The sequence below is a fragment of the Rousettus aegyptiacus genome, unplaced genomic scaffold, assembly GCF_014176215.1.
Source record: "Rousettus aegyptiacus isolate mRouAeg1 unplaced genomic scaffold, mRouAeg1.p scaffold_m13_p_15, whole genome shotgun sequence".
Lineage (NCBI taxonomy): Eukaryota > Metazoa > Chordata > Mammalia > Chiroptera > Pteropodidae > Rousettus > Rousettus aegyptiacus.
In genome coordinates this window covers 56,571,693-56,856,488 of record NW_023416290.1, presented here as the reverse complement: position 1 = coordinate 56,856,488, position 284,796 = coordinate 56,571,693, and the positions used below count along the sequence as shown (strand labels likewise).

General features: G+C 51.8%; 1 protein-coding gene and 1 long non-coding RNA gene across 7 annotated transcripts; both read left to right on the top strand.

The window, feature by feature from the left end:
- Positions 1 to 15,714: 15,714 nt before the first annotated feature.
- Positions 15,715 to 48,776, top strand: LOC107511325. Of its 3 annotated transcripts, none has more exons than XR_004954678.1 (2): positions 15,715 to 16,188; positions 17,546 to 48,776. It is a non-coding gene; the product is annotated as an uncharacterized LOC107511325 (long non-coding RNA). The 3 variants fall into 3 exon arrangements; XR_001597049.2 differs by having other exon boundaries at positions 15,721 to 16,188; positions 17,540 to 48,776; XR_004954677.1 differs by lacking the exon at positions 15,715 to 16,188 and adding an exon at positions 16,203 to 16,989 and having other exon boundaries at positions 17,540 to 48,776.
- Positions 48,777 to 84,953: 36,177 nt separating this feature from the next.
- ZFAT (zinc finger and AT-hook domain containing) lies at positions 84,954 to 177,627 on the top strand. 4 transcript variants are annotated; one of them, XM_036233052.1, is made up of 16 exons: positions 84,954 to 85,230; positions 102,306 to 102,482; positions 114,745 to 114,996; positions 120,637 to 120,828; positions 122,422 to 122,572; positions 126,881 to 128,286; positions 129,079 to 129,311; positions 137,631 to 137,682; positions 139,207 to 139,356; positions 140,388 to 140,561; positions 146,156 to 146,244; positions 154,408 to 154,546; positions 161,439 to 161,557; positions 164,769 to 164,895; positions 167,577 to 167,707; positions 176,705 to 177,627. In XM_036233052.1, the coding sequence occupies exons 1-16, from the start codon at positions 85,212 to 85,214 to the stop codon at positions 176,942 to 176,944; spliced, it is 3,651 nt and encodes a 1,216-aa protein (XP_036088945.1). In that variant the 5' UTR covers positions 84,954 to 85,211; the 3' UTR covers positions 176,945 to 177,627. The 4 variants fall into 4 exon arrangements, with proteins under 4 accessions (XP_036088945.1, XP_016001117.2, XP_016001113.2 ...); XM_016145631.2 differs by lacking the exon at positions 176,705 to 177,627 and adding an exon at positions 167,891 to 168,124 and having other exon boundaries at positions 84,956 to 85,230; positions 137,595 to 137,682; XM_016145627.2 differs by having other exon boundaries at positions 84,957 to 85,230; positions 137,595 to 137,682.
- The last annotated feature ends 107,169 nt before the right edge of the window (positions 177,628 to 284,796 follow it).

Genomic DNA, 284,796 nt, shown 5'->3' with positions numbered 1-284,796 from the left:
GACCCATAGCTCGCAGCAAGTCTGCTTGCTACCCAGAAGCCATGTGAAATCCCAGAGGACCGAGCGACCCAGGTAGGGCCAGGTGCCCACCGCGGGGTCGGTCGGTCTAGTGCAGGTGGCTGCGTGACTGGAGCATGACTGCGACTCATGAATGTCCTGCTGCTGCAGGCAGACACAGAGGCGGGGGTCGCAGCACTGAGGGGACAGCCCTCATTTCAGGTCTCGCTTCGTGTAGCCAGTCTTGGCTCGTTCGTTCCTGGTCTTTGAGATTTTTGAGGACGAGGATCCTGTTTCCTCCACGGCACCCAGAGCGGCATCTGCCTCACAGTTTCCTCTTGCTTCTCGATAAATATTTAACTAGAGGATAGTAGATGTCATTGACTGAGCCCCACTTTGGTCCAGGGACGATGCTATGGGCTCCATCCACCTCACCTCGTTTAAGCATTATGGCAACCTGAGGTGATGGAGCTCATTCACCCTGCTTTTCAGATGTTGAAACTGAGACTCATGAAGGTAAAGTAACTTGCTTGAGGCCACACAACCAGTAAATGCTGAATGCGGAAGTCAAAGTCCCATCGGTATGACTTTTCATGATGTTAAATATTTAAAACTAAATGAGCAAAAGCTAGTGTAACTGATTTGCTGAAATGCCAAAAACGTCTTGCAAAATAATTGTTTAAAATTGAATTCTACTAAAGAACAGATAGGTAGGAGGCCACATTCAAGATGACTTCTAAGCACTACAATCGATGACTGTTTTCTGTGACTGCAAAGTCACATTCACACCATTTTAAGGAGCAAAAATGTGGGCGGGCACTATGTTAAGTGCAGCTTAATAACGATGTTCTAAATGGAAACAATAAAATCACACATAAAGCTGCCAGCCAGCCTCTTCTACTTGGCGCGCGTAATCTTAGGCCTTCACCTGTTTCCACGGCATCGCCTGTCCGCTAGTCCTAGAACGGGTCTTGCACATTCCTTGCCCATACGCTGTCCGTGCTCCGGTGGTGGGACTGCTTCTTCACCCCACCTAGGGCTCATTTATCCCTATGTTTTCCTCAAAGATCAGCAAAACCCACATGAAGCAAAGGTGAGTAGCTTGAACTACTTCTCTGCCCTCACTGCCCTAGGAGGTGTTTAGTATTGGACGTAGGAAGTCCCACGGCGCTGAAAAATGGAAGCTCCATTTTCAAGCTGAGCTTTGTATCAGTCAGTTTTTGCCGTGTAACAAATAAGAACAAAAATCTCAGTGTCACATGACAATAAACTTACATATCTACAAGATAGCTTAAGTTTTGCTGATCTGGGCTGACCTCCTTCAGGTTGAACTTCGAGTCCAAGCTGGGTCCAGGTATGCTTCAAGTTGCTCACCCTCCATGGTACAGGAGCTTCCTAAGGCATGTTATTCTCATGGCAGAAGACAGGTGCACTAGAGAGTAAGCCAGCCATGCGAGCACATGTCAAGCTTCTGCTCACGGCACATCCGCTAACATCTTATTGGCCAAAGCTAACCACGTGGCCAAGGCCAAAGTCAGGGAGCGAAGACAGTACTTTCCGGCTTCCTGGGGACAGAGCAAAGGGAGCGAATATTTGCTGAATAACAAATAATCTCTAGAGACACTGCATGTATTTAAAATGTCTCTTCCTTTGCCATAACGGGCTACAGAATGCCGCCCAAATAGAGAGGGGAAGAAAGACGTGTGGAGCGCAGAGACGGCAGAGAAGCCGCGTGGCTCTGCGGCCCGCACGGCCCCTCCTCGGGCGCGGAGCAGAGCAGCTGGAACGCTTCGGAGGGCACGTGCGGAGGCAGCAGGGGCTTCTGGGCGAGAACATGTTATTGGCAGGGGCGCGGAGGGAACCCCGGTCTGGCGTCGTCACACGGAGTTGATGGGGGCGTGAAATGAGGGAAACATCTTACAGGGAAATCCGTCAGTACACATCATGTTCTAAAAGGTGCGTGGCCCTCGATCCAGCAAGCCCACTGCTAAAGATGCACTCTGTGGAGAGAACCTAAGATCATACTCATTTATCTGTTGTAGCAGAAAAAATACTACTAATAAAAATAAAGAAAAGTAGAAAAGAAACAGAGAAAACAAACTGAGTGTCCATCTCTGAAGGCCTGAATTAAGGTGGATTCATATGGCATATTATAAAACATTTACGAATAAGTTAAATCTACACACGCTAATTCGTTCATTAAAAAACTATTTATTTATTGTGTGTCCACCAAGTGCCAAATCCTGTTCTTGGCATTAAAGACATGGCAGAAAATGAGACATGCAGGGTCTCTCTTCTCAAAGAGAAAGAGCAGTGGAAGACAATGAACGAAGCCAATTCACAGAGAAGATACTCTTGGGAAGTGCTAATGCGGTGTGAAGGTACGGCGGGGTGACGAGCGAGAGGAAGCTGGGAGAGAGTGTCCCCGGAAGGCCTCTTCGAGAAAGCGATGTTAGAGCTGAGACCTGAATGGCGAGAAGGGGCCAACTCATTCTTGAAGAACGTGAAATGTCGGGGAAGAAGATCCTAGGGAGAGGAGGCGGAGGGGGCCAAGGCCACGAGGTGGGAATGAGCTCGGCCCACGCAAGCGAAGGACCAAACGCCGCTGTGGCCGGAGCTGGGGGAGCGGGGACAGCGGCCCATGACAAGGTCGGAGAGATGCTAGAGAGCCAGGTTCCTCCTGTTCCGCCTCTTATGCTCCTGTCCTTGGTCTCCCCACCTGTAAAATGGAGTTACTACTCACTGACAGCTTTTGTGTCCTAGGATCTCTGCAAGCAGTCTGTGCGACAGGCCGGACAGAAAGTATCACTCCCCACTTCGCAGGGAAGGAAACTGAGATTCAAAATGTCTACTGCCTTTGTCGCAAATCACACATTTTACAGTCAGCAGAATCGGGACTCAAATTCGGGTCTGCTGATTGCTCTGAGTGCTCTGTCCACTACACCATAACCGCTTGCACCCCACTTGTGAATTTCAAAACACGGCGACCCGAAATTTGGAACTGTCTTTACAACCCAAATCATCTCAAGAGGGATTTATCCCCAGTGATGTGGATAAATCGAGTGTCTCAGCCTGCAGCTGTAGGCCACCATGGATTTTACTTTCAATATAATTCGCTGTTTACATATTTCTCTCTCCCACCCAAATGCGACGGGTCAGTATGGGGGGAGCTGTCCATGGTGCAGAACCGGTGGCGGCAGAGCAGTCGGAAGGGGAATAGCGACAGTGCCCACCCTCTGCGTCCAAGATCGCGCAGCCTGTGATCGTGAGGTTAGAACTTGAACTGGTGTCTGTCCATGTGGAAAGCACGTGCTCCTTCCAATACTTGGGCTGGTGTGTGGGAAGCACCCAGCAGAGTGCCTGATACACAGCACTAGCTCAATTAACTTCCGCTGCTGTCCTCGTCGCGCATACTGAGAAGGGTCTCTCCCTAGACATCTGGTCTAATTGCAGAGGATCCGCCCAGAGGTCCACAGGACTAAAAAAGATCAGGTTGTGGGCATTCCACATGATTCCCATGCCACGAAATCTCCCTGCATAATTCACACAAAAGCCTGGCAGTCTCGCTCCATTTCTCAGAACAGAATCTGCTGGGGACTGGGAGATTAATCAGACTTCATAAATTCAGCAAGATAAACCGTAGCATGTTTACCTGCGCACTCAGAGGCATTGTCATAAATCACCACGATTAAAGCTTACCTGTCTGAGCAGAAGCACGGCCTGCACTAGGGCCCTGAGAGCAGAAGGTCATGGCATCAGTGGCTTCCTGAGCCTTCCTGTGACCAGCGGGACCAGCTGCACCATGCTCCAGTTTAATCATTAGCAACGTCATGAACATTAGCCCAACAGTTCAGAAGGGGGATCCAGGGCTATGTGTGTATTTCTGCTCAGAATTAGTCAAAACTGAGCTACATTCAGAAGAGATTAGAAGTTTGAAAGGCATTGATTTGCTTCTTCAAGCCATAGCTTCTTAAGTCAAAACCTGACAAGGCCTTTGAAACCCAGAAAGGATTAATAATGTGTCCCCGGTGACACAAGTCAGACCTGGGATCACAACTCAGGGCTCCTGATTCTCAGTCTCATGCTCTTTCTACTCCAAGTCATCTGCCTAGGGGCTTGGGGTAGATTAGAATGCATTCAACAAGATTCACTCCCTCCTGGGATTCTTATACTGCTTTCCTTGGTCTTGGCCACATGACTTCCTCTGGCCACGGAATGGAAGCAGACCCACTGCAGGCAGGGGTTGAGATGTGCTTGCACAGCTGGGTGTGGTCTGCCTTGGGCGGAAGGCTGTACCCTGACATGTTCATGGGCCCGAGGAAGATGAGCGGCACACCCCAACCCAGCTTGCAGCTTGGAGGCACCCCGTCCCGCCCGGCCTAGATCGGCAGGTCCCCAGCTGACACACAGACATGGGAATGAAACGGAAGCCTATCTCTGAGATGTCTGTGGCTGTACATTATGCAACAGTAGTCGGCTGATTCAAGACACATCCTGCAAACAAATGTACAATACCTTGATGCAGAATTATGCTTTAGAAGGACCCTGGGCTTTGACAGAGCTGATTTGAGCTGGTTTGGGTATTTAGTTACTTCGGGACTTCAAAGAAATCATTAAAACTCTCCAAGACATGCGTGATTTCCTGAGCTCTGAAATGAAAGGAATAACACTTACCTAGAGAGGGATCCTGTGAACTGGATTATGATCTCCCAAAACCTGAAGCCCTAACCCCTACGGTGTGCCTGTATTTGGAGATGGAGCCTGTAAGGAGGTGATTAAGGTTAAATAAAGCCGTAAGGGGCCCTGATCTGATAGAATTGCTGTCCTTATTAGAAGAGACACCAAAGCACCCTCACCCTCACTCTCCCTCACCCTCTCTCCTCTCTCCCTCCCCCGCCACCCTAGCCATTACATGAGGATCAGAGAGAAGGTGGCTTACACAACTGATGATCTTGGACTTTACAGATTTCTTCAAAACCGTGAGAAGTAAATTTCTATTGTTTAAGACACCTGGCCTGTGGTGTTTGATTATAGCAGCCTGAGCAGAGTAACACAGAGAAATTTATAATTTTATATTAACTGCCTAGCACATGGTAGGGGTTGAGATTATAGGTCTCTATAGCTGGAAACGGGTGGGCTGTAACTGCACTGAAAATCGGTAATGTCAGAAATGCATTCTCCTCTAATGTGGTCATTCTCCTGGTTTTTAGCTGGGCACATGACTCCCAAAATAAAAACTGTATTTCTCAGATTTCTTTGCAACTAGTGTGACTTGGCTACATGACAAAGTTATGCGCAAGAAGACATAAATAGAAGTGCCATATACGACTTCTGGGACATGTCCTTATAAAGAGAGAGGGCATTCATCCCATACACCGCGCCCACCACCCCGCCCCCCTTAATCTTACTGGCTCGAATATGGACATGATGGCTGGGGCTCAAGCAACCGTTCTGGAATAGGAAACCACATGCCATGTACAGCAGAAAAGAAATAGAAGAGGCCTCAGTTCTGACACCCCGGTACCAGCCCTGGACCACCTGCCTATGGAGTTCTGTAATGCAAGAGAAAAACAGACTACTAATTTGATAAAGCCACAATTATTTAGGGCAGCCATACTCAGCACTATTTGGGAGCTTGTTAGAAATGTAAAATCTCAGTCCTACTATAGACTCCCTAAACCAGAGTCTCTGGAGGCAAGGAATCTGTGTTTCAACACGCTCACTAAAGCCTGAGAGGCATTGGTTTAGAGATTTCCCCAACGCTGCCTAACCTGATAACTGATAGAGATTTCAGGTTTTGTCCAGGACTTGGCAGATGATATAAAGCCAGGAAGAATGGCAAATCCGATAACTGACAGCGTCAACATTTAAAATTGTTCTGACAGAGTGGAACACTGGACCAAAGCCAAGCAGGTGAATGCAATAGGGATATATAAAAAGCAAATCAAGGTGCTCTTTTTTATTGAAGGAAATATAAAATGTTCTACTTTTTGACTTCTTAAATTAAAAAGAAGAGATGTAAAATTACATATTTTAAAATACAGCAAATCATGCTATAAATCAATGCCAATTATGGCTAGTGAAAGGAATGCGGGAAGGAGAGATGATCGGGAAAGAGACTGAAAGTAAAACCTAAAGTGAAGAAGAGATATAGAGCCAAGGAGAGAACTGTTCGGGACCAGTCTGCAGGTACTAAGATGACCTGCTCAACCGGAGGCAATCGCGATCATGTCAGAGTAGATTGAAACCTACTATGTGCCAGGCACTGTGTTGTGCATTATGCAAATTTACCCTCTCGGGAATTCTATGAGATAAGATTTATTATCATCATTATTTCTCCACTGCAAAAACTGAGGCGCAGAGGAGCTAAGTAAGTTTCCCAAGGCCACACAGCCAGCACGAGGTGGAAGCAGGATGTGAACCTGGGTGGCCAGAGTTCAGGGCTGTGACTCTCAGCCACCCTGGTGTCCTCTACTCTTTGGTGCTGCCCCTTCTTGTGACTGATCAGTTTCTACTGATTAAAAACCTGGCAGAAAAATAAGGAAATCCATTACCTCATATAACTCTAAGTCCAAAGTAGGGTGGGATCCAGGTGTAGTAGGATTGTCACCTCAACGATGTCATCAGATCCAAGTGCCTCCTAGTTCTGAGTGCTCCTCTTCTCAGCATCTGGCTTCGTCTCAAGACTGGTTCTACTCATAGTTCCAAGATGGCAGCCAACTGTCCCGAAGCTTTGTGCTTCTTCTTCACGGCCAGCAAGGGAGAAAAGTCTTCACCTGAAGCATGGAATATCCTGAAATATGTGTTCTTTAATTCAGTTTTATTGCACTTTAGGCAAATGACAATTCTTAGACAGCAGGGGCCATCACTGGCAATGCTATGAGTTAACTTGACAGATAACTGAGTGCCTACCTTTGGAATCATGAATGGGGTCATCTAACGGGGTTTGGTGGTACCCAGGACAAATGGGCACCACTATTAGTTGTCATGATACTCGTTTTTCTTCTGAAGCAAATCAAATTGCCTCATTTGTCTGAATCTTAGCACAATGATAAAGACTGAGGAAATCACGACATATTCATTAGTCGGCACTTTGGGTAGAAAACGAAGCTCTCTTCGCAACACTTCAACAGCCGTCCTAACCCTCTAAGGCATCGCAGGGGAGGATCCTTGGCGGGAAGTAACCCTCATGCTGTCCTTTGACAAGAAAAAATTATGTTCTGTAAAGAGGGACCAGTTTTCAGTGCTGGTCATACCAGTTGCTTTAGGAGGATGGCGATGTCTGGTACTTATTGAATGTCTGGGTGCCTAGAATGATGTGCCACGCTTTATTATTTATTTTAATCATTAAAAGAAAATAATATCCTCATTTTATAGATGAGGGCCAACATCCAGAATTGTGCAATTTGCTCAACATCATTCAGCTTGTCAAGTGGCAGAGGTGAACTCCAAACTCAAGTCTATCTGATTCTACAACTCAATTTCTTTCCACCACATCACACTGACCCGGTCTATCAATATTTGCTGAAGTTATTAGCATTGAACTGAGATTTCTTTGGCCACTTCTTATCTGCTCTGTGGCCTATGTTACTTTTAAGAACTACTCTCGGCTTATAACAGATTTTTTGAACTTTTCTATTTATTGAACACGTACTATGTGCCAAGAACTTGGCTGATTGCTTTATGTGTACAATCTCAGTTTATTCTGTCAATAACCCTGTGATGCAGTTTAATATGAAGAACGCTTTTAGTTGCTAGTGATAGAATCCCAAATTAATCATGTGCCAATGGCTACATCTATAATTCCTTTCTAGTTAGGTCGCTGTCTAGACTTAATTGCGGGTGTCTTGTATTTATCTGGCTTCGATGAGAAAACCGGACTGAGAATCTCTTTTCTTTGAGCCATTTTGTCCAATTTAAAAGATTTAATTTGTGCCACTTTAACCAATTCTGAGGTTTTAATAGAGGGACCATAGCTTCCATTTGTCCTTGACACAAGACTGAATTTTAACCAGCCTTTTTCACTTAAAGACCTCAGTTTTATCTTACATTGTTTGGAAATCAGAATCAATTACATCCTCTTGTCCTCTGCATCTTCAAATTTCTGGAAATTTCTTCTATGACCTCTCCAAAATGGACACTTCTTTCCTAAATTCCACTTTCTCTTATAGTACTTCATTATGTACAGACCCATGAGTAACACAGTTTCATAACCTCTTTGCCTAAAACCACAAGCTCATTCAGTACATCCCTAGCTTCTCAGTGATCACAGGTGAAAGTTTTCCCAAATGCGTCACCACTAGATAACTTGGGCTGCCATTTTTCCAGCCTTCGATAACTTATTTTTTGCCTCCCACTCCTGAGCCCCCAAGTGAAGGCCCCATTATTCAGGTTTTCTGTTATGGCAACACCTCACTTATAATCGCTGTTTCGATCAGCTTAGCCTACGTAATGTTTAGGAGTAACAACCACCAAGTCCCACATCTTTGCGACAGGAAAGGCTTATTCCATGCTTGCGTCCATGGCCTTTGCAGGTTGGCTGTGATTCTGCTTCATGTCCTCTTTATTCAAGGACTCTGACTGAAAACTCAGGCACTATCTGGGACATGCCAGCTTGTGGCGAAAGAAAAAAAAACAAGGCACTTCTATCTTTGCGTAGAAATGGCACATGTTTTTCTGGTCACATTACATTGACCAAAGCAAATCATGTGGTCAGGTCTGGTTTCAATGGGTAAAAAACCTCCGCCTCCTACAGAGAAAGGCAGCATAGAGACCCACAATTAAGACAGCAGGTATTTCTGAGCAAATAATGCAACCTGTGCAGGAGTGTGCCAGTAAATGTTTAATAATCGCCTTTTGGAGAATAAATGCCCTGATCTGTAGCATTTGCTAATTTCTATGGTATAAATACTCCCACGATGGCCGATTTCAAGTTTCCAATGAGTTGTTAAGGAATGCAGATTTAGGAACTGATGTGTGCAGTTGGTTCTTGTGAGCGGGCTACAGCACAGCACTGAACTCATCCCATTTTAAATCAACTATGAAACAAATTGAGTGATACCTGTTCCACAATATGAATATGAAGTCTTGCTGTGACTAGGGCAAGAGAGGCAAGGGGGGTACATTATTACATCTGACTCAGCATCAACCTGCCTCAAGCCTAAACAAGGATTTGCAGTAGGGATGAGTAGGGCTTAGACAACTCAAAATTAAGTCTTCACGTTATTTGCTATTCCTGTGTTAATTGGCAAATTCAAGTGGATAGTAAGAATGTGAGATTGAAAATGTGAGATTGAAAATCATCTTTGCCTCTATAAATGAGATTCAGCCCCAGGTTCCTCCTTTGCAGAAAATCTTATTAAGGACTTGGCACTCCTCCAAGAAAAATAAGGTGGAGATCATTCAAAACCCTTTAACACCAAATTATTCATGATGGGAGTCTCTTAATGAGTATACCTATTTTTTAATGTTTACCATATTAACTTTCATCCAGTAAAAAAGTCTGCTTAAAATACCTATGATCTTGGAATCAGCTTACATATGTAAGTCTTACTTTTTCTTCCCCCAAAACACTAAGCACATTGATATCACCACTGCAGTGACACTGAGCAAGTTGCTTATGTGTCCTGAATCTGTTTCCTCATCCATAAGATGGGATAACAACTCCTTAGTTCTAGTTTCTTATAACCTTGAAAGGCTGTTATGAGCTTGAATAACTAGCCCATATAAAGCACCTAGATGACTACCTTACAAATGGTGATTACTCAATAAATAATCATTGCTATGCATTGCTGAGGATACTGACACAAACTTTCGTGATGATTTTTGATGCATAGGACAAGAGGGTTTGAGTTACTCTCTAAATAGTGCAGGGCTCTATTCGGCAGCCTCAGAGCATTTGGCAGGAGTAACTTGGCTGTTGATTTTGAGTACATCTGACAGGAAGGACTTTTGCAGCTCCCCTGGAAGCACGGTTGTTATTGTAATTTAACAAAACTCACCTCTCTTGTTAGTGCATTATGTCTATTAGCCTCCAGCTTGGTTCAAATTGTCAGTCCAACTGAAAGACTGGTTTGCCCCAGGGCGAATCTTAGCCTGCAGGGAGTGGACCCTGAACCCCATCCTCAGGGAGAATGAAAAGCTCACTTGATCATGCTGCGGTCCTTCACACTGACTTTCACATAACCTATCAAGAGGAAATTCCATCTCTACAATAATTCTGGAGGTCCTGGAGGGCCATTCAAACACATGCCTGGCATAGCGCTGCATGCCACATGAGGTCATAGGGCAAACATCACAGAGAGATGGCGATGATGACTCAGGAAAAAACAGCTCACCGCATTCCTGAGGGCCACTCATTCATTCTTCCTGTAGTCCGAGAATAGTCAAGACTATTATTTCAGACTTCTTTAAGCTTCTTAACTTCAGACACAATGGGAAGGAAGATCCTGATGCCAATAATGATAATTGTAGAAATGGTGAAAGCCACTTGAGACTCTGTATACCACTATTTTGCAGCAGGTGCATGCGCGCGCGCGTGTGTGTGTGTGTGTGTGTATGTATATTGGTTCCTCCTGGGTGACTTTTTTTTTTTTTTTAAACTAATTATCAACTTTTGGAACTGCACATAATTTTCCAACAGTGACAGTGACTTACTATGTGTATTGTAAGGCCATCAAAGATTTGCAAGCAATATGATAAAGATTACTAGAAGCAGAGGCTCACTTAATTGCGTGTTCCAAAATTAAAAATTTAACCCTACTTGTACGAGCAGCTCCACAAATTTGGGGTGATAATACAGTCCTATTCTTTACTTTTCCAGTTAACGGAATAAAACTTGCTTCCATAACAAATGGCCTCCCACATTTTCATTTATTTTTTGCTCATGTAACAGGCTAAATCAAATGCTTTTACATGGAGAAGCATTTCCTCCATAGAGTGATCCAGGGATCCAAGCCTAACTACCCTCTTTCCTGGACAAGGAGCCATGGACTTGACTCACTCTACTGAAGATGGTTTCCCCAGAGCACCCGGGAGACAGCCAACTTAACTTTCTGGCATCTCTCCTGATAGAGGTAGGAGGGAAAAGAGAGTGGGTGTTGTGGGTGGGGGTACATAAAAAGCTTTGTATTCTCTGGGGCATCCTGGTATATTGGATTGTTTGAAATGGATGAGGAAGTGTCATCTCCAGGTGTTAGTGGATAAGTGCCTATCAAACAAAGAGGATTTGGAGAACACCTGCATATATAAAATGGCATAAATAAACTGAAAAAAGCATAAGCTTTTATTTTTGAAGGAATTGGTTTTCTGGGATTCATAGTGTTTAATATATTTGTTGAATCTAGCCTTTTGAATCATGCCTAGAACTTAGATGCTCAACTATTATTGTTAATTAGAATAATTATATGAATTAGTCTAATAATCACTTTAAAAATGCATAAATCTTTAGATCTTTGCAATAAAATTCACTTAAGTTTTTGAGATGATAATTGGTAGACATTCAATAAATATTGATTTGTATTACCAAAGGTATAATCAGGATCATTTAAATAGCCAAAGTAGAGAGAGATGTGCCTAGTACACGTCACTCCGGGCTACTACATTTGTTGATGCAGGTACCGTACAGCCCTCGCGGATGTCATTCATAGAGATGCTCATGTAAATAGCTCCCCCTAGGGTTGTGCGGTGTGCAGCATGCACACAGTTGCTGATTTCAATACAACATTCTTAAGAGGCCAAGAGGGTAGAGCAGCTGATACACCTTGCTCACCACCAGGCCTCACCGAGCTGGTCTGGCTAACTGGGTAGGTGTGGGCTCTCACTTCCCCACTTCTTCATCTACCACCTCCCTCTGCAAGTTCATGTCCGAAGACATTGACCTTCCCAGATGGAGGAGGGTGTGCTTATAACTCTGCTGGAGCCCCCAAACTCCAGAGGCTTCTCAGTAACTCTGGAGAGTCCCTCAAGATGAGGACAAATGTCCTTCCGCTCTTCCTAAAGAGAGGCTTATACAGACACACGTGGCTTTTGACCCTACTTTTTAAGGACTGCCTTTTAAATACCAAGATTCTTCTTAGCTCTTCATGAACTGCCAATGAAACTAACTCAAAAACGATTTCATTTTCTAGCCTCCAAAAAGGCATCGGCTAGACCCTTCATATCCCAGAGGCGGTTTTAAACATCCTATCCTTATATGTCCAACCTTTGTGTTCTTGAACCAAGTAATCTTCATTTCACTTACGGAAAAATAATTCTGGGGTGGGGGGAGAAAAACACAACCCCTCCATTTAGCTCGACTGGTGCATATTCATTGCATGTGATGCAATCGTATTTCTTCCTGTTGAAGCGAAGGGAGCACTGATATTTCTCTGATAAAAAGTAGAAGCCTATGGTCATGACAAAACAGGCAAGGACAAGAGGAAATGTAAAAGTCACTATCACATCAGCAGAACACTTTCCATAAGAGTCTATTTCCATATTAGGTGAACTTTAATCAAATCCTGACTTGGCCGACAACTGAAAGTGTGACCTTGGCCCAGTCAGCTCCCCTTCTGCAGCTTTGGTTTCCTTATCTGCACCAATGCCTGCAGGACAGCGTTGATGGGGGGTTAACTAAGCCGATGAGTGAAAAGCATTAAGTTCTTGATATGTGGTAGGTTTTTCGCACCTCATTACTATGCTCTCATTTACTTGTTGTTATTTTCAATACCTACTTATTACCGACATAATACTGGGTATGGCTCTGTGAGAATCAAAGAAATGTAATAGCTTGTTTACTTCACACTGCTTACATACAGTCATTCATTCAATAAACGATTATTGAGTGTCCATTTTGTGGCAGGCACGCTAGTAGGTGTTAAAGAGTTACAAACATGAAGAAATATAAGCCAAGGCCCCTGCCCTCAAGTAGCTCGCATTCCAGTGAAGACATGTAAAAACATCCAATATATTTATAACACAGAACAAGAGCTATACCAGAGGTATATAGCATGAATGGTCTCAGAGTCCTAGAAAGCCAGGTGAGATTAACCCGTGAGAGAAGGGCCTGAGCAGAGAATTCTAGGTAGGTGAACCTATGTGTACAGAGAACATGATATGTATGAAGTTTCTGCAAGTTTCCGACGTCTGTGGAACTCAACAGTTCTTGCAAACATAGTGGGGGACATGGCTGAAGAAATTAGCTGAGGATGAAGGATCAAAAGCCATTCAAGAAGTTTGGTTTATTTTCTAAAGAGGTGAGGCGAAGCCCTGGGAGACTTTTAAGCTGCCTGGGGACACGCTCAATTTCCTCCCCTTCAGAAAAGTCCCTCTGGAGTCTGGGGGGCTGGACTGGCCCAAGAAGAGATGGCTACCACTGCCATTTAAGAGGAAGACTTCGTAAGACTCAAAGACGGACAGAAGGGAGACATGGATAAGCTGAGAATGACTCGTGCTACTTACTAGGTGTTTGGCAATGCCATTAACGTGGTCGAAAATGAGAGGGCTAGTTTAGTAAGGATTTATACACGTGCCTAGTGAGTTAAGCAGCCTATCGAAAGAACTATACAAAATAGGAGAATACCACTGGCTTTAGATTATTGTGCCTAATTAGACAAAAGAACAAGTGCTACCAGTTAGAGGAAGCAAATGCGGCTTGATCTCTTTTTCAAGACTCCTCTTTGCATAACTTTTTCCCCTTTTCTGGGATCTAACTTCACTAGTACACCTTGGAGTAATCTGCCTATTCTCTCATTCTTAACATCTGAAAATCTCTCACTCTAGGTCCCTAGCAGCACTTAGGAAGAAATTACTACCTCTTCTTCCCTGGATCTCATGCTTCTTGCTCGACTCAGCATCTTGTGCTACCGCCGACACTGGTTTTCATTGCATGAGTGTGACCACGTAATTCCTGGTGCGTTTTATTGTAGTCCAAGATTTATGGAGAACTCATAACTTCCCAGAAAAAAATCTTTGGTCCTGAGATATAAACAAGATAAAGCTTGCCCTTAACTTTATGAAATAGGGAGTCCATTCAGGTGCTCAATAGCTAGTCGTTCAGTAGTGTTGCTATAGTGAAGGTGCTGGAAATGCAGAGTGGAACTAGACACGATTCCTGCCGTTAAAGGGTTTTAATATGATGGAGAAGGAAAATAAATCGAGCCTTAAAGGAATGGGTAATAAGTGATATATTAGACCATAAGATGCTATGGGGGCAAGGAATAAGAATGGCCAACCTATAAAAGATGTTCGGAGCTGCTTTCTGTGGGTGACATGTGCATAAAACACAGAACACCGTTTACTAGGAATAGCATTCAAAGCAAGGTACATACAAAGTGCTCATGAAACTATTTCACTCCAAGTGATCCAGCAAGACTTTTTTGGAAAAGACTACATAGCTGGAACTTAGGAGGATCAAGTGAATAAATTCCTTGGAAGTGAGAAATATAAGGGCATGTTTGAGGAACTGGGTGATGTCCTTTACCTTAGGTTTGGGGCTCCAAGACAAAAAGGAAGGCAGAACAGTGCTTTTTAAAAAGGTAACGGCAAGTCTAGTTGAATGGTACTCCAGCATTCAAGAAATACAAGGAGGCAGTGAGTGATAAAGAGCCGAGTTAGAGGAAAGGGCTCTAAGCACAAGTTCAAGGAATGACAAGGTCACCAGCGAGTCTATAATAAGGCGCCTGCACAGCGTTGGGGGTCTCATACTCCTTCAAGGATGGAAAGACGTCTAGGCCTCCTCAGTGGACGCTGGGTAAATGCTGGCCCACTGAGTTAATCTGTCCTTAGCTAGCTAGAAACCGCAGACTCTGGAGCTCCCTGTCGCTGAGTTTAAACTTTAACCAAAACTTTAGAAGAAACCTAGAAACCTCAAAAGAACTGAGAAAAAACACCATTCCGTTCCTTATTTAGGTACTAATGGAGAAACCAAATATCTGCTCTCCGAAAGGGGCACCAAGGGTGTCCCGCCTTTTTATGCGAAGTTCTAACTAAACTTTTGCAGGGATGGGAGGTGGGTGGGCGAGGACTAAGAAAAGAGATACAGATAGCAAAGGAAGCTCTGGAAGGTTTTCCTGGAACTTTTTTCTCCCTTTCGCTGAGGGAAGGCCACGGAGGGCAGAGTATTGAACTTGACGCCTGAGTCTCTTGCCACTACCTGCCACTGAACAAGTCACTTAATCTCTTATGTCTCTCTTGGCGTTCTGTGTCCTCATTCATAAAATAAGGAGGTTGTGGGCTCAGTTCAGAGTGTTCAAGTAACACGGCCAAGGTCACACAGCAAAGCGGCGGGGCCATCCCGCCATCCGAGGTGGCCTGACTACGCGGTCCCAGTCTGATACCGGTTAACGTCACTGAAATTGGGGCCCGGGCCACCCTTCCCTCAACCACCCGACAGCCCCTTTCTCCTCCTCCCTAAACTCCCAGGCAGCGCACCCCTTTCACCACCTAGCACGCTCAAGTCGCTCATGAAAGGCTCGCGTCCCGCCGGGGGAAATTTTTCACGCCGCTCCGCCGGCCGAGCCCGCCCCGCCCACGGTCCTCGTCACTGGATTGGTGGAAGTCAGGGAGGCGCCGAGCCGGGCGGAATGACCTCCCAGCCCCGCCCCCCCGCCCGGCGCGCACGCGCTCCGAGCGTGCGTGCGTGCGTGCGTGCGTGCGTGCGTGTGAGTGAGCACGTGAGGCTCCGGAACGTGCACGGGGGGCGGGGGCAGGAAACGGGAGCCGAGGGGCGAGGTTGCCGTTGCCATGACAGTGACGTCAGGCGTCAGGGAGCGAACCCGGCCCCTTCCCCACGCGCGCGCGCGCACACACGGAGACATGCACACGCGCGCGCACCGCCGCTCTCCCTCAGACACACTGGAGGGAAAGGTCAAACTAAAGGCGAGGGACAGGGAGGCCGGAGGAGCCGCCGCCGCCGCCGCGCGCCATGACGGACGCGGCCGAGGCTGATCTCTCTCCGCCGACGCCGCCGAGCTGCGGCTCTCGCCGCGCCCCCTGCACCCGCCCTCCGCGTCCCCTCTCCCGCCGCCCCCTCCCCCCGGCGCCCGCGCGCTCACGCGCCCCCTCCCCCCGGCGCTCCGGGCGCGCGTCGGGCCCGGGGCGCGCGCCGATCGGGCGCGGGCGCCCGAGGGTGGGGGCCGCGGCCGACCGGCGGGCGGCCTCCTCGCGCGACCCCCGACCCCGTCGCTCGGCCCCGCGACGAGAGCCCGCCAGGTGAGTGAGGTTGGCGGGGAGGGGATGTCAGGAGGGGACAGGGCACCCGGCGAGCTCAGCCCTTCGCCCGACGCCTTCCTGGGCGCTGACAGGCGCTCGGGACCCGGCCTCTGGGGGGCGTCGCGGGGTCCGCCCGTCGCGGGGCCTCTTTCGGCCTCCCTGTCCTTCGGTGTCGGGGCCCGGAGTGGTGGGGGCTTGGGACAGGGGCAGTGCAGCCGCCGGGCAGGAGTTGGCAGGGCGGCCGGGGCGTGGGACCGGCGACAGGAGGCAGGTGGGCCCCTCTCTGGGGGGTGGTGGAGTGCGGGGAGGGGCGCGGGACCGGGGACCCGGCAAGGTGCGCGCGGGGGCCCGCAGGAATCTCAGGAAATGTTTGTTGGGCATTTGGGAGAAACTCTGCCCTTGGGACAAGGCTCCTTGCTTTTGCCCCGGTCAGCGAAAGTGGCAGATTTTACAGCAAAACTCAGGGGAAGCAGGCAGGACCGGACGGAAGGAGGGGGGACCGCCAAGACCCGTCTGGATGGGGACCAGAGATGAACGAATGCGCCTGTGGGTAGCCCTAGGGCATGATGTGTGGACGTTGCCATGCCAGTGTTTGATGTTTGTTGCTTATGGTTATTTTAAGACTAAATGATTAAAAAAAAAGTTACTTGGGAAAGAGGGAACTTCTTGAATGGTCGGTCATAAGTCCTTCCCTGTTTATGCAGGAAATAAGTTAATCTTTCACACCACCACCCCCAACTGAATCTGTGCCCAGTGGACTTTAAAAATAATAAATACAGAACTCTAAAGCCCCGAAACAAGGTAATGTTTGTCTGATGAGTTTCAGGTGTCAGGCTCCGTGTTCCGTGGGAGAGAAATAGAAGGACACTGAAGTACTTGATATGCTTTAGCAGTCGCTGTTTTGTAAAAAGCTTTGGAGCCCATCAAAAGTGGAATTTAGTTTTCACTGCCAGGGTTAAGTAATCACATTGACCCTGTGCCACCCACCAATCAGGAGCTTCCCTGAAAGTAACTTGCAAGACCGCTACCAGCCCAGTGCTCTGTGGATTGGGAATAACCAGTGCTTCTGCTGGGTTTTTTTTTTTTTCTCTCTCTCTCTCTATTTTTCCACTATTATAATGCATGCTACCAAACGTTAGGGTAAATTGTCCATCGTTAAACTGCTCTCCACTGAGTCACTTTTAAATGATCAACCGCCAGCTCTGACATGGCTTTCATATTTGAAAGTTATTTGGAGATTTCAAATACAGTTGTTTCAAACTGATAATTTTTTTTTTTTTGAGTGTAAGTCTAGTGGGTAATGTGTATTAAAATTTAAATCTCATCCAAGAAAATGTCTGGTTTGTGAAAGGTGCAGGCTTGACATCTGAGGAAATGTCTGAAGGAGTCTTTGGTGATAAGAGAACAGCCAGGACACCCTATCTCGTGAGTTTGGTAACTGGTAGGTTCGGCGTATACAAACTTGCCCCTTATCCAAGCCTTTCGGATGTGTGGGTGCTCCTGTTGATCATGGATCTTTGATTATTTGTCATTTTCAAAAAAAGTTATCAACAGAGAACCCTCATTTTGAAATTGAGTCCTTGTCGCATGCAGCTAGGGTACTGAAGGTTTTCAGTACAAGATATAAGGGAGGATTATTAATTTTGGGGTCTTGTTAATACTTTCTGTGCAGCAATTTTTATACCCGGTTCTGTGCTGTGGGGCCCCTTTTACGTCTTGCTTCTATTGGCTGTTGCCAACATGCACAGTCCTGTGATGGGGTACTTGGATGTTACAACCTAAAACATTTCCTATATTCAGTACATATTTAATTTTCTTCCTTCTCTCTTTCAAAGGGAACCCCAGAATTGGGCAAATCAGCACTTACTCAGCATAGCCCTCTCCTAGGTGTCATTGACCTTGGTGGCATTATGGAGGTCATGTGTTGTAAAGATAAATAGTTTTTGGTTTCCTCCAGGTCATGAAGACACATGGGAAAGTGATCTGACATAAAATGCCTTGATTTTTTTAAAGTTGTTTTTATTGGGCATTTACAATAATCATTGCCAAAAATAATTCATTGACCTCCTTTTGGGAATACATGTATTTCTATTTTACATTAAAAAATAATCAGTTAAGTTCTTTTTTTCAATTTTTCTAGTATGGCTTGTATAGTCTACCACAGATGAACAGCTGGTTTTTGGGTGACATTTTTAAAACTTGGGAAATAGGGAGAAAGGCAGTAATGCTGGGACAAATTTGGCCTATGAAAGCTGCTGTACTCACTGTAAGAAATTTGATATTTTCAAGTATAAGATTATAAAACAAATAGTGGTTATCTTATATGAGAATTTTATATTTTACAAAAGGAGTCACTAAAAGGTGCCTTCAAATAATTAATACCTTTTTTATGGAACTTATACAATGTAATTTGATTTATGAAAAATCAGTTCACTTACAACAATTTAAGAACAGATTTTTGATACGATGTAAGATTTAACCAGGGTGTTCCTTCAATTACCACTTTTCTGAAAACGGGGCAAGGTTATTATTTATGGGCTTCTTAAATTCAAAGTCGTGCCACTTATGTGCTGCCTATTAGTGTTATAACTGAATGGAAAACTTGTCCGATTTGTGCTGAACCATTTAAGGAGTACACTGAAACCTAATTAAAATGCCACAGTTTTATGGTCAGGTTTGTCTGGAACCCCTTCCAAGATAGTTTAGTTACTGAGGTATCAAAAGCACCTTATTAAAAGATACTCTCACTAGGACGGTGGTCCTGCAGTCTAGGCCAACAAGTGGTTATACCCAGACTTCAGCAAAATCAAAATAAATAGATATGGTCTGAAGTCCACATGTAGTGAAAACCATTACCTTGAAATTTTCTCTAGGTGCAAATTATTATCCACAATTAAAGGCTTGATTTTCCTAAACTGCAGTTCTGTTTGGGTCAATTGTAAAAAATTCCTTTTTTTTTTTTTTTTTTTTTTTTTTTTTATGAAAGAACAACTACATACACTTTAAACTTTAAAGGAGGCTTTTTTTCCTTTCTTTTTATTTTTTCGTAGTGCAGTCGGGTTTATTTGGAATCACAGGAAATATTGAATAAAGACTTGGGGAATTTTCCGAAATCATTTTGCTTTGGTGATGTTAAAAAAAAAAAAGGAAATGTGAGTTAATAAAAGTAGAACTTGCTTATGGGTTAGTTCAAACTTTATGTTGGCATAAGGGAGAAAGAGAGGAACTAGCCACAAACTTTATTAGGGATAATTAATCAAATTTATTTTACTGTATACTCTTCATTCCCGATTTCTTCAGAGTGATACTCTTCCACCCCACTGTTAAAGAAGTCTTATTCTTAGAGAAGGGATTTAAAGGATAAGAGCTAAGCATGGCAGGTATGTTAGTGTTCAAAGTATCTTTTGAGAGTTTTAATAGTTTTTGTTCTGTTTTTATGCATTAGAAAGCAAGGGATTATTTTCATGCTGACCATGGGTTGAGAGCCCAACTTTGGGATAATGGGCACAGTTTTACTCCTCTTAACTTAATATTATAAAACTAGAGGGAGCAGATATGATGATGCCACTGAGTTTTTAGTACAGGCTCTCAGTTCCTCTTTTGAGCAAATGAATAAAAATTAAGATAGAAGAAGTAACATTAAGAGAAATATTTAATTTTTTAAAACCCCAAGGGGCTCTCGCAAAGGCCTGCTAATGTTAGAGCATGGTGGGGTAAATAAGTTCATTACTTAGATTTATCATTAATGAAGGCATGTAATTTAAAAAATTCTGAAGTACATGCAAAATATAAGTAGACTGCTACATTTTAAAAATATTTGTGCGAAGATCTGTGAGAATAGAGGGAATGATTAGAATTATTAATTGGAGCTTACGGCTGATTTATGCTCTCAGTTTCATTATTCAACCCAGCGCCACTTTAAAAATGTCACTTAATTTTTCTATTCCCAGTTTTTTTCTATAAAATGCAATCAGTAGTGTAGCATACTTTATGTAAATTAGGTTTTTAAGTAATATATGCTAGACTTCTTAAGCAAAACATATTGCCTAATACTAATATGTTTATGTAAGTCCATTGAATAGGATTTAAAAACGTTTAGACCTTGTAATCTGCAGAACTTTGGGCAAAAGTTTCAAAGAATTCAGAATTTTAGTCATAGATGTTCCTGTAAATTGCATTTTCCTCATTTACCTGAAAGGATTTCCTTTCACAACTACATATTTCCAGACTCCAGTCATGCTCGTTTTTAGTGTTGGGTCATCTTATCTATAGCATCAGTAGGAAGTTCAGAGTTATAAACTCGTCCTCTTTGTATTTCCCAGTGTTCCATCTGGGAGAGTGTTTGAATTTCAATTATTGAATCTGGTTTAATCAGAATTCATTCTAAATAAAAAGGTTATTACAATTTTCACAAACTAGGAGGAGATATAAATTTATTTTAAGATAATTTATGAATATTTTTATATTACTGTAGGGACAATTAAACACAGAATGTATAATTTAATATTTCTATTAGCATTTGTTCTAAGTTAACTTTATTTTACGTAGTAATTGTACAGCCTCGTAAAAAGATGTATTTGACTGTGGAGTATTTTTCAAAAAACTTGCCCTTAAATGTTGAGAGATGAAATTTTACTTTGAAACCTTCTAATTGAATATATAGTCAAATGTGTATAGTTAAATGTTTATTATTGGGTATTGTTTTGATGATTATTTTACATATGAGGATTTTTTGTATGTCTTTGTAAGATTACTTTCAAGTATATTATTATTTATAAAAAGCATTCCTTTAAAAATAAGTCATTTTGATCTTAATGATTATTTAATAGGCCTCAGACTTTTATATATGAAAGAAGTAGAAATGAATGATTTATTAAACTGTTTCCCCAAAATGCAGTAATTTGGTTGGAACATATAACTTATTTTCCTATAATGTGGAGTTAGTTATCTTTATCTCTTCCAAATTTATAGCAGAATAGTTGGCTGTTTTTGCAAATTTAGGGAGTATAGAATATGCCCAGAAATGGCTCTTTGAACACTAAATGTTGGACTGAGTTTACAATATCATGTGGAAATGGTACTTTCCTTATAATGACATGTATGTTATATCTGTTTAAATACCGTTTCTTAAACTTGCCTGTAAGTGAATATATTGTACATGTCGGTCAAATGATGTATTTAATTTACATCCTATGTTTCTCTCCCCTCTTCCTCCTCTTAATAATTGTCAGTCGTTGGCCTTTAGCCACATACTGAGGGAGAATTTGTGATATGTGTGAGTGGCTGGCCCAGGGAAGTGGTTGGTTTTTCCGTTGTGTCTTATCTAATGGAAAAAGGTGAGATTATTCCGTGACTCTTAATATGCGTTAAACATCGTTTTGAGAATTTATTTTTGATCAATCTATTTATAAAGGGATTGACATTTTAAAAATTCTTAAGAATGTTTAAGATGTTATGTTCCCCGGAAATAGTTTGAGAAGCAAGAGAAGGTGGCGGTAGAGAGAGGGATTAGATGAGATTGTGTAAAGTGAATATAATTATTTTGATGCAAAACATTAAACTAATCATCATATACCTTTTTTCTAGGATTGCAGCCTTGCTTTTTATTAGCAGTTCTCACCGAAGAGTTGAGAGGTAAGTTCCCAGGAGAGACATATGCCTATTTTTAATCAGTTTTACATGTTATCGCTAGTAACGTATGAGATGGCTGTGAAAAAGTTAAGCATTTTTTCACTGATGATCATTTTCAGTAGTCGCACTTAGAGCTCCAGATTTTTTAAGGTGGGAGAACAGATGCTCAAGTGATGGGCGGGGAAGGATTTTCAGATATAAAGTTATTGTTAAGAAAATTCAAGTACACCGGTCTTAAAAAAAATTACATACCAATTACAGTCATATATCCTGTGTTTTCCAACACTGTCCTAGTTTTGAATACTCCATGACTATTTATGTCCAACCATAAATCCTAACTTTTAGAAGTTAGAAAATGTGGTCACTTAAATTATAATGTAACTCAAGAGTGAATAAGCTGATAATCTTTATCTTCCTTTTTCTGTATCATAACTTTTTGTCATTGAATTTGAAGACTTAGTACTATCTTCTTTGTTATATATTCTCCTAGTTCTGTAATTGAAGAGAAACTACGAGAATGAATCCTTACACCTGAGAAGTTAGAATCACGTTGGGAGAGGCATAAAGTATATGGAACATAATTGTGTCAATGTATTAATTTTTCTTTCTAAAGCAGCGCTTTCAAAACATTCTGTAAAGGGTTCTAGAGGACGTTGAGCAGGTTCATTCCAGTTTCAGCCAGTTTAGTTTTACTTTTATCAGTTTCAAGTGTGGAAGTTTGCAAAAGATTTCATTTGAGATCAGGGTTCTGTTGTCTAAAATAAAAAGCCCGATAGCCACATTGTTGTTGGCATGTTTAATCTCATCTTTATCCCGCTTAAATCTTCGTACTGATTGGGCTTTTTATTATGACTTCTGAGACTTCTCTGTCGAGCTCAGCTTCATTCTTCCTCCCTTCTCACTGTCTCCCTTGCTTTTCATGTACACCCTGCATTCTAGTGCTACTTAAATTGCTTGATATTCCCTGAGAGGAAAGCGTTCCATCTCCATGCTTTTGTACATGGAACTGCCATCATTCTTGTCATGCTAGGCGAAACTCTGTTTCTTGGGAACCTTAGTCATAGCTCCATAAAAGCACTTATTTCATTGTTGTGTAACTATGGCCTCCCTTGAGAATAGAGACCATCTAATTTATCTCTGTATCCATACTACCGGATGTTCATTAAGTATTCAGATGTCTGTTGAATAATTGCATTTAAAATTTGAGAAGTAGTAGAATTACTTTAACGCACACTCATGTGAATAGAATATCCCAGAACTAGTCTGTGCAAAGTATTTTTAGCGACATAGTGTCAAGTGTAATGCTAAGTATGTAAAAAGCACCCAGTTGCACTTATCATAAAGTATAATAAAGCCAAGAGATAGATTAGGTACTAGTGGCTTAAATGAAGTGATGTATCAGATTCAGTCATCTGATCGTAAACATTGGCTGTGAGAAAGCATTTTAATAATAATTCTATACAGTCTTGATTACCCATGAAAAAATTTCTCCATATGTGATTAAAGCTAATAGACTCAAAAAAGACCTTCAGATGTCAAAGAATGTAATGTGGTGGTACCCGCCCATAAGGGTTTAGGAACAGGTCCTGGGGCTGTATTGCCTGAGTTCACATCCCCGTCCTGCTGATCAATAGCTGTGTGATCTTGTGCAAGTTACTTAACTATCCTGTGCTTCCTTTTTCTTATCCGTAAAATGAGGACATTGATAATACTACTTTTTATGTGGCTGTGATGGGTATACATGAACTAATGTATGTTGAGCACTTAAAAGAATGCCAACACACAGAAAATAATACATGTTATAATTAATTTCTAGTGGCTTCTTATTTGAACAGATGTTTATTGTGTATCATTTTCATCATTTAAAAATAATTGCATTATTACACCAGTATCTAAAAGAAAAATTAGCATTTTTAGTTACTATATCTTTAAACTGGCAACTGTTTTATCTCCTTACTGACTCATTCTCTCATCTCCCCAGTGGAATGTAGACTGTTTCTGTCGGATGGATTGACACGGGAGATTCGAAACTATGTTCTCCTGGTTCTGCAGCAGAGCATTGTATTCCCATGACGTGTGCAATTCTTGGTAGTGTCCACAGGAGAGGAGGGAGAAATAGCAAGTATAGAAATCCAGTGACAAGTTAAACAAGCCTTAACCTGTACCACAGAAACCCTAGACCTACATGCTTCTTAGAGGGAAGAGGTGTTTAGCTTTTTTCCTTTTTACATTTTCCTTTACTTTTTGGGCTTGGAAGAATAAAGTTTTAAAAATCTGATTTTATATTCATTCCAGAAAGGCACATACAGATTTAATAAGTCAATGAGCCTATTTTTTAAGCTCATTTTTATATATATGTACCTGCAGTGAGAGAAATAAGTAGGGCGTTAGTAATTTGTGTCAGGGCAACGCAGCCCTGTTAAATATGTCCATTTAGGATGCAAAGAAAAATTTAAGCGAAGAAGAAATTTGTATTTCAAGTGATCTTGTAAAGAGTAGTTATTCATGTCTTATTATAACAATACCCAGTGTGTCTTTATAGCCTACTTCGATTTTCTCTTGTGTAACAATTAAAATATAATGAGAAGTTAGTGGGTGACTTTTAAAAAATATTTCATTAAAGGAAGGAATTTAACAAACAATTTTGAGTTCTGTGCTGAGTGATTTGAAGATGAGGGGCCGGAATATGAAGTAAGTCAGGCTTTTATCTCTATACACTGCTCAGGACCTACTGGGAAGCCAAAGTGTGCAGCGAACGGATGTACGGGGCTCGGAAGCTGGCCACGGGGGTGGGAAATGCTGGGTTTGAATGGAGTAAGGAAAGCAATCAGCGAGGGACCATTTTTAAATGCCGGTGGGGAATTCGAATGCTTATACGAGGTGATCGATACACTGGTGTTGTCCTGTAATTAGAACACTAACTTAATATTAGCAAATTTTTGCATAAGTGCCATTATAGGAACTTGAAAAATATTCTTTGAGCCTCCTTGGAAATTAAGAGTTAGGTCATACTACGAAAAACAGCTTCTAGAATAAATACCGTGTTGACTAAACCTGTTTCTTTGGTACAAACCAAGGCACCACATCCACGTTTAACGTTATCCAGCTTGAAATTTCATTCCCCTTCAACAGCCTGCCTCTCCGTGTTCCTCAGGCCAAACAACTGTTGTTTTAGTTCTTCAGTTCTTGTTCCCTGTTGTTATTACTATTATTATTATTTAATCAGAAAAGAGGAATGCTGTTTGGGCATTTTTAAACTTCTCACAGATGTTCGGTTGCGTAGAGGAGTCAGATTTGTTCGACTCACACCCAGTCCAGGCTCCTCAGTAGCGCCGTTACCTTGTCATTCACGCGTCCTTGTTTAAGAAGCTTTCTGATTGTTAGAAATATCTTCTCTCTGAGCTACCTCTGTTTCCCCTCCAGCTTTGACGTACTGGTCCTACATATGTGAAACCCATTCCTCTTACACACAATAGCTCTTAAAAGTATTGGATAATGACTGTTAACTCCTGCTTAAGTCTTTTTGCTATTCTAAGAGGAAAAAGCCCTAATTCTCAAACCATGTGCACATGATATGGTTTACAGACTTTTCTCCATCCACATTGCTAAACTCCTAACAAAGTCTGTTTGTCAGTATACCTCCTAAAATACGGCGGCCAGAACTGAACTGACTACTTCAGATATGGTCAGATGATTGCTAAGTACAATGCAGCTATTATCTGGATACTGTACTTCTGTTAATGCAGCCTGAAATTTGCATTACATTTTTTGGCAGCCACATTGCCCTTTGATCATATTGAGTTTATGGTCAACTAAAACCTTGTCTCTTTTTCATGTGAACTGCTTTAGGTCTAATCTTTCTCATTCTTTGTTTGCCAGTTGACGCTTTGAAAGTAAGTGCAGGGTATTATGTATATGATTCCACAGAAGTTGAAATGAATTTGTCTTTATCAAATTTCATCCCATTTGACTCTCCAGAGATAAGAACTAACATTTACATAAGACAGCACAGTTTTCATGGTGCTTTCACATATATTTTAATTTAATCTTTACAACAACCATCCAAGAGTCAGAAGAGAAAAATGACTTTCCACTAAGTCAGGAATTGGCAGACATAGTACTTTGTCGCAGGTTTTTGATTCCAAATCCCATGTTCGTCTTATCACACTGTTCACTTCGTAAGCCTTTAGCTTGTCCTTCTTCGCTCTGTGACCAGCGCCATGTGGCTGGTCCATCGAGTGAGCAAGACACATCTCATTCTCTGTCCTCTGGTATGTGTGACCTGGCATGTAAATAATTACTGCCAGTTCCTGAGCACTTTCCAGTGGGAAGGCGCTGTGGGAAACTATTACCGTTCAGAGTATCCGTTGCCTCCCTATCAGAGTCCTCTCTGTAAGAGGATTATATTTTCTACTCTCTTGACATCATGTTTGGACACTTGGCTTTCCTTGACCAATAAAACGTTAGAGGAAGTGACATGTCCCACCTTTGAGCACATTTTAAATTCCATCTTGTGATTCTGCGGGTGACTCTTTTCCATCTCTCTTGGAACTAGAATGCTTTAACCAGGGCTGGTCGCACAATGAGGGAGCCTCCAGGCTGGTCCAAGAATGATGGAGCTTAGCCAAAACTTATCCACGGTAGACATTTTATGTAAGTGAGAAATAAACGCTTGTGTGGTAGGCACCATGTTTTTGGAGCCATTTGCGACCATAGCCTAACACAGCCCCAACAGTGTGACACAGACCACACCGAGGTGCTGTATAAAGATGAGTAAGGCAGGCCTCGTCCTCAAGGAGCTTGCAGTCTTGGTGGATGCACTGAGTGTCCACCAGTTATTGGTAGTTGGGGAATGGGAGAGTATATGTATGAAAAGGTTTTTGACTTTGAGGATCTTTCCTGACCTTCGCCTTACCCCCAGGCTGAATTAATGTTTTAAATTCTGGGTCCGTGGTCCAGCTATGCACTGCCACCACTTCTAATCACCCAGAATTTGATAAGTGTGTTTTCTAGGTCCTTTTTAAAAACAAATGTATAAGAGAATGGGCTTCTACAGAATAGTCATCAGAAACGCTCTTTGTAAGTCTCTTAATCAGCATTCACTAGATAACATAAGAGTCTGTCTAGTTGAACTATTGCCAACACATTCTGAAAAAATATTATGAGATCCTAGGTTCTCTGTGATTTTTATTTGTGAGCATTCAAATTTCCTATTGCCACAGCTGTGTGTGCACCTCACTCTGCATGGGGTTTTTAGAGACAAACCCCGGGGTGGGATTCTGTGAGGGATTTCCTTATCCTGAGAAGCTAAGGAATACATGGCCGTGGTTCAAGGGAGCTCTGGAAACCTTTGAAATAATTATGTGTAAAATCATGTGTAAATATACATTGTTCTGGGCCACAGCTTTCACCAGGTTATCAGAGGGAATCATGAGGCCCCTGGAAGGTTACAGCCCTGTTGTAGAGTGATGCTAGAAGTACAGGCATCTGGAGAGCACGATGTTTAGGGGGCAGGTAGGACAAGAACCCAGAAAGAAACTGGGACGGGATAATAGAAAGGGTTGAGGACCAGGAGCAAATATAACGTTACAGAAGCCAGTTCCACGTTAATCAGGTTTTAAAAACTCTTCTGGACTTTCGCATGGATTTTACATGCATTCTCATGGTGTTTCTCTCTCATTCCTTGGAAATTACCAAGTTTGCTGATACATTTAATGTCTTAGGATATGATTTTTCATAATTTATAAATACGAATTTAAAGCAATTCCTTCCTTTCCTGTCTTCTTCCTGTCTTAGACTTCAATTTCTGTTTCTTTCCCATCCATCCTTATTTATCCTTCCCAGATTAAAGATCATTCTTCTCTTTTAACAAAGCTGCCTCAGGATGGGAGTGACACAGTTCTTAGGTTATCTGTTGACAATCCCAAGTAAGGAAGCTGGCCTGGATTATTCTTTCTATTGAGAAAGCATTTTTAAGTCTTTTGAAGTTTTTCCCTAAGACTTCTGACAAATATCTACTTAAAAAAAAAAAACACTGTATTAAGATATAATTGTTATATAGTAATTTGCTAAGTTTTGACAGATGCGTATGTGCATAAGAGCATCTCCATAGCCAAGATACGGAACATACCTGTAACCCCTAAGTTTTCTAGTCCCTCTTGGTAATAATCCATTTATGCCCCAGCAACCACTGTTTGTTTTCTTTACACTATTTGACATGTCGTAATACAGCATGCACTCATTTTTGGTCTAGCTTCTTTCGCCCAGCATGATTATGTTGAGATTTATCCATTTTGTAGTGTGTATCCGTAGTTTATTTCTTTTGATTGCTAAGTGGTTTTCCGTTGTATCGCTATACTATGGTTTGTGTATTCTTTACCCTCTTTATAAACATTGAGTTGTTTCTAGTTTTGGGGTTTTACTAGTAAAGCTGCTGTGAACATCCACATACATGCCTTCGTATGGACGTGGGCCCCCATTTCTCTTGGATAAGTACCTAGGAGTGGAAGAGTTGAATCATACATGTGTGTGTGTGTGAGAGAGAGAGAGGGAGGGAGGGAAGGGATTAAAGAAATTGGCTCACATGAATGTAGGGGCTGGCAAGTCCAAAATCCTTAGGACATGCCAGCAGGCTAGACCCTCAGACAAGAAAGTTGGTGTTGCAGTCCAGAGTCTAAAGTCTGCAGGGTAGGATTTCAGGAAACTTAGGCAGAATTGCTGTTCCTGTCTTGACTCAGAATTCCTTCTTCCTCAGGAAACCTCAGTGTTTGGCTCTGAAAACCTTTAACTATTGGATGCGACCTACTCACATTATGGAGGGTAATCTTTACTTAAGGTCATCTGATCATAAAACCCAATCACATCTCAACATACGTTCACAGAAACATCTTAACTAATGTAAGTTCAATTTCTAATTATTTATTGCTACTTCATACTTTGTTTTTACTTTTAACTGTAGCCTTCTTTTCACTACTCTTAAACTGATGAATGGCAGTCTTTTCATTCTAGCATTACCTTTTCTGGCTTTTTGGACATATCCTTTAAAAATATGAATTATTTTAGAAACTCTCTAATGTCATTACTTAACCTCTCACTTTTCTTGTTTATTGGAACCGCCTTACAAAAACGGCATTTCATTTTAAGAATCTCATCTTACCTCATTTGAGTCATCTTCATTTTTCATTATAGGATTATAACAGTTCTTAAATATTTTAGAGGTTAAAAACGTAGGTGGATTTAGAATCTAAAACCCAGATAATTAGCAGAGTAGGGGTGTTGATACCCAAAAAGGAAACAAAGTTTGGGAGCAAAGATGTAAGTTCATATTTTAGGCATCACCTTTATGCCGCACTCTTTTTTCAACCAAATCATTTAACTTCTTTGAGCCTCGGTTCCTTATCTGTAGAACGAAGCCGTTATGAAGTTACGTGAGAACGGGAAGCCAGGTTCCTGCTCTCGTAAATCTGCTCTGCTGGCAGGTCTGACAAGAGAGGCAGACGGTCAGCAAGGAAAAGAACGAACTCCGTAATGTTAGGTCATGATGAGACCTGTGAAGAAATCGGAGAGGGTGATGTGACAAAGAAATACCGGGCTGAGGGGCCGCTTCAGAGTGGGAAGGCAGGGAGGACCTCTTCGAGGAGGTGACTTTCGAGTAGCGACCCCAGAAGGGGTTGAAGAAACCAGGCACGTGAAGATCTGTGTGGAAACTTGTCTGGCAGAGAGAAGAGAGTACAAGGCCTTTAAAATGGGAGAGATTTGGCAAATTAGAGGAATTGAGAGGAGCCCGGAGACGCCGGTGGAGAAGGCGGAGCAGGCCGGCTTGCGTCGTGTCGTCTAGGCCCCAGCAAGAGACGGGATTCCGTGCCGAGTGCAAAGGAAAGCCACTGCGGGGTGTTAAGAAAGGAAGTCGCACGATCGTCTGATGGCAGCGTCGCCGTGGACCTTTGGAAACACAGACCTAGCCCTGAGACATCAGCAGTCTGTCTGTCTTAGTGTCACTGGGATTTCTAGTTGCCCAAGATACATCAGCACAAACTGCTGCTTCCCCAGATGCAGCCGTACTCTACCGCACAAAGCCTGGGTTACCTAAAGCAAGTGCTGTTGCACTTCGTGTCTTTTAGATTTTACGAAGACTTGTTATGCACTCGTATGTATTTTCAAAAGGAGTGTTTTGTGGATTTTTTTTCCTTTTATAAATACATGTGGTGGTTAACTAGCATCACCGTAGAGAGTGTGATTTTGGTTTCAGCTATGAACATAATTATTGACCACATGGAAGTATTCAGTAAATGTTAACAAATCTTTATTACTAGAATGTGATGCTATCATAGAATCCTGGAATTATTGAGCCGAATGGACCCTAAGAATTATTTAGTCTTAATCCCTCTCTTTTCTAGAAGAAGCAACTTAGATCCAAAGAGATTAAATGATCACACTATATAAACATAAAAATAAAATAAGCCTGGTTTTTATTATCCTCCCAGGTGTAGACCGAGAGGTTCTTGAGGCGAAATTCAGAGCCAGGGAAAAGACAGTGACATCAATTGACTTTATGTTCACTGCTTTCTTCTCCGTTGCTCGTTTACACCTGTGGTATTTGACGCTTATCCCTGAACTAAAGATATTGGGATGAATCAGGCAGCCCCTCCCTTAGTGTGGAAACAGGTAAACAAACAGTTGCCTTATAAATTAAATGCCATGATAAAAGGCAAGCTCAGTGTATCTCCGGAGTACGTGATGGGTGTGTCTGTTAAGTGGCTCTAAGTTCATATCTAATTACCTGCAGAGCCGAGTGTGCTTGGCCCCTTTTTTCAGTGAAGTAATTACATTGCCTCAGCCATGGGCCTTTCCTCTGCTTTTTTGCCTCCCAGCTATAGCTCTGGACTTGCCATAAGTGAATTTGAAGTTCCTATGTGTGGCTGTATCTGATCAGTCCCTATCTGGCCAGCCAAACTTAACTTGACAGCTCTGTCTGCTCCTGCCACTTGAGAGCCCTGAGGCCTCAGTATGTACCCCTGGCCAGTGATAAGTCACTTGGATGGTAGCATGTCTTATTTTAAATAGAAACACTTTTAGAGGCTAATTTAAGAGTAGTTGATGCAGATTTTATTAATCTTTTTTTTTTATTCTTAAAAGAAGCAGAATTGATTGGGTTTCTTTATTTTGGTTCGTGTTCTGCTATATCTATTTTAGGGGGTGTGGCCCTGCCTAAGGAAACTAGCACGAAGTTCATTGTCGATGTTATAACATGTTCTGAATGTTAAAATAAGGCACCAAAACTGGATTCAGAGAACAGGTACACCAGGCAGCAGTGCTGCAATTATGGAGGAACCATCGTTTCTTTTTCAGCCTTTCCCTTTCAAGGGCTTATTATTTTCTGTATAACCCCAACATTATCCCTGGGGCAGGTATGTTTTATTCTTGCTCTTTATTCTGTGTTATAAAGTTTAGTTAATAAAAACGACATTAACTTTTTGTCTCCCACATAAGGAATGTTCATATCTGTATTTTTTTGGTAAGACTCAATTCCATACCGCTGAGCCTGCCCTAATTTAAAGAATAGTATCAATATCTTTCCTACAAGAAGTATCTGTGAGTCATGTGTATATATAAGACCTCCACCCACAAATATGGCATACATTGTCAAGAATCTTAGATGATCGATCAGTTTCTGTTGACATATTTGCGCAGACTATTAGAGAGCACCTGGTTTTGACAGTCTAATGTAGTAGGTGACCTGGCAGGCTCCATCTTTGGGATCACATGAGAAAATTATCCATTGCATGGGCCTTATGAGGAAGGGAACTAGAATTTTAGAAGTATTTTCCGTGAAAGGAGAATAAGCTATCTGTAGTGAATGATTTTAGCTTGCATAGAAACCATCTTCGGCTGAACTAAATATAACACCGTCATCTCTCCGAAGGTCTCTGCAATAATTACTCATCCTTCTCAGTTGACAGCAGACGCATGTGGTACAGGTGAGAGCAGGCGCTGGAGCAGGGCTGCAGGGTCAGAGGTCAGTCCACCGGCTACCGCGTGGCCCTGGGCACACTGCTTTCTGTTTCACGCTCCTCCTTTATAAAAAGAGGGTAATACTTGTACCTACCTAATGCGACTGTAATGAGGATTTAATGAGTGAATATATACCTCAAACATAATAAGCACCAGATACGTATTAATTATTCCTATTATTGCTGCATATCCGTAATACATTTTAAATGGCTGATTTTATTGGTGAAGTTTTCATAGAGAATCTGGCATTTGAACTGAGCCTTGAAGAATAAACAGGATTTATAAAAATGAAATTGGAAAGGAGAAAAGCTATGTGAACAAAGTTATAAAGAGGAGGTAAAGAATCATTTTTTTCTTCTGTGTTCTTTCCATTTATTACGGGGCCATCTGCCTGCCACCGAGCTCCGCATTTGATGAGCATACGTGGTCTTACTCGGGCCTCACAGTACCCCTACAGGGTATTTAAAATTCTCATTTTAGCGATGGGACAGGAGCTGCAGAAAAGTCATTTTCCCAAAGTCACAAGGTTAACGGTCGACCCAGTTCCATGTGACTGACTGCGAAGGTCCAGTTCTTATTACCCAGTCCTGCCTTCCCAGGAGGAGACTAGTGGAAGATTGTGGTCACTTCGTCATGTCGAGAGACTCAGCACTGTGTACGCTGGTCATTTCAAAAGATCAAAGAGAAACGTGCCTTCCGGTGCTGGCTGAACGCGTCCTCGCTGCCCTGTCGTGCTGGCAGCACGGAAGCGCTTGTCGTTACTGACCTGAGAATGACAGATTTTGGTCATTGGAGTTCTTACTGTTTTTGTTAGACGTTGTACACAATTTCCTGAAGACGCCCCGATTGACCGGTTCGGACTTCAGTGCCCTCCCCGCGCCGCTGCTGCCTTGCCTCGCCCGCCGTTGGCCCTCTCGGTTCCCTGTGTCACGGAGCGTCGGGGAGCGTCGGCGCCCCTGCCCCCCAGGCGCCAGCATGTAGGGTTTCACGTCTGTGAGGTTTGTTCGGAGTATAAAGAGGATGATCTTAATTCTCTTACTGTTTTTCCTTCCATCCTAACTTCTTTGTCACACTTTTCCTTTGAAATTTGAAGGGCATGTTATTGGAACGATGATAAAAGCTTTGAGCAGGGGTTCTATGAATGTCACGTGCTTCAGAATCACCTGGATGACTTGTTGGACACGTCGCTGTGTCTCGTACCCCTAATTCCTGGTCCAGGAAGTCTGGGATGGGAGCCTGAGAATTACTTTTGTAAGTTTCCTACTTGGTGCTGATGCTGCTGGTGTAGGGACCACACTTTGAGAACCATAGGCTTAGAGCCAGCCATTGTACCGTGTGAGTGTACGATGATGCTTTATTCTGATTTGTGGAGAAAGGGAACTGTTTCTGTGTCTTACAAGCCTAAGCCCTGACCATGCAAGTGGGTGTTTGTCTGAGCTGTAATCATGCAGCACAAACAATACCGAATCCTGTTTAGAGGCGACAGAAATGGGGAAAAGGTTAAAAACTCTAGTCGAAGAGTCATTTATGGTATGTGTATATTTCGATAGTTTATAATAACTTTCTTTGGCAGAATTTCATTTGACATTCAGTTTGAATCTCACGTAGTCAGAGTATCTGAAATGGATAGTTCTAGAGAGCAGATATTCATTATTATAACAGGACGGGTTTAGGCCGGGCGTAGTAAGGATAATGCCCACTTTGCCTGCTTCTGAGTGGTCACTGTGAAAAGTCGTCTGAAGGTTGTGCACATTCTTTGCAAACACAAGATGTGGCGGTGATGGCCATAATGTACTTCTCAGTGCTTTCATCGTCATCATTTCATTGATTGTTTTCAGGTGTTTTCATAATCCAGAAAGGTAGTTGGGGTTCCTTTAATAGGAAGAGGAGGAGTGGGGGATGGCGGTGGCGGTCATGGTCATGATCTTGATGGAGGTGGTGCTAGTCGTAGATCCTTATTCCCTCTGACTTGTCACAGCCTCGTGGACTGCAGTTTGCCAGGCTTATGTCCTCAGAGGGAGTTACCAGGTAGGTACTGCCTAGAGAGTAGCTCACAGTTTTTAGTGGCTGAGCTTGGTCAAATCATTTCTCCAATGTGCTCTTTCTTCTTGTTTATGGAGTAGAATTAACACCTGTTCTGCTCTTAAAACTAGTTATGAGATTAAGATGAGAAATTGTATGAAAGCACTTTGAAGCTTTTGTTACAAATGGCAATTAGTAATAATGAATAAATAAGCCTCGAAGAACAGGAAACATGTTCTTTTCACCATTCTGTCTTAAGCATTTTGCTACTTTATAAATTTTCCAAATAAATTGAGTTTATTGACTTAAACATCATTTTATTTTCCTTTGTTGCTGTTGTTTCTTTTATGTAAGGTATATGGAGGATGGTAAGTATTAATGAATGTGTCGACAATGAGAATAGAATGTCTTTCGGGGTATATGTGGGGTTTTTTTTCTTTTAACAGGGGTATTTCTTGTATCTATACCTGTTTTCCACAGGTTTATGTCAAGTTTTTTCTGTATCACCACCGTGTCTCCTTTAAGACTTGTTACTACTTAAACCTATCCTTCCAGCCACCCTGTCTGTTTCAGAGTTCAGGGTGAAAATTGTGGCATACCATTTCTGAGAGATTCCCTAGGCACCACTAAATTTCAGCAAATTAATAGATTTCTTTTAGAGAATGCAAAATCTAGGCCAAGTGAGAATTTTACTTGATTTTTTTTTTCAACATGTTTATCTTCTAACATTACAAAGTAATGATTCTTACTGACATGTATTTTAGTAAAATTTTCTAAACTCAGTAAAACTTATAATAATACTTTTAGGGAATAACGTCTTCATTATGGATTGTCTCGTTGAAAGAAATGTATTTAGGTATCTAACTTATTTTCAACATTGTGCTTGATAGATCTGTGGTATGACAGAATCTGGCAAGATGTGGCATTGCTTATATTATATGGATGTTCATAAACTGCCTTTGACAGATCGAGGTGACAGTTTCTGCACAGTAGTACTGGTCCAGCCGACAGTTTAGTGATAATCTATTTCTGTCTGGACAGCAGATTGTATGTATGTAATATATATTTTGCCTATTATTATAAAAATTAATAGTGGAAAAGTAATATACTAACACTGGTAGTAAGAAGGGTAACTCAAATACGTGGTATGTTTGTGATAAAGATAGATGTTAAACATGCTAGAAATTGTAAATGTTTGGTCTCAGCTATACACGATTTGACCTGCTCACTGTGTAGTCGTGAATAAAAACAAAATTAAAGAAAATTTATATATTATAATCAAAGATTATGTCTAGAAGATATTTGTAATTATAGAAGGTATTTTATAATTAATTTTCTTATACATAATTATTCAACTTGTACACATTTAATTTTCAGCTGCCTTTAGGAATACATCATACACAAATGTACAGCTTTTGACAGAATGTCCTAATGACCCTGAAGGAAAGATTCATGTATTATACGTGTGAGTTAAATATAGTAGCTCTGATCAACCTTTAATAAAATTATACTGAGAACAGAGGGAGATTGTTTTAAGGAGAGAGTTGTAATAACTGGTTCATTGCAACTTAACATGCAGCATCCTAAGTAGTCAAGTATCATGTGCCCACCTAGGCATGAAATAACTATTTATTTTTCCTAATTTAAATCTGGACATTTCAGTTGTAGAACAGCTTGAATAGCCTTTGTTGTAAGTAGGCACTAGATTTTTTTAAAAAGTATTTGTCTCCAGGAACAGCAAAGGTCATCTTGTATCCATAGAGACCACATGTACTTTCCTCGTTATTTCCAGCATTATTTCTATAATAGGTAAAGTTATTTAGAACATTTAAACAAAAAAATATTTCAGAAAGTGACCTTTAAATATTACCACAGGGTAAATAGCAGTGACCAAAATCCATACTCCTTAATTTCTCAAGTAAATTGCTATTAGAAAATTAGTAGCCTTCTGAAACTGTGTGCAGTGGTGTTTTTAGTAGTTATCCTGTAGGGAGGGGTGTGTGTGTGTGTGTGTGTGTGTGTGTGTGTGTGTGTACGTACACACATATGCATGCTTGTGTATATATGCGTGTCTGTTCATTTCTTGGAAATTGCCATGACTTAACTGTAGGCTGTAATTGTTTTAATAGTTTTTTTTTTTTTAAGAAACAGTAATTTTACATGTTTTAGATTAAAGCAAATCTTGGTTTTCAGGGAATGCAGATTTACTATATTTCACCTAGTTTTTCTGTAAGAAAGTGGTGTGGGAAACAAAATGGTTTCAGTGCGTCGCTTTATAAACAAAGCCAAGGTCATGAGTCTGTTGCTCTTATCTACTTTGCCGTGTTCATTTCCACTCACTGTGCATCCCTAACCTAAATCACCTGCGGAAAGTGGAAGGAAATGTTAGACTCCTACTCAGTACAGATCCACGACCAGGAAAACCCACCGAGTTAGCAATCAGAACTAGGATGCTTTCGTTAATGAATGACGTCACTCTTAATAGTAATATTAGAGCAACAGGCATAAATTGTGGCTTTGGGGACAGATCATTGTCACTAATCATTAGGGTCATCGTTCGAGTGTGTCGTTTATTATTTTGAAGCTCTACATTTAGAGAGAAAAATCCATTTTTGCATTTTTAAATAGAAAAATATATCTTCATGTAGGATAACTGGGTAACACTTGAATGTTGCATATCTGCCAACATAAATTAATAATGCACCTCTTCTTTTTTAGGTTATTTATGAAAAATTAACAATTGACGAATCGCTTATTCTTTTGACAATAGTATCGACTTTATCATTTTTGTTGCAAGCTGTCACAGGTGTCATTGAGTACCAAGGAACCTTTCAGTCTTCAGATGCAGATGGTGACTGGCGACGCTCATGTCTTTTCCTTCTGTCAGCTTATTGCTCAGAAGTCTGTTGTTGTAAACATCCCCGACTGGAAGCTGTAAGACCGAGCTCAGCTTTCAGTCAGATGTTTGCTGCTGCCGGCTTCGCACAGACGTCGTTTTGCTGGACTCGTACCTGAGGAGTGGGGCTGGGGAGGCCGTGAGTGTGTGGGGGGAGAGCAGAGGCCGTCCGGTGCCCCTCCGCTGCCCTGGCGCGCCGGCCGTGGCACCCTGGAGCGGAGGCCGTCCGCGCCTCCCGGACCAGATGCCGCTGCGGGGCCTTGCACGGATTGGGTCAGTGTTTTTTTTTCTTATGTCTGCTTTTGCCCTGCGAGTGGACTTTTAATCATCTGTTGCTTTTCTTAGTAGGCTAGAGTTTTAACTTCCTCTCGGTTCCGGAGACTGATTTCCTCCATTAGAAGTTTTGGAGAATAAATTTACCACTACCACCCAGCAGCGTACAACCGAGAAGTTTTAGTTTTCTCTGTAGAAAAGAGATGTGTGTGTAGACTTTGTCTCCCTCTTCTCGACGCCCTCCCACCCCTCCCCCCCGCCCCACCCCCGCCTCGCCACCAACTTCTTATTCTCACCCTGAATGATGTCACAGTTCCTATCAGAGCTCTCCTCTCGAAAAGATGATGCGACTTCAAAGCACTGTGCCTGCTTACATTTGCCATGGGTTATAGTCACCTCAGTTTATGAAGTGTGTTTGCATAAGTATTTTCAGGTTATTGCTGGCCTTCTCTCTGGGTGAGAGTATGGCTGCCTCGTGAGCAGGTGTACTTTGTCTGTTTTTTGGTGTTTCTCCAGAGACCTCAGTAACACAGCTTTCCTCATAGGTGACATTCAGTGTGGACTAATGGATAATGTATAATTTTATAACAGCTTTTTTCTGAGTTTTAAAAATTTGTTATATTTCTAGCTGTCTTTTAGACACTGGGAAACATTTGTTTTATTGACATTTTTCTATCCAATAAAGCACTGACATTGTTATAATTTATTATTAAACTGCTAAACATCATACTGTGTTAGGTTCAGTGCATAATTAAACAAAAAGATAAAATTCGCGCTCATCTAATCCTCACGTGCTCGCTGCCTTGATCCGAGGCCAGGCTTTCTGAGGGCATGAACCTAAGCCAAGCACCTTGCCCGCCAAGGGCTGTAGCGATGGTGTTCTTTTATTGCAGCCCCGCCTGCTTTTTCATTTTACCTTTTATCCAGATGAGTAAATGACATTTTGGGTCATAATGTAGCTACTGTAAGTGAGCCTGCGCTGCAGCATTGATTTCTGCAGGCTCCTCTGTCAGGGAGGTGGCTCGTAAGACCTGCTTGGCCAAGAGTGGAGGGAGGAGGGTGTGGCCGTTTGCTCCAGGCGCAGGGAGCTCTGCAGTCTGTAAGTGTGATTTCCAAGCTAGATCCGCAGGCATCAAACATCCTTTCCTCCCGAACTCTGAATAAAGCAGGTGTCTTGCACATGCTGTGACCCTGGGCTTTAGCACATCGATCCCGGAGAGCCGCGAACGGATGAGCCATTTCTGAGAACCCAAGAAGTGTTGTCTGGCAAAGAGTTCTCTGGTTATATGTGACATTGTTTGTTTCTTATGAAAAAGTGGTTATGTAGCTTTAAAATTCAGTGAGTTGGATAGGAACTGCCTAGTTTAATATTTTGCAAGCGATATTTGAAGTATTTTTCAAACTGATAGCCCAAATCTAAGCTAAAAATGGAGTAGGTATTGTGCATAAAGCTGTCATCCCTACGTAGCTGGTCCAGTTCTCCCTGGACATGCAGGATCGATGGAACCAACCGTCTGTGCCATGTAACATTTGTTCTGTGTTGTTCTGCCCGTGGGTTAGGGACCATGTCAGCTTTCATTCTGGATGCCCTTGCTGCAGTGCATTTGAGTGTAGCCTTTTAGTCATTTGCAGATGACTTCGTTATGTTTTAATTTTGAAGAACTACAAACTTTTCATTGGCTTGCAAATTTAGCAGTTATTGAGAACAAATGCTTTAAAATATTAAGTCATTGGTATTTGCCAGTAAACCTGTAAAAACTTGTTTTCCCATCCTTAAGCTTAGTACTGAGGGAAGAGGTTGTGATCTTTATTGACAGGTTGTAGAAAGCTCAGAAACTCTTCATTATTTAAGGAGATTTCAAAAATCTAATATTAAACGTAAATTGTTTTTACTTACTGAACACTGTGCTAAACATGATGATTGTTTCCTTAGTATTCGTTTTGAGATTGCCTAGAGGTTACTTTTTTTAAGGAAACGACTAAAAAATTGTGTCTCCAAGTTCATTTCTAACTAGATATGCTTGTGCACAGATATTCTTTGTTCAAATCATTATTGGGTTGGTCCTCATTGGTCTCAGCGCCCGAGTCAGAGGCGTGGGGTGACCGGAAGTAGACAGTGAGCTCTGAATCCCAGCATGCCCCGCTCACTGCACGTGGACCGTTCTGACTCTGTTCCCCTTTCACTCCTCCGGTTAAACCTTCATTCACTGAATGAACGGGCCTTTATTTGTGTGCATTATTCAGGGGGGAGAAAATCAAGTTTGCATATCAGTCTCAGCTTAATTACTCTTTACAATAATAGTGCTTTTCAGGTCGTCTCTGACACAGTTTTCCCAGCTTGGTTAAGTACGAGTGGACATGAGATACATGGTTCGACGTTGCCTCTGTTTTTAATCTGTAGCATTTTACAAACTCCCTAATAATCGCATGTTCATTGCCGTCTCTGCTTTGGCTTTCAACGTGTTTGGTGAAACAATTAGCCCACCGATGTTTGCATATTAATGTGTGTCAGAATTCCTCGGAGGGCTTACTCATTAGAACACAGACCTCGGGCCCTGCAGGAGGCGCTGGAGAAGTGCATTTTTCCCTCCTGAGGTGCCAAGCGCTGCGGAAGCGGCCTTCTGCATCTTTGCTTTCCAAACCGCGGTGATGCTCACCTCCCATCCTCCTCCCGCCTGGTGTGATGCCCGCTGAGTAACTGGAGAAAAATACATGACATCCCCAATTTAAAACAGGCAGTAATCCAAAAGTTTGATTTTAAAAGGGTTCGTGGGAAACCTGGGACCCATTTTTCTGCCAGAGAAGGTATCATATTAATTGTCTAGTACACAAAAACCTGTTTGAATATAATCGCAAAGAAAAGTGGGAGAATAAAATATTATTGCAGTAGGAGTAGTTAAAACAGAAAAACAATATACGGATAGAAAAAAAAAAAGGGTGTGTGTGTGTGTGTGTATTTCATCTTGAGAAATGATGCTTCAAAGAGAAATAACCAGAAAAGAGATGAGAGGCCAGGTAGGTTCTTAGGAGGTGTCTACGATCTGGTGATGCCTGTGAAATTCCAAAGATTATTTTAGAGTTTTTCTGGCAGTGGTTCTTCTATTTAATTTTACTTCCAAATTTGGGGATTTCCTCCTTGAGCTAAGTGTCTTGATAGGGCCACTTGTAATGCTTAGTAGAGGTATTTGCGGTGGTATGTTTTAATTCAGAAGAATGCAGAGAGGAGGGGGCCTTTCCGCGAGGCAACTTGAGCACACGTGGGGCAGCAGAAGGTGGAAAGGGTGAGCTGGGAGGGTGTTCCTGCTGGAGGGTGTTCCTGCTGCGGGGAGATGGTCTGGATTGGGAGTGGGGTAGAGATGGGGAGAGGCAGGGGGAAGGCGGAGAGGAAGGAGGAAAAGAAAGGCGACTGCTAAGCTTTGAGCTGCTGGGAGGTGTGCCATTAACTTTGTCTCTTACCCCAAACAAGGATCTCCTTAATGAGGAAAAATGGGCGATTTATGTATCATACTGGCCGTCACATGGGTTCCTGTAAGTTCAAGTTCATTTCCTTTGAAGAGAGGGATGCAGGAAGATGCGAGGCTGTAAAACCATCAGCCACATTTAGATCTGGAGCATTTCCAGGATGTCTGCATGAATCGCCATAAATTACTGCAATGAAAAGAATGTCATTTCTGCCTTTTCCTTGGATCAACTTAGTCTCAAAATACCTTTCAAGTTGATTTTTGCTTTTTATGTGAATCATGGTAACTGTTCTTTTCTCAACAGATTTCTGTAAAGTTATCTCTTTAAAATATAATAATAATTCATATGTACCTTAATATAAATTTGAGTCTTGGGTAAAGGACCAATATAAACACAGTAAAGGGTTTCGAAAGTCCTGTTTTAAACCAAGTTCAGTTCATGTAAACATCCTACACTCAGCTGTAATACATGGCTTGGCTGGGAGGTGGATGTTTACTTCAACTGCCTTGGAATAGCAACCACTAACACTGATACGGGGTTTGGCAAGAAGAGTATACAGAGGCTTGACTCCTTAATGTAATTACTATACATTTAAATTACTATTCCATCTTTTCAGTTGTGTTATTCTGTCCCTAACATGACATAAGACTGCGTATTGGGACAAAAGAGTGCCCTCGTTTGGTGCTTGGGTCCGATTCGTAGGCATCACAGTGTACTTCCACAAGCCTGGGCTTCGACGTCAAATATCTGTATCCAGCTGGGCTCTACCAGTGAATTTGCTAAGTGATTTGGAGGAGGACGGGAACTTGTTTCACACCTCGATGCTGTTCTCTTCTGCCAAATAGGTACAGTACCTACTTCACAGGATTGTTGTAAGGATTGACCTATATGATGAATGTAAAGTGGTTCATTAGTCACTGCCATCACATTAATACTCAATAAAAGCTAGCTGTTACTAGCTGCAATGTCTAATACAGTTCGTAACAAATTTTAGATGTTCTATAAATAATGGTGGTTACGTTTCGAGTAGACATAACTTGTTTTTATTTTAGCAATAAAGATGTTGCCAACTTGCTAGTTTAACGGAAATGGTTTAAGTTATGGACTCCACGGTGATTTAGTGATAGCGTGTTGAAGCCCAGCTTCTTGAATTCATATCCTCGTTCTGCCCCTTATTAGCTGTGTTACTTCGGGGAAGTTATTCATCTCTGCCTCAGTTTCCTCAATTTGCTAAATTGGGATTGCAACAGTACCTACTAATGGATTGTTATGAGAGTAAATGAGTTAATATAAATGATTTAATATCAGTAGAGTGTTAGAATAATTCCTGGTATATACTAAGCTATTGATAAATGGTAGTTGCTATTATTATTATTATTATTGTTACTATTTTAAAGCATATTTTCATTTGTTATTTTTTCTGTTGTGCCATACATTTCTGAATAAAGAGAACATCTAATAATTAGTTCTAGATATATATTGTTTGATTTAAATGATACTTTCATACTTCATGCTTTTATTAAAAATATATAAAATTAATTTTCTGTGGCTTTGGTTTTCAATTCCATGAAATCAGCTTTACTTTTCATTTTTTAGTGACACATCCATATTCTGTACCGGTAAAAACAAAACAAATAGCAACCACAAAACCACAATTAAGAAGTACGCGTTGTTCTAGCAGCTTGAAAAGTGTCTGTAATCTCTTATCCATGCCTAAATCCAGAATAGAATTCATATTTGATGCTTCTCCTATGAAAGATGTCTGTGTGTTATATGAGAAATTCACAATTAAATAACAATGCAAAATGAAGGCTTGGAGACTTGTTCTTGAAAAGGTGAGTACTATCCGATTATGATTTATCTGTTCAGTAAACTATTTCATTGTTTTCTTTGTTATTAAGTGGATGCTATTCTATTATATTCTTCGATTCAAAACATATTTTAGTGAGCTCCACATATTCGTTTGAAACTTGCCAAATGCTTAAGTCATTTTGTAATTTTTAATACTTCAAGAAAAATTGCAGTGTATTATGGAAGCATCATATAATCTAAAGGTAGTTTTATGAAATGCATTTTTCCAACTAAGCATATTTGGGAGTCCCCATTAATTTACTTTTGAACATCAGTGACTAAAATACAGAAATTTTCTTTCATATTCTTGGATATAAAAACTGTTTAGTATATCGTGTGGTTTAAATTCTCTATTCTAGTGTTTTTTAATTCATTGTTCTTTTTTCTTTTAATGGTCATGTATTTATATTAGATACTTTCCTGATAATATAATGGGTTTATCAGTTTTGCCTTACTCTATCATTTAGAAAAAGCTCTATATGAAAATTGAGTTGTGGTTTAGTGAAAAATCGAGTGTTTATCTTATTTTAATTAATATAGTGAAACATTGTAAGTTATACTGAGCTGTCCCCCACTCTTCTAGGAAAATACCTCGATTTCTTTAAAAGTTACATGTTTATAAGAAATGTAAAAGGAATTTATTTCCTGATGAACATGTGCTTTTCAGTTTTAAATGTTACAGAATCTGGATAAATATTGAAATGTCACCATTTCTCTCAATTGCCATTTGTTATTTGATTGATAGAGGATAGTATATAAAGTTGTATTTCTTTGATAATATTTAGGTGTGTTCTGAAATTAAACGACTTTCTGTCATTTGGAGATTTGATCTCTCTATCATTATTTACTAAGCATTTGGCGTAAATTGGTTAACCTCCCCCTGTTTCATGATATCTTTCTCATCTCATCAATTCCCAATAGTAGAATTTTATGGTTCTAAACAAATGTCTCCTATAGACTTCAGTAATTGAAAATGTCGGTTAAAATGGGGAATTTGTGATATACGAGACTTTACATTGTGGTTCTGTTTATTTCAATTTTTTTAAAAGTGATTTACTTTTTGATAAAGGTCAAAGCGTTATTCAGTGCAAAATATTACACAAAATTACAATAAGCCACTATATCATCTCTTTATTGTTAATGTGAGAGCCTTTTTGTTGTTGTCGTTGTTTTTACTTTTAATTCTTTACAAAGCTACCACCAGTACATTATGAAACCAGCAGCAGTTTCATAGTTAGCATTTTATATGTATATAAATTAGGATTACTTTTTTATTAGCCTTAACTTCCTTTAATTTTTATGGAAAAGAACCAGTCCCAAAGGTATTTTTATGATTTAATACACAGTATTCCTGGAAGACCAAGGAAAACTGTTCCACGAATCGGAATCTGAGCGGTCAGTAGAACCTGCTCTGCCCCTGCCCTGCCTCGGGGCTGACCAGATGCAGGTGCAGCCGGTTTAAACGGGCTGGCCTCTCCTCGCTGGAGTCAGGGATTCTTTAAAGACTGTTAAGCTATGTGTTCACTATTTGTCCTACTGTCTAAAAATATTTAAAAACAAGGTTTGGGCTCTTTGTTTTTTAAAAGTAGTTTGAAAAAGTTCCTTTATTTGTCCTCCATGCAAATTTATAAGAGTTCAAATTCTCCAGGATAAAAAAAATTATTTTTGTAAAGTTCCTTTGACTTAAAAAGTATAAAAGTTTCTTAAAGATATACAGGTGCCTTTATTTTGATAGATTAAGTTTTCCTTAATCTGTATGTTATCTTTGAAAACGTTTGTTTGGGTATCTTGTTTATATTGAACAATCACTTGCTTAAAATTATCTTCTGTGTGTAGTCACCGCACAAACAGATTCTGCATTAACCAGAATACTGAGTTACTTTCTAGTAAAGGTGTGAGCGTGGGGACTGGGCGTCGGCAAATCCTTGGTCTTCAGGTGGCCGTCGGACTGGGTGCTCGTGCTGCAGTGCAGAGAGCAAGGTGTGCCGCGCACCTTCGTGCGCTTCACGGCCACTTCCCGCAGCGCTCCTTGCTGGCCCCCCGAACTGGTGACAGTGATAATTCTTCCAGATGCTCGTGCTTTCACGCACACAGCCCAGCTAGTGTGGGTGGGGTTTGTAATGTCACGCAATCATCCCATAGGTGTGTGTTTTGGAGAACTTCCCATATTTACGGGTCACATTTTAAAAATTATATATATATATACACACACATGCATACAGACACCATAACATTTATTTCCCTATTGGTAGACCCTTAGGTTGCTCTGCTATTTCACTGTTATAGGCGGTCCTGCAAAATCAAAACATTTGGAGGCACAGGTGTGACTTTCTCCAGGACAGCATATGCAGGTGAGATTGCTGTGTCGGGGAACATGTCTGTTTCAAATACATGGAGATGCTGCTGAGCGAATGGGCAGAGTCCCTGCCAGCTGCTGCTTCCATGAATAGGAGAGAGAGTGCAGGTTCCTCACTCCCCTGCCCCAGGACGTGTTCAGTCTTTTCATTTTTGCCGATCTGATGGTTGCAAAATCGTCTTTTTTTATTGTATTCCTTTGTCTGAAAGTGAACGTCTTTTCCTATCTTTATGGCTTCTTCTTTCATTGTTGTTTTTGATTGCAAGTTCATGTCCTCTGCCCACATTTCTTTTGGTTGGTTAAGCTGTTCTCATTGCTTTCTAGTGACTCTATATACTTTGTACATTTTTTTTCTGTCATATGTGTTGCAAATATTTCCTTCGAATCTGTTACATGTGTGTGTGTGTTTTTTTTTTAAACTTAAACTGTTATGTAGTCTTTCATGGTTTCTGGGTTTTATTGTCTTTTTTAGGAAGGCCCTTTCTACCCTTAACATTGTAAATACATTATCCTAAATGTATTATCCTTTATCTTTTAAATTACATTTCATCAAAGCTGATAAATGTCATTGATTATACAGCACTAGTATTTTACATAAGAAGAAAAATCTTGAGAAACAGTGCTTTCTCACCACTTCAGATTTTACTTTTCGTTACTTATAAGATCTGTTTAAGATACTATTCAGACCAAATTTTTTAAATCACAGAACTTATATAAAAAAATCAAGCCTATTCTGTCAGTTCTTCATCTTTGCATTAACAATCCTTAGTCTGTGGGTGTTCCTCTGAATTTTGTCACTCGTTTAAATCCACATACACCACAGTGGCATGGAACCCCCGTTGCTGGTACCGATTCTCTTCTAGGTACTTTCATGCATGTTCTCATCGAACCTCTGCAGCAGCTCTTTAGGGTAACCGTTATCAGCACCTTTTACAGTTCAGGAAACTGGGACTCGGAGAAGTTCATTTGCTTGTCATCACAGAGCGGGAAGAGTGACGGCGGCCCCTGGCTGCCGCGGCAGTGCCTGGACACCTTCGGCGGTCCACATCCGAGTGTCAGTCAGAGTCAGCCTGTGGAGATTGAAAAAATACATACATGGAAGAAGTCCCCCCTTACTCGCGGTCGACCTAGAATGGAGCATCCCTGGTTTTTTGAAAGCGTGTGATCAAACGCGTGGCCCAGGTTTGTATACCTTTTCAGGACCAGCGCGTGCTTCGCTTCCGAGTAAATGTTGACTTTTGTCCCTAGCTTAGAGGTGGTTGCTGATATTTTTGGCTCTTGTCGTTTTCCTATTGTTAGAGTTCTAGGATCGATACGGTTTTTAATCGGATCTTCACTTTAAAGTGAGAAATAAAGGCAATGGTACCAAGAAAAGTGCATCCCCAGTCTCTGGCTTACGTTCAGCTGAAACCAGAACAGGAGATCACAGTTGTGCACTGGTCTTGAGTGATCATTATTAATAATTGTCCACCTTGAACCTGAAGTGAAGCATATTTTTTAAAACTGCATGTTGAATGAGAATGATAACATTTTTATTATGACCCTAAGGAAGTCATTAAAACTTTAGCTTCAAAGTGAACAAACAAGATTTATACAAGTTGGTACTGTTTGCTCGTATATAAAAAAAAGGGATCGAACATAACTCAGGCAGTTAAGACAAGGCAGACAGAAGACTCCCCAGTGCTGACATTGTAAAAAACTGATCGGGTGCTTAGAAACGTAACGTAGCCACGCCATACGGGGTTAGAGATAGTGCCCCGGGTAGACCAGAGCCGGGGTCTTTCCGGAAGCTATGCAAGACCCCCTGGGACTGGAACGAACGCCTGTCTTTACTTCTCTATGCAGCATGTTGAGTGTGTGAGCGGCAGTGTTCATAAGTGCTGGCAAACCTGTTTTACTTGTTTCTCAGTCTTTTTAGATCATTGCTTATAAAATACTGGTGCTTATAGTAAATACCTTGTTTTAAATATAGGCTAACCTTATCAAATCACGTGTCCTTGTACTGCACTCATTCCCTGACTTCTCGAATCACAGTTGACATATAATTTAAGATACTGTTCATGTCAGTAGAGCATTGGAAGGAGTTAAAGGGAAAAGCAGGCAGAGAATAGTGTGTTCAGGGAAAGGTGATCATGCAACAGACCGGCCCTTGAAGGAATAAAGAATACATCTCTGTATTATGTGGCTTTGGCGAATTCCTGAGGCATGCCGACCTCATACTCTGTGTGTGTAAATGCGAACATCGCAGTCTCATAGGTTTCTTTACCTCTGCAACTCCCTCCAGTGATCTAGTTCATTGCGTGCTTGGGTTTATTTTATTTGTGGCAATAGAGCAAAATTTTTAGCAGAGTGAATTCAGGTTAAACCGCCTGGACTCACCTATAAAATGGGGTTTCCTGGCACCTAAATTGTAATAAGGCTTGAATTAGATAATTCAGATCAATCACTTAGCATACTCCCAGGCACATACGAAGCACTCAGGAAACATTCCTTTCTTCAAACCTTAGTCCAGATGCCAGGCTTAATGTAGTCTGGATGGCTCTGTCAGCTCAAGAGCTGCGGGCTCCTGCCCAGGGGGTGTGATTCTCGGCTGAGTCTCACCAGTGGACCCTGGGACTTACACAGCAAGAGCCGTGACCTGCCACAGTGCAGGGAAGCCAGGCCGAGACCTCCGCGTGGAGCAAGGGCCTGGGGCATGCAGCCTGCGAGGGGGCCACAGGGCGCTCCGCAGGGGCGGCTCAGGAGGGAGCTGGGTGGACTCCGCAATCTCATCCGCATGGTGTCCGTGCTCATTTAAAGTGGCCGTGAGCGCCCTCCTAACGCGCTGGCCGGTCAGGCGCTGGCGGCAAAGCCAGACGACAGCTCAGAAGTGTCTGTCCTCTTCGGCCTCTGTTCTGGTGTCAGTGGGGGAGAATCGACTCATGTCTGTCAGACACACTTGCAGGTAATTTTTGAAATGACAGAATAAGCTAGAAACAAAGTCTCAGCTCTAGATAGAAAAGAGTTAAATGTTTTGTTTTAAATTTAGCTACATTTGAAGATTTTACAATGCTTTAACATTAAGTATAGTTTGAACTACAGTCTCCTACATTGGTCATGTCTTGACTTTTCACAGTTATCTATGACTTATTTCATAACCTTGCCATTTCTTCACACAGAGGTTACAGTTCAGATTAGGAGAAAATAAATGTGTAATGAAGTAATTTGACAAAAATGCTCCTTTCTCTTTTTGTGTAATAGAAAAACACAACAGCAATTCGTCGCTTACGAAAAAATACATATGATACTTAAATTTAATATTTCTTGAGACCTTTGCTTTAATCTCTTAGTATCTAACACAGATTTTATATTTCACTAGATCATAAATTCAGTTTCCTTTTTAACAAAGGCTGATATTTTATAGTCTTGCACTTTTAAATAATCTTTAAGTTCTAGTGACTAGCATTATAATTTCCTTTTAGAAAGTGTCACACATTTCACATATTTCTGATTTCGTATTTTTATTTCTGAAGCGCAGTACCTGTCACTGTTCCCACAGTATATTGTGTGTATATGTAATAAGACATGTACAGGGATGCTTCTTACAGCAATGTTTGAAATTTTGGGGGCGGGACACGTAACTTCTATGACCCTAGCACTAGAGTCTCCAGTCAAAGTCAGTCCATGGCCCGTGAACTAAGAATGGTTTCGATGTGTGTGGTGAAGGATTGACTTAGCAGATCTGGCTTCTTCAAATCCTGCACCTTCCAAAGCTAAGTCTGGCCCTTGCCCGGCTCCTGAGAGGAACCTCCGAGGCTTGGGATGGTTCCTGCTAACAGTGAGCTGTGGCGGGGGCCTTGCGCCACGCGGTGCCCCCTGTCCACGAGGCTGACCCCCCGTAAAAACCCTGGACGTGAAGTCCCGGGGAGCCTCCCCAGCTGGCAGTGTCCGTACGTGTTGCTCCACATCACACCTGGAAGGATTGAATGCTGCCTGTGCCGCTGCTCACAGAGCCACTGGAAGCTGCACCTGGTCTCCTGGCCTCCTCCCGATGCGCTTTTTACTTTTGTTAAATTTTGCTATAATAAATTGTAACTGTTAGCGTAACCGTTTTTTCTGATTACTATGAGTTCCTGAACTAAAGGGTATTCTTGGGGCCCCCCAAATGCCATGTTTAAATGGTCATTTAAAACACATATGCAGTAGAAACCCACATGTGTCCTGCGAAGCCTGAATGATATGCTGTCTGGCCCATTACAGAAAACTTTAGCCAACTCGTGCAGAAATGTAGCAAATAAATCACCGACGTGATGTCATACAGTGAAATCATAACAGTTAAAGCGGATGAACATTGATATAAAATCTCAAACTGTTTTAAGTGAAAAAAAGTAAGAGAAGGATAATACATTGCGATACCATTTATGTAACTGAAGCTACCGTTATGAGTAAATGCATGTTTAAAACATAGACACCCCCACAGGGAGGATGCCCATGAACTTCAGGATAGTGGTGAGCTCTTGGGGGGGGTGGACATAGAATAGATGGTAAGACTTGTTGGTCACGTTATCATCCTTAAAAAGTAACTCGGAAAAAATCAGGCCTCCTAAAACAAATGAAAATATACTAACATTTTTTAACATTTCCTTAAATCAGCTTAGCTCAGAATTACAGAATGATTGTATTAAAGACCTCAGCTCCTTCAAATTCCTCCTGCTCTAAGTTAAGAAACTGGCCTTGGTAGGTGAATTGCCCAAGGTCATGCTGAATTCTTATTTATTCAAAGAGGCCTTCTGTAGGAGGTGTGGTAGTCCTGGCAGGTTTAGTTACTTTGAACTGTGGAAGCTTGAAAGCTGACTCTAAACAAAGGCACAAAGGGCTGCTTCCTACGTTCCACAGACAGACCCAGTTCTCTTTCAACTTTGTGAATGTATAAATGGAAGAACATTGAGAATTTAGGTTAGTAAGAAAAAAAGAAACTCTAGGAATTCATACAACTAGCTCTTTTCTAAATAGGAAAGCATTATTTTCTCAGGGCTTAACTTCCTTTATGCTGGGGCTGCTGCCAACTTGACTGTCGGTCTGCAGCGAAGGCAATATACTTAATTTGTATTTCTCCTAAAAATATCTTTGCTCTTTGTAGCCATAGATATGCTAATTTTAGTGTCCACTGATGTCTGGAAGATTTTAAAAGTATTAAAATGTAAGTGCCATTAGGATCTTAAGTAATCAAATAAGAAAGTGGTTTTTATTAACTATAAATTAGAGTAAAAGTGGTCCTACTGATATCAGCCACACATAACTCCGATTTCTAGCATGTAAAATCTAGTGACAGCTTCCCTACCTGTATCCCAGGAGTTTCGGGGGGACTCGGATGATGAAGAATGCCCAAAGAAAGCCCTCTAAGTGTTACAATACTATGTAAATGAGTCTTATTAAAGTATCACTATCACCCCCGACAGTGATGACACTCACGTGGGCCAAATGTAATTGTGACGGGAAAAAGTAACACTGTCTTTGGTTTCCTGAGACCAAAGGTGACTTGTGTCAGCTATAAATAAAAGTAATTGTCATTCAGCTAGTGTTTTTTTTTTGTTGTTTTTTTGTTTTGTTTTGTAGCCACATCAGGTTATATGAGAGATGAGAGAATAAGACATAGATTCTGCCCTTTTGTTTCAATGTAGCATTTATTGAGCACCTGCATGCGTTCGGTGGAGGGAAGCTAAGTACTTCATATATTAATTGTCCTCACATTTGCCTGACAAGGTATTATTCCTTCTTTTCTCTACGGAAACAGGCTCAGAAAAGTTAACGTAAAATCCAAGAGGTCCAGAGCTAGCATTTGAGCCCATTATTTCTGGTTTCATGCTTCATGAAAGCAACAGGGAAGCTGGGATCTTTGTGTTGAATAGTCTGGTAAAGAGAAATGATAGTATAGGAGATAACGTGAAAGAAAACACTGGTATGGACCGCACCAGTCGGGGCGACGTCGGGAAGCAGGCGGGTCTTGAAGGAGGCCCACGGGACAGCTAGGGTTTGGTGGGCGAAGGAGGATGAGCGTGGTTGGCGAGGGGAAGTGATGACTGTGCGCTTTGCTGGGTGCCCTGCCTCATCAGGCCAACGTGTCTCGGAGGTGAGGACGCTCGTCTCCAAGACACTCATCATCATGCTGGTTCTAGCAGTCATTTGGTCCCAGGACAAGGAGTGGGTAGGTGAATGGGGATGTTACTGAGACAGCGTGGAGATGGCAACCGATTTTTTAAAAATCTTTTTAAAGTGGGTGCTGAGACGGTGGCCGGGTCAGGGTTTGGAAACACTAGGACAGGGTTCGGTGGACGCGGATTCTGCCTCCCCGCTACGTGGTTCGCCGATGATGTGCAGTTACGTGAGCCTCGGTCACCACATTTGTCCTGCCTTTTGGGTTGTGGGTATAAAATTGTCAGTATAGACATACTGTGGAAAAGACAGATGGACGCAGATGACAAGCTTCATTTTAAAGCAGCACTGGCATCATCGCTACTGCTAAGGCTGTGAGAGGGAGTTTAGCATAACGTGATCAAATGCGATTTTAAAGGCTTTCCCCCTAACTTTAAAAGGCTTGTAAAATAGGTATTCATACTTTTTTGGTCGCTGTTGGCAGGGATTTGTAAAGAGAACTAAACATGACCTCGAAGCCAAACTTTTGTAATAAAAATGGTAACTGGAGCCAGGAGCACCTCGTTGTGGACCAGGGCACTGTGCGTGCTACACCTGTTGGGTTTCCATGTTTTTAATAACACAAACGAAAGTGCGGGTGGTGAATTCCTCTACCTGTGCCTTCTCTGCTGGTCGCCACGGTCAGGAGGGTGTGTGCGCCACCAAGTAAGTACGTCCCTGCCTCCTCGGTACACCGCACACCGCGTTTACCTGTGCCGCAGTGTTTCGCAGCATTATAACCCACATTCCACCAGCCAGTTCCGGCGTATCTCCTTTCTCACACAGGGTTTTCATGATCTAAACTCACCACTGTTGAGACTCACCGTCCTGTGGAGAATGAAGCAAAAACAAGACCCTCTCTAACACCTCAGCCTGAGGATGAGGCTCCGACTCCTCCGTTCAGAATAGACCGCCCCCTAGACCAGAGGCTTTTAGCTATTATTTATAGTGGCATTTAGCCTTTAAAAAGTAACCTCCTGCCAAAGCCCGGTGTGTAAGGCATGTGCGAGCCCACCTTTACTCTCATCTGCGGCCACTACCCTCAAAGCACCCTCCAGTCCAGCCGTCCCGAACCACATTGAGCTCTCCAGAGAGTCCTATTTTGTCATCCCGTGCCTCGGCATATGCTGTCGGGAATGCTACTGGAAATGCTCCCCCATTCTCCTGACCCTTTATTTAAATGGCATTTAATTGTTCTCGACCTGATCTTTTCCCAGAAATCTCTGATAACCCTTGTCTGGGCTTCCTGACCGTTCATTTTATTCTTTTGTCATGGAGGTTACTAAATTATGATGGGTAATTATTTGTCTGACTCTCCCACACTGCGATTGTGTTCTCATGAGGACGGGAACACATTTTCTTATTTGACGGTCCTCCTCCACTGTTAAGCACGTATCTGGTAATAAAAATGTTTACTGGATGGATAGACAGAAGTAATCCACCAATAGACCAAGTGAGTGAAGTGTCCCAATACCTTGAACCAAGGAGGAGAGTAGCCTAAGGAACTGACAAAGAAGAAAAGTCTTTCCATGTGGCCGGCTGGTTTGGAATTTGCCTATCGGTTACGCGGGGACCTGGCTCCACTTCCCAGAGTGCAGTCATCGCTAAGTTAGCCCTAGGGAACAGTCCAGCGTGAGTCATATGCCTTCTCCACATACCTGGTGCTATGTATTTATAGTTAATGCTGGTGGGTTTTCGCTTGTTAAACAGCAAAAGAAAAATGGTTGCATGAAGACCAAACAGAAGACTAATGGAAATGGTTTTAATAATTAATTTTTAAAAGGCTAACACATGACAATTCAGCTAGGAAGCTGTAGAAAAGTTTAAGCTGATGTTTTGGCTAAATGATGCTCTTCGGGTGGATCTTCTGGGGTTAAATGGGGTCATTTAAAAGCTGGAAGGAAGGAGGCTGGTGTGCTTTGTTTTGCTTGCTTTTTTTTTTTTTCCTTTTAGATGGCAAATCATATTCTTGAAAGAAAGTATTTTACATTTAAGAGCTACAAGATAGAGTCAATAAAACATAGAATGGAATGAATTGGAAGCTGTGTTACTTAGTATATATTACTGTATAACAAACACAGTTTTCAAAATCACACTTAGTATTTTAGCTGCTTTTTCCTTATAGCCTAACTGGAACATTACTTCTCCCGGATAATTATCACAAAGCAAAAGGTTCCATGGAGGTTTTCACTTGAGTTTTTCTTCACCACATGTCATTCCATTGATGGGCCTCGATGAACTCCAAATGATTAACAAAATTAAATTCATAAATGCAGCATTTCCTCTGTATGAATGCAATTAGTGAGCATCAATTATTGAGCATCTACCATGTCCAAAACACTATTAGGCACTTTTTCATGAGGTATCTCAGGAAATGTTCACAATTACCCTAAAAGGGTCTGCCTATCCTATGTAGATAAACACACACTCTTGAGAGGCTTGGCAGCTTCCCACACACAGCATGTGGCTCCCAGAGGGGTTAGACCGGGTCCATCTGAATCAAATCTCTATTTTCCACTTTTTTTACTGTCCAGTGACCGTGCAGTAAGCAACTTTGTTATCAGGGAGGTAAATACATTATAGGAAGCAAAGAGAATTGCCCCTAAAATGTTAGCTTCCTTCCCCCAGGCGTTTTCATTCCTTCTCTCTGGAGAAGATGAGCAAAGCTGCACTCGGCTCCCCCGGCGCTGTTCTGTTCAGCGCCCAGGTTGGTGTTATAAAAAGATGATAATTTACATTTGAATGGTAATTAAAGAGTTTACAAGGAGAGTTTGCAACATCTCATTTCATCCTCATGTGCTAAGGAGAATATTAAAACCCAAGCAGATTTGTGATTCAAAGTCGCCTAGCTAATTAATAGCAGAGGAATTTTAACTAAATCCAGAATTCCTGATTTCAGATACTCTTTCCACTACATCCTCGAGTGAGAATATGTGCGATATTTCTGTGAGGATGAAGAGGATCTCACTCTCCAGAGACGGATCTGTTTCTTCTCTTATCTTAAAAAAGCTGATCCTTCCAAGTCATGATATTTATTAAGTACTCACTCACCAGCCCGTCTGTATTCTGCGGTGATTATCTGGACATGCAGATACCACCCTCCACTGAATAATGTCAAAACATTCCACAAATGGGTGTAGGGAAACACATGTGAATGGTTAAAGCGTTATTTATCCCAGGCGATCTGAGGGTGGTCCTCAGCGGAGCAGAGAGAAGAGGCTTAGAATTCCCCCCGCCAGAAAGAGAGCTTCCGGCCCTTCTCTTCCTGTGACCTCTCGTATGACCGCCACAAAAGCCCATCGGCTAAACTCAGCTCTTCCAGAAGATGTCAGAACGTGAGAGGGGACTGTGGTGGTTGTGTTGTGGCATCATCTCGTTTTTCTTCAAGAGCATTGAGCTGGAGGAGGAGGGGTGGCTTTGACTTGCCCCAAGCGGACGAGTGAGGTGGCGGCCTGGGCGTTAGGTACACCGGGTCGGAAATGGGTCTGGGAGCGGTGCTCCTGTAAGCCTCACTTGCCGTGTCCGTAAAATGCCTGTGACAGTACCGCACGACATTGCTGAGCACGTGAAGTCAGGGGATGTGTGGACAGAGCAGCTTGCGTCTGAAGACTCGGGGGTAGCGACTCGAAAAAGAGCTGGAAACAGCGTGTTTAGCGTGTGAAATCGGGAGGTGTGATCTGTTCATAGCAAAGAAGGGGGTGGCATTAATAAAGACCACGCTGGCTTGGCTTAGAGGTCCTCGGCGTAGCCATTTGGACAGGGAAATATTTTTTAACCATGATGCTTTATTCAGGTTCTCGCTTTTGCTCTTTTATTGTAGTGATAATAAAGAGGGCAGAAGAAGATGGATCTAAAATCCAGCATTCCCTTTCTTCTAGGCCGTCGGTCCCTCTCTTCCTGTTGTCACACTGAACATGCATACTTGGACGTGCAGTTGTACCTTTATTAGTATAGGGGACAGTTCTTCTGTCAGCTTGTAAACATTATGTGCTCTGAGAGGAAATAATAGAGGGGTTTTCTCCTGGTAATGGGAGAAGCAACAATTTGGACAAATCTTCCCACAGACGGTGGCCAGAAAACCTGGACCAAAATAATTTTTTAATCAAAAAAAATAATAAGATACTGAAAAATGGCCAACCAGATAGCGCCCCCCGCCCGCTACCGCCACCCCAGAGGAGCACAGTCTTCTTTGCCTGCTGCAGACGCTGCAAAGACGTCCCCAGAGGCAGGAGCCTCGCAAGGCGTGTGCCCTAAAGTCTGCCTCCACCTCCCTTAGTTCCTCCAGACCATCAGAGTCAGGTCAGACACAGTCTGAACTCGGCAAGCCACGTCTTTCTCTAGGAAGGAATATTGTGTACGCCCGAAGGATTATGAGAGTTGCTTATCAAGCACCAGCATGAACCACGAGACCTCACGTTGGAGGGGATCTTAAGGCACAGCTGAGGGACTGTGAGCCCTCCATGTTCCGGTGTGTTCATCTGTCAGATCTGATTAATGGTGCCTGTCCAATCTGCTTTCTATAGTTATTAGAGTAAATGAAATAATTATAATGAGCTCTCTGCTAGGCACTATTACACCCTTCACATAAATTAATTAGGATAAAATTGGATAAGTGTAAACAGTGTTTTAAAAGTTATGATCTTGTTTAGAACACTTTGAAATTATCTTAATAGTATGCCCTAAGAGGAACTCAGTTCTAAGATTTGGAAAAGCTCATAAATCGTAGTTGAAAGAAGGAGAGAAGCCTGACATTTCAAAATAACAAACATGTTAGAATGTGGCTTCCAGTAAATCGTTTTGTGTGAGGGAGGGTGGACCATCTGAGTTGTGTTTTGAGGAAAGTGTCTCTTCATTTATCTTGGGAACAGCATGTCAGGAGCAATTCTACGGCAGCAGCTCCGGATGAGCAGTTCAGCGCTCAGTGGAGCAGTGTGATTCCCAGGTGGATACACCGGTGTCATGGCCAAGGGCACAGCCTCTGCAGCCGTACTCCAGGGGTTTGAATCCCAGCTCTGGTGGAGGCAAAAAGCATGTGCGCACCCGCCTGAGGTCCGACCCGGGGCACACGCAACCCGCCTTCACCACGTAAATAGGCAGCAGCCCCGGGGATGCCATAACGGCATGCGGAAGGGCTCCAGCCCTGAAGGACCTCACGGAGCAGACTCGGTCCGCTGACTAGGCCGGACTGCTGTCGAAGAGAGGAGTACATTTCCGTTTTCTCGGCCCTACCTTTTGGTAGAACAACTTCTGGTGTTTCTTTGTTTTGATCGCCTAGCCAGCCCTTACTCTAACCAATACCCGAGAAGAAGAGTTCGAGTCCCAGACGGGAGAAATGACGTCTCGCTCAAGGTCGCGCAGTAAGGAAGTAACACAGTCAGAACTCGAACCAGTGTCTGATGTCCTTGGCCCTTGCTTAACGGAGAGTGTGATCTCTGCCAGAGTAATTTCATTCAAGGTAGTTGTTCCTTTGCTATAGGGCCCGGCGTACCATTTCCTGGGCCAAAGAGAGCCATTGCCGTCCCAAATGAAGTTCAGCGTAAACTGTGAAACTGGTTATTCCATGCTTTGGTCTGAATGGCCGCCCCCCCACCCCCGCTCCCCAAATTCATCTTTTGAAAGTTGAACCCCCGGCATTAGGAGGCAGGGCCTTTGGGACGTGATGAGGCCACGAGGGCAGAGCCCTGACGAATGGGATCGGTGCCCTAGTCGAAGAGGCCCAGAGAGCTCGCCCGCCCCTTCCAGCAGGTGAAGACCCAGCGGCAGGTTGGCCGTCTGCCGCCCTGAGGAGAGCCTTCGCCAGAACCCGGCCGTACTGGCACCTTGATCTTGGACTTCCAGCCTCCAGGACTGTGAGAAATACATTCCTGTTGTTGCTGAGCAGACTGTGGAGCTCGAATCCCCAGTCCGTGGTATTTTGTTAAAGCGGCCCGAACGCACTAGGACGTCCCCGTAACGTCCGCACGTGCCTGTGGCCTTAGAGCTGCGTATTAGAAGGTTTGCTTCTCAGGCTGGGCTGTTGGCTTCTGAAGGTCAGGGACATACTTTTTTTATTCATTCTTGTTTCCTCTGTGTCTTATACATAATAAAAGCTTTGTAAGACTTAGTGAATGACTGAATGAGGGGGAGATCTGAAAATAAGATGAAAATGTGGCTAAACGTTAAGTCTCCGTCCCAGGAGGATGGAGGCAGGAACTTCTGTGTGGACGCACACCAAGGTAAGTGACCGACGCAGAGACGGGGTCAGGACCTCCGGCGTGCAGACCGCGTTCTTCAGGAAGAAGTGCCGTCCAGTTACACAGCGGCTGAGATTCCTCCACGTGGTGGGTGGCGGTCGTTTGTGTCCCTGCACCGTGGGCAGCAGCGCCTGCGCCTCCGGACAGCGCTCAGACGGGGAGCGCGGGCCGAAATGGCCGTTTCTGAAAGCTGCGCTTTCCCTGACTTCCCGCGGTGCCCAGGTGCCGGCATCCGGGAGTCCGTTTTGAAAAAAAACACAAAACAATACTCATAAGTGCGTTGGTGGTGGCAGAGCGTGGAGGGCGTTATGATCCCGTTTCTTTTGCTTGAAAATTGTGTGATTTGGGGCAAGTTTCTTTCATAACCTGCCTGAGCCTCCTTTTTCTCATGTGTAGAGTTAATGCCAGTCTCCAGTGAACTGGTAAATGTTCACAGGGCAAAACAGAGAAAAACGCTTGGCTCTGCAGTGTTCGCCGATTTCCACGGTGTAGTTATTCTCGCCTTGGCCTGTTTCAAGCCGCTGCCGTGATGTCCCTGGGCACAGTGCAGAAGAGATGTAGGTAGCTCCCGCTGTACCGTACCCCGTAGCCACCTCCAGGGCCCAGATTAGAGTAAAACGCTGGGGAATGATTAGGAAGGGGTGAGTTTTAGGTATGTATTTTGCTTCTAACGTGTGTACGCATACATACGTGCATGTGTATGTAATATGTTAACATGTATAATTCGATCTCTAGTAACGGCCAAATGCAGAGCCCAGCTCACCGGACTCCTGACATTTCAGCAGTCGTCCGCCGCGAGCCCCACACACCAGTGTCCAGCCCACGGCCGTCCGTCCCCCGCCCTTGGCTTCCGTAAGCAGCGCTGCTGAATAGGTTTCTCCGCGAATCCGCATCATAGACTGTGTGGCTGGAGTGCGGTTGGGTGCACGGCCGGATGGCCCCACCAGCTCGCCTTCCCGCCAGCGGCGCCCGAGGGTTCGCACACGCCCCTGACGCGGCGCGTCGCCCCGGGAGAAGCGGAATGTGGCGGGCGCCGCGACCCTGTGCCGCGTCTGCAGCAGCAGCTCGACGCACCTGGGACGTGGCCCGACCTTGCCCGTGCCGCACCTCGTGGCTAATAGCAAAAGCAGGACGGGATTTAGAGCTCAGTGCTCTTCGTTTAAATGTACGCAATAGGCTTCTCATCCAGGAGCGAAACAAGCGAACGCACCTCGCACCTCGGGTATGTTTGAACGGCCGCTCTGAGTGTCCGCACCGTGCCCTTTCTCTGCCCGCGGCCCGCGCTCAGTCCTCCCCGGCCTGCGCTCCTCCTCGGCCGTCATCCCGGGGTGGGGCTTCCAGTGATCCCTTGGCGGAGGGAATTCCAAAGTCTGCGTTTCCAGGCCCAGGCGCTCCAACGAGAGCCCGTCCCTCACCCTCAGGTCTCTGCCGGTGGCCCCATTGGCCGTCGCCCTAGGAGTTCAAGACCCTCGCGCCTAAAGTTGAACCCATGTCTCTTTCTGACTCCCGCCCACTGCTCGCTATTCCCTCGATTCAGTTCGTTTTAGGTGCCGGGAGCTGAGTTCTCCTAGTCGCCACGTGGGGTTGAGGACGGAGCACGTGTTTTGCAGTCAGGCAGACCTGGGCTGTCACTGAGCAGCTGAGTCATCGGGGCGGCTGAGGACACAGGTCTGGTCTGGCTTCCAGGAACAGTAGCCGGAGGCCGCACGGCCGACCGCAGCTGTCAGGGGCTGCGGGCCCCAGGACCTCAGTGCCGCCATCCCGGCCGGGGAGGACAGAGACGCGGTGAGGGAGCCGCCCCGGGCGCGTGCGCCCCTCGCCCCGCAGGACGCCGGCCCCTGCCCTGGCCCCATCCCGCGCCGCCTTCCCTCCGCCCGATGCGGCCGCTGTTCTGAAGCAGACGCCGTTCCTGCCGTCTTCCCAGTCAGCCGTTTTCCTCACGTTCCTCTCGTGCCACAGACGTCGCTGTCACTGGTGCCGCGGCACCGGCGAAGGGTCCGCGATGCCAGCCGGCCGGGTGCAGGGCAGAGCCGACCTGCGATGCGGTTGCAGCTGCCTCGGCCAACCAAAGGCTCCGTCCACACGCGCCCCGTCCTGCCGTGGATGCTTCAGGCACCTCCAGATCGACTGGCTTACGCAGCCCAAGGGGAAGAGCTGCCTGCACAGCAGCTGGCCTCTCCCTCTGGGCCCCCCGAGCCCCTCGTGCCGGGCAGGGGACTCGAGCCGGGGCTGCCTTTCACCTGCTCCACATCGAAGCAGGCTGCCAGGCCTTGGCCGCGGGCTGCCCTCTGGGAAGGAGCGTGCCCTTGAGTGTGCCAGGCCCTGCTGCCGATCGGCGTTTCCAGCGAGGAGCACAGCTGTGGACCCGCAGCCAGCCAGCTCAGCGTCGGGGGGGAGGGGCCGTGGGCCCTGGAGGGGCTCCGGCTGGGCCCCCCGGGGGTCCGCGCACACCAGCGCTTTCCTCTAAGGAGGCGGCACAGTGCTGGGGATGGGGAGGCAGTGCGCTTGGCACTGGTCCCTGCCCTAACCGCGTGACGACGCTCAAGTGATTTCTCCCGTCTGAACTTCTGGTTCCTCCTTTGAGAAGTAGACGTGAACTTCAGAACCCCCGCCCGGTCATGCACACAGCTCCAGCTAGGTGGGAATCTGGACGTGCAAAGCCCCTGGTGAAGCGCTGTGAGCCGTGAGGGGTCACCGCCCACGCGGCTGCCTGAGGCACGCGGCAGCGCGCCGAGTCCTGGGGTGCTGCTCTGAGCTCTGCGCGTGGTTTTAGGCGGCTGACTTTTATCAAGGTGGGGGGGAGAGTGCCTTGTCCCTGAGCTTCCAGCTGGCAAGGACGCGTAGGGACAAGGGAGGAAGGAAACTTGGTGAAGACAGGGGAGAAGGAGGAGAGAGAGGAGCTGGAGCGTCGGTGAGGGAGAGAGTGAAGCCAGCGTTGCTTGAACGAGCGCCCGGTGCCCGGTGTTGTGCTTGGCCGGGATCCGCACTCTCCCTCTGTGAGAGAGTTATTCTGTTAGGAGACTTCGGGTTGTGAGGGAAAGAAAGTCCAAGGCAAACTATCTCAAGTCAAACAGAACTCGAACTAGCTCAAGCAAAACAAACGTGAGAGGAATGTACAGGCTCGACGGCCGAAAGGAAGGGCGGGCTTCAGGGACCACTTGCTTCTGGGACTTAAACGGCGTCTCCACGGCCTGATGTGCCTTCTGCCTCCCAGCTCTGCGCCCCTCAGCGCTGGCTCTGCTCCCGTGCACCTGTGACAACCAAGGTGGCGGAGCTCCCGCCCGTCCCTCTCAGCTTCAGAGCCACTGGGGATAAGGACCTCTCTGCCTCATCCTCCATTCCTGCCCAGATGTCACCCTCAGCACCGCTCCTGGGCGGCACACCCTCCGGCACATCCCGGAGCCCACGGCGTGCTCTTGGACCCGGGCCCTCACAGGGCACGTGGACCGGGAGTGGCGGAGCAGGTGGTTTTCCGGGGCTACGCGGTTCCAAAGAGTGATGAAGGGAGCAGATGCCGGGCATCAGAGCGCAGTTGGCCACCCAGGGGCCCTCACGCTATCGGAGAGCATAGAAAATTGGGACTGGGCGAGGCCGAGTGACCTGCCCAAGGATCCACACTCGTAATAGCCCTTTAAGGGAACGTACGACTGAGATGGAGCTAGAAAGTAGTAGTAGTTCCAGAGTTTGAAACGTGGTCCGTCTGAAACTCGGTCCGCGTGACTCGGAAGCTCACGTTTCTGTTCCGATGCTGTATATATACCAGCTGTGCGACCTGGGACGACTCACCTAATCCCTCTTAACCTTCGTCGCTCACCGAGCTCTGACAGTGTACGGCTTCACCCGGGGAAACACATTGCCGGATGTTCCACGGCAAAACCCAGTACTGCCAGAACTATCCGGTTTCCTCTCTCGCTGCCGTTTGCTTCCAGCGAGGGTATCCGCAGTTCCCCTCGGCCACCGTCCCGCTTTGGCTCCTGCATTCGCATGGGCTCGGTTCCTCAGCCCGCACGTGGGAGATGATGGGCGCTTCGGTGCGAGCACGGAGGTCATTTAACGGTTCAGATCTCCTCCTCAATCCTCCTCCCCTCGCTGTGCTGTGCTTCGTTATAAAGCAGACACTTCCTGCCACTGTGTTGGCCTCGAGCATTTCGTCAGCTCACGTGTGTCCCCGGGCTGGCTACAAACGAAGACCTCTCCGCGAGGCTGTGACCGCAGACCAATGGGCCAGATTACCTTGTGTGGGACTGGCGGTTTTCTATGTGTAAAATGGCAGTGTCTTTTGTAAACATATCGGTGTCACGTGATTGCACCGACCTCACGGCCTGTTCTCATTTTTATCTGTATTTATCTCTAGTTTAGTCCATCTTTTGTTACCGTACTTACAGAGTTATAGCACTATAGAGTTATAATTTTATATTTTGTTTACTTCGAAGATTTTTCCATGCTGATAACCTGGACTTTACCGTTTTCCCGGCCACTTGCTATTCAGCAAGCATTTGTTGATTCGCTCAACAAACATTTACTCGGTAACTACTTAAGCATTCCTCTGCGGCTTTCTCCCAGTGTCTGTTATTGTAAATAATGTAGTAAGTATCTTTGCACGCGTGCCTCTCCCGGTCTTCTGGATCATTTTCTTAGCGTACATTCCCTGAAGTGGGGTTACGAGGATGAGAATTTTTATAGCTCTCAGAGCTGACAGCCAGCCACGTGTGGACGCGTTACTGAACCTGTTTTGTCATGACCCTGGTCATTCAGCAGAGAAAATCTGTACTTCACAGATGAACTGACTTTTGCCCGTCTCTCCCCTCATTTTCAAGCAGTCTCCGACTTTCCATTTCCCTCCCTTCCACCCAAACGAAGCAAGCGTCCATAGTTTTTTCATCACAAGACACCTCGTTTCAGACGCGAAATTCCTGCTCCCACAGGCGCTGCACTTGCGCAGCATGCTGGGCAAATGGCCGGACAGCCGTTAGAAGCCATTATCCTCTTCGCCCCTTGCTGTGGACTAAATGGTGCCCCCCCAAAATTCGTATGTAGAAACCCTACCCCACCCCAGGGCGATGGCATTTGGAGATGGGGCCTTTAGGGGGCGATTATGCTTAAATGAGGTCATGAGGGTGGGGCTCTCGCGATGGGACTGGTATCCTTATTGGAAGAGAGCAGAGAGCTTCGTGTGCGTGTGAATGTGTGTGTGTGTGTGCCGTGTGAGAGTACAGCAAGAAGATGGCCATCTGCGAGCCAAGAAGAAGCCCTCACGGGACCCTGGCTGTCCGTCACCTTGATCTTGGACCCCCCAGCTTCCAGAACTGTGAGAAACAGCGCTGCTCTTTAAGCCACCCGGTTTGTGGTATCTTATTATAGCAGCCCACACCGACTGATACACTCAGGGTCCATCCGATTTCAACATTTGTGATGTCAATGGATAATTAAGCAGATACCTAAATAGATCGTTAAGAGTTGGTTATATTTTCCATCTGATTTGATCGACTTCTCGCGATAGCCCTGTAAATACGCCCATTTTATAGAAAACGAAGGTCAACGGGGATATTTGGGCGAGAGGCGCTGTGCGAGAGAAGTGACCGAGCGAGAGGACTCGAGGTGCCGGGGCGCGAGGGGCCTCGTCGGCTACGTTCAGGAGCCCAGCCGGCAGAGGCTGGTGCTCAGAAGGTCTCGGCAGAGGACCGACCTGGTCAGATTGACATGTAAGAGTTCGTTCCGGCAGCAGCGTGGCTCGTGGAGCAGGCGGAAGCAGAGATCCCAGCTAGGAGACTTGGAAGAAATGAGGGGCGATCACGGCCCGCAGGAATGCAAAACGCCAGGAATGGAGGACGACAAAACTAGGGGGCCCTCAGGGGTAATTTAGCCTAACTCCCTCACTTTGTAGATGAAGAACCTGAGGACCAGAGAGAAAAACCTGTCCCGAGCACTCTAGATAGTTCAGCAATGTATTCAACGAACATTCATTGAGTCCACCAAGTGCCAGATGCTGTCCTGGGCGCTGGGCGTAGATGGGCGTGCAACAGATACATTCTGAGTTCGTGCACTGAGGGAGATGGGTATTTACAGATGACGTCATTGCAGCCGCGTAAGTGCGCCGAGGACGCGCGTGAAGGTCAGGGTGCTCGTCACCGGTGGACCGAGGCTCGGGAGTCGTAGGGGCGGTCCTGACCCCCTGGGATCGCTGGTTTTGCACTTCCAATCTCTGTCGCCTCATGTATTCTCCCAAGACCCTCTTGAGTTAAGGAGTGTTATTTCTGTTTCATAGCTGTGGCACGGATGGAGGCTCGCAGAATGCAGTAAACTGGCCTGGGTCACCCCTTCATTCATTCCTTTCATCGTACCATTGCGCCTCTCTGGGGGTCAGGTTCGCGCAGCCCTCAGAAGCCTCCCTCTTTGTGAATTTTCTACTGTTCCCACTTTATTTTGCAACCCAAGGAAACCTCTTAACGTTGGTTTCCGTGAGACGGGGTGTCCTGTGCTGCCTGCCCTCCTCGAGGCCTCACTGTCTGAATCGCTTCTCCACGCAGACTCTGGCACGGGAAAACAGAAAGCAAGGTGCGTGAGTTCTGTAGGTTTTTTTTTTTGGAGGGGGGCGTGGAGAGTGGGGAGTGGGTTTGGGGCAGCTAACTGAGGTGCGGAGGGAGAAAGAACTCTTGAAACTTTGCATCGAGAACCCAGAATGATCTCCAGCCTCTACAAACCATGACGAGAGACTTTGGCCTCCAAACGCGCAGGCTTTGGCAGGAAAGGAGCAGCTGGAACTAGCAAACACACTGAGCACGTGACGCGGGAATCAGGAGTGGAGCCCGAGTGCAGAGGTTCGGGTGGGAGAGGTGATCTCCGAGTTCAGTCCGGTTTCGTTTATGATCGATAGGAGTCCTCTTGGCGGCTGGGGCAGGTGGCGTTCTGCAGCGGATCACGGGGTGAAGGAAGGTCAGGAAGGGAACACGTGGCCGTCCCCCACCCTTGCGAAAACAGTTGTCCGTCAGAGGAAAGAGACAGAGAGGACAGGCACCAGAAGGAAGTGGGAGAAGGCTTCCTGAAGACGTCATGTTCAGCTTTGTAGCCACAATGGCTGACAGTAGTCGGCACTCAGTATATTTTTTTAAAGTTACTGAATTGAAGAAACTGAGAAAGTAAGGGTGGAATGAGGTTATGTCTATGGCACATTCCTACAGCACACTATTATGCAGCAAGAAGATATTTTAGACATATGCAACCATGTGCTGAATCTTGCAGTGTTGAGCAAAAAAAAAAAAAAGCAAGTCACTAAGAATAACACAATATAGTTCCATTTTTAAACAGTTTAGAAAACAGGTAAAACTATGTGCTTTAGGGATGTATGCAAGAGGAATAAAACTACAAAGGAGATTATTCTTACAGGAAGAAAGCGGTCACCTGAGGAGGGCAGGAACGAGGCTTTTACTGGTAAAGATTACAGAGGGACTTCTGTGCGCTGCCAGAAGCATGTCTTGGCCCAGGGGGTGATCACATGGGTGTTCACGTCACAGCCATTTGTTAAACCGCACGTATATACGTTTTATGCTCTTGTCTCCATAATAGATATTAAATTTAAAAATGCTTTAAAAAAAAAAAAACCCCAAACCCCAGAAATTTCTAAGACACAATGGATATTTGATATTAGGATGAAATGGACATCTAATTCTCCAAACATACTACGTACATTTATTATCAGAAATAATCTATGATTCTTGTTATCTGCATTTCATTAATTATGGACTTCTTCAAGAACAAAACCTAGGTTGCCTTCAACCAGCACCAGAGACCAAAGATACTTCAGATTAATTTATATCTCCTTTGGTCTTCTCAGACCTTAATATAATGGTGATGCCTTCATTATGGTTAAAAAAAAAAAAAAAGAAAAGAAAGAAATGCAAAATTCCAGGACCTCAGAAAAAGTGAGGGAAAGATTATCTCAAAATAAGAGCAAGAAAGACAAATGGCCTAAATCCCATCATTGCTGACCTGAAGGTCATGACTTACCGGAATGTGTTCTTGACAGTTACAAGTTCCAAAACGTGTTTCACGAGCTTAGCATGTTTAGCCATCTCTTGGAGAGACATGAGTTATAAATAATAGTGGTTAGAAACAGTGTTTGGACCTTGCCGATTTGTTTTTTTTTTTTTTCAGAAGTGTTAATTTTTTTAGAAAATCTAGGGAAAATATTCATATAAGCCAATTACATACATAAATTATATTTCAGAAAGGATGTTCAGACAGGTTTCCAAACACTCTAAATATCTTTAGAAAGGAGAAGAAGGTACATTTCAGAAACAAATTATAATAACATCAATCCCCAAAAAACACTAGGCTATAATTTTTAGCAGATGGTTTGTGATCATTAGTAATGACCGAAATCAGCATGGTTTTTCTAAGGAAAGATTATTTCTCATTAATCTCATTTCCATTTTTATGAGAATTGCTAGGTTCATGGGTAAAGGGAATATCACGGATAGCCTGTATCTCATTTTTCACAAGGCGTGGGGCGCTAATTCAGTTAAGAAGTTAATTTTTTTAAAACTGGCAGGGTACTGAAATTGTCTTGCCACCCTCAATTCTTCAACCTGTTATAACCTTCGTTAATATCTGGATGAAGAGGTCGAAGCCTGACTTATCAGCTGCACAGAGGACCCAGACCTGGAGGGATGTATGTGTTGCCTTGTGGACTCGCACGGAAAAGTGGTCTGAACACGTTCCAAAAGCAGACTGAAATGAGGAAAAAGACTAGGTTGTTGAAAGTTCAGCACAAGTACAGGATTGAAAGAGGGTCTGCTCGGATATCGGCATCATTGAAAAAGACCCGAAGTTTGAACCAAGTGCCATCTAAGTGTGAGTCAGCCAGGCACCGTGGCCGTTTAAAAAGCTAGTGTGACTTGAATGTCCTGTCCACATTACGTGGGTGATGGTCTCGCGGTGTCCCGCGCTCGTGAGACTTAGCAGGAATGCTCTTCAATTTGGGGTACGTCATTATGAGGGGAAGTGATAAACCAAGGATTGACTGGAGGGCCTACGGGATTCCGAATGATCTGGAGACCAGGCGACGTGAGAAGGTGTGGAAGGATCTGGCCTTAGGCGGGCCACGAGGGGTGTCGTTAAACATCTGAACGGCTCTCCAGAGGATTTTTTTTTTTCATTGGTTGGTTATTTTCCCAATGTGCTGCAAAGGGTAGAATTAAGATGAAATTCATAGAATGGTAGGAGAGACTTTCTACAGTCAGGGCCCAGGGAACGTGGAACGGGCTTCCTTGTAAAGTATTAGGCGAAAGAGTCCCAGAGAAGGAAGAACACAAGTCGGGGTGCTGAGGCGAAGAGGAAGCGAAAGCCTCGTGAACGGTGACCGGCAAGGGCTTCGGAGCCAGCCAGACCTGCACCAGGGATTCCTGTCTCTGAGCGATAGCTGTGCGACTGAGCAACTTACTTAACCCCGCTCACCTTTGGTTTCCTTATTCCTAAATGGGAATAATAATGGTAACATACTATTCTCACCCGACTTTTTCAGTGATTAAATAAATGTGATTATTGGCAGCACTTGAGGAACTCCCTTCAGTGGGGTCTCAAACCTGCAGGGCAGCGAGGGAGGGGAACCTCGGTCTTTTATGCCCTGATAAAATCTCCTTTGCCCAGAAGTCACGTTCACCGCCTCCTCTGTACAAACGGGGAGTGGGTGGCACCCTGACTAACCAAAGTAAGCAAAAGGAAGTGTGATTTCAAGTCATTTTTATATCTCCTTTGGTCTACTCAGACCTTAATGTAATGGTGATGCCTTCATTTTCTGTGTTTCTGTCATACTTGTCCCTCCCCTGTCCTTACTGGAATATTTGCCCAGCTGTGTCCTCAGGGTGGAACCCCTCTGCACCCACCCCCACGGCCAAGCTGGGTCCACTCAGGCTCCAGGACTGTTACGACTCCTGCGGAAGCCCACCGGCGGAGGGCGGTGCAGACGCCACCAGATGCGGCTTGGCCTTGCACATCACGAGGAGTTCAAATAAGGAGATGTGGGCAGAATTCCAAGATGGTCCCCAGGGTTCTCGACCCCTGGGACACATTCCTTGAGTGCTGGCGGGGCCGTGAACGTGGTGGATTTCATTCCGATAATTAGGTCAAAGGATAAGGGATTTCACAGATAAGAGTTAAGGTCCTACATCAGTTGACTTTGACCGTGTCCAAAAGGAGGTTACCTGGGATGGGCCTGACCAAACCCGGTGAGCCCTTTCAAGGGCCTGGGCCCTTCCTGACGGAAGAAATTCGAGGTCCCAGAGCTTCTCCTGTTGGCTTCGACGAAGCCACATGTGGGCAGGCTACGGAGGGAGCAATGTGAAAAAGAACTGTAGCTTTCCAGGAGGTGAGGGTGGCCCTGGCCAAGAGCCAGGAAGAAAATGGGGACCTCGGTCACACAGTCACAAGGAAATAAATTCTGCCCCCCGTGAGCTTAGCCTTCCGGCTTAGCGTGCGCCTCGGCGTGCGTGGAAACAGCCCGGCCGACACCTTGACGCCGGCCCGTGGGACTCTGACTGGAGAACCCAGGTACCCCGTGCCCAGACTTCTGATCCGCGGGCAGCGTGACATAGTAAGTTTGTGTTGCTTCAAGCCGCTGTTTGCTGTGCTGTGTTATGCATGCAGCCACAGAAACCCGGACAGAAGCAAGAAACGCTTTGGCCCGGTCACTGCGTCTCGATCTCTTGCCTTTTCTACCACACTGCGGGAAAAACCCAGCGTCCGGCTTTGCCCAGAGCGGAAAGGCGGTCCGGAGTCTGGCAGAGCCTGGGTGGAGACAGAGCACCCCAGGTCCCCAGCCGGTAGGAAGAAGTCGACAAGCGGGTTCCCTCGTTGTCACCGTTGCGTGGAGAGCGAGGAAGAGAAGCAGGCACTGAGGCTGAGCCCCGTGTGCCCCGACTGCTGCTGCAGGCCTGGAAGCTTCTAGGTCTCAAGCTCAGCGAAGAGGTCTGGCCTGGGACGTGGCGTTGGGAGGCATCAGCACGGAGCTGGTAACTCAGTCCACGGTCAGTGTTTCCGCCACCCAGGAAGAGCGTGCGGAGCAGGGAAGACGGGGGAGAGGAGCCCGGAGACACCCGCATGGGAGGATGGGAGGGGCAGCCAGGACGGAGAGAAGACGGGAACGTTGGTGAGCACCAAACGTGGCAGAGGAGGCAGGTAAACGCAGACTCCGAGAAGGGTCTGTTGAGTTCAAGGTCAAGCGGGCTGTGGGTGACCGTGGCCGGAGACGTTTCAGACAAGTATTGGGGCAGAAGCCAGAGTGAGGTGATCTGAGGGGCAGATGCGATACAGAGTGAGGATAGAGCTCATTCTCTCAGGAGCTTCCTCTGTGAAGGGGCGGGGTGGGGGATGGGAAGAGGGGGAGGTCGATGGGGGGTTGTGTTTTCTGAGGGGCGAGAACTTGGGTTTGAATTCTGATGGAAAGGAATCAGTACAGGTGGAGAGGCTCTGGGTTCAACATGTAGATCGTACTGTACTTTTCACTTCCTGAGCGCCTACTGTGTGCAGAGCCCCTGGCCCTGTAGTTCGTGGGGGGGCGGGGGAAGGAGAAAGCTTGCATTTCCGGTTCGGTGGCTTTCCGGCCTCCTCTCAGAAGCATTCTTGGCTGCCGACAAGGACACGTCGGATCTGGTCCGTAAATGCCATCGCCCTTTCATCTGGTGTTTGTGGTGCTCAGGCTCCTAGACATCGTTCCACTAATTGGCTTCCTGGAGCTCGGCCGGCCGTGCCAAGGGTGACTCACAGGCTGCGCGGCGGCCCCCGGCCTCCTGGGGGGCAGCCGTGAGCTCTAGTCCTTGGCAGGCTGGTTGAGCGGCTAACCAGAGGCGGCCTTGATCTCCCAGCGCCGGATCTGGGCCCCGCTTGTCTGAGGACGGCCACCTACGGCTCTCTCCTCCCTCCCTTCCCCCCATGCGCCCTGATTCCAGAGCGTGGCCAGGCGTGTGCACACGTGCACATCTACCACGCCACTAGGACTCCCGATCTCTAGATTCTCGATTTTTTTTTTTTTTTTTGGATTGCTGGCACCGTGACGTGAGGAAAAGGTGACCGTAGTCTTCCAAGAGAGATTTACAAGCCACAGACCTGCGGTGGTTCCGCATGACCCCAGGTGGACGGGACACTTAAAGGAGGGAGGGGGAGCAGCTTCGCCTGGACCCCCCACCCCCCAAGACTCACCATAAACTCTGTCAGCAGGAGTCGCGCCCGCCCCGAATCTCCTGGAGGCGCTGCCGACCTCAGGTGACTGCCTGCCGGCAGCCTCAGCCTTGCCGGTCCCCTCCGCAGGCCCTGTGGAAGGGCCTGTGAGTGCAGGCTCCCCACGCCTGGCCAGGCACCCCCTCCATCATTCTCTGCTCTCCCGCCCCACCGGGCTTCCGGGGACTCCTCAGCCATGCCTCGATCTCCCTCCCCATCGGGGCTCCTGAACGCGCCATTCCCTCCGCCTGGAGTGCAGCCCCCCACCCCTGCTCCTACCTAGTTACCTCTCCCTCCTGACTTAGCAGCTCTGCTGTCCCTTCCTGAGGGACCCCTTTGCTCTGTACCCCTCCCCAACACCTGAGCGAGTTCTTACCCACTCAGCCGGAGCCGTGCGCCTTCCTTCCGGGCGGTTACTCAGGTTTGAAAGCGTACACTATTTATTTGATTCCTTTTGGCCCGAATAGCCTCCCCTTTCAGATTCTAAATTCCCTGGGAAGAAGGAGCAGCGTCTGGTTTTGCTCGGCACTTCATCTCCAGCACGTAGTCAGGACTCAGATCTTTGAAATGTGCAAGTGGATTACAGATCAAATAAAAAGCGAATCCTCACAAGCTCCTCCCGAGATAGCCATGATTAATCCCATTTCGCAGATAAGGAGACAGAAACTCGCTAGACTTGGGCTTGCCGAGGCCGAGCAGCCTTGGAGGAGCTCAGCACCTGCATTCCGGCCGAGCCGCCCGGTGTCAACGCCCGTGCCCAGTGACGCTGGGGAAGGAGGCCGGTGGAGTTGGGTACACGAAATTTAAGTTCTACGGGTTTGTTTTCTTTGTCGATGCTCACAGAACGATCGAGTTCTCCGTGCGGGTGAGAAACCGAGATGAGAGCATCGTTAGCGGGATGGAGAGGATGCCCGCCCTTGTATGCCGTGTCTGAATGAAGTGGGACACACCGTGTGTGGACAGTAATTGCTAGGAGACCCGAAGAGTAACGCGATGCACATCTCCTGGCACACGAGTGAGATCTGGTCCCTGCCTTGAGGAAATCGAGTCCTCTGCTTAAATAACTGGTGACATAGAAAGTAAGCAGGATTGAAAACACGCCGATCGTGCAGACAGTTACTGGACTAGGAGCCGAGAGGCAGGGGTTCAGGGCGGAGTAGCTGTGTCAGACGCTCGCAGCCACCGCACGCCTCTCTGGGCCCGTCCAGGACCCACATGAAAATTGGCCGAGAGTCAGCGTGCAGTTCATCCAGAACGAACCCGTCGGCAGTGGGAAGGACAGACAAGCAAGGCCGCCTGCGGGAGGTGACGGGAGCGTGGTCATCTTCATTTCTTTTCAGCCGCGCCTTCTCCATTCCCTTCCTACAATGTTCCAATTTTAATAACGGGCTCGTGGCCCTGCTCTTCACCCTTCCCTAGTAATAGACTTCGGTTCTAATGTCCGGGGTCAATAGAACCTCAGCACCTGGCCCTCGGCCTGCTCGTAAGGTCACCCGAGAGCCCGGTTTCCTGCCAGGACCCGTGGCTGGGCCTTAACCTTGCCTCCTTGCCTGCTTGGAGCCAATGTCCTACCTCCTGACATGGTCATAAACTGCGGGTGTCAGTGACGGGCTTGGAGTTGGCATTCGGTAATGTTCGACATTATTTTTGTTAAATTTCCTTTTAAAAAATCCTGACTCGTGTTTTATTTTGCATAATCCTGCAACGAGTGAAAAACATGTTTTAACCTCTTGGGATCAAGGGGTCAGCTTAACTTTCAAGATAATGGCTTAATACTGTCCCAGTGAAGTGTAAACTGATCCTATGCGTTTAATCTCTTAGTAGAGGCCTCATGAGAGAGTGATTATTTTATAACAAACAAAAACCTCTCTCCCTCAGATTGCAGGATTTCTCAGTATTTCACTAACAAATTAGGAAATCGAAAGAAACCCTGGTAAGTAAAAAAAAGGAATAAAATATAAAAGCACACCCGAATACTCAAGTAAAAGCCATTTAAAACTGTGAATATGGTAGATAAATTAGTCAAGTGTTGCCAAAGATCGCGATTTTTGTTTTATCTTGAATTTTAGTAAATTAAATCTTTTGAAGTAGTTCATCTGGTTGGACATGGGATCAGCTACACCCACTGTCCGATTTCAGGGCCGGTCACCATGCTGCTCCTTGCCATACTTGTGCTCGTGGGAAAGAGAGTTTGTGCCTCCAGAGAGGTTTTGTTTGGGGTCACCCCAAAGGTGAGGGGCCTCAGGATCTGATGCAATCTTGGGAGCCTTTCCCCAGGGAGAACGGCCCTCCTAATCAACTTCGCATGTAATTTCCGGACGTTCGCATGTCCCCGAAAGCTTTGGACCCGGATAAAATCTCTCGCTCTAGGATCTTTCCAGCACGGACACTGGGAGAGGATGACGGGGTTGATATGTGAGGCAGCCCAAGTCGGAGCCGCCACCCTCATAAATCGTAGCGTAGGAACAGGCGACCAGCGGACAGCTGTGCCCACGCGGCCTACTTCTACCCGCACACTCCGGCACGGAACAAAGGCAGGTGTGGTTCACAGGCCCTGGATGGTGAGCTGCTGGCAAACTCGAGAAGCACAGGGCAGCCCGGCGGAGGCAGGCCTGGGCCACGCTGATCTGATAAGAGGATTAGGTTTCGGCTTCCCCCAGCGCAGCTGCGCTGGCCACTCCCTCGCAGCTGGAAACCGGCTCTGGGCAGCCGCTGCGGGCAGGCGGGCAGCCCTGAGGCACCAGCCTTCTCCCCTACCCCCAGCACGTGATGAGCTCTCACACCTTTGCCCTCTGGCCGGGAGAGCCCGCCCTCCGGTCAAGGACCCCATTGCTCTTTAGGACTTGGCTCAGGTTTCAGGTCCTCTGAGCGGTTGCCCTAATTCTGGGGGTGAGCCTAGCTGCCCCCTCCCGTGTTTTCCTGGCCTCATGCCCACCCCTCTCTCGATGTGTTTACCACACCGCCCTGCAGTTACGTTTTATCTTCTCCTCGCAAAGGGACAAAGACCAGCTCCCGGCAGAGTCTGGCACGTAACGATTCCTTTATGCATGTTCGTGGGATGCTGTGACTGCTAAAGCGAGGGGCCGATAGGCCGCAGGGCACGTCCGGGAGACAGACACTCTGGGGAGGCAGCGAGCTCACGAGAACGTCTCTCCTGAAGACAGAGGCCGGCCGTGAGGCTCTAAGGGCAGCTGGAGTCGCGGGAGCAGCGTGAGGCGCAGCCGCCCAGAGCAGGGCGCAGGTGGCGCACCAGGTGGCCGGTGCACCCCGCGCACGGGGCCCGAACCCCGAAAGCAGCCTCAGGCAGAGTCCCTGAGGGGCAGGAAGGTGCCCGGGGAGCTCCACCCGCCTGCACTACGCTCTGTACCAAGAGCGGGCACCTCGCAAGGTGAGACCGCACGCGGAGGTCTCGTTTTCCGAATACGTCCCGCAGCCCTCCCGTTGGCCGGGACGGCCGGCTTTCGCTGTCTTCTGATTCGACGTCTGGGCCTCATCCCTGGATCGAGAGCGGCCGGGAAGAGCAGCGCATCCGGAGGACGAAGCCGGCCCATGGAACGTGGCGGTCCTGGACGGACAGGCAGCGGACGTTCCACGAGCAGGAAGCGGTCAATCTGAGTCACGTCGGACAGGGGGGATGCCATGATGAACCCCAGTGACGAGACGCTAATGGAAATCGGGGTGTCTAAGAGAAGGAACTTCAGCGGGGTGATTGAGGCAGAGCGCCGGCTCGACCACCTCTAGCTCATCACGGCTTTTCGAGCCTCAGTTTACCAACCTGTTAAAAGAAGGCCTGGGACTTGCACGCGAATGTTACCCACAGACCACTTTGTTGGAGCGAATCCCGCACAAAAGCCCGGGAGGCCCCGCAGGTAACGGAGGAGCCGCAGCGAGGGGCCGGGAGCCCACGCACCACACCCCTCCCCCGCCCCCGCGGCTCGGGGGCGCCAAGGTCCCCGAGGGACCCGGGTCGACTGCCGGTCTTACCGCAGGAACCCCGAACGCCAGCGACTTCAAGGTCCAGACGAGCCACCTAAAGGGCGCCACTGGCTCGTTGGGGGGTGCTCTCTGGGGCTCGGGGAAGACGCTGTGCCGTGTCCCCAGGAGTGACCGCTGCGAGCCTGGCCGACCTCGGAAGCCGGGCTCCGAGTTCCCAGGTCAGATTTTTCCAACGAAGCAAGAAATTCAGATTTTTCCATAAACTTATGATTTTTTTTTTTTTTTTTTTTTTAAGAAATAGACTTATTCTTCGGAGCAGTTTCAGGTGACAGAAGAACTGAGCAGAAAGTGCGGTTCGCGCCTGCTCCCCTCCCCCGCCCGCATTTCCCTCCTCCTCACCCTGCGTCGTCCACAGCGGATCCCGTGTCCACGCGGCACGACTGGCTGAAGGTCACAGTTTATATTAGGGTTTTGCACCCGTGTCGTTCCCTGTACGGGTCTCGACCTTGACACATGCAGAATGACCTGTCTCTGCCGACGCAGCGTCATACGGAAGCTTCACTGCCCTGCAGACCCTCGGCGCCCGCCTGCTCGTCCTCCCCTCGCCCCCAGCCTGTTCTCGTCCAGAACCTCGTGTCGCTGGGACCAGGCGGCGTGCAGCCTTGTCAGGCTGGCTCCTTTCACTGAGCACGGAAGGTTTCCTCATGTACCTCCTAGTTTTTAACGACGGAGAATTCACTGAAATTGTCACCAAACGCCGAAGGGCAGCCCTTCACCCTGCATGGTTCTCCGAGTTGGATGAGGAAGAGGACGCTTTCTCTTCCTTGTAACGACCAGTTCCGGCGGCGGGCGCCGGGGGGCAAAGGGGAGAATCATTTCAGAAGTAGAGTCCAGTGCGAGGGGTCAGCGGCAGCTGAGGCGGGCGTGGTGCCCGGTTTCTGGGCTCGCTCGGCTTGTGACAAGCCCCTGCCACCCCTGCCACCCCACGTGTCCCAGCCGGGGCTCCGCGTCCGTCACCCAGCATCTCGCCTCCGCCCCGCGGCCAGTCCCAGCCGCTCCCCCTGCTTCACAGAGAGAAACCTCAGACAAAAACTCCCCGGGAGGCTGGCTCTGGACCAGCCGTGCCCAGGCCGGAGCTCGCCCGGAAGCAGCCAGCGCAGCCGCCCCCAGCCCTGGCGGCGGGCGGCGGAAGCCACCGGTAACTGGATGATATCTCTCTGTGCGGGGCTCCCCGTTCATTTTCACACTCATGCGATGCTCATAGAAGCAGCTCCACGTTTTGCCTTCAAAAGCAGCTGAAGAACAGACCGTGGGGTCCGGATGAGCCAGGCCCGGGTTCTGGTGACATTTTGCTGCCGCTCTCTGGTTGGATGGTCCCAGCTGAGTTTTCCTCTCTCTGGGCCCCGTTTCCTCATTTGCAGAAACGAGCGTGACCGTTCCGTCTCCGAGAGCTATTACGAGAACCGAATGCTGCGTGCGACTTGCACACAGGAAACGCTTCACCGAGTATCAATTCCTTTTCCTTATCGGGGGCTGGAGACCTGGGTTTCGGCTCCAGTTTTGCTGTCATCTAACTTCGTTACCAGGGACTAGTCATAGAATCAGAGACAGGGACTCACAGGCCAACGGCGGCCCCCGCTCCGTGTTTATTTTTAAACTTTTTGCTTGAAAACCTTCTTCATTGCGAAACTGTTGATATACACCCAGAAGGTGCACATGCCATAACTGTGCACCTTGATGAATTTCCAAAAACCAAACACACTGGTCACTAGGGGCCCAGAAAAGAAACGACGTCGTAGAAGCCTGCCCCTCCCCACCTCCAGTCTGACCCTTGAAGATGTAACTTCCGCCCTGACTTCCAGCGCCCTGGACCCCGGGCTGCCAATTTCTGTACTTAATGTAAATAACCAGGGTCGGGCCCTGTGCCCTCTCGGGTCTGACTTCCTTTGCCCAGCGTCGTGAGCTTCATCCGTATCGTTGGCCGTGAGTGGAGGTTGTTCATTCTCACCACCGTCTTGCAGGGATTGGCCTTCCAGGGCCCGCCGGCCAAATTCAGCCTTCTCTCCCATTTTTGCAAATTCTTTGTTCTTAAACACAGTCGTGCCTCTCTGTTTCTGTGCCTGTGGCTGCTTTTGCACTGCAGTGACCGAAGGCGACAAAGCTGAAAATACTGCCTGGCCCCTTACCCCTTCTGCAGAGTAGTCCATTGCGTGAACATACGGAAGTTCGTTTCTTCATTCGACTGTCAACGAGCAGTTGCCCAGTTTCCGATTTAGGGCTAGCACGAGTAATCGGCTTTGAACATCTCGCGCGCATCTTTGGGCGCGACGGGCACGTGCATTTCCGTCGAGGGTCCTTCCAGGAGTGGATTTGTTGGACCGTGGGGTAGACGGAAGCTCAGCCTTACTGAAAACCGCCCCCCCCCCCCCCGGCTTTCCAGAATGGCTGCACCGTCACGGCCCCTGCAGGCGGAGTCTGAACCTTCCGGTCGCTCCACGCCTCTCAGCACTCGGCGCTGTCGGTTTGTACCATCTGAGCCACCTTCCCTGCCCCATTTTGACTCTGCTCTTCTCTCCAGTAGTCGTCACTCAGTTTGCGCTCAGACACCTTCAGCCACGGGGCGATAGCTGCCTCCGGGGCCAACGGGCTCATCTTCGGACACTTCTAGTGTCTTGAGAAGCTCTTCCTCAAATAGTAGCCCCTCAAACATTTGAAATTCAGTGCTCCCGTTTTGGGTTCACGCCGTCTTTCTCAGGAAAAGAAAAACAAATTCCGGCTTCTCTAACGTCGCCCGGAAAACACGGGTTTGCACGTCCTCGGCGTCCTGTTGCCTGGCGAACTCGCACGGCTTCCCCGAGCATCAGTTTCTCCTTCTTCCGACAAACAGTTCCTGCACACCAAGGATGTCCCGGGCGTTCGGGACGCCAGCCCGACCTGGGTCTCCCCTGTGGTTCGGGCGCCTGGGGCGCCCTACGGCATCCGTACAAGGTTGGAACTGTGCCATGTGCGTTCTCAAAAGGCAAGTGTCATGGGAAACGTCCACGGTGACAGACGTCAGCAGAGGCCGGTGGTGACTGGGGAAGGGACGAGCTGAGACTTGTCCGTGCCTGGCCTCTGGGGCAGTGTGGCCGGGGGCTCTGCCCCCTCCAGAGACGGGGGAGTGCAGGTTTCACCCACAGCATACTCAGGATTTACTCTGTTTGCAGCAAATAATTCCCAGCCCAGACATCCCTTTCTGCTTTCTCCCTGACCTAAGTGTCGCACTGTGTGTTGTAAGGAGCAAAGGACAGGTCAGCAAATCGGGATGGCAGGACTCTCTAATGTTTGAATTTTGCAGACGCCATCCTCAATTAACTGACCCGAACACTGTCAAAACTCCAGGCAGAGGGGGAGAAGATGGGAATCCTAATTAGGTTTGCGAGACGTCAAGCCCCACGGAGTCTGATGGGAACAGGGCTTTGTCTGTTTTAAAAGAAAACCTGACTATCATGGGTTAATTTGTTTAAGCCTCACAACAAGCCCATGCGGCAGATACTATCAGCCTTGTTTTATAAATGGGGACGCTGAGGCACAAAGCTTTAGAATCTGGCCCAGGGCACCAGCGTGTGCGGGTGGAGCCAGGGTTAGAAACCCAGGCCGACTCGCTTTGAAGGCGTTGCTCGGAACCCCGCCGCCACCGCCAGTCTAACAGCGGGTTTTCCATGTTTGGAAGGGAAGCTGCAGTTAGTTGCTGGTCAGAATCGGAGGCCTGGCAGCCTGGCTGGCTCTGGCGTTGGAACGGCGAGTGGGATGGGATCCCAGGGGCAGCCAGCCAATCCAGCCCCCGGCCCCCGACATTTATCGAAGGGCCCAGGAATAAGTGCCTCGGCGTCCCAGAGCTCACCGATGGCAATTATAGCGTCAATAGTAGTTAGGTAAAAGATCTTTTTCATTAGGAAAAGGGGGTTCACCGAGAAGCAGGGGGACGTCACCGGGAGGAGGCAGGCCAGCAGAGTGAACTTTCACCACGGAGGGAGTGTAACTCGCTCACGAACCGCGGAGCCCCACTAGAACTCATACACCTACTAGCACATTAGAAAGTACATTCTGGGGACACACTTCGCAAGTGTTTTTCGGTGGGTGTGCGATGTTCGTGAGGTGGATTGCATTAACGGTCCTAATTCTGCACGCCACCCTGCGGCACACGCAGCCTGTCATGTCACTGGCTCCTCTCACCAAAAAGCAGAGTGTATTTCCCTGCCCACTAATTCTGGGTTTGGCCACGTAACTTCCTTCGGTCGATGGGATTGTAGGAGAGACTTGAAAGAGCATCTGACATTTCCTCTTGCCCTTTTGGGCTTCCGCCATCACCACGAGAAGGACGTGCCCAGGCTAGCTCAGTGCCCCGCATGACGCAGAGCTGCCCCAGCTCAGGTGTCCCAGCCTGGAGCAGAAAGCCACCTGAGCCCAGCCCCTCAGCTGTCCCCCAGGCATGAGGCTGTAATAATAAATGGCCGTTGCTTTAAGCCACCAAATGCTGAGCTGTCTGTGTGCAGCAAAGGCTAATTGGATCATTTGTTCTTTGGCGACTCTGTTTCAGAGTGCTGTAAACACAAGCCCGGCTCAATAAATTAATGTCACTGCCTCAGCCGTTTCGTTTAGTAAAAATAAGTTGTCCGCCCACCGGTTTGTGAGCCGATCCACACAAATCCTTCCCCCCAACTGTTCGGTGTGCATTGCATTTCCACGCAAACAAGCTTTAAAACATGACACATTTTTCCTTCTCTTCCTTCTAGGTTAGCCCATGTCCTGAATTTGCTGTGACAGAAAGATCGGGTGAGGTCAGCTCATCTCCTGCATTTGTGTTTATATCTGTCTGTAAATTACAGGTCATCATTCTTTATAAAGGTACTAGGCGAGATGGAACGATTAGATAGACTAGATGTGTTTTCTTATAATACGATTCTCCTAAGAAAAATACTTAAAGATTGTTTAAAACTTTTAACTATGACGATTAGTTAATAGAGATTCATGGATTGCCACAACGTCAAAATTGAAAGCGAAAGTCATATATTTTATCTTCCCTTCCATTTAAAAAAGATTCCAAAACAAGTAACTAGAAAAAAAATGGAATTAATTTTTAAAAAATCAGATTCAAGAGAAGTATGGGAATAATGTATAATTTAAAGTATGCCAGCACAGACATTGTGTTGTGTGTGTGTGCCAGGTGTATTTTAATGTAACTCCAAAATTTTAACACTTGAAAGCCTTGCTCGGGAATGCGAACTTCAGGAGTGCTGCTGTAAGCTACGGAAACCTTTAATTAGATCACGGGCTCATTTTTCGCTGGCGAGAGAGAGCAGTGGCCCCAGATCTTGGCTGGGTCGGGCGCCTGGCTCAGGGCCACATGCCTGGCGTGGACGGGGTGTAGCCGCCCCGTGAGCCCGGCAGCCTCGGCCTCTGCAGAGCGCCTCCCTGCGAACACCTCCTCGTGGGAGGCTGCCCGTACACGCCAAGGAGAACCAGGCAATGTCCAAAGAGACTGGCTCAGCCTTGGCCTCAGGAAAAATATTTTATAACTGAAAAGAAATTAATACTGGAATCTCAGAAAATCTCAAAAAATTTACTAGACCATACCACTAGCGGCATGGAGAGAGGGGACGCCTCCGCCCTCCCTGCTCATTCTGCACCTGGCGGAGCATGTCTGCTCAGCGCCAGGAGGCAGGAGCACCCGCGCCGGCTCCATCCGTCACTCGTCCTCCCCCTGGGGCACCTCGGCAGGTTGCGGCCTGAGCCAGCATGAGATTCTGCACGGAGCCATGTTCGCCGGACACCACCCCTGACTCCCAAGAACGGAAGCGGACGGCCAGGTTATAGAGGGGTTTGCGACTGGCCCCGTGGTTCATCTGCTTGAACGGCTCGAGGCAGCATGGTGACAAACCTAACTGGCCACCGTTTTCATGTCAGACTGTGTTTTTTTAGCAATTGGCAATGTCTGCGATTCCGCTGGCCACCTTCTTTCGAGGCTCCCAGCTTGCGCTCAGCCTATCCAGCATCACTGCAGGGACTTGATAAATGTGCCCGTGGTAGGAATTTTGCATGTTCGTCCTGTTACAGGTGAACTTTGCGTTTGTTGAACTGCTCCTTGTGCGTGAGGTTAGGGAGGGGACCTTCCCAAAGGCTCCCTTGGCCCGTGACCCTCTAGGCATGGCAAAGGGGGCAGTTGGGGCATCTTTATTTGGGTTCGGCCAAGGGGATACTCTGGCAGGAGGTCAAGAGGGCAGAAGGAGAGTACGGTTTGAGTCTCCCTTAAGTTAGAGGGCTGGTGGGATGTCCCTACCTGTGGCCGCAAGTCTTGGGAAGTGGCCTTTCCCAGACCAGTGCACCCTCCTGGGTCCGGGTCCCAGGACGCAGTCCCTCCCCTGTGCAGGCAGGGTTGTAGACCAGTTCACTAGGACCGGCAAAATGAATGCCACGGACTGGGCTGCTTAAACGGAAACCCCTCTCCTCCCGGCTCTGGAGGCCGGACGTCCCGGGTCAAGGCGCTGGCATGTGCGGTGTCATTCCGAGGCCTCTCTCCTCGGCTTGCACATCTTCTCCCTGTGTCTTCGCCCAGTCGTCCCTCTGTGCACGACTGTGCCCGGATCTCCTCTTCTCAAAGGACGCCAGTCACACTGGACTAAGGCCCACCTATGCGACCTCTTTTACCTTATTTTCTCTTCTAAGGCTTCTCTTAGCAAGCATGGACGGGCTTGGAAAACTCTAGAGGGCGGGGCCCGTGGAGCCACTATTGTTTATTTGGTTTCCGTTCTGCCCTTTGGCAGCAAGAACAGTCCCTCCCGCGGCAGCATCCCTGCCGATCGGACCGTCTGGGTCCCACAGAGCAAGTGGTCTGCTTGCTGGCCGCACACGGAACCGAGAGCGGAACGGAACGACCGGCTTCGGGACCCTTCGGGACCACGCCTGCTTCCTGCGCGACTCGCGTCTGTCCACGGAAGCTGTTCGCAAACGGCCGCGCGCTCCCTGCCCGTCCCTCGGCGACGTCCCTCAGAGCACGCCCTCATTGCCACGTTTCTACCGGCCTCGCTCTGTGGGCGAAACACCCACTTACCTGGTGCTCTGGTCGTGGGCACCCAGACGCCCGCGCTCTTTCGAAAGCTGTCCCCACCCCCCCCACCCCCAAAAAAAGTGCTGTTAACAAAACGGCCACAGAATAATGTTTAATTATGCATGCTTCCTCCTCCTCACAACTTGGTTTGCTCTGTGTTCAGCCTCCCTTCCTCCCCTCGCCCTTCCTTAGACACCATTTACTGGGTCCCCACCGTGGGCCTGGCGCTCTGCTAAGCTCTGGTGGCCCTCCTGGTTTTTTCCCTTCCTGTCGCTGGGATCTAAGGTCATCCCCACCTCAATTTTTTTTCATGGACCAGTTACTACTACTCCTCTAAGTTGATTTAAAGTCAATTTATTACTTATAAATCTATTAACTTTTTCTCTAAACTATTTAAACACTGACAACTGCTGAATCGAAACTTAAAACCTTACAAATAAATTGCCTTAAATATTTACGTGCTTAGTCAAATTATCCTGTTTCAATATGAGTCTAATATAACGTCTCCTGAATGCTTCAAATACCTTAAAAACACATGTTTTTACTGTGCCCATACTTGAACCTACTTTAAAAAATCATTATTGCTTTTATCTCTATAAAACTGACTTTTGTACTTTTCCAGAACTGCAATATCAGACCCAAAAGAGAAATATTATCTCCTTCCGAGGTGCATGGAACTTACAGCCTCGGGGGGACTGGCTGGTGGATTTTCACCTGGAGCACAGACTCCTCCCAAGTGGCTGCGGGGCCAGCAGGCAGGTGCAGGGCGGGGCTCCGGCCCCCACCCCAGGCTTACTTGCCATGTCAACAGGACTTATGAGCGAGTTTTTGCAACTTTTATATATCCAAGGGCATTACACCTTGGGTACATGATGTTCTGCCTCAGTTTACAGTTACTTTCATTATGTATCATTAGCATTTCACTTGAATTAGCAGGGTCATATGGCAGGTTTAATCCATTAGTCGCTCTCTGAGGACATTTGGCTAATCCACTATCTTGCAGCATCAATTACTGAACTCTCATTCTACCTGGTTATTTATGAGATCACTGGTCTTGACCTGCCCCTCCTGGTTTTGGTACAGTTCCTACTGTTTCTGGAAATCTTCGACTTACTCATAGTAAGATTATCTGCTCTTCTCAACTTTATACAGATATAGTACTTCATAAACAGATATACAGAACTTTAAGTAAGAAACAGAACCTCATATATGCCAAACTTACCTACTTACTTTAGTATCCTATTTTTGCCTTTTGAATTACATCTAGCATTGTACTTACACATTTATATTGTATCTTTGTACATGTGATTTTGATGCTTCCTCTTTAATCATTAAGGATTCGTGGCTCTTCATAGACTGAACTTGGACTTACAGATTGACAGCTGTTGATCTCCGGTTATGCTTTGGGGTGTGCTTTGGGTCAGGTCATCACGACCTGACCAGAGGGAGGCCCTTTCCCTTCCGGCCGACTCCCTGGTCTTTTCAGCAATGCCCCTCCGAAGGCGCCCTGGTTACTGCTAATGAAATATACGCTTGAGAGCGATACTGGGGTGCAGGGGGAACAAGGCGACTGGTGACAAGGTGGCACTCCATGGCCTCTGAAAAGACAGAGCCAGGGAAGACAAGGCTTCCTCAGGTTCACGGTGCACAGGCTGACATTGCTCTAACATCACTAGGCCCTTTTTTAAACACAATTTTAAATGGACTTTTCTCTACAACATGCCTATTTAGATTTTTAACACTTCAGACTGTAATTAACCCCACCTCTGATTTTATCTTTGCTCTGTGCCTTAAGGGTCATTACTCCAAGGTCACCCATACATAGCCTTTATCAAAATCTGCTTTCGAGAAAGCATCTTATAAAAATACATATATAAATTATTCTGTTTTCACGTAAATGCATATTCGTTATATAGCTGTTAGATACAATTATACAATTATTGGCTCAAATATATTCAATTATGTAAATTAATTATTGATTGTATAACTAAATGCCATTTCACGTTGATGAATTTATCGCCACAAATTCACTCATGTGTGGGCTTTGAGAGGCTGGCTAGCCCCAGTGGGCCAGCTGGGAGGCTGATTTCCTCCAGGACCCATCATTTAAGCAGGATGCCATTAATTATATAATTTTGAGCGATTTATATTTAATTCCACTAATGCCTCTTCCTTAATTGAAGGCATTTTGAGATATTACTGGCAAATGAAAAGAATAAAGATATTTGCTGATTGAAAATGTGCAAATCACCCAGCAAAGTGACGGACGAGCCGGGGTGGACTGACCCCTCCATTTGTAAATCTAGTCCCTTAGAAAAGGACTTAGTCATTTCTGTGTGCTTGTGTCCAGGGCAGTTTTCAGTAATAACAGATGCTCAGTGACTCTTTGCATAGAAGAGGAAGAAAATACTGTGGGAAAAATGGAGGAAATCATAGCTCTGCAAACAACCCAGGACCGTCGCCTGAGTCCACAACTGCTTTTTAAAAATTTGCCTTTGATAATATTCTCAGGTAACTGGGTTTTGAGACAAATTTTAAATTGCTTCATTTCCAAAATTCATTTTGGTCACAACATCCAGGAGCAATCCATCAGCTAATCAATAAATAACATTTAAATGCTGCTGCAAGAAAGGCATCCAGCACAAAACCAATATTGTCAGCAACCCAGAACAACTCTCGTTTCCTGACAGGAATCAATTCGCAGCAAAACAGCGATTATCGTAAATATTTACAGTTCTGAAAGGAAAGCTCATCAATGCAGCTTTTGGGCAGCTCATTTCCAAAGGAAAGACTGCTCACAACCGATCCTGCGATTAGGGTGTGGTGGGCGTGTCACAGCAAGCCTCCCCTGCCTTGCAATGGCACTTTGGGGGTGTGGTGGGTCGTCGGGGCACATCGGGGATGGTGGCAAAGTGGGAAGAACGCTGGGCTTGGCCTGTTCCACACCTCGGTCTTCACCGCCTTGCTGTGTGATCTCGGAGAGCCATGTAACCTCTCTGAACATGCCTTTTTTAGTCTATAAAAGAACGATAATCCTGCCCGTCTGATGCAACCCCCCCAGTTATCGTGAGGATAAAATGAGCAGCGGTGGGTGGAGATTCCGCGGAACACGTGTTTAATGGACTGGGCAAATTCGCGAGGTCTTACAATGTCTCTTTATCTCCCAAGAACAGGATTTAGGAACAAGGCAGAAAGGCTGCGGAGAAATCAGATGCATCAACCTGAAGCTCAGGTCTATGGAGTTTTATTACTGAAAAAAAAAGTGACAACGGGAATGCATGTGTTCACTCAGTAACTGTTCAGTGGGCACTGGGGAAACAAGGATGAAAAAGACCCGTATGTGATGCTTCTGCGCTCAGGAGCTCCCGGGGAAAAGGGCTGTACAGACAGATGAATGGGATAGGAGGGTGTAGGGAACGCAAGGTGAGTGTGAGCAGAGCTGTGGGAACAAATGGACATGAACTTCAGGGCCGTCTGAAGGAGAGTTTAAGTTGAGCAACAACAGAGGGGAGGGTATTCCAGGAAAAGACGTAACAGGCAAAGATGAGCACGCCAGGGGGACCATAAAAATAAATCGGTCTTTCCCAAACTTCTTACTTGAGGTTCGCTTTTACATTATTTTTTGCCCTGTCTCTGTACCACGTGTACCATTGTAAGTTGACTAATTTTTTAAAATGTACCTAAGTTGTATTTTTAAAAACTTTCTATTACTACCATAAATGAAAAAAAAAAAAAAAACACCCAACCCACTATCATTTGTTATGAACAGAAGATAACCTTAAAGATTCAAGCAACACACAACTCATTAATTTCTTCAATAAAATAGCTGTCAAGCTCAGTTCTGGTTTCTGGGGCTAAAAGGCTGTGAGCAAGAGGACAGAAGCAAGCAACTGAGATAAACCGTCAGACAGTAACAGATACTGTGCAGAAAATACGTGACTGGGGGTCATTTTAGGTGGCGTGATCCGGGAGGGCTCCTTGAAGACGTGATCGGAGCAGAGATGTGAAGGAGGTGGAGGCGCTAACCACTCTAATATCGGAAACGAAGACAAACTCATTGCATCTCAGCTAGATATTGCTGTTGTCTGCGCGAGGCCGGGTCAGAAGCAGGGAAAGGAGCAAGCGTCAGAGGCGCGCTCACACCCAACCGGGACTTTCTGCAAGACAGTCAGGACGGAGACGAGGCAGGCACTTTCTGCGGGTGGTTCGAGGTGGCTTAATTGTGCCTGCACCGACTACATCAAGTCTGGTACCTCCTGAGGAACGCATCCCACTTTGGGAAACTGCGATCCGAGAGGGAGGCAGGCCGTAACCACCCCGACTGACACACTGGTAAACTGAGCACAAGAGAAGTTAAGTCGCTGTCCCAGATCGGTTACTAAAGGGCAGAACTGGGACGCGAACCCTAAAATCTTTCATGTCCAGCCCGGTGGCTCGATAGCAGGTGGGTCCAAGACGGGCTGGCGGGTAGATAGATTAGCTCCGGCAGAACCGGGAAAACTCCCAACCCCGCGATCCGTACTCCAGGCCCTTCCCAGGAGCGGCTCAAAACGCGGAGAGCGGAGCGCGCGGAGCGGGACGCAGAGCGCGGCCTCCCGGCGAGCATGCGCAGTGGGCCGCGCCGGCCTGGCCGCGCCGGCGAGGGGCAGGGCCGCCCTCGCCTGACGTCCGCGACGCCGGCGTCAGCGCCCCGGGAAGAGGAGGGCGAGGACTCCATCCGCCATGTTGGATGCCGCAGATTCGCCATAAGCTCGCCGGCTCTTTTCTTAAAAAAATAAAAATAAGAAGCGAAGCGTCAGCGGGGCGCCCCGCCTTCTCGGCCGGCGCGGGAGGGGGCCCGGAAGGGCGCGAGGCTTTTTTTTCCTCCGCGGTGGGGGCGTTGCCATGGAGACGCGGGCGGCAGGTGAGCCGGGCTGGGGTGGGGGGTGGGGACGGGGTGGGGGTGGGGCGCGGCGCGCGGGAAGCCGCCTCGAGGTCGCGGCCGGGGCGAGGCGCGGGGGCCGCCGGGCGGCGGAGGGATCCGCGGCCCGGGGCGGAGAGCGGACGTCGCGGGGCCGCCGGGCCGCACGCCCGGCCGCGCGGGCCGTATCCCGCCGCCCCGGCTTTAGCCAAACAGAAAAAGTAACACGGGCGCTCGCGGAAGAGGGGAGGCAGTGCGCGCGCGTGCGCGGCCGTTTCTAGGGCGACGGGGAGGGATGGGGCGCGCGCCAGCGACGGATCGCCGGCGTCCGCACGGGCGGGAGGTTCGAATCCCGGCGCTGCCAACTCCGGCCGAGTGGTTGCGCCTCCTTCGTGTCGCGCCTCGGCGTCCTCCTCTGTGAAATGGGGGGCTCCTTTAGACCCGCGCACTCGGCCGGGATGCTTGGAAGGGGCCGAGTTCAACCGAGCTCGTGGTGGAAAGTTTCCTGGTGTCCTCTAGAGGACGCAATGAATGCGAGCGGGGAGCGTTGCTACCGGTGGTGATCGTATAGCGCGCCCCGTGATAAATTACAGTCTACCTTGTACCTGCCGCCTAGCTCTGCGGGGCCTTGTTCCCCACCCTTTTAAAGTTAAGTTCAGATTTCACCTCCAGGCAGCTGCGTCTGGCTTCCTGGCCTAATTAGGCCGCCTCTCAGCCCCGTGATTGGCCTTTCACTTAACACCAGAGCCAGTCCCTTGACCTTGAGCTTGAGGTCCTTCGTTTGTAATTAACAGTAGCTTCCACACTCCAGGGCACTGACCTCACGCTTTTTGCTGCTCGGTTCTCCCAACAACACAAATTTCTGTGTCATTTACTGACGAGGAACAAAAGTTCAGAAAGGTCAGTTTCATCCAGTTTTCAAATGGCAGCGCCGAGGCTTTCAAAGTCAGCTTCCTCCAGCTTGGCGCGAAATCCAAACTCTTGACCATAAGAAGTGCTCAGTGTGTGTGTGTTGAATGAGTGAGCTGATGGATCGATCGCCTCTTGCCCCTTCCAGCCTGGTTTTCTTGCAGAACCCAAGGCCCTTCGTGAAATGCACACACTTCATGGCTCGTGGGCTTACCTTTCACACTGTCCTTCTCCAGCTTCATCTGAGTCTACCCATTCGTACTGAGAAGGAGCTGTAGTGTCACCAGGAGAAGACATTTGGAGCTTATGTTTGCTGGCCGTTAGGTGCCACTTCCCCGCCACCCAGGGACACCTTTCTTGGCTTCTTCATTCAAGCCAGCAGCTTTGCATGGTGCTCCCTACGTGGCAGGCAGCTGCTCCCCATCACCTCCTCAGCTCTACCTCAGGTCATCAGGCATCAGATTCTCATAGGAGCACACTCCCTTGGTGCCAAACAGGCTGGGGACTGCTGGATTGCGGGGTAGTTACAGGGTAGTAACAAGATTACGTGTTCTCTTGAAGGGGTGGTGACAGTTTAAAGGCAGGAGTCTGAAAGGGGGCCTAGATGCACAGAAACAAGGAACAGGGCTTAAGGCACTGTCTTTCACTAAAGAAGTTACAGGCCTGGGGCGTAGACTATGCCAGGACCTGCCTCGGTGGGAATTTATGGTCAGATCACCCTGTGAGATTCCTTTCCATAGAACCCCTGTCGGTCCACATTTTAAAAAGCGACTTCTTAATTTGGTGCCTCCCCTCTCTCAAGTCATTGAGCCACTGCAAGTCACAGAATGGTCTGCCCACCTCTCCTCTCCCGTCATTGACCTAACAGGTTTCAATAAGAAACCTGGGCATTTGTGGTAGTTTCCTTCACTTCCAGCTGTAATAAATGAGAAATGATCATATTTTTAAAAGGTGTCACCGTCAAACTGTGGTCAGCTAATTTCTGAAGCTCTTCCTTTTTTGCGTGACTGTTAGGTTAATTAGGAGAGGCAGTGCAGTAACTAACAGGATGGAGTTATGAATGGTCGATGAGGTCCAGCTTTTGGGTGGTAAACTAGCTGAGATGGTTATCTCCGTAAGTTGGAGGTTTTTTACTGCATCCTTTCTCAGCAGTTTCTGATTTACCTTGTGAAACAGTTCCAGTTTCTTATCTCCCCTTATGATTTACATAACTTTTCCAAGATAGCTATCCTTAGGTAGAATTGAGTTTCTGCCTAGGGCAAGGGCAGTGAAGAATTAGGTATATCAAAAAGATTCTCCTTAACAGTATCTCCTTTTATATATAATTTCATGGCTGCTGCCTCTGAAAACCTCCCCATCAAGATGGGCTGATTTAATTATGTAGAAGAAATTTAGCCTAGGGTTAAGTTTTCTCTTTGTTCTCAGCTGTTTACCATGTTAAACTTTCACTGTCTTTGAAATTTCTCAAGGGCAAGCTTCGACTTCAAGAGCTGGAACAGTTGGGCGGGTGGAAGGAGCCTGCTCTGGGTCGGAGATCTGCTCTTCACCAGATTCCGGACCTGCTCCGAGTCACGTAACAGCAGCCTGTCCCCCTGCTCCGGCGGGGGCAGGGCGCACTGTAACCACTGTTACCCACCCCTTCCCCACCTGGATCCAGCCTCTCCATCGTGTAGCTCGGTACATTGTCTGTACTCACTTGTTGAAAACATTTGTGGATGGAAAGGTGGGATAGATTTTGATTAAATTTATAAAAGAAAAAATAATCTGGGAGTGAAAAAAATAGACATTAAATATTTATTGCAGATTTGAAGTTGCCTCCCTTTTTTCCCGAGGAACATAAAATATATAGCTAATTGAGTTTGCTGATAAAAAGGTTATGCTTGATATATTAGTATAAAAGCAGAGATTTAAAATCAGGTAATCAACAGACTTTTCTTTGTTCTTTTAAATCATATTCGAAATGGAGCTGCGAGCTGTTGTCCCCTGGAAGCTGGCACATTGTGCCCCAAACTGCTTCTGGGCCAAAGCCGGATGGGCAGAGTGGGGACCTGGCTTCAGAGGCAGCCTCTGACCTAACGGGACCGACCGGGGGAGGTGGGGACCGGCTCAGCCATAGCATCTGGAACCGAGGAGCAGGAGGCTTTGGGGCAGCGTTGCGGGAAGTGCGGGGTTGGGTGCCCTGGCATCCGGAGGGCCTCGTGAGTCAGCCGCACGGCTGCCGATGGGCTCTCCGTGCGCGGCTCTGACCAGCTCGGGTGACTGACTGATCTCCGCGGTTCCCAAATCGTGCTGTGTGTGTGTGGTCTGAGCAGGTAGTAGGGACGACGTGGAACAAGGATCGTGTGGCTGGACTGGACACGTGCGTGCCGCTGGCGAGGTGTTCGGCTGAGGGAGCCCCAGAGTCTCTGACATGCCCTCTGCCCTTTCCTCCCTCTCTCGACTATGTATTTGGGATGAAGTCGCAGACACGATACCCTTGTACCCACTCACAAGTGTTGCCAGTGTTTTCTAAAAACCAGGACTTTCTCCTGCATCCCCACGACGGCTGTCAGCATGGCACAGCAGCACAGGCGCAGTGCTGTTTAGGGTTCACCAGCTGGGATCGCAGTTTCTCCCGTTGACTCAGACTTGTTCTAATTTCGCGTAAAGCAGAAGGAAACCCCGGGTTGCGTCCGGCACTCAGTTGTCACGTCCCGTTACGCCGAGCCTGCCGCAGCTCCTCCGTTGTCGTCGTGTTCTGTGACGTTAACGATTTTGAAGAACATAGCGAGTTGTTTTGTAGCATGTCCCACCTTTGGGCTTCGCGCGATGTCTCCTCATGATGACACTCAGATTCTGCCGTTTTGGCGGGAAAACACACAGAAGTGACAGTGAATTCGCAGGCATCATGTCAGGAGGCACATGACTTTGGCTAGTCCCCTTGGGGGTGATGCTGCGTTTGAGGAGGTCAGGGTCATAGTGAGGTTCAAGTTCTCTCCTTTGTAATTCAGTGTCTCATGACGCGATATTCTGATACCGTGTCCTCATCTGCTCATCGTCATTCCCCAGATTTTCTTCGCCCATTAGTCGTAGCATCTATTGATGATTCTTTCCAGAATCAGTTACCATCATCATGGCTGCTAGATGATGAGTTTCTAATTCTGTCACTTCTTCTGCATTTACTAATTGTCCTTCTCTGTGAGCAAAAACTTCCTCTTTTCTTTCATGTGTGTTTATATTTCTGTGAACAACATGAATTCCCGCCTTCATCAGTGGTTTATAATCCTTTATCATTATGTAACGTGGTCCTCGAGTCGCCCCCTGTTTGGCCCGTTGAGACCCCTTCAACACGCCATGTCTGTCTTCGAGCGCTTGCTTCCTTTCTGCACAGAGCACGCTCCTTGTCCAGCTCTGGAGTGAGCTGCCGCAGGGGGACCTGGTTTCTTTAGCGGCGAACAGTGTTTAGAAACCGAGATCTGGGCATGAGGTGAGCTCATTGTTCCTGGGGCGCCCTTGCTTCTCGGCCCTCGCAGTAAACACAGCTGGGAACCAGATGCAGGGGTGCGTGTGCACCGCGCGGTGGTCAGACCGGCTGTCTTGTCGCAGTGCTTGTGCTCGGGTCACCTTTATTTTACTTCTTAATGAGCTCAAAGTGCAAGAGGAGTGATGGTGGCGATTCGGATGCGCCAGAGACGCCGTACGTGAAGAGTGCAAGTTCTTGGTGAGGACCCCCCGCCTTCCCCGACTGGGCGCCCCGCTGACGCCGGGGCTCTGGGGACCTTCCCCGAGCACTTCCCCTCAGGCCCGTGGCTGGGTCCGCTTTCTCTTCCTGATACCCCCACCCAGATGCTGTTTATTTCCATTTTCTGGACGGAATCATGGGACCGGAGACGTCAGGCGCGCTCTCTCTGCTGGGCGTTGGCTGGCAGCCAGGCCGCCCCCAGCCGACCTTTCTTCTGCTCGCGGTCTCATCCGTTTTGCCCAGAAGCATGAGTTAAGGGTGACCTGGTTCACGTCCTCCTCGAGGCTTCTTCCGTGAACACGCCGGATATGATCTCATGACATAGGAAATGCAGTTCATAAGTGAATGTCTTTATTAACATTTACTGTTGATCTTTTTAAGCTTTTAACTGTGTTTTGAATTGTTATATTAATATTTTTGGAGCTTATAATAATTTAGACAGAGGTTAAGCGAACACACCATTGAGCACCTGATGACAAATGTAGTAATTGCTCCCGAGGTGAATATGGGGCCGGGAACAAGAGCAGGAAAGACCTGACTGACGTGGAGGGTGGTCTGAGGGAAGTCTCTCTGGGGAGGCGAGGTCGGAGCCGGCATGTGAAGAATCGGGTTCCTGGATTAAAAACAAAACAAAACAAAACACACGAAAAACAAAAAACAAAAACCAAACCGAAAAAGCAAGTTTGATCACTGGAGAGCGGGCACCTGCCAGTCCTCTCCACTTTGCTGAATTTCAGGCTTGCGGCTCAGAACTAGGCCCCTGAGGCCAGTTCAGTTCTCCTTGGCCCTTGATCGCCCACCAGAGGACGTGCATGTGAGGGGACTGGCCGCACGCAGGTCACTTGGGAGACACCCCTGTTTGCAGAGGCGGGGCTGCGAGCTGAGCAGGGACTGCGGGCCCTGCCCAGGCCTGGGGACCCGTCCAGCATGGCCGAGGACAGGGACGCTGTGCTGCGTCCTGGTGGGGAGCCCCATGGGGTGGGGGGGAGCCTGTTCCCATGCTGCAGCGCTGAGCTGTGGGAAGCGCTGGGCTTGCCGGGGTCACCCTGAGGCTGCACCAGCTGGAGCCGGTTCCTGGAGAAGGGCAGGCAGCCTGACCTTTCAGAGTTCCCCGCCTTGTAAATGTAAGTGGAAACCACCCAAGCACAGTGAGAGGGGGCCAGGTAGGGCTGTCCGCCCCGCTACCCCAGGCACTGGCCCCCTGCCCCAGACACTGGCCGGGAGGGTCAGGTAGGGCTGTCTGCCCCCCTACCCCGGACACTGGCCCCTCTATCCTAGGCACTGGCCGGGAGGGTCAGGTAGGGCTGTCTGCCCCCCTACCCCGGACACTGGCCGGGACGCGGGCCCTTGTACCTCTCTGTCCTTCCTCAGGCAAGAGCCTCCAAAATTAGGCCACAGATAAAACCAGTCACTTCATAAGGTTCTCACAAACAAAATGGAATATTCGTTTATGTTCCTGGAGGGAGGGCATGCCTTAATTATTTCTAAACGTGCCCAGCATTGTGTGACATATAATTTCACGTTCATTAATTATGAGATTAAAAAGCAAGTTAAAAATTACTTTTTTCCCCTGTATAAAAACAGAATAGACCAAGTATTTGGAGAATGTACCTATTGCTTGTTTCATATCTCAGTTACCAGGAAGAATGCACCAGATCATTCTGGTACCTGGGGATGGGTGGCCAGTGGGGTCTGGACAGTTCTTTACCCAGTGTCTCTTTTTGCTTAAATTTAAAGATCTCTTCTGGAATTTGAAGGGACTGTGGACACGTTTGAATATTAAAGGGCAGTTCTTTCTTCTAGAACTAATTTTCAAGTTTAGAAGACTTTATAACTGAGACCAGCCTCAGCCTCTCATAATAAATAAAGTGGCATTTATAATTTGAAGTTAAATGTGCATGTTTCCCACATCTGCCTTCGTTTCTGCCCAGGCTGTTATTTTATTTGGTCTCCTTGGATTATGACCTCAGGGGCCCGGCGCAGGCAGCCAGCTTCCAAGCCTGTGACAGTAATAAATGAAAATGTGCCTGTCTCCTGCCTGTGCAGGTACAGTGCGGACAGGGCCGTGGTTGGCAAGTTCTGCGTTTTCTAATTCTTTACCCTCCGAAGTAAGAAGAAGGATGCATCAGCCACACAGAGGAACCTGAGCAGCCCAAACCAACGAAACTGGGACTCAGAAGCCTGGTGGCTGTGAAATGGGAGAGGATTCTGCGGATTTTGTTTTTAACGCGGACGCGACCCCAGAGACCTGGTCACTAAAGAGGCATCGTGTGAGAGTCCCGGGGCCACCTCGGTGACTTGCAGGAGGGAGCCGCGGTGTCAGAGGTCTGCACAGGGGAGCCCATACTCTCAGGGCTTCCCGCACGTCCGCTGGGGGTGGCACTGCTCCCCTAGGGAACTGGGCGACACGGGGCTGTTCCTGTGTACAGAACACTATTTGTGGTGCTTTCCTAGGGAAAGGGCCCGCATTCCTCAGCTGTGATTATGTTAAGTGTGAGTTTGCTCCTCACCCAGGGCTCTTACTTTGAGAGTGCTTAAAATAACTTTGAAAAAATTATGCAAAGTTTCAACATGGAAGAAATGCGTATGCATAAAATTATAATGCAACTGTTGGCCCAGCCTTAATTATAGCTGACGCTGAGCATTTCTCATTTTATTTTGCTAATCCAGTCTCAGCAAAGGAACACCCATGGGATTTCTCCCTTGCATTTAATAAAAACGTTAACTTTGTGAGCCACAGAAGTTGGCGTGTTTGTCTGCATTTTATGAGATGCATGATAATACCACAAATTAGGCCGAGCATTTATTGGAACTTCTTCCCAGAGAACTCAGAGCTGGGAGGGTGCCTCGGAGATTATCTGTGGGTGTGGGGGAGGTGGGAGGCAGGCGGGCAGGTGTGTGTGGGCCCCTTCAGGCCATAGGAGAGTTGGGCGCTGGGAGGGGCTATCCCCACCTCCCTGTGGTGGTCCAGGTGGCTCTGTCCGCCTCTCCACACATTATCCTCTGCAAGAGCCGTGAAGACCAGGTTCCACTTTAAACCTTTGAAGGCCACTTCTAATTTGGGCCCCTCACCTTTTGTATGAGAAAACTGAGACCTGGAGAGGTTCAGGCTTCCTCTGCCGCGGCCATGTCGGAGATGTGAAGCTGGTTGGGCCGGGAGATCATTCCTACTGCTGCACGAAGGGACAGTGCTTCGGGGGTGCTGGTCACCGATCTGAACATGGCGTCCTTCAGCCCTCCCGCAGCTCTGCACAGACAAGGACACGGAAGCTCAAGAGGCCACGTGCACGTGCCAGAGTCACACAGCCGCTGGGGCAAAGGCGGGTTCAGGCCTGGGCTTCAGGGCGGCCCGGCTCCCTCAGCCCACTGTCATTGTAAATGAGAGATTCATTGTGAATCAGAATTTGCTCTTTCCCCGCAATATCTTTTACTTTAAAATTCTCTGTTTAAATTTTTTAAAATCGATGTCCAACAGACACGTAGAAAAGTGTGTATAGAATAGACGAACAGCTCCGGGCGTGTTCACAAACTGACTTTGCCAAAACTCTACCACCCCCGAAGCCCTCGGCCCCAGCTGGCTACCCAAGGGTCACCCCGTCCCGACTCGGCCAGCAGAGAAGTCGCGCCTTTGTGTCCCCGAGGTGCGTGGGGGTGCGCCCTGGCCCCGGAGCCGAGCTGCTTTTGATCTGATCGTTTCTGCTGCACAGAACCGTGGACACGAATGGGAAAGCATCCGGGAGAGCACCGTAAGACCTGAGCATGACTTGCGCGTAGATTCAGAGCTAGCCCGGCAGTGCCTGGTTGTGATGGGGACCAAGAGTCCGAGGTTGGCGGCGGGTCTGACCCACCTGCCGGGTTGGCCCGGGTGGGGCTCGCGGGACAGGTGCAGCCCCCGCGTGGGCAGCAGCAATGCCACGTGGTGACACCGCATTCGGAAGGGGCGCCGGGCCTGGGCGGTGCTCCTGAGTGCTGCCTGCTGTGTGCCTGTGGGTGCCCCCCCCCCCCCCCCCGGGCCCAGGTTACTCATCTTAGAATGAGGAGCCTGGTCTCCCTCATGGGACTAACGTGAAGGTTAAGTGGGCAGGCGAACCGCGGTTTCTGGCAGGGTTGGCATCAGTCAACGTCAACATCCTCTCCCTGTGTCCTGCGCAGGCTTGGTAGTGGCTCGCCCTGTGAATGGAGGGCGCAGTGCCGGCTCGGCCACCAGAGGGCGCTGCTAGCACGTGCATGGGGCCCGCCGCTGCGTGAATGAAGGCCCTGTGCTTTCTGTGGTGTTGGTAACAAGTGCTTTTGGTTTTAGATTTAAAAAAAGAAAGAAAGAAAAAGCTCTCTGCTCTAGTGGAGGTCCTCCGTTCCCTGGTTCTGGACTCGTTCAGGCCGTGCAGCGGGCCTGCTCGTGACGTGTGGAAGTGTGGTCCGGGTGAGCTGGCGGCTCCCACACCCGGCACTCCCGTTTTCCCGCGTGCTGCTCCCCTGAAATGGTCGCGCAGCCCCCCTTTTGGTATAGCTGCTCTCCTTGGTTGTAATTGATCATTTGAAACGTCTCTCACCACGATGCTAGCTATGGGTTGGGGACCAGGGTGCACGTGCCTCACAGGGACCTACTGCCGTGCTATAGGAAATACCACGTTATCTCCCAGCACGGTGCTGGCCGGAGGGTGGGCGGATAGGGTGGCGGCTTGAGTGGTCTCGGGAAGGTTCTGACTTTGCGATGGTGGGGCCGTCTGCTCGGCTACCTCACAGGACAGCAGGGGTCTCCAGGGCCATTGGACGTGAAGGCCTGTGTGAGCAAAGGCGCTGTGACCGTTCCCGGGCAGCTGGGCGGGCGGGGGCCCCTCCGGCTGAAGCCCGGATGCCTCGCCTGCCCCCGCTGGCACGGGCGAACGCTCCCAGAACATCCTGCCCGGCCGCCCGATCCCGGGGCCTCTGTGCACCGGGCCCACGCCCCGCACCCCACGCGGTCCCCGTCACATCCTGCCCGGCCCCCTGATCCCGGGCCCTCTGCGCACCGGGCCCACGCCCCGCACCCCACGCGGTCCCCGTCACATCCTGCCCGGCCGCCCGATCCCGGGGCCTCTGTGCACCGGGCCCACGCCCCGCACCCCACGCGGTCCCCGCTGGGGCCTGGCGCCTCGCTGCAGGCGTCTCTGCGTGGAGAATGCCTTTCCTCGTCTATTCCAAACCTAAGTCTGTCTTGCTACTGGTTAAACCAATTTTTCCTCCCTCGCTCCCCATTCTCGCTCTCTCCCTTTCCCCTGGCTTTCTCCTTTCTCTCCTTTCTCTCCTTCCCTTTTCCTCCCTTCCCGTCTTTCCTTTTCCCCTCCTCTGCATGTTATGCACTTTTATTTATCAGCCTAACGCGTCGTTGTGAGAGAATGACGCACAGAGGCATAGACTCAGTGTGTCCGCCATCACTGTCCAGCCAGCCTCGGAGAGAGGTGCCAGACACTCATCGGCCCTGAGGAAATTTCGTTGCCAGCATTTAAAAATCAGGAGATTCCAAATACGGAGTCAGCTTTTTGGCCGCATCGACTGGACGTGGGAGGCCGCTGGTCCTGGCCGGGGCAGGCTCCCTATGTGCCTCGCCCTGGCCTGTCCAGGACGAGCCTCCTGCTGGGGAGGCCTGGTGTCCCTTGCCGTCCCCAGTTGGTTCTCTGAGGCGAGGAGTGGCTGCGACTCTCCATGGCTGCTGCCTGCTCCCACCGGCACCCCGGGCTGCCTGCCCTACCTTGAATTTGCCTTCCCTGTCTGCATGTCTCCATACCCAGGGCTCTTCAGGGATCAAGGTCCCCCTGTGTCCTGCCTCCGGGGCTGACCTTCTCCTTATCCGCATGGCCTCGGGCTGCTTCGGGGCTCCTGGACCATTTCAGCCTCCTCTCCCTGGGAAGCCGCCCCACGTGCCTCAGGCACAGGGCTTTCTGCTCCTCCACCTGCTCTCCTGTGGCGTGTGGTCGGTTTGTCCTTTCATAGACACACGCGCGCGCGCACACACACACACACGCGCGCGCGCGCGCATGTACAACCGGCTTTCCTGCCTAACTTAAACTCCTTGTGAGCTGACCAAGTAGCTTCGGGACCAGGCAGGCCTGAGTCTGAGCTCTTCGGGCAGGTTGTACCTTCCTCCTGCAGCACGTGGGGTGAGGACATCGCCGTGGCTAGCTTAGCAGAGGCCCCTGCACAGCGGTGCGGGCTGCGCCCTGCTCAGGGCAGCACCTCTGAAGGGACTCGTTTCGGATCACGGGCGTGTGTATCCGTCGTGACAGTTTCCACCACTGGTAGCGAAGTGTCTTGTTCCAGCAGGACCAGCTCGTGTGACCGTGTCCCGATGGGGCGCTCGTGCCTTCTCGTTCTCACAGCGTCGCCTCTGGCTCGCACTGGCACTGCCGCGGGATGAGTGTGACGAGGGCGGCGGGCGGGCGTGTGCTCGGGGGACGGTTGTCGTCTTCCCGCACGTGCAGTCCGGGCGCGAAGGGAGGGCTCTGATGGAGGTAAACCCAGAGACGGGGCTCCCAGCCCGACCGTGTGCTGGGGGTGCCCCGTGGGGAAGTGGGGCCCTGCAGGGCAGGAGCAGGGCGGGTGTCGGGCCGTCCGTCCTAGTTCACGACCAGCCTCCTGGCACTTAGACCATGCGGCACGCCCACTGGGGTCCGGAAACGTTACTGTTGCTGCATTTTATTGCTTTGGAGGCAACATTGTATTGTCTCTGATCTCAGGAGGCATCTTCAGTGGGTGCGATAAACCAGCGTGCCTCGGTCTACCTGGCAGTGTGTTTATCTTTTTAGAGGTGTGTAAATCAGTGTATAATATGGAATGGATCTCAGTGCCTCTTAAGCTAGCTGTCGTCTTAGATCGGAGGAAATACCGTAATAAAACCTGTTTCATGGGATTGTTGTGACGATTCAGTTGTCCTTGCGTGAGCCCAGCGTGCCTGCTCGTGGAGTGCGTACTGGCTTCAGCTTCCCTCTCTTACTCCCTCCTCTTTGATCCTTCTGTGTGGTTCCAGCAAGTTCTCAGTGAGTGTGATGACAATGGTGGTGGCGGTGATATTATTATACCTGGCGTGTCCATAGAGGCTAAAAGTCCTATAAAATAAACTAAATGGAAGAAGAATGTTTGTCTCAACCCAAGCCTCTTTTCCCGAAGATGAAAGAAAAGGATGTTTTAAATTGTGCTAAGCTGCACAATGTAAGACTTTATTCATTATGCTGGATGTGACAACAGCCGGGCTCTGTGTTGTTAAAATATTTCCACTTCTGTTGAGAAGCTGCCAGCTCATGAATTTAATAAATTCAGGGCAAGTGAGAAACACAAAAACAAAAATACAACTCAAAGAATTCACCCCCCGTCTCTTCTCATAAGGTGATTTAATAGGATCTCAGCTTTGGTTGTCGAGCTCTCCTCAAAGTTAATCAGTCCGAGTAGAGGACAGAGCGGAAAGGACGATTAATACCAGTCAGGCGAGGGAGGGAGTTCTCGAAAGCTAGAGCTTTTAGATTAAGTAATTTAAGAGTCGCGCGAATGCGCCGTTCTGTCCTCTTGTGGTCATTGATCGTTGTCTAGTGGATCTGTGGCCGGATCTGTAGTCGTCAGGCCCCGAACATTCATCGAGCATCTGCTGTGTCCCGAGCAGCACCACCTGAGGGGAAGATGGCGTTGGGCTAGGCGGGGTTCCGGCTGCAGGAAGCGGGTGTAGGTGGTGCGGGAGGCGCTCGATAAAGGTGTGGGGTGCCCAGTCTTTCAGAGTCCGCATCGCCTTCGCATCCTGAGATTTTGGGAAGGGGTCGCTCGGGAGTAGGCCACCTCCAGCCGATGCTTGCCCCCCGTACCAAACAACGGGGTGGGGCACCTGTCAGCTCCCAGGGACCGTTCCTGGAGTCCCAGGGGCCCAACCAGCCTCCTGGGTCCTCCGAACCCATTCCAGTCCATGACCTTCTTGGGGAAGGAGTAGGGCCCTCATTTGCCCCCCGGGCTCCTAGACAAGGTGATGGCAGGTGGGAGGCCATAGGTCAAAGACAGGACCCGGCTGTTCCTGGCCGGGAGTGTTTGCAAATCAGAGTCCAGAAATGAAGACTCGTTTTGAGGACTTGTTTACATGTAGTTATTTTAAGATTTTCATTTTTACTAGTATAGAATAGCTGCATAAAAGCTGGCAGATAACTCATAGAGATCGACTGCTCAGACCCCAGACTTCTGTGACTTTCCTTGTGCCGAACACGGCATTTTCCCTTTTGTTAAGGATGAGTGCATAGTAATTGGACCTAAAAATGCATCCAAATTACAGCATCTTCATCACGATGAGCTGACAGCATAATTGTGATTATATTTCGGGGCATGAGATACACTTTCTCACGCCAGTGCGCTGTGAGAACACGGGGATGGTCGCTTTGGCAGGTTGACAATACTTCGCGCGCGGGGGACGCGGCCTGCTCCTACGCGTCCCCTGCGGTGGCGTCGGGCCGTCTCTCCGCTGCTTTACGGCCGTCTCTGAAGAGCGCGCAGGCCCCCTCCTGACCGGGCGGAGGGCCATGCGCGGGCTTGGATCCGGGGGCCCACCGCACTCTGCTATGGCTGCCGGAACCGGCTGCGGCAAGACGGCCCGCCACGGCCTGGCTCAGGGGCAGCATTGTGGTCCCTTCGGCTCTCGTGTGGCCGTGCTCCCTACCAGTGCCGCCCTGGACTGGCCACGTGGCACTGCGGGCACCCCGGGCCTGGCTCAGGGAGACCTGGCCTCCCCGTCGGGCCTCCACCCCGGGCCTCCCCTCCTGGCCTCCACCCCGGGCCTCCACCTCGGGCCTGCGCTTCGCTGGCCGTGTGCGGAGGGGAGGCTGCCCCTGGGAACGGCGGCCCTGCACCTGTGGAACAGGGTCAGGAGCCCTGGCCGGCCGGGAGCAGGGGACTGCGTGGGCTCGTGATGTGGCGGTGGCCTTGGGCCCGCGTCCGGGGCACCTCAGACCCCGCGTGCCCTTCCCAGGGCCGCTTGTCCGGCTCCTGGCTGCCTCGGCCCGGAAGCCTTTCCGGCGCCGGGGCCAGGGGTCCCTGCGGTCCGCGTGCTCAGTGCGCACTGCTGCAGCGTCTGCTCCGGCTCAGGCGCCAGGCGAGGGGCTGTGGCCTGGGGCAGGACGCCGTCCCAGCTTGTCGTGCTGGCCACGTCCGCACTGCTGTGTTTATCCATCACCCTGCCTTTGAGAAGGTCTAGTCATCTCGTTAATTTTTAAAACTCACTTGGGCTCATCGTGGATACTACGTAGGTGATAAAAAAGTCTTGCAGTCAAGGTCTTGGCGTATCTCCTGTCAGCCTGGCTGGCTGGTCTTCCATCCCCTGTTCATAAGTAGTGTCTGCCCATGACAGACAAAACGACGTCCCCACTGAAATGTCGCGTGTCCCGCTCTGGAGCACTTGACTGTCGCGATGAGCATTTCCCCACGTCATTTGGGACACTTTGACAGCACGACTTTCCGCGGCCGCGTCCTGTTTCTTTGCGTGGATGGGTCTCCATTGCCCACTGCCGAGCTGGGAGGTGCTCCTGGGGCTCCCCGTGAGTGCCCCCCCACCACCCCCCCCCCCCGCCGAGGACCTCTGTGCGCACCCCCGCTCGCACTCCCCGCTCGCGTGTGGGTGATCAGGGAGGCGGGGGCGTGAGAAGGAGTTTCCGGTGCGCGGTGGTGAGGCTCTGGTCCCCATTGCTGGTGGCAGCCGGACCCCGCCCGCCTCGTGCCTGCCGCGTCGCGGAGGGGAGCGGAGCTGGGCTTGGGGCTAGCCGGGCTCTCCGGATCCTGAGCCGGCCTCCAGGGGCGTTTCACCAGGGAAGCCGCCCGGAGGCCCCCAGCCGTGAGGGCTCGGGGCCACGTGTCCGTGTCCTGAAGACTGGGCCCGCGGTTTCTGTGACTTCAGTGCAGATGCTGGCGCCGTCTCAGAGCCTGCACTGCATGGCTGAGCCGAGTCATGTGACAGTCATCCAAGGTCATGTGTGTGCGTCTCCACCTGCACCTGGGCCACTGCAGGTCCAGTCCCTGCACCGAATGGCAGCGGTGCAGACACAGTGGCCACTGGAGAAACGTGCGCTAGCGGAAGCACGTGGTCAGGGCCTGGCGTCACCGGCTGCTCGCCCCGCAGGTCGCCTGCAGCCATGGGTGCCGTCCACGGTCCCTACACTCCGATGGAAAGGACAGGAGCCTCATGTTCATCCCGTCTCCAGGCAGCGTTCGGTGTGTGAACCGAGAGACTGTGCAGTAACACCGTGGTCCCCAGAAGCTCTGCTCCGTTAAACGTCAACTCCCTTTTCCCCGGAAGCGTGGAAAGAATCAAGAAGACCTGCAGGTCCGTGGGGAAGTAGCTGCAGTGAAAACCGGAAGACGCAGCTGCTCCGCGGTGTGTCTGGCTCCTGGCGAGCTGGTGGCCGCCTCTGTGGCCGGGCCCCGGGCCGGATGCGCCTCATGTTTCCGGTGCCTGCGTCAGGCCCACCCCGTGGCCACTGCTTGATAGATGCCGAAATGAACCAAAAAGACCTTGATAGGTGGCTTCGGGCTTGTGCTCTTCTCTGTGATGATTTTCATTTCAGATATTGTTTCAAAAGTAGCTCGGCTTTAACGCAAAGGGGCTCAGCGCGCGCCCTGTAGCCAAGAGCAGGTGTCAGAGTCTGGTCTCCGCTTCCTGCCCGCGGTGACTCGGGCGGGCGCTTATCGTCCGTAGTCTCAGTGTCCTCGTGTAGATGGGGGTGACAACCCTGCTTTTGCCTAAATGACAGCATCGCGGCAGGATCAGCAGGATGCACGGTGAACACAGCGTGGCCTCGTATAGAAGCCAGTGTGATTGTAGTCTCTTTTTATTTAGGAAGCATTTTGGGTTCCTTAGGAATAAAGCATTTCTTGGAAAAAAATAAAATCGATCGACAGTGTTCATGAGAGACTTTCATCGATGAAACAATGTTCTGCTTTGTTAAATTTCCGCATCGTGTGTTGTCGGGTAGGCGAGCACCCTCTCAGGCCCTCGGTCTGCCTGCTCGTTCCTGGAGAAGCCCTGTCTTTGACTCCAGAGAGGCCTCTTCTCTGTGCCTCCAGGGCCCGGCGGGGTTCTGTCCTCCTCGGCGTGTTGGCCTTTTTCTGTCATCTCCTCTTTCTGGTAGGGGAGTTTTATCTCCGCGAGCCACCAGTTCTAAACAACGTCAGAAACGTCGGTAGAAACACTGCCTGCGCCAGGCCGGGCCTCTCCCACTGACCCCCCACGCCCCCCCCCCACCTCCACCTTCTGTGCTCCTGCTGGTGCCGACCCTCCTGCCAAGGAGCGAGGCTGGGTGCTGGGTGGAGATGCAGGCGGCTGGCCCGTGTGACGGTCGCAGCTCGTGGAGGCCGCCTCCTGGCCGGGCGCTCGCTTCACGTGAAAGAGGAAGCGAGGTCAGCGGGGAAAGCGAGGCTGGGAGTGAGGAGAGGGGGAGGTGTGGTGTAGAGAGTCAGGGCCCTAGAGGCCTGCGTGACTGCTCCGTGGCTCTGAGAGTCTCCAGGAGGCCGGGGATGTGAGTGCCTAAGGGACCAGGCAGCGTGGGCGAGGACGGGCAGTGGGCAGGCATCGGGCGTGGCTTCCTGAGCGCCCGCTGCGTTCCCACCGCGGAGCAGGCACGCTGGCCGCGTTTCCTGTTACACTCTGCAAGCCGGGAGAGCATTCCTGCTTCCGCAAGGTCACCCAGCGTCGCCGCGCCTAGGGCCGGGGCTCGGTAATTTAACCGGGGTCTGTCTGGCTTCAAAGCCATTGTCCTTTCCATCACACCAGTTCTGGTTTCTAGTGTAAATAAGCAATAATAAAATAATCTAGCTTTTAATTGTTACTGGCTCCTAAATTTAACATGTCTGTATGTGCCTGTAATCATCCGTCTCAAAAGTCAGTTTTTCTCATTGAGTCTCCCTGCCTAGTACAATGGGGTGAACATGATAGATGCCGGCGCATGTTCGTGAGCAGTGAGGATGCATTAAATCGGAGGTAAGTGGCGTAAGAGCCCAGCAGATCCCTGTCCTTCTCGTTCTTCGTTCCCGTGCCAGCGATGAACGCTGTCTCGGCACTGGAGAAATGCTATTTTGATCCACTTTTCCTGGCACCTAATTTAAGAGAGTCTAACGAGGATGCTTAACTGCTGTCGATGTGGTTCGTTCCGCGGAAGGTCGGCTGCTCTGCCACGCGGAGACGGGCGTCTCGGCTGCGGAGTGGGTTTGGGGAACGGGGAGCTCCATGTCAGGTCCTAGCCAGAGGGCTGAGGTTTTGAAATACCGGAGAAAGAGTTCGCTGGTGGCTGGGGGCACCGGAAGTTAGAGATGAGCCGCCCGGCCGTGCAGGTGGCCGCCAGGGTGGCACAGCCGGGGGGAGGCGGGCGATCGCTCGGCGGGGCCGCGTCAGTGTTTCCTCAGACAGTTGGACGTCATAGTTACCGTGAAGGTGAAACGACATTTTTTTTTCTTGCAGAACACACGGCCATCTTCATGTGTAAGTGTTGTAACCTTTTCTCACCAAGTCAGTCGGAACTGCTGTCCCACGTTTCCGAGAAGCACGCAGAAGAGGGGGTCAGCGTCGATGACATCATCATCCCCCTGAGGCCTCTGAGCACTCCGGAACCCAGCAACCCGGGCAAGGCGGGCGATGGTAAGGGGGCCGGGCGCCGGGAGGCGCGCGTCCGCGACGAAGCGCCCTGTGCCCTCGTGCGCTTGCGTTCCGCGCTTCCGCTTTGGTCCGGTGGGCGTAGAAACCTAGAAATTTACATTTCCGACCCAGAATCCAGAATAAGTTGTCTAGTTGGAGATCTGTTCAAATGAGATTGTGTCTTTGAATGCCCTTTACCTCGTCCCCGTAGGTGCTTCTCCAGCGCCTGGTGGGTGGGTGGGTGGATGGTGGGGGTGGATACGTGGATGGAAGGATGGAGGGAGGGAGGGGGCACCATCCGGCAGTATAAAAAGCGTGACCTTGCTTTCAAATACATGTGGATTTTAATCCAGCTCTAGGACCTGCTAACTGCCCTACCCGCAGCACAGGATGTTATTTCTGTAAGCCTCATCTGCTTTTCTGAAAAATGGAGACAGATATGCCTGTGGCCGGGCGGCCGTGAGGATCGAGCCAAAGAACAGTGACTGCAGCAGCGGGGTGGGCCCCGGCGTGGCGAAGACAGTAGAGGGGGGCCGTTATTCTAGCTCGCGTGGCAAAGCAAGTGTACCCGATGGTACAGACAGCATTTCCGGACTGACCTCGTACACTTGGAACGAGGATTCAAACTGCAGAAAGCTTCGGTTTGCCCGGAGTCCCCCCCGTCCCGCGGGCGAGCAAAGTGGGTTGCAACCCGTCCGCGGGGTCCCGGCGTCCCCCACTGAATGGTGGCTGGAGAGGGGACGCCGCCCAGGCCGTACTTAGGTCCCCACAGACGAAGACATGCAGGGCTCAGGACGAGCGGCCACCGGCGGAGCGAGGAGGGCCCACGAAGCCCGGCGGGGGTCAGCGCCCGTCTCCCGTGCAGCGCTCGGGCTTGAATCCGTCGCCGGATTCGTTAGTCACTCTGATAGTGCCACTGCTCCTTTCCTGGGGGTGTTCACATGCTTTTCTAACCAGGCCGGCTCGCCGGTCGTCCGCGGGACACCGTCACTGCAGGGCGGCTGCGGACGGAAGATGCTGGTGAGCGGGCCGCGCAGGGCGCCGGGGGGGCGGGGAGCCCGCCAGGAAGTCGCACGTCCCCCTAGCGCGGGCGCTGCCTCCAGGGAAGGCGCAGAGTCCAGCCCCTGTGAGCAGCCGCGGGGAACGCGGGGGGCTGTGTGGCACGTGTCCTGGGCACCAGCGGCCCAAGCTGGCGGCGCCTCCCCGCGCGCCTCAGCCCGTCCCCGGCCTGCCAGCAGGTCTGTCCTCTCCCCGCTCAGAAAGCCGGGGCGACGTGGGAAGTTGTACATAATCATCTCAACCGACAGTTCACATGTGATTCTCTGCTCTGGGGAAGGGGCGGGGGGTGAAGGTCTGTGCCGGGCCCTGGGCATCTACCCCGTGACCTGACGAAGAACACGGCCAAGACCTGAGTAGATGTTTTTCCAAAGAAGATGTCCAGATGGTCGACGAGCGCATAAAGAAGTGTTCCACATCACTAATAATTAGGGAACCAGAAGTCGGAAGTGCCGTGAGGTCATCGCGTCACACCTGTCGGAATGCTGTTGTCAAAGGGCAGAAACAGTGAGCGTTGGCGAGGACGTGGCGAGCAGGGGGCACTGAGCACTGCCGGGGGGTGCGGCTTGGTGCAGCCCCTGGGGAGAAACACAGGGTGGAGTCTCTTAAGGAACGAAGAGCAGAACCATCATGTGACCCAGCAACCTCTCTCCTGGGCAGCTGTCCAAAGGAAATGAAGTCAGTCTCTCAGCGAGAGACCTGCACCCCTGTTCACTGCAGCCTTGTTCACAGTCGACGAGCCGTGGAAACAACGCTAAGCTTCAGTGGACAGATGGATGGATACGGACAATGTCACGCAAAGAGAGAAATTATTCAGCCATAAAAAAATAAGGAAATCCTGCGATTTCCAGCAGGCATGACCCTGGAGGATGGAGGGCTAAGCGAAGTGAGCCAGGCACAGGACGACGAGCACGCGAGCGCCCCTCCACGTGGACTCCGAGGCAGCCACACGCGCAGAGCGTGTGCGACGTGGCGGTTCTCCATGGTACGCGTCACGTGCTTGCAGTTTGCTAAGACGGTCGACCTGAAGTGTTCTCCCCACGCGTACAACTGACTGCTGAGGCGCTGGACGTGCCGGTTAAGTGGACTGCGGCAGGCGTTTCCCGTGTGTGCTTGTGTTAGATCATCTTGTGTCTACTTTAAACATCACGTAGAAGAACCTAAACATATACAGTTGTTATTTGTCAATGAGCCTCAGTAAACCCGGGGAAAAAATCTGTCTAGTGCTGGGGATCTCACAGCTTGGCCACCCCTCCCTGTGCTGCTCAGTCCGGGAGTAAGGCTCACCCGTCATGACCTTCCTGGAGGGACCTTGGCGACCCCATGGCCACCGTCCTGCCGAGTGGTTGAGGTGCCTTGGCTTTCCAGTGGGTGTGGCTCACCAGATAGATGGGACCAAAGCTTTAATCATGAACTGTAAATGTCTCTACACCTGCCTCTGGGGTTGAACGTCCACAGACTTAGAAAACTGGATAATCGCTTTTGTAAAATTTATATGGCAGGTAGAAGTCATAAGGATTAACATGTAAAGAACTTTGCGAAAGGCTGTTACAGAGCTTTTAATTCTATTTTTATTCGGTTTTGCTCATTAGGATTTTCTGCCTAATAAAATGAAATGTGAATAAGAGATGAAATAATTTGAATTTTCATTTCGTTGTTTATAAATAATAAACGAGTAAACGATAGTAAAGCAGGTGGAATTTTGCACGGACTGGTGTGCGTCGGTGGTTTGTGTGCTGACTTCCGCCCTCCCCTCCTGTCGAGTTCCTGAGAGATGGCACCGGTCCGCTGGAGCTCGTCCTGAGCTGCCCCCTCCTCCCGGGGACCCCGCCTCTGCCTCTCCCTCAGCCAGCCCGCCGTGCCCCGTCCTCCCTCTTCTCCCCATCTCTGGCCTCCGGCCCTTCCCGCCGCCTGGGGAGCCCCATGCCGGGGTCTCCACTGGCTCAGCCCGCGTGCTTCTCAGGCCCGCCCGGCGCGAAGATGCCTCGAGGAGCCCGTCCCTGGCCTGCGGAGGCGCTTCTCTGGGCTCCGACCACCCCGTGAACACCTCATGTCCTTCCTCGGCGCGCTGTCTTCGTCTCCGTCCCCTTGGTTTGCTTGTCAGGGAACACCTGAGGACACCTGAGGACGGGCTTTGGGCTGTCTTCATACCAGTGGAATACTCTTTAGATGACGGTAGCTTCGCAGTGTGTTTTGGAATGGTGACGTGCAGGTCCTTTAATTTCGTTCTTCTTTATCAAGATCATTGTGGCTATTCAGGGTCTCTTGCAATTCTATGTGATTTTTAGGTTCAGTATGTCTGTTTCTTCAGAAATGGTAGTTGGAATTTGATAAAGCCTGTGTTGAATCTGGACATCACTTTGGGGACTGTTGCCATCTTAATAATATTAAGCCTTCTAATCCATGAACGTGGAATATCTTTATTTATTTAGTTCTTTAATTTCATTTGGAAATGTTTTGTAGTTTTCAGCCTTATACCTCCTTGGTTATTTTTATTTCTAAGTATTATATTCTTTTTGACGCTACTGTGAATGGAAATACTTTTCTTAATTCATTTTCACGTTGTTCATTGCTAGTTTATAAACACAACTCTTATTTGTATATTGACTTTGTACCCTGCAGCCTTGAGGAACTTGGTTATTAGCTCTAATAGTTTTTTAGTGGATTCCTTAGGAGTCTGTATAAGATCTTGTCATCCACAAACAGAGATAGTTTTACTTCTTCTTTCCAGTGTGGTTGCCTTGCATTTTATTTTGTTGCCTAATCGCCCTGGTGAGAAACCCCAGTCCAGAGTGATAAGAGCAGACATCCTTGTCTTGCCCCTGACCTGGGGAGAAAGCCTCCAGCCTCTCCCTCTCCAGCGACATTAGCTGCGGGCTTCGGAGCTGCCCTTCATCAGTGTAAGGAAGTTCCCTCGTTCTAAGTCTATTGGGTGTTTTTATCACAAAAGCGTGTTGGACTTTGTCAGATGTTTTTTCTGTCGAGGTGATCGTGACTTTTTTCCTCCATTCTATTAATGTAGTGTATTACATGGATGGATTGTCCTGTGTTTAATCACCCTTGCATTCCTAGAATAAAACCTATTTGGCCATAATGCATAATCTTTAATACTCTGCTGAATTCGGGTGCTGGCATTTTGGCGAAGACATTTATGTTTATTTTCAGGGAAACTGGTCTAGGATCTTTGGTTTTGGAGTCAAGGCAGCTGTGGCCTCATAGAATGAGGTGGTGTGTCCCCTCCTTTCCTATTTTATGGACGATTTTTAAAGCGTTGGTGTTAATTCTTCTTAAATTTTTGGTAGAATTTACTGGCGAAACTATTTAGTCCTGGACCTTTTAATTTTCAGGGGAAGTTTTCGATTACTTTGCATGTTATAAGTGTATTCGTGTTTTTCTATTTCTTTTTGACTTAGCTCCAGTACTTTGTGTCTTTCCAGGAAATTTTCTGTTTCGTCAGATTTATCTAATTGTTGGCACACTGTTGTTCACAGTATTTCCTTAGACTTCTTTTGATTTTTGTAAGGTCAGTAGTAATGTCCCTTATTTCATTCTTGATTTCAGCAACTGAGTCTTAATGTTTTTTTTTTCTTGCTGAGTTTAGCTCAAGGTGGTCAATTTCGTTTATTCTGTTGTTTTTCCATATTCTATTTAATCTATTTCCATTCTAAAATGTATTATTTCTGTCCTTTTGTTTGCTTTGTGTTTAGTTTACTTCTGTTTTTTCTAGTTTCTTAAGTTAGAAGGGTAGGCTGTTGACTTGAGATCTTTCTTCATTTAACATAGGCATCGACTGCTATAAATTGTCCTCTAAGCACTTCTTTTACTGGATCCTGTAAGTTTTGGCATGAGGTGCATTTGTTTTGTTCATCACAGTGTATTTTCTAATCCCCTTATGTCTTCTTTGACCCATTTATTATTTAGGAGTGCCATTTAATTTTTGTTTATTTTTGAATTTTCCTAATTTCTTTCCATTGTTTCCCAGTTTCTTCCACATACTTTGTTCGATCTCAGTCCTTTTCAATTTAGACTTGACTTATGGATTAATATGTGCATAGCCTATCCTGGAGGATGTTCCGTGTGCACTTGGGAAGCATTTGTATTCTGCCGTCGGGTGGCATGTTCTCTGTATATGTGTTAGGTCTCCACGGTTAGTACTGTCGTTCAAGTCTTCTGTTGTTTTGCCGATGCCCAGATTTTGTAATTGAGGAACACGTGGTTCAGAGACCAGCAGGGTTAGACCACAGACAGGCGTGCCTGGGGGGCACTGCAGGCGTGGGTCCGGATCTCCACTATAAAGCGACTGTTCAGCAAAACGAGTCGGAATCTTTTTTCACAGTAAAGCAAGTCTTACCTTCAGTTTGTAAAAAATGCAGCGTCTGTAAAGCACAGCGACGTGAAGCACAATGAAACAACACACGGCCGCTCTCAGAGTCACCTGGTCATTAGCAGGTGGCAGGGCAGTCCGACTGTGTTTACGTGTTCTTGGTACGCCGAGTGTAATCACATTCTTATAAATTATTTTCCTTTATTAGCTAGTTTACTTTTGACTTTAATTCTTGAATACGTTTTCTCTTGTTTACTTGTGTACACTGGAAGATTAGTTGCCTGCGTTGTTTGATTTAAAAGCATTTCTTAAGACTAATAATTCAGACTCTGGATATGAGATCATTTCTTCGAAAATCTTTTATTAAGAACTTTAAGTCCTTTATTTTGTGCAAGTCCATAAAATTTGCGGCTTGTAGAGGCTTAGTTTCTCTCTAATGATTTCTATTCAGTTTTAACCTTCACAATTCATTTTAGGTTGAGAGATACTTGAAATGGTTTCATTAAACCTTTACCTGAGTAGTAATTGATTTATTATTTTGGTCTTTCTTTATAACATGAAGAGTCCTAAATCCTCTGGTTTATTTTATAGCCTTTTAAACTCTTTTCGCTCACGTAGGAAGTAGTCTGCAGAAGAACCTTCCATTTTTCTACCCTCTTCCTAATCAAATCTCTGGGTATTGTCTGAGAGAAGATTGCCTAATGGACGAGCTCATTCTCCCTCGCATGTATGTGTGTGTGTGTGTGTTATTGTGCCCGTGAGCGTGCGTGGCTGTGTACGTGGCTGCATGTGTGTGCCGTGTGTGTGTGTGTGTGTGTGTTATTGTGCCCGTGAGCGTGCGTGGCTGTGTACGTGGCTGCATGTGTGTGCCGTGTGTGCGTGTGTGTGTGTTATTGTGCCCGTGAGCGTGCGTGGCTGTGTACGTGGCTGCATGTGTGTGCCGTGTGTGTGCGTGTGTGTGTGTTATTGTGCCCGTGAGCGTGCGTGGCTGTGTACGTGGCTGCATGTGTGTGCCGTGTGTGTGTGTGTGTGTGTGTGTGTTATTGTGCCCGTGAGCGTGCGTGGCTGTGTACGTGGCTGCATGTGTGTGCTGCACGTGTGTGCGTGTGTGCGCGCGTTCATCCGATGGAGGCTGTGGCTCGGGCCGGCCGAGGAGGCACCTCGTGAGTCTCTGGGAGCCTCGCTTGGCCCTTCCTCCTTCTCCCTTCACAGTTGCAGAAGGAGCTGTCCTCCTTCCCACCTCGCCCTCCCGTCCCTTCCCCTTCCCTCCTTCCATTTCTTCACTCAGCAGCTGCACCTGCAGTGTGCCCGGTGGCCGTGCCAGGTGCTGAGAGGACAGGGCGGACCAGACCCGGGCCCGGTAGGTGTGTCTCCCGGTGGGCGGGTGGCAGAGACGCTGAGGCAGTTTCGGCGCTGCGGGGAAAGCGCTTTCTTTTCTAGGATTAAGTATGAGCTGGTAAGCAGGACGGGCAGTTAGCAGTGTGAGGGTAACGGGAGGCCTCCCAGGAGAGGTTGGCATCTGAGTTTCCATCTCTGTCGCGTCGCACAGAGTCCTTGTGAGTGTGCGTAGGTGCGCTGTACTCCTGTTGCGGTGACCGCTGACACCTGAGCCCCATCTACTCCGGGGGGCGGCTGTGGTGGTGGGAAGCGCAGGGCCATGGCTCAGACGTGGGGTTCGGTCCCGGAGCTTTCCGGGGACCGTCAGGGCTGTGGCAGGCGTGGATGGCGCCTTTGTGCGCGCTGCAGAAAGGGTCCGCGTTCCAGATGGATGAGTCGTTGACGGGCTTGCTTTCCGAGTGAACGACACGTGCTCGGCGCCGGGGCGGCCCGCGCCAAGGAGCCCAGCGTGGCTAGTGGGGCGCCGGCCGCCACCTGCCCTCTGCGCACCCCCACGGGGCCCGGCCTGCCCCATGGCCCTGGAGACGCTGCTGGGGGTGTAGGCCAGTGGCTTTCGTCATCTGTCAGGGAGATAAGATGCCAGCTCTTTGCAAAAACAGGTCTGAGACACGTACGCACGACACTCGAGCACCTGGTAGGTGCGCGATGCCCTCGTGGCCTCCCGCTTTCTTCTCCGCCCGTCTCTCGCTGGCTTCAGGAGTCAGATCGCTGAGGCCGGCAGCTGCGTGACACTGTCCTCATTGTTTTGGCAAGACTTAGAGGTCAAGTGTGTTTTATTTCTGGGCTCTGGTGATAACTGAGCTGACACAGATGCGAAGTTCACTCCCTCTGAGGCAAACCGATCTGGGCGCTAATCCTAGCTCTGTCACATATTAGTCCTTGGGATGAGTCGATTCATCTTCTTGAGCCTTCAGCCTCCCCGCTGCCTCACAGGGCCGCTGCAGCCCACCCCACAAAGGCCGTGACCCAGGTCACAGCCCCAAGAGTTCGGCAGTCACTTCTGGAAAACGCGCCAGGCTGCTGAACTTGGGCACCTCGTGTCTTTTCCTGTTGTGAAAGTGACATTCGCTACATCCATCCCTTAAAGTTTTTATGGAGATAAAATGAGATAATAACTGGGAAAGCACCTCGCAAGCTTGAGTGATATACAAATAAAGGGCTTAATGTTATTGGATTTTTGATAATGTTGGGCTGTTTTTTTCCATAATGCTCACAGTGTCTTTTGATTGAATTAAAAAAATCTTTGGCTGCTGATTGTGTCTCTTGCTTGCCCTTGGCCCTGGATCCGAAGGATGATTCTCTGACTCTGGGGAGGTTGTCCCCAAACTGTGGACTTGGGACAGAGGTGAGATGCACTTAGCTCCACCCCTTACCTCCTCTTGGCAACTTAGGACACAGGAAATGACTTATTTTCCAACCGCTTCTTTTCCTATGGTTAGAAAAATGATTATAAAAGGTAATTTAGGTGATAAAAACAAACTTTATTTAGTACTTCGTGAAGTAGACAGTCTCCATCAGGGAACTCCTGAGGGCAGGAGGCTTTTACGGGGGAAGAGCAAGCACGAGGAAGGGGGCGCAGAGGCCGGGGCCGGCCTGGCGTCCGGGGCTGGCTGGCCGGACGTGCCGTGTTCCTGGTCAAGCAGGCACAGAAGTTATCTAAGCTCGGTCTGCAGACATGGCACCACGGGCAGGGACAGCTCCATTTTGGGCCTGGAAATTTATTTTAACATTGATCGATGTGCTTATTACTTATCTATTTATAAACTTATTCAGTGTCTCTTACACATCTAGCTCTGTTTGAGATCCTAGGGGACCCCGGGATTAAAAGGCCAGCTGCACCCCCGAGATGTGTGCTACGAGGTGGAGGAGAAGAGAGACACACAGGGACCGGCGCTCGCGCGCTTGCGGCCGCGTGTGCGCCTCACTGCGAGGCCAGCTGGGAGCAGGCCGAGCTGCCTGCTCGCCGGGGTGGCCTCGGGGCGGGGGTACCGAGATCTGAACTGGGCCTGCAACCTCAGGTCTGAGTTGGGCTTGGGGTCTGATCGGGGAGTAGGAGGTAGTCACAGGCAGGGGGAATGGTACAGATAAGTAACGAGAGACAGGATCGTCTGTGCACGTTTAGGGAGGTCTGGAATGCCACACTGAGCAGCAGGAGAGAGAGGCAGGCGCCGTGTGTGTGTGTGTGTGTGTGTGTGTGTGGGGGGGGGTGTATGTGTAGTATGTGTGTGCGGGGGGTGTGTGTGTGTACCGTGCGTGTGGTGGTGAACCACATGGTGAAGGGCCTGGAAAGCCACGTCTGAAAATTATGGGGCTGAGCCATCTAGAAGAATGGAAGGTTCTAGAGCGAGAGACTGGCAGTGAGGCGAGGGATGGGGGAGAGAAGGACTAGAGCAGAGGCTGGACTCCAGAGACCATGTGCAGGGATCCAGCTGACAGGGGCCAGCACACAGGAGGGGTTTACCGGACGGAGCGAGGGAAGGAATTCAGGGAGGGGGAGAGGAAGGCAGGTACAAGTGTTTTGATGTAGAGATTACAAAAGTTTCCTTGCCCATTTCCAAGGTTCTCAGCTCTTCTGTCAAATGTGGGTAGTTGACAGCAGCAGCTTGTTTTCGGAGCTTAAATTATTCCAAGTTCATTTATGAATATTTCATTTTTAGCTAACTAATTGGTCTTGAGGATCTGAATAATGGATGTAGCAAGATGTGAGATTAGTTTTGTCGCCGTTGCGTGTTGCGTTTGAGGCCTTCCGGAGCTTTCAGGGCCGACTTGCTGTGTCTCCCCGACAGCCAAGTTGCACACTGCGTCCGCTTCATCCTCCAGGGTTTATCAGGTGCCGGCCGAGCAGGGCGTCAGGCCAGGTGTGGCCGCGATCCAGTCAGGACCAGACTGCCTCCGGCCTTTGGGGGGTCCTCAGTCTGTGCGACGAGAGACACACAGATCACTCTCGTGTTGTGTGGACTGTGGTCCTACTGTGCTCTGAGCACAGATCCCGCACATGACGGGGGCTGCGGTTGCTGACCCATGCTCTGACACGTCTCTGGAGAAAACTCCCAATGTCCTGCTGTGGTGACTTCGTCAACCTAACGCCAAGTGCACAGTTCTGCACAAGACTACTATGGCTGCCCGAGCCACAACTTGGGGTCCCCAAGGCCACCCTCACTTCTGACTAGCTAGATACAAATTTGGGGGTCCCCACAGAGTCCCTCAGGTTCTATAATTTGCTAGAGTGACCTGTAGGACTCAGGAAAGTGCTGTGCTTAGGACTACAGTTTTACTTTACCCAAAGGGCACAAATTAGAACCGGCCAAAGGGAGGGGCGCCGGCACAGGACTTGGGAGGGCTCCAGGCGGGGCTGCTGGCCATCAGCCCCGAGGCGGGCGTCCTGGACACCATGACCTCTGCCACTTTGTGGTATGACGTGGTTCAAGAGCGGCCCCAGCCAGGAAGCCCGCTGAGCCTTTGGTGTCCAGAGCTTTTGTGGGGCTCAGTGGCATCCTGCCCCTGTGCTGGCCTTCAGCCTCCGTCCCTTAGGGACGTTCAGACTGATAGTTTTGTTCCCCACTTCCTCCAGCAGCCAGAACTGATGTGACGGGTTCCAGTCACTACCTGATGGCCAAAGCCGCCCCCAGCCAAATAGTCACCCCCTGTCAGGACGTTCCAGGGGCCCGGAGGCCAACCCCAGCAGCCCAGGGCAGGGGCCGGCTGCTCGCCGGTAACGGTTCTCCTCAGAGAGCGTTGTGGCAGAGAGGCTCGTGTCCACTCGGGCGCGGCGCAGCCCGTCATGGCTGGCCCGGGCCACAGGCTTCCTTCAGCTCTTCCGCAGCCCGTGTGTGCGGCTCAGCTGATGAGGCGTGAGGCGGGCCTTTCGCAGCCTCTCTACCCTGCTTCTCTGACGTGCTTCGGTAGGCCGCACGAGCACATGCCGTGGTAAGGATAACAGCGAGAGCGTCTTGATGGCTTCGAGGTAAACGTGCACCCGCACTCTGCCGCTTTCTCGGCCTCCCCGTCCAGCCCCCCGCACGTCGGCGGGGCCTCTGCCAGCACAGCTCCGTGCTGGCGAGATCCGTGCGGGCAGACGGCCCAGAGGGCCTCGTGCCTTTGCTCCTTTTATCCGGTCCCTGTGTCTCCTCTCGCCCCCAGTCCCCTCCCCACGCCCGCCCTGAGCCCCAGACCCCGGCACGCCCAGGGAGGGCAGCAATGCGCCGGCCGCCCTGGCCGAGCGAGACTCTGGTCTGGATCTCTCGGTCAAGGTTGACCTAACCCTTGGCACAACAGCTTGGCAGAAGCTCTGCTCCCGCCAGGGCCCGCCTTCCAGCAGCCCCCCATTCTCGTGCGCAGTCTCCCTGAGTGCTTAGGGACCCTGTGCCAGGCGTGCTCCTTTGTCACGTTGCTCTCCACCTGCGGCCTCTGCCCCAGATCCGTCCCGCCGTCCTCCGCCCCGTGGCCTCCGTCTGACTTGGGAGCAGAAGTGGCCGATGGGACGGTTTCTGGCAGCGGGAGCGCGGGGCGGGGCGGCCGGTGCTCTCCTGGGCAGAGCGGTGGCCTGAGAGAGACCGGCTCCCCTGATGACATCGTCATTCTGCAGATGACCGTTCTCCCAAGAGGCCGCTGGAACCTAAGACTGTTCCCCTACCCGAGGTCACGTTCAGCGAGGACTGCCGGAACGCCGCGCCTCCGCGAGGCGGCTCTCTGACAGTGGGGTGTCAGCCGGGCGGCGCCGGCTTCCTGCTTGGCCTGTCTTGGCACACACCTCGAGTCACGTCACCCCGGACCACACCGCAGCACCTGCACACAGCAGCACAGGGCTCCCTGAGCCCGCTCGCCCCTCTGAATTCCCACCTCCGTTCTGGAGACGAAGGCCTTAAAACGGATGCTAATTAAGAAATCGAAGTTCTGAAATAACTTGAAACTTGCTCTAAAGCAGCTCTGATCCTGACATTTAATCACTGGGCCACTAGGAAACTTGGAAAACATTGTTATTGTCTTCAGTCCCGAGTCTGTGGTGTTAGGTTGTAATTATTTTTTCTCTTTTCCACCAGAAGCATTTGTCTGTAATAATCCCGATGCCTTGAGATAATCTGAGTAGTTGTGTAACTCAGGAAGAGCGTGAAAAGCTGGGCAGCCCTCGAGAACGCTTCGCAGAGGGGTCCTTGAGTGGCTTCTGAGACCTGGCCTTCAGTGCGGGTGGTGGTTCGCAAGGGTCCTGGTCTGCCCCCACTTTTCAGAAGCAGCGTGTGCAAAGGGCCTGATAGAATGATTCCCTAAGTCACGGCGTCGCAAGATTGGTTATGTGTTAGCATGCAGATACAGAGGGGGTAGCTCTAAAGATCTCGTTTGCAGCTCTTCATTCCTGGAGCTGCCCCAGGTGCTTTGTTCTTGATGAAACGTGACACCGAACTTCTTCCCACCCTTGGGAGTTGTGTCCCTGCCCCGCTCGGTCGTCCGTCGCCTCCTGTGACCGCCCATGCCCTCTTGTTTCCTGTGCAGAGCTGTCGGTCATGAAGAGGAAGAGAGGGAGGCCTAAGGGGTCCACGAAGAAGCCCAGCGCCGAGGAGGAGCTGGCGGAAAAGCTCGTCTGCCCGAGTGAGGACAGCCTGCTGGCCCTGGCGGACGGCAGCGGCCTGGCCCCGGGCAGCTTGGAGTGCGCCAAGTGCTGCCGGAAGTTCTCCAACGCGCGGCAGCTCAGGAAGCACGTGTGCATCATCGTGCTGAACCTGGGCGAGGACGACGCGGAGGCAGGTACGTGCCGCGCCGGGGCCGCTCGCCGCGCTCCTCGCGGAGAGCCAGCGATGTGCACCGGGGCCCGTCGTCACCGGGAAGCAGCACTGTCTAGACAGGTCTCACCCCTCTGGGGAGGTGCTGCGTTTCGTAGTGATCGGGGGCCCTTGCTGTGAGTAATCTGTGATCGAATGTCATGATTTAGGTGATGCCCAGAGTCAGGTCATGGGTCTGCAGAGAGGAAAACATCTTTACCCTTCGTGGAGACAGTTTATATGTGAATATTTGATCAATAAATGTGGGCAAAGGAATTATCTTAATAGATGCAATTTGATAGGTAAAATATTTTAAATCATAGGGTCCACAGTGGGTCTGGTTCAAAGTCTCAGAAACCTTTTTTAAAAAGTGAAAACTCCGTGTTTCGCAACTGATTATGGATTCACAGGGAGTCGCAGAGGTTGGGTGGGCGGGTCTCAGGTAAGCTTTACCCCGTTTCCCCGATGGCCGCATCTGAATGAATGAAGCACAGTGTGACCGTCAGGCCGTCCGCGGGAGAGCGCGTGCAGCCCTCCCCTTGATGTTGGGTGCGGCGTCGTGCGGTCGGGGGACAGACGTGCCCCATCGCCGCGGATCGCCCCGCGCGCCCTCTGCAGTCACTCCACCCCGCCCGCGACCCCGAGCACGTCCCCAGTTCTGTGATTTTGCTGTTTTAAGAACGTTATATCAACTGTATCCTGCAGCGTGTGACCTTTTAAGACTGGCTTAAAAAGAAAAAAACCTTTTCTGACCCAATTTTATAATTTCCTACTTGAGGAGGTTGAGGCCCAGAGTGACGATTATCCAGTGTCACACTCATTGGAAGCAGGGCGGAGGGCCCGCCCCACCTGTCCGTGCGCCGGCCCCGTGGCCAGCCCGCGACCCCACGGTCTCATCGCCCCTGCGTGGACGCGGACTGTGCTCAACTTGGTGTGTGCCTCTCTCCGCTTTTCCCAGAACCTCGAAAGAAACGGACGTTCCACTCTGTGGGGTTCCAGTGTTTACTTTCTGCTCTGTAATTAATTAGGTGACGTCTTTGGCAATGGCGGACAGGCACCGCCCTTTCTAATGAGATTATCAGCTTCTCCAGTAATAAGCTGCGTGGAAATTGGTCTCACGTTCCGTTGATGTGAGTGACTGAGTGGACTCTAACAAACACCAAATGGAAAGGTAGAGGCTCTGGGTGTTTTTCCCTTTCTGGCCACTGCCGAAGCCTCTAAAATATGCAGAAATGACCTATGCCCAGCTGCCTCGTGGCTGACATTCATGCGATTGCTCCACGTTTCTTAGTTTGCCAAGCACAATATTACACTTTGGAAAATTCTTGCATAATTGTTTTAATACGTGCTCTGTAAAGAACAGCTCAGTGACGTTTCAAACAATTGACCTTGACTCTTTGGCTTGTTAAAACAATTAGAGGAAAACAAAATAAACTTATTCTCTGCACTGAACCATGACAAGTTAAAATAACACTTTTGGTATGTGTTCAACATTTATTTATTTAATTCTGCATTTGAATAGTAAAAGAAACCAGAAAAACAAAATTTTTATGCCATTATGTGCAACAGCTTGTGTTTCTGAAAAACATTTTGCAGCCTACGGAAATCAATATGTCAAATTTATAAAAGTGCCTTCTGAACTTTTCTAAGCTTGTTATTTCTGTTTTTTTTTTTTTTTTTTAATGCAAGGAGAGTTGCAGAAAGGTGCTCTTGTTCTTGTTAAATCCTTCCTAAAGAAGACAAGGCATTTATTTTAAGACTTTACCTAAGATGTACTTAGAATCTTCACGAAGATTCTTTACAACAGTATTTCAGGTGCCTCCTGCTGTATTTATGTTAGCAAAACAGCTGACTTGATAATGGCTGCTGTGATTAAAAGCCGTTTTGAGTGAGTCGTGCTGGAAATTTGCAGGTGGAAAGGCAGCGAGTGCGGTGGCGGTCTCTGAATACAGTGCCTTTCTCTGTGAAGGGACGTGTAACGGTCACGTCTGTTTCTCCTTGCTGCCTCGTCAACCCTGCTTTACCTCTGCACCGACGAGGTGACTGGAAGCCTCGGGGTGATCAGGCATCTCGCCGTCTCCAGTCAGCGGGCTGCCGCGTCTTCGTCTTGCCTGGAATGGGGGGGCTTTGCCCCGGCGCTGGTAATATTCCTCGTCTGCGACCCCTCTCTCCCCCCTTTCTCCTACCTCTGCCCCCGCCTGCCACGGAACCGTTGCTGCTTCTGGGCCAGTGCAGCCGCGGTTCCTTCCACCCTAGTAACGAAGCTGCAGCTCACAGAGGCCCAGCACATCCAAGCTTGCTGCCTTGTTTGAGCTGCACATCCACTGCTCTGCTCACTTAGGGACCCGGGTGTAGAGAACAGCCACCATCCCGAACATACCTGGTCACGCTGCAAGAGGGAAGGAGAGCCCGGATGGTTTCGCCTTGGTCCGGGTGACATCTGTCATTTGTGCCCCTGAAGTGCATTGATCAGAGCTGATCTCATGGGCCACGTGCCTGGGACGGGGAAGAACTGGCATGTTTGGGGACTAGGGCATGGTTCCTATTCATTTCCGTGGATTCGCCCGCCAGCTGTGTTCTGGTGACCCACAGGTGTCCTCCTGGCCCGGACTTCTCTTGAGCTCGAGCCCCGTCGTGCCGCTTGAGTGCTCCGCGGGCAGTTTAAGCTGTGGCCTGCCCGGTGCTGAACACACTCCCTAGCTTCTTATGAAAGGCCCCTCGTGTTCCATTTGGATGGGCCTCCTGTGCCGACATCTCAGCCAGAAACGTCTCCCCCAAAGCAGGACCTTTTGCCAGGACTTTCGGAAGAAGACTTTCTTGTTCAGCATCTTGGAGGCCAGCCTGGGGCCGTGCGACCACGTGGTGCAGGCCCGAGCTGTGGGCCCTGGAGGCAGAGGGAGCTGTCTGAAGTCGGGGGGCGGCCTGCCGTGTCCTGCAGGGAGGGACTTGATGGCACAGGATGGAGCCAGTGGGCGTTTAAGTAGCGGTTCTTCCTGAGACCAGTGAGTGCTGTGTGGCAGTCTGCGCCGTCAGGGCCGCGGGCCGTGGGCGTGACGGTGCCTTCCTGGGGGAGGGCAGGCGGGAGGGCGCTCAAGTGGGGTCTTCATCTGCAGAAAGTGATGCGGAGCCGGTGGCCCCCTGCTGCCCCCAGGGACTCGGCTGAGGGCGCCCCGAGCACGTGCAGCCTCTGTTCACCGCTCAGGCGCCCGGCGCAGATGGACCAGGGCCGCGCTGGGGAGGGGCGGGCGGGCGGGCAGGCTGGTTCGGAGGCTGCGTGCCGGTCCCTGGCACGTGAGAGCCGCCTGCAAGCCGAGCACCTTTCCCCACAGAGAAAGAGCGATGGCTGCGGAAGTCACTTCTCGGCCCACCAGCCAGGCCCTCCGTGTGCACGTGTGTGTGTGTGTGTGTGTGTGTGTGTGAGAATCCAAACTCCCTCGCGGACAAGCAGGGGCATGCGACTGGGGTGTTGCACACTACCTAGCCCTGCGCGTGAGGTCCAGGGGCCGGGAACATCCTGGGGTGGTTGTGGTCCGGGGGGGGCGAGCGCATGGGCAGAGGTGGGCGTGCGCTTGGACTTCGCGGCCTTGAGGTGCAGGGACCGTGGGAGAGATGAAAGCTGCGGATCCTGGGGGTGTCGCGCTCTCTCCCCTCGTGGACACGGGGGGAACCATCCAGGGGTTTAAGCAGGGGCGTGACCAGGTCAGATTTGGACTTTAAAACGGTTCACCCTGGTGTTCGTGCCGCCGAGAGCCAGCGTGAAGGAGAACGTCCGTTCTGTGCGTTCGTGGCGTGGGCCTGGCGGCTCCGCGGCTGGTCTGTCCGCACAGCCCCAGGGGCCGTCTGCCCCTTCGCGGCCCTCCAGGCGTTGACCTGGCATTTGGCTGGACCTCCTGTCATCGTCGGTGGCTGCCTGAGCGTCAGGCGGGACGCAGCGATGCCCAGCGGAAGGAGACCATTCCCGGAAGCCCCGGCAGCCTCCGCCGCCCTGTCGCCCCAGCTGCTGGTCAGCCGGACCAGCGCCCTCACTGCGGCGGGGCGCTGCGGGGTGGAAGCAGGGACACTAGCCGCAGCCGTGGTGACGTCAGGATGCGGGACGCGTTCTCGTCCAGCCTTCTCCCCACCGGGGCCGACCCCGGTCTCCACTGGCTTTTAATCTTCCAGACCGTCCACGCCCGCCCCGTTCCGCGGTGCTCGGGCGTCTTCAGTCTTCACTCTGGTATCGAAGTGTTTCCTCCTCCTCGGGCTAAGCCAGGTGTAGCTGTGTGGGTTAGCTGTTGGACTGTGGCCGACCTGTCCCTTCTTTAGTGTGTTTGAATGTCTTGTGAACCCGTTCAGTTCATCCTCCCGAGTGGCGACACGTGTTTAAAGCACAGGTTTGGTCCAGCCTTTGCCCCGTTGGAAGCGCTTCAGCGGCTCACCGTCGCCCTCCGAGGGGCAGGGGCGAGGTGGGTCGCAGGCGGCCTTGGCATGTTTCGCAAAGAAATTTTAGGTCAGAGTCAACCCCGAAAAAAACCAGAGTTCACGTAAACTGGATTTCCAGTGTGGCGACTGTTTGATGACCCGCAGGGCAGCCCCGGCTGGAGCTGGGACCTGAGCGCCGTCACCCGGGCCCCACGTGGCCAGCGTCGTTCACTGTGCCGCTCGACCGGGCACTGCGAGCGCTGGAGTGCCAGCCTTGGCGCTCACCGAGGAAGGTTCCAGACGCCTCGTGGCATCGCAGGCCCCCGAGGGCTGGCTTTCACTCACCGCACCGGTTCCGTCTCTGCCTCCCTGCTTGGTCATGAAGCCGGCCGCACGGCGCTTGGCCGGTGTGGACGCCTCTCCCCGCCCCCTGTCCTCCCGGCCGGTGTGGACGCCTCTCCCCGCCCCCTGTCCTCCCGTGGAGTTCCGTTGCCCCCACGCCGCCCCCTTTGCCCCACGCCTCGTCGGCACTCGTCACCTGCTGCCCACCTACCCGCCGCCCCCGCCACAGCGTCGCGGACGCCTGCTTCTGTGCTTAATGGAGGGGTTGCCTCCCCGGGCTTTCCTCGCCTCCCAAGTGGCGCCTACCAGCCCTTCCCAAATTGCCCCGACCCCTTCTCGTTTCCGTTGGCGAACAGTGGTCTGTTCCTGACCGCACGCGTGTGCATGTCCGTCTCTCCCCAGACCTCCGGGCCTTTCGGGGCCCGAGTCTGCGCCTCATCGCTCCGTATGTCCGCCGGGCCGGCGAGACGGTGCCTGCTCGTTGCAAGCTGAGCACGTGAACGGTTTCTTCTCAGGCCGTGGATCTTGGCGGCCGTGTCGTCTCCGTAGCGTTGCTTAGTGATGACAATGAAGTGTGGCGGGTTCACAACCACGGGAGAGGAGCTACGTCTGCTCTATCAGCAGCGTGTCCCAGTGCCCAGATGGTGGCCAGTGACGTAGTGTCGAAATGTTCATTCGATGCGGGAATATTTATAGACTCGAACGAAAGACCGAAGACGCAGAGGCGACGCCCGGAGCAGCACAGGGGCCGCGCCGCTCGCGGATCGGTGTGCACGCCACGCCTCCGTGTCTCCTTACCGCCTCTTAAAAGGGTTACGTGCACTCCCCGGCGCTGTCACTGCTGTAAAAGGGGGTTTTATACCTCTTGGTATTTGCTCCTTAGGTAACGAATCTGACCTTGAGCTGGAAAAGAAGTTTAAGGAGGAGGACCGAGAAAAGGCCCCGAGGAGACCGCGGACGCAGAGAACCGAGAAGGCCCAGAGGACCGCCTCCTCGGGAAAGGAGGCCCGGCAGGCCGCCGGGGCGAAGAAACCCATCATAAGTGTGGTCCTGACCGCACACGAAGCTATTCCAGGTGACCACATTGGGCGGGAAGTGACGAAATGAGCCCCTCGGGGCCAGGCTGCGCCAGGGGCAGCCTGGCCCTGTGATCCTGGGCAGCGCGCTCACCCATGGGCTCTCGTCGCCCGTCAGTCTGGGTCAGTGGGGACCTGTGACTGCCCAGGGCGTTGTGGGAGATGGAGGAAGGGCAGTGAGGGCCACTCCCGCCGCTGCCCTGGCCACCTGTGCGCCCACGACCCGCCCTCATCGGCCCAGGAGCCACTCAGAGCAGCGGCCGTCCCGAGCGGGAACGGACCACGCAGACCAGCCCCGGGCAGCCGCTTCTCCGAAACCCGCGCTGCTCGTTAAGTTCCTTCTGCCCGACTTCTTTGCGTTTTTAGTGGTTTCACATAGTTTATAACACTGGGAATTTCTATCTTTTTTTCCGTTCACATAAAATAGCAAGTGGGTATTTTATACTACTTTTTCTAAGGAAGGTCTATTCTAGGAGGGGATACCTTAGACTCAGAGCAGTTTATGATAATCTTTTCCAAAGTATAATAATGTTTTTTTCCTATCCATTTTGGGTGATAGGTGTCAAATAAAGTTAAAAAATCAAGTTTAGGATTTTAAAAACAGCTACAACCTTACCTTTTAAACAACTATTTCCAATACTAATAGTAAGTCATTTTTTAGAATAAAAATGCTGAAGAAATACTTCTTTATGCTTCAGTGTTGAGTAAGGTGATGAGTAGAGACTAATCCACACAAAATTATGTGACAAGGAGAACTTTCTAAAAGTTCATTTTGGCCCGCCCTTCTTCAGAGTAGTAGTATTCTAGCAAATGAACATCCCAGCAGAGAGGTTCCTGGTCTCAGCTCTCTGTAGAAAAAGTTTCTACAATAGTTTCTTAAAAATCGATGGTAGTAATCTGAGACTTCTGTACGTAGAGGTAAAAAGCGTAGGTAATTTCCTGTGCTATTTCAGAAACGAGGTAAGTCGGAGCCTTTTCGTTAATGCGGTTGATGCATGAGTGTGCACGCGTGTGCCCAGTGTGTGCACACACACGGCGCGTCTGCTGCCGTGCAAGGCCGTTGATCGTCTCACATCATGGAACGGCACGAGCGAGGGCCGTCTTCGCGTGTGCCAGGCCCGGAGGCGGCGAGGTGGTGCCTCGTTCGGGACGGGGCCCCGGCGGCTTAGGCGCCCGGTCACCACTGGTTGGTTGGCCCCACTGCTCCGTACTGTCTTGACACCATTTTACATTCATGTAGTTTGACACATGCGGTCTCACGTAAAGCCTTGCAGGTAAACGTATGTGTGCACGTGTTTATATGTTTTTGTTTTGTTTATAAATAGATCAAGTGAAAATACACCTCAGGGCGTTTTGATAGACTGTTAGAAGACTTGCCCCCAAGTGCGCACGTGTGTGCACGCACACGCACACACACACTCACACACACACACACACACGTTAAATGTGTGAGCTGAAAAGCAGGCCGATGGTGCGCCTGGCTGTCGCACAGCAGGGAAGTGCACTTCCCAGGCGCTGCTCCCTGTGCTGGGGCGGAGTCAGGGCCACCCCTGGTACCTCTTTAACATGCATGCTTTGTGCCTCCATCTCAGGTGCTACCAAGATCGTTCCAGTGGAGGCCGGGCCCCCAGAAACAGGAGCCACAGACCCCGAGGCCACCTCGGCCGACACGGCGCCTCGGAGGGGGTACCAGGAGTATGCCATTCAGCAGACGCCGTATGAGCAACCCATGAAGTCCAGCAGGTAAAGTGTCTGTTCTCTGTGACCCAGTCAGAGGCTGGATGGACTCCAGTGACCGTCGCAGAGGGCAAGAGGGCCGGCATGTTTGTTTATCAGGACTCTTGCTTTGTAAAGGGCATTGCTTTGTCAGTTTAACCTGAGAATCAGCCCTCCATCATGGCCAGTGGACAGCCCGCAGTGAAGGGGTCTCTGTTTTAGCCGTGACACGCACCTGCTCAGGTAGATTAGCACACAGCTGCAAACATCTCCCCAGCGAAGAGGGAAAACAGAGGAAGTGCCGGTCGCCATTGGGTTCCTTCTGTTTCTGAAAGAGGAGAAATGAGGCGCTCTTGAGGAAAGGAAAAAGCTTTAGTGCCACATAGACCTGGGTTGGCTGTAGACTCTTCTAGAGTTCAGGTCAGCAGATTAAACAGCCATTACGTGCCAGGCACTGGGGGTGTGAGAGAGACCTGGACAGACGCGGCTGCTGCCTGGATGAAGTTTTAACCCCACTGTGACTTGACACAGGCGACGTTTCCTCCAGGCTCCGTTACACCAGTCATGAGACTGTCCATTGGACTGTGACTTAGTGCGGCGGTGAGAACGAGACAGACTCTATGGGGAGTGTCTGTGGCGTGCGGTGCTCGCATTAGGCTATGACATAGCACCGTGTGGGTTGCTTCGGTAATTTGTAGCCTCTGTCCGCTATCCTTGCACATGTGAGCAACTGAATTTATGGATGAAGTTGTCAAAATACTCATTCCTTTGGCAAAACTCTAATCCAGTTAAATTTGAAGATCATTTTGGTCTCAGTTCAAGTTGATTTGTAGACCTTAGCTAATTATCTTTATAATATTTAAAGGTCTGTTGGGGAGGAGTTCAACTAAATGCTAATCCAGTTACAGGTAAATATGCCCAATATTTAATTAACAGGTTGAGACTGTATTCCTATTGTCATGCATTCTGTTAGTTATAAATAGTATTGGTTATGCATAGTTACGAGAGATGTTTTTTGCATGCCAATTTCACATTGTAAAACTTTTAGGTTGCAGCAATATGTCAGGTAGGTTATATCAGTTAAGCTCTCATACGAACATGTTACAGATATGTTACAGAGAAAATTTTTGAAGTCCAAAAGCTCATTCGTAATCTCAGTACCCTGAGATAACCACTGTCAATGTTGTTAATGTGTTTCCTTCCAGCCTTTAATCAGTCCTGTGTTTCATAAAATTGAGTTCATGTTTTATGTGCAATTTGTATCTTGCTTTTAACATTAATCACATTATACTTACCTTCCTTTATTACTCAAATTATTCACAAACACCGTTTTATAGCTGCATGCTGTAACACCATGAGGACGTGCCATATCCTTCTCCACTCTGGACGTTGCAGCCAATGAGAACTTTGTAAAATGCCCATTTGATGGCACCCCTTAGGGCCTCACGTTGCTGCCGGGAGAACTTGGCCTCCAGGGCCTCCCCGGGCTGCCCCCTCCGCAGCCTGGTCCCGGTGCCCCTTGGTGCTCTCTCGGGTTGTCTGGGCTCCAGCTTCTGCTTCAGCCACCTGGGCCCCGTTTTTCTAATCTCTCCTGTAGGTGTCTCTTCCTCTTCCCGGATGACACCCGTTCCCCGGTCATCCTTCAGCTCTCTGCCAGATGTCCAGTTCGCAGGGCGGCCTGCCCTGCCCCCTAGACAAATTGGTCCTCCCAGACCCAGTATTAGAGCATCTCCCTGGTGGTCTTTATCCGCTTCTTTTTATGGCTGCTAGGCTGGCCTGTCCTTCCTCTGGGAGGTGAGTTTAGAGAGCGCGAGTTGTGTTTTTTATCCCTATTGTATTCCCAACACCTGGATTTCTTTGAATGAATGAGTGAGAGAAAAAAGGTGCAAAGTAGTTCCCTGTACTGTAACCTTCAAACAGCTTCCCGCTCTTAGCTATTGTGAGAAATAGTGCAATGAGTACCTTCACTCAAATTTTGTATTCATTCTTTTGGATAGATTCCCAGAATTGGAAAAACTGAATCAAGGGGTCTGACCTTTTAAGCTGATTGCCTGATCGCTTTCTGAAATGCAGTGGGCGCGGGCCCTCTCACACCGAATAGGGAGCATTTGAGCAAAGTAATCCAATAGGAATCATTCGGACCTTGCAGCTCTGCGCATCGGTTTAGTCTTAGTAGCTGGCACTTGAGTCCGGTGTCGGCTGCTTGGCCTTTTTATCCGATTCATCCCCCTGGGTGGGAGGCAGGGCACTGAGGACTTTTTCAGGTATCTATCTAATAATATGCAAAAAAAAAAAAAATCAGAACATAAGGTCTTCCTAAGACCATTTAGATCTTGCACTGGAGGAGGAGCTATCGGGATGTGTTTATTTAGCTAACGTTATGAATCCAGGTGTTCTTCCTTCGGTGTTCTTTGTACCGATAAAATGCATTGCCTTCTGGGTATCTTCATTGTTTGAGAAAGATCCAAATTAGTTTTCTTAAATTTGCCTTGGGTTTAACACGCAGGCATACCAGTAACTTTTCACATTTGAATATTTTAATTACTTCATGTGAACTGTACCCTCTGAGGTTGATGGATTGCATTTCATTTAAGTATTCTGATCGCAGGACAAGGCACCCTGTGTTGATCCAGTGCAGTTCTGTGGCCAGTTCCATGAGTGTGACCGTGCAGTAGAGTAGGCGTGCCTCGTGGCACCGATCAGCAGCACCACGTGGCTGTTGGTGCTTGTGAGGGCTTCCTCGGAGAACCCGGACACACGTCCGGCAGGAGCAGTTGTGGAAGAGAGGGTGCCACGCTTGCCTCTGGGGCTCATCTGCCGATTCTTGTCCCCGGTGACTCATTTGTTGATTTCACAAACCAGGGGCGACTGTTCCCACAGCAGCGGAAGCCCCATGCCGGGGGCGTCTCCGTGTGAACAGCCCCACTGAGGAGCGGGTTGGTGTGCACCGTGTTTTTAGGCAGCTTAGAGGGGGAGGGGAAGCGTGCAGGCCCTGGAGGCAGGTGGGCCACGAAGGTTCAAATTCTGGCTCTGCCACTTCCTAATCGTGTGACCTTGGGCAAATGCTCCGTTTTCTCGTCTGTAAAACTGGCACACTGCTAGGGTGGGATTCAGTACTAGGCATAGAGTTTATAGTGTGGTAGGTACCGAGTGGTTGTTCGCTATCGTTACTACCATCTCCTTCAGCGTACCCGCTGCCACATGAAAGAGAAAGGGTCACGAGGCAAATCATGCTTTTATTCTCCATCACATACATGAAATCTAACACGGTGCCTGAAACACATGGGCAAGTGTTAATGAATGAGTCATTTATTAATACATGTCATATGCATGAGGTTAATATATGATAACTGAATGACAACGATTTACCCTGAGTTCAAAACCACCCGTGCCGGAGGCGGAGGAAGATGGAGATTCAGACACCGGCTCTGTTCCTGACAGAGCTGAGGAAGGACATAGCATGGTGCTCTGTGCCACCCGAGACTGCACTGCAGAGCCGGGCAGCCGGCCACCCCCACCTGCAGCCCTTGCCTTCTGCTGGCCAGGCCCCTGGGTACCCCCCACGTAGCTAGGAGCTGACCATAGCCTGCGCTGTCCGCGGGCAGACACATCCTCACCAGGCAGGGAAAAGCAAGCTCCGCCCGTCAAGACGTATCAGATATGGCACTTCACTTTTTCTGGAAAGAAGTGAGAACATGCAGAAAGGCCAGGGGTCTGTCCCTAATGGGTGGCCCTCACATGTGGGCTTACACCCGAGAGAAAGGCTGTCACCCCTGACGGCTGTTTGAATAGTCAAGTGTGGGTCACCGAAGCTATTGCGCAAAGCCACACAGATTGGGTGTGGTCTCACGGAGCAGACTGAGTTCAGTCCATTAGGCCCGGTTCCGTTAAAATACCCCGGAACACACACGGGCCAGCTTGGGAACACGGCAGGTTACTGTGTCCGTGTGGACGCACGTCCCTCTCGCCGCCTCCTCTGCGCGCCTGCCTCCTTGTCCCGCACGTCGACCCAGACATCGCTTCTTCAGTGAGTTTCCCAGCCCCCCAATCCAGGCTAGACGCCCCTCGCTGCCTTCGCTCAGCACGTGTCTCTGTCGTGTCTGCCGCGCGGCCTCGCTGCCGTGTGCCGGCCTGCCTGTCCTCCGCCAGGCGTTCGCGTGTGCCGGGTCGGGACCCGGTGCCCCGGGCCCGTGTGCGGATGAGCGGCCAACTGCCTCCGTCCCCACTCAGTCCCCTTTGGTTCACTCCCGAGCCCTTCGTGTTGCACAGGGAGGAGGTCGAGGTCGTTAGAGCTGTGGCGTCTCCAGCCGTAACGGTGCTGTCATCTGTTTCCAGGCTCGGGCCCACCCAGCTCAAGATCTTCACCTGCGAGTACTGCAACAAGGTGTTCAAGTTCAAGCACTCGCTGCAGGCGCACCTGCGGATCCACACCAACGAGAAGCCCTACAAGTGCCCGCAGTGCAGCTACGCCAGCGCCATCAAGGCCAACCTGAACGTGCACCTGCGCAAGCACACGGGCGAGAAGTTCTCCTGCGACTGCTGCGCCTTCACCTGCCTGAGCAAGGGCCACCTCAAGGTGCACATCGAGCGCGTGCACAAGAAGATCAAGCAGCACTGCCGCTTCTGCAAGAAGAAGTACTCGGACGTCAAGAACCTCATCAGGCACATCCGCGACGCGCACGACCCGCAGGACAAGAAGGTGCAGGAGGCGCTGGACGAGCTGTGCCTGCTGACGCGGGAGGGCAAGCGGCAGCTGCTCTACGACTGCCACATCTGCGAGCGCAAGTTCAAGAACGAGCTGGACCGGGACCGCCACATGCTGGTCCACGGGGACAAGTGGCCTTTCGCCTGCGAGCTGTGCGGCCACGGGGCCACCAAGTACCAGGCGCTGGAGCTGCACGTGCGGAAGCACCCGTTCGTGTACGTGTGCGCCCTGTGCCTGCGGACCTTCGTCAGCACCATCCGCCTGCGCACACACATCGGGCAGGCGCACGGCGCCGCGCCCGAGGCCGCGGTGTTCGCCAGCTCCATCAACCAGAGCTTCTGCCTGCTGGAGCCCGGGGGCGACATCCAGCAGGAGGCCCTGGGGGACAGGCCGCCGCTGGAGGAGGAGGAGGAGCTTGTGTTCCAGGCGGCGAACGCCCCCCAGGAGGCGGGGGCGCGGCAGGGGCCCGAGGGCCGCGCGGAGGAGCCCGGCCCGCCCGTGCGCTTGGCGGCCCAGCGGGCCGGGCACACTGAGGGCCCCTCGGCCCTTCGCCCGGCCCTTCATTCGCACACGGGAGTTCCGGGGGCCTTTCCGTTGAAGAACGGCACCTCCTCTGCCGAGGCCCACTCTGCCCCCGAGCAGCCCCTGGACGCCCAGCACAGAGGCGCTGCCCACGCCCAGGATGGGGGCGCCGTGCTGCAGCCCGTGGCCAGGAGCCCCGACGCGCACCGCGAGATCCAGTGCACCGAGGGCCCCCCCAGGGAAGGGCCGCAGACGGTGGCCCAGCCCCCCGAGGGGCCGCACCCCAGCAGGCGTCCCGCAGCAAGCCCGGCCGAGGGGCCAGACCTGCCTCTGCCAGCCGGCGGGACGGACGCGGCCCTGGGCCAGCCCGAGCCCTGCACGCCGGCCCCCGAGCCCCGACCCAGCACAAGCGCATTCATGAGGGTCCTGGACAGTCTGCAGAAGAGGCGCATGGACACCGGCTTGTGCGCCAGGATCCGGAAGGTGTACGGGGACCTGGAGTGCGAGTACTGTGGTAAGGAGGCGCAGCGGGCGCGGCCCGTGGGCCGGTCGCTCCCGCGGCCCGTGCGTCCCCGCCTCGCCTCGGGCAGCGCGCGTGTGTCTCTGCGCAGGGCAGCTTCTAGACAAGCTGGCCTTCACTCGTGAGGGCAGTGGGTGGCCGCCCGTGTCGTGCTTTAGCTCTCGAGGTCTTCGCGCAGGCCGCGGGGCGACGGGGCAGCTGGCCGTGGGGCGTGGCCAGGCGCGTGCCGAGGGGTAGCCCCGGCCTGTGCCAGAGCTTAACCGGGAAGCGTCTTCTGGCGCAGGGCACGTTTAAAGTAGAGCCGCAGGGTGCGGCCGTGTTCTGGATGAGTGGAGAGAGGTTATGGAAGTGGCTGCAGCTCTCTGTAGAGAGGCCCCGAATAGAACCTCCCAGGCGCAGTGCGTGCCCGGCCTCTGGGTCTCCTGGAGAGCCGGCAGCGCAGGAGGCAGGAGGTCCGGCCCTGGACGGGGCGTCCCCGGTGTCAGTAGAGCTCAGGGACTCTCGAACGATGCGTAACGGTAGTCGGCCCCATAACTGGTCCTCGGTTAACGTCTGTTTCCTCCTCTCCTAGCTCTGACATCAGGCAGAAATAGCATCACCCCTAATATTTGCAACCTCCCACCTTGGAGAAGTAATTTCCAGGTAGAATGTGGTGGAAAGGGTGACGGGTGACCTGGACAAGCGGAGAGGGAGATAAATGTAGTAGTTACGAAGTCGTGATAATTAAAAAATTCGAATTCAGTATAAAAGAAACTTCCTTGTTCTCACGTGAAAATATTTTTTTAGGCAAACTTTTTTGGTACCAAGTGCATTTTGACATGCATGTCCGCACCCACACCCGGGAACATCTGTATTATTGCTCCCAGTGTCATTATTCTTCCATCACCAAAAACTGCCTTAAACGCCATGTAATTCAGAAACACAGTAACATCTTGCTGAAGTGTCCCACTGACGGCTGTGACTACTCGACTCCAGATAAATATAAGCTGCAGGCCCATCTTAAAGTTCACACAGAGCTGGTAAGTAGAAGCCTGGACGACAGCCCGTGTCCCCTGGGTGCTCATGGCTTTCTCACTTTTACGCAGACGGCGGTGTCCCTGCTTCCTTTGACCCAGTTGTGTGCGCGTCCAGCCCCGAAATCAGGGGGTGCCCCTGAGCCAGACTTTTCCCCCCAGGGCTCCTTTTGCAGGGAGGGCCTCAGATATGTCGAGGAAAAAAGATTAGACTGAACACAAAGTTTTCAGCTTCGGAGGAAGTCTGCAGAAGAGAGAGCTTACAGGATAGAAGCAAGGGGCTCTTCAGCATCATTTTAAAGAATGACTAGTAACAGGGCTGATAATGCTGATAGCTGCCGCCAAAAGTTGTTGAGAGATTAAGTTAGGTGATGCCTGTGAAGTTCATCGCAAGAGCACGGTGAATGCAGAAGACCGTTATTATCAAATGTCTGGGAAGCACTTGTATTTAAAAGTGATGTGTCCATTCAAGGTGCTGTTGGTATTCACCATGGCAAAACTTTGTTTAACTCTTGGGTGGGAGACCATGTAACACAAGGAATGTTTATTTTTGCAAACCCTCATCTGACTGAAGAGGCCGACACGGGAGAGCGACTTGACACTTTGTAAAGGTATCAGGGAGGCGCGGCTGGCCGCAAGCCTGGCTCCTTTTTAACTGCATTTCTCTTTCTGCCTCAGGCAGCACCAGACGAGCCTTGTGCCTTCAGACATTCGTGTTTATGCTGCTAATTCCCTGGCGTAAAAGTTACCGACACTGTAGCTCTTCTCTTGCTGAGGGTGGAGTCAGGGCGTTCTGGGCTTTGTGGGTAGGTGAGAACATGCACTCGGGGTCGGAGGCCTGCATTCCAGCGCCATCTGGAGCGCTCGCATCGGCTGTGTGAGGGCGGGCAAGTCACTTGTCCTTTCTGAGACGCGGTCTCCTTCTGTATGAAGTATGTACTAAGAAGTACATATCCGTTTCGTGCACACACGTACACATGCGTACATGTGCACAGACATGTGTACACATGTGTATGCAGGTGTTTTAATTGACTTTTTTCAATTACAGCCAACGTTCAATGTTATGTTAGTTTCAGGTATGCAGCATAGTGATTAGACATTCATGTAACTTACGAAGTGATTCCCTCCAGCACGTCTAGTGCACACGCGTGCACACACACGTACATCGTGCACAGCTGCACACACAGTGCACACGTGCACACACACGCGTACTGCCACATGTACGTAGAGGACCCGGAGTTCCTGGAAGGCGCAGAGGCAGTGCTCTAGGCGGAGCGCTCGGCTCGGGGCTGGCCCGGGCGCCTGTGTGCCAGCTTTGCCTGTCACCTGGTGCCACCCAGGGCCACGTTCCTGTTTCCTCACGGAGTTGCCGGGAGGCCGGCACTGCTTCCGTGCGCTCTTCGGGCGGGGGCGGGGGGGCAGTGGGGGGGCAGTGGGGGGGCAGCAGCCACTGCCGCCGCTTTGCCAGGGACTCATACGAAGTCCGGAGGGAGGGAGGCCAGCACAGGAGCGGGGTGCTCGGGGCAGCCCGGGAGGGCGGCCGTGCAGACCGGGGTCCAGACTGCGCCCCGTTCGCCATACGCTTCGCCTCGGATGAGTCATACAACTGCTCCATGCCTCAGTTTACCTGTTCTCAGCTGAGAATGAAGAAATGTACAGAAATGCCTCAGAACAGTGCCCAGCGTGGAGGAAGCATCTCGGGCCAGCGGCTGCCGTTGCTGTTGCCATTTATTCTCTTCCACTCATCGTCTCGGAGCTCGATGCTCTGGGTGCAGAGATCGCAAGGCGCAGGCTGAAGGCTGGCAGGAGCCAGGCAGCTGCACTCCGGCCCCGGCCCCGCGCCCCGGCCCTGCGCCCCGGCCCCGCGCCCCGGCCCCACGCCCCGACCCCGCGCCCCGGCTCTGTGCCCCGGCCCTGTGCCCCGGCCCCGCGCCCCGACCCCGCGCCCCGGCCCCGCGCCCCGACCCCGCGCCCCGGCTCTGTGCCCCGGCCCTGTGCCCCGGCTCTGTGCCCCGGCCCTGTGCCCCGGCCCTGTGCCCCGGCCCTGTGCCCCGACCCCGCACCCCGGCCCTGCGCCCCGGCTCGCCCGTGTTCTCCACACACGTTCTCCTCGCCCGCCGCGTGCCTCAGAGGGACTCGCGGTCCAGCCCGGCTCTTCTCTTGCCCCGGATGCTGGTGCTCGGCCTCCCAGCCCCATCCTGGGCTCCCGGTCGATGGAGTGTAGGGGACGCGCCCTCAGGTCCTCAGCCCAGTTCCACAGGCTTTTCTTTTTCTTGGTAAACTGGCCCTGAAAGAGGCTTTGCTTTTCGGCTTCCTGTGGTTGCGGGTCTTCCTTCAAGGAGACTCTCTCTCAGTATTGCTGTTTGAGAAGGCGTCCAAGGAAGTGTGTGTTGGAGGAAAGGGAAGTAGCAGTTGCTGTCCTTATCCTGTGGTCCAGGCCCCTGGGAGGTGGGGCCACGCCCCCACTGGGCGGCGGAGTGCCCGCCGCAGGGCCCTGCGCTCGGGCGCCCACAGTCACACTGCTGGCGCGGGCCCGTGCGTTCCTCCGTGCCTGCCCCGCGCCGCCGGTGCTGCGGCGCCTGGCCGTGAGCCTCCGCCATGCCGTCCGGGCAGGCCGTCTGGTCGCAGGTCCCTCGTCTGAAGGGGCGCGGCAGGGGTAGACTCTGTCCCTTGAGGGCCGGGGTTGTGTAGCTCCTCTCCGCGCCTCGCCTCAGCTGCAGTGGAGAGGAGCTGGGATGGGGAACAGGGGCGCGCGGCTGGGTTCCCCTTACCGGACAGGAGGGTATCCTGATTTTCTTCAGCACTCCCCTTTTCTTAGAAGTCGATAAAGCTTGATTTTAGCCTTTCCCCCTCACTGACATTTGCAGTACTTCCACACGAAACGCTTTTAAATGCTGCTTCCGAGCTGGCTGACGCAGGCCGGAGGCACCCTCTCCTCACGCCGGGCTCCGGGATTGCAGCTAGAGTAAGACCCCGTCCTGCCTTCGGGGTGCTCTTCGTTCGAGGGGGACGAATAAGTGGACCGCGATGGCAGTACGGGCTTGAGGGAGGGTAGGCGAGGCCGGCACCGACCGCCTGGGAGGGGGCCAGGTCAAGTAAAGGCGGGCTGCCTGGGGGAGGGGTTCTGAGTTTGCTGAGTAGGATCTGGCCCAGGGAAGGGTCAGGGAGGAAGTTCCCCGTGAAGTAGGGGGAAACTTGTCCCCAGCGCTTCCCTGTTGACCGTGAGCCCCGGGATGCGGCCGGGAGGAGGCTGAGCCTTTCGCGTTTGCGTCAGGACCTTGGCCAGCCGAGCACGGTCCACGGAGCCGGCGGCCTGTGTCGCCAGCGCAGGGGGCAGCATCACTCATGAGTGCGATTCCGGTATCGTGAGTTCCGACGACGTTTGTCTTTTGAGCCTGTCGATTGTTTCTGCACTGAAGCCCAAGGTTCGAGGCCACGCCGACGCAGGAGGAGGGTCCTGCGTTAGCTGTCACCACGTCCGCTCCCTGCCCGAGCCCCGGGGCCACGGGTCTGCTGGCCCCCTCCCGTGGACGTGCCAGCTCGGACGTTCCACGCCCAGGGGTGGGGGGTGCCGCGCCGCAGGGTGCAGGCGAGAGGCTCCCGCCAGGTCGCGCGAGCTTCCGATGTGACAGCCGGGCAGACGTCGCCCCCCTGAGGCACTGGTCAGGGAGCGGCTCTGACCCGGGGGCGCTGGCTTCAGGCGGGGCAGGGAGACTGGCCGGTGTGCGGAGAGTCTGGCGGGCTCTCCCATTGTGTCTGGCACTTACCCGCCTTCCAAACAGATTCCCAGGCGGTGCAAAACTGAGGGAATTTAAAATGAAGCCCCTCCCTCGCCCCCACCCCAAGTGGACCTGTGTCCAGGTCCATTCCGGCCGTGGTAGGACTCCAGGGTGGTTGGGCTAAGTTCTGTCTCTGCGACTCTGAAAAGCCGTTTCTTAGGCAAGGACGCCCCTGATCGGAGGGTGCGCGGACACTGAATGCGCCCCCCACCCCCCCGTTAGTGACGAGACGGCGCGGCTCACGGTCAGGGACGTCCCGGAATCAGGGAAGCGTGGGGACCTAGTCAAGGGCGTTAGTCAGCGACGTTTTTGGACGCGCTTTCCGCAGCGCTTCGTGAACTTTGTGCAGGGCAGATGGCGAGAACCTGGTGGCCGTGCGGCTGGGGGGACTCTGGGCTCTGACGCGCCGGGGCTCACGCCTCACGCCACCTCTGTGACCGGGGGCAGGTCGCTTAGCCTCTCTGAGCCTCACCTTTCTCGTCTGCAAAACGCAGATAAGGAACTTTCCCCTCGTACGGCTCAGGGTCGTGAGGGTTAAATTAGGAAACACGTGTACGTCGCCCGGGTCAGTGTATTTTCGGTCCCCGGGTCATGCCCCTTGGAGGGTCGCGGCCCGTGTGTAGTAGACCTCAGCCAGCACAGCTTAGAAACCAAGTGCAGTAGAGTAAAGTGGGGATCATCACGTCGCTTGTCCGTACGAAGGGTAAGTGCCGTCTTCGGGGACCCCCGTGCCTGTCGCAGCATGCTTCCACGTCGGCGTGGGGCATGCGTGTGCCGATGGGGGGCGATGTCAGCGGGTCGCCTCCCGTGAGTCCCGTTGAACAAGTCCGTACGTCACTGACCACTGTGATGCAGTTCGTGACGTCGCGAATCGGTCACGCGGGGATGATTGTTACGGATGACATTCCGGGGCTCACGCCTCCATCGTAACTCGAGGGGGGACCTGGGAGTTTGTTGATTAAATAAGTTTCTCCTGACACAGACTTTTGAAATATCAGGAAGTGGAGCATATGGTGGATTTCCACGATATGTGAGTCTGCTCCCTCTGCCGCCGGCTTGGCCTCCTTCTCCGCAGACCTCGCAGGTAACCGCGTGCGGACGCGGCGGCAGCCGCGAGCGGGCAGCGGGCACGCGTGGCGGTGTGTCCCCACCCCACCCCTCCTCGGCGGCATGGCTGCACCCCGCGACCTCTCTGGCCCCTCGTCTGTCAGGTGGCGGGGACGGCCCTCACCTGCGGGCTGGCTGTGGGGACTCGGAGAGCTGACGGCCGCAGGCCCACGGAGGCCCGCGCCTTCGCGGCGGCCGCGCCGGCCGGAGCGGAGCACTGGCGCCGGCCGGCGGCCGTGGGCGTCCGTCCTGGCGTGCGCGCCTCCCAAGTGGTCTGAGTCAGTGCTGGTGCTTGTCTTCGGGGAGTCCGGGGTCTGGTTTTGACTGCAAGGGAGCGTGTGTCTTGAAAATCTCACCCGTACTTGCTAGACGAGCTGAAATTCTGTGTTGCCAGCAAAGCACAGAGAAAGTAGCGGGAGCTCCTTTCAACGTCTTTCTGGAAATAACTGAGTCGGTCTGTATTTTTTTCTTTAAAGTAGAGGAAATGTTGCTGAACTTAAGTCTTTGTGCGTGAGGTCTTTCCTTCCCCAGAGCTGCCAGAGTCTGGTCTTTTCTCACTTGATCACAGACCCGTTTGGTTCTGTGTGGCCCCGTTGGGCATTTATCCACAGAGCTCGTGGGCTCGGGCCACCAGAGCTTCCTGTGTCCCGAACAGCTTCCTGTTAGCATGAGGTCCCGCATGAAAGGGCCCCAGCCGGTCCAAACAGAACTGCTTCCAGTGGAGGGAAGATCCTGGAATCAGAATCCCAAAGGGACACGTTTCTGGCTCCTTTCTGAGTGTTCGAATCAGTCACCCTCTGAGCGCCGCCTTTCCTGTCTTTGCCATACTTTCTGCATGTCCCACGGGGATTATTGGGCTCTCTGTGTTGGCACCTCTCTTTCTTGCCTAGCTTGTGAGGCTCTTGAGGGCAGGGCCAGTGTGTCTTACCTGTGTCCTTAGTGCAAAGCCCAGCACGTAACAGGAGCCCTGGAAGGTCTGAGGAACAATGGAGTGAGTCCTCAGAGGACAGCGGGTTCTGGAACCATGGCCTTCTGTTCCTGAGAACTTGTTCAGAGTGGGATCTCTCAGCTTGTAAGTCAGTATCAAACATCTGCTTACTCATACAACAGTGAATACACCTGGCGGCGTAGAGGCGTAGACCAGGGCGAGGTTTGCCGGAGAGGAGACCTGGCTCAGAGCGTCGGCCCGGGGGCTGCACCTGGACCCCAGGCCAGGCCGCGGCTCCTGCAGGCGCGTCCTCCCTCTCAGAGGCCTGTGTCGCTTCGAAGGCCGTTTCCCTCGGAGCAAACAAAGTCCCAGGACCAGGCGCTCTCACCATCATTACCCAGATCTCCCACTCTGCCTCTGCCAGGAACGCTTTTAACCACCGCTCTTTTCAAGTTTGCTTTGTCAGTTTGGGTTTTCATCTCCAGTGAGGAGCCGAGGTTTTGAAAAAGGAATAAGCGAGTCCTGAGAGCACACTCCTCTCCCAGCACCCTTTCCCGCGCCCGTGCCCTTCTGCAGTCTTCAAAGGCATCGAGAAATGAGGGACCCTGATGAGCTCTGAGATAAATTGCTTTCAGACTATCAGAGATTAAAAGAAAAAAAAATCAAAAAGCAGGGGCTCAGGGGAGATCACCGTAAACTCCTTCAAAGCCCTTTTGAAAGCCTTCATCAGCTCTGATGGCGAGGGCCCCGGGGACAGCCGGGGCTGGTCACGGGCCTCCCCTCAGGGACGTGCGCCAGGCCCACGCGTCCTTCAGAGGGGCATTGTGAGTAGGCGTTCCCTGTGCGCATGCCAGGAGCATGGGGTGACCTGGACGGGCCAGGGCCAGGGAGGACGGTGACAGGAGTCTGCTCCGAAGCCTGCGCCCGTCACGCGGTCTAGGCGGAAGTCAGCGGCGTCAGTGGCATTGGCTGGGTGGGAAACTCGGGACAGCCTCATGGCAGCTGCCTGGACCCCACTGTCTAGACCCCTTGGACGGCTGGGCTTGGCTGGCACTGCTTAGAGCCTGGCATTCAGCCAAGCGGCTGTTTTGCTTTTGTTTTTAGATACAAAGTACCCTTTTCCTAAGTGGGCTCTCGGGAACAGCTGCCTCTGACGTTCTGTAACAGTAGCAGCAGTTAATCCACAAAGGAGTCTGGAGGAATGCTCATGGTCGGAGGCCCCCGGGCGCATTAGCCCACAAAGGTCTGCCTTTGTACCATTTCGTTATCCGAGGCTGAAGTTACATAATAACAATGCTAAAACCACAGCAGCAAAGTCTTTCAGGGTTATTGAGTGTTCTGAGCACTTTATGTGTGTTTCTTTAGATAAACTAATTTTTTGGAGCAGTTTTAGGTTCACTGCAGATTTCCCACATACCTCCTGTCCCCACACATGGCCTGCCTGCCTCCCCGACTGTCGACATCTGCTCCACGGGGGCACTTTACCTACACCCGAAGAAACTACACCGGCTCGTCATTATCACCCCAAATCCGTACGTGTACGTTAGGGTTCGCGCTTGATGTAGGTTGCTGGTGTCGTCCGTTGTTTGGGTAAACGTACGATGACACGTACCCATCATTGTAGGGTCACACGGAGCAGTTTCACTGCCCTATAAACCCTCTGCTCTGCCTGTTCGTTCTCTCTCCCCTCTACCCTGGCCACCATGGACCTTTTTATTGTCCATCGTTCTGCTTTTTTTTAGAATATAATATAGGTGGAATCACATAGTGTGTAGCCTTTTCAGGTTGATTTCTTTCACTTAGCAATATGTATTTAAATTTCTTCCACATCTTTTCGTGGCTTGATAGCTCGTTTCTTCTTGGTACTAAATAATACTCCATTGTCTGGATCTTCCACAGTCTATCCGTTCATCTACTGAAAGACAGTTGCTTCCAAGTTGGCAATTGTGCATACAGCTGCCATGGACGTCTATGTGCAGATTTTTGTGTGGACATAAGTTTTCTGTTTATCTGGGTAGACGGCAATGAGTGCAATTGCTGGATTTTATGGTGCGAATATGTTTAGTGGTCGTGAATCTCAATAGAACGCCTTCCGTGAACTCCCATGCGTTGAGTGCCAGAGCATGTGATGCGTGTGGGATCGTGGAGCAGCGCTGGGCCGTGTGTCCGACTTGCGGTCGCGCCCGGGCCTGTGCTGGCCCGGCCACCTCCTCGGGACCGTCCTCTGTCTCTCAGCCCCGTCCCTCCATCTGAAGTGGGGGCGATGCCATTTCTCTCCCACTCACGAGCGCGCCAGGCTGCGCGGGGCCAGATGCAGGCTGCATGTCACGGTCCGTGGAAAGGTGCACTGTGCGTCCGGCTGTGGTGGTGGTGGTGGCGGTGGTGGAGGAGACGGTGCTGGTGGTGGTGGTGGTTTTCCCGTGGAGTCCAGGTTTAAACAAGACAGTCAATTGATTGTGCTCTCTTTCTGTTAAGGACAAAAGGAGTTATTCTTGTCCTGTGTGTGAAAAGTCTTTTTCAGAAGATCGGCTGATAAAGTCACATATCAAGACGAACCATCCTGGTAAGGTTATGCAGTTTAGAGTGGGAAAGCAATGATAAAATCCTTACGTTTGTTTTAAAACACGGCACTACACATCAACTGCACTAAATGCAAATAAAGAGGGATGAAGATCTGCGTGAACTCGGGGCGGGCAATCATTTTGATTTAGAGCTGGACGTTACGTCGTCAGCTTGTTCACGGGGTCCTCAGATGTGTCCTTCCGCAGTCTCGCGAGGCCCCTCCTTTTTTTTAACGTGACCTCCGAGTGCCGCCGCCTGGTCACTCGCGTGGTCTGACACGGATTCCGCCCCGTGCCCGGCCCCGCCCGGGAGCCCGTGCTGCCCGGCGTGGTGGCTCACGCGGGGCCAGGCTCCCTCCTGGGCTGAGGAGCCTCCGCGGTTGGAATGACCGTCACCTCCGACCTCTCCAGTCCCAGGCCACCCGGGTGCTCGAGGCTGGAGCCGCCTGGGCGTTCGGACCTCGTCACTTTCTCACCCACCGGGACACGACTCCCACCTCCACCTGGGTGGTTCCTGTCCAGTTTCTCCCTCCTCTCTCAGAGTCCCGCCCCGGGGAGCCCCCCCCCCCACCTGTCACGGTGCACGCGGCGCCCACGCGGGCCAGTCCGGTGGCGGGCGCTCTCCTCGCTGCCCCCGGCACCGTGGGGGCGGGCTCCGTGGTGCCGCGTGGTGCCACCCGCGTTCCCTGCAGCAGCACCCAGCCCCCCGACTCGTTTTTTCTGGAGTATTTTAAAGTAGACCCCAGACAGCATATAATTTCCCCATAAAAACACGTTAGAATGCGTCTCCCACAAAGGCTTTTTTTTTTTTTGTCAACGTGACCACCATGTCCCCCTTAAAATGAACGGACTTCACAGCAGTTGCTACTTACTACCTGGTATTAGTCCATTTAAAATTTCCCCAGTTGACACAAAACAGTTGGTTTGCTTGAGTCACGATTCAAGCATTTAGCTTTTAGTCATGTCAGTTAAGGTTCTCGTGTTCTCATAGGACACCCCTGTACCCTCCCTTTTTCCCCCTATGACACTGAGTTGTTGGAAAAACTGGGTCACTTGAGACCAGGGATGCCTGTCCTCGGGCCACAGACCGGTATCGGCCCATGGCCTGCTGGGAACCAGGCCACGCAGCAGGGGGTGAGCGGCAGGCAGGCGGGCAGAGCCCCGGCGGTGTGCGCGGCCACTCCCCAGGGCCAGCGCCTCCGCCTCGGCTCCGCCTCGGGTCGTCAGGCATCGGGTTCACACAGGAGCCCCGGGCCCCGGTACCACGCAGGTCGGGGACGGCCGCTGCAGACGGCTCCACGCTCCGCTTCTGCCCGACAGGTGGCAGGTGCCTCGTGCCGCTGTTTCTCCATCCCTCGCATTTCGTGCGGACGGATGTTGAGATCTGAAGCTCGCCGAGGTTCTGGACTGACTCTGTAGTCCGAGATCCTGTCGCGTGCACCATGAGGCGCAGGCGGTTTGCCACCACATCCAGCGTGAACTGAGCCCTTCGGCGGCTCGTGCTGACCAGTCCGCTTTCCTTCCAGAGGTCTCCATGAGCACCATCTCCGCAGTGCTCGGGAGGAGGGTCCAGCTGAAGGGGCTGATCGGAAAGAGAGCCATGAAGTGTCCCTACTGCGACTTCTATTTCATGAAGAACGGCTCCGACCTCCAGCGCCACATTTGGGCTCACGAAGGTGAGTGCTCGCCGAGCGGAGCAGAGCGGCTCTTGCTGGCGTGCTTTGCATGGGAGCGCGTCCGGGGACGCCGTGGCCTCGGGGCTCCTGCAGGTGGCCTTGAGTCAGCGCTCTGCGAAGTGTGTCCGCCCACCGGCCACACCGATCGGAGTGTGCCTTTCCTCAAAGCTCTCGTTGCAGTTGGAGTTAAACAAACCTCTGTGACTCCTGACTTAAAAAGCAAGTGTCAGGAGAACCGGGCCAGCGCCGTCAGCCACGGCGGGGACGCTGGCGCCCAGGGCCGTGCGCGGCGCGTGGCGGGTGCCGGGCGTGTGCCGGCGATGCGGTGGGCGCAGGCGCGGGGGACGGCGGGGTCCGGCAGGTGTGGCCGCGCGGAGCGCTGTGACCCACGCAGCCTCGGTCACGCCTGGCTCCCCGGCCGCAGAGCCGCGGGTCGTGTAAGCAGGGGGGGTGCTGAGCACTCTGCAGTGCGCCCGTGACGCCCCCCCGTCCCCGCCCCCACAGCGCGCCGCGCGGGGTCGCAGTGGCCTTCGCGCTCGTCCTCGGGGCCGGGGCCTCGCGGCTGCACGCCGGCCCTCCACGTTTCCTGCGAAGCGGGGCCTGTGGGCGCCGTGAGTGCAGGAGGGCGGCCCGGGGGCCCCACGGCCCCGTTGCCGGCAGCGGCTCGCGCCGGGAGCTCCGCCCCGTCCGCTCCCTCACCCTGGTCCGCTTTGACTCCGCGCAGTGAGTCGGCGCCCGGGTCCGTGCCCTCGGGGGCCCGTCCAGCAGCGGGGAGGCAGGCATGAGCAGCCCTGCCAGTGGGGGGTCCAGGCCGCGGGCGCGCTGGGGACGCAGGGCCGTCCACTGGGGAGAGTCCGAGGGGGCTGCGGAGTGGACGCCCGGGCGAGAGCTCGGCGTGGGAACGTGAGTGGGGACGGGCGGGCGCACTGCCTTCTCCGGAGTGGACGCGGACCGCGCACGCGCCTTCAGACCCGCGTGCGTGTGCGTGTGTACACGTGTGTACACGTGCATGTTCCTCCCGCCTCCGCCAGGTGTGAAGCCCTTCAAGTGCGCTCTGTGCGAGTACGCGACGCGCAGCAAGAGCAACCTCAAGGCGCACATGAACCGCCACAGCACCGAGAAGACCCACCTGTGCGACATGTGCGGCAAGAAGTTCAAATCGAAGGGGACGCTGAAAAGCCACAAGCTCCTGCACACCGCCGACGGTGAGTGAGGGACTCCGGAGCGCGTCTTTTCCCCCCGGAAGTTTGGTTTGGGGCCCACTCTCGGTCCAGCAGAAGCCGGACGCGCCTGGAGGCGGGGAGGGCCGAGCCCTGCTAGGATTTCTGCTCGGTGGGAGCAGCGAGGCCTCTCCCGTGTCCCTGCTGCCCCGCGCCCGGTCCTGGAGCCGAGCCCAGCTGCCCCCAGTGCGGGGAGAACACCGCGTGTGCGTGTGCGTGTGCGTGTGCATGTGCATATGTGTGTCTGCGCACGTGTGGGGTGGGCGTGGAGCTGTTCAGGGACTGAGGCATCCTCAGGAGGCCTTGGTTTTTCGTTCTAGAAGCTCTGATCCTCTTCCACCCTCCAAACCCCCGTGAGCCTGAGGATCTGGAGAGTGTGGCCGCAGCCAAGCTGGCGTTTCCAGGGGACGCCACCATCCAGGCCACGTCAAAGTGTCCGTGGTCAGTCCAAAATGCGACCAGTGTTGAGGCATATTTGACCATGATAAAGTATCCTCAAGCGGATTTCATTTCCTTCGTTCATTAAGAGCTGTTGCCGGAGTTCCTGCTGTGAGCCAGCGGGAAGGGAGTTCCAGGCGGACGGGGGTGGGGAGGAAGAGCGCCTTCACGGGGCTTCTCTCCCGTGGGGCGGGGGGCAGCATGCTGCTGCGGTGGCCGGTGCTGTGACGCGGGCGTGTGGGAGCCCAGGGGAGGCCGCGGGAGTCCTCGTGGGTGCAATAGGTAGTGGTCTCAGTGCCCAGGAAGGTCACCCGAGGGGTTTGGGGGGGAGTTGAGGGAAGGAAGGCAGAGCTGGTTTGGGAAGACAGCAAAACCTAAAAGAACTGAAACAGTTAAAAAAAAATTTTTTTAGTGCCAGTCGTGTGAGAGACTCGTGAGTATTTTACGTAACAAGATTACTAAACTACGGTTACGAGCACGCTGTTACTTTAGCACAGTTACATACAAGAATCAGAGTTCACGATACACATGAAATTGAGTTTTGCTTTCAGGCTTCGTAGAGGATGCTAAAGCCTTTGGGCCCTGCCTTCGTTTTAAGAGCGTTCCGGGCCGGTGTGTCCCGCTGCGCGTCGAGGGGGTGGGCGGATGGGGGCAGAGGGGCCGGCGGGGCTCTCTCTGGTCCGAGACGGGCGCTCTGCCCGGGTGGCCAGGGCTCAGTTACGCTTCATCTTTGCCACTCACCGTAGCCTCTCATTTTCCCAAATCCAGCGTGGCAAGGGGAGGCCTGGGTGGTGGAAATGTTTGTTCCGACGCCACTGATGATCTACTGTGTAGCTTTTGCCAAGCCGTCGGCCGTTCTTGCCAATTTTAAGAAGGCTTTGAAAAAGGTTCGGTTGCATCTCAGCCATTTTTTCACAGTGTGCGGAGAGAGGAGCCGCCCTGGGTCCGGAGGGCGCACGCTGCTCTTGCTGCGTCTCCCTGTGTCCGTTTGCTCACAAGCCTTGGGAAAGCCGTGACCGGTGCCCAGCCAGAGAAAGCGGGCGGCGGGCTGGGTCGCCCCGCTGGCCGTGGTCGCCGACCCCTGCCGTGCCCCACCTCAGGGGTCAGTGGCAGCACCCGCCCCCCCCCCCCCTTGGTGCTGTCAAAACCTGGGGTCATCATGGACTGTCTCATTCATGCCCCACAAGGGGGGCCGCTAGCGGCTCCTGACTGTGCGCCCCTCAGCACGACCCAGCGTTCTGCTTCTGCCGCACCCCGGTGCACGCGTTTACAAGCCACCAGCCCCCTCACTGCTGCCCTGTGTCTGCCCTTGTCCCCCACAGTCCCTTCCCAGCCAGCGGCCACAGAGCGACAGCCCGCACCCTCACGAGGGCCTGCCTGACCCTCCCGCTGCATCCCTCTGTCTCTGCCTGCACCCCTCCGTCTCTGCCTGCGCCCCTCCACTCTATGTCTTTTCGAGCCCCAGCACCTAAATCAGTGTCTGATTTATAGGAGGTTTTTGTTGATTGAATTTTTATTGATCGAATGAGTGAAAAAAAATGTAAAGTGCCCTGCACGTAGGGCTCGGGATGTAGCAGCTCTCAGAAAGTGCCAATTAGTTGCCCCAGCTCATTGCTCAGATAGTTACAGTAAATCAAATGCTTGTGACTTAGATATTTTAAAATAGGAGAGAGGAACTATTAAACTCATCTTCTTGGGCATCTTTTAATCGAGTAAAAACGAATTGAGTAATTACCCTCTCTTCTACCTGCTTGTGAATCTGATTTTTCACGTTTGTTTTTTCAAAGGGGTGAATCCCTGTTTATCCATTCCTGTTTCCCAGAGGAGCTCATCACTGTGCCTCAGAAGGTCAGCCTGGGTGAAGGTCCCTGTTGAAAAGGTTTGCCAGTCAGTATGCACAAAGAGAGACGTCGATCTCCACAGGGCCCGATCGAATCCTTTGTGTGTACGCCAGCAGAACGCAAGAATGTAAAGCAAAAATCATGCCGTATCACGTTTTCCCTTTTGAGTTTAGAGCGGGCCTAGACGTGGTGTGCGGTCTAGAGGTTTATACGCGGTTTTGCTCACCTATAGCGGAGGGGGGAGGGTCAATGGTATCGCGCCGTCGTGTTACGTAAGCAAACAAGCATTCTCTAATCATGAAACCAAAGCTCTTCGAAGTTCATTGCCACTTCCTTTGGGTTCCCTGTCCCCCGATCCAGCCTGCCCTCGTACACTTGAGATGAGACGTTTTCTGGTAAAATTTACAAAGAGGAATTGTCCAAGCTTCAAGTGCTCTTATGCGTGTAATAATTGGACAGGTAGAGAGTTGAGTGTGGCAATTGGGTCCGAGTGGGGGAAGTACTGGTTTCCTCACTTCCCCAGTCTATAGTGTGAGATCCTGTGGCTGTGTGTTGAAATATTCTAGGGGAGTAAGGATGGAGTTTGTTCCTCTTTCCTCGAAAAAGCAGAATCAGCTCTGGGATGAGGTAGCCGCACTAGGCCATGGTCTCTGTTTCTGAAGCGGGAAGTTCATAAAAAATGGCACCTGAGCAGCCGGCGGGTTGGTCTTACCAGGTTTTTATTAATGGTGAGAGCCGCTGGGCATAACGGAGGCCACACTACGAAGCGAACCACACAGCGAACTAAACGGTTAGCTTAGACTCACATGCAGATTCAGCCTCTGAGGGAAGCGCGGTCGCCGAAGCCGTCCCCCGGGCGAGGGGCTCTGCCGTCACTGGAGTCTGGTTCCGGTGCCGTGCTGCTTCCTGTTCTTTCATCCGATTCTCTCGTTGCCTTTTGTTTCATCCACGTCTCGTGCTGATCTAGTCCTTCTGTTATCAAACCGATGTACTAATTACAGAGAGCCATCGGCCTCTAAGCCCGCAGTTGCTTGAAGTTCAGCCTTTAAAGTGCAGGGACTTTGTGAGCTGTGTTTTTATTGCTGTAGCCATTTCCGCTGTGATTCGCGGTGGCAGAAATCACCGCAGAGGCCTGCTGTGCTGCCCGCCGGGCACCTCCCTCCCGGCGGGTGCAGACCCGTGTGCCGGGCTGCGCGGAGGGGCAGCGAGGCAGGCGGGGTCCCGCGGGCTCAGGAGGGCCGGCCCAGGTCGGAACCCCGCGCAGCCGAGAACACGCCCTTCGCCACCCGCGCTGGAGCGTGGGCGGGGTCGTGTCCTGTGGCCGCGGTGACAAACTGCCACACGTTGGCACCGCCTTCCCCCGGAAGCCCGGTGAAGTCATGAGAAGGCACGGTCCCATTCACTGTCAGTAACGGTGGAGATTGGCGGAAATTGGCCTCTCCGAGTACTTCAGCACACCTTCGAGTCCGAGGTACACCTAACGTTTCATTGGGCAGGGGTGATTTACTTTGACAGGTGCTTGCAACGAGCGGCCTTACGTCGGGAGGAACTGTCCCTCGGTGTCTTTCCCCATGTTCTGATGGGGTCCGGATGCCGGGACGTGGGGGCGGGGTCTATTTCTGAGCTGGTTTAAGATTTCCCTGCCGCCCCGTGCCGCCTCATTGTCCCGTTGAGCTCTGTTTAGAGCGGCTGAGCAGCTGGGACTGGCCCTGGGAACTCACATCTGGGCCTCTGGGTCAAATGAGAAGAACTCAGCAGGTAACTCCAATTCTGGATTCTGTGGTTCGGGACTGGCCAGGCTTCGCTCCCACAGCAGCTTTTTTCCCCGTGGCCGTGTGTTGCAGAAAGCTTCCAGTACTTTCCTGGAAAAGTGTTTCTCCAGAAAGTCGTGTAGGACTCGTCTTTCTTTTGTCCTCCTGCTTGCCAAGACTTGGCTCAGGATGACTTCTCACTGTTGGCAAAGGTTAATCCGGCCTCAGAAGGCAAGGAATGAACACCTGAGATTTTGCACAAAATGAGGCCGCTGTGTTTGTGAAGGGGCAGAGGTGCCCGGTTGGAAGGATCACCCATAAATCGCCATGCGGCCAGGCAGGGCTGGGGGCATGTTTCAAAGGACCGCGAACTCTTTCGAACTTCAAGTTCAGGAACGTTTGATACCATTTTACGGTTCTCTTTGGAAAGACCTGTCTTTCGGACTGTGTACAATAGCGGATGAGATGAAGCATCCTACATTTCGGAGGCGGATGCCGATTATCTAAAATACTTTTCTGTTGCACAGGAAACATCAAACAACACTCACAAAAATCTCACTCCTTCCCACAAGTGTACACACAATTCTGTACCTAACAAGAAGGTCATTCTTATTAAAATTCTTGTTTGGTCTTCGCTCATGTTCATACGGAATGATTACATAGTTGCGATTAACATATAACTAACTATTGTTCTTATAGCCTCAAAATTAACGTCATGATTATTTTTCATTGCTCTTGAGGCCATGGATATCACATTCGACGGTTGCATAATGTCCCATTAAGGTGGCGATCTGCGCGTTACGTGGCCATTCCCTTGTTTTCGGACACTATTATTTTCTTCCCGCCATTTTTACCATGGATGTCGTGGGAGCCCCTTCTTGCATGTGGGCCCTTCCTGCTTGTGAGCTGACTCCGTGGGTGCGTCTCCAGGAGCGGGATGGGTGTTCGTGAGTGTGCAGCGTGCAGGCGTGCGAGTGCCCCAGCCGACCTCTTTCGCGGCTCGTCATTCGGCGGCCGGTACCATCGGACAGCGTCGTCAGGAGCAGAGGGCTTCCTCACGCGGGGTAACGAGCAGGGGGCGTGCGCCGCCGCCCGGCCCGCGGTGCCGTGTGTCGGTGTGGGCCGTCGCGGACTGCTTCGGGTTCCGTAGCTCCGCTCCCGAGCAGATCGCTTGTCCGTGTCCTTTTCCGTCTGTCCGCTTTCCGGGGTCTTGGCGCGTCGCGGTCACACACTCACGGACGCATTCCTGACCGCGGGGGCCACCCCGTGCCCTCCGCTCCCTCCACGCGTCTTCCCTGTCGTCGGCTGGTCACACCTGGACCGTTTCCTTAGGAGCCGCCCCAGGTGTCACCGTGGTGGGCCCGCCCCAGGCAGAGCTGGCTGTCCCTGCACGGCCGGCTCCCTTCCGTCCCCTGTCCTTGCTTGCCGCCGCGCCCTGGGCTTCCAGACGCAGACGGCGGGGGCCCCTCTGTGCGCCGGGCTCGCGCCTGGCGCCACGGTCGCGCGTAGGAGCCGTCAGCCTGACGACCTGTGCTTGTCCCCCCCGCAGGGAAGCAGTTTAAGTGCACGGTGTGCGACTACACGGCGGCCCAGAAGCCACAGCTGCTGCGGCACATGGAGCAGCACGCCTCCTTCAAGGTAAGGGCCCGGGCGGGGCGCAGGTCGTTCTCCGCCTTTGCTGCCGCGTCCCCGCTCCTGAGCGGTGCCGCCGCTGGGGGTGAGCTTGGGGCCTGAGTGGGAACCCCAAGCCCGCCGTGGCTTCTCGCACCCCACGGGTCAAGTCCTGTCTCTCAGCGGACGGGCCGACGCGGCAGGCGAGCGGGCTCCTGCCGGCGCCCCGTCCTCCTCAGACTTCGCTTCCTCGTTCCTCTCCGCCGCCTGCGTGAGTTCCCCGTGCAGCTGGTTTCACGTAGCCGAAAGCAACGCACGTTCATTGTCTTAGAGTCTGTAGTTCAGAATTTCCACATGGTTCTCACTGAGTTATAGTCAAGGCCGTGTGCTTTCTGGAGGCTCGAGGAGAAGATCCATTCGCTTGCCTTTCCTGGCTTCCGGAGGCCACCCACGTTCCTCGGCTCCTGGCCCCTTCTTCCGTCCTGAAAGCCAGCAGCCTGGTGTCCCTCATCTGCCCCCTTCCCTGCCCCTCTTCCGCCTCCCTCTCCCACTGGCCAGGACCCTGTGATCACAGCAGCCCTCGCGGATCGCATCCTCTGTGGAGGTCAGATGGCCAACAGCCTGAATTCCACCTGTCGGCGTAATTCCGTTTGCCATGTCAGGGTCCAGGGATTAGGACGTGGGCATGGGGCGCGGGGTCTTAGGCTGCCTGCTGCATCCCCACACTCTTTCTCTTCCTTCTTCACATCTACTCGGTGGTAGAAAACTTCCATCAAAACCAGAAAAACATAGTGCGCGTGGTGGAGACTCAGCCCTGTTCCACTGATCCTGGACGGGGCCTCGCAGTCCTTGCACCGGAACCGCTAATCTTTGCAGTTGGCTCGCGAGAGGAAACCACTTTGCGTTTCTAGATCTAGATGTGTAATTTGTAGTGTATAATTTGTGTCAGGAAACCCTGTAATAAGAGCAAGTTTTTATACTGCCTTTTAAAATTACATGTTTTTATTTATATATTTTAAAAATAAAGTCAGTGCGTGTTTAGTAAATATGATATGGAAAATGCTCTTTGGTTCCTTGTACAATCTTGGGATATAATTTTTTCAAGACATGATTGTGGTCACACTGTAAGTGAGTGTTTTTTTTTGATGGAGATGAAAATGTCAGTTTTAGTACCGATAAAGCTGTACTGGAGAACTTGGCTGGGATGAGTGGCCAGATGGTTTGCTAAGAATACTCGCTTCTGAGTGAGAAGGCGTAACCTCCCCGTCAGAGGCAGGGCGGGGCACCCTAAACCTTCAGGCATTATAAATATCTTTTTTATTTACCATTGTTTCATAGGCCTTTTCACATTCCATGAAAACGTATTTATTAGTTTACTTTAAATGGCTGCTTAAGGATGAATGTCCTGGTTTAATTAACCATTCCCTCATGATTCAACAGTTTGCTCGTTCCCCGTTTTTGCTGTTCTAAAGAGCCGCCCTACGATGGCTGTCTTCGTGCCAAAAGCATTTCTGTGTCATCCTAAAACCTAAAGGACTTTAGAACCCTGGGCGAGGCCCGTCGAACCATTGAGCATTAACAGACGGTGAAGGTGTTACATGTGATTCTTGCGTCTGTAGTTAAAATGTGTTCCCTGGGCTGCAGGCGACACTCTGAGCCTTAAAGAAGCACCAGAAAAGGTGCTCGGGCCGGAAGAGCTGCTGCCGCGCCGGGCGTCTGCAGACAGAGAGAGGCCCGGTCTCCCTGCCCAGCTGCCCAGCCCAGCTGCCCAGCCCACTGCCCAGCCCACTGCTGTCCTGCAGGTGACAAGCCCGACACCGTCCCGAGAGGCGGCGTGGTCAGATAGGCAGGAGCCGCTCCGGGGGTTTCTCCCTTAGGCTCATGTGCGCCCATCGCTCTGTCGCTGGAGATGTTTTCAGTGGTCGGGCTGGTTGATTCACTCCCAGCCTCCTTTGTGTGTGAGTAAAAAGTGACTTGATTTTATTTAAAAGAATCTTTATTTTGACATTATTTTAGACTCACAGAAGTCACAAAGAGAGAGTTCCTGTGCACCTGTCACCCACCTTCCCCCAATGATAAAATCTTACCCACAGTCTGTTATCAAAACTAAGAAATCGACTCGGGTATGTTACTGTTAACTAAATGACAGGACTTTACCATGGCGTGTGGACGTTACCAGTCTTCTCTCTCTCTCTCTTTTTAAATAACAAGCTTTTTCAGGTAGTTCTAGATTCACGGCAAAGGTGAAAGTACGGGGCGTTCCCGTACACCACCCGCCTTCCCCCATCTTCAACACCGCACCAAAGTGGTTTATTGGTCATCGATGAACCTATGTCGGCACATCGTAATCACCCGAAGCCTATAGTGGATGTTGAGGTTTACTCTCCGTGTACATTCTGTGAGTTTAGACTAATGCAGAATGACATGTACCCACCACTACAGTTAGAACGTCAGCAGTCTACGGCCAGGCCACCCTGAACAAGCCCGAGCCCGTCTGATCTCGAAAGCTAAGCAGGGTCGGCCTGGTTAGTGTTTGCATGGGAGACCACCTAAGAAGACCAGGCAAAAAAGAAAAAAAAAAGGGGGGGATTGTAAGCCGACAAGGTCCTTGCAATCTATGAGGTCAACCAAAGGTCGCCTCACCTAAAAATAAAAAAAAAAAGTCAATAAATCCCAGCTAAGGGATATGCTATAAAATAGCTCATCAGTGTTCCTCAAAAATTAGAAAAAGTCTCAGAAACTGTCACATCCGAAAGGGCCTAAAAAGGCGTCATGACTAAATGTAATGTAATGAGATCCTGGAACAGGAGAAGGAAATCTGAATAAAATGTGGACTTTAGCTGATGGTAACGTATTCACGTTGGTTTATTAGTCGTAATGAGCTGCCTTTGATGTAAGTTTATATGGCACAGCTACTTTGGATGACAATTTGGCATGTTCTCCCCAAACTGAATGTATCTTACCATGCGGTCCAGCAGTTAACCAAAGGAGTTTTCCGAGCTCCGCCCCGTCAGTGAGTAACTGAGATGATGTTGTGGGGACGTGCAGACCTGGGCCCTGCCCCCGCTCGCCCAGGGTGTTTAAAGCACACGAGCCCGCCCGCCCGCCCGCCCACCGAGCCACGCGGGACTGGGCCGGGCCTCCTCTCTCCCCGCCTGCCTCGGCCCCCAGCCGTCAGCCCTGCCCCGTGGCACTTGGCGGAGCTCCCCGTTTCACGGGGAGAAGGTTGGTAGGCCACCGTGCCAGGGGTGGAAGCGGCCGCAGTCTCTTTGCTCCGAGGCAGGGCTCGTCCCTTCTGGAATTTGTGTCCTCAGTCCGATGAATTTAGAAACGTGTGTCGTGTTGTTAGTTTGGGAGCAGTGGTCCCATGTGATTTTCCACCTCCTACCTGGCGGCCGGAACGCCCACCCGGGTGATCCTGACAGTGTCTGACACAAAGCGGGTGCCCAGTACACGCTCATGTGGACCCCCGGCCCTCGGAACTGTGTCCACGGGGGAAGTAGCCGCGTGCGGCTGTGGCTTGAGCCCGCGCCTGACAGCACAGGCCCTTCCTTTTCTGATACTGTACGTTGTGGCTCAGCTTGTCAGGGCCTGCGACATGGTCTGCTGCTTATGGAGTGCAAAGACCCCCCGATCCCACTGATTTGTCATATTCCTGACCGTGTAAACGTGCCACTTAACGCGGAGAACGCTTCACGAGGCGCGTTTCCCACACGGAGTTCTTCGTAAATTCACCTCCTTCTGACAGGGCCTCCCCCGAGCGGCGCTGCCCAGCGGTGCCGGGCCTGCCCATGCGTTCGCAGAGTCCGCTTCCCTGGGCGTGGGGTCCAGCCCTGACGCTGTGCCTTTCCTCGTCACCGCTTCCCACCCGCTGTCTGCATTGTCCTGAGCCCTGTCCCAGGGTCCCCATTGCTGGAGGGAGTTTGCACTTTGGGTCTCTGCTCTGCGAGGCTCCACGAGGCTCCTTCCTGACTTCTGGAAAGCAAGTCAGAAATCGGGAGTGTGAATGTGCAAGTCTGCAAAAAAAAAAAAAAAAAAAAAAAGTCTGCAATCAGCAGTTTTCAAACTCCGTGCATTTTGGAAACTGCTCGTTGTGACGTGACTCAGTGCGGGCCGTGCCTTCTCACCTTAGACTTCGTTATTTCTGAAACGCGCGCGGCCTGGGGGCCTGGGTTTGCCACGTCTCGGACCTGCCTCCGCCTGGCCCTCCGCAGGCAGGCCCGCCTTCCCCGCGGCCACAGCCCTCGTGGACGTAGATGGGCATGTCCTTTCAAAAGGGGCATCAGCCAGACAGCTGTCTTGAAAAGACATTTTTGAGTTTATGTTTGATATGTACCTAAAACCAGTCGAACCCTCAAAAACTTATATCATGAAGCCTGAGGACTCTATTGCCTGTTGTCAAACTAAAATTTGCTCAACCGAAGGATTTTCACAAAACTCATGAGATTTCAGTCGTTGATTTTGTTATCAATGAGGAACTTTTCCTAAGTCATCTATGTGGAGTACATGATAACCACCATTTAACATTTAGATTTCTAAGAGACAAGTATAAAGTACTAAATTTTCATCTGGATTTTTGATGCAAAACGTGAACCGTTTGCTTATTCCTTTGACACCCCTTTTCTGCGCCCCTCCAGTGGGCCAGGCTCCAGCAGGCTGGAGGTGTGAGGAGGAAGCTAAGCCTCCGTCCGCCAGGCCCACGAGTCGTGCACAGAACAGCAAGTGTGTTGTGTTAAGTGCTATGAGAAAGTCGCGTGCCATGCATGTGGGACACAGAAGGCCACCTGATTGTTTCAGCTCCGTCATATTTTAAAAGCCGTCTTTAAATGGGGCTAATGTAATTTCATCCTATCATGTAAAGGCTGTAGCTTTTAGAACCTATAGCAACGAGAAAGTTCTCTGGCTGACTGATACCCACAACTCCCGGGGAGTGAGCGTAATGGCTTGTCGCACTCCTGATAACGAGGTGGGTCCCCACGGTGTTTATATCGTGCCCCCGTGAGGCTGAGGGGAGTCTTACATACGGAAGGCCCCGGGCAGTGGAGCTTGCGGGACACGTGAGGGGCGTACCAAGGTGGTGTCTGGGCGGGGTCAGCCAGGGTGCGGCTGGGCGATAATTCACTCCCGGTTGCCAGTCTAACCTTAGTGAGTAAGGGAGCAAAGTATGGGAATGGGCTCAAATAAGCAGAAGTTTTAGGACCGCACATTTGTGCAGCCCAGCCAGGTGCATCGCTGGCCAGAGACTTCGGTGCGCCCCAGCAGGCCACGTCCTCTAGCCCTGCCCCTGGCGTCCTGGCCGCGTTTCTCCCGCAGCTCCAGCTCGGGAGATGGCCTCCTCTTGCCATCAGAAAGCTCCACCTCCAGGCGGAGCATTTAGGGACATTCGTGTCAGAATGAAGGAGGCGGGAGAAGGGTCCCTTTCACAATCGCCGTATGTTAGGCATGACAGTACATGCTTTATGTGCTTCATTTCCCCCTCAGAAACCCTACAATGCAGGTATCGATGTCCCCATATCACCGACGAGGAGACTGAGGCCCAGGGTCCGCTTGGGTAACATGCTCAGGCATGACGCCATCATCAGCAAGTGGCGGAGCCAGCGTTCCGGCCCTTGTCTCCGTAGACAGAGCTGCTCTCTACCCACAGCCGCCTCATCCTCAGGCTGAGCAGAGGGACCCTGGCCACCTCATCGTATTTCCCTCACGGAGCCTCGATTGCATGGGCCTGTAGTTCCAAGTTTAGCTTTCAAAACTCGAGCAGAACCTCTCCGCAAAATGCTGACTGGGTGTAAACTTAGCAGGAACGTTTTCCAAGTTCGGTGGAAATTACGGATCCGTAGGCAAAGGGGTTCGAAAGTCAAGTGTCAGGTTTCTGCTCCTAGTTTTTGTTTTGCTTCTCAGTTTTTAGTCTCCATGAAAGTGAAGAATCTGAGATGACAGGTTTTTCTTTCTTTCTTTTTTTTAAGCATAGTTATGTGTGTGGGGACAGCCTTCTAGCAAGAGAAAAGCTGGTCTTGCTACATGTGGGGAGGAGGTGGTCTAGGGACCATTGTTTAAATTGTTTAGAACTGAAATGTTTCTGCAGAAAACCTTTTATGCCATCTTCAGCTTCCTGGTATTTTAGATTCTTAGAGCACTTCCGGAAAAAAAGAAGGGAATTGGGTTGATTTACGTTAAATTGAAATCCTGTCTATCTAATCGTGTGCAGTATATTCTCTGGAAATACTGCATTTTTGACAGCATAAGCGATTACAAAAAAATCAATAATTGGAGAATGCTGATGAGCCTTCTGAGCTCTGGCACAGAAAGCAATCAGTGTGGATTGATTTACTGTTATTTATTGTCATGAGATAATTGCCTCCATGTGGCCATGTTTGAACTTGGGGTACCCCGTGGTTTTAAAACATTTATTCTTTTAACTTGTTTAATTTGTCTCTGACCTTACTTTACAATAGAGGTGGCTTCGTGCCCCTTAAAGGTATGAAGACCTGGCTTCTCCTCTCTGGATCCTTAGCCCCAGGCTTGGTTTTGACCCTGTCATGCCCGATCCTGGAATGAAATCCCAGCCTCATGCTCTCGGGCTTGTAACTTTAGAAGAAATAGGGGGGAAATAAACACAAAACAAGACTCTCCTCTCGGGATCGGTGGCTTTGACCGGAGGCTCAGGTTGCAGGCAGCCGGGAGGAGCAGGGCCGTTGCGTTGACCCTCTCTGGTGCGGACCGTTTCTCGGACAGCTGCCCATCGGAGACGCGAGTCCGTGGCGTCCACCTGCCCCGTCACAGGCCACAGGACTCGCCTCCTCTCTCCTCGTGGAAGAGAGGCTGCTCACAGTCCGTCTTTGAAAACGTTCCTTCCAACTCGAAGAAGTAAGGATTTTCACGGAAATTAGCAGCTCAGACACGACTTCTCATTTGGGCTCACGCATATCCTTTTTTTTTTTTTGCCTGTCTGCTCATGTTTTGGCAGTTTTTCTCCTCATTAGCAGTTCTGCCATGGGGAGTAAAAGGAGCTGACGCTCGTGAAGCAGCTCCTCTGCTTTGTGACAAGGGCGAAACGGGCCCTCGGGCCTGAGGCGAGGTGCGGGGACAGTGTGTCGCTCCGACCACCCCCACCTGACTCTGCGCCCCCGACCACTCGGTGCTGGTCGGCAGCAGAACATTTCTGGCTGTTCTTTTTGATTTGTGTGTGTGTGTGTGTGTGTGTGTGTGTGTGTGTGTGTGCAAGTGCTAACGTTTCAAAAATAATTGCATTATATTTGCTTACGTAGAGATGAAAGCATGAAAACGTTTTGGCTTTTATTTCAACTTTGCAGATGGTCATGTGTCGGCACGTTAGACCTCGTGTTTTCTGCTCGGTAGACACGTGAGGGAGGTGGACTGGTTTTTGCCTTCGTTCCGGGTCTTTCGTTCGATCGATTCCTGTGGGCCGAACACAGAGTTCCCTCGTGTGGGAGACGAGTGTGGCACGTGCAGTGGAGCTCAGGGCCCCCCCGACCACAGCGTGGCCCCCACCTGGGGTGCCTCACCCACCAGTGCCCCCGTGCCTTTCTGTCCGAGAGCGACCCTCGTGGGGCAGCAGCCTTCCCTTTAGAGCCTGGGGTGGCGTCTTTTGCTGTGCGGGACTGATGGGGGAGGGGAGCCGGGGTAACTTCGAGAAAGGTTTCCGGGGAGCCTGGGCCAGACTCAGTAATTAGACTGCAGGAAAAGAGGGCAAGAAGTCTAGGGTGACTCAGGTTTCTGTCTTTGGGCGATGAGCTGATTTTGCAGAAAGACGGCGAGTCTGAAGTCACGTATGTTTATTTTGAGATGCCTACAGAGAGCATCTGTGTAGAGACACCTGGAAGACATTTCTCTCTGTGGTTCAGGAAGAATCATAACTAGATATATAGACCCCAACCGTCAACGGTGTGCAGACCCCTCCTAGTCTGGGGACACCTTGCCCGGTCACTTGGTCGGTTCCACAGAGGCAGGACTAAACACCACGGTCACATCTTCCCTGGAGTGTATCCCGGGAGGGTGGGCCTGCTCCTTGTGGGCTCACGCACAGAGGGGAGACTAGAGGGGGAGGGGGGATCCGCACCTCTCCTTGGGGGCGTGGTCTCAGCCGGGGTGTGGCCTCAGCCGGTGTGTGGCCTCGCGGGGCCTGGTCTCACCTGGGGTCACCGTCCCCTAACCACGCTCTTTGCCCTGCAGCCCTTCCGCTGCGCCCACTGCCATTACTCGTGCAACATATCCGGCTCCCTGAAGCGGCACTACAACAGGAAGCACCCCAACGAGGAGTACGCCAACGTGGGCGCCGGGGAGCTGGCAGCCGACGCGCTCGTCCAGCAAGGTAAGTGACGGGCCTCCCCCGCCCCCCACCCCCCGGGGGCCCTGCTCAGTGGGCCTCGTCCCATCGAGAAGAACCGGGGTACCTGGCAGTGTGACCCTAATCGCTGAACGCTGAGTGGTGTTGATTCCTCATCATTATTGTGCCTTCCTCCTCCTCATCAGTGTTTATCTGCGTTTCGTATCGCCAGGATAGCATCAGGGCGACTTTAATGGAAATCTCAAATGAAGGCGTCCTGGTTCACCCGCAGATCTCACCGCCCTCCGGGTAGCAGTCGTTATCAGCACTGCCTTCTCTTCATTGTCCACGTGTACATGTTGCATGAACAAAAGTTCCCGACTTTCTGTCTGTACTTAACTGATTAACATGGACATGCTTTTTTTCCCCTTTGGTCTTCATAATTATAATTTCTCAGGGCTTTTTGTGATACAGCGTCAAGTGGCAGAACCTCATCTTGTTGAACATTGTAGGATTTCCAGATTTTTCTTTTACTGCAGTTATAAATAATGCTATGGCAAACATTTATGGGTGAGCTTCTTTAGATTAGCCAAAAATATTTATATAGTGTTCAGATTACTTATTCATGCTAAAAATGAAAAAAAAAAAACCCACATTTAGAACAATCAACTAAAGAGAATGGATGAGAACCTCTAACAGTGAAAAGTTTGGGGGTTTTTGCTTCGTTTTGCAGTAAGTAATCACATTTTCCCACTTGCGAGGGTTTAACGCACACACTACCGCCATACAAAGAGATGCTGTATTTATATCCGGACTCCAGCAATTCAACTAAAAAATGATTGCACCATACAGAACGCCAGTTGCTACTTTTTCCCGAGTCCTGTGTCTATTTGAAGCTGAAGACAGTTTTAGAACTCTTTCTCTGGTTAACAGGGGTGTGGGGTGCACAGTTCGCTGGTGCAGGGTGAAGCTCCGCTTGCTGGAATCGCCATAAAATGCATCTTAATCTAAAACAAATGAATCGACTGTGCCCTCCAGCACCTTCGGTGACAGAGTGGATGCACGGACATGGACGAACAGCAGAAAAAGTTCAGGATAATTTTAAGGCCATCCATCTGGGGGCCCGGGGAGCACGTGCCTTGTGTTTGCGTGAACAGCAGCCGCATGGCACTGGAGAGCGGGGTGGCGAGGTGGGCATGAGGCTGTGACCGTTAGCTGTGCACTCGGGGTGGGTGGGGCACTCGAGCTCCCACCGCGGACCCTCGCCTGAGACGGAGTTCACAGCCGCCGTCTCGCGGGTGGTGGCGAGGACCTGAGTGCCTGGCTCTCGGTGCATTATCGTTCGTTCTTGTGTGTCCTTCCCTTGTTTTTTTTTTAACGTGAAAATATGTAAGACCTTCGGAGCCATTGCATCATTTTGACCCTGTCCAGGAATCACAGAGGAGGGACTGGACACCTGGAGTCACAGTAAATCACTGGAGTCGTGGGCTGGAGATGTGTGTAACGTCCTTCACACCTTTTGGGGTGGAGTGACAGGAAGCAGACATTTACCGTGGCTGTTGAGACAGGCGTAGGCATCTGATTGATGACATCGTCATTACTCGGTGCCTCCAAACTTACATCATTGCCTTGCCAAAAATATGCCGAGGTCGAACTGTTTCATGCCCTAAGTTTTCAGTTAACTTTCTAAGACTCTCTATAATCAGTTGACGTTCTCTGAAAGGGTCTAGGTTTTATTTTTAATTCCTGCAGGGGTATTTTTGGTCTTCTTGACATATATGTGTGTACATATGTGTGTGTGTGCATGTATGTATGTATATACATATATACACATACACATGCATATGTCATGTTGAGGAAGAAACAACTGAGTATCTCTTGGCCCTTAAGAGGCCTTGTGTTTTGGTGGGAGAACCATCTCTGAAATCAAGTAGCTGGTTGAAAGTGAGCATAGCTTAGAAATGTCCAGAACACACAGCCCACCCCATGCTAGAGTCTGGGAGAGGGAAGGAGAATGGGGTCAGAGGGGAGGACTGGAGGAAATCACTGTGGTCGGAAATGCTGAGTCACTTGGTACCATGGGAACTTTTCATTTTCTTTTGGCTAATTTAGGTGATTCTCCCCATCCCCACTTGGTTTTATAGTCCACTTCTACTCCTCAAAAATATCTTCACAGGACTTTGTAATTTCTTATTTCGATATAGAGGACTATGTGTTCAAATGATAGTGAATCAAGTGCGGTCTTTACGAAGTGATGTTACAGTCTCAGCCCAAGGGCGGGGGTGGCTTGTCCGTCAGCTGCGTGTAAGCGGCGTCTCACGGTGGTGCAGGCAAAGCCGTCAACTTCTGGAGACAGTCCCCCTGCCTCGTGCTCCGGGCTTGGGGGAGGGGGCCGGCGGGGCGCCGTGGAGGAGCCGGGGAGGAAGGACCCAGCGGCCAAGATGTTCCCCAGACTCCTGTCCCTCGTAGGTTTCCGAGGGAAGGGGCCCTGGTGTTTTCTCCTGCCGCCTTCTTCTAAGGACGCCTGTGGTTACACTGGGCCCACCCCAATAATGCAGAGTGGTCTCCCCACCTCCAGATCCTCAACCGAATCACATCCTTGAGGTCCCTTCCGTCAGGTGGGGTGCCGTGCTCCCATGTTGTGGGGATTAGGGCGTGAATGTTTGCGGGGCCCATTCTCCTGCTGCTCACCACAGCGCCTCTGTTAAGGTCACATATGTCACCTTAGAGAACCCCCCCCCCCCACCCCGAGCATCTAAGGAAGCAGTTCGGGGTCATGTGAGCAAGGTACCAGATCCAGGCCTTCCGACTGCCCACCCCGGTATTCCATGCCATTCTGGGAGATATATTATTGAACGTGAAATTGAATTTTCAATAACGTCAGCCTCCACAGAGGAGCGCAAATATTTTAATGCCTGAGACTCTCCTAGAATATATTGTGTTCCAGAGAGAGCACCAGATGCCGTGATTGAGTTTTAAAATTGCTCCTGAAATTCTATTTTTTTGCCAGGGTCATCATTTCTTACGAGGGAATCGTGATTTGGGGTTTGGCAGTTTTTATGGTGTGCATGTAACATCCACTCTGCGAGTGAATTCCCGCTTCCCCGTGACCTTTTAATGTGCATTGCCTAAGAATGTAATGAACTGAAGTAAAAATTAATTTCTCTCAGCTTTAATGTCAGTTAACTGGCAGAGTTATACGTTTGGTCTAGATTATATATTTCCATTTCTCGTTCTGTAATTAACATCACTGTGGCAAAGGTTGAAGTTTTAATTAATGTGGGGGCATATTAATTTTCATTTAAGCATAATGCAAGGATGTTTTCCTCCCTGCATTACTTTCCATTAAAAAGTACCCCAGAAGCAATCTTTAATTTCGTGTTGAAGCTGGAGTGTAGCCTGAGAGAGTTTGCTTTTGTTCAGTGCCTCATATTAAGTCTTTATAGAAGCAACATCAGTTTTGGGGGGAAGAAAAGATTCTTATACCTTGGGGGGCTTTAAAAGATGATTGTAGGGAAATATCCCCTTTTAGATGATTAATAAATGATAACAAAGCTGGCTAAACACTAAGTTTCATTATCCTTTGGCCAAGAAGAGAACGATTCCATTTGGTTTTGCCTTAAAAAAAAAAAAAAAAAGAAAGAAACAGAGTGTTTGAGTTTCAGAAAGCGTTTGAGATGTCTTTTCTGTAGAATGTTCTTGAAGCTCGGCATTCGGTCTGCTGCCGGCTCGCCGCTGGCGCTGTCCCCCGTCTCTGTGAGACTCCTCCATGCTCCCCGGTGCCTCCCGCGTTGGGAGGCCCTACAGCAGTGACCCAGGGCCCTAGAGGATGTGCGTCACCATCCGGGTGGGCTGCCGCTGCTGCTCGTGACGCTTTGGGGAGTCACCACGACTTCAGCTGAGAGACAGGGAACCCCAGTTACAGAACTGCCCCCCGTAAGGGCCCACTGGCGTGGAATCGATTCAGGGCGTCGAGCACATCGTCACTGCACCTGGCAGATGCTTACATGGTGTGATGCATCCCCAGGAGACTCGTCAGGCTCTCAGTACTTCGTTAGGACGGCATCGGCGTCAGCGTGGAGTTCCTCTACTCCCTCTGTCGTTGCCCAGCGAGCAGGACACAGGTGGCGGCCTGAGAACCCTCGGGGTCCAGCTCAGCTCTCCCATTGCCTCAGCGATGCCGGTGAACACGGATGCTTTTGGACACCACCGGATACGGACCTCCAGGGTGCAGGGGGGGCTGAGTGTTTGAGAGGTGGCGGGGCTCCGGACAGAGGACCAGGAGGAGTTCGAATCAGGGCTGGACGACCGGAGAATGGGAGCCGTCACAGAAGCCCAGTAGGAACAGATCTGGCTGGGGAATGTGGTCACGTTGTCATATAACGCACAGAAGTCACACTGGAAGGCAGCACAGCTGGAGGTCAAGGGTGTGGGCCCTGGGGTTAGCCAGACTTGGTTTCAGTTCTTGGCTTTACTGAGTGACCGCGAAGGCTTGCCTGACCACCCGGGGCCTCCGCGTAAGCAGCTGATCACGCCTCTCGGGGCTGCCACGAGGAACCGCGCGGGTTAACGCGCGAGGCGCCGGACACAGCCCAGCTGCCCCGAGTGGAAGGCGTGTCTGTTGGCGGTGGCGCTGGCGGTGGCATTAGCAGTAGCATAGAGAATGCAGGGCGCTCGTTGGGTTGCCCAGCGAGGAGGGCAGTCAGCCAGGACCCGTGCAGTGCCCTGAGAGCGTCTGGGAGCGGAACGCAGTCTGCCCTGAGCGTGAGTGAGCTTGCAGGGCTTCGTGGCCTGCACACCGCCTTACTCAGGGCCGGGTCATTCGTTGTTGGGGACTGTCTTGTGTGCCATACGATGTTTTCAGCATCCCCGATCTCTGTCCGCCAGATGCCAGGAGCCCTCCCTAGCTGTGACAACCAAAATTTTCTCTAGACATTGCCAGATGGCCCCTCTCCGGGGCAGAATTACTCCTGGTCGAGGTCCACCTGCCTGAGCAAGAGGAGAGGCAAAGAAGGGATGGCCCCACGTACTTTTCTGGTCTGGATCTTAACTGCACTATTTTTTGAATAGGCACTTGCACTCATGGAATAAAACCTAAAAGATTCGGGGGGCTCTTTAGTGAGAGCGTGCCCTCCTCCCCCTGCTTCCCAGTGGTTGTAGGTCTCAGGAGCAGCGGGCGGTACCAGGTTCCAGGAGCCCTAGGGCGTGGACACTCCTCCCAGAGCCCTGCGGAGAAGGAAGGAGGAGGTGGGCTGTGCCCGGGCGGGGCGAGGGGCCCTCTTCCTCCGTGGAGAAGACCTAAGGCCAGGGGGAGGGTGGGGGCCGGCTGGAGAAAGACCTAGAGCAAGAAGGGGGCTCGATGAGACCCAGCGTCAGTGTGTCAGACATGGAGACTGAGGACCTGCTGGATGCCAGGAGCTGGGACCGGAGCAGTGAGAAAGCTGGACGAAGCCCCTGGCCTCAGGGAGGCGCCGTTTCAGGAGGAAGGCAGACAGTGAACGTGTGTGGGAGGGATACAGAATGCGGGTTCAGATGCGGCTCGTTGCCCTGACACACAGACGATCGGGTAGAGTTCGGGGGGCTCTGTGCATTGGGGGTTGCCTTAGCTGGGAGAGTCAGAGAGGCTTTCTGAAGAGGTGATGTTTGAATTTGGGCCCCAGAGGAGGGGAGGGGGCAGGTGGAGATGGTGGAGGAGGAGCTTCCAGCAGGTGTCCTGGGAGGGGACTAGGGGAGGAGCCTGGTCACTGCGAGACAGAGAAAGGCAGGCATGGGGCGGGGACAGAGGGGGCGGGGCTGGAGTCAGGGTGGCAGGCCACAGCACGGGGCTGGGCCGTTATTCTGGGTGCGGCAGAAGGCCGCTGCACGGTTTCTCAGCTACGAGAGACGTGATGTTGCTCATGTTTCACAGGACCGTCCTGTGTGTCGGGCGGAGTGTAGACCAGCAGTGGAGGGCCGGCAGTGGCCCCCAGGGGACCGGTCAGGAGCCGGTTCCTCCCAACGGTGCAAAAGATGCCAGCGGCTGGGGCGGGGAGGGCCCCTGGTGGCAGCGGAGCTCGGCTGTGGGCGGCCGTGGCGGGCACAGTGACCGCTGGCCTGGCCTCTCGGACAGCGGTGCGGGCAGAGGTCTGGGACAGTCACCCGCTTACCGATTCTGCAGTGTGTGATGCATCCCCTAGGAATCAGGGCGGCAGGAAGAGGAGCCTGAGGCAGAATGTCTGGGCACCCAGCCGGGGGTCACGACCTGGGGGCTGAATGGGAGCCAGCAGAGGGCATCGTAAGAGGGCCGGGGGGGGGGGGCAGCAGGAAGCTGGCAGGTGGGAGGGTCATGGAGGCCTGAGCACCAGGATGCTCAGTGGATGGTACCTGTGCCCAGGGAGAGTTTGGAAACTTGAGGGGCTTTTTAAAAACTTCTATAATGGTGTCTGAGCGTTCACAGTGTGAAATATATGTTAGTTTATGAAACGACACATTCCACTTATCCCATCAGCCAAAGGAATGTGTTACTCACCTCATTTCTCTCTGGTACCTAAAATAAGACTGTACAGTCATCTCTCGGTCTTGGGGGATCTCTTCCAGGACCCCCCATGGATGCCAAAATCCACAGATGCTGAAGACCCTCATATAAAATGACATACCGTTTGCACATAACCTGTGCACATCCTCCTATACACTTTGAATCATCTCTAGATGCTGATAACACCTAATACAATGTAGATGCGGTATAAATGTAGCTGTATTAGGGAACAGTGACGAGGACAAACAGAGCTCAGCACCGAGGCAGCCATCGCAGGCCTGACCCGGCCACGCAGCACACGTTGGTGACAGCGTAACCCTTTCCCGAGAGGTTCCGGTGCTTCGATTCGAGGCGTTTGCGCAGCAGGCAGAGACCTTGCCCATTACGTGCTGCAGACGCGTCTCCTCCCCTCTGTGCTTGCAGGCGGTCTGAAGTGCCCCGTCTGCAGCTTCGTGTACGGCACCAAGTGGGAGTTCAACCGGCACCTGAAGAACAAGCACGGCCTGAAGGTGGTGGAAACCGAAGGCGAGCCCAAGTGGGAGGTAACTGCGGAGATTGGCATTGAGCTTGACGTTTCTAAATGCAGATGCGGACCAGACGAGCCCGCCCGGGGCCGCCTCCCATCCTCCCTGGAGCGCTGGGCTGTCTGGCTGGGAAACCGGGAGCTCTTTTCAGATCAGGTCTCAGGCCCGAGGGTGTGAGCGGGCGAGGTCTGCACCAGGCCTGGGGTCTCTTCCCCCTGGGTCATCTTGTGAGTGTCCGTATTGATCTCACTGACATTTCCACTCGTTGTTCGCTAATCTGGAGTTTCAGGTATCGAATGTGAAAGAAGCATGTGAGGCGAGGCCGGGAGTAGGTTGACAGCCCCCGCCCGCAGGACAGGGAAGGCCCCCACCCCCCGTCGCCCACGCACCCCACGCAAGGCCCGACTCTGCCCCCACCGAAGGCAGGAAGGCACGTGCTCCCGCCTGCCGTCTTTGCTCTTCCCTCAGGCGCTGAGGCTGCTCGCCTCGCCGGACGCACACACGCGTTGTAAGAGTCAGTGGGCGTCTCTTTTCCAGGTGCAGGGGGATTGCTCCTGCGGACTAACCGCGGTGTGCCTAGGCCAGGGCGTCTCAGCCTGAGCTCTGCCGGCATTGTGGCCTGGAGGATTCCTTCCTGGAGAGGTCTGTCCTTTGCATTTTAGGGTGTTTCGTAGCCTCATTGACCTCTGCCTACCAGATAGCATGTCCCCAGTTATGAAAGCCAGAAATAACACAGACATTGCCAGTGGCCTCCAGGAGCCGAAATCACCCCCAGGTGAGAACCACTTAAGGGTGATCTGAGCCGTCAGAGCATCCGGCAAGGGCTCTGAAACAAATCCAACAGTACGTGCAAAACTAATACATCGTGACAGTGCACGGATTATTCCAGAATGCAAGTGAAAGGTGGTTCAGTAGGAATAAAGGACATGTTAACATAACCCATCATAATAATATACTAGGGAGAAAAATGAAGTAATCATTTTCATAGGTGCAAAAAAGTCATTCGATGAAATTCAAAATCCATTAATTAAAAGCAGCAATAGAGTTTGATGACTATGTCTTTAAGGTGAAAACAAAAATATAGGTGTCTCGGCCCCAAGCCCATGTCTCACTTCGTGGGAAACGCTAGCGGGTTTCTCACCGAAGTCGGGAACAGAACTAGGACCCCTGGGGCACGGCTCTTGAGTGTCATGGAGGAGGCGTCAGCTAGAGTGTCGGACGAGGCAAAATAAATAGAGACGCACGATTCAGAAGAGAAGAAATAAAGCATCTGTGTCTGCAGATGGCATGGTTACGTTTTTGGAAGGTCCAAAACAATGAATGAAAAACCACTATAGACACAATAAGTAGAGTAAAACATCAATATCCCATAATCGATAGCTTGTATGTATAGGGAGCATCTAGAGCAAAAGGAACAGAGATTTAAGTGTCAAAACTGATATTTTACCAAAACAAAAACAAACAAACAAGAAAACGTAAATGAATCCATTTATAAGTTGAGAGTGGGGAGAACTTTTCTATCTGTAACTCAAAATCCAGATTCAATAAGGGAAAAGATTGGAAAAAAACAATTAACTACCGGAAAAAAAATTTTAAGTCTTACAAGAAAGAACTCCTAGAGACAAACGACAAAGTATTTTCAATCCTATCATAGAAAAAGGATGACTATCTTTACGTCATAAAAGGGTTCTAAAAATAATGCAAAAGATCAGCCTCATAGGGAAATGAGCAAGAGATAAGAGGGGTTCATAGAAAAAGAAATGCAAATGACCTTGAATATCTGAAGACATCATCAGCCTCACACATAATAAGTGTTAATTAAAACTAGACAGATAGAATTTCTTACCCATTAGATGGGCAAGAATCCAGAAGTTTGCCATCATTGTTGGTGGAGAGGCCAAGGGGGAGCGTGCGCTCCCATATGTGGCTCGTGGGAGGGCAGCACGCGCCGTCTGGAAAGGGGTCCCCACACCTCAGGCGGAGCTGTGGACCCCACAGCAATGGTTGACCCAGAGCCGTGCGCCCAGCATGCGCTCAGCTCCAGAAGTGAGACAGTGAGCAGCCGAGACGCTGGGTGCAGAGTGGCCCCCGGGGAGTAACGAGCCGCTGCTTCCAGCAGTCCGGGTGCCGCGCGGCTTCCGGGAGTGGCGTGTGAAACGCCGTCCTTCCCACACGTGGCTGTCGCCCAGAGCCCCCCGCCCCCGCACACCGAGGAGAAGCCGTTGTGTGTGCCTCCCGCTTTTCGGAGGCTAAGGCATCCCTTGGATCTAATCAGCGTTGGCCTATACATCGCTTAATTGTACTTGAAAGGAAATATGCTGCTTTTGTTTCCGTATGCATTCGACAGACATTTATTCTATATATCAGGCTGGGGCACCTAACTGAACTTGGCTTGAAAAGAATAATCACAGGCCCTTCCAAGCCTGCGTCAGTTACTGATAAGAGCTGGCAAAGCGTGGTAACTTTGGCTTTTATGAATTTTGTGTAAAGTCCTTTTTGTTCGTTATTGGTGACCTGCACGCTTCCTGCCGTAGAGTTTTACTTGCATTCCTCATGCTTTCCAGAAAGAGTTCGTTATTAACATCCGATTCTTGTGAAAATTCGGCTTCACCTCTTCTCCCCTTCGGTATGAGGTACCTGATTTCGCACAGATACCTGTTCTGCATTCCTTTTTATCAAACCCATCACATAAAAATGAGAACGGCGTGAACAGCTGCGGTTTCCTGGGCTCCCGCGGCGTGCAGGGACCCGCGCTGCCAGCTCTGTGTGCTCCACGTCGCTGCCCGTCCTCCCCCTCCGCCCACCGTCCCCGCCGCTGTGCCGTCCTCCGCCGGCCACGTGGCACGAGGCCCCGGGCTCGGGGGAGCTCAGAGGCAGCTGGCGGCAGCGGGAGGCGACGGAGGAGCCTTTGGCAGGGCCCGAGCGGGATTCTCTGAGCGCGTCTCGCCTCTGACTCTGAACAGCATCGTCCGTTCTCTGCGGCCAGAGTGGGCAGCAGGAAGCTTTCTGCCGAAACTGGTTTTTAAATGCCTTGGTATTTGTAAAGAGGAGTTTTCTCTCTGGGAAACCTGTTTTCTGTCGGAGCAGCCGACTTCTCAGGGGCGCCAGGTCTGTGAGAGGCTGCGAAGCGTTGCTTGGGTGCCCTCGACTTGCCTTCAGGCGGTGTCCGGGGACGGCTGGGCAACTGCCCATCTTCCGGAAGGTCACTTCACATTGTGTTTTTCTTTAGCCAGCAACAGAAGCCCCAGAAGACGCCCCCACCCAGTACCTGCACGTCACGGACGCCGAGGAAGACGTGCAGGGGACGCAGGCGGCTGTGGCCGCGCTCCAGGACCTGAGATACACCTCGGAGAGTGGTGAGAGGACTCGCCCTGCGTCCCCGTGACTCCGCAGAGCCGGCCTGAGCCAGGCCTGCTGAACGAGCGACCTCGCGAGGGGACGATGGCTCCCGACCCTCGCGTGGGCACCGCAGGAGCAGACCCTGGGCGGGCTCGGGCACCCCTGGCTCTTGAAATGGAGTTGCAGCAGACAGCAGCCTGTGACAGGCAGTGTAGGGCAGAGTCGCCTCTTCCCGCGTGGAGCACCCCTGGTCCTCAGGCCGGTCTGGCGGAGCGTCCCGGCTCTGTCCTCACTCAGGCACGCGAGGCCCCCGCACCGCGAGCAGCTGGCTGAGAGTCGCCGCTTTGGGGCGCTGGCGCGGGTCCTGCAGTCTTGGCTTCCCGACTTCTCATTGGCCGGTGTCCGCGTCCCGTGCTTCCTCGTGGTCATCTGTTTCAGGGTCTCGTTCCGCCTCTGCGGGGGCCGGGCGGGGTGGCGTGGCGGAGACCGCGGGCCCGGCCGCTTCTCGCCAGGGGCCACCTTGCGGGACCGCGGGCCCCGGGCTGCCTGCTTCCCGTTTCTTCTGAAACTCCTCAAGTCAGGATTTTTATGTCAGATGCCACCATTTTCAGATGTTACATCGATTTAAAAATGAACCGCTGTGCCAGCCTGTGGGTGATTTGGGCATTATGCTTAGAGAACAGCCTTTCTTAATGTTCCTTTCAGACTATGAACAGAACCCACGTTAATGTAACGGACCACGGTGCCGTTGGCGCTTGGGGGGCGGAGGGCGGGCAGGGGGTGAAGAGGAGAGCATTAAATGCCGACAGGAGGTGCGAGGGAGCTAGTCGCCCTTCGGACCAGTTCTTAACCCCCCCCAGCCCCAGGTCGTGAGAAACTCCTTCGGGGGAGCCTGGCGGCCAGGGCTGTGCTCAGTCCCGGGGGGCGGGGTCCAGGAGGCACGGCCCCCGCTGGGCGGCCTGTCCGAGCGCGGCAGGCTCTGTGGATGGATGTCGGGCCCCAGCTGTCACGTGCGGTTCCCGGAGCTGAGGCCGCGTCTGAGTGTGTTCCCTTCCTTCACGGTCAGTGACTTTGGGGATTGCTTGAGCGCTGCAGAGATTGTCTGCCTTCAACGCCCGTCCCCCCGCCACCCCCCGGCTCCCCCCACCCCCCACGCTGTCCGCCTCCAGACCGGCAGGTGTCCGGTGTCTCCCGAGCTCCTAGAATGCACTCGAGACTTTGCAGCCCAGCAGTGCAGGCCCCGGGCCCCGGGCCCTGGCCTCCCTGCCCCGGCCCCCCTGCCGCCCGCCCCTGAGCCCTGCCCTCCCCCTGGCCCTGCAGTTCTCAGCAGGCGCTGACCCCGCCCCCCCACACAGTCTGTTCCCACCCCCACAGCTTTTTTCTAGCAAAATCTTCATCCTCAGGATTCAGATTTTATGTCATCTCCCGGGAACACACCTGACTCTTCTACAGTGCCCCCCGAATTGCCTTTCCAATATGGAGGCATCCAGGTGCTGCAGTAATTTGCCTGCTGGCCTGTCTTGGTAGCCTGTGAGCACTGGGGGGAGGGGGAAGGAGTGGCAGGCCTCTGTCTGTTGGGGGGGGGGGGTGGGGGCGGGGGGCTTCCCTGGCTCATAAATGGTCCTGCAGGGAGTGAATGGAGGAGCAGTTAAACTGATCTCAGTATGTACTTAAGGCAAACGTCTTATTTAGTCTTTGAATGTTCAGAGTGGTTGGCCGCAAGGCGCAGTTGAGGTACCTCCCTTAAGGCAGGTGGGGGCGGGGAGGGGCAGGGAGAGAAGTGGGGAATGCTGGGTGGTGACTGCCTATACAGCAGTCGGTGGTCGTCACTAGCTGCTGGCCTCAGCCTTGTGCCACACCCCGCCCTCCCTGAAGAACAGCTGGAGTTCGCCTTCTCTTCTCTCTCCTTGGCTGACCCCCGCTGGAACTGGCTCACAGGAAGTGCATCCCTGGAAATGCAAACGTTGGCAGAGACGTCATGTTGTTATGCTAATGGAGATCAGGCAGGGATTTCCTTTTTAGTGAATTAATAATGACCAGGGTCAGAGTGCCCTGCTCAGGAAAGTCACAGATGGTCAAGCACATGGTGAGAGCAGGCAGGGTCCGCTCAGGAGCTGCTCCGGTAATGCGGATCCCAGTCTTGGGAGGTGATTAAAACAGAACTGGTTGGAGCTGTGAAGCCCGTTGGTCCGATGACTGAGATGCCCTCGGATGTTCTGCCCACACCTCGGTGGTTTCCCAGGCTCCCTCCCAGCGGCCGCCTCGCGTGTGTGCGCTCAGGGGGAACGTGTTAGCTGGTGATTCTCAGGGCTCTGATTTGAGGGGCAGTCCGTCTGTGTGTGCTTGGAACATCTGGCCTGAGCCCTGGCTTCGCGATGTAGCCGAGCTAGTGGCCCAAGGCGAGTCTCTCGGTTGATTTGTGCGCAAGTCACCCGTCTGCGCAATGGGGGTGATGTCTGCACAGTGCCACCTCCTCACAGGGTCGTCTAGAGTTTCGAGATATCCGTGCGTAAAGTGCTTTGTAAGTCATAAAGCACTAGATGGATTATTTCCGTTGTCAAAATGCGTGATCACCGAGAGCCCATGCGTCCCCTGGAGAGGTGCCGCCTAGAATGGCCTCGATTAGGGGCTGGTTTTGCACGTGGTGACCTTTAGTGCCAATGGCCGTAATGGTCTCCTGTTTGCTTTTTCCTCTAAGGTGACCGACTCGACCCCACAGCTGTAAACATTCTCCAGCAGATTATCGAGCTGGGCACCGAGACCCACGACGCCACCGCTGTGGCCTCGGTGGTTGCCATGGCTCCGGGCACGGTGACTGTCGTGAAACAGGTAAGGACCCTCCCCTCCCCTACTCCCCTACTCCCGTGGGGTTTTTAGTCTCCAGCATCTCTTATTCTGCCTCCGATTATTAGGGAGTTGTCTTTTCAGGAGCTCTGTATGTGGAGGTGTGTTCTGGGCCAGAGGTATGATGTATTTTTGAAAATTCTGGAAACTATTAATTTCCTTCCCAAGAATCCCCGAGGGACAGTGAGCGTGCTGTGGACACTTTGGGACCCATCTGTTGTGAAAAGCGCCCTTGGGGCCGGAGGCACCAGTGAGTGGGACTGGTGGTCACTGTGAGCACAGCCGGAGAGTCCAGGAAGGTTCCCAGGGGACTGGCCTTGTGAAATGTCAGGGATCACCCGGATCGGATCCGGAGAGGATGAGCGGACTGACGGGAGGAAACCGATCACTTTTTGAATAAAGGTTACTCTGCTTAATTAATCGTCACGCCGTTTGGCTCCTTTTCTCTTCTTCTATCCTGAGAGACTTTACCATCTGTTAAAATGCATTGTGTTTGATAATTAGCTTATCCTTCTTTTCTATCTGTCTTTATCTCTCTACTCTCTCCTGCTTCATTTTACAAATGATTTAGGCTGGTTTACACAGATACTTCGAAAAACCAAAAACAATGAGCACATCAGAACCGGGGTAGAGCCAAGGTGGACAGTTTAAAATCAAAGTTCACGTTCATGAAGAAATTCGGACTGCAGATCATTGGGGTTTAGTTATCCATCCTTTCAGCCATCTAGTCAGTAGTTATTTAGTCGGTGCCTCCTCTTGTCAGGCAGTGTCCCCAGGGGTCCAGGAGAGAACCCCAATGTCTGCCAACCAGGCAGTTACTCTCCAGTGGGAAAAAACATAGAACACAAACAAACAAGACAGAAAGGGTGTCGGAAGGTGACTAGGCGCCGTGGAGCAAACGGAGGCAGGAAGGGGGAGGGCGGGGTGCGGCGTGTGGCTGGGGCCCTCGTGGAGGCTGTTGGGCCAGGTCCCTGCGGACAGAGCTCGCCAAGCGCGCCGGGCAGTGGGCGCTGTGCCCGACGGCAGCGCGAGAAGGAAACACGAGACAGTGAGCGGCGAAGGCTCCCAGCAGCGGCAAACGCCGACGCTCCCCAGCCTGGCTCTCAGCTGGGGCCCCCGGGATGCGTCTCGGCATGGCTGTCATGCCGGGGCCCCTGGGATGCGTCTCGGTGACCTGCCTTTGACGGATCGGGGGGGACGCCCCAGTGCCGTCGCCCCGACTGTCCCGCAGGTGCGCCCAGGGCTCCACGGGAGCACGACATGCGTGGTTCTCGCTAAGCAGCTCTCTGGGGAGCTAGAACGTTCTGGCTCAGCTCCGGCTTCCTCGATGCACAGGGCAGACTCAGCACGTCCACAGGGGTGTGGGGCCGTGCGTCCCCCGTTCGGTGGCTTCCCGCAGAGGACCCTGGCGGAGTCCAGGGTGCGGGCGCTGGGCGTTTCCGTCGGCTGCGCCCGCCGTCCTGCAGCGGCTGGGACAGGTTCACCCGCTCGCAGGCTCAGCACCACTTAGCGCCCCTGTGTGTTTACTAGATCGCAGTCCCCAGGGTGTCTTTTCAGCCTCTTCCGAAACTCCTCCTTTGCATCATGGCACGTGGCATCCGGAGCTCGACCCGGCTCTCAGGAAGGGTCCGCTTGGGAGGATGTCGGGAGACCCGTGGAGGTTTCAGACACGCCACGTCCTTTCGAGCCTCGCAGGAGGGTGCTCCCGACGGCGATTTGCGTCTTATTTCTGGGAACTGGATTGTTTTGCCGCTACTCAGGGACGTGACTTACTGAGCATCGCAGGCAGTGCGGTGATACATGAGGTCGCGGGTTCAGGACACAGCTTACATGTGCTTCGAGGCATTAGACTGACAGCGCGACAAGGGACAAGGCAGATGAGCACAAGCAGGTGTGAGGTGTTCACGGAGGCGGAAACAGTGGCGCCGTCAGGGACTCTTCTGCCTTACTGAAGACACGGGGCTCAGGGAGCGTCACTGATCAGCACAGTCTCGAGGGGCTGCGTTTGGAGGTGTTCCCCAGCAATGCGTGCCCCAGGCAGTGCCCTGTCTCCTGGCCTGGCATCCACTCCCCGAGGCTGTTGGTGAAGGGCGGCTGGGGAGTGGACGCGTGGACTGTCGCCCACGCCTACGGCAGAGGGGTCGCCACCTGCCGGGCTCTCCTGCCGACGGAGTGGCCCGGTTCCGCCCGCCCTGTTGTTTAAATTTCAATACAGCTGTTTTTAGTAGAGGAATAAATTAGTTTCATTTTATTTTTTTTCCTTTTAATTACACTCCAGTTTAGGATTTTGCAGTAGAGAGATTATATCCGTTTAATGAGTGTGCCAGAGCCACTTAAGTGTGAACTCTGCACTTGTCGGAAGACAGTAAAGCTCCCCCTTCTCCACGCGGGGAGCCCCTCGGTGCTGGGGACCTCGTCTTTCTCAGCACAGCGTATCACCTGTGGGAGTTGCCGTATCGGTGTTTGTTAAGTAGGGTCGAGTACACTGCATTTATGTTTTGATTCTCCAGTTATATCCTATAGAGAAAAACAAGAACATAACACCTTGTCATAAAGTATCTGCAGTACGCTGCAGAAAAAATTTCAAAATTACTGTTGGATAACATTTTGAGATCTTCTCAAAGTTACCTATTGTATGCATGTGCATATATATATATATATATATATATACACACATATATATGTATATATATATATAAACAAATTCTGCATCGTACGTGAATTGGTTCTGGATTTTTAAAAAATTCAGATTTCTTTTCCATATAAAAAAATAGTTGTATTCTGTTTCTACTTTTACTTTTCATGATTTATTAATGTAAATTAACAAGAATCTTAACATAGAGTTTTTCAGTGATAATTGAAAATGACTGATCTCCAGTGTTTTTGGGTTTTTGGTTTCTGGGGTGTAAATAACGGCAGGCCTGGTGGATAGGCTGAGGGCGTTGGAGAAAAACTATTTCTTCTTCTTAGGTTGTTTTCTTCTTACTTTTAAGTGAAATGTGGATAAGATTTGACCCATAATTCAGACCATCTACATTTTCTGTTGGACACAGGAATGTGTCCTCAATGATTTCCTGTCACTTCTCTCTTTCCTCAAGCATCAGCATTTAGAGCCGTGGGTGTGGAGCGTTTTGAAATGTCCAGAAAGCAGGCCTCACGCGCACCTCACCGGCCCTGCCGGAGGAAACACATGAGAATCTCGAATGAAGGACTGTGTTTGCTAAGACCCGGTGATTCTCATTAAATAATTTTTTCTTTCTTTTTGTTAAATCTTGCTTTAGGGTTTTATGAAGAGAGAACTTATTATTTGATTAATAAAACTGCCTAAGTAGGTTAAATGTGAGACCTACCAGCATGGGAAATGTTATCATAAGCATCTCCAAGTCAAAATTAAAAGGAGAAGAAAGACTTAAAATAACACCAACCACCGTAGCCGTTGTCTAATGGCTTAAATCAATCACTCTTTGCTATTTTTATGGACCAGAGTTTATTTCTGGACTGAGAGTCACATTCTGCTGAGTGACTGGCGGACGCTGGCTGCATGTGCCCTCCCCGGGAGCGTCGGCGTCGGCGGCAGCTGTGACAGGGCCACAGACAGAGTGGCTTAAAACAGCCCAGATTCAGCGTCTCGCACTTCCGGAGGCCAGACGCCTGAACGGCTCCCCTGGGCTGAAATCGAGGCGCGGACGGCTGCACTCCTTCTGGGAAGGGCTCCTTTCTTGCCCTTTCCAGCTGCTGGAGCCTCTGGCATTCCTCGACCCCTGAACCCCTTCCCTCTCCCTCAAAGCCAGCCGCTGCAGGCCCAGCTCCTCCGAGGTCCCGCCACTCCGATCTCTCCTTCGGTGCCACGTGGCCTTCTCTGAGTCTGACCCTCCTGCCTCCCTCTTACGAGGACCCCTGTCCTTACGGCGTGCCCACCTGGCTGCTCTAGGATAACCTCCCCATCTCCAGATCCTCAGTTTAATCACAGTGGCAAAGTCCCCTTTGTCATGCAAGGTAACAGTCTCAGGTTCCGGAATTAGGAAAGGCGCATCCTTGTGGTGGGGAGGCCAGAATTCCCCTCCCACCCCCCGCTGGGGGCAGATGTTGGACATTTCTTAAGACTTGTGTCCGCGTGGGGTTCACCTCCGGATCTCACCTCCGGGTTTGCGCAGGACGGGAGCGTCAGCTCTGGGACGGTGCTCGGAGTAGGTCGAGAGCAGGGTCCATGGGACTAAGGTCCACAGTTCCCTTTTCTGAGCGTAGACACTGCCCCGGGAGGGGACAGCGCCCAGCCGCGCCGTGGGGTGGCGGGGACAGGCGTCTGACCCCGCCCCCGGAGGGGACGGCCCCCAGTGGCCATCCTGAACCCCATGGTCCCCACCACCCTGCGCAGACGCCAGCCCGTCACTCAGCTCTCACTCCGTTTACCACCCTCAACTAGAGAAGTTTTCCGTACGGAGACCCCGCTGAGCCACGCTCGGCGTGCACCCCAGCCCCGTGCGCCCGCTTTCTGCTGTGCGGGCGTCCGTCTCCAGTGGGTCGGTGGCCAGCGTGGAAGCCCTTCGTCCTCGCCCCGTGATGGACGTGGCGCCGGGAGGACAGCCCTGTCCTCCTGCTCCCAGGCCCTTCTCCCGCAGCCGAGAGAGCTGTAGGCCCGGGACCCAGCCCTACGGACAGGCCCGCCCTGCTGCCCGGGGGCCGAGGAGCAGGGCTCCCGTGCGCTGGCCGGCCGGACCCTGCGCGTCTCAGAGGGCCAGGGCGCACACCTGGGACGGGCGGCGACTCTGTGGCCAGCCATGTCTACAGTGTGCGCTTCGGACTGCTTGTGGGATCGGCACTTTCAGAAAAAGCATCTGCCATCTGCTAACGACCAGGAGAAAGGCAGGGCGGGGGGAGACGGAGCCGGCCCTCCTCACTTCCCACGCGGCCTTTCCTCCTTCAGAGGCTCTAAGTCTTCGCTGACGCGCGAATGGTTTCTTCCTGGCTGTGCGTGTCTTGATGTCGCCACAAGTCTCTCCCCCCGTTTTCGGTCCTGTGCGTACGTACGCATTTCCGGAGTTGGGGATTTACGGCGCCTTCTCACGGCCCGCGCTTGCTTGCACCTGTCCCTTCCTCCGTAGAGTGGGGATGCCATTTACTGTGTCCCTGTGTTTCCAGCACGCGCAGAGCCAGCCGCACCTGCCCAGGGCCGCGACAGGCAGCGCGCCGGCTGATGAGCTCTGTGAAAAGTGTCTGCCGTTTTGAGAACATCACGGGAGGCCCTCGCCTGGGTGTAATTTAAGCGTGTGGAACCTTAATTGCTGGGAAAGCAGGGCCCTTCCCAGAGCTGAGGCCCACGCGGGGGACGTCGGGCAGCAGAGTCGGCTGCGGGGTTCTGTCCGCGTCCCGTCGTGTGATTGCGTTGGGCTTTGTCTGCAGCCGGTGATTCTTACTGTCATGGCGTCTGAGGACTGCTGCACGGTGGTTCATAAGGCGGTCGCATCCCCCCGAGGCCTGGCTGAGGCCCGTGCCAGGGACAGTGACCTGTTGCCATCCATCCTTCGGAGGGGCCTGGGGCCAGCGCAGCCTGAACCACTCCCTCTCAGGGCCCAGCGAGGGCCCGCAGCCGCAGACGAGGAGGGCTCTCGGCAGGAAGCACGAGCAGAGCCCAGCAGAGGGCCCGGGTCGGACAGTGAGCTGGTCTAGACTCTACCACACTAGAGGTGGGCAGAACACAGCCCGAGTCAGCGAATAATTTATACAGTCACATGGGTTGAGGTTTTCAATTAAGCTAGCATTGCTGCTCATAATTTAGCTGCAAGATATATTAGATATTACTGCTGGGTAAAATGGAGTGCCCGTCTCAGAGCATAATCACACTGAAGCCATATTATTTCTACTGCGGAGAACAATTTACAGCCTGCGGTAATAGATTAAGCTACTGGAGGGATTGTTTTGAGCAAAAGGAATGATCGAGAGTTCCACAGCCGTCCCTGAACTGATTGGTTTGGGTCAAGAGTAATAACATAACCTTATCGATCTGTGGCACATGATCCTTTGGTCCTTGTCGCACACCGTACCAGCCGTCTCTGCTCCTGAGGTCACCGAGACCCAGATCTGGCTCTCGTTCCTTTCCGGCTGTTTGACCCCTGATGAGCCAGTGATCCTCCAGGAGCTCCTGTGTCCCCACGTGCAAAATCGGGGCAGAAATGCCAGCGCCATGGGATGCCGTGTGGGAATGATTCGAGCGAGGGCCGGGCGCACGCCGGCCTCCGTGGGGACGGGAACAGAAGTGCCCGGTTTGCAGGCCGAATCATGGAACACGGGGGGCGCGTGAAGGCGGGGGAGGGGCTCGCTCTGCGGAAAGCCTCCTAAAGCCCCCGCCGGTCCTCCTGCGACGTTGCCCGGTCGGCTGCTTGCGAAGCGGGGCTTCTGGACGGGCGGCAGCGGCAGGGCCGGCCGCTCCCGAGGCCTCGCGGGGACAGAGACGCGGCCCCGCCAAGGCGGCAGGGGGCCTTCGGGACCCCGGCGGGTGTTGGGCACCTGTGAGGTGCTCAGCGACGTGGCAGCAAGGGCGTGCGGCCCCCGTCCCGCCTGCGCTGACCGAGGAGGACGCTCTCTGCAGGACTCCTGGAGACCGCACTTCTACCTTGGGCCCCATCAGTTTTGGTGCCCAGGGCCTGCGTTCGTGCTCGCGGTTAGCAGTGGCCGAGCTTAATGGTGCTTCTGGCAGACAGAGTGCCCGAACTGAAAACTGAGCAGAGAAATGGAGAAAGAATGATCTTTAAACAGACTGACTACTTTGGAAAGTAATATGGCAAAATAAACTTAAATATTCAGACGGACAGTGGGGAAATCCGACTTCTCACGTCTGGCGGGTGCCAGTCCGGAGTGTGGGGGGAGGGGGTGGCGCGGGGCCGTCCGCCGTGACCCTTCAGCGTCTTCCTCTGTAAGGTCGCGTCTCGGTCTCTCACCCGCTGATGAGGACTCAGGGTCTAGCTGTGGAGTTCGTTTCAGGCCTCACCCGCCACTTGCTCCCCGACATACGCTCCCTCCCGCGACTTGGGCACGTTTGACATGCGCCCACCGTGAGCCTCCCAGGCCAGACGTCTTGCTGTGGTCTGCAGCTCAGGCGCGGGGTCCGGCATCTCACGCTCAGCCAGGAGCCGACGCCTTGATGCGGATGAGGGGCCTAGAGAGGCCGTCGGGGATGGAGACCCAGGAATCCTCCGGGCTTCGGGGGCGGGCAGACCGTGAGCCGCGGGGACGCCTGGGCTCTGGGAGAGGGCTCCCGAGGCGTGAGGCTGCGGCCGGCTTAGCAGTGTCGGCACAGGGGCTTCTGGAAAGCTCAAGAAGGAACTCTGCTCAGTGGGGAGTGGTACCATCTTGGGGCTGGAGGGGACCCCTCGAAACCAGCTGGGCCATTCCCAGAGACAGCCTGGAGTCATGGCGTGTCACAGAGGGGCGGGCGAGGAGGGGGAAGCGCCCCTACCCCTTGCCCGACACCAGACAGGAGTCGGAAGCATCGCGAACGGGGAGCTTGCGAAGCTGCCTGAGCAAGCCTGCCGCTGCCCGTCTGCTGCCTGCCCTCGCTCCTTCTGCGCTCTGCCCGGAGCCCCACCCGCGCTCCTCCTCGGGAGGCCTTCGCTGACCACCCTGCCCTGCCGCTCCCGCTGCGGGAGCGTCCCGGCTCTTCAGCGCGGTGGCGCACTCTGCTTCGCGTCTGCCCCGCCAGACTCCGGTCTGCCGCGCACCTGCCGTGGCACCTGGTAGAGCATCATGCAACAGGTAGCGAGTGTTCGCTGTGTGCCAGGCATCCGGCCTGGCTCTGGGGGGGAGAGCTGTGCCGAGAGAGCGAGGTTCCTGTCCTCACGGAGCGTGGGCTGCTGGGGCCCGATGAAATGACAGAGGTTTGGCCGAATGCATGCGTGATCGGCAGGCCACGGCACCTTTCAGGCAGCGAAAAGCGCCGTTGAAGGCAGGAAGCAGGAAGGCAGGCAGAAAGGCAGGCAGGCAGGAAGGAAGGCAGGCAGGAAGGCAGGAAGGCAGGAAGGCAGGCAGGAAGGCACCGACAGGGCCGCGATGTGCTTTACCAGCAGCGCCCACCGTGCGCTCAGCGTCTCCTTCACTTCTCCCGGCGGCCCTCTGAAGTGGGCATCTTCTCACCCGTTTACAGAGGAGGCGACCAAGTGGTAGGGGAGAGTGGCCCGAGCCTCACGGCGCGCGGTGCAGGAGCTGCTGTTGGGGTCTTGCTTCGTGCAGGACAAAGCAGGTGTTCCCACGTCGCCACTGGGACTCGCGCAGGAAAGCCCGGATCTCTGACATCTCCACACCTCTGAGGACTCTCGTTCCTTAGGGAAACGCTCGCAGACTCTCTTGTTTTCCTCCAGCGCCCTGCTCGGGGCTGCTGAGAAAGCCCTGGCTGTGGGGGGTCGGCAGGGCCCCTGCACGGACAGACGCTTTCTCATGCCCAGCTCTGTGGCAGGGAGTTTCCATCAGCGGGTCAGGACTTACCTGCTTTTCCATAGGGGTAAGGACTTAGCGTTGACGCCAGGGAACGTCACTCCGGCAGCGGGCTGCGTCCGCCTAGTGTGACAGTGATCTTCATACAGACAGTTGAGCTCCCAGAGTGTGGACACACGCAATGCCAGATAAACCTAGTCCCTTTCTCGCTGCGGAATGGCCCAACTCCGAACTTCCAGGAGCCTCCACTCACCGCCAGCACGGTTGCCGTCCCTTACAACGTGACGCCCTTGGCAGTCGCCACACCTCTGGGAGGCAGCTTGGCACTTTGGGTGTGACCTCGGGGTCCGCCGTGAGCCACGGCCGGGCCCCCGGCCGTATCGCTTTGCCGCGCTGAGCTTTGCTCTCTGCATCTGTGGCAGACCAGGGGTGAGAGCGAGCACAGAGCATGGTGGGGAGCTCGTGGGCAGCAGGGACACACTCCGGGAATGCACTAGCTGCTCCGTGAGCAGCAGCGACTCTGTGACCCGTGTGACCTTTCTCTCCCCGCGCCCGCAGGTCACTGACGAGGAGCCCAGCGCCAACCACACGGTCATGATTCAGGAGACCCTGCAGCAGGCGTCCGTGGAGCTGGCCGAGCAGCACCACCTGGTCGTGTCGTCCGACGACGTGGAGGGCATCGAGACGGTGACCGTCTACACGCAGGGCGGGGAGGCCTCGGAGTTCATCGTCTACGTGCAGGAGGCCATGCAGCCCGCGGAGGAGCCGGCCGTGGGGCAGGCGGCTCAGGATCTCTAGGGGACACACGCTGCTAGGCAGAGCCGTGGGGCCGGGCGCCGGGCTCCCGGGGCAGGGCGGCGGCGGAGCCGAGCTCCCCGCTGCGCTGCTCTGCGCTCCGGGCCACCCGGGGGCTCTCCTTGGCCTGCTGTGGGTGGGCAAGGCAGTTGGCGTTGCCAGCAGTGCGAGCCCCTGCGCCCAGCGCAAACACGTGCACGTGCTTACCCCGTGTCATCTGCTTCCGGAGAGACCCGCATCAGCTCTTCAAACATGGTCCGCGCCGCATTGCCCCTTCGCTTCAGGACTCAGAGCCCCCCGGGCCCCAGCAGCACCCCGCCCTCCCCCGAGTCACAGCCCCAGCTCCTTGACCCCACTGAGATGCTGAATCTTCACCCAGGACTGCTGCGCAGCCCAGTGGCAGGGAGACAGCCGTCACAGGGCAGGTGACCTTACGGGTTTCGATTCACCTCTCGGAGGGGAAGGGGAGGGGGTCCAGGCTTTACAAAGGCCTACACTCCTCCGATGCCGAGGGCGCTTCTACCTGCGCGAAGTGACCGCGATCCGATGACTCTCCCTCCCGTCGCAGGTGAGGTCGCAGCTTACAGCCTTGGCATTTTTCGCTTTTTTTAAAAAATGCACTTTTTACTGCCCACCTCCCTTTCTGAGGAGGCGAGGCGGGCGGAATAAAACCAGTACTTGCCTGAGCACCGTGGTTCTTCCGTGAGGTTGCGCGGTTTCCATTTCCCCGTCCCGAACTGAGATCTGGGATTTGGGCCCCAGCCAGAGCCGCCCCGTCTGAGACCCGGGGCCCTTCGGGGGCAGCGATGCCCTTTCTCCCTCTGAAAGGCGTTTAGATCGATCTGCCTCGGGGCCCCGCGTCGGGGGCGGGCGGTCGTGCCTTTCATTTCCTGTGCCAGCCGAGACGCGGCGGAGCCCCTCCTTCCCGGTCGGCCCTCTCGGTCCTCTTTGTCCTGACAGTCAGAATCCCTCGAGACACGCTGTTGTTCGACCAAGGCTTCCGTCCAGGTGCTCCTAAGTCCCACCACACCTTTCGAGCCCCCGCTCTGTGCCCAGCATTCTCAGGGCATCGAGGTGAGTCGTCCTGTCCCCTGCCTGGCCCTGGGGTTGCTTGACATCGTCACCCACTGTCCAGCTCACTGAGGTCCACATTCGTTTCCTCTAAGGACCCTTATTTCGAATGCAGTCTGAGGCAGGTGCGTCCGCAGACGTGCGGACAGGTGCAGTGGTGGTCGCCCTGGTTGAGGAAGGCGGGGTCCACGGCCCCCCGCGCGTCGGCCCTCGCCGTTGGCACCCCCTCACCCTACTCCGGCAGGGCCCGAAGGCTACTCTGCCGCTAGGGGGAAAGGAACTGCCTGCCCCAAGCCAGGAAGAGAAGACACGTCCCACTCGGGATAAGTCGGGGAGACCTTCTTGGTGGGGTGACCTGTGATCAGGGCTTTGGAAAGTAGGCAGGCTTTGCACTTGTGGGGACCGGGGCGGGGGGAGAGGGAATCCCGAAGAAGCGCTAACAGCGGCGCTGACCTCTGGGGGCAGGACAGCATGGGGCCTCCGCCCAGAGACCTTGGACCCGAGCTGGCGGGGCCATGTGACGCTGAGGAGCAGCTACCCAGCCGCTTAGCCGGAGCTCTCAGCTGCGCAAGTGCCCACATGACCCGGGGCCCGGGTGGCTTCAGGCTTGGTCAGTACTGCGTGCTGATTGCCTTGGAAGATGGACGTAATTATTTCTGAGACGCATATCCGACATGTGCCACGTTACATCATCATCGACCCTGAAACCATCAGAAGACCTCGTTCATCTAACTTCTAAAGTCCCCATAAAGACCCTAACGGCACTGGGCTGGGGTTCAGTGTGGATGCGGTGGGATTCTACTGGGTCCCGTGAAGCCCTTGTGCGCTGTTCAAGTCGAACGTAGAAATGAGGGAGAACTGCTTTAGGCGGTGTCCACGTTTAGCTCGGAAGGGCCTTTTGCTTGGGAGGTGGAAATGGGCCTGGTTCGAATCCCGATAACATTTATGACTCATCGTGTCGGTTAACCTCTGTGAATATCAGTTTCCTCACTTATAACGTAGGGTAGATAATTTTACTCCACGTCTAGTCTGAAGGATTAACTACGATAGCATGTCAAAGCACCCAGAATGTTATTGCACACAGAAGGAACACATAAGTATTTACCTTGTCATTCACAGCGGGTTCCTAGTGGAGTCCCAAGGCAAACGAACGGCAGCTTGAACAGGGGCGAATCGTTTGCTCGTCTGCGAGCCCAGTGAGGTCCACACGGCGGCCAGTGTTGTCTGCGGGCCCAGTGAGGTCCACACGGCGGCCAGTGTCGTCTGTGGGCCCAGTGAGCTCCACACGACGGCCAGTGTCGTCTAGCCCTGTGGTTGCACTGCACGGAGCCGTCATCCTCTCCTGGGCCTGTCACAGGGCCCAGCGTGCGTTCATTCGCTCACTGACTCACCAAAACATAATGAGCTACGGCCGGTGGCCAGGCTCTGGGCCGCGAACTAGAAACACAGCTTGCCGATGATGCGAGGTCCTGGGCCTCAGAAAGTTCACCCCGAGGTCGGAGGGTAGAGGAAGGAAGAGGTGGCGGGAAGGCCACGGGGAAGGGTCTCCAGGTGCGGAGCAGGCACCCCGGCACGCCTCGGCGGGTACCACGGACGCCGTCACTGTCACTCACGGGACCGGGCGGGAGACGGGTCAGTCAGGAGCGTAGGAAGCTTGACCAAAGTCTGCAGCTAGCAAGAAGCAAAGCCGGAATGGATAAGTGGGCTGTCTGACTTTGAGACTCTCGGCCCTTACCCACGACTCTGTGGCGGCAGGAGCCTCAGGGGCCGGGAGCACCTGGCCAGGAGAGAAGGGCCCAGGGGAGGAGGCAGGGCACGTGATGGCGAGACCAACGTGGCGCTGGGTCCCAAAGGAAGGTGGGGGCCGGGGGGGCGGGAAAGAACTTCTCCATTTCATCCTGTTCATGGTGTTTTACGTCTGCGGCCTGTTCCTCCTCATCGGAGTTATTAAGCCATTCGGCCCTTGGCATGGCCCCTGCAGGCCTGTTCCTGGGGAGTGTTTGCTCACAGCAGTGCTGTGAGCAGACTGTTTTTCCTCTCCATCTCCCACACACACCCCCAAATTACTGGAAATGCAGGAAGCTGAATTGCCCCTGTTGCAGGCACCCTGCGGTGGTTTGGGTGGAGCAGGGCCGGGGGGGGGGGGTGGTGCTGGTCCTCCAAAGCCCTTTCCTGGGGAGCTAATGCTGAGCTGGCGGGGGGGGGGGCGGCCTTTCTGAGCCCCGTGGTCCCTTAGAGTGATTGGTTCCCCCTGGGCCGTTTTACTCGGGTACATTTGATCCACCTTGTTTTTTGTGCCAAAGTGGAGGTTGGTGCCGAAAAGCTGAATGTGCTCCTGCCTTCCTGTTCTATGATCTGTGCCCGTGGGCCTACTGTGTGCCAGGTCCCGCTCTAGGCTCTTTAACCTTCCCATCCACCTGTGTCTTAGGTTGAACTGCTGGCCTTCCTAGAGTGCTAACTCGGTCAGGTGTATGGGTTTTCTCCTTTCCTCCTCACAGCAACCAGCAAGTTAGGTGCTGTCGTTAGGGTTGCGTTGGTGGAAAATGATATCACAGAGAGGTTAAGAAACTGGCCCAAGGTCACACAGGAAGTAGCAGAACGAGGTCTGTTCTCGTACCCGAAGCTCCCTCTGCCGGCTCTTCTGCCCCTTTACACCTGAGAAGCAGAGGCTTGTTGAGTAACCTGTACCAGGTGACACGTGAGGCCAGAGAGTGCTGTGTCTGGGACTCGAATCCAGTACGAGGATCCCCGTGCCACGCTGCTCCCCTCTTCCAGCCCTGGGCCAGAAGAGCAGAGCCAGGGCAGGGGGTGGGGGGACAGGGCAGGGGCTCGGGGGGCCGGGTCACATTCCTGGGAGGGGGGAAGGTTCGAGGCAGTGTGCCGGTTCCCACTGCATGGAGCGAAAGCCTGGGAAGCGTGTGGCCAAGAGGCAAGAGCAGTGTGAAGAGGAGCCAGGGGAAGACAGGAGACCCGGGGCCAGCCGAAGGTCAGAGACAGCCTAGGTCCAGGTGGGAGATGGGGACCAGCCTTGTGGGGCCGGGGTGTAAGCCAGGGGCAGTGCTCCGTGGCCCCCGGCTGTCCCCCGGGCTGCCACCTGCTCACGAAGCGGGAGGAGCCAGGCGGACTGCGGAGCAGAATCCCAGGCAAGGCGGCCCCTGGCCCGACTCCACCTCTGCGTACTCGCGTAACTTTGGGGTGTCACGCCACCCCACCGCTGCACCGACGGGTGTGAGGAGAGAAGGCCACCACCACCCGGGTTTAACAGCTTTCTGCCTGGGCCTCTGCGTCCAGCCCTTCGGCCAGCCCTGGGAGGGGCGGCTGCTCCCACCTGTTGTCCAGGTGACCCCAGTGCATCTGGGAGTTTACGAAATAGCCCCAGAGGTAGGGAGGTTCACCAAGAGGTCTGCGGCGGGCAGTGCGGTGTCGAGGGCGGAGAGGCGGCTCTCGGCCCCGGAGACAGCGCTCAGTGAGGGGCCGTGACCGTCCACGTGGCCACGCACAGCCCACCGGTGCTGCCTTGGTTGTGCCTGAGTCCTGCATTCCTGAGGCGACAGTGACTCGTTTTAGAACCTGATCTACAGAGCCAATTTACCAAATTCATTTTTCTTGTAATGTGTATTTGAAATTTATTAGCTGTCGTCACTGACGATTTTCCCCTTGTTCTTTGGTTCCCATCTTTCAAGGCTCGAGCCGAGACTGTGATTTCAAATCTATCCTTTCGCCCTGGCCCGTTTAAAATGGCAAAGTGAGCCGTCCGTCCTGACCTTCGATGAAATTCAGATCCGCGCCTGCGTCTTCCCGGTGCTAATGGTTTTAAGGCATAGCAGGAAATATTTGGGAATCAATTAAGTGGATTAATACTTCGCTGGAAGAAAAAATAATGTGCCGGGGCGGGGCGACTTAATTTACCATGCATCACAAAATTTTCTAAATTACTTTCAAGTCAACTCGGCCCTTCTCTTGGCCATGACGGGGACATGTCGCGTTTGATTTAAAAAATTCCAATCTATCACTGTCACCTTTCCTGATGCAATTTAAGGCCTCGGTGGTTTGCGGTAGATAACAGTCGTTACACTTCCTGCAGGCTAAGAAGGCAGTGACGCTTTGGTATAGTAACTATGACAAGGCGGACGAAAGGGAAGGCAGGTCCTGTGGACAAGACAGGGCCGCGTGGGGCCCAGGTGCCGTCCGTCGCCTCCTCCAGAGCCCAGCTTTGGTCCTTGGGTCCTGCTCATCCTTTCTGACTGTCCCCGACCCAGGCCCGAGGGTGATGGAGAGATGGCCCGGGCAGCAGCCTCACCCTCCAGGAGGCTGGGGATCGCCAGAAGAAACTCATAAGGGAGGGGCTAGCGGCAGAACTACCTGTGACAGGTACCTCCTACCCAGGCCCCTAGGTAGAAGTTGGCCGTGAAAGGCGGGGTCCGCGGGCCCAGGAGCGAGGGTACTTGCCTGGCGTCTGCCCCTCGTAGGTCCCACGGCACGTTGTCCGTAGTGATCAGCAGTGTCTGCCCGCCCGGGGCCTCCGTAAACCTGTCAGCCGCCACTCTGAAGACGTGCGGCTGTGTTACGAGCGGCCGAACCTTGCTGTGTCCGGGGTCGGGATCCCGGGTCCGCTGGTTCCTCACACCCTCCCTGCGCCTCGGCCTTTCCATCCCTGAAATGGAGCTCATAACAGTCCCTTCCTTATGGAGTCGTCGCGAGGCTAAGGTGACATACGTCCGTTTCCCGGCAGAGCTCAAGCGTCCACCTAGGGTTCCTCACTACTGTTCTCACGCTCTCATCACTGCCCTTACTCTAAAGTGCCCGTGTTGGACGCGTGAATGGCAGAGCAGGAGGGTGGGTGACTGCCTGACCCCGGGGCGGGCCGTGGGGGTTGGACGGGAGTGGAGGTGACGCCCCCGTGCGGGAGGGACGGCGAGAGATCGACATGAATGCAGAGCAGAGGTTACAGAGCGAGGCCCAGGGGCCCTGAGTGAAGGAGCCTGAGGGAGACGGGGCGGCCTCACTTCACAGACGAGCACACAGAGGCCCGGAAGGGGAGAGGTCCTCGTCCAACTGCACGGAGCAGGTGAGTCCGGAAGCGCAAGCGCTGTGCCCGCGGGCGCGGGGTGCGTCCCAGGGAGGCCGGGCTCTCGCCGCAGGCCCGGGGGAGGCCCGGCCCCGTGGCTCTGTCCTCTGATGGCGGCCTCGTCCTTCGCCGCTGCTGACCGCGCTGCCCAGCCCTTTGGTCATAAGGGGGCAGGACAGAGACCTGGGAATGGGCCATTGCAAAGCCGCCTCCTGCGGCACGGGCCCTGCTGCTGGGCGGCTCTGCCGGTGGCCTCGGGGAAAAGAGAGCGGTGGTCACTTCCACATCATGGCATCAGCTCAGTCCTCTGTCCAGTGATTTAGACACCGGGCGCCCCCAGTGTTGGGCGACCCAATGGCCTGTGGAAGGAGGGAGCCCTTAGCCTTGGACACTACGGGGCCGGAAGTCTGTTCCCGGCCCACCTGTGACCCCGATCCAGGTCCTGAAGCACCTCGTTTCTTTGTGGGAAGTAAACCCTTTCGCGGAACACTTGTAAACCTAGAGCCCTTTGTTCCTCAGTTCTCCCTGTGCCCCGCCTGTCCTTCCTGCTAAGTCTCTAGGTGGGGGAGGTTAACACTGACCTCCTGGGGGGTCGGGAGAATTGAATAAGAAATGCTTAGAAACACACCGACGGGGTGAGGGGATGCGGCGCAGCAGACCCCGGCCTCCCAGAGGGCGAGAGGGTGACGCGGACCCCGCCTCGCAGCCCTGGTGTAGCAGCCGTTTCTGGGGATCCACGCGAGTCGGGCGGTGCAGCAGGAGGTCCCCGGGCCTCGTCCTTCCGCAGGAACAGCTCGGCAGCCACCCGGGGACGACAGCGGGAGCCTCGGGGGCCGCGCAGGAGGCTGCGGGGCGCGGGCGGAGCGCAGGACCAAGGCCCCGCCGCAGGCCTGCTGGCTGTGCGCTGCTCCCGCGGCAGGTCTGAAAGCCGCCCCTGCCCCCGGGGACTTGGCTCCGGCCCCACCTGTCCGTGTCTTCCGGCAGCCCCGTCTGCCCTGGTAACAGGCCCACTGACCGTGCACCCGGCGGGGCACCCGGAAGCAGCCCTGGGCCCTGGTGCTCAGCCGCCTCGGTCCGCCCAGGCGCCAGGCCGGAGAAGGCCCTTCCCCGCCGGAAACAGTCGGTAGAGCGGGAGGCGAGTCTGTCCTGCGAATGCAGACACCCGTGCAAGGCCGCAGAGACCAAGAAGAACCAGGCCAGCACGACGCCCTGGAAGGAACGAATACGGCCTAGTTACTGACTTTAAAGAAATGGAGATCCAGGAACTACTTGACATTGAATTCGAAATAATCGTCTTAGGCTCAATGAGCTAGCTCTGAGAGAACACAGACAGACTACCAAATGAGATCGGGAGGACGGCCCGTGAGCCAAATGAGGGCGAAACGAAGCCATGTTTCGAATCGGGCTGATCACATGCCGGCCGAGGGGGCCGCCGTCCTCAGCGGGCTTCCTCCTCGCGATGTGTCCCCCCTACCCCCCCAAACTGCTCCTCTCCTGAGGTCGTACGGCGCTTTCAGCATCTCTATAATGTAGTTTGGCTGCCGGGATTATTTTCCTACAGTTGAAATTGTACGGCGTCAGCACTCGGCTCGATACCCTGCACACTGCCCCCCGCTCCGTTTCCTGGGTATGGAATTGTGCTTCTGAGAGGAGCGTGTGCGTTTCGCTGGAGATCAGAGCCAGCAGGGGGCCGGGCCGGATTTGAACACACGCACACCTTTCCTCGAGCGCTGCACGCTTCACGGGCATCCCAGTGGCACTGGAGTCTGCGGGGTCCCGCTGCAGCCTGTAAGTGCAGGGCCCGAGAAGGCGTTTAACTGCAGAAATTGAGAAGTGGTGCTGTGGCGGCCGTCCACCAGCAGGGGGAGCGAGGAGCCTCCTGCTGACCTGAGCGGACTGACCGGGCTTGGTGCAGCCTGGAGGTGGCTGCGGATGCTGCCCCGGGAGCAGAGGGCGGCCCTTCTCTGCTCTGATTGGAGTCCACCCAGCAGCCTGGGGGGCGGGGAGGGGGGAAGCAGACTGCAGACCCGGGAGAAGCTGGGACCGGGCCCTGGCTCTGCGGGCCGTGTGCCCTGGGGCACACCCCTGTCTACCTCTGCACCTCAGTTATCGCCGTCTGATAAATGGGGGCGACGAGGCTCATATCCGCGGATATTGTGTAGATGGAGAGAAGGTCTGTTACCTGCCCAGCGGCTCACCTGACGCGGAGCGGGTGCTCGCCCTGCCTGGATGGATGGAGCACTGCGCAGGGAGCCAGGAGCCTTGGGGCCTTTCCCCATCTCCACCACGGACTTTTCTGCCATCTGGGCCTCAGTTTCCCTACCCCATGGTGAGGTGGTTGCGGCTGGAGGACCTCTGAGGTCCCACCCAGCTCTCGTGCACTCTGGCCCACACGTGGGGAAGGGCGTGGAGGAGCCTGGAGTCGGGACAGTGGCGCGGGCTGAGGCTCTGTCCACGGCTTGTGCCGCCCTGGCCCCGGGCGATCCCTTAGGCCCCCTGAGCCTCGTTAGTGCCTCTGGAAGTGGGGTGTCCCACCCATCTGTCCCTGTCACACCTTTTCAATTCTGCTGTTGTCCCCTGAAAGCAGACACACATGGTCCATAGCGAGGTGAGGTGTGTCTGTCACAGCTTCACAGAACTGGGCGGCAGCCCGGCTGGGCCCACAGACCGTAGTCCACCGCCCCCTGTGCTAGAGGCCCGGCCTCGTGCGGGGCTCCAGGAGGCTGCCAAAGTGTTCCATTCTGATGGCCAGCAGCCAGATACTCTCGCTCTCATCCGAAGTTAATTTTCACAGATACTGTGCCATTTTAGGGAAGAAGATGACAGACCGCGATGGCGTCGATGGTGGCGAGCTGGAAGGGGTGGTTTATTGCCCTCTGACCCTGAGGATGCCCCCTCTGCTTCCTGGACCTCGATTTCCTGCTCTGGGTCAGAGGTCGGGATGGGGAGTGTCCGAGCCATCCCGCTGGCTCCTTCCTGCTCTGATGAGGCAGCCGGGACGGTCAGATCAGCTTCAGTGGCTCCCGGGCCCTTCAATGCCGCTCTGAGGAAGGCGAGATGTGAGTGCGGGGGTGGGGGGGGGGGAGGATGGATCCTTTAATTAAATTGCTGGGAAATTAGAGGATGGAGTGATTGAAGGCGGGGTGATGCCGAGGCCGGGGCATTCTCTGTGGGTTAATTAGGGTGCTGCTGGGCTCCCTGGACGGTGGCGGGTTGGGCGGAAGGTCCTTGCTCCGCACCGGCCACCCCCACCCACCCTGGGCCGCCCCCTCCTCTCCAGCCCAAGCCTCCCTCCTCTTACCCCCCACCAACAGCTGACGGATGTTCCCAGGATGGGCCAGTCTTAATTAAGGTGGATGATCTTTCTGGAGCTTGCAAAAGCAATTAATGTTTCCTGCCTCAGCCAGGGCTGGGGGTTCAGTTGGTTCGGCTGCCCCTCCTGGAGAGGCAGACCGTGTCCCCCTGAATACAGGCCGCTCGTCCTGAGCGCTGAGCCTTTCCGCCCCCAGCTCCCGTCGGAGTGCAATGGGAGCTCTGACCAGGTGTTGGGACTCCCTTAAAACCAGGAGTGTGCTCACCTCCCTCCTCCTGGGGCCGGCTGCCTTCCGTCACGTGGTGGCACCTTGTCCACCTTGTCCATGCCTCTTGGGGAGCGTCTTGCTGTCCTCCCCCGGATATGCGCCGATGGCTTCCCGTAGGCGAGACGTGCAGAGTGTCCTCAGGCTGCGGCTGAGTCTCCTGACCCCCGCGCTACGGAGTCTAGCCCCGCCCACCTGTGTTTTCAATGTGCCCATATTTACTGAGGACTCAGTCTGTCCTGAGACCTGGGCGTGCACAGGTGAACTTGACTCCACGCCAGCCCCGCCCAGTCCCAGTCTGGTAAGGCAGCCTGGGGCACCAGGGAGGGGGCCCCAACCAGCTTGGAGGATCAGAGGATCAGGGTTCCTCGGGGTGCTGGGTTCAGCCAGATGAAGGACGTGGCATGTCCCAAGGCCTAGAGGCCAGTGAGAGCCTGGCCCAGGGGACACGGAGGGAAAGGAGGAGTCGGCAGGAGCTGAAGGTGCAGGAAAGGGGGCAGGAGGTCAGGCGGGGAAGGGAGGGAGGGGCTCGCGGGGGAGGGGAGCTGACGCGAGCTGGGTGCCGACCTCGGTGTCTCTCACCAGGACGTAACCAGGCGTTTTCCCGCGGGGACTGGTCCGCAGACGCCACGCTGAGGAGCCTGCCCTGTGGCTCCCCTCCAAGGCCCGCCTTGGGGAGAGGGAGTGACCGCGTGGGTGGGAGTCTGCGGGGTCGAGAGAGGTGGGCGCCAAGCCTGCTCCTTGAGGTCATTCATCGCCACGCAGATATCATCCGCATTTAACAGGTGACAACACAGACTGGCTCGAAGAGGCCGTCACACTTTCCCAGCTAGGGAGCGAGATCAGGACCGCCTCGCGACAACACACACACGCCACACACAGACAAGCACATACACACGGACATGCACACGCACACGCACAGGAGCAGTGGAGAGCCCCGCTCGGTCTCAGGAATGTCCCCACTTCCGGTGGCTTGTTAATTGACTCTGGCTGCCGGCCCATTTGTCATCTTTCCTTGCTGCTCGGGCACCAAATGAAGATAGATTCTGGGAAGCTTTGAAATGTCCCCGGCACGGAAGGCTCAGTCACACGCTGTGAAGATTAGGACGAGTGGTAATTGTCTTGCCTCCACCTTGCCTTTAAATTATTTAAAAAATAGTCCTCTAAAAATGCTCTGCATCCCATGGTTTCAAAAGCGACGCAGGCTCCTTGTGAGAGCTGTCATTCAGCTCTCGCTGTGTGGCGGAATGTGACGAGCAGGTCACCAGCAGACCACGCCAGGTCCTGATGACAGGTCCTGATGACAGCCCGCGACGTGAGGAGGAGGGGGCGCGATTATGATCCCCGTTGAGGGGAGAGAAGGGGGAGGCCCGCGAGGCGGGGCGTGGCCCCAGCTTGGAGTGGTCCCTGGGGCCCCAGGCGAACCCAGGCAGCCCGGTCCCGAGCCCAGAGTTATAATCCTCTGTGATAGCGCCTCCTACGAAACGGCAGGATGTTTGGGAAATACAGAGCAGAACAAAGAAGACACGAACTTCCAGAGAATTAGTGTTTGCGTTTTGCGGAAGTGCGTACGTTTTGGTGGATTTACGTTCAGTGTATTTGCAGGCTCAGTGCAGGCTCAGTCTCTCTAAACACCTTTCTTCCCTCTGCCGTGCGTGGGTTCCCTCCCGAGAGGCGGACAATCCGGTTGCCAAGGTCGCTCCTCCCTCCGGCCCCTGGTTCCTGGCACCTGCCACTACCCCCACCTGGGCTCTGTTCCTCCACCCGCTCCTCTCGAAATTCCATCTTCCTCGTCGGCCTCTGTCGAATCCTGCCTTCTGCACGAGGTCTTCCGAGTCTCCCGAATGGGTGTGCATCTTCTCAAGCTCCCAGAGCCACCGTCCAAGTTACGTCTAAAAAACTTATTGTTTGTTCTTTACTTTTCAAATGCAGTTGACGTGCACTGCTATGTCAGCTTCAGCTAAGCCTAGTGCACACGGGACGCCATCCGCACTTACGACGCTGTCACTGGCTGCATTCCCTGCGCTGCGCTTTGCATTCCTACGACTATTCTTTTAGCTTTCCATTCGTGCTTGATCCTTTTCACCTTTTTTTTTTTTTTTTTTTACCCAGCACCCCAGGACCCCTCCCTCTGTCACCCGTCAATTTGTTCTCTGGATCTATGCGCTTGCTTCTGTTTTGTTTATTTTTCAGATTCTACGCCTAAGTGAGATCAAATTGTATTTGCCTTTCTCTGTCAGACTTATTTCGCTTAGGATACTACCCTCGAGGTCCGTCCCTGTCGTCACGAATGACAAGATTTCATTCTGTTTGACGCCTGAGTAGCGCTCCATCGTATATGTGGACCACATCCCCTTCGTCCATCCATCTACTGATGAACACTCAGGTCGCTTCCATATCTTGGCTATTGCCAATAGTACTGCAGTGACCATAGGGGTGCATATATCTTTTCGAATTAGTGTTTTGGGTTTCTTCAGATAAATACCCAGAAATGGAATTGCCGGGTAATACGGTAGTTCTATTATTAGTTTTTTGAGGAACCTCAGTACTGTCTTCCACGGCGTGTGCACCAATTTGCAATCCCAGCAGCATTGCATGAGGGTTCCCTTTCCCCAGGTCCTCAACAACACCTGTTTGCAATTTACCGATGACAGCTGATTTACATCTCAGAGATGCCGCATCTTGAGTCCTCCAGCCACGCCCTGGCCTCAGCATCCTTTCCCTGATTCCCAGCGGATAAAGTAGATGCTGGGAGAGGCTCATAGAAGACCCAAGGGCACCTTGCCTCTGAAATGCTGTCACAGACCAGAGTGACGGGCAGCCTCCGCGTCTTCTGGAATCCCTCTCGGGCCCACACCCCGCGGGAGGAGGGGGCTGGGCTCCTCGAATCGCCAATTGGACAGCACATCTTTGCTTCATCTCCTTTCGTTTAAAGGAGTCTCGGGTGTTTATTCTGCCCCTCAGGGGAAACTGTCTGAGTTTTTGGTTTCTCTCTGTCCACCTGCTCCTTACCAGGTCAGCCTGTACTGTTCGAGGTCTTCGTGACCTTGCGGTGACAGGGCAGGTGGGGGTCTGCACGTGGTAATGATGGCACCCAGCCAAACCCCAGCTTCCTCAGAGGCACGTGGGTACCCCCGGGTTTGTCCAGGGAGATGGCCAGTAGTGTTCTTGGGTCACCCAAACCTTTCTGGATATTTACATCCGTGGGGCGGGCGTCCAGAGCTCCTCCCTGACGTCTCCCCTACCCCCTTTATCCTCATGTGACTGAAGGCCAGAGGGACGAGGTTCCCACTCCCTCCTCCTCTCCATAGGGACTTTATCACATTCTCTTCCCAGGGCACAGGGCGGGAGACCAGCTTAGCCCATGCTGTGAACGCAGGCGAGGGGCCGTGCCACCCCAGCCCCGGGCTCCGGCCCAGGCCCCTGCCACCGCAGTGGAGTGACGGGGAGCGTGAGCTCTGGAGCAGGACGGGCCTCCGTGTGTCCGTCCGTCACTCAGAGAGTCCCTGAGCACCTCCTCTGTGCCCGGCAGAGGTCCCTGTCACGGCGGCATGGACCGCCTGCTCTGCTACTTCCTGTCTTACCTCTAAAGCGCAGAGAATGTGCGGGACTCGAGGGCTCCTGTGAGGATGGAGTGTGATTGTGTGTGCACAGGGCTCCGAATGAACCGCCATTATTAGTTCTGGATTTCATTTCTTCATCTGAAAGTAGGGGAAAAACCTGCCCTGAAAGATGACTGTGAAATGGAACTAAGACGGCGTCTGTAAAATTGAAATCGCGGCCACGAAGCGGTATCTCCACTCCCGAGCTCTTCACGGCGTTATCCGTAACAGCCAAGGTGTGAGAACCGCGCAAACCTCAACAGACAAAGGGATGGAGAGGCCCCCAGCCAAGCTCGGCTGTGGACGGCCATGCCTGCTGCGTCCCCGGCGTAGGGGTGGCCCCGTGTGGGGTCCTCACGCACTCCTCACGGAAGTCTCCCACGGTCGTGTTTCCCCGGGGCCTCCCGCACTTCCCCTTCCCCCCCTTTCCTGTCCCTCTGTCCACAGCCCTCACCCACCTCTTCCTGCTCCTTGTCTCCAGGGTTCACCGTGCTTGGGTAAATCTAAGTGTCTCCTTTGAACAGGAAACACTGAGTCGACTGTGGGGCCTGCCTGGCAGAAGTGGGGACTGCTGGGCCGCCTGTGGGTGCACCTGTGCCGACAGGGTCCGCCAGGAAGCTGAGGCCACGAGGAACCAAGACCAGGCTCAACGCCCTGGACACGGGAAGGGCATTTCCCCACACAGGAAAGCCAGAGGTAGCGCGGGCCCTGCGGCAGTAAATCTGGTTCTTCGCCCTTTGCCTTTGGCGTTTCGGCTGCTTCCTTGGGTCAACGAGCTGGTCAGGGTCCTGACGGAAAGCCGCTGGCATCTCCAGGCATCCCGCGCGGCCCGCGGAGGCACAAGGGGAGCGCTTTCTGCCTGGCGCCTCTCGTTACGGAGCCTTTTCACTCCTAGCGGCGCCTGGGCTGACTCCTCTCCCGACTTGTCCTTGTCGGCTCTGCGGAATCGCCGTACTGGCTTCGGCCATCGCCCTCCCCCCACCCCGGAGCCGGGCCTGGGCCGCCTTCTCTACTTCCTCGGGAGAGAACCAAGGACGTCGGCCTCATCGGACGAGAGGTCTGAGGAGCTGTGCTGTGCTGGGTCCTCCGGGGGAAGGGGACGCGATGGTGACCTTGGAGCCCATCCTCCTCTCTAAAAGCACCTCTTCCATCCTATCAGAAGACACTAAGGTCAGGGACAGTTCACCCCAAACCAATTCATCGGAGACCAGTGAGTCTAAAGCCGTTTCCCCAAATAATCAGCCTGATAACAGACCCACGAGGATACAAAACGCCACGTTTTTATAAGGATGTATGATAGGAAAACTGATGGGAAAATCTTTTTCAACAATCTCAAAAGGGTGACAAAAAAAATAATCAGATATCCAGACCGAAGGAAAAACCCTGCCTGGGCGAGGGGTTTAGGTGACGTGGTCATTCGTTCTGCGAGAGACTGTGCTTCTCCACGGTGTTTGCTCCGGCGACGCGGGACTGTGACTCTAGAACACGGAGCAGAATGTGTCCGGGAGCTGCATCTCGGGCTGCAGAAAACTCAGCCCACAGGCAACCGCGAAGCATGAGTCTGGTGGCCGCGGCCGTGGGCACGGCCTGCCTGGTCTCCGTGGCACTGGAAGCTCGGCTCCTTGGGCCTCCTCCCTGGCGTAGCTGCTGACCGGGTTCTCTGGAATGCGGCTGGGTCAGTCTGCTTCAGGGCGCCTCCCCTACTCTGAGCAGGTCCCCCTTATCTCTCACCTAGATGACCCACAGCCCCTAATAGCCCTCCCTTCCTCCACGCTTGACCTCTCCAAGCCAGTAGTCCCCAGGTGGTCTTAAAAACGAATGGAATCATCTCTCTTCCTGCTTAAAACCATTTGCCGGCTTCCTGTGATGTTTCTAATGGAATCTACACTTTGTCCACTGGCCTGGAGCAGAGGGATCCAGCCCCTGCCCCCGCCCCCGAAGTTTCATCTCTAACCTCTTTTCCATTTGTGCACCAACCTTCAGTTCCGTGATCCTCGTTTCTGCTTCTGGAACCTTCCAAGCTCATCCATGCCTCTAATTCTCTCTGCCTGGAATACGTTTCCTCCTCTTCCCCTTTGCAAGATGACTTCATTCTCATCCTCGGGGACTCAGTCGCCCTGAGAGGCCTGTCCAGATCACCATGTGGATAGCCTCTGCCCCATCCCGGGTAACGCTGTTACCATCAGTCAGCTTGCTTACTTCCCAGTGTGGATCACACCTGACGCCTTACCCTTTATCGATCCCCAGTGTCCTCCACTGGCACGTGGACTGAGGAAGGGCAGGGACTTGGTGTAGGTCACCTTTGTGTCCATCCGGTCCCTGGCCCTGAGTCAGTCGACATTTGGTGAACAAGTGAGTGCCTCCCCTAGAGCCACGCAAAGTATACAGGACAGACGGCGTACCTTTCCCCAGGGGACACTGTGGGTACCTTGCAGGCATCCCAGGCCCTTCCCCTTGCCTGCTTTGGGCTGAACCCAGAGGGATTATGGGAGTTTCCTAACGCCTCTCCCACAGGAAGTCCTCAGCATGTCCGCACTCTGAGTTTTAAGAAAAAGAAAAGGTGTTTATGTGCAAAGCCACTCACCTTTGTAGCACCTGTAGATAAATCTTCTAATTTACGATGAGCTGACACCCTCCATGGGCCAAAATCAATGTGTGTCACCGTGAATCCACGCGGGGCCTCAGCGTCGACATGCCAGCCGATCGATGGCCTTTGCTTGTGTGTGGGGCCTGGCTGGTGTGTGTGCAGGGTGGGGGGGCACGATCTTGGCCAGTGCGCAGGGTGGGGGGGGTGGTCCTGGCCGGTGCATGGGTGGAGGGGGATGTGGATCCTGGCTGGTGTGCAGGGTCGGAGGGGGGGGGGGCGTCCTGGCTGGTGCGTGGGGTGGTGGGGGGTGCAGATCCTGGCGGGAGGCCCTCATCTCACCCTGGTGCACCCAGACGTCCCCCCATCTCAACTCCTTTCACCTCCGGGTGCCACCTCCGCCCGAGGGGCCATGTGGCAGAGCCCCTCCCATGTGCCAGGCAGCGTTCACCTCACCCCTCAAAGCCCGGCTCAGACGCCACCTGCCCTGGAAGCCTTCTCGAGCAGCCCACTGGAAGCAAACCTCCCCCTGTGTTATCCTGGGAATGTGGCAATTTAAGAACATTTCAGCATCTCAGGGAGAGACCCCGCACTGGTTAGCCATCACTCCCTACCCTCCAGCGCTCCCCACAGCCCTAGCAGAGCCTTGTCCGCTCTCACTCGATCTGCTTTCCGCCTCCAAACTCCTCAATGCTTCTCTAGAGAGCTCCCTGTCCTGGGTGCAGCTCCCCTTAATGCCGACTGGTTTAGCTGCCTCAGTTCCTTCCTGTCCTTCTCTCTCTCTCTCTCTCTCTCTCTCTCTCTCTCTCTCTCTCTGGCCCAGAGTCTGCATGGGCAGGAGAGGCCTCTGCCCCCCTGGGAGATGCGGGGAGATGGAGAACTGGGAGACGGGGCTGCAGTTTCAAGCCTTTCTCCCTTGTCCTCCACGGAAGTGAGTCCCTCCATTAGGATGCAAATTGAATTACTGCTCTAATAGAGGCGTAATCTGCAAGCTTTGGGAGGGAAATTACTTCCTCTGGGGGAGACAGGCAGCTTTCACGGAGGAGTGGGGTTGGATTGGGAAAGATAAACGAGGTGCCCACAGGTCAAACGCTGGGGAAAACTTCCTGAATGAGGGGGCCTCAGGGCCCAAGACAGGCTTCTCGGCAGCAGGCGTCTTTCTGTGTGTGTGAGCAGAGCTGGCTCCACAGAGCTGAGCGGCACAGGGACCCAGCAGTGAGGCCGTGGGGCTAATGAGAGCCACTGTTCATTGTGTTTTTAAAATTTATTTCATTAAATTCAATTTAAATATAATTTCTCCCTAACAAAGGAAATTAAATGGTGAGGGATACGGTTTTGTTGAGTACAGTTGAGCTTCGGAGGGCCACAGACTTGCGATACCTGAGATTTTTCCCCTTCCCAGAGCCGGCGACTCGCCCTGCGAGGAGGAGGTGGGCGCTGAGACCCAGTCTGCAGTCTGCGTCCTGGCTGTCCATCAGACCTGCCTGGGGAGTCCTTAAAACCTGTCTTGACATGGCCTCACCCCAGATCATTTACATCAGAATCTCTGAGGGGCCAGGCCCCTGTGACCAGGGCTTTTCTAAACTCTGCAGGACTGCAATGCGCAGCCAGGGCTGAGAGCTCACAGTAGGAGCACAGGCTTGGACCTGAGACAGAGCGGGGCCAGCCTCACCCCCGGCTGCCCCTCCTTCCCGGAAGCCTCTTCTCATGCCCTGTAAACAGGACCACTGCCCACCCCTGGGCCACACTTGGTCCAGTGCTTGTTTCTGTAAGTCGGGGTTCATTTAGAAACCTTTACGGGGAGCAGCAGGTGCTGTGGGTTCTTGAATCCCCACTGGCCACCCCATCACCACGGACTCTCACGAGACTTGCGTGGGCCCAGCCTCTTCCCATGTTGTTTGTTTTATTGTTTCGCCCTTTTTGAAAAACAAGGGTTTCCAACTTCTGGTCTACCGCTGAGAGCGCTGCGGGCCATTTCACAGATGGGGGGACTCACACGCGAGATCACCGAGCCGGCGAGCCGAACGCAGGCTTTCCTGACTCCAAACCTAGGAGTTCTCTGTCATGAAAAGGCAGCCGTGACCGGACTGATACAGCGCCCACCTGAGCGCTCTGAGCCCCGCCGTCTGCTCTGTGTCCCTGCCACCCAGGTGAGCCACCCAGGAGGTCCGACATCCTGTCTCACGGAGCGGGGCACAGCAGGGGTGCGGCTGGTTATGGCGACTCCCACTGGGAGTCCGGATGCCACTCTGGACCGAACGTTTGTGTCCCCTGCCAGTTGTATGTGGGAGTCCTAACACCAGATGTGATGCGTTAGGAAGGGGGTGGGCTTGGGGTGAGTCAGTCATGAGGGTGCAGCCCTTGGGAATAGAACTGCTGCCCTGATAGACGGGACCCAGAGAGCACCCCCATCCCTTCCACCCCCCATGAGGACACAGGGAGAAGGTGGCTGGCCGTGGACGAGGAACTGGGCTCTTACCAGACACCGTATCCACCAGCACCTTGATCTTGGCCTTCCAGCCCCCAGAACTGCGAGAAATACATTTCTGTTGTTTATCAGCCTCTCTGTGATAGTTCGTTGCAGCAGCCTGAACTGCCTGAGACAGGTACCAAGGGTCAGGAGTAGCTGCCCCAGGGGCCGGCCTGATGAATGGGTTTAATGCGTTTCTTCTACATCATAATCGAAGAATGTGCCCGTGGTGCTTAGCAGTGGATTCTGTCACTCTCCAGCTGGGTGACCTTGGGCATTTATGTTGTATGTGTCTCAGTTTCCTCATCTGCATAATGTGCTTAATAAATCCCATTTTACCTAATTCCCTGAATGAGCTTGAGGTGATCAGATCGGAAAGCAGCAGAGACGCTGTTCTGAAGCGCGCATTTCGGCAGGCCGGCCTCTTTTCAGCAGTCGCCTCCGTAAATACCTGATCATTTTGGCTAATTACAGAAAAGCATTTTCCAAAGCCCTTTGAATGACATCCCTGAGGCAATAAAATTACACATTCTATTGTAATTCAACTCAAGGAGCCTTTACTGATTGCCTGGAGTGTCCCAGAAACATTTGTGTGCTTCCTAGTCCTTAAAACAAAAATCGATAAATGGCCCATGGAGCATTAAGCAGGGATTAGCTGTGGAGAAATCACATTTCCACTTCATAAAGGACTTCGCAGTGCCCGGGGGGCCCTGACAGGGTGCCCTCGGGGGCCATCATCCTCCGGCTGAACCCCAGAAAGTCCCGGAGGTGCGCATGCCTTGGCGAGCCCGTCTGTGTGCGGGACGTCCGCGTCCCCGGCCTCCGCTGGCGGAGTTCACGTCAGGGTGAGCCCGGCGCCTTCGCTCCCGGCACAAAGACGTGCGGGGCCACGTCGGGCGGGTGCGGGGCGTGCCACCCGCTCGCGGACGCAGCTTCACGTCGCTGCGCCCCAGCCCCGGCGCGGGGGAGCCCGTCGGCTGCGCTGCCAGGGCCTGCGCCACGGCCCGCGTGGTCTGGCGCGCCCCAGAGGCCCGTGCGGCACTGCACCCCGCCGCCGGCCTGCTCCGGGGCCGGCGCGCTCACGCACCGGCGGTTGGCTGGTGGCAGTGGCTGGGGCCACTGCTTCACGTGTATTTTCCTACTTAACTATCACATTCCCTCTTGACAAGTAAGGGAGCTAAGGCCCGGCGAGGCTAAGCAGCTCGCCGTCGTCCCTCACTTAGTAGCCAGGCTGGGGTTCCGGCCCCCTTCCTTCAAACTCCGGGCTCCCGGTCTGGCTTACATCACACCCACTGGTTTAGCCAACTACATTCGGCCGCCTCTTAGGACGCCGCAGCTGTCTCAGTGTCAAACGCACGTGTTTGCAAGGAGCATTCTGGAGTGACTGCCTGACCTCAGAGTGTGGGCTCCTGTGACCTGGTCTGCATTGTCACCCCCACACCCAAAGGCACCCGCAGACCCAGACAGACAACCGGCCCTGCTAGCTCATCCCCACTGGAAAACACAGAGAATGTGATCCTGCTTGATTCCACTTTTATTAAAATGCTAATACCAGGGCCAGCTCCTGACAGTCACCACCGCCTGTGCTCTGAGGTTGGGGCAGCGAAATCCTCGGCTGGTTTTCAGTTTGCAACAAATGTAGGAGACAGAGCAGAATCGGCTGCTTCTTCTGTAAATAGCGTTTTGGCTTCTCCCGTTTCAGCTTCTCTGGGGAAAGGTTAAGTTGATACAGACTCAGCTCTTTAGCAAACTCTCTCTCCACAAGACCAAGCGAACATTTAAGTCTTGCCTTTCGACATTTACCCCCAGGCTTGGAGGAATCTATTTTTGTTTGCATATTAATTAATTTATTCATTAATTCATTTAACAAACATGTACTGGGGCCCTGCACTTGCTGTGACGGGACCAAGGTGAATTCAGCATTACCGTTGTCCTTTTCCCGGTTATATTTCTGGGTCGTTTTGTTGTTTAAATGATCTCAGCCCAGCTATATCTGCTTTTGAGAAGCTTAGTAATAGGTCAGAGGTCACCCAGAGCGCAAATGGCACAACTAGGATCCGAACCCGGGTCCTTCCCATCATAATCCTGAGACTCCTCTACCTTAAGCCTGAGTGGGTTTTGCTTCTACGCCAGAACCGTCTCGAACGGGAACCGGTGATCCGTCAGTTCGCAGAAAGGCGCCAGCTGGTATCACTCACTCATTCTCCCATCCACCCAGCCACCCAGCCACCCATCCACCTGGCGTTTGCTGACCGACTGGGCATGCGCGGTGCCCAGGCGGGCGCTGGGTGCCCGGATGCGTGAGGCGCCCGCGCTGGGCCGGAGGACGGAGCCGGGACGGCGGCGGCGTCGGAGCTGAGCAGGGGGTACGCGCGGCCTCGCGGGACCCCAGGGGAGGGGTTCGGGGGGGCAGAGGAGGCGGGGGAGGGGGGTCGGGGCGCGCTGAGGCGCGCGTGCCGTTTAGCTCGCGCTGCCTGGGGTGACGGCCACGGCCGCTGTGGCATTGGGGGGGACGGGGGGGGGGCTGGGCCCTCACCTTCCGGGAGGAGGACGGGAGGGCCGTGACCAGAGAAGGTTGGGGTCGGGGGCGTGCTGCGGAGAGACCGCACCAGCGGGGCTGAGGAGGGGCGAAGGGGCGCGGGGGGCCGCCGAGGACCGAGGAAGGGAAGCGGGGGGCCCGCGCGCAGCACCTTCTGGGTGTCGGCGCCGTGGGAGACCCTTCCTGTCGGCCGGCCTCCTCCGACGAGGCTCCCGTGGCGGCCTCGCCCCAAGGCCACGGGGCGTCGTGGGTTTTCCTGCGAGAGACAGAGCGGCCGTGCAGAGCGCCCCCCGGAGGCCCGCTCGGGGCGCCGGGGAGGCACCGCCGGAGGCCGCGGGGTGCGCGTGGGGAAGGTTGGGGTGAGCCGTAAAGGACGAGCGGCACTGGGGCCGGACAGTGGGCTGGGGACCGAGCAGCACTGGGGCCGGACAGTGGGCCGGGGTCGGCGTCGTGGGGGAGACCGTGGGCAGGGGGTCGCCGTGCGCACCGGGTGAGGGAGATGCGCCGAGCAGCTCACGTCACGTCTGGGTTTCTTTTTCTTCCAGGCGCGTTCTCCTCAGTAAGGCCGTGCTTGAGCAATCGAAGTCGTTAGGGGTCAGTACTGGTTCATGTCTGTCAAGCGCTAAACCGCGTGGAAACGCCCCGAAGTCATGTTCCTCCGAGGCCTTCCTGGGAGCGCAGGTTCCGCGGGGCGCTGATGTGTTAAGGGCCCTCGTCAGGTGCATCTGGGAGGATGTCGGGATTCCAAGACATGGCGGTCCGCGGTGAAACCGTGCTCGGAATCACGGCGCCAGGGAGGTTCGAATGGCTCAGAGGGCGTCTGCCAGGTGGGCGGCCTGCGCCCCAACACGGTGGCTCCCCGCGCTGCGTGCAGAGGCGACTCCCATGTGCTCCGTGTCTCCACGAGGCCTACAGAGGTGGGCGGCGCAGCAGAAGTAGAGCAGGGCACGCACTTGCGTTCTCCGGCTCCAGGTTTTCCGTTCCTCGGGGGAAGGGACAGGTCTCCCTGACCTTTTCCCAGGCCCCGTGTCCCTGGACGTAGCACATTTCTGTCATAGCAACTTCCCATTCCCTGAGATCCCCACACGCTGTACGTGGCCCTTGTTAAAGACTCCCCCTCCCCGCCGTGGTCATCGCCACGGCGGGCGCAACTGCCCCTGCTCTGGTCCTGCCAGCTGCCTGTTCTCTCCTGACTCTCAGCGCACACCGGCTCCCGTCCACCTGAGTTATGCGGTCTGTGACAGAAGCTGCGGTCAGGAGGATGTCTGGGGGACGCAGAAGGAAAGGGAACCCGACTCTGTTGGCCAGAGCCCTGTGTGGGAAGCACAAAAGAAAGGACATGTGGGCGAGATTCTGGGTTGATCATTTATCCCTAAAATAGCTGCTATAATAGCATTGTGCTGTGATTATTGAAAGCTTGAGTTAGCGATTGATTTCAGGCGGAGGGATCAATGTGAAACAAGATTGCAATGCAAGATTACAAAGAAGCTGTGCGTGACCCCCACAGTCACGCCGCGGCCGCATCTGCCTCTACCACGGACCTTACTGTAATTGCAGGTTTACTAGTCTGTGTGTCACTGAACTCCTGGAGGTTAGAGGCCATAGCTGGCTTGTCTTCAACAGGGGTTGGCTTGTGGTAGGTGCTTGATTTCTGATGCTCTCAGCATGCCTTATTTTAGAACAAGGAAACAGAGGTACAGAGCAGTTATGTTACCTCGCTTGGCCACAAAATTAATAAGGTTGCAGATGGGGGAGGTCTGACCCCAAGTCAGTCTCATTGCAAAGTCTTAAGTCAGGAAGTGATAGAGTCCATCTGTGCCTGTGGGGCTTGTTGCCTCAAGTACACGTTTTGCTTCCTCCAGCCTCTCCTCAGAGGATGTACGTGCATTATTTACGAGAGCGATTATGTGCTGGGAGAAAGGAAATGCTCAGGCCTTTTGGGGATTACTAGATATCAGCTCTGAATTGACACTAATTTATGAGGACCTAAAATGCCACTGTGGATCACCAGTCAAAGTGGGGATTCATAGCTGTCAGGAGGTAGAAGAAGTATTAATGCTCACCCAGCTGACAGTGAGCCCAGCTAATTCAGGGCCCGACGCTGTGGCCATTTGCCTAGTGCTCCAGTCAGTGAGACCTGGAGGTTTCCTGCGTGGGATTTCTGACCCTAGGGGAGAGGGCCTTCCAGTAGGAAGGGCTAAATAGAGACCCTCGGGACTTCCTACCAAGATCATAAGCCAGAGTAATTCCGTACCCCGGGGCGGGGGGACTTCAGGGACTAATAGTACCATCAGAATCTTAAAAGGTACAGAGGTGGTGACCCCTATCACTGTCCCGTTTAACTTATCAGTTTGACCAATACAGAAGTCGATGGGTATTGGAGGATGACTGGACTATCGTAAACTTAATCAGGTTGTGCTCTAATTGCAGTTACTGTACCCAATGTAGTATTTATTCTGGAGCAAATCAGTGTGACCTCTTGTACTTGGTATGTAGCTATTGACCTAGTCGCCTGACTCTCCATATGCATTTGCATGGACCACCGGAAGTAGCTTGCTTTTGCCTGGCGGTGTGAACAGCGCTCCATCATCAATAATACGATACGCAGAGCTCTTGATGATCTTGACATTTCATAAAACACAATACTGGTTTAGCACATCGATGACATGCTGACTGGACCTGGTTAGCCAGAAGTAGCAAGTGTTTTTGATGCTTTAGACAGACATAAGTGAATTAAGGGTAGAAGGTAAATCCTGCAAAAATCGAGGGCCTTCCACCTCAGGGAAGTGTCTGGGTGTTTAATGGTCTTGGGAATGTAGAGGGAGCCCCTGCAAGGTGAAAGGCATGTTGCTGGATCTCATCCTACCTACCATGAAAAAAGCGGCACAAGGCATGAGGTCATCTTGGCATTTTATAACGTGTTTGAGCGTGCTGCTTCGACTCACACGCGTGGTCATCTGGAAGCTCCGAGTTTCACCTGGGGACCAGAGCAAGAGGAGGCTCTGCAGCAAGTTCAGCAGAAATGTCCCCACTACCCGGATCTCATGGTGCAGCAGGTCCAATGATGCTGAGAGTATCTGTGGAAATAGGGAGACTGTGTGAGGCCTCTGGACATGTCCATGGAAGGGTCACAGAGCAGACCTGTAAGACTTTGGAGCAAATTTATTCTATCTTCTGCAAGTCGCGTTTATTCACTTGAAAAATAGATTTCTCCTTTGCTCCTGGGCCTCAGCAGAGACTGAGTGCCTAACCATGAGACATCTGGGGACCATGTGGGCTGAGCTTCCTGTAATACATGGAGTGTTCCCAACCCACCTGGCCACAGGTTGGGCACCCACAGCAGCCGTCCATCAGCTACTGGGACTGCTACGTGTGAGACCGAGCTTGGCGGGGTTTCGAGGGGCTTCAGACTCCTTTAACACCAGCTCCTGTTGCATTCCTCAGTCTGTGGGCTGGCTCAGCAGTGTGGACCCGGCATGACCCAGACCGATTGCGCTACTGCTGCCACCAAGTGCCTGATTTTCCAAATGTGAGAGCAGCAGTAAGTCCTTGGCACTGCACCCTTTCCTGAGGGACCAGCCCGCCACCGAGCAGTATGATTACGTTGGACTCTCCCATTGTGAAGGGGACCGAGATCCATCTTCACTGGAATAGACACGTATTCTAGGTGTAGATCTGTAGCCACCATCATGACATTCCGCAGGCATCATTTCTGATCAAGGAACACATTTCACAGCAAAGCGAGTGTAACAAGGGGCTCGTGCCCATGGACTGATGAGGCAGCGCTACCGCCTTCGACAGTAACTGAGCAGCGTCTGATCTAATCGAGAGGTGGAAAGGCTTCCCCAAGGCATGGTTACAGCCAGGAGACAATATCTTAAAAGGCTGGGTTGACGTGACACAATGAAATACGTTTTTTGAATCAGAGACAATTACATGGTCCTATCTTTTCCATGGAGTACACAGATCCAGATAGCGAGAGGTGAACTTGAGAGTGGTACCTCTGTTTAAGAGTCCCCTGCAGACTTCTTCCTTCTTTGTAAGTGCAAACCAACACATCCTCAAAATGATTAAGATGATGATAGGTGTGAAACCAATGGGAGGGGGTGAGGATACAGGAAGTGGGGAGGGGGTTCAGGCGCCTGTACACCGAGGGGACAGGGTGGATGTTTTATTTTATTCTTTAAAAAGTTCTTAATTATTTATTATTTTTTACACCTACAGCATCTGGTCTTCCTAGGTGGTCTCCCATCCAAGTACTAACCAGGCCCGACCCTGCTTAGCTCCCGAGATCAGACATCGGGCTTGTTCGGGTGGCCTGGCCATAGACCATGGCCCATGGCTCCACTAGGGTGTGAACCCAGGGCTTTCTGCGTGTAAAGCAGACATGCTAACTGCTACACTATGGAACCACGTCCCAGAGTGGATATTTTAAAGAGGCACTATTTGAGATGAGATTTAGTAATTTGATGATGCACATTGACGGGGAGAACAATGCAGTGGCTCTAAGGCAAGTTCAAGCTCAGCAAGCTGGACTAGAAGGAAAGGAAATGTGTCTGAAACAGTGAGCGAGCGGAAGGGACACAAGGCGGGGGGACAGAGATGCATGTGGACCTCACAGTTGCCTCGTCGTCTGTGGGCTGCATTTCAATTTGCTGGATTTTGGGTTTTATCCCGTAGAAAATGGAAAGCTGTGGAAGGGCTTTAGGCTAAATAACGTCAGTCTGGTCTGCATCTTCCTGCCTGCTGCGCGGAGAGTGAGCTGTAACAGGGCAAAGGGAGGTGCAGGCGCACCAGATAGGGGCAATTTACCCAGCAGCCGACACTATGTTTCCAGCCAATCTCTGGAATTCTTCCCGGTCTCCTTGTCCCGCAATGGTATGCGATTTATCAAAATAAACAGTTTGCATATTCTGATTTTGATTCATTTCCCCCACCACTGCATCAGGGGGAGACTGACAAGTTAGGAGTCAGAATACCGTGTCCACAAGACGTATTGGGGGGGGGTGCACGACACAACTTGGCAGCAGCTTGGCATACCGGAAAAGCCAGGTGTACCAGCATGGAGACCCAAGTGGGAGGTGTAAAACCCACGTTTGAGCTGAGTTTTGTATGGTAAACACAAGTGACCCAGTCCAAGAAGGGAAGGGAAGGTTAGGCAGAGGGTTTAGCATCTGCAGTGGCAGGTAATAGATTGCCATTTGGAGCATGATGGAGCATCGCGTAAGGTGTGCAAGGAGAGTCTCAGGAACAGAGTGTAAGCAGTTACGGCGTGTGGCAGGGAGGGGCCCAGCCTGTCTTCTCTCTGAGGGGCAGCTTCTAATCCTGGCTTACAACCTAGATGTCCTTGGGTGGTGCAACTTGGGACGCTTGGTTGCAAGAAAGAAAGGTTGTGTTTACCAAGTAGGAATTTTTGTCCTTAAGTTTCAGAGGTATATAATAGATTTTAAAGAAAAATATAGTTAAGAACCAGGGTTTGTAGAACTGTAAAAGTCTAAAAGTTTTCCATCCTTCATTTCTGCCTCTCTGCATGTTTATTGAATAATGCTCACCGCAGACTGATTTACCTGCTTCTCAGTCCTCAAGGCTACAGATGACCTCCTCGTTTTTATCTCCTCCCTTCACAAGACAAACAGGGTAAAGCAAAAATAACAGACTCAGATCCAAAGTCCCAGGAAAAGCATCATCATTACCCACTTTGAGAAAAGTCTTCACTCCAATAATCTGTTGCCGGGAAGGTCAGGCCAGGTGGTAAAACGTGACTTCTGGGCGCCCCCTGTACTCATGTGGCCCATGAGCTAATTTATACAGAATCCTTAGCAACATGCCTGGCATGTGGTGATTGCTCCTTAAATACCATTTCAGAGAGCTAATTGGTATAAGCTGGGGCCAGTATAGGAAGGGTCGTGGTAAAGACAAATACTTATTTCATAGTGTCAGACAATAAAACAATGCCTATCACACTGTCTGGCACAGAGTAGAGGTCGATAAATGGAATATTTTCGTATTATCGTGTCAAAATGCTCTCCTTATGCCTTTGTCTTTCCCGTGAGCCTGCTAGTTTCTTGGCCTCCGGGACTGTGATTCAAGCTTGTGTTCTCAGCACCGTGGACAGTTCCCGACCCCGCCTTGTAACGCTGCTAAGCCGGGCAGCTAGGGGCCTCTGGGCAAAGGAAAGGCCTGTTGGCTCCCACCTGCTGCCCCCACAAGCTTGGACTTTCTTGAGCCTTACCGTTAGGTCCACTGTGTCCCTGAGTCCACAGAGCCCCTGACCACTGCATTTCGGACCACCGGACACCCTCTTTATCCTTCCTCCCACCAACCCTTGTCAACACGATCCCAGCATGCCTTGCAGCCGGCAGTGCCTGAGTTATCCCTGCAGAGACGCGTTTGCTAGCTAGCACATTTGCTGCTTTAATTAGACTAATTTCAACAAGCTCCAAAACTTTGTTTTTGATTTTTATCTCTGGGATGATTTAAAGCACCATAAAGCTGTGAATTGTCGTGGGCAGGGTCACATATCCGCCAGCATCCATCTGCGTCCTCAGAAAACTAACTATCCCAGGCTTGGAATAGAGCATGCAAGGCAGACAATAAAATGAGATTGCCGTAGGTTAATGCTTTTTCTCATGGCAAACAGGTTTTTTTTTTTTTTTTTTAAACTATCTCTCATGTTCTTGGCAGTATACTCAAGTTACTGTTTTGACCTTCCTTTCATTTTCAACCAATAAAAAGTAATTAATTTGTTACATTTCAGAGTTATTGCTTTCAGAGAAGGTGGGTATGTTTGCACGATGTCTGAGCTTTTACAAGGAAATGTGAATTATCTCAGTTAATATAAGCTTTTGAAGCAATGCACAGTGGCTGTCGGTCCCACTTCACAGACAGGACACCTGGAGCTTAACAAGGTCAAATGCATAGAGCAAGATATGTTAAACTTACTGAAATAAATATTTGTCGAACATCTACTTCACTGCCATGGGCAGTAGAAGATACCAGGTATGATAAAAAATTACTTGTAACTTCTCTAGTGAACGCTTTTCCTGGCAACTGTGCGTTTGCCTCTGTGCTATCATGATTATTGAGTTTTGATCAGGATAGTTTGCCTCAACAGAGAGTTTCTTTATACTTTTCGAAGCCACTGTGGAGGTACAGTTATTGATACGGGGAGGGTGGGGGCACAGTGTGATTAGCTGTAGGTATGGTGAAGTCGTCATCAGAGCTTTCGAATGATTTTTTCTCTAACTGCTCAGCGAGTCTGGGTCCGAACAGGCTTGTTCCTGGGCTGGTTGCAGATGAGCCTCATGGTCCGAGTCGATAGTTGCAGCTTGGGGAGGGGGTCCAAAGCAGGGCGCGCAGCGGTTACGTTAGGCAGGATGCTAATCAAGCCAGCTGAAGGGCAGTGAGTCCCCTGGCTCACGGCGAGGATGAGGGGCGCGTCTGACCGGAGCCGGGGCAGGGTTAGGGGGTGGTGACTCCTCCCCCAGCCCCTGCTCCATGGCTCAGCTCTGCCTCCCTCTGTTTTCTTCTTTCGCAGCTTCGGTCTCTGCGCTGGTTTTGAGAAACCTCAGGTCACCTTCTCTCCGTTTATCAGTCCCAGAGACAAGAGAGACCTTTGCTCAGCGGTATCAGCAAAAGTGCCAGAACTGACTTCACTGAGCAGATTTTGGATGACCTTGGAGGCGGTCAGCAAGAGGACGTGGCTGCTGGGCGACTCGCAGGCGGGACCCAGGCGGTCAGAGGCTCCTCGCCCCGACCCCCGGAGCTTATGCAGTGCCCGCCATTCCCACAGCGGGAGCCGTTTCAAAGGCTGCACCTTGGGAGCACCAGGTGTTTTGGGGACTGTCTGGACGGTAGACATGATTGAACCCCGTTACGGCCTCTCCATAAACTTCGAAGATTCTGGCAGGCGGCGTGGAGATCTACTCATCTTTCACCCAAGGCGAGCCTTGAAGGTAAGTTCCCTTGCTCGTCAAACATGCCACCTGCCACCTTGGACTATAGCCTGCTCTTCCGTAGGTCTCTCCTTAGCAATGTACAGGGCCAGTTTTCAAACTGATAGATCTGAGTCATGTGATCAAACTTTGAAGCAATCATTATTGCTGGGGGAATGGAGTTTACTGAGTGGCCTGGCTAGGCTGTGTACCGCCCACCCATGGCGCGGTGCAGGCCACTGCCAGTGAGTCACATGGGCTGAGAGAGGCAGAGGGACAGGAGGCCGCCTTTCATCAGCAGAGATACGCAAGCAAGGCAGGATCAGCACCTGTGTTTTACTGCCGCTGTCTACGATTGGGTTGTCATATCTCTGTCTCGTAGCTGTATCGAGCACACGCATGCCACACTACGGGACCGTGAGTTCCTTGCCATTGGCAAGCTCAGGACACGATTGATTTGACAAGTGCTGTTTGATGCTGGGCTTGTGAAGAAGGTTCTCATTTTCATCTGACAGTTTTTATGATAGAGTCAAGCTCACTAGTTTATAGTTGACAGGATTTTTACTCATTTCAGAGGAGTTGGAGCATCTGGTGGCCTGCAGTTTGCGATCTCTACAGACACTTCTGTTAACCTCACAAAGCCTGAGGACTGAGCTTCTATATTTTGTCAGCGGTCTTGTCAATTTCTAGACAGGTGACTTCACCCCAATCTCTTTGGGCTGTTTGCTTAAGTTCGAGAGCTATCGCCTCAGACAAGGCCAGTGCCAGAGCTTGACTCTTGTTCGTTGACTTGCATAACTGCCGGGAAAATCATTTCTTGGCTGTGACATGGAGTCGATGTCTCGTCTTTGGTGGTCAACCAGCGTGGCTCGTGTCCGCCATGTCTGGAGGGCCGCACCCCTGCGGAGGGGCGGACGTGAGCCTGGAGAATCAGGGTGCCTGCTTGTGGAGTCCTCACAGCAGTGGTTCTTTGGAAGAATCATTCCAGAAGTTATCCTTAGTACTTTATCACTGAAAAGTAAGTCGTAATTGGGGTGCTCTGGTTTCTGACCCGCTGTGTTGGGGGTGGGATCTCCTCCCGCCCCCCGACTATCTCGGTGTGTTGCTCTGTGGTACACCCCGCACACCGTCCTGGGGGGGTTCCCGTGCTGTGCTCTCACTCCCGTCCAGATCGTGAACTCACGAGCACTCACTCCTCCAGCTGTGGATTCAGAGAGCATGTTAATCTGAAGGTGGGGAAAAGTCCCGTGGACGGTGGAATGGTTTGGGATGATCCGTCGGGTTTGGAGTCAGGTGGGGATCAGGATGCAGACCTTGGAGCAAGTCCCGTGAGCTGGATAGAACATGCTCAAAGCTCATCCGTGTCGCAGACATTCGCTGGGCGCTCGAGCTGGGTGCTGGTGACGGTGCCATCCCTGGCGGAGCGCGTGGTCGAGCCGGGAGACAGACAGTAAACACTGACCTGTAACAGAGCAGCAGGTGGGGCTTTGGCCCACGCTGGGCAGCCGGTTCCCATGGCTCCGTGTCAGAGGTGGCTCTGCCATTCTGGGGAGCAACCGAAAACGGACAAGGAAGTTCGGTTAGAGACGTAACATATCCTAAAGTGCTTGGAACCCCCTCGGAATGATAAGTAGCCCCACCGAAATGCCAAGGGTGAAGCCAAGTGTTGGCTCGTAGGTATCTTGAGGACGTGCGTCACGTATACTGCTGTATCCTAGTGCCCAGGCTGGAATTGGACGCGTGCGAATGACCCTTCCGGGACCAGGTCGAGGGCAGCTGGCAGCTCCGACTCAGGAAGCACGCTGCGCTGCCCCCTTGCTTAAATCTGTCTTCCGCCTCAATAGAAATCTTCGATTTTAGTACTTTTTAGCCTACAGGTAATACATTCAGCCTTAAGGAAAACGTTTATTTGCAGGAGTGCCGCTGGTTTGCTAACCTTGCAAACAACGGGCCGTCGTTCCTCCGTTTCCAGTTGCCGAGCTGTTGTTCTTCATTGTCACGTGTGAACAGAGACGCCGCCCGCGTTTCGTCACTTGCATCCTCGTCGTTGTGGTGCGTTTTCCACTTTCTCTCCTCCGTGCTGTCTTCCGGCTTTAACGGGGGTTTTGCTTGGTTTTCTCCGGCCACGCGCCCTGTGTGTCCCACATCCTCCCGATCTAGCGAGGCGTTTTCTGTGAGCGTTTCACAGCGCACCCTGATTGTAGATTGCTTGTCGGAACTTCATTGGCTTCCCGTCGGTGACACTCTGATGGATGGTCCCCATGCACGCAGAGCAGCGGAGTTGCGGGCTCCGCGCCATGCTCGATGGGCTGGAAGGCGAGCGCCGGAGGTCCCACTGTGAGGAGAAGCATCTGCTTCCTTCTCCCGCGGCCGCGGGGAGAGGCGGGGGGTGGAGCACAGGCCTCGGGGGCTGACGCGCACCCCCGGCTATTCCGCGGAGCCGTCCTGGTTCCCGAGGAGCTCAGTCCTGAAAACAGTGTGGGGGCCTGCGGGGTGCAGGGCAGGGCCGGGGGGGTCCACTGGCGGGTGTGCAGCTCCTGCGGGGTCATTTCGTAGAACATCTGTGTTAGTGTCCTCACGCGAAGGGGGAGGCGATCTTCTCCGTGGGGGCTTTGCAGTTTTGTCGGGACCTCCCCTACCTCTGCTAGTGCTCGGCGGAGGGAGGCTGTCTCGAGATAATGGAAAACAGTTAGGCCCAGTGCCCTTCGTTATCAAAGTGACAGCCTCGGGTTGGGGGTGGGAGGGGAAACAGCTCTTCCTCTTGGCAAAGCCTGATGGGGCCGAAGTCACTTGAGCAGGAGGAGTGTGAAACTCTCTTGCTGAGAGTTTTATGAGGAAATTAATCTTGATTTCAGAGGGATGTTTTGGATTTATTTTAATTGACACATCAGATGTGAGTTCTTCTGTTGCAAGCAAAACAAGTATGAGCCCCACGTGGATTAAGAACTAAGAGAATTTCCTGGCTTCCATAACCGGGAAACTCTAGGTAGACTGAGATTCCAGTGTGATTTGATTCAGAGACCTGAACAACCTCAACGGGACCGTGTTCCCCTCCTTGTCTTCCCTCCACTCTCAGACGGGGTCTCTCCTCGGGGTTCCTCACAGTTCTGAGGTGGCTGCAGCAGCTCCAGCGTATAGTCCTGCAACCCCACATCCAGGGGAACGCGTTTCTTTCCCAGACGTTTTATCACGTCTCCGCACTGCCGGGTTATGCATCCCCCAGTCACTGCGGTAGGGCGGCGGCCGTGCTCCGATCGGCTTGGCTGAGTCACGGGCCCCATTTCTGGGGCCAGGAATTGAGACCGCGCTTCCTTGAGCATAGGGTTAAGGGCGGGGTGGTCTGCCAGAGGGAAATTGGGATGCCGTCAGCAAAAAAATGATCAGCGAATTCTGGGTGGCAAAGACATACCTGCTGTTCACCAAACCCCAGGGGAAAGCTAGCTGAACCCCGGCGTGGAAGCGCCCCTCCCCCATCACCTTCTTCCCCTCCCACCCCTGGCCTCACCCGCTCCCTCCAGACGCAGAGACTCAGCAGTGAAGGGAAGGCACGTACCAGTCTCCGTGAGTATTTGTTAATAACTGAACGAATGAACGAACGAATGCTTCGACTTACCACATATGCCAAAGGACATGCCATTTCCATGTCGCGGTGTGGATTTAGAATTTGAGGGATGGACAGGATGCTCCGTCTGGGGGAGGGATGGAGGAAAGGAGGGAGGAGGGAGACAGGGTCAGTGTTCCGGGCAGCGGTTCTCGAAGGCCCGGGCAGGAAAGCCGCTCCGGGCCTGGACCCTTCTGCCTCACAGTGCACTGGGACGTGGCGGCTAGACGCAGGCCACGTCCCTGATTTCTACCTGGACTCTTGTAATTTTTGATTTACTGTTAAACAAAACCACGTAATTATTTTATTTCAGTTTTCAATTATAGAATTTCTGTTTGTGTTTTTTTAATATAGATTCAGTTTTTTTTTTTAACTGAGATTCTGTATTCACTCATTTAGACTCTGTTTTATTTTAATTTAATGAACATAAAGCTGCTTTAAAGTTGTAGTCTGCTAAATCATATATCTGTGCTAGGTCAGGCTCAGTACTTAATTGACTTTTTTCTTCTAGACTATAGGTCATATTTTGTGTTTTCTTGCATATCTATTACTTCTGAATTTTTTTCTGAATAAAGTGGATAAAGAGTATTGATTTTTTTAAATCGGAAGTGGATTGATTAATAGCTAATCACTTGGTTTGTTTGCTTTTGTGCTTTGTCAAGATTGAGCAGCAGGAAGCCTGAGCCATTTCTCAAGCGTCGTGATGTTATAGGGCCGATCTCAAAACTCCGTCTCCGTGGTAGCTCTCATCACGATTTCATTTCAGGGTCTGTTAGGGTGTGTCTAGTCTAGGCTGTACTCCAGGGTGGGGTCCTTAAACCTAAATCGGGCCTTTTCGTTACCTCAGCTGGGTGCCTGGGGCTCACGAGGCTTCACCTGTCTGGTGGTTCAGAATGTCAGCTTCCTGGGCGCTGCAAGGCCCTGGCATCTCCGTGCTGAGCCCCGGGGTGTCCACCTGCCCCACCCCCCCCCCCGCCCCCACCCCCGCCCCGCATCTATACAGCTTTCTCCCCTCCAGTGCCTCGTCCCCAGACTCCGGCCACTCTGCCTCTTCAGCGGAGGCTTCACCATGTTCCTTTCCGATTCCAGTTCACAGCCAGGAAATTCCCTCACAGAGCCCCGGCGGCCATAATGGGCTCACCTGTGCATTTCTTGTCTCTTAGGAGTTTGTCTCTCTGAGCTGTTGTCACGTGGACAGAGTGACTTTTGCCTTGCCCCATGTTCGGATTCTTTCTATGTGAGCCAGCTGGCAGAGATTGAAAAATTCCACACAACCTGTGATGTGGAGCCAGGAAGAGGAGACAAACGATGCTCTGAATTCTGCACGGTCTTTCCAGGGGCATTTCTTAGCCCCTGGTTTGTGTGCGTAACTGCGATCTTGGACCCAGTGAGGCCGTTCTGGATCCAGGGGTCCAGGCTGTCAGGAGGCACGTGCTGGGTCGCTCGGCCCCTGAGTGTTTCTGATCTGTGACCTGGGAGAGGGAACGACGCTCCCCCGGGGGTGATGCCCGCACCTGTCGATGGCTTCCCTAAACCGTGGCTGGGATGCATGACTTGCCTCTTATAGCTGGTGACTCGCCTGTGCCCCCACAAGCCCCCCTTTCTGCCTGGCCCCTCATTAGGTGCAGCAGTGAGAGGCTCGCTTGCCCTTGGCTTGCTGCACAGGGCTCCCCGCTTGCCCTCTCCGATTGCTGGTCTGTTTCTCCCTTGAGCGAGTGAACCCCCATCCCGTGTCTCTGTGTCCTGCTTCCCGAGACATGAACCAAGACGTGTCAAGACATCCGTAGATGCCACCATTAAACCTGGAAGGACCCTTGACATTCCTGCTACAGAGCCGAGATAAGGAAAGCTGATTCTTTTTCCCAGAGGACTTTTTCTAAATGAGCAGAAGCTGAGTTTCTTCGTCTTGTTGAAAAAGATGGTGGTATTGAATTCAAAAGAGAGAATGTCAAGGTTATCTCCTCTAGTTCCTTCCTGCGGCCACTTCTTTATCTTGTTTTTCATTTATTTATTTAACAACTGTACGCATATTTATAACAAGCGTAGCTCGATAGATGCATCGATCCCTAGCAGGCGCGGTACCAGGCACCAGGTGTCGGCTGCCGCGATGGACAAACATGAGCACAACTCCGTTTATGCTCACGTAGTCAATGTGAGGGAAGTAGACATTAAGTCAATTATAGCAAAAATAAACCCGTAATCACCACGTGTGCTTCGGCAAGCAAACAAGTAGAGGAGCTATGCAGTCGTGAGACAGGTAGAGCTCACCTCGTAGGGCTGGTGCTCCGTCAGCTGAGGCGGGGGCAGGGAGGTGGTCTCTGGGAGTGATGTGGGCGAAGGGACACACTCGGGCGACGAGACCCCCGTGGGTGAAGGTCGTCAGGTGGAGAGGGGCGGAGTCGCCCCTGTCAGGGGAATGGGGGAGAGCCGTGTGGCTAGGGAGCCCCGAGGGGCACAGAGGGGCGCGGGGCGGGAGCATGACCCTCGGAAAGCTGTGGGGCCTGCGGAGAGTCTCGGGGCTGAAGTTCGTAAGGACGCGCACAAGGACCCCTGAAGGGTGAGTAGGCATTCCCCAGTGACGCTCACTATGAAGTCCGAGGTCAGCGGGAGGTGTTTGTCCTGTGCGTAGAAGGCTGGCACTGGGGATGGAGTCCTCTGGACTGTTTGCTAACCACGTGACTTTGAGACAGGCCCACCCCTCTGGCCCGGACTGCCTTAGCGCAGTTCCCGTTATTGCTGTGTAGGAGGGGCACCCCGCCCTGCCCGCCGCTGGGGAAGGGCGCTGCGCCTCCCCGAGAAGGGGCACAGTGCGACGAGGGCGCAGTCGTGCCGTTAGGGCCACTGAATACCCGGGAGGCGGCACTTCCGGCCTCCCCGCCGGGTGGCAGGGACGGGGCATTGAGCCGGGGTCGGAAGGGGTACATGGGAGAGGACTCGTGGGGGGCGGGGGGCAATGTGCGGGGGCGTGCTGGGGCGGTGGGCGGGCGCCCGGGACATCAGTCTTCTGCCCTGTGTAAGCGGCTCCCGCTCGGTTCTCCGCGTGCCGGGGAAGCGCACATCTTGCCTTCTGGAGAAGGGTCAACGCGAACAAGTGCTCAAGTGCTCAGTCTCTTAATTAAAAAGCAAAATCTCCCGCAAACGAAGGCCCTCATCCGCCCGCTGCTCTCTGGGTGCTGAGGGCTCTGGCTGGTGCACCGGGAGTGGAGTGGGGTGAGGGGTGACATGCTTCCCTGTGGCTTTCCCCTGCTCCGTGCCTGGCCCCTCCCGGCCCCTCCCGGCCCTGGCCTCGCCCCCGGATGCCACGAGGCCTGTGGCTGGAGGGATGGGCTTCCCGTCCTGTTCTGCCCCACTTCGCCCAGACACACAGCGCCCCTCAGCCCGCAGAGGGCCCCCCGCTTCCCTCTGTGCTGGCAAGGGGACAGCGCAGGGAGTGGAAGGGACCCGCCTGCCCCAGCTGGCTTTCCTGTGGGACTTTCTGTTTGCTGAGATTTTGCCTTTTTTTTTTTGTTTTGTTTTCTTTTACTTTTCTAAGAGGTGACATAGTACAGCTGTTAAGAGTATAGGATAGGTCGTAGAGACTGGGTGGCTGGTTTCAAACCCCAGCTTTGTCCTGTGCTCGCTGTGTGACCTTGGGGAAGCTGTTTAACCTCTCTGTGCCTCTGTTTCCTGATACAGAGCATGAGGACACAGCATGACGTTTCTCATCAGGTTGTTGTAAAGATGAAAATATTTAATTTACATAAAGTCCTTAGGACAGAGGCTCACACACAGGAAGCGCTTCCCATGCTGTCATAGTGCTTTCCGCCAATGTGACGAGTCATCCTTCCGTGTGGGGGGAAAGGTCCCCCATCCTGGTTAGCTCCCTGAGTTAAAAATCCCTCTTTTCCCTTCTTTGTTAACAAACAATAAAAAAAAAACAAACTGGGAGAGACTGCTGAGAAGGAATTTAATGAAGACTAGGGGAGCTCAGTGGGCCAGTACGCAGATCAGAAACCAGCCCTCGCTTTCCAAGGGCAGGTTCGCGTCAGGTCGCACACAGGTCCTGGGCTCTCAGGGTCTCCCCTCCCTCCTGTGCTGTCTGGCGACGTCCAGACTCCCTCCCGAACTGCGGACACTGTTTCCAGGACATCTCTTCCTGGGGCCTGATCTCTTTGAGGTTCCGAGGCCTCACAATGAGACGCTGACTCCGGATAACCTCTCTCAGGACTTTGTAACAAAGGCAGAAACGTAACTGCTGTAACTGCTCACGTCAGGAGCTTTCTGCAGCTCCCTCTCCTCTCCTCCCTTCTCCTCTCCAGTCTCCTCCGCCTCCCCCCTTTCTCTCCCTCTCTCTCCCTCTCTCCCTCCTCTCCTCCCTCCCTCCCTTCCTCCCACTCCATCCAGCTTTGTTATCACCACCGACTCACATCCCTTTTTTGCCTTCTTCTACCTTCTTTCTTGAGCTCATTAACAAACCCCTCTCCTCAGGTAAAGAAAGAGCCATGTACAGCGTACCCTTGACATTGCTACATTAGGCGGTCTAAAGACAGTTGAGGCCTGTAGTTGGGGATTTACTGTAATCTCAGTAAAATGGACAGAACTCTGCCACCGAATGCAAGATTGCGCCAGGATTCAAGTTCTGCTCCAACCGTTTCACTCGTTAGCCCTCGGATGAGAAAATGCTCAGTCACAGTAGAGGCGAGACCCCCAGGAGGATTGGAATATCTGGCTGTGTACGATTATGCGAACCACAACCACAACCCCAACCAAACAAACCAAACAAAATGACCCCAAACCCCTAAACCCCCCCCCCCAAAACAATAACAAAAACCTTTAGAAAGCATAAAATATAGGAAATGTTCTTCACATCCTCTCAAAGTTGTTCCAACAAAAATTCAAAATAAAAATCAAGGGGAACTCAAAGAATAGACTCTGACATTTTGAAACAATATTCTAGGGTGATCCAGCAGCTTCCATAAGGGAACCTGGTTTCATTCTACCAATAGTCTGAGACGTGAAGTAGGAGACTTGGGGCGGGGGGACCCAGACACAGTGAGCGCCAGAGTGGCCATTAACTCTCCAGCCCAAGCACCAAGTCTCCCTGCCTCCCCTGCCTGCTCCAGGCGAGAGGCAGGCTGCGGGTTTGCTGGACTGCCTTCAGACATGTGCTCATCTGCTCTGGTTTACTGGGGCGGAGCTCCTGTGCCAGGAAAGCCGATTATCGATCATCCCAAACCCAGTTCAGCCTGCAGCTCTAGCTATCTGGAGAGGAAGGGAGAGGAAGGGAGAGGGAGGCGGAGGGGAGGAGGAAGAGAGGAGAGAAGGAGGGATGGAGGGAGGGAGGGAGGGAGGGAGGGAGGGAATGAGGGAGGCCACAGCACTAAACCAAACCAGATTTGGTTCGAACAGATTGAAAAGTTGAATCTACATTTAAAAGATTGAAATGTCAGTTTAAGAACAAGGTGACCTAGAATAAAACCCTTAAAGAAGAAGATAAAGGATGAAATGGACTAAGCAGCATCTTTCCAGGCCAATTTGTCTGGGAGGGCAGAAAGGGACCGGAAGACGCCTGGACAGCTTGCTAAAAATGCGTCACTGGACGCTTCTTTCTGCAGGGACTTTGGTCCCCGCTTCACACTGCAGACAGGTGTCTCCTGCTTATGGGAGCCTCAGCTGCTGGGCAGGGTTCATTCTGCACCGACAGCTCCTCTGAATGATGTCACGAGCCCTCTCTTCCCCTGATTCCTGACTTGGTGCCTTCAGAAGGCAGCCCCGCCTGAGCTCTGCTCTGGAAGGCACTCGGGCAGCACCCACAGAGAAGGGGACCCTCTGCTCGCATCAGAGGGGAGAATTTAGCCAGCGGGACTTAATAAACACCGGGGTTAGTGCCACCCCTCTCTCCGGTGGAGGCTGCAGTCCTGCCCGCTGTGCCGGGGCGGTTTGCAGGGGCTGGCTGTGCATGTGTCCTCGGGTCGTGTTTGCAGACTGTTCCCACCTGTCCAGGGCTGCAGTGTGGGGCGGTTCCCTGGGAGGAGTCAGCACAGTGAGATTGTGAAATTCGGGGATGGGTCCTCAGCAGCCAGGCAGAACCTAAAGGCTGTCGTGCACAAGATCTTGGAATGCGAGATTATTTTCATCAACTTGTAGGAAGGCAGAATATTAAACTAGAGCGATTAAAAGCATGAGCTGTAAAGTCGGACTATCTGGGCTTAAATTCTGGTTTCATCATTAGCTGAGTGATTTGGGGTATGTCACTTAATCTCTTTAAGTCTCATTTTTTTTGTAAAATGGGATGACAGCAGCGTCTCCCGACAGTGGTGTGGCGAGAAGCCGACGAGCTGATTCTCGCGGAGTCCTCAGCACAGTGCCTGGCGCGTCCAGGGCGCCCAGCGAATGCTGGCTCTCACTGCACCTGCTGTCGGCGAGCCCCGCACTCTGCCCTCGGGGCAGGTGCGCAGCGCCGCTGTGGGCCCGCTCACTCTGGTGTCTTCCTGGGAGCTGTGCTGCCGATCTGCCCAATGCAGTGTCTGGAACTGGGGGCCAAAGCAGAAAGGGAAACATGTCAGTCATAAGGACCCACGTGCACGAAGGAAAGGTTTCTTTAATTCTGTAGCAAAAATGACATTTATGTGACAAACCCGTCTCATCGATACATCTTCATGTGGGAGCCCTTGAGTGACAGACTAGACAATAACTTCCAATTTTCCACATGGGAAATGCAGGTATTAGCCTCGGAAAATGGTTTCCTATAATGACCTCCACACAACAATGGCACGAAGTTGAAGCTGCCTCATCGATGGGATCTGAAGAGCCCCGAGGGAGACGGTGTGGAGGAGAGGGTGGTTACGACGTCCTGTGTCTGCCCGCTTCCCTAGGCGGTCAGCAGTCCACTCCTGGATCCCATTCGACCAGCAGAAATGGGGGTTTGGGGTCACAGGATACCGATCACCTGCAGAATTTGTGTTTTCTGTGCCGTGCTTTGTCCCGATGCCGTCGATGCATGGGGTTTGGGATGTGAGGACCAGCCACAGGACCTCGTGGGACTCGCCGTAAGCCAGTGACGAGGATGCAGGTCGCCACCGAGTCGGCTCACCTTTCCTACGATCCGGGGGGACACGCCTTTCAGGCTTCGTGCCAGGAGTGACTGGCCGAGGGCCCGATCTGCTCTCAGTGTGTGATGCGCTAACCCAGGCCCTGCCAGACCAGGACCTAGGCTGGGTGCCGCAGGCGCCACAGCAAGTCGCGGATGGTCTTCGTTCTCGGTGAAGCTTCTGGGCTGTGGCGAATACAGACCCCAGATGCCGAAGCGCAGATAACGCAGCAGCTCAAGGACGCCGCGTTCCGAGTCGGCGTCGGGAGAGCCCGGGTCCGAGTCCGTGGCAGGCGCGCGAGTCACACGGGACGGCACACGGAACTACTCACGTTTCCGTGTTGTGTTCGCACCCTGTTCTCATTCTCTTCTTTCGTGCTCATAAATTAAGCTATTTTGTAACCGTCTTCAGTCTCTCCCAGAACAGAGCGAGGTATGTGTTTGAAAGCAGATGCACAGGACTCGGAGCCATTCGATGAGAGCGGTTCTCATTTCGCCTGGCCTTTGTCCCACCGGATGAACAGGCAAGGGTAGGATGCACTGTTTCCTCTGCTGAAAGACAGATGGTGTGGTTCTTACGCTCCGGCCAGCGCCGTTGGTGGTGAACACTGATCTCGGGCGGGGGCGGGGGGAGAGCTGGTCCGTCCTGCTGATTACTGATTACTCAGAGCCGAGTGGACGCTCGGCGGTTAACAGCTGCTCCATCGACGTCCGTTGAATATTTAATGCCGCGAGTGTGATTCAGGAAATTATAATTTATGAAGGACTTTCTCGTCGTCCTCTCCTTCGATCCTGACGGCCACTCCTGTGAGGTCTGTAGTAGGGTAACAGCAGTCGCTGTAACGTATAGACCCCAGCACACATGGTGGCTCGGATCCGTGGGAGCCTTGGCCTGAGCACGTTGCTGTGCTGCTGCGCTCCGGGCGAGAAGTAGCTCTCACGTGTCCACAGACGTGCACGGAAGGGCTGGGGCGGGACGGGTCAGGATGAGCAGCCGCTCTCCGGGGATAGCTCTGTGCAGCCGCGTGGAGAGAACGGCGGTGCAGAGCCGGCCGCGCCTGCCACTGGCTCAAGGCTGGAGGCTCCCGTTTTATACATAGTAGACGAATGCCCGAACGAGGCCCAGATCCCAGCAGAGAGGGCTGGCGTCCCCGTACGTCGGAAAAGAGGACCAGCAGGGCTCTGACGCAAGGCCGGACGACACAGCATCGTCTTGTTTCTGGTTGCAGGGAGATGGTGCCCTGTTGCTTATGCAAAAGCTAAAGAAAATAGCTCCTGCTCATGGCCTGAAAACACATGTTCGTTTCCCTGTTTAAGAAAAATTCCTAATGAGTTGATTCTCTTTGCCTTGTTTTTAAGCTGGAATACCTGATTTAGCTTAAAAACACTGTGATCCGGCCACTAAACATCCTTGAAACTCTAACTCCTAATGTCCATTCATGCCTCTGAACACACGAGCAGCTTTATGCTGTTCCATCGTGGCGGATCCCTCCCCACCCCCCGAAATCGCATTTTCCTCCCATTCTCGACGTGTCGGAATCCTGCCCTTTCATCGCTGTCGACGGAAAACGCTGCATTCTCCCAGGAGGCTTCCTCCGTTGCCCCATAGGCTGCAAACCTCGCGGGGCAAGGGACTCTCTTACACAGAATGTTTTCGGCTGGCCCCTAGCACGCACCATCTGCTTCCCATTTAGGCTGATTGCGTCGGGCTTCGCTCCATCTGAGCTGGTCAGTTCTGCCGTTTCTTTGTTGGGGCATAAATTGATCAGGTGCGACTGAATGGATCAGCTGCTTGGCTAAATGGGCACTGCCCTAACGTTTGTGAGAGGGTTTGGCGTGATTGTGGACAGACGCAGGCTCTGTGCCCCAGCTCAGTGCACCCAGCACAGATCACGTGGGGCCTTTGTTAAGACGCACACTCTGATTCAGGAGACCCCAGGGTGAGACCTGCGATTGTGCGTTTCTAACGAGCACCCAGGTGATACCGACCGACCACACTTTGCATCACACGGGCCTTATCTTTTGCCAAGAATTTGCTTGGAAATAATTCAAAAGGTTTTTTTTTCTTTCTTTCTTTTTTTTTTTTTTTTTTGATGTGACCCAATCTCTTACTTTCCTGAGGGGTTTGAGTCACAGCTGCCTTTATTAGAGATGGCTATGTCAGTTTTAAAGAGAGGAAGCCCATCCGCTTGATTTATTGTCCTTCTGCAGGACTCCCACAAAGACCAGCGACAATAACAACGGTTATAATAATGGACAAGAATAATTAATTGCTTATTCTGCAGCTGGCTTATTACACACATCAGCTCACACCCCGCTCACAGCAACCCTCCAGGTGACTGTTTCTGTTTTCCGTGTAAGGAAACCAAAGCTCAGAAAGCTGAAAAACATTTCTATGTATGTACCATGTCAGCTACAGAATAAGCAATTAATTATTCTCGTCCATTATTATAACCACTGTTACTGTTGATCGTCTATTGTGTGAGTCTATTGAGAAGGAAAATAAGACAAAAAGCTGTCGGGGCGGAGGCCTGGATGCACCCATGTCCGACTCCACGGGACGGGCGCCCCCAGCGACGCTCCCGCTCGGCCGTTCCCTCTCAGCTGCAGGTGCGTGTTTGCTTTATTCCGGTTCCCATGCCCTCTTCCTCTTTTACGCGCACGCGCGCGCGCGCACACACACACACGCCCCTCACAACAGACACCGCCTTAGACAGATGTCGGGATGGTCCCCCCAGATGCTCGGTGTTGAGGTAGAATAAATATCTGGGCGAGTGATGTTTTCCTGCCAGATGCCAGGCACCTCTCCCTCCCGCTCCGGATGTTTCCAGTTCAGACTGCGATCCCCTCGGGTGGCTCCCCGCAGGGTCCGCGGGCCTTTCTCACCTTTGCTTGTCGAGGTCCCTGGTCATGTTATCCTGAGCTAATCGCCTCAGGTGATGGTTTTCGCCTTCTTGAACGTCCCGAGTGTCAAATCGCCCTTGGAGTTCCTGTTTCCTCAGGGGTGTTTTCTGCCTGGGTTGGTGTCATTCAGCATTAAATCATCTCTCCTCAGGAGTAAAGGTTAGTTTTCTCACACGTTTAATTTAGAGTCCCAGGCAGGAAAGGAAAAAGCACCATGACGAGTTTCATTACTTGTCCGGCTAATTATTTTTCAGCTCGTTCTGATTTTAAATGGAAATGGCGATGACAACGATAAAAAGGAAACGAAATAATGTATTACCAATGAAAGCAGCAGCAAACCCCTTACACTTCGTCGTGTGGGTCCACTAGCAGTGGACTTCCATAGACGTGTTTTTGCTATTTCTGTTGTTTTGTTTCATTATTGTCTTGCAATAACCCAGAGACGTTGCCTGAGCAGATGTTACTCAGACGGCCACACAGGCGTGCGTCCTTTAGGTCAGCCGGTTCAAGCCTCCGTCTGTCCTGATGAAGTGCCGCGTTTGGACATGAACGATGCGTCAGAGAACCCTGGGTCTGAGTCCCGGCTCTGCCATGACATTGGACCTCTCGGAGCTCAACTCTCTCATCTCTAAAGTGGGACACTTCACGAGAGTCTTCACCTGGGTGAAATAGGTTTAAGAAATGCACGTGGGATGTATGGACCATAGTAGCGATAAAACATGGCAGCCAGCGTGACTCCCAGGCGCTCCGTCCTCACCAGCGGAGGAGGTAGACGGTCGTAGCCGCCCTGCTGGGCTTGGGTGCCCACGTGCAGGTGGGGTTCCGGCCTCTCCACGGCATCTCCACCGTGGGCACTGTCCTTAGGCCATCTCGGGTTGGGCGTCTGAGTCAATATTTGCCCCTCCAGACCAGTCTTTTAAATGATTATTTTAAGATCCCCCCGCAATCGTTGGTGCCCGTTCGAGGGCTGGGCTGTGGTTTGCATCGATGGGTGTATGTGCCTGTGAGCACCCTCCTTCGGCACCCAGCTGCGCCCCCCAGAGCCCTCGTCTCCGTCCCGAGCCTCTTCCCGTTGCACGTCCTCTCGCGCCCTCCGCTTCTGCCCGCTGTCCTCCTCGCTGTTTCCCCAGCGTGCCTGGCCACTCGGTACCGCTGGGCAGCTGCTCGCCCAGGACGTGACGTCCTCTCTCTGACGCTCTCTGCCTTCCGAAAATCTCAGCCTTGCTGCTCAGATCACGTGTCTTCTCTGTAAAATCCTCCTTGGACCCCTCTTAAGAAATGACCCCATTTTCTGTCTTTCCTTTGCTCTTGGAGGAAAGAGCTTCGTTTCAGAAATTATTCCAGGATCTGGATATGGGCATGTCCTGGAGTTAGACACGAGTGGGAGCGGCTCTCCAGGGTGTCAGGCCAGAGGCTGTGAAGCGCCCAGCGGGCCGGAGCAAGTTCGCTGACACGGGGTGCTGTCCTCTGATTCGGAATTCGATGCCCTACCGGGGACACCTGGGAGCCAGTCCTGATCCGCTGGGATGGGTGACTCCCGAGACTGGGAAACGACGGCTTAGAGACACGACAGTGCCCGAGCAGCCTCAGCGGAGAAAGGAGGAAGAGGTCGGAAGACTCAGGAGCAGCGGACTGGGTTTCTCATTTGACGCCACACTACGTGGTACGTTCCCTGGGGGCGTGCTTAGGACACGCTCTTCACCTAGCCCATGAAGAACACACTGTCGTGCGGGGCACAGAATCTTCAAAAAGCTCAGTGTGGCTGATGGGCCCGGGTCGACTGCAGCAGACGATGCCCTAGCTCTGGGCATGGTAGAGTCTAGAGCAGCCAGGTGTCAATGCATAACTGCCAGAGACAGGTGGACGTAAGCGCTCTCAAGGGGACAGCAAGGCCAGAGGGACAATCAGGGCGCCTTGGGCTAACAGGATCTAGAGTGATGGCTGGTAGACCAGAGTGGTCTGAGACAGCGGTCTCCAGCCTTTGTGGCACCAGGGACCGGTGCTCCTATGAGAATCTCATGCCCGATGCTCTGAGGCAGAGCGGAGGCGACGATGCCGGCCTGGGAGCGGCCGCAAACTCAGATGAAGTGTCGATTGCTTGCCCGCTGCTCACCTGCTGCGTGGCCTGGTTCCTAACAGGCCATGGACTGATACTGGTCTGTGGCTCAGGGCTGGGGACCCCTGCTCTAAGGGGCACTAGAGATGAGTAGGTAGCCCATGAGGCTGTAGCTTGACTCGAATAACTGGAAAAACTCAAGAGCTGGTAAAGAGAGGGCTGAAACTAGCCACTGCAGAGGATGAATTGGGTGCTGTCCTCCAGTTCTAATCTGAGGCAGTTCTCAGACCCAGAGCCCACTGTTCGAAGGGAGATTGAGGCCCCTCGTGGAAGAGACTCACAAATGACAGTATGCAAATACACTAACCGTTCTCCCTGCAGTTCCCCGAGGAACACGTGACCATTTACTAGAGGGGCCTCGTGCTGCAGGAAGGCACCAGCCTGACCTTTTGGTTCCCTACAGTCAGCTCACAGAGGAGGAGGCGAGGAGGTGGTCGGCATGGAAGAGGGGGTGTGAACTGAAGCAAACTGCAGCCCCTCTCGCGGGTCCCCGAAGTGACCAGGGCAGAGCCGTCCTCCAGGCAGGCGGGGCAGCGCAGTGCACTTGCACTCGGTCGCTGACGTTGGTTGGAGGGAGAGGGTGGCTGGGTAAGGTCAGAAGGGAACTCGGACGCAGGGCCAGTATCGAGGCCTGGGTGGGAACCTGGGGAGAGGCCGGTGGAGAGCCGTCTGTGAGTGTGTTCGAGACGTGAGGGTCTTTGATTCTCCCTTTCACGCCCACTTTGGGCATCCACGGCAGAGAAGGAGCTCCACAGCCAGGTGGCAGGAAGACTTTTTCAGGTGTCAGAGAGCTTTGTCTCTTTCGTTCTCCACTGTGATCTTTATTACCTAGAACAGACCTGGGCACGCAGCAGGTGTTCAATAAGCATTCGTCCAATGAATGAACGTGATGTACACACACCATTCTTTTTTTTTTTTTTTCTTTAGGATAGCTCCCTAGAAGTACATTTCATTTATCATATAATGAATCATTTTAATGTTAACATTTTAATTTAATCAATTTATTTCAAATATTGATACATTTTTACCTGGCTATTAAAAATTTTAAGAGCTCATATAGTGCACAGCTACTCCTGCACTGATTTGTTTTTCCACCAGAGTTTCTAACTCATCACTTCTTTTCTCAGCAGCACTAATCTGTAAATATTTTCCAGTTGGATAGGAGGAAAAAATGCCCCTGTATTTCGTTATTATTTATTAGCTATTTGATTTTCTTCTGTTTATTAGTATTATGTATTCATTTTCAACTAAGGATTCACCTAATTTGCAAGAAGACTTTAAATAGAAATATTAAATACTAAGTGTAAATATTAAATATGTTAAATAAAAATTTAACATATTTAATATTTACAGAATTTATTAGGTATATTTTGTTCAGTTTTATTGCTGCCCTTTAAATTTTCTAGGCATTTCTGTTCTGTAGATGTTTATGGTGTGAGACGGCACATCCTTCAATGCTCTAGTCTGTTGTTTCTTCTGTTTCTTTCTGTTCTGGTTTTTTTTTTTTTAATTTTTTTATGCTGAGAAGGTCTATGTCCTTTTCTGCAGAGCAATAAATACTCTGAATGTTTGCATCTACTTTCTTTATACATACAAATCATTACTTTAAGCAGGATTTATATTGCTGTATGGTGGGGAGAATCTAAATTTAATGGTTTTTTTTTTCAGCAAAAGCCATTTTTTACACTGTCTTGAATAATCTATTTCTCCCTGCTTATTTGCTATTCTTCTTTTATCATATAGTAATTTATATATCTGAGGTTCTTTTTTTGATCTATAAGCTCTGTTTCACTGAGATTGTTACCTAGCCCAGGGTCGGTTATATACTAATTGACTTTAAAAAAATAATGGCTTTATCAAGATAGAATTCACATGCCGTAAAATTCATCCTTTAGAAACGTGCCAGGCACTGGTTTCTGTTGTGCGACCATCAGCACTCTCTAATTTTAAAGCATTTTCATATCCCCTAAAGGAACCCTGTGCCCCATTTTCCCCTCTCACTGGTCCATGGAACCACAAATCCGCTTTTCTGTGTCTGTGGATTTGCCTCTTTTGGACATTGTCTAGAAATTAAGTCATATAATACGTGACTTTTTTGTGTCTGTCTTACTTCCTTTACCAAGGCTTGTCCATGTGGGAGCAGGCGCCGGGTCCGAGGGGGAGCAGGCGCCGGGTCCGAGGGGGAGCACGTGCCGGGTCCGAGGGGGAGCAGGCGCCGGGTCCGAGGGGGAGCAGGCGCCGGGTCCGAGGGGGAGCAGGCGCCGGGTCCGAGGGGGAGCAGGCGCCGGGTCCGAGGGGGAGCACGAGCCGGGTCCGAGGGGGAGCAGGCGCCGGGTCCGAGGGGGAGCAGGCGCCGGGTCCCTGGGGGAGCAGGCGCCGGGTCCGCGGGGGAGCAGGCGCCGGGTCCACCGGGGAGCAGGCGCCGGGTCCGAGGGGGAGCAGGCGCCGGGTCCGTGGGGGAGCAGGTGCCGGGTCCCTGGGGGAGCATGTGCCGGGTCCACGGGGGAGCAGGCGCCGGGTCCGCGGGGGAGCACGCGCCGGGTCCGCGGGGGAGCAGGCGCCGGGTCCGCGGGGGAGCATGTGCCGGGTCCGCGGGGGAGCAGGCGCCGGACTTCATCTCTTTACCGCCAGCAACGCCCCGTTGTGTACACGTGCCGCCTTTCGTTCCTGCGATCCCCGGTTGGGGGACACGGGGCTGGTGTCCACTTTCCGCCTGTCACGAAGAGTGCTGTGACATTAGCGTATGAGTTTTCGTGTGGGCACGTTTGCAGTTTTCTTTGGTACATATCTAGGAGTAGACTTGCTGGATAACAAAAAAATAGCTTTTTGAGAAAATGCCAACACCTTTGCTAAGCGACTGACTCACTTTACGTTCTCACCAGCGGTGTCCGAGGGCTTTCTCGTATTTAAAAACCTTCTGTCCATCTATGTAGCACCGTTTACATTTAGAATTTACCTGAAATTAATTTACGAACTTTGTTTTTATTTTCTAATTCATTAATATCTATTTTAATACATTATGTTCTTGTCGTTATTTTTTTGTTCTTGTTATTTTTTAAGTGAAAGTATTTTCTTAGCTTATTATCAAAAGCAAAGGATTTGAAACTATGATTTTACCCGGGTATAATTTGGGGCATGTTTTGTTTTTCTCATTTTTACTATTTTAAATATTCACAATTATCTTTTCATTTTCTGTCTGACTCACATCATTTGGGGGCCGTGCTTATTTTCAAGTGGTGGCAGTGGTGGTGCGTGAGGTTAAGAACTGAGGAAAAAAGATCAAGTGGAAAAAAGCGCTGATAAAGCTAAACGCAGGCCCAGGCGCCCAGCGGGGCTCCACCCACAGCGGCCCCTCTTCTCTCCCCCCTCGGGTCTGCGTCCCTGGCAGTCCCTCTCTTACCTCTCCACTGCTAGGCTTCGCGGATAAACCGCTGGGCCATCCGGAAGCTCGTATGCCGGAAGCTTCCTCATCTCGTATTTTGTAAAGTGCGGTGATACATTTCTGTGAGTTCCCTGGAACACGGCGCCTTACCGATCTGAAGACTCAGGAGGTTTTATTTCCTCCTCCTCCTCCTCCTCCTCCTCCTCCTCCTCCTCCTCCTCCTCTTAAATTCTGTGATTGCGTCTCTTTTCTTCTGGAATTAGCACTACTCATGATTTAGAACTTTATTGTCACACGTTCGTTGTTTAATTTCTTATTCATTTTCCTGTCTATTCCAAGATTAAAGCTATAGCTTGTTCTCTACATTGTTTAATTTATTGCAGTGTTATTTCTGTTCTACTATTTTGCAAAATTAATTTTAATTGTTATTGTGTTTTTAGTCTTACGGCAGTTTTTCTTGATTGGAGTCAACCGTCTTTTCATCTTTTCAAGTGCTCTTTTTTTATATCTCCTAGAATTTCTTTTCAAAAAGTGTTGTGTTTTGAATATTATTGATGAAACCAAACAAATGTTTATCAGTTAGCTTTTGCCGTGTTAGAAAATAAACACCACAAAACCGAGTGATTTAGCATAGCATTCCCCGTTTCTCGCTCTCCCGCAGGTCAGGTGGGCGGGTCCTCTGCCCCGGGCTGGCTTGGCTGGGCCGCCCCGCACACTCGTCTGGCAGTTGGCAGGCAGGTTGGTGGCCTCAGCTCAGACGCGTGCTCTCCCGTCCTCCAGCTAGTCTAGCCCCAGCTCTTGCAGGTGGCCGTCCCACGGTTTCATCAGGCAGCAAAGAGGACAGACACGAAGGCACTAGCATTTTTCAGGTTTTGACTTGTATCACGTCTTGTCAAATTTAAGTCCAAGGCTGGCTCGGCGTCTGGTGTGGAAAGGCGCTGCTGAGGGGCCCGGAGGGAAGGTGCGGGATAACGTGTGGCGTGTTTCCCAACTCCGTGAGTTTGGTATTTTCTCTTCTTGTAATATGTTACTTGTAGACGCAAGCTTCTCCAACTCGGGTGACCACTTCCATGGTCGCCTTTTTTGCGTATTCTTTTCCTGTTGGTTTTTGAATGTTTGGTTACTTCTAAATGAAGGTCTTTGTAAGCACAGTGTTATCCGCAGTCACGAGCCCACCCCTGTTTCGCTTTACCACCAGAAGGTGACATGTCACAGGCCGGAGGTGCGGTCCTCCTCCTCCTTTCTACTCCCCCGTCTCCCCGGGGGACCCACTGCTCTGCTCTGTGGAGACACATGTTTACGGGCCACTTGTGATATTAAATCAATCAAGTTTCAAGATAATAAGAGTTCCATAGGTCCTCTTTAAATACTTGACTCCTGTTTTTGGTTTTCAAAGATGTTTTGAGATTTTGCCATTTTCTCTGTCGTCATGGGTGCAAATTTTATATGTCAGCTTGATACATTGTTAAATGGCGAGTCTAGAAAAGCAATATTAATTACGAACTTCACCTTAAATAAACAAATACATTTACTACACATTTCTTGTGGGTTTTGTGAGGAATGAAGGACGTAAAGCAGGGTGCGCAGAATCGAGTCATCGTTACGTCACACATGTTGATCCTCGCCAGATATCTAAGTGAAAGGTCTCTGGGCAGGGGATCACCATGTGTGAGTGTAGACATTGCGCTGCTGAGGAGTTTCACGGAGGTGCTGGACGGGCAGGGAGGGTAAGCGGGACCCCTGTCTGGGGGTGAGCCCCCCAACTCCAGAGGCGCTGCTGCGGAAGGTGTGGAGAGGGTTCGGATATCATGTAGGGAGCTGAAGAAATGACATTTCAGGTCAGTGCCCAACTTCCGATTTTTTTTATTTTGAAGGAAAACATTTTGCAAATGACCCAGTATTGTCATCAAATTAACTTTTTTTCATGCATACATTTCATGGAGACTACATCAGTTCCCTGTGTGAATATGATCTTTATTTGGGAGGCATCACAAAGGTTTTGCTCTATTTTTTTCTACTTTTAAAATTTTGTTCTTTATTTAACGAAGAAACTTTTGCTAGTTTTCCAGTTAACGTTCTCCTAATATAATTAACCTATGTATTAAATGGAGCAACATTTATGCAGTCATCCAATAAATATTTACTGAGCGTCTGCTACTAACCAGCCGTCCTGTCTGCCCTCTTTTTGCGTAAAGCATTCTGAGGACATGGTATCGTTAAAAGCAGTCGTTGTTAATGTTATTATGTATGAAATCATCAGTGTTTCTGGCAAAATGGCAGAGTCTCAAGCTCTTCTGCCAGATTCGGGCCCAGTGAGCGTGAGCGAGGCCGAGGAGATGATGTTACAACTCCCCTGGCTGACTCTGGTGTCTGTTGGGCCGATGAGTTTACTTCTGTTTCCTTGTCTTTAATATCAAGATTGAAAACACCCACCTGCCATGAACATTACGCGTGTTAAATGAAGTAGGAGATAAAATGCACCTTGACATGTCTTTGTGGCTCAGAAACAGGTAACCCCTGTTGGCTGCAAGCTGATTTCATAGGACCATTACTGTTTGGAGCGATGAATCATAGCGGATTTCTAGCATTAGTTGGAGTCAAAGAAGCTGACTTCAGACCTTTGCCTTTTGTGACGGTCAAAGTTGACCTTTGTTACACAGACACATCAGTCACCGAAGCGTCGATCCAAGGTGAGACGTCGCACTCGAGCCTCAGAAGCCACTGTCCCCACAGCGGCGTGCGTGCTCAGTGTGGAGCATGCCCTCGGCAGAGCTGAGTGCAGGAATCACGTCCTTACCCTCAGTGTAGGCCGTGGTTATTGTTTTAGGGCAAGGTTTTTATTTCTCTGTAAAAATGTCATATATTCAGCAAATTAGGTTTTGTAGAGTGATTAGACAATAAAACTGCTTCCGCTATTAATAATAACACACGACTAGGAAATACGATCAAAGACCTGTGGCTACGGTTTAAGGTTAAGATAAAAATTTTACAACTGGCAATTGGAAACTGTACAAAAATGCGGGCAGAATATATTACCGTGAGCTCCTCAGAGTAAGGGTATTCTGAAAATGTGAAGTATAAATATTTGAAAACGTTGTTTATGACACAAAAAAGTCTGGCGGATGCTCTCCAGTGTTGTGGGAAGCTGAGTAATACGTATAAAGCCTGCTCTGCTCATGAATTTAATTCCTCCTTTATTCATGATCCAGGCGTTTCTGCTCAGACTTTATCATCTGACGTGTGATTTGGGAGGGGATTTACGGGCCGTCTCACCCCATGATGACGGATGGGGGGCCGCATGCCTCTGTGCCCCAGCCCCTCTCCGTTCGTTGGGAGGGGATTTACGGGCCGTCTCACCCCATGATGACGGATGGGGGCCGCATGCCTCTGTGCCCCAGCCCCTCTCCGTTCGGCCTCTTTCTCGTCGTTGCTCAGAAGCCGTCCTTTCAGCCCCAAGTTGCGTCTCAGGGGTAAAGGTCGTCTGCGGACGTGTGTGCGCTCCAGCCTGCTCACGAGAGAGGACGCGTCCAGAGCCCTCCCTCCCCCACTGCCATCTTGGGCCCCTCACCGGTCCCGGCCCCCGGCAGACAGTTCTGAGCAGACTCGTCTCTCCTTCCGGCCGAGTGTGTGTGCTCACGGCAGCCGTCAGCACAGGACTGCTGGAGCCATTGTGGAGTAATTAAAGGCGGCGTGTAAACAAAAACGTCAGGCCGACCCTAGATTATAATAGGTCACACAGGTATTTGTGGCAACACTGGGTTTCAGTGCCAGGTCTTGATCTTCCCACCGCAGGCAACTTCGCCGGCACGTGGCCGTGGGCAGGGGGCCCTTGTGCATTCCCGCGCTGGCTCCTGATCCATTCTGCAGTGCGACTTCAAACAAGTCACGTCGTGTTTCTAGCCCTATCAAGTTTTGTGCCTATGAAGTCAGGGATAATTGTCTATCTCTTATGGCTTTCATGAGCATCAAAGGAGGTAATGAATGTGAATGCGTCTTTCATGTTTGAATGTGGGTGAACTTATGCTATTACAATAAAATACGGCTTCTTAGAAGCTTGAGGCAGCTGTTTTTCCCAGGTACTTGAGGACTTATTCTTTTAAATGCCAAATATATTAAGCATTTTAGATGGACGTTTTCCCGTAATGGGTTATATACTCCGTTAATCTTTTAAGCAAAATATAATAAACACAATTTGATGACCTGATGACCCACCGGCATTAAGAAAATTACTTTCGCAGGACAGTTCCCAGGGGCTCACTGAGCGCGCCGGAATGGTGGGCTCCCCACGGCCTGGCTCTGAGTGCCTGTGGCTCTGTGACTTCTCGCGTCCCCGCTTAGTGAGTTCGTTCAGCCTTCTCTTCTTAACAGGCATGTCTCTTCCTTCGAGTCAGACGTCTCCTAGGAGGGTCTCTCTCTCCTTAATTGCTTTTCCGCCTTACTGTGCAACAGTTAAGGAGATAATCGAGTTTGTGACAAATCAAATCACGATCCTATTACCAACACTGACGGCGTTGGGGTTTTCCCCGCACGCCGGCTTGCTGTTCCTTGCAGCATCCCAGCGAGGCAGGTCGACCGCTCCATGTCATCCTGGCCCCGACTCTTACGCCATGTGATCAGCTCTGCTGGCTCAGCTCTCAGAACATCCAGAATCTGACCACTTCTTACGGCTCCCACAACTACCGTCTTGTCTAAGCCATCACCACCTCTCACCTCGTTGTTGGGGGCTGCTCCTGGGGGTGCTTAAAAGACACGGTTTACTGAGTCAGAAAACACCAGCGAAGACCAGGTTTAGGGGAAAGAGCCCTCGGTGCCGCAGCAGGTAGAGAGCTTCAAGTCGCCCTGCGACATCCTCGTGGTGATCTCGGGTGAGGTGACACCCTGGAGTGAGCAGGAAGCGTCTCTCCCGGAGACGGGTTCCGGGGAGGCTCCCAGCCGGAGACGACCAGTCCGGAGAAGCGGACTGGAAGAACGTTCCAGACCGCAGGGGCCGGGAGCATGTGTAAAGTGTTAAGTCATGTGCGAAAGGAAGAACTGCGTGTTTTTATCTGTGAAAGATCTGGAAGGAGCTAGAGGAGGAACACACACGACATCGAGACGTAAGACTGAGCCCGGGAGACCAGGCGCTGGGTCTGTTGGCGCCCCCTCCGAGTGCCCCGGGGCGTGCTGAGGTCTGACGGCCGGAAGGCGGGGCGCGCACAGCGGGGTCGCTCTGCCGCTGCCCGCGAAGTGCGAGGGGACGATCACGAGGGGCGCGTGTGCCGAGCGCCCGCGTGCCCGGCCCCCTCGCAAGGCCGTGCGCTCTCAGCCCTGGACAGGGTCGTCCCCGCTTTACAGCTGGGGCACGGACGCAGACACGCGGAGGCCGCGCGGCCCCGGCTGCCCCGCTCGCCCGCGCGGGACGAGCCGCTGCGCCCGGCAGCCCCAGACCGCGGGTGGCCTCGGCGCCACGTGCGCTCGCTGGTGTCTCCGAGGCCGCGCGGCACAGTGGAGAGAGCACAGAGCTCGGCCAGACCCGCCCGGGCCGAGCCATGGCCGCCGTGTGCGAACTCCGACGTCTGCAAGGGAACTTGACCTTGTCGAGCCGATTTCCCCATCGCTAAGGGGTGTCAGTGCCGACCAGACAGGGTTGCCGGGTGGGTGGCATGGGACGGTGCGCACAGAGCATCGAGCCCAGGAAAGTGTGAAGCCACTGTCGGCTAAAGCGAAACGAGGGGTCGGAGCATTATTGCTTTTCCTTCGACTTCAGTTAAAAAATTACGAGCTGTGAGAGAATTTAAATTTTTAAAAATAAGACTGTTAAGCCCATTAATGACCCATGAAATGATATTTTCTTACGGCAACTAACGCATATAAGTGGCAGTAAGTGGGAGGTTTTGGGGGGATTATAGGAAGGGCCCTAATCGTCAAGGGCTGTGTCGGAGAAACGGCGCAGAGCGGGAGGGGAGGGGGCGCTCACGGCGCGTCTGTGCAGTGGGAACGAACGCCCCCAACGGAGTCTGCACCTGGAGTGCATCGCGCGCATCTGTCTCTCCTGAGCTCCTGGTGATTCTTACTTCATTTTTCACAAATTCGAACAGCTCCTGGTTTCCAGAACTGGCCAAGAACCTTCCTATGTCCTGGCCTGTTGTGTTTGTGCATGTGTATGTACATGTGTGTGTGTCTGTGTGTGTACATCTGTGCGTGTGTGTGTGCCTGCGTGTGCACTTGTGTGAACACGTGTGTGTAGCACAGAGCAAAGGGATAGGGATGTCTTTATACCGCTGCTCACGCTTCTGTGGGCTTTTTCTCTCCTAAATGATGGTCTTTGATTATTTAATTATACAGGTATAATGGGATTAAAATGGAACTCTTTTTGTCTCAGTTTTGCCTGGGAAACCAAAGCCTTTCTCTCTCAAATTATTTGGTCTTTGATTGTTTAATTATATGAGTGTAACAGGGCATTGCAAAGGGGTCCTCTGTCTCAGTTCTGGCTAAGACATCGAAGGCTAATGTGGTCCGTGCCGGGAACACCCCTAGCCAGGAGCGATGCGTCGGGCGTCGAAGGGTCGAGGGGCAGGGCTTTCCCGGAGGGAGGACCGCAGTGCTCTGCAACCCTCACCCCACCGTTTTCTGCCTCTGCCCTTGCCCCTTAGCGGCAGTCACCGCTCACAGTGACGATGCAGAGAGCTGGCCTAGTGCCCCCTGACACCGCGAGCTCAGGAATCATAAGGCTTTGGGTGCGAACCCCGTCGGGGAAGACCAACAGGGCGGCTGGCCTACTTGGAAGCAGAGAAAGAGAGGTGTCGAAGTAGGGTACGCAGTGGGTATTATGGATATTGTTTTGCTGTTCTCCAAATTTAACGTCACACTTTTGAGGATAATAAACACGTTCAGATCTACCAGCTAGATCCTGCAGCATTGGCTGCACACAACTTGAATCCATGGCGTGCTTAAGAAATCATTCTCTCCATTCCTTGCCCAGCAAACATTCTCTGGGTTCCATCCATGTGCCGAGCACCGCACTGGGTACCCGGAGACACCGCCTCTCGGGTGTTGGAGACGCGGCCGTACGGAGTCAAACAGGGCAGGGTCTGATGTCCAGGAACTGTTTGGGAGACAAAGCCAAAATGTCCCCCAAACCCAAAGCTCTAAGGCGTGTTGACTGCGGCTGGCGCTGTGAGTGCCGGACAAGGGACGGCGTAGAGGAGGCACTGTGAGCCGGAGGAGGGGGCGTACTCACGGCTGGCACGTCATTAAGGGGGCTCTAAGAAGAGATCAGCCAGGTTGAGGGGGCGAGAAGGAATTTTAGAGTAAGGGAACGGGGAAAGCAAGGAAGCCTGAAGCACTGCAGCCTATTAGGAAAACCGTGGGCAAATAAAATATGTAATTATGGGAAGCTACAAATCAACTTATGCAGGCTTCATTCAAACTGCAGATGTATTCTTTTTGCCCCGAAGACTGTTTTGATTGATTGATTGATAGATTTTTTTTTTATTTTTACAGTTGACATTTAAAAATCTGGAGACTATATAAAAATTAATTTTTAAATTTCTTTTAAAGAAATGTGAGATCTGATTAATGAGTGGTGGTACTGATCAAAGAGGAAATTCTTCTTGGGAATTCATTATGTAGGAGGAAGAAAAGGTATTAAAGTTACTTAATTTAGTTAATGTAGCAAGTTCTTAAAGAGCAGGATAGAGAAGGGAGTTGTGACCCAGATTGTGTGTGTGCGTGTACACACACACGTGTACATGTGCTTGTATGTAAGTCATTTAATGCATTTTGTACCCTTCGATAACATAGATACGTTGCACGTCATGAATTAACTCATGACCTGTGGAAATGGGATTTGATTCGGCCTTCCGCAAAATGCGCCTTGGCGGAAGAGCATGGGACATGAAAGCAGTCACCGCACCCTGCCAGCTTCTCGCGATAGGCCCGGAACCGGAGACTTGGCGGTTGCGGTGCCAACGCGGCTGCTTCTGGATTGGCCGTTTCCAGCGGACCGGCCTGGTGCTTGGCCGAGCCGGCCCCTGGAGGAGAGCCCGGGGCGGGGGAGAACGCAGAGCTCCCCGAAGCGCAAACTGCCCCCTCTGGAGCTGCCTCTGCGGCTTTTGCTCCTTGGCCCAGACTCGCAGGAACTGTGCAGGATGTTTTAGGGAGCCCGATGGGCTGGGGGAGCAGGTTTAGCTTATGCTCCCCCAGAGAAGGAGAGGAGTCAAGAGCCTCCGCTGAGGTGTGTGTTTGTGTCCACAGCGGCGAGCACCGGACCTGGGGACCTGGCTTCTCCGCATTTCTCTTTAAACCGCTTGAGTTGGTCTTTTGCATGACTTGGTTGTGTCTCCAAGGCCAAGAGCACAGCGGGTGCCCAACGTCCTCCCCTCTAGTGCGGCGTGTGAGCGACAGCTCAGGGGTTCCGCCTCCGGGCCGAGTCACACATTCCTGGACCTTCTGCTTTCTAGGCAGGAGCTCGAGGAAGTTGGTCTTTCACCGTCTGCGGAAGAGCGGCCCCTGCAAACAGTCGGACTCTTATTCCGAAGAACTTGGCTAGGGCAGGACAGGGGGCAAAGGCTGAGAGGTGCTGAGCCTTCGGTTCACAAAGCCTCTTTAGAAGCGTCGAGGCGTCGTCATGACTCATTTCCAATAAGAAAATAATTAAGAGCCATGAGCTAAGCAGTGGCCTAAGTACGAGCTTTGGGTGGGGTCGTGACCAGAGGAATGGCCCCCTCCTCCAGCCTGGCCTGCCCCCCTTTCCTGCCTCTGCAATCTCAGGTCGAGCAGACCCTGGTCTTGATTCTCCCTGTTTTTATAGAAACAATAAGCCATGCCTTTTAAATTTACTTTCTCCCACAGCAGCTAATTTACTATTTGCAGAGAACAAACCAGCAAGGCCAGCCCTGGAAGTTTTGTTATTTATATGATCATAAAAAAGACAGATCCAGCTCCCCATGTTACTAAATTGTCTTTGGGGAAGCAGCTGAGAGGCAGACATGTGCTCCTGCGGTGGTGGGGGGTTGAAGACGAGATTGTGGAAAAGTCCCCGGCCGGGGGCCGCGGTCCCCCTGGCGCCAGTCACGGCCCCCGGACCTTCTCCGGCACTTTCTTGCGACAGGGCTTAGCCCAGGGTGCAGAATTTGCTTTGCTCCTTTGAGGCCGTCTCTCTGCAGACACCTCGGGCTAGGGATGGATTCTTTTTATTGTCGCGTTGGAGCTGTGTGATAAGGAGCGGCAAGCCAGCAGCTGGGTAACGGCTGGTGGGCCGGGCCGTCTCTCCTCGCCGGAGGGGTAGGGAAGCCAAGGCTGTGTTTCTCGTCACCTGAAGGAACGAGTTCCTGCCCGAGCTGACGTCTCCCTGTGTTGGCTGCCAGAGGATGGGGTGGGGGGTGATGAACTCTTATGGGCTCCACCCCTTGGATGGTGGGGAGTCTGGGCCAGGAGAGACGCACATCCTAGAGAGAAGAGACCCTGGGAGTTTCTGTCCAGCTCAGAGGGACTGTGCCCAAACCTCATCCCAGGCAGTGAGCAGTGGCCAGTTCTCATCCTCCATGGTAGTCGCGTTCTGTAATGTGGCCGTGCACCCTCAGCTCGTGAAGTCTGAGCCTGCGCTCCTCCGGGACACACAGCGTTAACTTCCCGTGAGCCTCTGGTCACTACGTTTTTGTAAACTAATCAATGTGTAACCTTACTCATGTGTGGCTCGGTTTAAGGACACCTCTTTCAGCATAGATTTTTGATCCATTAACGTTGAACTCACAGCCAGAAGGCGCCTGAGCAAAGCTTGTTTCCTGCATAGGGTGCCTCACAGCCGTCTCGTGCTTAGGACACCGGACGACGCTTCAGGGTGACACTCAGCCGATCTAGACAGCGAAACCACCTCCAGAAAGCCCCCAAATGCAGAAGACACGACACTGAACAGGCTGCGGAGAGCGCGAGAGCTGAAGCCGGCAGCTCCGCCCACCACAGCTGGTGACGGGCGACGTGCCCCGTGCCCCGAGCCCCGTGCTCCGTGCCCCGAGTGACCTACGTCTTCTGCAGCTCTGTGTGCGGCCGGAAATGATCACCCAAGCACTACAAGTGTGGGTTTTGCAATTACGAACAAATCGTTAGCAAATGGGTAAATTCACAAGTCCAGAGCCTGCAAGCAAAGAGGATGGACCGTAACTGGAAGTGCCCGTCAGAAACCGGGCTTCCCGAGGGCACTTCCGCCTCATCTCTGCTTGCAGTCCTGGCCCGGCCGTGCCCCCTGCCCGGTGCTCCTGGCCTCGGAGCCGCCTCAGCCCTGCTCTGTGCCTGGCTTCTGCTTCATTCCCAAGAACCAGCTGGATCCCCACTTTCGGGAACTGGATGCTTCTCCAGCTACATGACCCTGTCTCCCTGTCTGGTTCACCTGCCTAGAAAGTGCTGGTCCAGTGAGGACCTTGGCTTTGTCTCGGCCAGTCTTCCCGATGGCCTGTAGTGGTGACCTTCCGCTGGGACCGGCGCGGGACTCCCAGCAGCCCACTGCGGGCTCTGCTGCTCACATCCAGCAGTCACGGAGTGTGCGCGCGCGTCTGCTGGGCACCCTGGTGGGAAGACACAGCTCCTGCCCTGCTGTGTAACTATGTGCAAGTTATTTAACCTCTCTGATCCTCTGATCGCCTGTAAGTCTCCTGGGGCTGTTAGAATTAAATGAGAATGTGCGTAGTACCTGAAAATATGGTATTCTTTATACATTAGACACGAACAGATGTTTGAAAGATTTTAGCAATCTTAGAAAAATGCAAATTATAAAACATAAAGCACAAATATTCCCATAGAGAGAAATATCAGTGCAGTGACTTGAACCCACAAGCACGGGCTGCAGCTCCCCGCCAGGTGGGATTTCTCTTCTCACTCTGGGAAAACTCAGCCCTACCTCTAAGGTGTTCCAGCTGATTCAGTTCTCCCCGCCCCGGTTATCCAGCACACCTCCCTGGCATGAAGTCACCCATTAGAGGCTTTAACGTCATCTGTGCGAGACCTTCACAGCAACACCTGGATTCGAGTTTGTTGAATGAGGCGGCTGAGGCTTAGTCACGCTGTCGCATGCGAAAAGCCAGGACAGGCACCCAGCAGCGACTCGACCTTGCGCAGTGGCAAGCGTGACGCTGGCAGGGGACCTTCGTCTCTTGGTGTTTGTGACTTTGGCTGCGAGGGCCTCCGCCTTTCCCCTGACGTCCGTCAAATCTGCCTGTCCTCTGCCAGGGCCGGCTGTGCTCCCCCCGGGGGACATTAGGTAATGTCTGGGACATTTGTGGTCGTCACAGCCGGGGCGTTGCTACCGCCATCTCTTGAGTAGAGGCCAGAGATGCTGCTAAACATGCCCGATGTGCAGGACAGCCGCTTAGAGCAAAGAGTCATCCGGGTCCAAACGTCGGCAGTGTCTGCGTAGAGAAACCTGCTCTCACTGAGAGAGCCAGCGTGGCTGGAACGTGTCTTCCGTGGAAGATGCGCTAAATGCACGGACGTAGTCAACCTTTAAACCCGCAAGGACAACTTAAAAGTTTATTTTGAGTGTATTTTATTTAAGCGGATGAAGAAATCAGTGCTCAGGGGTTGTTACGCCCACGGTCGTGGTGCTCCTCATGCAGAGGGCCTGGGCTTTGAACCTGGGTCTCTCTGGACCCCAGCCCTCGTCTCTACTCCCTCCTCGGTGATGGCTGCTCCCCCCCTGACCTGCTCCTGCCTCTGCGGGTGGCTTCGACCTCAGGGTGGGTGCTTCCCCGGCAGCCTCCGCCCTTCGCAGTGCATATTCACAGGCGAGGCGAACAGGCGGCGTCCAGCCCCGAGATTGAGGGCCTCAGACGAGAGGCAGAGGGTTCCCGGGCGTGGATTCTGCCCCCAAGGCTGGCACAGATTGGTCCGTCCCTGTGACCATCAGGCCCTCGAATGCAAAATTGGTAGCCAACGCCATTTCTTCACGGTGAGATTTAAGTATGAACATGCATGGAGAGCGATTGCGGCAGGGTACTCCGTAAGTTCTGACCATAGTGATTTTCGAGCGTCTCAGCTGGTCTGACCACTCGCTTTCCAGAAGGTTCTCACACCCCGGTTTCACCCGTCTAGAGACCCCTGTAGCTGGGGCCAGGTGCGAATCCTGACGTCGCCCGCCTCGCCCCCAGCTCTCAGCGCTGTGGACCCAGTCAGGAAAACTCAGTGATTTTGGAATATTCTAAAATTTAGTCCATGTGATATTTTTACTCCTTTGGCAAGGCTGGGATGGTGGGAAATACAGGAAATGTTAACGTCTTTAAAAGTCGCCTGAAAATCTTTTTTGGAATCTGGCAGGATAAAAATAAAAACAAAACAGCACCTATATACACAGATGAACTTCTTAAAATCCTTGCCTTTATGAGTAAATATAAATGAGTAACTGCCCTGCTGGGAGTATGGATAAGGAATAGCACTTTAAAGTTATCTGCCATTTCTTTTGTTAGAAATGTCTTTCAAACAGACAAATTGGGCAAAATTCTATCTTGTTAGTCATTGTGAAATAGCGCGGTTAGCTTATATAGTTACTGTCAGGTTACCCGAAAATCTGCATCCATCATTTCGTTTGATTCTAATAATGCAGTAATGGGGGTAATTCGCAGGCATTCATTCAGGACGCACCGTGCGCCAGGCGGCGTGCGTGGGGCAAGGGGTTCGGCCCGAGTGGGTCCTGGCCCTGTAGGAGCTCAGCGTCCAGACGTTGGGGACTCTGATACAGTGGGGCGCCTGCTCTAAACGGGGGCCGTGCGGGCCACTGCGGGGCCGGCACAGGGTCTGAAAGCAGACTTGGGGGGGGGGGTCTGTGCGCATGCGAGGGGCGGCGGGGTCTGGGGAGCGGAGACACGGAGCTGAATTCTGGACCGAGGGGGAGCTGTGCGAAGTGGAGGGCGGGAGGGAAGGGCGTCCTGGTCGGAGGCCGCCTGCCGTGCGGACGCGGGGTGCTCCGGGGAGCAGCGGAAGGTGTTGGGCAGGCCCTCGCTCGCCACGCCCGGGGTGCTCGTTCTCCCCGAGGACAGCGCGAAGGCGTGGGGAAGTGTGTGACGTGTGACGTGGGCTGTGAGGTGAAGGATGCGGCGATGGGGGTGGCCTGGGGGCGGGGCGCACCGCCGATGGCCGACCCCACGGACGTGTAGTGGAGCGGGGTGTGCGCGGCGGGGCGGGCTTTGCCCCTCTGAGCCCCAGGGCCTGGGGCACTCGCCTCCTCTGTCCTCCGGGATGCCCTGCCGTCTCTGCAGAGATCCGGCCCTTTTCTTCCTCTCGGAAGTCACCGAAGGCCTCTGAGTGGGGTGTGTGACCCCTCCCCCCAAAGGCGGGCGGTTTTTCCATCGCAAGAGAAACTGCCAACGCCACCAGCAGCCTAAAGCGCATGCGCGCGCGGGCCGGCGGAGACGCAGAGCAGCCAGTCGCTCAGCGTCCTGGGCCTCCTGTCACTGCGAAGGGACCTCAGCACCGCCGGACTCGTCAGGATTCTTGGCCCGTGGTGCATTCTGCACAACCCCGTGCCCTCGCTGCACAGCGTCCCACCCCCGGGGGTTCCGGTCCCCCAGACCACTCGCGACTGCGACACTGGCTGTCCGTCTCCTTTGGGTGTCAGTGAGGGCTCTGCAGAACAAGAGAAGGGGAGCCAGGGGAGAGAAGAGAGCATGTGTGTGTGTGCGCGTGTGTGCACGTGTGTGCATGTGTGCATGTGCGCGTGGACAGGCAGGTGTGTGTGCGTGGGTGCATGTGTCTGCATCTGTGTGTGCATGTGCGTGCACAGGCGTGTGTACATGTGTCTGCACGTGTGCATGCGCACACCTGTGTGCACACATGTGTGCATGTGTCTGTGAGTGCATACATGCACACACACATGTGTGCACGTGTGCACGTGCCTGTGTGTGCGTGGATGCATGTGTGTGCATGTGTACATGTGTGTGCTTGCACACATGTGTGTGCAGGCATGTGTGCATGTGTCTGTGCGTGTGCGTGTGTGTCTGTGCAGCAGTATCTTGTGTGCATGGAGCACAGACTCTGGTGGGTTCCGATCCTGGCTCCGTCACTTCCTTGGGGTTAATGTTGCAGCAGGGCAGGTAACCTCACGGGTCCCCAGCCTTCTCCTCTGTGAAATGGCGAGAGGGTGGCACCAGGATCCTAAGCGTCACAGACGTGCGGTGTGGCAGACGCACGCGACGCTCTGTCCCCTGCCTTTCCTGGCACCTGCGTGCGCACGTCTGTCTGCACAGGAGCGTGGTCTCTAGGGTCAAGAAGGTGGTATTTTGAATCCCGGCTTTTCTGTGGGCTATGTGGGCTACTCTGGCCGAGGTGCTAACTCCCGTAAGCCTTGCTTTCCTCATGTGACGAACCAGGCTGATTAAAGAAATACCTCGTTACAGTCGCCACGAGGCTTAAATACGATAACACAGGTGGTTAGTCGCGCTGTGCTCTGCAGTGCGGCTGCCCTGTGGGCCGAGGTGGCCAGTGGTCTCTCCTTGAGCTCTGGGACTCCTCCCTGATTTGGACCCAGGTCTGCTTGCTGATACTTAGCTGTGAGCCACCCCCCCCCCCCCCCGGTGCTCTCGTTGGGCTGGGAGAGAGGTGGGAGAGAGAGAGCTTCTCTCTCTCCTTCGACAGACTCTCATCTGGGCCGTGCTGACTCATTCTTGATGGCCGCTTCTCCTTCACCAGGATTGGAGCCAGAAGAATCTGACTCTACCAGCATTCACCACCAACGGACCCCAGAGTACACCCTCCATCACACACCCGCCAAAGAGATGGCCATTTTTCTTCTTGGCGATTGATGCTCTATGCACACAAAGCCAATGCGGCTGGTGGGAGTCTCTCCTTTCTCCTGCAAGCTGGTTGGCTCAGAGGTACACGAACTTGACCCTATGACCTCGGACTCATTATCTCTGTATGCCAGCACTCTGAGCCAATCAGCTCTGGACAGATGGCTCTTCCAAGCCAGTGACTGTGGGATTTGGAGCAGCCATTGCCCAATTGTGAGCTCCCCTCTCGCTGATCCCATTATCCCTGTCCCGGCCCGTCAACAGGTGTGAGGCAGTCCTCACAGGCCCCCTCGTCTCCAGGAGGCCGGACTGCCAGGCTTTCCCCAAACTTAAGTGATGGTCCAAAGATTTAAGTCTGTTTTTTCCAAAAGAGCACCTATTCAAGTTCATCATGCATTTCTCTGGAATGTGTGAAGTAATGCATTCAGTTCCTGCTGATAGATGAAATGCTGATGCCATTATCATAATGTGGTGCCTTATTTTTTTTTTTTGGTTGAAAATTATATTGGGTTTTTGACAAGAGGAGCAAAGTGGTAAATTGCAATGAACTGCAAGAGAAATCAGTTATAATTCCCTGTTATAATCGTCACAGAGGCCCCTCGAGGGTATAATAACAACAACAATAATAAAAACAACCCCCTGCCAAGTTTCTCATCAGGTCCTGGGACTCAGAGTGGGTAATGTTCTGATTACACTGCTGGGCTGGCAGATCGAATCTTCACTCCTCTGATGGGCAAGCATCAATCACGGCGGCGGAGCCAGACAGCATGTCCATTTGATGATTGCTTCGTAAAATGCATCATCCCTCTGAGCACGGTCACGCATTCTAAACACTGCCACCCCCAGCACTAATGCAAAGCACTGTGGGTGGGCGTTAAACCCAGAGCCTGCCCACTTGTGCGAACGCGCACACTCTGACCCCTGCAGGCGTGGTCACTTTTTCCAGGAAGAGTCCGGCAACAGAGACTTGGAATTCCGTTTCAGAGTCGCCGTAATGCCCAGCCATGTGAACCTGAGCTAAATCGCGGGCAGTCTGAGTTACTTTGCTGATTGGACTTCTTTCAAATCTAAGTGTGCACCTCGTCTCAGCCCAAGGGGGAAGGGAGAGAAAGCCGGGTCCCAGCTGCGAGGGCTTTGGAGCTCTCGCCAGACGTAGAGCTTATGAGGGAGAGGAAAGAAATGTGTCGGGGGGGGAGGGGGGAGGGCAGGGACAAGGGGCTTGGGACAACAACACAGACTCTCGCACACACGCTACACAAACACGTACCAATATACATTGAACACAGGCACCCACGTTTTTATAGTGAAGGAAATGGGCTTGGGGGGAAGGCATCATTTTAAAAACTAGAGAGATCAAATTCTGCCAGGTCAGTTGTGGAAAAGACACGCCTTCCCTCCCCACGCCCCCCCCCCCCCCCGGCTCGTGCCGGTCCCGGCCGGCTTTTCTCCTTATGGTTTCATACCCGCTCCCTGCCGTACAGTATGACCGTTTTGCTCCAGACCCTCGGGTACCTGGTTTCTTCTGTCCCAGGCTCCGGGCCGCCTGGCGCCCACTCTCTCCGCCTCGCAGGGCTCGGCCGGCCGCGGTCCACATCCTTGGCATTCACGGACCACCTCTTGGGAACGTCCGAAGGGAGAAGGATGCCAGAGCACTGACTACCCTTTGGTATATTTCCAGCTCCATCGGGCGCCAGCTTTCTCAGCTGGTTTGAGAACCATTTCTAAGCTTGTCAGAGCATTTCCAGCTCAGTGAAAGGGGGAAGAACATGATTTTTTTAAAAAATGGAGCAACATCGAGCCTGAGAAAGCCAGCGCCTCCCCCCAGAGGACTCGGCACCGGGGTCGTCTGCGGCTCAGCATCCGCATCTTCTGCTCGTTAGCGCGCTGCTCCAACAACAGCCACGTCTTCCTGGGCCTCGGCTCCCCGCCTGTGGAGACCAGGTTAGGTCTCCACGGTTCCCCTGAGTTGTCTAAAATAATAAAGGGCATTGGAGCTCCGGCGATTCACATCGGAATTCATATCGGCGTTCCTCGGCGGCACTTTCGACTCTTCGGCGAGCGTGCCGTCCACCAGGACCCCGGGTGACTGCAGAGGCCTCTGCGGCAGCCACACGAGCGTCCCTTCCTCAGGGCCGTGGAGCCACAGCAGCCGCGTCCACCGGTGCGTTTCCTGCCAGCCTGACGTCAGAGGTCAGGCTTTCCCAAGACTCGCGTCAGGCTCACGACATCTGTCTACCAAACCCTGCGCACACTATGTTTTTTCCTATGATAAAACTTAATTTATAAATTAGGCAGTTTCATGAATAGATTTGTCTTTACTGTAGACCTTAGCAACTTTAGCATACAATTTTTTTTTCTTTGCATTGAAAACTTCCTTTTCACTTAAAGGAAGCCCTTTATGGCTTCTCTTTGGCGTATCCAAATCGCCAGAATCACTGACATCTCTTGTGCTTTGGGGCCATTATTAAGTAAAGTAAGGGCGACTTGAACACAGGCATTGGCACGCTGCAGGAGTTGGCCTGATAACCGACGGAGACCGTTACTAAGTGACGAACGGGTGGGTCCCAACTGCAGTGTAGAGATGCTGGTCAGAGGGACGAGTCTCGTCCTGGTCAGGACAGAGCGGGATGGCGTGAGGTTTTGTCATGCTGCCCAGGTGGTGTGCAATTTAAAACTTAGGAATTGTTGATTTCTGGAATTTTTCATTTAATATTTTTGGATTGCCGTTGACCGTGGGTAATTGAAACCGCGGAGAGCAAAACCGCGGATAATCGGCGGGGGGGAGTACCCTACTGTATTATCTCATCTACGGCCTATGTTCGAATTTCGCTCATTGTCCCAGTAATGTCATTCACAGCATTTTTATTTCTAATCTTGGTTCAGTTCCAAGACCGCACATCGCCTCTGTCGCCCCGAATGTGCCCCACTCGCCTTTAGTTGGGGGCGACCCTCAGTCTCCGCTTTCGTCCTCCGTGACGGTGTTAGGCTGGGTTCCCAGGGGTGCCAGCTCCCCCTGCACCTCCAACACGTCCTCTGGAGACTTCCAGATTCAGGGCCGGAACGGAGCATGCTGAGGGCATGTGGGGTGTGGGGGCGGCACTGGCCGCATCGGCCGCAGTCGCCCTGACGCTTCGGACAGCACAGGCCGGTCGCTTTGCCGAATGCCCCGCAGTTCGGGCTGGTCTAGATTCAAGTGCCCTCTCAGCACGTCACATGAGGAAACACACAAGGCAATATGTCCCGTTATCGGCGATATTGACTTGGATCACTCGGCCGAGGTGGTATCTGTCAGATTTCTCCATCGTAAAAGCATCTATATTCTCTTTTTAATAAAGAGATAAGCTCTGAGAAATACTTCGAGGCTGTGTAAATATCCTCTTCTCCAATAAAACTCCCACCTATACGTAGTGGTTTATAAAATATGGGCCCCCAGTCTTTGCGACTCCTCCCATTGAGAGGTGAGGTCAGCATTCTTCCCTCCAACTGCACGAGGCCATGGTGGCTTTGGCCACTAGAGCGCAGGGGAAGTGATGCTGTGACCTGGGACGCTGTCTCTTTTTAGACCATGCAACTTCTGCTTTGTCCTCGTGGGACAGTCAGTGGCTTTGGAAAAAACAAGACGCCTATAGGAAATCTGACCACCCTGAATTTGCCATGGTGCCGAGAGAGGTCACAAGTAGACACTTTGATCAACAGCCCAGCAGAGCTGCCAGCCACAGCCAGCACCAACTGCCACCATGTGCGTGACTCACCTTGGATGCCCCAGCCCGGTTGACCCCTGGACATGGCCGAAGCCCATCTGACTCCTCATTGCACCCATACGAGTGACTGCCGTGAGGACGGCCCAGACAAGCGCGTCTCGAATTCCTGATCCACGAAAACGTGAATAAAATGAGACGGCCGTCCAAGCCTCTGGGATTTGGAACAATCGCCATGCAGCAGCAGTAATGGGAACAATATCCATTGATGACTCTTGCCTGAATCAGTTAGCACATTGGTGTCTGCTAAAAGACAACTTTGATTCAATCACGCTGATTTTATTACCCTCGCCGCGTCCATCCCTGTCACCACCAGCGTCCTCAAATCCTTTTAGGAATTGCTTCTGCTTATCATATTATTTCTCCAGAAAAACAAAAGGCCCTCTGAGCTGAGAGCAAAACAAAAAATGAGAATCTTTTTCATTAATTGCCAACAAATAGGCCAGGGGCTACGATGTCAGTTTCTTACAACGATAAGACATTTTTGTCCGTCTCTTTGCTAAGAATTAGTCGTATGTCTGCATCAGAAAACATAAAAGACCCTAGAAGTGCATTTTTTTTTTTCTGCTCACGCCGTACTTACTCTGTCGTACCAAATTTGTGTCATTTTCTTTATCGAAAGGAGGTCTTTTAAAATGGTGCTTTCAAAGTGCAAACAGAAAGAGCTCGACAGCCTTGTCCCTCCTCCTCCCCCACTGGCTCATGGTGTGTCCGCTGGCCTAAGACAGCCCGACTAAGCCTGACCGTACCTTTTCACGACGTGCAGCTGGCTGTCTCCAAACAGGACCAGCATGCGATGGCGACTCTGGAGTATGTTTCTTTGGTGAATTAGGTGGGAGGATGTGAGAAGATAATAAAAAAGAAGGATTAGACTTTCAAAACCTTTTAGAAACGCAGGGAAAATAAGAAATCTGGGTCTTAAAATAGCCGATGGGTTAAAAATCACTAAAGAATCCCAAGGGAGGAAATATTCATTAGCCAGAAAGGAGCGTGCGTGTTGTTCGGAAGAGACGCTTGTCAGCGTCGTCTTCAGGCCGTTCGTGTGCAAACACTGCGCCCGGGACCCCGTTCTTCAGGTGGAGCCCCGACTTCGCAGGGCGGCATGCGCTCCGCTCCACCTCCGCGCTTCTCTGAGCCGCCCGCCTTGTGAGTTCTGTTGCCGTTTCTTAGCGAGAGTGTTGCGTTCCGCCAGCAGGTGCATTCTGGGTAACTAGCAGGCGACGGCACCAGCGTTCCCTTCCGTTCCCGTCCCCAGGGTCATTCCAGGCTTCCGGGTCCCTGCCCTGCTCTGTCGTTGCACTGAGCGAGACAAGCACTTGGACGTGGGTGTTCTCGAGGTTGGCCAGGAGCCGAGACGCGGGTCCAAGTCCCTCCCTCATGCCTTGCTGTCCATGTCCTTTTCTTTGTGCTCACCTTCCCCTATCCCCTGCAGACACCTGTAGTGACCCTGTGTGGCTGGTCTTTCCTGCCTGCTTCCTGCTGCCCTGCGCTCAGCCTCTGCAGGACGAGGGCCACATCTACCTGTCGCGACGCACAACAGGCCCTTGACGAATGTTCGTGGAACGCATCGCTGTATACATAAAAATATGTTTGGCGGATCCCAGGAGCAAATCGGCCAGACGCCGCCTTTGTGGGCCACGTCCCTTATAGCGGTGATGACAGCGCACGATGTCATAGCTCTCAGTTTGTGTCGGGGACTGCGTAGGTGCCTGAGATCGATTAGCTCATTTCATCGTCATAACGAGCCTGGGAGGCAGGTCTCTTATAATCCTCATTTTTAAAATGAGGAAAGCAAAGCAAAGATGGGCAGAGCCGGTCCCTCAGGGTGACGCACTGGACGGGCGGCAGCGCTGGGTGTGACCCGCGCCCGACCGCCTGCATCTTCCAGACGCAAGCTCAGCCCGTAGTTTCTTTTTCCAGCTCTTTTGATCGTCTGATTTGCAGTTGCAGGAACCGTGAGCCTTTCTCTGTCCTCTTCCCTGTCGCTCTGCATTTTCTGTTTCCAGGCTCAGCTCACCATTTCCTGCTTCCTCAGGCTCCTGGGACGTCCCAGCGGAGCTGGAGTGTCCTCTGGCCTCCCGTGGCACCACGCATGTGGTGCGCTTTCTCGTACAGGTCCACGTCTAGGTCATCACTTCTTTCCCCAGCAAGCGCAGGTGTCTGCATGATAGGCATCACGTGACCCTGGAGCGTGTGCTCTTGCGTCCAGGGCCATGGATTTCTCCCCTGTGTTTCTTCAGCACCAAGGCCAGCGCCTGACAGTTTTTCAAAGTGCTCTGAAAGGAGCCGCCGATGACCAGGGTTGTTCTCAGAAACAGACGCGTCAGCTGACGTCTCCTGATTTCTGGAGCACCAGACACATCGCTTTGTCTGTGCTTGTCTCTCCTGCCTGGACTCCCCACGCCTGCAATACTGTCTTTACTGGGCATCCTTGAGAAACGAGCATTTCCTCCTCCCAGCATCCTTGGTAGAACAGAACGTTTTTGTGGAAAGAGTGGCACCTTACATCTTTGAAGCATTTGTGTGACTTGGAGGGATGCAGTTTGCGCCCAGAGGAGCGTAGGACAAGGAGGGGGACAGGAAGGCGGGGCGGGCGGCGGGCGCTGCCGAAGCTGGCTCCCCCTTGTTTCCAGCTTCCCCGGGAGCCGGTCTCCATAGAGATCCCTTTTAGCACTTCTAAGTAGCAAGTCGAGTCTTCCAGATGGCTGTGGAGTGACTTGTATGGCAGCCTGCAGATGATTCTTGAAAAAAGAAAGTTCTCATTAAAAGTGAATGAAAGCGTGAATTCTCAACATGTCCATTTGAAACTCAAAGAATTTTTAAGCAAATTAGACTTATGTGAAATGAGGCGCACTCAGAACCCTCGGAAGCTCTGTGAAGCCTCTATGACGCCGGGACGCGTGGGGGTCTGGCCCCCCCAAGCGAGCTGTGGCCCCGCAGCTCCCTCCGCTCCGTCCATGTGTCTGGTCCCTCTACTGGATTCTTAAGACTAGAGTCTGCGTCTTTCTTTTCTGTGTGCTGAACACCTGGCAGAAAATTTGGAACCTTGTAGGTGCTCAGTTTGTGTTTCAGGAAAGAATAAAATTATGGGAAACAGCGTTTTATATACATGATACAGACGAGGTGAGTTGGGCAGTTGGCATAATTGGAACTCAGAGAATTAAGCGATTTACCCAAAGTCACATGGTGACTAAATGGCGGAGTGAGAGGCAAACCCAGCTCTGCAGATCCGTACAGAGGGCCCTTTTGAGAACGAGGAAGCCCTGGGGGCTCAGGGGGCATGGCATATACACCACTTCTCTGAGCCTCTTTTGTGAGAATAAGACATTTTTTAAAACAAGAGAATTCTTTGAAAACTCAAGGCTCGCTGCTTAATTGGTTGATGAGTTAGTTGCCTGGCTATTTGGAATAATAAGTGGATGAACTTGTGCCCTGGGAACCTTCCATCTCTACTGTTCTGGAAATTTCTGATGGAGTCTGTCTGGTGGGACAGACATAACTCATGAAAATAATCGTCAGTGTTTGCTCTGAATAGCCTAGTTATTTCAGCACTTCTCTGGTGAGTGGAGTCAGTAGTGAACGAGGAAGAAAAGAAGGAAATTAGATAAGCAGCCTATTTTGTGTGGCCCACAAACAGCGAAGCAGGCGTTTGAGAGAGATTTTCAAAAAATGTAATTAATAAGACTCTTTAAATAAGTTAACAAAAGAGTAATCTCATGAACGCTCTCAAGTTAATGAAAACGTTTTAAAACTATTTAGAGTTTGATGAGGGTGTTTGATTTTTGCTAAATAGCATCGATTTTTAAATGTCAGTTGGTTGGAAGTTTTTCTTCGCCCTGTTTTTCTTAGTTCATATGTAATATTGTGGCTGCCTTAAATAGAATTCCATAAAAACAAAACAAAACAAACGCAAGCGAAAAGCATAGCTCACGATTCCCAGTAAATCAAACTATCCTTGTTTGTCTTTCTTTAGTCTCCACTTTGGTACACAACCACCATTTTTACATTCCTATAGTTCTGACATTCATATGATTTTGTACTAAAACTCCTTCAGATTTTAGGGCTTAGAAGACAGGCTCCGTGGTAGATCCACTCGTGGTTACACCAACACATTCCGTGACCCGCGTGTTATCCTGCGGGATCCGTACTTAACTGGTGAGGAGAGACCCGGTGGAAGCCACTCAGGCGAGCGAGTGAGCGTGAGCATCCTTTCCACATGCAACACCAGAGAGACACCTTCAAGACACTGAATTGAGGGAAAGCTTCACTAACAGGAAATGCGTGTGTATGAGCATAAAAATGTCCATTTACTTTCAAGACTTGGAAAAAGAGATATATTTTCACCTTAAAAAACATCATTTTCCCCAGTATGAAATGCTCCAGTTTGTTCAATTTACATAGCCAGGCATGTTACACGATACATTACAAAACATATATTAACTGAAGAGGTTAATGCTGGAAAGAATTAATTTCTGCTTCCCCAGCAACACGGACCTAATTAAATTTTTCCAGAAGCAGATGGACAATTCCGTCCTCCAAATCGAGATATTTATGTAAATATCACTGAGCTAATTGATACTCAGCTGAATCAAAGAAAGGTAAACAACACACTTTCGTGGTGTCAACAGTGGTGGGTTTGATTTACTGCATTAATGACTTCCTGGAACACGCTGTTATCCAGAGTAAGAGATTCTGGGATCTAATTTATTTTCTTGATTATCAGAGTCACATTGAGAGCGAGCCGCGTTTACAGCGAGCATCCAAGCTGGAGGACGGGAGCTTCGCACGGGCGCCCCGGTCCGGGGCCAGAGCCTCTGCGTGAGCGTTCGGGGTTGAGCGGGTGGCCTTCTGTCATCAAATAACTACCCTGGGGGAGCCCAGGCGGCCTGGCTGGGAGGGCCCGCCGGGGGTTTCAAGTTCTACATCCAACGCTTGGCTTGTCCACCATTCACTGTGTTCTTGGTGGGTCACGACGTGTCAGCACCGGCTGCCTCGCGTCAGTGGAAGGGCCGGCGCCCCCTGGCTCGCGACAGGGCCGCGGGCTGGGCAGTGGCAGAGAGCAGGGGGGAAGCGCGCGGTGCGGAGCTGGGGAGCAGGGGGAAGTGCGGGAGCTGGGGAGCAGGGGAGCTGGGGAGCAGGGGGAAGTGCGGGAGCTGGGGAGCAGGGGAGCTGGGGAGCAGGGGAGCTGGGGAGCAGGGGGAAGTGCGGGAGCTGGGGAGCAGGGGAGCTGGGGAGCAGGGGAGCTGGGGAGCAGGGGGAAGTGCGGGAGCTGGGGAGCAGGGGAGCTGGGGAGCAGGGCCTGTGTAGGGGACGCCGCTGCTGCTGCTGCTGCTGCTGCTGCTGCCGGGAGGTCGGCATCGGTGTTGCGTGCATCGCTTTCTGCACCAGGCCCTGCCAGCCGGCAGGCAAAACGCCGCTCCCTGCCCCAGCCTCCCGGGCCGCCTTCGCGTCCTCACGCCTTTCCTTTCTTCATCGCTGGAATTCTCGTCCCTCTGCTCTCTGCACGACCGACCCCTCTGGGATAATGCAGGATTCGTCCAAGATGTCCCCTCTCGAGGAGTTCTGCTCTATCCAGTCTAAAGAGATGTCCCGCCCGCTTTCCCGCCACGACCGCATCTCGGTTTATTTTTACGCGACTGGGCGTCGTTTATCCGCGACGAGCTACTTGTTTGTTTTCTTGGGTAATGCCTGTCTCTCCCGTTGGACTGTGAGGGTGGGGGCTGTGTCCGCTTTATGCGCCAGTGTGCCCCCTGCACATGGCAGTGTCCGGCGCTAGCGGATACTCGATGAGCCTTTGTTGAGAAAAGCAAACGAATGAGGAACGTTGATTTTCGTTATGGAAGAATGTTAATAAATGATGGTATTCTGGCTGCAGGATATCAGGAGATTTTGGGAGCTCCGCACATCCCCCTTCAAGGGCTGCTAGGGGTTCCCACAGTCAGAATCCTACGTCACCCCCGAGCCAAGCCACAGGAGGGAAAACTAAAGCTTTGGATAAAGATGGAAAGTGTGCCATTGAGGACCTAATGTCATTTGGTGGGTGAAGCATAGGCTTCTGAAACCACCAGACAGGAAACCGGGCAGTTCCCCCATGGGGCGCTGGGCACCCCAGCTACTGAGGGGTCAAGCAGTTTCAGCCCTTTCTCTGTGCGGGGTTCTCTGGTCGGAAGACCCTTCACCCCTTTCTTTCACCCATGGCTACTCTTCCTGGAAAGCCCAAGTCAAATCTCACCTCCATGCAGGCTTCGTAATGCAGGTTAGCAAATGGCACGTTGTAATGGCACGCTGTTGTAGCCCTAAGGCGGCTTGTAAACAGGCGCGCGCGCACACACACACACACACACACACAACACACACACATTCTGGGTTTCTTGAGAACAACAATACAACAAATTTATCAATGAAAACTATTGTTTTCCAACTTTACTGTGGCATAATTAACATCGTTTACCAGTTACGAAGCATCTGATGTGGCCAGTACTCTCCTAAGTGGCTAATGTACATTATTGGATCCAGCCCCTCCAATAACACTGACTGTCACCAACCGCATTTTGGAGCAGAAGAAACGGAAGCCTAGAAAAGTTAGGTCCTGCACCTGAGTTTACACCTAAACTGGGCGTCATGCTAACTCTGCCTGTATGGGCAATTCTAGAACTTTCCGGAGTTAGTCTCTAGACTCCACACTGATGCTGTTGAGCAGCATGAGCAGGGACAGCTCGCGGATGCGGGGCTGACGAGCCCTTTCTCCATGGCGCTGCGCGTCGAGGCGCCCGCGGGTGCCAAGCCTGGCCCCTCCAGGGCCACCAAACATGTCACCCTGTGCTGCACGCGGACGTCCTGGTTCGGACGTAGTGGTCGTGCGGGGGCGCTTCCCTCTGAGAACACCTCGCACGCACAGGCTGCTTGCGAAAGGGTACCTGGAAGCCCATCGCGCGGAATCTGTCGATTTCCTGATGTTTTGGATGTTTTGCTGCTTCCTTCACTTTGCTGCGGTTGTCATCGGACCAGAGCGCCACTGACCACCGGCCGTCCAGGGGCGGGAAAGCAGCTGAGCCGCGCACTGGGTGATTTCGGCGTTAGCTCAGCAGTCTGTTTCCTTTTGAGCACCCCTCCCATTCAGGCCCGATTCTGCAGAACCTAGCCCAGCCCTCTGCAGACTGTGGGGGCGGGGGCGGGGTGGGGGAGGCTTCTCGAACCCCCCGCACAGCTAAGCGGGCAGAGTCCCGACGGGATGAGCGGGAGCCGTGCTGTGGCTCCCCCGGTGCTCGCAGCCCCGGCTTCTGCAGAGTCGTGGGGTTCCCTGCAGAGCGGAGGTTTTCATGCTGGGGGGGCGGGGAGGGAGTTGAGCTTGGCGTCCCCGAGGGCGGACTGACTCCTGTCCTCCTTCCTGCCTGTGCGCTAGCCCAAGGCACGTGGAACAGTGGTTAAGAGCACGTGATTTTGAGGGCGGTTCCTCCGGCTTCCATCGGTGTGTTTCCTGGCGTGTGGAGCAGAAGTGAAGCCGACGCCGTCTTTGCTGGGGCTCCGGCACGCCCACAGCAGCGCCAGGCACGTGACGCGCCGCCCGTCGACAGCGCCCGTTGGTCCGATCGGAGCCGTTGGTATTGCTCTGTTTACGGCGCGGGCTGGAGAGGCCGCACCTGACCCCTCTTCTGCAGAGCCATCGTGCTGCGCCCGTCTACCCGGCCTCCACCGTTCTGCCGGGTGCATTTTGCTTCCTTAAAACTGCCCTTGGCATAGACGGGGTCTGCCACACCCAGTGGGCACTGATTTAAAATGGAATCGACAATCCGTTCAGGCGTCCGGGGGCGTTTGTTAAACAGACTGGAGGTGTCCGGCATCTGATTGAAATAAAATTGCCGCGTTCCTGTGATCCAGGGGCCGCACCTGCCCCTCCCAGCCCCGGAACACCCACCCCTCAATTCTTTTTTTGTGTGTTTCTACCTGTAGATGAACCCGCAGAATATTCCTCCTCCTAATTTGGCCTTCTGTGCCTGTGATCCGCCTGGAGATACTGCAGAAAAGACAGGTAAGTGCTTCGTTCTTCTCCGACATCGATGTCCAGCGGGAGCTGTAGGAGTTTCTGGTAAGTCCTGTTCTCGCTCAATGTCACCGTGGCAGCGCTGGCATGGCGGAGCCCCGTCGGGGCCACGGGACTGCTGTCTGGGAGGGGCCACGTGCTTCATGCCGACCGGCAACTCTGCTCACGATCGTTCCTGCGTGGCAGGTGGGGCGGGCAGGTCTCAGGGAGGCGAAGCGCCCCTCTGAGGTCAGGCTGCTAGAAACAGGCGAAACCGAGACGCGGACAGTATAATAGAGAATGAATGGATATGGTATAAGGGTCAAAGGAGGGGTCGTAGCCCGAGGTCATTGGACCTGCCGTTCCTATGTGTAGGCGCTGGGCACGTGACCTGGGCCAAGTGGCTTCGTCTGTCAAGCTCGGTTTTCCCTAAGCTTTGGTGTTCTTGCCTGCGGACAGCTCGTGTCGTTGTCGTGAGGCCCTGTGCCGCGTGCGGGCGCGAGGCTCCCAGGGGCGCCGCGTGCGGGTGCGAGGCTCCCAGGGGTAGCCGCGTGCGGGCGCTCTGCGCAGTGGCGGGCTGCCGCCTGCGAAGGACCCACCGTGCCCGACTCCAGGAGCGGCGCTCTGCCCCGCGCCCCGTGGTGCTGGCCACGTCTCACGTGTGTCTCCGCCGCGTCAGATCCGACAGGTCAGGAGGGCGCGTCCTCCGTCCTCGCGGTGACGTCCGGGGTTAGCGCCTGTTCGCTTCTCTCGGTTTCGTGTCTGTCCCCCTGACCGTGGGGGCCGAGGAGGCGCTGAGTCCTCAGCGAGCTGAGTCCTGATGCCACACAGGGGCTGATACGAGTTCAGGGTGCTGGCTTTTTGACGCGTGACCTTCGGTGAGCAGTGTCACCTCGTTGGAACTTTGATTTCCTCATTTGGTAACATCGAACTTGTGTTGGTTCCCGAGGGCTCTCCCCGTTCTGGGGGCCGGACCTCAGGGTGTCGGCGAGGTCGGTCCCTCCGGGAGCCTCTGAGGGACAGTCTGCTCCGTGCCGCGCTCCCGGCTTCCGGCGGCCACTGTCCGGGCAGCTGTGGCTGCGGCAGCGTGACTTTAACCTCTGCCGCCGTCTTCCCACGGCGTTCCCTGTCTGCGTCTCCGTGTCCAGACCTCCCTCTTCCTCTAGGGGCACAAGTCAGTGGGTCATGGCCACCGCATCCAGCGTGACCGCACCTTAGCTTAACGACATCCGAGAAGACCCTATTTCTGAACGGGTTAGCAGTCACGAGTACTGGGGGTCAGGAACGGGACACGTACGTTTTATGGGGCGCAGCTCGGCCCGTAACAGGGTTACCATGACCAGCGGTGACTGAGGCCCGTTACCTGGCAGTCGCCGTGTGCTCTGGGATTGGGTAGTTAGATGCGTGCACCTGTCCCTCCGCGTGAGGGTCGCACTGTTTCCCGTTTACAGAGGAGGAAGTGAAGGCTGGGGACCCACAGACCGGGGGACACACGCGGGCAGCCCGCATGGCTCCCACTCCGGGGCCCCGCATCGCGTGGGAAATGACAACTCCCCCGTCGTGTGGGTGCAGCGAGATGATGCACGTGAGAAGTGGGGCCTGACGCCCCACCGTGAGCCGCATCCGGCCTGCCGCGCTCCCGGGCCGCCCGGCACCTCCTCGCCAGTGCCCTGCCCGGCGGCCTCATCCTCCCCGTCTCCCCTGAGGTCTGCTCGTGCGCTTGACACCGGCCCTTGGCTGCCCGACGGGCATCTCACACTTAACGCATCAGCGTGTTATACGGACCTGGTGGTTTTCCACCCGGAATCCTCGTCCCTCGCCTTCAGGTGTCGCTGCCAGCTGCAGAGCGTCCAGGCCCCACAGCTCAGGGCCAGACGTGGTCCCCGCTGCACACGGCGCATTCCCTTCTGCGGGGAAGTCCTGTCCATTTCAGCACCAGATACGCTCGCCACGTTCATCTCCCCTGACAAAAGCAGCAGTTCTAACCGGTCTACCTGCCCCCAGCCTAGTTTCTCTGCAGCCCACTCTCCATGTAGAGGCTGACTAAGTGTTCTTTTTAAAGGTAATTTAGATGACGTCACATTTCTCTTAAAGCCCTCCGATGTCTGTCTGTCAGACCTAGAATAAGATCTGAAAGCTATACCGTGGCCTCTGCCTCCTCGTAGGCCTCGCCCTCCCAAGCCCCTGCTCTGTGTCATTCAGAAAATAACCCTCCACCCCACCTTATCCGGCCCCCATTCTGCCTTCAGCCCAACAGTCTCTTCAGCCTTCGAGGGTACAGTGTTGGTCTTAATCTGTGCTTTATCCCAGGACTCGGAATAGCGCTTGGTATACAGTAGGCACTCAGAAGCCATCTGCCGACCTAATGAAACAGAAGAGATGTGAGTTCAAGGACTGTTTTGCACCCTTAGTGCTCAGTTTGGCATTAGTGGGCCCCTGGTGACAATTTTTGAAATGAATGAGGAAACATATGTTTGTTGGACGTGGGTCGCAGGGTGAGGACCCGGGTGAAGAAGCCGGGGCCGCTTCTGCGTCCTCCACTCAGCTTCCGTGGCGGGGCCTCTGCGTCAGAGGAGGCAGATGCCCTGATTGTCTAACGTTCTCCTAAAGGCCGATCATTTCAACCTCCCGCTCTGTGTCCGCCCGTCTGCGTGTTGGTGGTCGGCAGGGGTGGAAAGCTGCCTTTTCTCCCCGGGGAGAAGTTGCCTTTGAGTCTGGCTGTCGCCTCCACTCCCGGCCGCAGTCGGCTGATTCAGCCCTCGGCCAAACAGATGGACAATGGTACCGGTGGAATGAAGATATTCATGTAAATATCACTGAGCAAATTGATGCTCAGCTGGACCGGAAGACGAGAAACAAGATGGGAACACGGCGCGAACAGCTGGGAAGATAATTTACCGCGTTAGCGCCTCTTCCTGGCATGCTGCTCTGGGGAGGACAGAGAGCCAGGGTCGAATTCGTTTTCTTGATCAGTGGAGCCGAATGCGGAGGTGACACCTGGTACACGAAGCCTGATGAATCATACGACTTGTAAATCACCTGGGCCTGACAGGACGCCCCGAGGTGCTCCCATCGGGCGCTTTCCCCCTGGACAGTGGGCTTCCAGGGGGAGCTAAACAGCTGTGTTGTTCTCATTCGTGACGGGTTTTGAGAGCCTGTCGTGCCACTTTGCTGAGTGTCGAGGCTGAAAATGTACAAAGTTGCAGGCACTCCTCTTCTGTGACTGTAGTCTGTCTGGAGAGAGAGAGTTGCAGTACAGGGAGGACAGGAGCGTGGAGGCGTTACTGGCACCGTCCCCAGCGGGAGGACAACTGAGACTGGGCTGGGGCTTCCTGGAGGGCGTGCCACTTACGAAGATTGGTAAGAGCTCACGTAGATGAACAGGTCAACCTGGGCCGAGGGAGCAGTAAGAACCATAGAGTGGAGTTTGGGGGACTATGAACAATGGGATGATAGTGGGATTTAGGGATGTTTCTCTGGAGATGAGACTCGAGAAACAGCCACAGCCTGGGGTGTGGGAGGGCTTGACGAGCTGAGCAAGCCAGACTCCCTCCTCCGGATGTGGAGAGCCCCGACGTGATCAGGCGCGTGTGTGTGAGAAAGCACCTCTGGGCTTGGCATGTGGAAGGTGGATTTGGGCTTAAAAACAATTTCTGACAGAAAACAGGAGAAACGAAGGCGCAGAGACATAAAGAGGTCGGTGCCAATGGAGTCGTAAGTAGTTTGTCTTTTCTGGAGCGTAGGATGTCAAATAAATCTGGAAAGGGTCACAGGACCAGATAATCAAATGCTTACCTTGATAAGATATTTGAACTTGAACTTAACAGAACACTAATGAGTTTTGAGGAAGAGAATGACGGGATAAGATTTGTGTTCTAGAAAGTTCCCTCTGGCAGTAGAGGGAACGCTGAAGTGAACTGGAAGGCACGATGCCGCTGGAGACAAGGAGACCGGGCGGCCGCTCCATTGGTCCATCGAGACAGCGAAGGTTGGAACCGAGGCTGTGGGTCGAATCGTGTCTCTTGAAAAGAGAAGTTCAAGGCTCAGTCCCCTGCGTGTGTGAGCATGACCTTTCTGGAAATAGAGTCTTTGATGTTATTGAGCTCAGATGAGCTCATACTAGATATGAGATGAGCCCTAATTCAGTAACTGGCGTTCTTGGGAGAGGAGGGAAATTGGGGCGCAGAGGCCTTGTGGGGCGAAGGCCGTGTGACCGTGGAAGCAGAGAGCGCAGGGACGTGTCTGAGGAGTGCCGGGGATTTCCAGTACCTACCGGCAGCTGTGAAAGGCGAGGAAGAGCCTTCGGGGGGGCGGGGGCCCTGCCGCGCCTCGAGTGCAGGCGTTCAGCCTCCTTTCTGAGGCTCGAGTGATGTTCCGTGGTAGCTGGAGGAAGAGGCCTGTATCTTCAAGCCTCTGCGAGTCCCGAATGCCAGGTCAGATGTACGGAATCGAAATTTCTGGGGATGGGGCTTAAGGATCTACATTTTAATAGTCTTTCCCAATACGCTTGTGAGAACTAACAGTCGACGTCATGAGAAATACTCTGTCTGGATCTTTATAAACGCCAGCCTCACCCCAGCGAGGTGCACGTAATTACCGGAGTAGGGAGGGCGAAGACCAGGCGCTGGGGCGGTGTAGGTGGGGGTGACGAGAAGGTCCCCCTGTCCTCAAAACATCAGAATCGCAGTGGCGCGTCTCCTTCCTCTTGTTCGCACTGGGATGAGATTTAATTTTATAATCATCTCTACAAGCCACGCTGTCCTCACGGGAACCAGCCGCGGGACGGGGCGTCCCGACCCCTCTGCACGCCTCATCGAATCCACTTGGGAGAAGCCACGCTTCTCACTGAGGTTAAAGTTAACTGGAGCGGCTTCTAAGATTCCTTTTTTCTTCCAAATGAACTCTAAGAAAATCTTTTTTTTTTTTCTCCCACTGAATAATTCAAAAATTTAAAATTTGCATATCGAGAACCTCTATCAAGCATTCCATTTTCCTCTCCAAATCGCATAATAGTAGAGTCCTTTTCAAATTATTATCTCCTGTGACATTTTCTAAAGAACAGGCTTAAAACGCAGCAAACCTTCTGCACGGCAGAGCGTGGCAGGTGCCGGACGAGCAGCTCGCGGCTCTGGGTCCTGGTCTCACTGTCTCACTGACCCGCCGGGTGATCTCGAGTGCATTTCTTTGCTTATCAAACTCGTTTTTTTTCTTTCTCACTTTTCTTTAACAAAGATCATAATTTGTCCCTTGAGATTACGGCAACTCTTAAGCGAGATGATGTGCATGTGTCTGGCGTTGTGCCTGACATGAAATAGGTGGTTCGTGAACATCAATTTTCTTGCACGACGGGCGCATTTTTTTTAATGCCTTCAATCGACATCTCTCTTGAGTTGGGGCATGACAGTCATAGAACACTTTTGTAGTTTATAATTCTTTGCTGATGTGATGGGGGGTCTAGAGCCGTGGGGTGGGGCAGCCATGATTCCCGGCGCCTGTTCAGAATGCCAGTGACTGGTCGCGAAGCCCAACTGAACTACGACCTGCATTAGAGAGAAGCCTTGTGCAACAGCTGGTGTCAGTTCCCTGGCCGATACGGCAGGTGTGCTAAGCTACCCCGTAGCCCCGGGGGTGGGCTGCCTGGACGCCGACATTCTGGGGCCGCCCTCCTGACAGTTTTGAGCAGTCTCCTCGACTGACGCCCCGTGTCAGACAAACGTTAGCAGTTTCCTGTGTGCCGTGACTCGAGGACGGTGAGACGCGCCGGCCGTGAGAAGAGGCTGAGCTCAGGTATCGGGAAAACCTGGCGCTCCGTTCCGCGCGGCCCCGTTCCACGTGCGCCTGTTGTCGTCACCTTCCTTGGCCTCAGTTTTCTCACGTGTCTCGCACCACTTAACGAGGCCATGAGCCCGATGCTGGAAACCTTCAGCATGCCCGGCGGCTTCTGGGCAAAGCAGACTGAGGTTTATCCTTTGACGGGAGCGGAGGTGATGTAGCCACAGACACGGCATAGTCGATGGCGGAGGCTAACGAGCAGCCGAAAGGCCTGTGGGCTTGATTTACAAATGAGGAATGGAACTCATTCTGAGAAATCAATTGGGTGTCATGGAATATTTATGGGTCCCCGCTCCTGGCAAGCATTCCATCCAGCTAATGCACCCTCATCCACAGGCCAGCCCCCCGAGCTGGCGCACGCTGCCCGCTCCCTCCTCCTCCCGGGGACTAGCAAGGTTGCTGGCTACTCTCTGATGAAATTTTTCAATTCTCCTTGAATGTTCCAGGATAATAGGTTTGTTCTCAGCCACCAGACACCCTGGCACTTAGTTGAGTTTCGGCGCCGTCCTCGTGGGTGGTCATCCAGAGACTGGGCTTCCCAGGCAGAAACGTGCCTCAGAGAAACTGTACCCTTCACGGACTTGCAGGGCGGGGAGCCCGACGGGTCCATGTTTGACCTCTTCGCGTCACGGACGAGGCCCAGCGCGGGCAGCCACCTGCCCAAACAGCCTTACGATGCCGCTGCACTGTCTCCTGGTTAACCACAGAGTGCGACAACGGCTACAATGCCATCTTCCTCTGCGGACAGCGACGGCCATGGACTCGGGCCAGCCCTCAGGGGCCGTGTCTCCTCCGATGCCCACTGTGCCTGGCCAGAGGTGCCCCACAAATGCTGCCGAAATTAAAATCGCTGCCTTTATTCGTTATGCAGTGGGGCCTCTCAAGTACATATCATGAAATGTTTAGGGGGTGTAATAAAAACAGTGCCTGCCGTATATTGAGCAGAGGAAAGGGCGTAGGTAGTCACCGTTTGATCAGATAATTTAGAGACATGTTCTCATTCGACTTTATAAACAAGTTATTAATTTAAAGGTTATTCAAAGAGGTGAAATGATAGTATTAAGCAAAATAAAGAATAAGGTAGGGTCACGACTCAAAGTAAATGGACCGTGAGAATTATTTTGCTATTTGGGGCTTTCGATTTGAAGATGGGGACTTGGAAGAGGAAGTTCTCTGTCTACCTTGTAAAAACACACTTGATTTAAAAAAAAAATACACTTGATTCAAAAATAAAATACACTCTATTCAATATTAGCATTCTTCACTAATAACCAATAGAAAGGAATTTCTTCTTCTTTTTCCTCTAAGAAAGCCCAACATGCTCACCTTTGAGGAATAAGCAACATGTGATTCTTTTCGTTAATTAAAAACAAACAATCTTTTCTTATAACTCTGTGGAAAAATAATACGCTTTGAAACACAGAGTCCAAAGTTCCAGAGATGAGGACAAAGGCGTCGGGATCTTTAAGGGTAACTAGGCACGTGGAAAGAAACATGAGCTCTTCGTGATAGTTTCTTCTCTCTAAAATAAGATTATATTGGACAAGTTTTGCGGTTCCTTCCCCCTGGAACGTTCTGAGGACGTCAGTGGGTTTGGTGAGCAGTAGCCCAGCGAGGTGGGTTTTCATTGCAGCCGTTGGGGCCACGCAGACCTGGATGTGAAACTCAGTCTCGTTAGCTTCTTGAGTGATCGGGATAAATTGCTTAACCTCCCTGAATCCTGACTCTCATTTTATTTTATTTTATTTTATTTTATTTTATTTTATTTTATTTTATTTTATTTTATTTTAATTTATTTTAATTTAATTTTATTTTTTAAATGGAAAGAGAGTATTAAAAGTGCCTGTCTTATAAGGTGACGGTAAAGCGCAGTAACAGGTGACTCCCCCGGGTAGGGATGTATGGAGTGCCTGTAAGTGGCTCGTCCAAAGTCAGAGTCTGTTGGAAGCAGAATAAACACGTGAACCCAGTTTTCCCCGACTTCCAGGCCCCTGAGCTTTATGCCACATCCGGTTGCTTTTCTGCAGCATCGAGGAGGTCAGAGGTGACGCGCGCAGGAGCGCCAGGGGATTGCCGGGGGAGCCTTCGCTCCTTTCCCCGGCTCAGCCGGCCGCGCCGTCCGCTCTGCGTCCAGCCCTGAGCACTGCTCGCCTGTTCTCACGCGTTGTTTTCCTCGCTGGTCGCCCCGTCTCCAGTGCCTTCTGTTGTAATCCATACTCTATCCTGTAGCCAGGGGCATCTTCCCAAAGTGAATCTGAACTCTGAGTGCCTTCTGTGGCTCCCCGTCAACTAAGAAGAAAGTCCAAGGTCTTTGTCAAGGCATCTCGGGCAAGGTCTAACTGGAAAACAGAGACCACTCGAGTATTTCATACAGCAGAGGGTCTTTAGTGCAGAAAATCAACTACAGAGGTGATGGCATGGCTGAGAAGGCAGGCGAGGGACAAGAGGCAGCCCATGGGTTAGTGACAGTGGGGTACTAGCACCAGCCCTAGGCCAGAGGGACGAGGGGAGGAGGCAGAGTCACTGGTACTCAGTAAGCATCGTGGGACGATCGGGGGGCAGTGACGGAGGGAGCCACGGCGGAGACACAGCCACTCCACGAGGCCACATGAAGCAGGGAGCAAGGCGGGGAAATTGCCCTGGCTTTCCCCATCTCCTCGCTGCTCCTGCCCCTCCTCTCTCCTTGCCCGATCCAGGCAGAAGCCGGCTGGTACAGGACCCTGCAGGCTCAGCCTCCCCGTGGTTCAGAGCAGGCCAGGAAGGACGAGGACTGGGTCCGAGAGCCCTCTGGCCTAGGACCCACAGCACGTGATCAGCTTTATCAGACTCACGTCCCACAGCTGGGGACAGTCTGCAAATAAATCTGCCTGCCGCCTGATCCTCTGCACCTTCAACCCGATCAGCTCTCCTCTTGCGAGTTTCTACCCCTCACCACCAAGATGCGGAGCAAGCTCGCTCTCAACTTTCCAGAACTAGTGTTTTAAACATCCATTGCTCAGCAAGGACCTTACTGAACATTGGAAAAGCAGCCAGCCGGCCTCGCTGAAGGAACTCATAGTGCGCCAGGATCACCTTCCTTCCCCGTCTGCGTCTCACAGTCGAAGTCGAGGACCACATCCTATTTATCTTAGGTTCCCAGCACTGATCACAGGAGCTAGCACACAGTGAGGCCTCAATGGTTGTTTGTGGAGAGTGCACAAATCACTCTGACTTCCATGATCCAAAGGCAAGGTACCTGGACTCATATGAGATTAGGTTTCTCAGAATCCAGTGACCCGCCTGTATTAGTCGGCCAGGGCTGGCATAATAAAGTACCACGGACAACAGAAATTAATTTCTCACAGTTCTGGAGGGTAGAAGTCTAGGTCAGGATTCTGGCGGGTTTGGCCTCTTGCGAGGCCTCCCTCCTCGGCTCGCGGGTGGCCGCCTTCTCCCTGTGTCCTCGCGTGGCCGTCCCTCGTGTGTTCTCCTCCCCAATCGAAGGACGTCAGTCGTATTGGATGAGGGCCACACCCTCACCACCTCGTTCCACATTAACTACCTCTCTCAAGATCCTATTTCCAGAGACAGCCCCTTGGGGAGTTGGGGCTTTAAGATAGGAGTTTTTAGGGAACACAGTTCAGTCCCTAAAACCGCCCCTCTAGGGAAATTTAAAGGGACCCAGACGAGTCTTGTTAGAGAGTCTGTTCTTTGGATGGCAGGTCTTTGTTCTGAGGCGCCCCAAGCACGAACCTTGGCAGTTTCCCGCTGTCCATCTTCTGGGTCAGTGGACCCAGCCTCCGGGTCACTCCTGTGCTCTGGGACCCAAGCAGAAAAACAACATTCTTCCTGCTGATTTTCCCTGTCTGGCTATTCATTATTTCCTCAGATTTTAATAATGATCTCAGCTTGAGCTGGGGAAGCATAATGAACCATTCATTCACATTCAAGACACTAATTAAAAAGGCACAGTTTTGTTTGCATGAGTTGCGCTGATGACTTAATTATCGCAAGACTATGTAAAAATAAGGCACATCTTGTTTTGAGGCTTAAAAGTGACTGTAACATAAAAGCGCCTAGTGACCATGGCGAGCGTGTGGAGGGTGGCGAGGAGCAGGGAGAAGGAGGAGGTGGCGGGGGCGGAGCGTTGGCTTCTGGTTCTAGTTCTAGTTCTCGGAGTTGGCTGAGTTACTCCAGGCAAGGCACTTCACCTCCCTGGTCCTAAAGCAATAGCGGTGAAGTCTGTCAGAGCCATCTCACTTACCTGCTGCGGGATCACAGTGTCGCCATTGAAAGATGATCAGCTGCATCGCACGGCCGACCGTTGAAGGCAGCTGGTCTGTTTGGTTTGCTGTAGACCGTAAATGATGACGCCGTAGCGTGTTTAATAATCTGAATGGCTGTCATTTGGAAGAGGAAGAACATCGCCAGCTGGGTGACAAGCTTGAACTGACGTCAGTGGGTGCAGACTATGGGGGGGGGCGGGGCTTGAGGGCAGAGCGCGCCTCCTGTAAACCAGGACGTCCTCGTGGTCTCGTGTGACGTCCTCGCGAGGCAGCCGTGTCCCCCGGGTCGCAGACGATGCTGTCAGGCTGATTCCCGTTGGTTCCCAACCCGCAGAGACAGGGTTCCCCTCTCTGCAGTCCTCTAGTTCAGCTGTCACCCTCAGATTTCATTGACGTCCTTAAAGCTGTGTTCACTCATTTTTATGTCCTGTTTCCTTTCCCATTCTCTTTGAGTGGGTTTATATATTTACATTTCTTTTTGTTTGTTTGTTTTTATTTTTTATTTTTTATATACTTACATTTTTTTAATGGATAATTATTGATTGTGTAGGGGCTTCATGGGGAAGTAAAAAAAAAGTACAGGTTCATTCTGCCTTGTTTTACTGGAAGTTTTCTAAACTTTAGTAGATTTTTTCATATTTATTTTTTAAAAGACTTTTTCTAGAACCGTTTTAAATTCACAGCTAAATTGAGAGGAAGGTACAGAGATTCCCTGTATACTCCCTGCCACCCCCCACCCCACAAAGAGTCTCCCCCGATATCAGGGTCCAGGCCGGAGCGGTACGTTTGTTACAACTATGGAACCTGCGTTGACACATCGACGGTGCACACAGGCACAGGTTCCTTTAGGACCCACTCACGCCGTCCCTGCTGTGGGTTCGAGCAGGTGCGCGATGGCGTGCGCCCGTCATTACAGGGTCATCCGGGGTAGTCTCACCGCGCTCCTCCCGTCGGACCCCCACCCGCACCCCAGGCCGCCGCGGGGCCTCGTCGTCTCCATAGGCCTGCCTCCCCCAGAATGTCACAGAGCTGGAATCGCACAGCACGTAGCCTCTTCAGACGGGCAGTGTACGCATTTTCTCTAAAGGAAAAAGATAAGGCTTTTCGATATTGAAAATATGGGTCGATGCTTCTTCACTTAACTTCCATTTTCGTCCGTGTTTCAAAAAACATGTAACATTAGCACTTAATTTATCTACATATATAGGTTAGCATATGCATGTATAGATACCGGTACTATATCATTTAGAGGTGTGTTTATTTTATATATTAACCAGTGCATTTTGGAGGTTTGTGCTTGAAAGTCGTCACTGACGGGAGCCAGGAGCAGAGACGTCCGGACGCCGCTGCGCTTTTTCTGAGAGTTCGCCTCGCCGCGCAGAGCGCCGTTCAGTGCTTCCACTTTAGGGCGGTGATTCCTGGGTCACATTTACCTCTTCTTTTTTGGAACAAATCAAGAGACAGAGGTGGACATCGGCCACACGTGCACCGATGCCTCATCCAGCTTATCCTGGCAGAGGAAGGCCGCCTCGGCATCTACCAGCTTCCTCGACCATGTTCTTGAAGCTCTGAGAGTTATGTTTCATTACTGTCACTTGGGAGGCGGAAAAACAATATCATGAAGATCAATAAAAAAAATTTGCAGAGTGGGAATCATCGTCACTGGGGAAGTGTGAAGCATTGGAGAAGAGGCTGTTGCCTGAAGATGCTTCAGATGAGGGCAGGGGGGTCCGGGCCGGCCCAGAAGGGACCGTGGGCTGAGGCCTGGAGAAGGGGGGCATCGGCATGGGTGGGCGTGGTGTGGCTGTAGGGCGTGGTCACGTGACGCCAGGGTGTGCGCGTGAGCAGAGGCCCGCTCTGGCCCCGACTCCCGAGTGGAGGTTTCTCCCAGAGGTCAGACTGAGCCCTTAAAACCTGTCAGGAGGAAGAGCACATGCTTCCCTGGCCATGTATTTATTCGTCTGTTCCACAAACACGTGCCGACTACTACATTCATTGGGCAATTCACACAGAGCCTTCACTTACATTTTCTCATTTTTCCTCCCAACGATCTCATGAGCTAATTAATTAAGTGCTGGAACTTCTCTTTGACAGGTGAGCCAAATGAGGCTCAGAAAAAATTTCAGACTTGTACGATATCTATAATGAGTTACAAAGATCTTTCTAAAATTCAGGTCTTTTGGTCAAAATTCATTATCTGTTATAGAAATGAGGGTGTTTCCTGCACGAAACTGTTAACGAATGAACAACATTAAGGCAGAAATAAGGCAGAAATAAGAAATGCTCATTCCCTCGCATTCCGGTACCCGAGAAATTCCAGGACGGGCTCCCCAAATAACGGAGGTTCTTAGGGTTTCGGGGAGCTGCCATTGGAGAGGCCAGATCACAAAGCTGGGACTGCTTAAGTCTGGAAGGGCCAAAGCTCGTGATCGATGTGGCTTATGTGCGTAAAATTATAAAGGTCATGGAGAGGATTGACACATGTTACGAAGAACCTAACTTGGACTTGGAATCATATCAAGGTTCAAGGAGCTACATCTATTTATTCACAAAGTGCCTGCTATGGGTCAGGATCTTTTATGTAGTAGGGACAGACCAGAAAGCAAAGCAAATTATGGGTTGCAAATATAGGTTGATGCTTTTACAGGCTTTCAGTCTAAGGTGGGAGGTGAGGGGCAGAGGCAGCTAATTAAAAAGTCAGTGAACAGATAAGGTAACTTTGGGAACAGAAACATTTTATGATATAATTAAATCCGGATGTTATGATCGAGAGGAACAGGGGAGCTGGCTACTTTAGGTCAGGTGGTCAGGGAAAGCTTCTCTGGGCCTTTGAATTTGAAAGGTTAGATTGGAATCCCAAGACAGGACACGCCATGCGAAGCTCTTGAGGCCAAACGTTCCGCGGGCGGTTCTCCACCGGCATGCCCGGTTCGCTCTCTGGAAGCTCGCTCTTCTCCCCATGTCCATCCTGCAGCTCCAGCCCCTGGCTTCTGGCTTTCCATTTGAGATGCCTTTGTACCCTCCGAAGAGCTTGGTGCCCTCTCTCCAGTCTTAACTTTTGACCTTGCTTTGCGATACGATGGTAAGATAAGGAATTAGTTCAGGCTTTAGGGAAATTAGGTCACACGAGGCAGCCTGCTTTATTAGGGTTTTGCATCGGGTCCTGGGAACAAAGTCAAGCTAATGGAAATGTGCTTCGCTTAGCCAGGTGGGTTCTGTGCATATATCTTCCTTAGGAACCTTGCAGTGCGTGGTCCTATGTTGTAGCAGGCCTAAGCGAGCACCTGGATACTCTGAACAAAATATCATTTAATAGCACCCCTATTGGCCTCAACTTGTAATAACAGTCTGAAATGAAGACACCCTCAGGGTCAGCCCCAGGCCGTGGTCCTGACCAGGCTGGCTTCCTCTTCTAACTCCGCCTTTTCTAGTTCTGTGATTGAGGGCAAGTGGCTATGCTGTTCAGGTCTTCAGTTTTCTTACCTATAAAATGAGCATCAGAAGACCTAATCAGGTGATGTCATTGTCATCTGTATTCAAACTGAGAGTGTAGAAGGTGTTCAGTCCACCCAGAATACTGTGCTCATGTGTGAAAGAGGAAGACTTCACGGTGGGTTCTAGATTAGACACAGTTAGAGGTGTTACTGTTTCAGTCAAGACTTGGTTGTGAACTGTTGGGTAAAAAAAAAAGAATACAGTAAATTGTAACAGTTCAAAAGGCCAGATTTGTACTGAGTTGATCTTTCTGTGATGGTGTGCGCTAACCACCAGCGTTCGTATAAGATGGAAAAGCAGAACAAAATAAGTTTATTTTAAGATAAGTTCTATTATCTCTGAAGTAATTAACAACAGGAGTGATTTATAAAAATGAATCCTTTCTGCTGAGAGTTATGTTTTATTATTGATATAATTATCCAAATCCTGTTTCTCAGACTTTAACATCTGTACTAATAGAGAGGTTTATATTTTAGATGGATAAAGACAGCTTTGTAATGAAACGACTTGGCAGAAAAAGGAACTTTTTACACTGAATGACAAGGAATACCACACAGAAAAGCTGCGTGAGTGCTGAGAGCTTGATGGGCGCATAGTTCTTCTTCCCAGGGACTTTGCTTCCTCTTCATTAGAAAGAACATAAGCTCTCTTTAGGTCTCAAGATCCAACAATCTGGGTATTTGTCACTAAGAGGATGCGACTACAAATCAGAACATGAATCGGCGATGCAAGTTGTCTCCGACATCCGCTCTGTGGTGCATCTTTCATCGAAGTCGTCAGGCTCTTAAAGGGAGAATCCGACTTCTGATTTCGTATTTGTCTTCCCGGGGCACGGGAGTTAGCCTCACCATCAGAGCCCTCAGTAATGTATCCACCATCTGTGCGAACTGCCGACTGCCGCGGAACAAACGACCTCAGAGTTTGGTGGTTTCACCAGTAATAAATATTAACGATATCTCTTAGTTTCTGCGAGTCGGCCGTTTGGAAGGGACTTAGCTGGGCAGTTCGGCTCGGGGTCCGTCATGGGGCTGCAGTTCAGATGCGGGCCAGGGCCGCAAGGGCTGGGCTGGGAGCATCTGTTTCTGCGTGGTTCACTCACGTGGCTGGCGCGCTGGTATCGGCTTTGGGCGAGGCGCCGCGGTTCCTCACCGTGTTGGGCTCTTCGCAGAGATGCTGTGTGTCCTCACGCCACGCGGGCTGCTGCTGCGCACAGCGAGCCTCCAGGAGGGCCGGGTGGGGGCCGCGCTGCCTTCATGTCCTTCCCTGGGAAGTCACACTGGATCGTTTCAACAGTATCCTGTTGGGTAGAGTTTGGTACTATTCAGTGTGGGAGAAGGCTGTTTCGGGGCTTGAAAACCAAGAAACATGGATTGTCGGGGGACGTTTTGGAGGCTATCACCACATCATCAACAGACATTTTTGAATGAAGGAATGACTTAAAAAATGAGAAATATACAAACGTTTAAGCAAAATTCTGTCTAGATAGATTTTCTGATAGGGGAAGATTATTTCCATAGAGATACTTTCTTCACTCTTGACAGGCCATTTTTTAGTTTTTAGTTGGAAATAAGCAAGAATAATTTCTATCTAAACATAATGTCAATTAACACAGTAATTAGAAGACAGTCGCTAGTCTCACATGATAATTGACGATAATTGCTTCCTGCTTTAATTTGTATATAAACAAGACTGTGCAGTAAGAATCCAAACATTCCCTCAAAATGGAAAAGACAACCAAAGAAGAAAATTTGTCACATTCATCTGCATGCTGCTGAGGAGCCAGCAGACTCGGCCTGCGCACCGGCAAGTCATGGGAGCAGCTGCTGGCCACGCCGGGTGCTTCCTCGGCGCTGGCAAAGACGACGGAGACGGAGCAGCAGGCGGGCTGGCATCAGCCCCGGATGCCGCCGAGGAGCGTGCCGATGCCCAGCTGTCTACGGCGGCCACGCCGCTGTGCTGGAGTGCGTTCCGGTAGCAACTTTAAGAGAGAGACATGTGCTTTATCCCGGATGAAAACGTAAGAGAGATAGAGAGAGGGGTGTCACAAATAAGATAGCCTGTATAGTGAATCGCTATGGCTTGACGTCCTGGACAAAGAACCACAAATGTCGACGGTATAATATTATTACTCTAAGACTATTCTTTGTATGTTGTATGATAGAGTGAGTAATTATGTGAAGTTCCAATACTATCTTTTCTAATCTCATTGACAATCTAGATTCTCAGCATGTAAGAAAAGAGGTACTAATGTAAGTTAAGAAGTTTAAGTAAAAAGACCAAAACTTAGACTCTGAATTGAAACCATCAGTCTATTCACAATATGTTTTATCTTTTAAAACTTCCTAGCCCAGCCCTTTTAAAAGGCACAGAAGTGGCCATCTGCCCCGTGGCGTTCCTAGTGGTCAGATCGTGGTTTCCAAACAGTATTTCTCATTGGAAGGAAACAGAGCTTAGACATTTTCAGATAGAACCTCAAACATGCCTGGAATAGGAGGACGAGGAAAGCATCCAATTACTAGGTAATGTCTAAAAGACGTAGGGCCCAACTCGAAGTGGCTCCTGTTGGCCAAAGATGGGGCATCTGAGCAACAGTAGGGAACGTCGGTTTACAGTGACACAAAACAAAACCTCAATAAGGCACATGCTGGTGATGACAGTGAATCAACTTGTTATTCGAAAAATGACAAAGGAAAATAATAATTTATTCTGCCTTTATTCTGTGACCGAATCAGTGAATTACCAAATAGTTGATGGGGGAGAGTTTTTTCTGTATACAACTGTCCTAGCTATTTCATGAAGAACAAATGATACAGCAGAACATCACCATTTTACAAACTGTAATTGATCTAGGCACTGAACACGGGCGGCCGCTGACATAAAGGAGGCCGCGAGACATTGTGTGTCCACTGATAACAGAACATAGTGCCGCCTGCGAGGGGGTCTTGCCAAAACCATCGCATCTGAATCTGACCAAGGTTTCAGGTCCAACCGTAATTTACGGGAAATACGGAAACAGCGAGTTCTGTTTTTAGAAAAAGAGAATGAATTGTAGTTCTAAAAAGTATGGAAAGAGGTAAATTTAACCACTTTTGTTGAGTAAGTCTTTTTGAAAAATAAGTTCGAAAAAGACACTGACATTTTCAGAACCTTACTTGGGAAATATTAATGAATTATTTACTTATTAATTACTTCTGACATTTAACGCAGTTCTTATAATTCAGTTTTTTTAATTATATGATATAAATGGATACTTAAACATGGAAAATGACTGTGGTAACTTATACCGAGGTTAACTTAAATTTACTGAGATTACCTTTAAAATGGAATGATTTCTTCTCTACACTTCTGTAGAAATGTGTATCATAGCCCTGGAATAGTTGTACTGCTGGATGTATTGCCACATTTAAAGTAGACTGATCCATCTCGCCTATAAATCCGGGAACATAGAATTCTCAAAACAAGTAAGAACTCATCAGGAAGAAATAACATTTGAAACTTAATCCCAGAACTAATAAGCAACACACACAACACTCACACACACTATCTTACAGAGGCTCTATACATTTAACCGTCATTTAAAATGACTTTAATAATTACTATGATAACGAGTTAACTTACATTCTAATAAAGCTTTATGGCTCATATGATGATGCTTTTGCAAAAATCTCATTTTATCTTCATTGAAATTTCATGAGATAGAACTTTAAAAATTCTGTTTTAAATAATAAAACTGCAGATTAGAGAGGAGGAGAGTTTTACAGCGGGATTACTGTAAAGGGCAGACCAGGATTAGAAGTGAGGTCACCCGACGCTAAATTCAGAGTTTTTTGTTTTTTTGTTTTTTCCTGCTATACAAGAGGATTATGGCAGGCTTATTTGTTATCTTGAGTGATTATTTGGAGGTGATTACTAAACTAATTTTCTTTAGAAGACTTTTCTTCTTCCGCATTTGTTATTGACCCGCCAGACAACGTGGGAGCTGAATGCCCTCTGTGGCATTGGACGTCTGTTCCTCTGCCTGCCCTCCAGCTGACACTGCACCCGTGCAGAATCTTCTGTGCTTTAAGAGTCATCATCTCATCTGGCTTCTCGAGACACTACCTGGGGTTAGGCTGAACTTCACAGGTGAAGGGCGTGGTCCTACACAGGCTGCCCTCGCCTCTGACACTAGGTGCAGGCTCAGGGGTCCCCAGGCCAGCCTCGTTTGCGACCAGCTGGCTATGAATTTGGGAGTTCTCCTTACCGCTTCGACGGCAGTAGTTCACTAGAATGACTTACAGGAAACTCAGGAGAGCGCTGTAGGTGTGATTACAGTTTTATTATTTTGAAAGGGGTAAAAATCAAGATCAGAAAAAAAAAAAAAGACACACACAGGGCAGGAGTTCTGGGAGGGTCTCAAATGGGAAGCGTCCATGTCCTCTCCGCGTGGAGTCATGCCGACGTGTGAACAGATGTGCCCGGGGCTGGATTAGTGAGGGGCGCTGCCCCACGCGAAGCCCCAGTTTTTCAGTGGGGCTTCATCACATAGGCGCGGCCAATTGACTCGCTGGCCACAAGGCGGGCTCAATCCGCAGGAAGTCGCTTTCCGATGCCAGGCTGGGTGTCGAGCCGGTGCCCTGTAGCTCAAAGCCCTGACCCTCCAATCACAAATTCTGTTGTAAACCTGACCGATTTCTTCTTTGTGAACGGTCTTTTGTCTCTTGTCTAAAAATCATGTCTCATCCTGCGAACACAAAGATGTTTTTCTGTGCGTTCTTCTTTTATTTTTAAAGTCATATTTTAGCCATTGATCCTATCGAAATTTATTTTTTTACATTGTTTTTCTCGGACTCCGCATCCTCCTCTGTGAAGTTAGCGTGTTGGGCTAGTTAATCTTTAAGTCTCTTTCCGGCTTTAAGTTAAGTGATACAAACATCTGCCAGTTCCGTATGACTGTCTGTGAGCTGAGAACCGCGCCGAGGACGGCAGAGACGTTTGGGGGAGAGATGCTGTTTCTTCGTTGCCCTTGTCTGCCAGCGCTTGGAAAAATCTCAGCTAAAGAAAGAACACAGGCTTTGGGATCGGGGAGATAGACCTGGGGCGGCACTTCAGCCTCCGAGCCTCAGTTTCCCCATCGTAAAAAGAAGAGGGATAATGCTAAGTGTCCCTCTGTCGCTGTGGGCTCAGAACGGGAGTCCGGGCGCAGCAGGTGCAGGCGAGGAAGGGGCAGGAGGCAGGACGTTAGTCGCCGTCCCCAGAGCCGGACGGGCCTGGTGGCAGTTCCGCTGCGAACCAGCCGCGTGACGCCCCTCGGCGCCTGCTCCGTCAGCCTCCTTACGTCTCCGGTTCCTCTTCCGTGAAGCGGGGGAACCGAGAGGATGCGCCTCACGGGGTCGCCCTGAGTGCAGAGCAGCGCGGGGCACAGAGTGGCCACGGTTAGGGAGTTCGCCGTGACAGCACGTGTGGTCACGTGTGGCGGCTGTCCTCCTCCGTCCACGTAGGGGGCCTCCGGAGACAGAGCGTGTGGCTGGCCCACCTGTCTGTCCTCAGGACGCGCGCGGGGCACACTGGAGACCCTCCTGGCCTCAGCGCCTGGCTCGAGAGCTGTCCCCCTCCAGGTCAGCGCAGCTAACCCTTCCGCGCCCGGGTCAAGTGCGGCGCCACCCATCCAATTCCCAGCTTTTTGCTGGTCGTTGACTGTTGAAGGTGTGTGAGGAACGACTCTTAACCCGCACCTCACTACAGTGAGCGATTTCGAGAGGCGATGAACCAGCCTCGCCTCTAATGGAATCAGATTCCAGCATCCTTTTTTTTTTTTTTTTTTAAAGATCCTTACAAAGAAAGCTATTACAGGGTTGGAGAGATTGATTTTATTTAAAACCGAATATGTGTGAAAGCAGGCAGAGTGGTTATGACATAAATTACTTTGATATATCGAGTGCAAAGGCAAATGCAATTTCTCTCTCCCCTTTAGCTTTCCGTATTCATCGGAGAGGGGCTGATTTATCTCTTTACCCATTTCAATCTGATGGAGGTTGTTTTTTTAACTCTAGGGAAGAGGGTACAGATGGCCGTGGCCTGTGTTGCGGGGACTTACAGGAGGTGAACAGAAAAAAAAAAAAAAAGGAAGGGAAGAGACACACCCCTCCAGTCTCAGAGTCTTCAAATGACACGGTCTGCCCCGTGCCCGGTTCCCGGCGTAGCCTGGCCCACTGCAGTGGAAAATCAACAGCAAATGAAAGAAACATCTCCCATGAAAATCAATATGCAGTTAACTATGTATTATCTTAAGCTCAATTTTTGTATGCCAAACTGTGATTACATATAATAAATATCAACCCCCCCATCGAGAGGCAGGTAAAGAATGTATTCTGTTACAATCCACTATTCATGTCTTTCTTCTGCGTCCCACAAACCCTCCTTTGGACGCTGCTGGTTCCGCACAACAGGAACTGGGAGGTGCGTTTTCTCACGTCGGGGCCCGCGCTACCTTTCTGAGAAAGTGGTCGGTGTCTGCTCGCTGTGATCCGGAGCATCTCCTCAGAGCGCTGCCCCGCGCACCGTGCCGCCGAAGAGGTTCTGTCCTCACCGGTCCGCTCTGCAAGTTCCTGACTTTCTGGCTCAAGTCCTGAAAACAGGAACACGCAGTTCTGGATTAAAGAGCGCTAAGGCGATTTTACCGATGCAGGACTTCTCAGAGCGTTTCATAGACTCCCGTGGTCTGCACGTTGAGCCATCCAACTTCTGATAAGGAGCACTTGCTAGAGTGCGTCTGGCCGCAGTGGCGTTCTGCCGGCCTGGGGAGAGGCTCGCCTTGTTACCAAGGGTTTACGAGGCATTTCCCAAGAGCACCTGCTCTCATCCGACTCGTCTCCGCTCTCTGGATGCCCCGCGTCCCACTCTGAGTGACAGCACAGAGCCGATTGTGTCCCGAGCATGCTCTGCCTCCCCCGAGGCTCCCACGCATTGTCCTCCCTCCACAGCCGTTTCTTCTCCTGCTCCTGGCCGATCCCGACATCTTTTAGAACCTGGTTTTGTGGTCCCCAGACGGAGTGACGATGACTTCCTGGTATGTCAGTGGCACCTGCAGAGACAGGTGAACACAGGAACGCGTGTGGCAGTCTAGGCGGGCATTAAGTATCGCAGCAGTGGCGGGCCATTACCAGGGCATTGAAACTTTGGTAAATTAGGGTGTTAAGAAAAAAAAAAAAAGAAAAAACTTATGCCAGTACGAATACTTTTGGAGTTTGGAAACATTTTGGAAAGCCACTGAATTAAGTGGCTTAATAATAATCGATGGCCAGTGAGCTGTCTGCAAAGGAGGCTGAGTGTGTCTTTTTTGCAAGGACCTTTGTCTGGCAGGACGGAGTTTGCAGGTTTGGGGTGAGGGCTGAATTGCTGAAGGCAAGAGAAGCCGGGCGTTGCCTCCACAAGCCTCCGAATCGACCCTCCCTGAGAACGCTCCTCGAAATGAGAGCTCAACGTTGCCGACGTGTATCAGTCTCCAATTATTACTGCCTATGGGGTGCACCATTAGGGAGGGAGTGGGATACTCTGACCTTTCTGGAACCTTCCATCTGCTGAATCCAACCAGCAGCCGGCTGGCAAAGAAGTCTAGACACTGAGGTCTGCGGAGGTCATCTTAGGACACAGAGGAGCGCACGAAAGAATTGCAGAGAAAGCTCAAGGTCGGCGGTGGATAGTCAGTGGGGAAGGACCTGCCCGCCCGTCCGAGAGGTCACATCAATTCATGTTCCTACGTCACTATGGAGATATGTTTTCTCCCCAACACAGCGTGTGAAAAAGTATTGACTCTTTTCCCATCGATAGCTGAAATATGTTATCACTACACTTTTAATTGCTTTTCTCTTTTTATATATGAGTTAATATGCTTCGAATGCTTTAAGAGCTGTTGCATTTTGATTCTTTGAACATCAGTAATTTCAAACCCTTTGCCCACATTTTCCATCGAAGGGCCCTTTTTATTGATTTACAGCGCTCTTTTTTATATTAAGAAAACATATCTTTTATTTCTGCTCTTAATTTTACAAATTTTTTTCACTTACCTTTCACTTTCTGCATTGTTTATATTTTTTTCCCTGTGCAGACTTGTTTTTGTGTTGTCAAATTTATCAAACTTTCAGGCAATCTAGGTTTTCGGTTGTACTTAAGCCTTACGTATGTCTTCGAACCATCTGAAATTTGTTTATGTGAAAATTAGATATTCTACTCCAATTTACTACCGTTTTTTGGATAATCACTTTTTACATCCTCATTTGCAATTTCGTTTCCATCAAAAACCAAGTTCTGACATATGTTTCGGTTTAATTCTGAACGCGAGACTCCGCCCTTGTCCGCCTGTCCGTCCACGCACCACACCTCTCCACTCTGCTTTCGTGATGCACTTTGTTACGACGCACGGCTGGTCTTGCCTGACCCGTAATTTGTGTTAGTTTATGTATTTTTATCCCATTATCGCATGAACTTGTGTGTTCTACTTCAAATTGTGAAATCTTGTAGGGTATTGTTCAGTCCTTTTAAAAAAATCACGAAGAAAGAAGAGGCGAGGAAAACATTCTGATTCTTTTCCGTTCACTGGCATGATTTTTAGCATTTTGGAGGGATCCTTTAATTTTTTCAGATATTTTTCATAATCTTTGATTTTATTAATTACCACCTAGTATAATTAAGAAAATAAATGAGATTTTTGGCAGCGATTAATACTTTTGTAACAATTGTTGATATACAAATTCACTCAAGGACCAGGGAATGATCTGTTTGTAGAAATTCCATATTTCAGGTCCCTGGTCCTAGAATAGGGTCTAATTCTCATTCTGGCAGATCTGGATCGTGCTTAATAGCTGAATGATCTTTGGAAACTTTTTTTTACTTCCTCTGTGTCCCTTTTTAATAAAATAGAGATGATAACATATAATTAAGAGGATTATTATGCATCGTAAAAGTAGGTTCGAGTCTCAGACTCAGCTTTAGTTGTTTGTGACCTTGGGCGAGCCTTTAAACTCAACCCGTTTCTTCATCTGTAAACTTGGAGATAGCAATTTGGAATAATAAATCCTGTCTTATAAGTTGACTGTAAAGGATTAATATGTGTAGCTGCTCTTTCTCATACACCATATAAAACATGGTGTATGACGGTGTTGATAGACCTGGTTGCTGAGAAGGGAGAGAAGGAGGGAGGGCAGGGGTGCGGGAAGACGGGGGGCTGGGGGAGCACTTGCTTTGGCATCCACCCCGGCGTGTCTGGGAATCACAGTGAACTCTGGCCCCCGCAGCCTCGCCCACGGCACACTGCAGACCACTTTGGCTCTGACACAGAGGTAATGGCTCGCTTGATTTGACCCAGTCACGTCTTTAATCTTGTTAAACTACATGGCACAGCAAAACCAACCTGAAGAAAGGTCCCCCGAGGCCTTCGGCTTGATCGAAGCACTCACGGGTGCTGCTGCTTCCGCGTGCCCGCCGGGGTTTCATTTAAATTCCGTCGTCTGCTGGGAGCGGCTGCGAACATGTGCGTGAGGGATTAATCAGTTTCCAAGTCGGTGCTTTCATGTGTGGTAATGATTTGCTCACACACTTTTCCGGCTGGCCGAATGGGCTTCAAAGAATTAAGTAGCATGGTAGAGGGACCTAGCTTTCAATTAAGAACGAAGGTTGTAGGATGTTCTTTTCTAACCCAGAAAATGAACCACAGGTGAAAATTTACTTATTTTTCCCCGTGATACATAAAAAGTTAAAAAAAAGTAACCCTGTGCAAAATAATTTCGATCTTTCAACTCGTAGTGCCATTATTGGCCGTGTGTTTGAGTGTAAGTGGATTGCGATAAAAACACATTAATTAGTATAAAAACAGCAAAAAAAGAGTAAGATTTTGAGTTTCTTTTGGCCGTCCTCAAAAGGATAGAAAATAACATGTTTTTATGTTTACATATAACAAGGAACAGCTAAATCGCTTATCCGTAAAAAAATGCGACAGTGGGCTGTAGAGAGAGATCGTTTCCATCATGGGCAGCCCCCCTCTTGGTTACTACGCTCATAGAATGCCGACGAAAGTGCCGCACGCAGTTCCATGTTTATAGTCCGTCAACGTCCCGTGGATCGACTTGGTTAAGTCCACACGCAAGAGACACTTCCCCTCCGATCTTAACCACTGTCCTTTCCCGTGTCCTCTGGACTCTGAATGCCGACCTGCTCCCCTGGGGTACGATGACAGGTCTGTGACTAAAGCTCGGATTGCGGTGGTACTCGTGCTGAGGAACAAAGCCAGTTTTGCATTTCGGCATAATTTATTCTTCATTAGTCTAAGCTATGACTTGTTCATGATTATGTTCATTTCACTGTTTACACATTTATTTTCATAATATTTCCTCTGGGTTTATTATTTCCATTTGTAAAAATTCACTGAGTCTTCTAAGTCAGAGTAAGCTGGGGTAATTTGCCGGGGGCCGTTGCTCTGACTCACACCGGGCCTGGAGCTTTGCGACAGCAGACGGATGATGCTTTCCTTGAGAGAAACCGCGTTTTATGCCCTCTGCTTTCTCCGACATCGATGGCATTGAATGTATGAGTGTGCTGGGAGGGGAGACCGGGCTTTGAGAACACCGGTGCATTGTGGGTATGGCTTTAGTGTGTCACGGATAACGATGTACGGATATTCTCAGCAACCTCTCTGCCCAGACACTGCTTCTTCCCGCCCCTGCTAGACCATCTACATGGGGAATCGCCATGTATAAAATTCTTGGTCATGGTGGTTATAGATTGAGCAAGATCTTACTCATTTTTTTTTTTTTTTGGTCTTTGAATATGTATTGTTTACAAAAATCTAGGTTTGGAGAAATGGAGAACATATTAAGTGTTAGGTATCAGGTTAGGTTTCAAGAACAATGATTTTATTCTTCAGTTCTTCAGACTCGGTCTATTGTGGCCTCGGTGTGGCATCTTCTGATCATATGTATTTGATTCATCGACAAAGGATTAATTTCTGTTATTAACATATCTATACTACTGTCATTTTTAAGAATTTTCTCAAAGGCCTCTTTGGACAAGTCATGTGTATTTCCTCTGATAATGGACACGAAAATATCCATATTATCAATGTCTGAATAAGTCCAGAAAATTGCCCATAAACTTGCATCAGAACCAAGACAAAAAGTCTTTAATATTCTCTCCCAAGATCTTGACTGTACTGAAATCTTTTTTTAAGTGAGATTATTTCAGTCTAAAGAAAAAAAAAAAAAAAAAAAAAAACCCAAAACAAAAAACAAAAACGAAAACTAAAACAAAAAAAAGCACCTGATTAAAATGACTTGACCACAGAAGGGGATGTATTCCCTTATGTGACTTGTCACGCAGGGTGAGTGGCTCCAAGAGAATCACAGTGCCACCAGGTGCCTGAATGACAGCTCCTAGGCGACATCCTACTAGGTTCAAATCCAGCGTAAGAACGATTATGTGCAGTATGACCAACAGAAGTCATGACGTTCACTCTGATTGGGTTGGCCTATGTCATGGGCCCACATCTGGGCCAGTTATTGTGGTGCGGGCATGCTTCAGATCCGACTCCTCTAGGACCGAGGAGGAGCTTAACTCAAACCGCACAGCGTGAGAGTGGCGAGGGGCATCCCCAGATAACAACAGGGCCCATTGCCTCGCGAAGTGGGAAGAGGTGCCAGGGAAGCGAACGATGCATGTTCGCTACACATGCATTGATTTAATTTTACCCAGATTAAACATTTAAAATATCTCCTTAGATATGCACAATGATGAAGGAACCAGGATCTGCATCCTGTTACGCGCGGGCAGAACACATCTGGCTTTTTGTGTTTAACTTATACAACAGTTTGGCCCATTTTGGATGGGGTTGCCATACGACAGGGGGTGGGGAGCCTGTCATATAAAAAGTTGAAGGAAGTGAGAATATTCAACTCGAGGGAGCTTTTAGTATGTGCATTACAGCAGGGTTGGCGGGAAGAGAGCCTTACATCACTTATTTGAAGAACCTTAAAATAGAAGTAAAAACCGATCTGTTCTATGAGACGAGAGGAAGAGATTCCTAGTGGTAATTAGCTGTCTAGCGAAGAACCCGGAAGCCTCGGTTAGTATTGTGTTTCCCGTCACCGTAATTGCCGTCTTCTCAGGCTACCTGTCGGAGTCGGTGCAGACAGCAGTCACCGAGAGCGTGAACGCGGGAGGCGCCGTCTTAACCCCCCGGTGAGGCCTGAGATCCAGCGACAGTCAGAGAATCATAAGTTAAACATGGGAACAGCAGGACAGTGGGTATCGCGTTGGTTAGGAAGAGGCGGTGACTCTTTAGGTTATAGATTCCCTGGAAGAAAGACAGTAAGCAGGTTGTCGCAAGCGGGGACGCGTCTGTTCTCGTCTCTGTCTTTTGTACGAGATTTTCCCACATGTCGGGGAATCTTCGAGTGTCTGGTCCCATTTGGAGACAGCACAAAGGGGAACCATGTTGCCCGTGTCCTGTCTGTGTGAGGAGAACAGCTGAGTGCGACATGCCCCCGGCCGACAGGTATCCTGGGCACCCCGTTAGCACGCGGGCCCCAAAAGGTGTGCGATGGGGCATCATGGCTGTTACGTCACTTATTGGAGTCCTCCGCGTTTTAGCCTTGTAAGCAGACGGAGCCAGTAACGAGAGCGCTTTACGAGTTTGGGGAATTAGGGTCAGACTGGGCTGGATTAGATCCCCAGCGCCGGAATTTAGTCTCTGAATTATCTTGGGCAAGTGAATGAACTTCTTGGCAATTCAACCTTTTCTTCTATGGAGTGTCACCTATTACATAAAGTTGGCGAAAAATCACTTGACATAGGTAAAATGCCCCACACGTGGGAGCGAGTCGATGAGCAGAAGCCATTTCTGTGGTGAGATGTGCTGTATTATCGTCACGCATTCCCGAGGCTCAGTGCGAGTTCGCTCTTCGCCCTGCCCCCATCCGCGGGGCTCAGACAGGGAGCGGTGAGGTCGCGCGGGTCTCGTGCCAGCTTTTGCCTCTTATCGCTTCATTTCATGTTATTTTATTTCACTTCACATCATTTCACTTCACTTGATAAATTTTCTATGCCATTAAATATAAAATAGTCCATGCGCATATGGAAACTAGCTAATATATACACACACGCGCACATATTTATATGGGTTATAAGTGTGTACACTTCATAATTGCCTGTATTCGCAGAAGACTAAGCATCTCCTTGACGCTTAGGGAAACAAACAAACAAACAAGCTTCTCGAGGTCAATGCGACAGAGGCAAATTAACTGAATCTTAGAGGATGAATGACATTTGGACATGGAGATAAGGGACAGCGGCTTCTCAAAGGGAACGTTCACCTGTAGGGAAGGATTAGTAAAGTCGAAGGGGTGGGCAGGCAAGCGTTAAAACCTCATTGCTTAGAGCAGCCGCCTCGTCCCAGCGCCGAAGAGGGGCCGCAGAACGGTTTCCGCTGCTTACAGAAATAAACGCCTGATGGAGCGTGTGGTTTGGACCTGATTCAGCTGGTGCACAATTCTCCCTGTAGCAAAAGGATTAGTTCCACGGGCAGGAAAAAATATGGTGCAAATATGGGTACCACATTTTCCTTCTGATGGCGGAATGGCAGCGTTGGTAGCACACGCTTCACCTATTATTTCATCGAATGATTAATCAAGCAAAAGCTTGTTATGCTTCAATTATATGCCAAGTTGTATGCTCAGCATTTGTGATCCGCTTGTGAATAACACAGACCTACTCTCTGCTTTAGAGGAATTCAGTCCGATGGAGACAAGTAAACAGACCATCAGTGTGATAAATGACCAATTACCTATCAAGAAAAAGAGCCCCCACCCCCCCATCCCAGTAATGACTGAACTAGCAAAAGCTAAAGAATGACTCTAAGAAGGAATATGAAAGTTCTACAAAAAAAGATGATACAACTTTGTTGATGGACATAAAAGAAGACATCAGGTCAATGGAGAGACAACATTTTCCTGTACAGAAAAAGTCAATATTATAAATAGGGTAGTTCTCCCCAAACCAGTTTATAAACTCAATAAAAATCGAAACGAAATTTCATCAGGATTTCTAATGGAACCTGGCAAGCTGTTTGTTCCGGTTCAGGTTTTGCGAGATGGAACAGGATTTGTGGTGATGGGGGATGCTCGTGAGAGATCAAGTAGGAGGCAGCCGGAACAGGCGGGTGGACCTTCAGGCCAAGGTTCGTCTGATGCCCGTGACAGGAACGTGGGGAGGAAGGATGGCAGGAAGGGTCTCAGAGCACCGCTGTTCTGAGACTTCTTTGCCAGGGCGATGAGGCGGGGGGGAAGCACCCGAGCCAAGGTCGCCCGCTGGGCGAGGGGGAGACGGCCTAGCGCCGGGAGCCATGCCGTGCTCACTCGTCTTTCCGGAGAGCCGGTGTCGGGGTTCAGTCGGTTCTGCTCCCGCGGTGAGCACTCTCGACGGCCATCCGAGTGGAGACCTTCCGGGCCGCCGCAGCCCACGTCTCGTGCCGCGCGGATGAGCTCTCCGGGCGTCTCGCAGACCTCGCTTCCCGAAGGGGCTCGGTGAGACTGACCCAGCCTCAGCCGCTGCAGCTGCTCCCGGGGCTCGGCGGCGCCCACTCTCCCCCCGCCTCAGCTATTCTAAACGCCCCTGCCCTCTGCCACCACGTCTGTGGCTTTGGTGACCCAGACCTTCCCGTTGGGGGGCAAGCGTATTCTTTTCGGACCGCAGTTGCTGCACGTGTCCACTCACGGTTCCAGCGGGCGGGGGAACACGACAGGTGCCATGGAGGTCGCGTGTCCCACACGCACCTCTCCCGGCTCCCACCACGAACCTGCTGCTGGTCACTGTCCCTTCCGATTCCCCTTCTCACCTGTTAACCTCCGGGCACAAGAAATGTTAATGTACGTGACTCATAAAGGTTTTGAAAATAAGAATTCTGTGCTCGGCTTAGGTGTGTCATTCTGGTCTGGGGTCTCTTGAATTGTCATCTGGGGATGCAGTCATCCGAAAGCTCAACCAGGCTGGAGGGTCCCTTTCCCTAAGTGTGACTGCAGACCCTCTGTGGGCCAGGCCTCTCCTTTGCTCCTTCTTCTGTGTCATTGCACAGAGCCTAGCTCAGCGTGGGGAGGGGCCACTATGTACGGACCAAAAACTACATTTTAGGCACCATAGTCGCTTTTTTTGCATGTGTTACTAGCTGTGTCTTCATGGCTGCTCTTAAACTAGGGACTGTTATTTTAGTTTTACACTTGAGAAAAACTGATGCTTAAAAAGTTGAAATAAGCTGCCCAAGACACACAGTTATTAAGTGGTGAGATAGGATACAGAGCCTGATATCTCTGACTTCAAAACCCACCCTCCGTGAGGCACCGAATTAATTATATTAATTCCTGAGCTGTGGTTGTCTCATATATGGACTTAGGTTTGTAACCAGGCTCCTTAGATGACAGGATCAGGAGTGGGTGCGTGGAAAACAGTCGTAAATCTAAGACAAATCAATACAAATAAGATGATTTTGTTATTCCCGCAGTTAGAGGATTGGCAGGCCCCTTTAAGGATCAGTCTCTGGTTGTTTATTGTAACTTTAAAATAAGCTTTACACAGTCAGGTTCAAAGACAAGGAGGCCTTTAGAGGAAGTGATGACCAAGTACAAATCTGCTATGTCAGTAGGAGGCAGCAAGGGACGTTGGCGTGAGGGGTGATGGGCAGGGCAAGCTTTAAGCGCTGGGAGCGGCATGCGGTGAGAAAGAGTGTGCCGTACTCTGGGTGCCCTACAGGACGCGACGCCTCCCCGATGTCGGGGACATGTGATGAAGGTGTCAGTAATCCCTCCTCGCCCTTTGCGACCCTGTAAGTACGGAACTAAAACAATGTATTCATTTTTATCCATTTTCATCCTAAAAGTTAGTTGACGCTACCTGGCATTATACCATCACTACAGGGACCTTAGCCATTCTCTCCATTTGTGACATGAGGTTCCCAAGCACCTTGCCACCGCTCCCTGGAATGCTCTCTCTCTTTGTTGATGGCTGACTTTCGTCACTCCTCAGCGCTTGTAAGGAGCTTCATGAAGATACCTGAGCAGGCGATGATGTGTTAGTCAGCTAGGACCGCCATCTGTACCACAAGCCGGTGGCTTAAACAGAAGGTATTTATTTTCTCTCAGTTCTGGAGGCTGGAAGTCCAAGGTCAAGGTGCCAGCAGGGTTAGCGTCTTGTGATTTCTCTCTCCCTGGCTTGCAGATGCTCACCTTCCCGTTCTGTCCTCACATGGCCTTGCCTCTGTGCGTGCCCGTGGGGCGGGGGGAGAGGGGGAGAGAGAGAGAGATCTCTGGTGTTTCTTCCTCTTCTTAGAAGGACATCAGTCCTTTTGGTTTTGGGTCCCACCCTTCTGACCTTGTTTAACCTAAATACCACCTTAGAGACCCTATTTCCAAATACAATCACTTTAGGAATTAAGGCTTCAACATACGAATTTCAGGCGACATAATTCAGTCCATAGCAGATGGCCAGTTCACTACAGCCTCCGAGTGCGTGAAGAATAAATGGACTGCCTTGCATTGTGGTTGATGACGATGTTTTATACTACAGCATAGTATCTGTTTTAGGGCAGAAATAGAATCTTGAACATCTGCGAAGTTGGTTTGAAGCAAGAAATAACAATGCGCACACTGAAAAATATTTCTTGAGTAGAATAAGAATTTAGCTACCAAGAAAGTCTGTCTGCGATCCGGCTGGTACCCAATCCATGTACTATTAGGGCTTGGGATTTGAAGGTAGAGATTCAAGATTGATTCTCCTCCCCGACTTTAGAGACAGGTATTTCCCGAAGCAGCCGGCACCCTCGCAAGCCAGCAGCTATTTTCAGGCTTGTGATTTCTTTCTCTGCATTTGATCACATCTCAATCTCACCTGCGTTAACAGAGGAAAACGAAATACGTCGAGGCAAGAATGAAATACTTCGGAGACATCGATACTGGGTATACGTTGCGAGAACCCTGTTCCAAATAATTTAACAACTTCCTTAATGCAAAAATTAAATAGAAACGTCTAATGACCAGACTACAGAGGAGGAATAAGAAGAAGCTAGAAAGTCTCGTATGGAATTAACACTGCAAACATCCTTTTATACTGAAATTCTTTTTTGTTAGACTCATAGCATCTTGGGTTATATAATACAACATTTTTATTATTTTAAACATTCTTTTATTTGAATCATTGCTCAGTTTTTAAAGCATTAAAAATGACCTCTTACTGCATTTCACCCTCATAATAATGACGAGTTTAGTTGGGCAGGCTTTTGAAATTCAGTCTTGTAAATAAGAAAAGAATTGAGGACAGTATTCAAATATTTGTGAATATCCACTTCGATACTCAGATTTCCTGAACCACATTCCAGAGATTTCCTCTGGTAGGTGGGTAGGAAATGAACTCTGGATAAGGCTAAGCTCAAGAAAGATGCTTGAGGAAAAATAAAGTCATTAAACAAATGCCACATCCTTATTATTTATGTCCTGTATCTTCTTTTAGTGTGACCGAATTCTCTGTCGATTAATCAAAGTCTCCTTAAATGTTTGATAGTACTAATTATTATATTGATGTTATTGTTCGCGGACTAGAAAGCCTGGTTTCCTGCCCTACACCATATTTAGATTTATTCCACCCGTGAAGTCCCTACGAGAGGTGTACACGCAGGAAAGAGAAACCAGTGGGGGACAGGCAGAAAGTTCCACGTTATTAGAATTCTGGAAGTCTGGCTCAAATTAGTGGCCTGGGTTCAAGGTCTCGTGAGGTCTTCGCGTTTCTTATTGATCCATAAGCCGACTATCGTCTTTTACCATCTTCCGGCCAATGTCACAGAGAGAGGAACGGCAGCAAAGGAAGGGGGAGACTGGCCGTTCTCCTCCTCTGCAGAGGCAGGGAAGGGGAGGCGGAAGAAGGTGGTGTCGGCTGCAGGTGCTGCGGAAAGGCGGGTCCTCGGTCTGCTTGTCACCTCTGAGGTGCAGACGCGAGGAAAAGGACGCGAGGGGAAGGTGGCTGGCATTTGGCGCCTGGAGGGAAACCGAGTGTGGCCTCGCTGTCCCCTTCTCGTGGGAACCAGTGGATGGTCAGGAAGCCGAGAGCGGTGAGCCGAGCTTCTTCGCAGAACTAGAGACCTACAGTTCTGACGAAGGATGTTGGGTGGAAGAGAATCAAGTCACAGTTTATTTTTTCTGTCTCACATACTTGGTACCGAAATCTCGCTAATTAGATCAGTCATTCTGGTCCAAACACAGCCGTAGCCCGGTCTCTGAAAACTAGCGGAAGCTAGACAGAAATATGTACTTGGCTGCCTGCTCTCTAGAACGCTGTGGTCGGGACTTCAGCATTATTCTGTCTTGGTACCAAAAAAGAAGTGGTCTTGGCATCACGGCCTGGGTTCAGGTCTGCTCACTCGCCACGGGCCGCTTCTGACCCGTCAGCCCCAAGGTGTTTCTACTCGCCTATGGTACAGTGATGTCTACGTTGTGTCTTTCTGACAAGTAACATTTTGGAGAGCGAGAGTGACCTCGCTCTAAAATGTGGATGGTGAAGCTTATTTTAGGGTGCACTGCGAATTGCCTGTTGAGAGAAACGGCCCTCAGGAGTACGGCGTTGCCCATGGAGAACAAAAGGTTTGCATCCTGTCTCCTCGTGTCAGAGAAAATAGAGTTAAAAAAAAAAAAAAAGGAGCTAACTACCATTTCTAATTGCATTTCGTTTGCTTTTGCTGACAAGGTAATATTCATTGTACCTGAAGATGGTTTTTCTTTCCTCATAAATCCAGTACAGAGAGTATTTATTACCCAACCCTGAGCCCCAAGATGTGAAATACTGTGAATTTTGGATGGCTCTCCAAGCATTTGATACACAGGAAATTTACTTTTGTTAAAAATAACCCAGACGACGTTTTTCAGTGATTTCAGGCTCTATGCTGGACGTCACTGCTCTTTCCTTGCTAAGGTGCGGCTCTTAGAGAGACTGTGGTGGGCATCTGTCCTGAAGTCGCGCCACATTCTCTGAAAAATGCTTCTAGTTATCTGCTTGCCTCTATTATTTCAAATAGTTCTGTATCAACCATTCAACCTAGATAACTGAGCTAAACCTTTAAAATGGGTTTTTAATGGGAGAACCAGGCGATGGGAAAGGGTCGATCTTGGTCAGTAAGGTTTCTCACAATCAGAGGCAGACTAATTAAAGCCTGGCAGGCTACGTGAATATGCACTTAAAAAATGCAGCTCCGTGGAGCTAAAACTCGACAGGGAGGCGCAGTAGCCAAGAGTCTATGCCCTTCCTCGAAGGCAGCGGCCCTCAGCCTTCGTGGAACCAGGGCCCGGTGCTCCTGTGAGAATCTGAGGCCCGATGGTCTGAGGCGGAGCTGAGGCGGTGATGCTGGTGCTGGGAGCGGCTGCAGGTACAGGGGAAGCTTCGCTCTCTGGCCCGCTGCTCACCTCCTGCTATGCGGTTCCTAGCAGAACACAGACCAGTGCTGGTCCGCGACCTGGGGGATTAGAGACTCCTGCTCGACGGCATCGGAACATGGTGTTCTTAAAGAAAGAGATTTGCAGACTTTTTCAAATGAAAAAAAAGAAAAAGCCGTAGAACCCTTTCTTTTCTCCAAATAAAACCTGTGTGGAACACCCATATATTGAAAAGGTCAATGTGGGGCTGCTCTGGGGCGACAGGTCAGGAGACACCCCGGGAATTCCCTAGTGTCCCAGTCTCTTCCACGTCGAATTGCAAGGCTTTGCCGCACGGGTGAGCACTAGGTCTGGAGTTCTTTCTCTGGCTTTTCCGTGTGTCTC

Excerpts from the sequence above, each read along its gene's own strand:
- ZFAT (XM_016145627.2), top strand. Across the intron at positions 122,573-126,880 it reads CAACCCATGAAGTCCAGCAG|GCTCGGGCCCACCCAGCTCA; the intron begins GTAAAGTGTCTG and ends ATCTGTTTCCAG. Across the intron at positions 140,562-146,155 it reads GCTCCTGCACACCGCCGACG|GGAAGCAGTTTAAGTGCACG; the intron begins GTGAGTGAGGGA and ends TCCCCCCCGCAG.